General features: G+C 54.5%; 1 protein-coding gene across 1 annotated transcript; it reads left to right on the top strand.

Annotated features, from left to right (window-relative positions):
• Positions 1–42,920: 42,920 nt before the first annotated feature.
• TMEM132E (transmembrane protein 132E) lies at positions 42,921–273,762 on the top strand. The gene is made up of 9 exons (XM_074974672.1): positions 42,921–42,990; positions 230,122–231,028; positions 234,049–234,189; positions 248,517–248,709; positions 250,743–250,886; positions 264,769–264,974; positions 267,817–268,096; positions 269,891–270,082; positions 272,307–273,762. The coding sequence occupies exons 1-9, from the start codon at positions 42,936–42,938 to the stop codon at positions 273,351–273,353; spliced, it is 3,165 nt and encodes a 1,054-aa protein (XP_074830773.1). The 5' UTR covers positions 42,921–42,935; the 3' UTR covers positions 273,354–273,762.
• The last annotated feature ends 11,241 nt before the right edge of the window (positions 273,763–285,003 follow it).

The following is a 285,003-nucleotide window of genomic DNA, read 5'->3' as shown; positions in this document are numbered from 1 at the left end:
TGCTGCACGCAGAAACGCCGTCCGGTGTCACAGCGTGGTCACCAGCACCACCGAGTCTGACATGACTCTGCATAGGGAACTGTCTGCCCTCGGCACAGACAGGGGTCCAGCTGCCGGCTGCTGCCCGGTCCTGTGCGGTGGGGGCCTGCGGTCCAGCTGCTGCCCCGCACTGTGCAGCAGGGTCTGGGGTCTGGCCACCCAGATGTCCCAGCTGCCTGGCCCGCGCCCAGGGCTCTGCTCCTGGCCCCGCTCTGGGTGGGGGTGCTGGGCACAGAGGACTGTGGGCAGTTTTGGGGGAGGGCGCTGTGGTTCTCAGCTTGCAGCCCACAATGATAAACAGGTCGAGAACCACTGCCTTGGAGGATCTAAGTGTGAGTGACTTGCCCAAAGGAGCTAGAGGGAGAGGGAACTGAACACTGGTCACTTGAGTCACAGGTTGGCACCGTGACTGCGGTCTCCATGCAAGCCAAAGCAACGTCTGGCGGGAAGGCAAAGCATTTGACCGTACGGGATGCTGCAGCATATGTCATGGAGTGTAGGGGAGTCCGGGCCCTGCACCCCTCTTCCTGGAATCACCGTGACTCTCAGCCAGCCAGTAAAACAGAAAGTTTATTGGACAATAGGAACACAGTCTAAAACAGAGCTTGTGGGTACCACCAGGACCCCTCAGTCAAGTCCTTCTGGGGGGCAGGGAGCTTAGACCCCAGCCTTGGGGTTCCCTGCGTTCCACACCCAGCCCAAAACTGAAACCAACCCCCCCCCCCCCCGCCCCCAGCAGGCTCCCTCCTGCAGCCTTTGTCCAGTTTCCCAGGCAGAGGTGTTACCTCTCCCCCTCCCCCTCCTGGCTCAGGGTACAGGCTCTCAGGTCTCCCACCCCCAGTGAAACTCCCCTGACACATTCCCAGGTCAACGCTCTCCCCTCCTTGCTGCGTCACCCCACCCCACTCTGTACCGCATCACCGCGTAAGACACGTCGTCTCCCGCCTCTCCCACCTGCCGATGAGCTGGGTCCTCAGCTGGTGTGAACGGGGGGTTAGTGGAGCTCCGGCCGTTGATGCCCCTTGAGGGGCTGTCCTGTTAGCTTTAGTCCAGGGTTTATTAGGTCGTCAGCTCTAGCTTTCCCCACCAGTTCCCCCACCCTCTGCACAGCCCAGGCTGGTGCCAAGCGCCTTTGACCCTCACTACAAACGGCTCCAACCTCTGGAGACACCTGGCACCTTCCAGCCTTTGCATGTGGCAGAGACGGACTTTGCTTTAGATGCCGCATCACACACCTCGCATTTATCACACACAGGCTCTCTGCCATCGCCTCCTCTTCACCGAGGTGCTGTGTGTCACAGACGGCACCGGGCTTGTCACCAGCCCACAGCGGCAAAGAGCCAAGAGATTTTTCTTCTGTAGCTAGTGCCCCGTCGGGACCAGAAGACATTAGCCCCACAGGCTGCCTGAATCCTTTGCATAATACAGAGAGATTGCTGATCTATCTGTCTCCATACACCCTATCTATCTTCCTCTCTCTCTCTCCATACAATCTATCTATCTATCTATCTATCCCCATACACCCCCCTTCTCTCTATCTATCGATCTATCCCCAGACACACACCCTCTATCTATCTAATCTATCTATCTATCTATCCCCAGACACCCCCCTTCTCTCTATCTATCGATCTAGCCCCATACACCCTCCTTCTATCGATCTATCCCCAGACACACCTGTCACGGAGTCCCTGGGTGATGCTCTGATACTGCTCCCCATGAAGCCAGGCAGGACTCTGGGGAAGTCTCCTTTCTGTGAGCAGCCTGTCTGCAGGACACAAAACTCACACAGCTTCCACCTTCCTGGATCTGACCTCGGAGCATTCAGCATCCTCTGCTCCTCCGTGCACTTCCCACAGCGAGTCCCCTCAGGCGGGGTCCTGGGGAAGCCAGAGGGTCCTGCCCCCCAACTTCGCAGTCAGACGTGACTCTCAGCCAGCCAGGAAAACAGAGGTTTATTAGATGACAGGAACATGGTCTAAAACGGAGCTTGCAGGTGCAGAGAACAGGACCCCTCAGCTGGGTCCATTTTGGGGGGCAGTGAGCCAGACAACCCCGTCTGCCCTTCACTCCAAGTCTCCAGCCAGCCCCAAACTGAAACTGCCTCCAGCCCCTCCTCCTCTGGGCTTTGTCCCTTTCCCGGGCCAGGAGGTCACCTGATTCCTTTGTTCTCCAACCCTTTAGCTCTCACCTTGCAGGGGGGAAGGGCCCAGGCCATTAGTTGCCAGGAAACAGGGTGTCGGCCATTCTCTTTGTCCAGACCCCTGCACACACCTGCCCTCTAGGGCTCTGCAATGATCATACATCCTTACCCCACCACCTAGATACTTAAGAACTGCATAGGGGAAACTGAGGCACCCCCACACTATTCAGAGGAAACATTAAGAACAGTCCCACTTCGTCACAACACCTCTCTCTCTCTCTCTCTCTCTCTCCATACACACCCCTCTCTATCTATCTATCGATCGATTGACCTATCTCCATACACCCCCTCTCTCTATCTATTGATCTATCGATCAACCTATCCCCATACACACCTCTCTCTCTCTCTCTCTCTCTCTCTCGATCTATCCCCATACACACCCCTCTCCGTATCTATCTATCTAGGCATTCCTCATCACCGTGGCATCTGACCTCCCTGCTTTAGGTGGAACATGCTTATTGTGGGGAAACCAATCATAGCCCCAGCCTTGTAGGCAGCAGTGGATCGCCTTCATTGCCGCCATACTTTGGGTCTGCTCCTGCTCTCATTCACCCTGTCTAGCCCCATTGGGCCAGTTTATCCCCGTGCCGTAGCGTCTCAGTGCAAACAGGCTCCAGTGCTGACTCCGAGGGTGGCTGTCCCCCAGCACACGTGGCCAGGAAAGGGAGTACGGGTTGTTCGTGGTTGCCGGCTCAGCCCTTGGAGCCCCCCCGGAATGAACCAGCCCACAGCGAGGCCAGCGTCAGGAAGCCATGCACATGGCCTGACGCCACTTTAGCCGTCTCCAGCCACCTGGGTCTGTCCTGAAGGTGACTCAGCCCATCCCTAGACTCGGGGCCACTGGCCTCAGCGAAGCCACTTCTGATTCACACCGGTGCCGCTGAGGTCCGAGCTGGGCCCGCTGTGTCTAGCTTATGCACATGAATCCCCGAGGGAACCCGGGAGGGACCAGGCCCGAGGGCGACCTGCCCTGGGCAGCTAGCCCTGCTTTCATTGCTGTGCTGAGCCATGCTGACGAAGAAGCCATCCCATCCCCGAGTGGCACCCACCCTTGCGCCTACTCAGAGAGCCCTGCCAAAGCCCAAGGCTTTCAGACCCATCCCAGTGAGTTCGTGTCAGCCACAGAACCACAGGCCACATGGGGAAATCTCTGGTGGGCCAGCCCAGGCGGTGGGAGATAGTCCCTCCCTAAGGGATATTGCCACTACCCCGTAGCAGTGTGCCCATTTCTGGCATACTGTGTCCGGTTCTGTGCCACCCACTCACCACCACAGATTTCTAAGGCCGGAAGGGACCGGTCTGATTTTCTGTATCACGCAGACCGGAGACTGTCAGCCAGGAAGTCCCGAAGCCAGACTAGAACTCCTGCTGGGGCTGGACTGTACATCGTAGAGAAGCATCCGGGCTGGAAACAGAGACCCCCAAGGCATAGAGACTCTGCCACATCCCAGGTGAGTCGCTCCGATGGTTAATTTCCATCCTCACTTCTAAACTGAATGTGTCTAGCTTCAGCTTCCGGCCCTGGGATCTCTTGTGACCTGTGTCTGCCAGATTACAGACTTCTCTGCTCTCAGCCCTTTCCTCCCTACGTAGACACGTGCAGTCCACGATCAAGTCTCCTCTTCACTTTTTCTTGGGGAAACAAAGCAGACTGAGTGAGGCTCCTCGCGGTCAGGCCGGTTTCCCACACCTCAGCTCATCCTCGTGGCTCTTTGCTGTGGCCTTTCCCATTTGTCAAAGTCCTTTTCGAAGTGTGGCCCCCAGAACTGGGCACCGTGGCCCAGCAGTGGTCACACTGCTCTGCAGTGGCAGTGCCCGCTCCCTGCTCTGGCTCGATATTCCCCTGCAAGCCCCTGGCTGCCACCACGCCAACTGATTTGCTCAACACTTCCCTCTGGAAGCTGAGTCGGGGAAGGCCAGGCAGACGCAAGCGAGGCTGAGAGGTGCGTGGTGACAGCAGTATCACTCTGGCTAATCTGCTAAACTCCTCTCACTGCTGGGCAGAGAGACTCCAGTCTGGGACTGTCCTGGTGCAACTTGGATGTGCTGATGGATCCAAGTCAGCCCCGTGCCCTAGAGGGACGTGGATTTCATTGCAGGTGCCCTGGTTGGCTTTGGATGTCAGATAAGCTGGAGCTCTCTGAATCCCCCCCGGGGGATATCCCCACTCTGCTAGAACCCAGGATGCAAGGATCCGATAGACACGAACCCATCAGACCGGTACCTCTGCCGTGTCTCCGCTCCAAGCACACCAAGGGTGGTCTTGCCGTGAAAGTCTAGGGCTGGGACCCAGGAGAGCCGGGTTTGATTTCTGGCTCTGTCCTGGCTTCTTGTGCATCCTTACACAAACGGTTTCATCTTTTGTGTGCCTCGGTTCCCCGCTGTGAGATGCGGATAGCTCGGCCATGGCTCCCAGGGTTAACTGGGAGGGTAAAATCCGTACTTGACCAGGTGCTTTGATCCTATGGGGCTGTGGTCATGTGAACACAGAGACACGGACACAAGCACTGGCTGATCAGCGGTTGCAGTGCTGGCCAGCCCTCTGAACCCAGCCAAGTGTGGGGTTCGTATGACTATGGTATCACTGCCTTGAGGTGTGATGGGTAGATGCGTGGGCCTGCTCCTGTCCTGTTTGCAGGAGAGGAACTCTGTCACCCTTGAAGGTGCTGCACAAACGCAGAACCCAGGAGAGCTGGGAATCAGGCCCCAGATGTTTAGTTTGTTTCAGTGCAACCCCCCTCCAGTGGTTCTTCCACGCATGAGCCCAGGCCAGCTAAATGACTGAGGGTGGAGCCGGGTCACTGCCTCCAGCCTCCCTGCCTCAATTCCCCTCCCTTTGGGGCTCTTGAGTCATTTCACAAAGACCAAGAGGCCCTTGCTCAGGCTGGTTCGTTCTCCCACAGTTCTGCAACGCAGCCCTCGAAGCCAATCCGAAGTTTGGATATTCATCCTCCCCCACTCTTCACGGAGCCCCTCCCGGACTCTCCTGCCTTGGCCAGGCCCCTCCCGGCCTCACTAGCCCCAGGGTTTTCTTTCTTGGTAGGTCAGGGCCCCCTGCAGGAGCCTCCAGCCTCTCTGCTCCCCCTGCAGGGGTCTTCATCTCCCCTCCGTCTCCCAGGACCTTAGCTGTCCCGGAGGCCTGTCTGAGTCACAGGACCCACTTCAGTGTCCCCTCCTGGGAAGGGAGTCGGCTGTGTCACACTTGAGGCTGAGATCTGTTCCCCTGTAAAGAGCCAGTAGTCCTGTGGCAGAGGGTCCATTTCCGAAGGACCAATTCGTTTATTACTATTGCAGTGGTGCCTAAAAGACTTGGCTGAGATCTGGGCCCCACTGTGCAGGGCGCTGTACAGATTCGTAGCTAACAGGTGGTGAGCACCTAGTGTAGATAAGGCAGCGTAACCTTAAACATGGGCTCAGCTGAACCCTAGCCGGGCCCTAGGCATTAACCTGACCAGATTATGACAATGTGCTTTTCATTCTAGTCGGGACAAGTCCCTAGTGAGACATAGTCCCTGCCCCAGAGACTTGACAATCTAACTAGACCAGACAGACACCGGGTGGGAGGGGAAACTGAGGCACAGAGGGGGGACTCCGGTCTGCAGGAAAACAGGGGTGGCTCCAAAGTGGGAAATGGGGCAGCAGCTCAGGGGAAGGGTCCAGCGAGCCGAGCTCTGGGGACAGGCGTTTGCATTCCATTTCCGAGCAGTGCCACTGAGCGCAGCTCCTTGTGTTCAGTGGAGACTCTCTGTCTCACACACACCCCTCCACATATGCAGTGGAGACCCCTCTCAATCCACACACCCCATATACCGCGGCGCTCACCGCCACCTCCGGACACACTGTGCACTCTGCATAGCTGTGTCTCGGCTGGGCCTTGAAACCCTTCCTGGCAGGCAGGGGCTCGGGGTTCATGCCTCCTGCTGTGTTTCCCCAGGATGGCTCCTGCGGGGAGACTTTTCATCACCAAGCAGGGCCTGGCAAATACCATCAACCTCAGGCTTCTCCAGCCCACGAGCGCTGCGGGCCCGTCTGGTGCGCCCCGCAGATGTGGGAGGCTGGGTGGGGGGTGATTTAGCAAATGGAGCCCTTTTCCAAGCTCTCCCAGCACAGGCAGACCTGAAACAAGGTGCTGCTTTGTGGCTAATTTCTTCCTTAACCAGATCATCTGATTAGCAGCTCTTCTAGTGGGCCAGCATGGCCCTGGGCTTAGTCTGGAAGCTGCTGTATCGGACTTGGAAATACAGCCAAAGACACCCACGTACACAACCACACACACAAAACACCCTCTCCCTAGCGAACCTGCAACACTCGCCCAGACCTGCCCACACCCACACCTTCACTCCAGTCCACATGCACCCCTGCACCCTGACACACCTGCTCACAGCTGCACACTCGTGGAAATACATCAGCGGCACGCTCACAGACACACGTCCATTCACATCTCCCCACGAACCCATGGTGCAAACAGACCCCCCCACACTCCTGCATGCTCACACGCACTTCACAGGCGCTCGCTAGCATCTGCACGGCCACACAACCACACTCGCACCTGCCAGCCTGGCTCACACCGCAACACACTCACCTCTGCACACTCACTTTCGCCTGCACCTCCCCCGACACATGCCCTTGCGTTTGCACCCTCGCTCATGGACACCTGCCCACTCTCACTGCTCTGCACCCGCAGAACACACTCGCCATCCCTCCCTATTGCCACAGACTCACCTTTCATCAACAAGCATCACCCTGGGTCACCTGACGGCATGGTGACAGCATCCAGGGTAAGCAGCCTCAGAGCTCATAACACTGGGTGCCAGCCGCACGCTCATTAGCCTCCACCTCTGATCCTGGCGAGACAGGTGTCCGTTGCTCTTTAGCCATCGCACCAATGTGCACTCCCCTTGGTGTGGTCGCATTGTCTTTGCCAGGGGGGTTTAAGTGCATTTAGTGCCAAGCTGCCAGCCCTGAAGGCCAAAGTCCCCTGATTAACTACAGAACAGATCCAGCTTGGGCAGCAGTTGCCCAGCTGAAGCAGCCTGGTCTAGAGGAATAGGCGTAGGGCTGGGAGTCAGGAATCCCCGCTCTGCTGCTGATCTGCTGGGTGACCTTGGGTGAGTCGCTTCCCCGTGCTGTGCCTCAGTTTCCCTGCCTATAGAACAGGATAGATACTATTCACCTGCCTCCCAAGGGTCTGGTGGGAGCTTGGGATAATGTCCATGAGGGGACAAGCCTGCGCTGGGGCTGAGGAGTCATCTCCCAGTGCTGTCCCACCCATCCCTCACTCCTGCAGTTCTGTGGATTAATTAGTGTGCACAGTGGATTGAAAGTGGGAAACACTATAAGTACACCACCAGCTGGTGTAGCCCCCCCCCAATATAGCACCCCCACCTGCCCAGAGGAGTCACCTCAGGGGATAGAGCATCCACTCTTTCCTCCATTGCTGGCGTGTTAGGAGCTGTACCACTGCCATGACCTCGCCTTGTGCAAAGCAGAGCCCTGAGCATCCTCTGGAGGGGAACAGCTCTGGTTCCCTGCTGTCCTGGGCTGGATTTGAACCAGCCACATAGCAATGGAGCAGAGCACAGGACTGAGAGCTCCTCCTGGGTCTTCGAGGCCAGTCACTGCTGTCGCAGGCAGCCCTCCACGTCATAGAATCATAGAATATCAGGGTTGGAAGGGACCTCAGGAGGTCATCTAGTCCAACCCCCTGCTCAAAGCAGGACCAACCCCAACTAAATCATCCCAGCCAAGGCTTTGTCAAGCCTGACCTTAAAAACCTCTAAGGAAGGCGATTCCACCACCTCCCTAGGGAGCCCATTCCAGTGCTTCACCACCCTCCTAGTGAAAAAGTTTTTCCTAATATCCAACTTAACCCTCCCCCACTGCAACTTGAGACCATTACTCCTTGTTCTGTCATCTGCTACCACTGAGAACAGTCTAGATCCATCCTCTCTGGAACCCCCTTTCAAGTAGTTGAAAGCAGCTATCAAATCCGCCCTCATTCTTCTCTTCTGCAGACTAAATAATCCCAGTTCCCTCAGCCTCTCCTCAGAAGTCATGTGTTCCAGTCCCCTAATCATTTTTGTTGCCCTCCGCTGGACTCTTTCCAATTTTTCCACATCCTTCTTGTACTGTGGGGCCCAAAACTGGACACAGTACTCCAGATGAGGCCTCACCAATGTCGAATAGAGGGGAACGATCACGTCCCTCAATCTGCTGGCAATGCCCCTACCTATACATCCCAAAATACCATTGGCCTTCTTGGCAACAAGGGCATACTGTTGACTCATATCCAGCTTCTCGTCCACTGTCACCCCTCGGTCCTTTTCTGCAGAACTGCTGCCTAGCCATTCGGTCCCCAGCCTGTAGCGGTGCATGGGATTCTTCCGTCCTAAGTGGAGGACTCTGCACTTGTCCTTGTTGAACCTCATCAGATTTCTTTTGGCCCAATCCTCTAATTTGTCTAGGGCCCTGTGTATCCTATCCCTACCCTCCAGTATATCTACCACTCTGTCACGGAGTGTGGGGGAGTCCAGGCCCTGCACCCCTCTTCCTGGGATTCACTGAGACTCTCAGCCAGCCAGTAAAACAGAAGGTTTATTGGACAACAGGAACACAGTCCAAAACAGAGCTTGTGGGTACACCCAGGACCCCTCAGTCAAGTCCTTCTGGGGGAGCAGGGAGCTTAGACCCCAGCCCTGGGGTTCCCTGCATTCCTCCACCCAGCCCCAAACTGAAACTAAACCCCCCCAGCAGGTTCCCTGCTGCAGCCTCCGTCCACATTCCTGGGCAGAGGTGTTACCTCCCCCTCCCCCTCCTGGCTCAGGTGACAGGCTCTCAGGTCTCCCGTCCCCAGGGCACATTCCCAGGTCAACACTCCCCCCTCCCTGCTGCGTCACATCGTCACACACTCCTCCCAGTTTAGTTGTCCCTTCATAAATGCATCAAGCGGCACCTCCACACCAGCGAAGCTGTTCAGCCCCATGGCTCCTCCTGCCAGGCCGTTCCAGAGCCTCCGGAGGGCCCTAAGCCCCATCTCAGCTCCCTGTGCCAGATGGGCCTCACGCGGGCACATGGTGTGCTCGGCCTTCACCTGGGACAGCCGCAGCCCTGGCCAGCCCCTAGCCCGACACACAGCAGAGGCTGGACCCAGGCGTGTCTCAGAAACCCGGTCAGGCCGTGGCTTTGCGTGGCTCTGAAATATGGTTCAAGTCCAGTGACCCAGGGCAACAGGGCAGGAACCAGGATCCTGGGCAGGAGTGTTGTGTCGACAGGATCTACGGCCTTGGGATCAGCCTCTGCGGGGCAGGCTCCATCTTGCAGCACCAGGTTGGCTGATCCTGGCATGCGCGACACCTCCGGCGCGTTTCCCACACGGCTTATGGCCCTGGCGCACTGGGATTAACATCGGCTGACGGGCTATTATTCTCGTGATTAGCGCCGCTGGCAGATTAGAGGCAGGTGAATGGCAGGCCAGGACTTCAGGGGGAGCCATGCCATTTGACCAGGCAAAGCTCAGGAGCATTTCAGCTCCAGAGCCTGGACTCCAGCCTGCGTGAAATGCTGGTTTCTGGACAAATCTTGTGTCCTGTTCCGAATAACCCCTCCCATCCCCTGCTTCCAGTAAATACACATCCAGCCTTTGCCTCCCCAGCTGCTACCTCTGGCCTTGCAAACCCCAGCAGCGATGGGGTTATCCGAGCACGCAGGGGATAGTGCCGGCTGCCCTGGGACGGGGCAGGGAACAGACGGGGCCAGCGTGTAACCCTGTCACCCAGAAGGCAGAAGCAGAGGAGCCCGTGGAGCAGGAAGGGGAGAATTTCCCAGCTTTGGGGGTTTAAAGGCAGGAAGGAGAAGCAGATCTTATTGCTGAGCAGGCCTGGAATTCCTTCCCGCTGAGGCTATCAGAATGGGTAACTAGGTAATTAATGACCAGTCTCGGAGGAGCAGCCGTGTTAGTCTGTATCCGCAAAAAGAACAGGAGGACTTGTGGCACCTTAGAGACTAACAAATGTGTTTGAGCATAAGCTTTCGTGAGCTACAGCTCACTTCATCGGCTGCATGCAGTGGAAAATACAGTGGGGAGATTTATATACACAGAGAACATGAAACAATGGGTGTTACCATACACCCTGTAAGGAGGGTGATCAGGAAAGGTGAGCTATTACCAGCAGGAGAGAAAAAAAAGCTCACCCTACCTGATCACTCTCGTTATAGTGTGTATGGTAACACCCATTGTTTCATGTTCTCTGTGTATATAAATCTCCCCACTGTATTTTCCACTGAATGCATCCGATGAAGTGAGCTGTAGCTCACAAAAGCTTACGCTCAAATACATTTGTTAGTCTCTAAGGTGCCACAAGTCCTCCTGTTCTTTTTTAGGTAATTAACGATGGCATGCTGGTGCCCAGGAGCGAATCTCGCAGGACAATTCAGCCAGCCAGGAGGGCGTAGGGGGAGCCGGGCTCCCAGACCTATGGAGCTCCAGGCATCGCTTACCAGCCAGCTCGGCAGTCACGCTCCGACACCGACACATTGTACAAAGGTCCCGCTCCACATTGGTAGGTTTATTAGGGTAGCACCTAGAGGCATCAGTCTAAATCAGGGCCTTGTGGTGCCGGGCGCTGCCCAGACATGCAGAGGGAGAGTGTCCAGAAGAAAAGGAGGACTTGTGGCACCTTAGAGACTAACCAATTTATTTGAGCATGAGCTTTCGTGAGCTACAGCTCACTTCATCGGATGCATACTGTGGAAAGTGTAGAAGACATTATATACACAGAGACCATGAAACAATACCTCCTCCCACCCCACTCTCCTGCTGGTAATAGCTTATCTAAAGTGATCACTCTCCTTACAATGTGATGAAGTGAGCTGTAGCTCACGAAAGCTTATGCTCAAATAAATTGGTTAGTCTCTAAGGTGCCACAAGTCCTCCTTTTCTTTTTGCGGATACAGACTAACACGGCTGCTACTCTGAAAAGTGTCCAGAAGAGCTCACAGTCTGACCAGACAAAGCCCGGAAGAGCATCAGGACTCGGAGTATTGGGCCTGTGTTACAGCCCAGGTACCGGCGACCTTGTCTGCGCAGGGAAATTGACTAGCACAGCGAGTGTGGAATAAGCTATTGCACAACGGCTTTGGTGAAATGGCTTCCCGTGTGGACACGATTCCAGAGTCAAAGCGCCGCCGGGCTCAGAGTGGAGTAATTATTCCCAAACCGTGTCTCGGTATCTGCCAGGCTAGCTCGGTTACATCAGAACAGTGCTGCCCGTTCACTCCGCCCACGTAGGCAGGGCTTAAGGCAGTCCCTGGTATGACGGGGTATTGAACCCAGATCCCCTGAGTCCCAGGGAGCCCTTCCTCTTGTGTCACAGCAGTCGAGGGCCTGGGGAGGAGGCTGAATGAGGCTTTGCCGCAAGCACTGAGCCCCGGCCCCAGCTGTGTAAACTCTGTGCAGCTCATCCGGTCCCCTGGCTGTTCGCAGGGTGAATTCCTGAGTCCCCCAAAAATGTAACCCTTCTGCCCGTCAGAGTTGGCAGCAACAAGGGTCGGGTTCAATATCGAGGGGATCCATTCCAATAACACAATGCAAACTGGCTCGAGCCCCCACCCAGTGACCTGGGACAAATATATACCACCCCCGCTGGGCGCCTCCAAGAGGCAATACTTCCCCTCTCGCAAGCGCATAGTCTGAGTGTAGCAAAAAGCCTTTTAATAACAGAGAAACAATGTGGCATTATGTTGGGGAAACACCACCAACAGGATTCGTAACACAACCCATGAGCAAAAAAACCACCCCAAGCAAATTGGGGCATGCCCCTTTCCCTTTGGTTCGTGAGTCCAGCAACCCCAAATCACCCAAAGTCCCAAAAGTCCAATGACCCAAAAGTCTCTGTCCCTGGTCAGGGCAGCCCCAGAGTTCGAAAGTTTATCTGCGGAGCTTTACCTCCCAACCTGGGTGGAGATGGGATGGGGGTAAGAGGACCTTACATGATCTGAAGCTGACCTCCCCACAGCTCCATAGGCCTTCGCTCCGCTCCGCCAACCGCCCCACGAACTCCTTCGCTCAGCTCAGCTCCGCGGCCCACCAGCAGCTCCCGCCATCCCACGAACTGCTCCACCAGCCAGTCCACAAACTGCTCCACGTCCCACCAGCAGCTCCCACCGTCCTACAAACTGCTCCACCAGCCTGTCCACAAGGCACTCCAGCCGTCCCGCAAACTGTTCCACAATATATCTTCAGGCTCCCCCACTACTTCACACAAAGCTCGGTGATTTCAGCTCTTAGTCAGTTCAGCTCTTTGGTGAATCCAGCTTGTAGCAGGGGAGCCTCAGTGCTGGCACACTGTTAGCCCAAAGTGAGCTCAGCAGCCTGTAACTAGACTTCTAATGAAATCAAAATTAGCTCTGATATTCCACAGTGGAGAGAGGAGGAAGTGCAATTAGCATGCAAGGCCCTCACCAAGGGGCCCATGCCACAAAGTATTAATACTTGTCCCCAGCCTCTCTCAATTCACAGAGTTTTGGAACCCATGACCCTTGCCTAGCGAGTGCTACTTAGTTGATGGTGAGTCCCTCCATCATAACAAAAGGCCCAGTACAGTTCCAAGCACAGTTCCCATAATCAGGGTAATAACAATTTATTCTTCCTGCCCCAATAACAGAGACACTGGGGATCCCACAGCAGCCAAAGTGACCATTTGGGCAGCTATGGCCTCATTCTAGGTGGGGTGGGTGTGCCTATGCAAATGAGATCAGCCCCTGAAGTTCTTTTCCACAACTTGCCACACCTCACCACCAGATGTCAGGTGGAGCTCATCCTGACACTGCTTACATCTGTAAGTGTGGTTGTCGATTGTAGGGGTGCACAGGGGCTGGTTGTACCTGCATGGAGGTTGACTGTAGATGTGTGTGGTTAGTTGTAGGTGTGGGGGTTGATTGTAGGTGTCTGGGGATGGTTGATTGTAGGTATGGATGGGGGTTGGTTGTAGGTATGTGGGGAGGGTTGATTGTGGATGTGTGGGGTTGATTGTAGATGTAGGGTTGACTCTATGTGGGGGGGCTGATTTAGGTAGGGGGGTGATTGTATGTAGGAAGGTTGATGTATGTGGGGGGGTTGATTACAGGTGTGGGGAGGCTGATTGTAGCTGTGTGAGGAGGCTGATGGTAAGCGTGTCAGCATTTGGGGGCGACTGTAGGTGTGTGTGCATGTATCTATCTCTGCATCTTCGTGTGTGTGTGTGTATATAATCAGATTGGACTGACTGGGCAGCTTCCCAGCGTTCAGTGCCAGGCCCTGGCAAAGATGACTCACCAAAGAATACATTTTTCTCTGTGTTTGACAAGAATCTTTCCAAATATTTACCCGATTGTGCATGTGAAGTAGCTGCTTTGGGGGGAGGCGAGGAGCGTAAGGTTGAATTAAATCACACTGTGTCCCGCTCTGCACCTCCCAGGGCCCAGAGCAGGTAACTGAAGCTATCACGGGATACAGCTGAGAGCAAGCCCCCCTGCGGCATGTGGATGTCTTGAGGGCCACTCTAACCTGGGGGTGGGGGGGATGCGTGTTGGGATACCAGCCAAGCTGCCTTCATCCCCCAGAGAATGGGACCCGGGGGTGTCACACAGCCCAGCGATTGGACAGCTGGAGTCCTGTGCCGTTGGATCGATCTCCCATCATTAGGGAGGGAAGAGAAGCCCCCACGCATGGAGTGGGGGGAAGAGCATCTGCAGACACACAAAACGCTCTGCACCCATCAAAGCCTCTTGAAAGGCCCAGCCACCGCAAATAGCAATCGAAAGCCGCTGGCACGAATTCCCTGGCTAGATGACCGTGGGCAAGCCGCACGTATGTATCCAAGGGGGCCTGGCAAACAGGCTCCACTTCGGATAAACAAAGGCAGCGCAGCTCCAGCCTTCGCTCCACAAACTCCCCTGAGAGCTGATGCCTGGTATTGCCGTGACCCCAGCTAGCTGGGGAGGGCTTTGCGTCTCTGCTGATTTGCTCTGCACCAGAGCCAGTGCCTCTGATGTTCTGCCTCCCCCATCCCATTGCCCGGAGCCACCCAGTTTCTCTCTGCTACGAACCAGGCAAGGGGAGGAACGAGGACTCGGGGAGAGCAAGGAAGTTTGGGGCGCTGTCCTTCCCAGATGGCTGCCCCGCAGAGGAGGAAGCTGGTCTGATCGGCCCCGAGGGGATCCCAGGGGGATGGTACAAGGAGAGAAGTGCAGAGCTGTGAAACGCGGGCGAGGCAGGGAAGCATGAAATGAGGTGATTTTCGCGACTTTAAGTCCTTTCCCATGTACTTGCTAAAGGGCCTTTGGCTGGAGGGCGGGGGCTTGGCTATCGGGTGTCAAGCTAATGTCTCCTCTTCGCCACCTCACCGGGTGCACACACCTCAGCGGGCAGCGCAGCTGCCACCCGTGAATGTCACCGGCCCCACGGCCCAGTCCGCAAGCCAAAGAGCCGTGGACTGAGAACGTCTCTGGAAGCCCCGCAACTGCCTCTCCGCTGTGTCCATGGCTCTGTCGCTAGCCTCGACAAGGCCCAGTCTCCATGGCAGGGAACTGCCCAGGAGCCAGTTACAGCTCCCTGCGCTCATTGCCCTGACGTGGGTTAGATCTGCCTAGGGGCTCCTCCAACCTCCACCAGCTGGTAACAGCCCTCAAAGGGTTACCCACCCGCTGGGGGTGGCCAGAGCCTGCTGGCTGCCCCAGCATGTACAGGAGCCAGCTGTGCATGCCAGGGCCTGCTCAGCTCTCAAGGTCTGGCCAGTTTCCACCCCCTTTGTGCTGCTGGATGGGTACAAAAGGTCAAGAGTGGCTCGGAGAACCTTCCACTCTGATTAACCGGCCTGGTCTGCACCTATGTGATGGCACGGGGGGGCAGAGCCTCTTCTCACATTGCTTGGATGCCACGGTCAGTGGAGTTACACCCGATTTACACCCAAGGGAGAGGAGAATCCGGCCCACTGTGTCTGTGGCACATCTGGACCAGGCTGGCGAGCGCTGAGGTGGCCTGGCAGAGGCCGCAGGTGCTGGAGAGAGACCACCCTGGAAATAGGGCTGCCCGCGGGTGCCACGCCGGTGACTCGGATGGAGCTGCGCCCACGTCCGCGCGGCTGGGACTTGGCTGGCAGGCTCTGTCTGTGCCTCCAGCACAAATACCGAAAAGCTTCGCAACAAATACAGCCCCAAATTAGCCCCGTTCTCGAAATGTGCAAAGCTGGAGGCGTGCGCTCGCAGGGCGCCATACGATGGCATGAAGCAAAGCACCGCTTGGCAGGAGACGTTGCAGTGACAGGCGGCGCAGGGGAGGGGGTGGCGCTTGGCACGCCTGGAGAAAGCCAGCAAGCTGCTTTCAAAGACTCTGCCGTCGCTGCTCGGCTCATGACGGAGGGACCCTCAGCCCCGGGCCGGTCCCCCGCTGAGCTGCTACAGCCGATGGTCCGTGGAAGCTTCGCCCTCAGCTTTAGGGGGCGCCAGATCAGCCCAAACAAGGGCGCCAGAGCCACGAGCTGAGGCAGTCCAACCCGCAGTGCCCTGCAAGGGACAGGAACGTGGAACGTAGGACTGGAGGAGGCTTCTTGCGTCATCGCATCCAGCCCCCCTGCTGCCTCAGGCAGCCCATGGGACCATCCCACTCTGAACCATACCAAGCTTCAACTGCAAACTAACTGGGTTGTTAGTCCCCACGTCTCCTACAGGGACGCCGCTCCAAAGCTCCCACCTCTGCAGTTAGAAACCACCTCATCTCCAGCCGAACCGCACTTCTGGCCCATGTGTCCTTGAGCCAACCGTTGTCCTTTGGCTTAAATCGCTCTTCTCTTCCCTGGCGTTTATCCCCCGCTGCAAGACTGGAGAGCTCTGCAGATCTCTGTTGCTTCGGTGCCTAGGAAGACACCCCCTGCCCCCTCTGCAGTCCTCTAGCGATGGCTCTGCTGCCTGCTCTCCAGGTCCACCTTCATTCATTACTCGTGATGTGGTCTTGAGTCTCATCCACACTGGGAAATTCAGTCGGTTTAATGACGTTGCTCAGGGATGTGAAAAATCCCCCTCCCCCCGCCGAGTGGTGTCGTTAAGACGAACTAGGTCCCTGTGTAGCTGGTGGTAGGTGGGAGGAAGAATTCTTCCGTTGACCTAGGTACCACCTCCCGGGGCGGGGGATTAATTATGCCATCAGGAGAACCCGTCCTGGCGGGGTAGGTTGTGTCTGCACCAAAGTGCTGTAGCATTCCAAGTGTAGACAAGCCCAGAGGCAGGAAGGAGCAATGGTCTCAAGTTGCAGTGGGGGAGGTCTAGGTTGGATATCAGGAAACACTATTTCACTAGGAGGGTGGTGAAACACTGGAATGGGTTCCCTAGGGTGGTGGTGGAATCTCCTTCCTTAGAGGTTTTTAAGGTCAGGCTTGACAAAGCCCTGGCTGGGATGATTTGGTTGGGGTTGGTCCTGCTTTGAGCAGGGGGTTGGGCTAGATGACCTCCTGAGGTCCCTTCCAACCCTAATCTTCTACGATTCTATAAATGGGCACCAGTTGTCCTGGCTCCCAGCCCAGTGCTTTACTCATTAGACCTTGCTGCCTCTCTGGTGCTCTTGCTTATGTCGCTGGAGTTCCCTGGATAAGCGCCGGATCCTCTACAAAACTAGCTGCTTGGATCTTGCTCCTGGTGAGGGGAGCGGTGGTTGCGTTCCAAGCCACTAGGCGTGGAAGCTCACGGACACCCCCTTTCAGCCACACCAGGCCTTCATCTTCATTCCTTGCCCACCTGTGGGAATGAAAGGAGTCCGTCGAGCCTGATGGTCTGGCCCGTGTGACCGTCATCGGGGAGAGTGCACGTGTCCCTCCCACACCCCTTCCCCACCGTCACTGCAGTCAGGCAGCGCAGCATCCCGCACCCCAAGGTCAGAAGCAGCAACTCACACACTTCTCTCCTTTAATGCCATTAACGCCAACGATCCAGGCTCGTTCCCTTGGCCAGAAGTGGGGGAGAGGAGGGCTCAAGGATGGCACTTCCAGTGATGCCGAAAGAACTTAGCACATCCCAGTCCACAGCAAGTTCTTACCAGCCCCCCGTGGGAGCTGATGACACACGCGGACGGGTGAGAACAGGCCTGGGAAGGGAGGTGAGAATCTGAGAACGCAAGAGAGTGGAAACAAAAGGCCGGGGCAGCGGGTGTGGGACAGCCAAGAAAGCTGCTACACACCGGTGGGGCCTGGTGGCCATGTTATGAACCCCTCTGTGAGCACCTCAGTGACCTCGGATGGTCGCTTAGAAGTTACTGGGAATGCTCAGACATAGTTTAAGGTCAGAAGGGACCTGTCCCCGGGTGACTGAACCCCTTTAAAGAAGAGAGCCTCAGTTCTCCTGCCTCATGACTGGGGAGACCAGGCCTGGAGGTCCGCACAGGGGCAGTCCAAGGCCAGGATCCAGGAGTCAGAGCTGGGGGAGCGCGAGAGCAAGCCGAGGGGCAGCGCCTTTGCCACAGCTCGGGGGAGTCTGCCTGGTCACGCAGACACCTCCTGGAAATCCTCCTGGGCTGAAATAGGGCCCCTGGGCCAATCCGGGGCCCTGAAGGATGCCGTCAGTCCAGCCTCCCAAGGTGGTACTTCCTATGGCCCTATCACAGCGGCCGTAGCAGTGTGGAGGTGTTGGCCATCCGCAGATCCGGGGTCTAGTCCCAGCAGAACCTCACATCCTGTGGCTAAAGAGCTGCACCTGGCGACCACCTGGGATCTGGAGACACTCAGCCTAGGGAGCCAAGAAGGGGCAGGGGGCTCGTCAGCCCCAGCTAAGACACCTGGGGCAGGAGGCAGGCTCCCAGGAAGGGGGAAACTCAGTCACAGGGAGAAGCTGCAGAGGGGGGCTCTGCCGGCCCTGGCTGGGAATAGGGAGGAATTGTCAGGGGACCAGGGGAGGGATTTGCCTGCTCGCCTTCCTGAGCCAGCTTCGGGATCCTGACAAGGGCTGTTGCTGGGATGTTTTATGAACGATGTGTGTGGGATAAATGGCCTGTATTTGGGGCTTTTACAGACTGTTTTGCCGTGTGTGTGTGTGTGGGGGGTAATAACCCAACCCAAGTTGGAATAATATTGGACAGGAAAAGATGTAGTGGAGTTTGTAAGATGTCCGAGTGGGGAAACTGAGGCAGTAACTGCGTCATTATTGTGCCCAGCCACCAGGGGCCATGCGGAGGTGAGGGGGAATTGTGACAGGACCAGTAAATCATATAGTCCAGCCTCTTGTACAGCATCATCCTCATCAAGGCAGACCCCAACAGGATGTGGTCCTCACAGCTTGCTCACCCCGCACATCTATCCTACCCAAGTCCTCTGGCTCGCTGTTCAGTTGCTGTTTGTCTCTGGTGATCTTATCAGGCCACCGAAGTGTCCGGTGCCCACGTGATCACAGTCTGCGGAGCAACGGTTAGAATACAGCCATGCAGGCCTGCCGGTAAAGGCCTACACTTTAAGAACGTAGGCGTATTTTTATCACTTAGCTAGTTACAGAGGTATAAAACAAAGAATCTCTCACTAGGATAGTCTGAGGCCTTGTTCTTAGGCAAAGGCCTTTGGCTAAGCAGCAGAGGCAGCCATAAGCTGGGAAGCCACCGGTCACCTCCTCACATCCCAAACCACTCACACTGAAATCAGGTGCTATTGGGCTGTTAGGAAGACGACCCTGTCCTGATAGTGCCCATCACCACCAGATAAAGAAACAGATCTTAAGATGGTTAAAGAAAACTTAGTTTGACAGCATCCTGTCTGGCAGGAAATCACTTATCAGTGGTTCCTTAGAGACTAACCAATTTATCTGAGCATAAGCTGTAGCTCACGAAAGCTTATGCTCAAATAAATTGGTTAGTCTCTAAGGTGCCACAAGTCCTCCTTTTCTTTTTGTGAATACAGACTAACACGGCTGCTACTCTGAAACTTATCAGTGGTTGTGGCTGTGAAACCCGCATTTCTGTATTGTTTTATCTTTATGGCCCCCACTTTTCTATTGTTAATCTGTCTGGTTCTCTAATTGTTTCTGGCTGCTGTATAATTAATTTTGCTAGGTGTAAGTTAATTAAGGTGGTGGGATATAATTGGTTAGAGAATTATGTTACAATATGTTAGGATTGGTTAGTTAAATTTCAGTAAAATGATTGGTTAAGGTATAGCTGAGAATATTACTATATAAACTGGGGTCAAACAGGAAGTGGGGGGAAGGGAAATTGGAATCATGTTTGTTAAGGGGGGAACGGGAATAGGGAACGGGGAACAGGGACACGCAGGCAAGGCTCTGCGGCGTCGGAGCCGGGGAGGGGGGCACAGGGTGAACACTCTGCGGCGTCGGAGCCAGGAAGGGGGACGGGGGGTAAAGGCTCTGCGGCGTCGGAGTCGGGGAGGGGGACGGGGGGTAAAGGCTCTGCGGCGTCGGAGCCGGGAAGAGAACACTGAGGAACAGACTCCATCGGCGTACAGAGATAAGCCCGACTGGGGTGAAGGGCTTCGGAATGTGCTTGCTTGGAAACTAACCCCAATAAACATCACAGTGTCTGCACTTCAGACTTCTGGTCTTCTGCTTTCTATCTGCGTGCCAAGAACCAGGGGAGAGGGTGAAGGGAAAGCCCTCAAACAGCAACATTAGTAGGTAAGCGAGCTTCATAATTCATTGGTCTTCGCTCCTAATATGCCTGTGTCAAGAAAGCCAACGCAACCAGCACAGAAGCATAACACGGGCCATTCACCTGTGCCTAGTTCCCCCTGTGTTGAGCCCAATCACTTGTGTTTGGCTAATGTATTTTTTCCAGAAAGGCCTCCAATCTTGACCTGAAGCAATCAAGAGATGGGGAATCCACCATTTCCCTTGGTAGTTTGTTCCAATGCTTAAAGAGCCCATTAGTACCCAGCACACAGCAAGGTTCTGATACCCAGTAATCACTGATAGACTGTGATCAAGTCTCCTCTTAACCTTCTCTTCACAATAGAGCTGGTAGAAATTCTGCATACAGAATATTTTCCACCTAAACAAGAGGTTTTGTCAAAAGCAGCGTTTTTCACAGGCAAATTTCACATCTGATGAAATCTTTCGATTGGCTCCTTGGAAATTGTTAAAGAAAAAATTTCATTTCAAGTGGATGATAAGAAAGTGAGGACAAAGCTTCCTTGAGGTTGCCTACGGGAAAAGAGTTGGGAAAGGGTCTAAGTGTGAAAGCAGATTCTGTCTTCCTTGCTTTCTCCCTGCTCCCCATTTCCCCCAGTTTGAAATCAGGACCAAAGTGTGAAACATAAGAGTCACTTTGTTTCTTTTTGAAAATTTCCCTTGGAACCAAGGTGTGACATTACACCCCATATTCTTCATAAAAATATGGTTGTGATATGAATATGGAACAACTAAGGTATGTTTTATGCAAGATGGGTCATGTGAGGTATCATTGGAAAGGTTATAATCTACTGAATGTGGTCATCCAATCTGCATACATCTATCATTTCTGTATCTGAAGTTAGGAATATTAACTATGTAACAATTACAATTGTCTGTGTATTTGGGGGAATGCCCACCAGACAGTAGGCAATCAGCCTAGATTGGGCCATTAAGAAGGACAATAGAACTTTGAAGATACTAATCTCCCACCTTCCTGAGAAGCTCCCCGGGTTGCTGCTTTGACACTACAGGGTCAGGTGATCATGTCACCTGCTACTAGACCCCCATCTTGGGCTTTCAGTGTTTTTCCATTCAGAGGGGATGGGGGTCAGACTGGGAAACAAAAGATTCCCGCCTTAGGTAAATACTGTTTAATGCTGGGAAGTAAGGCAATCAGGATTCTTCTCCACTGCCTCCCCGCCCAAGAAGGAAGATTGCAAAAAACACCTGAAGGGAAAGGCAGGGGCTGAGTCCAGGTTGAGACAGGGGTCCAGTCTGTAAAGAGAAATAACTGGAACTCTAAGCTACAGAAACTCTGCAACCTGCCTAAAACAACATTTAGGGTGAGAAATTACATTTTGTAATGCATCCGATGAAGTGGGCTGTAGCTCACAAAAGCTTATGCTCAAATACATTTGTTAGTCTCTAAGGTGCCACAAGTCCTCCTGTTCTTTTTGCGAATACAGACTAACACGGCTGCTACTCTGAAACCTGTCATTTTGTAACCTGTTTCTTGAATGTATTAAGCTTAGTTTGCGGGTTTTGTTTTATTTGCTCAGTGGTCTGCTTTGTTCTGTTTGCTATCCCTTATAATCACTTACAATTTACCTTTTGTAGTTAATAAACGTATTTCTTGTTTATTTCAAAACCCAGTTTGTGCAATTTATATCTGGGGGTGGGGGCAAAAAGTTGTGCACATCTCTCTCCACATTGAGGGAGAGGGCGATTTTCATGAGCTTATGCTATGTAGCTTTGTATACAGCACAAGACAATACTATTTGGGGTTTATACCCCAAAGGAGGTGTGCATGTGAGTGCTGGCCATTCCCTTAGCTAAGTCCTCCCACACAGAGCTGATTTCAGTCCGTGTCTGCAGCTGGGGGTGGCCTTACCTGTGTGTGTGCTGGAGAAGGCTTGAGAGCCAAGCACAGGGTGAGGAAACCCAGCCTGGTGGAAAAGGCAGGGTCAGTGGGACCCCAGCACATCAGGTGGCATCCCAGGAGGGGGGTTCAACTCATCACGTGATGAAAATTTCCAACTGAACATTTTCAAACCGGGATTTTTCCCCACTGATTTTTTGGCAAGAAATTGATCAGTTTTCTGATTGGCTCTCATTCTCCATCAGCCCCTCCTCCTCAGCCTTCCCCCTGGGGCTGCCAGTGAGGATGCTGCTTTGAATGATGGGTGTTGTAAGGTGGATGCCCACCCGCCGGCGGATAAACCAATGTCCACTCGGGTCATTTCATCAAAGCAACAGAGCAGCCATCAGGTGTTAGCAGCTCTGGGGGCACCGGTACTGACTCACGTGGGCATTGAACCTGTGTCCCCTCTGTGCCAGCTGCTGCCCAGCATTTGTGTGGCACTCTGCTCTCCCTGTTTGCTTTGATGTGTTCTTGGGACCCCCACCCTCTCTTGCTGTACCAGATTTTTCAAACAGCTCAGGGCCAGATTTCCCCAGGCTTGGCACACTGCATAGTTACCTTTACACCCAGATTTCCCAAAGAACCCAGCACCCAATTTGCACCCGACACCCTGGGCCCTTTGGATTATCCGGCCCTTAGATTCCTAGCTAGGAGCCAAGGTCTTCTGAGACGTTGGCCCCAGGTGCCGGTGCTGAGCTATTTTGAAAATCCAGCTTGTGGTGTTCGACACCCGGAGGCGGGGAATGAAGGCGTGCGTCCCTGTGTGCATGGCGTGCTTTCTGGTGAGGGTGGCCTGGCCCAGGGGAGAGAAGAGACTGCGGTGTGGCCTTGGCAGGAACTGTTTCAGGAGTCTCGGAGACCTCCAGAGATAACCCAGCACCACGAGGGGTGGAGTGAGTGACTCAGTAGGGGGCGCTCTCCCCTCTGAGTCCTCACCGTCCCCTCTGCTCCCGCATGGCGCTGCAGCAGGTGCGGTGCTGCAGCGGGCGGTCTGGGGAGCTCAGCAGGGAGCGCGCTCCACTCTGAGTGCTGACCCCAGTGCTCTGGGATGGCACTAGGGGGCGCTGTACCGCAGGGACCCGGGTTCATGCTCTCCCCAGTGAGTCAATACTGCTGCAGCGCCACGATGCGGCACTAGGGGGCGATGGCTGTGGCCCAGTAAAATCCTACACAACGTGCGTAAGGGGAAGGGCACAGTCTGGCCCTCAGGAGCCTTGAAGAAGGGCCACAGAGCAAACCTTGAAGCCATCCTCCCCCAGGGCCCAGATCCCGAGGCTCAACCCCCTGCTGAAGGTCCCAGTTCCACCTGCTGGAGCTTCGGGCCCTGGGCAGATTTCGTGGCCCCCCCTAGCCCCACTAGCACGGCTCTGCCTCAGCCAGCAAAGCAGAAGAGTTTGTTTAATTCGCTCCCAAGAGACATCAGGATTTCCCTTCCCCCTCCCTCCCATATGCCTCAGCGACTGTGTGCGTCTGTGTACTCGTAAGGAGGCTGCAAACAGTGCAGGGACAGGGGCTGAAAGCATCAATGAAGCTGTTACACAGATGGACGGCCTTGCTGGGGGGCTTCCCCTTCCCCCTAACTCGACTCCCATCACCTGTTTGCGGGGAGCGGGGATGGGGGGATGGGGGGAGGGCAGGGCAGGGTGCTCTCCCCAGTGGCTCAATGCTGATCCAGCACCGCACAGTGGCCTTGGGTGAAAGCAATTTCTTTAATCAGGGCGGGGAATTGAACACTGGGTTTCAGAATTGGCCAGCTTCAGCGCCGGGGCCTTGGCTTTCTCAGGGCTGAGCGAATTCCCAAACAGGGGAGCGTTACTGAGCCGGTGGCGCCCCCACCCCACACCCCACCCCGGGTCCAGGGATGCCCCTGCAAAGGGCCAAGGTTGGGGTCTGTGGGCGACAGATCAGTTGGCTCAGTTCAAACTGGAGACAGAAATGGCCCCTCCAAAAGGAGCTCCTGGCAAGCTGGCCTAACCATCACTCCCGCAGGAGCACTGCCCCCCAGCTGGGGACATGAAGGATTCCCCCACCCCCCACATGCATCTGACCCGCCCAGCCCTCCAAAGAGAAGGCCTTCCGGTCGGGCAGGACTGCCACGCCCTCTGTTCTACACCTGTGACAAGCCATGCCCCCTTTGAGACAAGCCCCTCAACCTGTGTGTGCCCCCAATCCAGCCCTCTCGCTGCGGTGGGAGGATGGCCGTGTGGTTAGAGCACCAGGTGACCCAGCTCTGTCCTAAGCTTTCCTGTGCTGCCCTAGTTGAGTCAAGCCCCTTCTTTGTGCCTCAGGTTCCCTGATCTGCCAGTGTCACTTATTTCGCCAGCTCGGGGGCTCAGCAGGAAAGGTCTGTGTACCGTAGAAGTGCTGTGCATAGTGAAGGAGGCATTTACAATATGAATGGGAAGCAGGGGAATGAAGGAGGGGCCTGGCAGCGCTGCAGGTGTCTGCGGGCCAGGAATTCTGCAAATCCAACTCGCTTTGAACACATCCACATTCCCACCCCACACAGCACCACATGTTCCCTCCCGACACACGCTGACGCCTACATCCTGCATGTGTGATCCCCGGCGCTGCTCACTCGGTGTGCGTGACAAAGAGCCTGCCAGAGCGAAATCAGGGATGACGTCCCCTGGGGAGCCGGGCACTAAATGCCAGCCTTACGAACACGAAAAGCACAGGGTCCTGTTCAATGACGCCTGGGTGCGTTGCACTCTTGGGGCCCCCTCTGTGCCTCAGTTTCCCCATGGTCAAAGCAGGCATCAGTGGCACTTGCCTCGCCCAGGACAGATGTTTGTGAAGTGCTTGTCACTCCCCAGAGGGAAGGGCTGACAGCTTATGACAATGTCACATGAAATCCAAGGCTTGGAAGGGGCATCTCAGGGTGGCATTGGAGTGGCAGCAGTGCAGTGCCGATGGGTGCCTACCCAGCTCAGGGGGCAATGCTGCTGGAGTCCGGGATCACGTTCTAGGAGACACGAGATCCACTTCCTTTGCTGTTTGCTCATGGAGGCTACTGTTGGCCATTTTTGACTTGAGCGGCCAGTCAAATTCCAGGGCTCGGGGGCGGGGGGGTAGTTCCAGATGGAAGGAGAAATTGATGGAGTCTGATGATTTCTTTGATGCCATCTTGTTTGCCTACAAGGAAGGTACAAAGTCCTGCTTCTCTGAATACAGAAGGAACCAAGAACAAAAGGAGCAGCTTCTTAGCTTACAGCCCCAAGCCTCTTTAGCCAACACCAGACCCAAAAGCTTAGGGGATCTAGCTTTTTCCAGGGTCACACTGTGCTCACCAGCTACTGCTTGGCTTGCCCTCTGCCTCTGTCTGTCGTGTCTTCTCAGTTTCTGTGTGTTCTTCTCTCTCTCTCTCTCTCTCGCACACACACTACTCAGCAAAAGCCCCTCTGCCCACAGCCCCTTTTGTCTTAGATGGGGGCTTGTGATTAATTTATCTTGACACTCACGCCCATCAGTTTCGGTGAGGTTTTAATGACCCATCACAAGGTTTTACCCAGCTCTTCCCACTCCTCCACGCTGGTGACGGGGCTGGCCGGCCCCTGGAGAATGATGCCCTCAGCAGGACAATTCCCCCAACCTGGCCTGGAGACTGTAGCCTCGTGGGTGGAAAGGCAGCTCCTTCTCCCGGCCCATTCAGGGCCTGACGCTGCTGGTGTACCACCCAATGGCATTATGCCCGTCAACCCCAGTGGTGCAAGGGCTGAGGTTGCCAACAAAGATGCCAGCTGGGACTATAGTCTTTGTAACCCGGTGACCTTCCCCCTGGGAATGGCACTGACTCCCCCCCATCATTCATTCCATTCCAGCCCTGCCACAGCCACACAAGGGCAAGCCCGAGCTATTTGTACTGGCGGGCCCTGGGCATGGCGCCCATGGCCTACAGGCCGAAGGTACCATGCTGCCACCTCCGCCAGCCCCACTGCCACCTGAATAGCGCAGCCACCAGCGCCGATCAGATCTGACTGGAGCTCTTTCCTTTCAAAGGTATTCGCAGCCCTTGTCTACACTAGGAGTTGAGGTCGAATTTAGCAGCGTTAAAGCGATTTAACCCTGCACCTGGCCACGTGACGAAGCCCTTTTTTCGACTTAAAGGGCTCTTAAAATCGATTTCTTTACTCCACCCCCGACAAGGGGATTAGCGCTGAAATCGGCAGTGCTGGGTCGAATTTGGGGTACTGTGGACGCAATTGGACGGTATTGGCCTCCGGGAGCTATCCCAGAGTGCTCCATTGTGACGGCTGTGGACAGCGCTCTGAACTCAGATGCACTGGCCAGGTAGACAGGAAAAGGCCCACGAACTTTTGAGTTTCATTTCCTGTTTGGCCAGCGTGGTGAGCTGTAGGTGACCATGCAGAGCTCATCAGCAGAGGTGACCATGATGGAGCCCCAGAATAGCAAAAGAGCTCCAGCATGGACCGAACGGGAGGTACAGGATCTGATTGCTGTATGGGGAGAGGAATCCGTGCTATCAGAACTCCGTTCCAGTTTTCGAAATGCCAAAACATTTGTCAAAATCTCCCAGGGCGTGAAGGACAGAGGCCATAACAGGGACCCGAAGCAGTGCCGCGTGAAATTTAAGGAGCTGAGGCAAGCCTACCAGAAAACCAGAGAGGAAAACGGCCGCTCTGGGTCACAGCCCAAAACATGCTGCTTCTATGATGAGCTGCATGCCATTTTAGGGGGTTCAGCCACCACTACCCCAACCGTGTTGTTTGACTCCTTCAGTGGAGATGAAGGCAACATGGAAGCAGTTGAGGAAGAGGATGAGAAAGAGGATGATGATGAGGTTGTAGATAGCTCACAGCAAGCAAGCGGAGAAACCGGTTTTCCCGACAGCCAGGAACTGTTTCTCACCCTGGACCTGGAGCCAGTACCCCCCAAACCCACCCAAGGCTGCCTCCCGGACCCGCCAGGCAGAGAAGGGACCTCTGGTGAGTGTACCTCTTTAAACAGTATACATGGTTTAAAAGCAAGCATGTTTAATGATTAATTTGCCCTGGCATTCACGGCCAGTACAGCTACTGGAAAAGTCTGTTAACGTGTCTGGGGATGGAGCGGAAATCCTCCAGGGACATCTCCATAAAGCTCTCCTGGAGGTACTCCCAAAGCCTTTGCAAAAGGTTTCTGGGGAGGGCAGCCTTATTCTGTCCACCATGGTAGGACACTTTACCACGCCAGGCCAGTAGCACGTACTCGGGAATCATTGCAGAACAAAGCATTGCAGTGTATGTTTGCTGGCATTCAAACAACATCCGTTCTTTATCTCTCTGTGTTACCCTCAGGAGAGTGATATCGTTCATGGTCACCTGGTTGAAATAGGGTGCTTTTCTTAAGGGGACATTCAGAGGTGCCCGTTCCTGCTGGGCTGTTTGCCTGTGGCTGAACAGAAATGTTCCCCGCTGTTAGCCACGGGGAGGGGGAAGGGGTGAGGGGCTAGCCACATAGTGGGGGGGAGGCAAAATGCGACCTTGGAATGAAAGCACATGTGCTATGTATGTAATGTTAACAGCAAGGTTTACCGTGAAAGAGTGTAACCATTGTTTTATAAAATGTGTCTTTTTAAATACCACTGTCCCTTTTTTTTCTCCACCAGCTGCATGTGTTTCAAGGATCACAGGATCTTCTCCCTCCCAGAGGCTAGCGAAGATTAGAAGGCAAAAAAAAATGCACTCGCGATGAAATGGTCTCTGAGCTCATGCTGTCCTCCCACACTGACAGAGCACAGATGAATGCGTGGAAGCAGACAATGTCAGAGTGCAGGAAAGCACAAAATGACCGGGAGGAGAGGTGGCGGGCTGAAGAGAGTAAGTGGCGGGCTGAAGAGAGGGCTGAAGCTGAAAGGTGGCGGCAGCATGATGAGAGGAGGCAGGATTCAATGCTGAGCCTGCTGGAGGATCAAACTAATATGCTCCAGCGTATGGTTGAGCTGCAGGAAAGGCAGCAGGAGCACAGATTGCCCCTACAGCACCGGTGTAACCAACCGCCCTCCTCCCCAAGTTCCATAGCCTCCTCACCCAGACGCCCAAGAATGCGGTGGGGGGGCCTCCGGCCACCCAGCCACTCCACCCCAGAGGATTGCCCAAGCAACAGAAGGCTGGCATTCAATAAGTTTTAAAGTGCTGTGTGGCCTTGTCCTTCCCTCCTCCACTACCCCACCCAGTGCTTCCCTCCTCCACCACCCCTCCTGGGATACCTTGTCAGTTATCCCCCTATTTGTGTGATGAATTAATAAAGAATGCATGAATGTGAAGCAACAATGACTTTATTGCCTCTGCAAGCGGTGATCGAAGGGAGGAGGGGAGGGTGGTTAGCTTACAGGGAAGTAGAGTGAACCAAGGTGGGGCGGGGTCATCAAGGAGAAACAAACAGAACTTTCACACCGTAGCCTGGTCAGCCATGAAACCGGTTTTCAAAGCTTCTCTGATGTGCACTGCGTCCTCCTGTGCTCTTCTAACCGCCCTGGTGTCTGGCTGCTTGTAACCAGCAGCCAGGCGATTTGCCTCAACTTCCCACCCCACCATAAACGTCTCCCCCTTACTCTCACAGATATTGTGGAGCGCACAGCAAGCAGTAATAACAGTGGGAATATTGGTTTCGCTGAGGTCTAACTGAGTCAGTAAACTGCGCCAGCGCGCCTTTAAACGTCCAAATGCACATTCTACCACCATTCTGCACTCGCTCAGCCTGTAGTTGAACAGCTCCTGACTACTGTCCAGGCTGCCTGTGTACAGCTTCATGAGCCATGGCATTAAGGGGTAGGCTGGGTCCCCAAGGATAACTATAGGCATTTCAACATCCCCAACGGTTATTTTCTGGTCTGGGAATAAAGTCCCTTCCTGCAGCTTTTGAAACAGACCATAGTTCCTGAAGATGCGAGCGTCATGTACCTTTCCCGACCATCCCACGTTGATGTTGGTGAAACGTCCCTTGTGATCCACCAGAGCTTGCAGCACTATTGAAAAGTACCCCTTGCGGTTTATGTACTCGCCAGCTTGGTGCTCCGGTGCCAAGATAGGGATATGGGTTCCGTCTATGGCCCCACCACAGTTAGGGAATCCCATTGCAGCAAAGCCATCCACTATGACCTGCACATTTCCCGGGGTCACTACCCTTGATATCAGCAGATCTCTGATTGCGTTGGCTACTTGCATCACAGCAGCCCCCACAGTAGATTTGCCCACTCCAGTAGATTTGTCCAATTCCCGACTGACCAGTAGCTGTCTGGCATTGCAAGCTTCCACAGGGCTATTGCCACTCACTTCTCAACTGTGAGGGCTGCTCTCATCTTGGTATTCTTGCGCCTCAGGGCAGGGGAAAGCAAGTCACAAAGTTCCATGAAAGTGCCATTATGCATGTGAAATTTTCGCAGCCACTGGGAATTGTCCCAGACCTGCAACACTATGCGGTCCCATCAGTCTGTGCTTGTTTCCCGGGCCCAGAATCGGTGTTCCACAGCATGAACCTGCCCCATTAGCACCATGATGTCCACATTGCCAGGGCCCATGCTTTGAGACAAGTCTGTGTCCATGTCCTCGTCACTCTCGTCACCACGCTGACGTCGCCTACTCGCTTTGCCAGGTTCTGGTGCTGCGTATGCTACTGGATAAGGCGTGTGGTGTTTAATGTGCTCCTAATTGCCAAAGTGAGCTGAGCGGGCTCCATGCTTGCCGTGGTATGGCGTCTGCATAGATAAAAGGCGCGGAACGATTGTCTGCCGTTGCTCTGACGGAGAGAGGGGCGACTGACGACACGGCTTACAGGGTTGGCTTACAGGGAATTAAAATCAACAAAGGGGGTGGCTTTACATCAAGGAGAAACAAAAACAACTGTCACACAGAATGGCCCGCTCAAGGATTGAACTCAAAACCCTGGGTTTAGCAGGCCAATGTGCAATCCAATGCTCGACCCACTGAGCTATTCCTTCCCCTAGTATTTCAGGCAGGCCTGAATCTCCATTAAACTTTTCAAGGTGCCCCTGACAGACCTCACCGAAACGATTGTCGGCCGTTGATTTCACGGCGGGAGGGAGGGGGGAGAAAATGAATACAAAACAAATCTGGTGTATTTCTTGTTTTGATCCACTCCATCTATCTTTTACATCTTTGGCTGGCAGCAGACGGTGCAGTAGGACTGCATGCCATCCACATCTCCTGCCTGCTTGGCAGAAGATGGTGCAATAGGACTGCTAGCCATCCTCAGCTCCTGGCTGCTCGCCAGAAGACGGTGCAATAGGACTGCCGGCAGGACTAAAGAGAATGACCTGGTCCAGTCACTCCTATTTTAGTCCCTGCGCCCATGTCTGCCCAGGCTCTCCTGACCGACCTTACAGAGGTGGCCAGGAGCACCTCGGACACGATGACGATGGTTATCAGGCCTATTGCACCGTCTGCTGCCACAAGGCAATGGGTTGCTGCTGCTGTGTAGCAATGCCGTACCGCGCCTCCCAGCACCCAGGAGACGTACGGTGACAGTGAGCTGAGCGGGCTCCATGCTTGCCGTGGTATGGCGTCCGCACAGGTAACTCAGGAAAAAAGGTGCGAAATGATTGCCAGCCGTTGCTTTCACGGAGGGAGGGAGGGAGGGAAGGGGGGCCTGACGACATGTACCCAGAACCACCCGCGACAATGTTTTAGCCCCATCAGGCATTGGAATCTCAACCCAGAATTCCAATGGGCGGCAGAGACTGCGGGAACTGTGGGATAGCTACCCACAGTGCAACGCTCCGGAAGTCGACACTAGCCTCGGTACGGTGGACGCACTCCGCCGAGTTAATGCACTTAGAGCATTTTCTGTGGGGACACACACAATCGACTCTATAAAAACGATTTCTAAAAAACCAACTTCTATAAATTCGACCTAATTTCGTAGTGTAGACATACCTACAGACAAGTACTCTGCTGCGTATCAATAATGTTTTACCTGGAATTGGCCGAAAATAATGACTGACAATTGCAGCCCAAAGCCAGCGTGTGTGCAGCGCATGTGTTATGGGGGTGGGCATGCACGAGTGTTTGTGGGTGCAACTGTATGTGTGTATGTGTGTACATGTGCTGTGGGCATACATGTGTGTGCGTGTGGGTGTGCACACATGGGCCTGTGTGCACACAGAGGTATCTACAGTGTGTGCGTGTGCATCCATGCACAGGCATGTGTGTGTCGACGTGTGTGTGAATACGTGTGAGTATGGTTGTGCACAGGCCTGGCTGAGCACTGGCACACACATCAGATGGCTGACAGCTCTGATAGGTCTTAGGGCAGCTCCGCGATCTTGATTTCCTGGGCATGGCCTGCCCGCTGGGGCTGGCAGCCTGGAGACCCTGTGGGTGTGATGCCACCTGGCCCTGCTGCTCTTACATGAGCAAGATGCCAGCACTTAAAGTCCAGCCATGAACCAGGCTGCATCCCATGCAAGGCAGTGAGGGGGCTACCTGCATTGCCAAAGCCTGCATGGGGTGGGAGAGCTGCTGCCGCTGAGAGGCTAGTGCTCCTTCCGTGCCAGCGGGCAGATGGGGTGAATCCCCCATGCGGGCATGGAGGGAGCAATCTGTGCCCAAGACCAGGTTGGAGCAGGGACAAAATCACGGTCTGGTCCTGGCCCTGCTCCTAGGACAGTACAGACACATGCTGCTGCTCCTACCTGGGGGCTGGATGGCAGGGCCGTCCCCTCAGCCCTTAGCCCCTCTCATCTGAGGAACGCAAAGCACTTCACCATTCTCTCCATTTCACAGACAAATAAACGGAGGCACAGAGCCATCACAGGAGGTGAGCTGGGAACAGACTGGAGGTGACCTGGCTCCCGGCCACGCACCCTATCCATTAGACCACACTGCCTCCGGATCAGTGGGGCTCGCCAATCGGACTGCAGGATCAGAGCACGGATGAGGCAGGATGCTCACATGCTAGGCTCCTCCAGGCAGCCGCACGACCCAGCTGGGGATGTCGGTGGACGCTCTGTAATATGCTCCCCAGGACACAACACCTGCACAGCTCACTTAGACTGGTGGCTGCTTGGGGCAGGGAGTGTCTCGTTCCATGTCTGTGCAGCGCCCAGCACAATGGGGCCCGGGGCTGTGACAAGGGCTCCTAGGTGTGACGGCAACGGACCCTAACAATCACCCTGCAATGCCAGTCTCTGTCACCTGTCACCGCATCAACATTTTAATTTCGTCTGGTAACGAATGGGATCTAAGCCCAGCAAGCTCTCTTATAACATACCCCTTGGTCATGCGGCCTCTGCCCAGCCTCATGTAACTCCTCGTCAATGTCGCACTCGGGTTTTTTAATATACTGTGGGCATGTTTGATCTTCAGCAGCACATTTCCTCTCTCCGCTCCTATGATAAAAGAAGAGATTAAATCTGGTTACCTGCACAGATCGATTGCTGTCGGGATCCTACGCTGGCAGGCCCGCTTGGTAAAAGTGGCATCTTTAACTGTGACATCTGTCCACGGTGGTGGCATCTCTGGAAAATTACAGTAACAAAATCCATTGCCTCCTACAACTCAACCTTTAGGTGCATTGTAGGGTTTTCAGTGGCGCTCATGACTGTGGCATCTGAGCATCTCCCCTCTGTTCGTGGATTAAACCTCAGGACACCCTGGAAGGTAGGGAAGTAGTGTAAGCCTGGGGAAACTGAGGCACGAGGTGCAGAAGTGGTAATAAATATGTGCTGGAGTACAGCTGTCCTGAGTGCAGTGCTCTAACCACATGGCTACTTCTGGGGTCAGCTTCGATCCTCCTGTTCCAGGAGTGCAGGCTTCTAGCACTTGAACTAGGAAACAGAATCTCCGCAGCCAGTACAGGGCCAATGACACACATCTGGAGAGTGCTGTGTCTGTCCTGCAGATGGCAGCACTGCCTACTCACAAAAGCCAGCCTGTTGCATGCTAATGTGTTTCTTCTGCAAACACACAGAATTGTTTGGGGATTGATCCTAACTGCACAAGATAAGCGAGTGGGCAGCATGCAGGTGAGGGGACCACGGATGTGCAATAGATGCAATTGACACACACACACACACATGTGTGTGTTCCCCTTCCGTGCTTGCTGCTGATTCAAGGAATGCAGTGCTACACGGACAGTTCAGCACATGGGCGGGTGTCTTGGGAGGCCGTTATATCACACTGTGGATTCAGAGCTCCTTCCAAGAGCGACAAGGCAAGCGCCCCCCAGCCTCAGTGGTCCAGATGAGACGATACCTCAGCCTCCATGCCCCATTCGGCTCCAGGCCTCTCGCCTGCCACTGGGTGGAAGAGCCACTGTTGGGGAATTGGCTGTTGGTCTGAGACCAACAAACTCCTTCCACGGGGCCACCACAGGCCAGATCTTCCAAGGAGGGCTTCTAAGAGAGGCTTCCGATTCTCATGGGCCGGCAGTGGGATGTGAGCACCTAACTCCTCTAGGACAGCCCATGCTTGGTGATCTCCAGGCACTTCCAGTCAGGGCGGGATTTGAACTGGGGTCCTAGAAGTAAAATATTTGGGAACCCCATGGCCTACCCGGCCTCCATTTGAGCATGACAGCTTGCTCATTCTTGTCCAGCACCTTGAGTTTGCTTTCTCTTCTCCCCATTCCTTCTCTGCCGGCTGGATGTGACTTTGACAAGTTCCAGCCTTTCACATAAATCACCTATTGCAAAGCATGGATGATGCAGTTGACATTTAAATGAAGCATCTTCTTTTGACCTTGCTTGCATCATCTTATGCTAAAATACCCATCGTTTATCTCCGGTGCCTTGCCACCCCAGCGGCATAAGTGGAAATGCACCCAACAGGCATGTAGGGCCCTGTAAATATCCAGTGATGGGGTCCAGTCATTCCTGGGAGAACAGGGATCGTAGATGGCTGCTCTCTCTCACCCAGGACCCCTCCGCCTGCCAAAGCAGAAGACATAAATAAAATCCAAATAGGGCAAAATTACTAATTTCTCTAAGGGGTGAAAAAAACAGGTGGCGATGCCAAGAAACTGCCAGAAATGCTCCAAAGAGAGAGACACTGCACCCAGACACAAAGCTTAAAAAGCCCTAATCAATCAAAGCTAGACTATTCCCTGCTCTGGGAAACAGACTGCAGGGAACACAAGCAACTCTCACTGCATGTCACATGTCCAAAGCACCCTGCAAACACTGAGTCATTAACCCACAGAGCCCCGCTCTTTGAGAGCATTAGCCACATTTTACAGATGGGTAAACTGAGGCACGGGGCAGTGAGGTGACTCACCCAAGGTTTCCCAGCTAGTCAGTGGCAGAGTCAGGGATAGAAAGAGGCTCTTCCCAGGAGAAGGGGAATGTACCAGCTGAGAACCAGCAGGGTGAGTCTGTCTCTCGCTTCCAGCATGGCGAACGCCAAGGCTTCCAAAATCATGAGTCCAACCCCCCAACAATCATAAGATTGGCTTAGAAACCATGAGACTTTATAAACCCACCGCCGCCGGGTGGCTGTTATTTGCATTTTGCTTTGGATCCCTTCGGGTTCACTCAGGTTTTCAAGGGTTTCTCCGTGACTCCAAGAGCTAGAAACTTACTTGGTCTTTTGAGAGAAAGCTGAGATTCCCACAGAACCACAGCAGGTTCCCATAGGACTCCAGGAGCTGGGGCTTTAAGGAAACCAGCCAATATCATGAGAAACTGTGATAAAATTGTGAGAGTTGGCATCACCCTGACAGTCTGATTGGGGTGACTGAGCAAACTGTAAAAACAAGCCCAGAGAAATAACCTTGACTTCATTCCAATATGAACAGGGTAAGAGTGAGTAGTGGGGCCAGCAACTGGACCCCAAAGCACCTGCTTCAGAGACAGGCCATATTAAAAACGATTTTTTACCTTTTTTTCCTCACTCATAATGATTATTTCTTAGTCATTGGATGAATAATTTTGCTTGAATTTGAGGGGACAACAGCCATTTTCTTTCTGCTTTTGCATGCACCACTCAGAGAGGCAGCACGGACCAATGGATAGAGCACTGGGCTGGGTTCTGTTCCTGGCTCCGCCTGCTGGGTGACCTTGGGCAAGTCACTTCACCTCTCTGTGCCTCAGTTTCCACTCCTACCCCTTTGTGTGTCTTGTCTATTTAGACTGGAAGCTCTACAGGGCAGGGACTGTCTCTCACTCTGTGTACGTGCACCACCCAGCACAGCGGGGGCCCCGATCTCGGTTGGGGTCTGTGCAGCGCCTGGCACAGTGGGGCCCTGATCTCAGGTACTTTTTATTATTAATATTTCCACACAGAACGTCCAGGGGTTCCCCTGCAGGGCACGTTTCCCCTCTGTTAGCCAGAAGGCAGCCAAAAATGTGAGCTGGCACCAGCCAAATGCAGCCCTCAGATGCCTGGTCTCATCTGCCATGCAGCCCTGCAGCCTGTAGAGACCACAGATCCCAGCAAGCCATGGTTCACCTTGAGCCCCGTGGCCCGGCCTCGTTGCACGCTGGGACCCACCGTCTCCATCCCCTGCACTTCCAGGCTGAGCAAGTTGGGGCTGAGCAAGTTGGGGCAGTTAGGCCAGTTAGGTGCAGCCCGTGGCCTCCTGGAGAAAAGCCGAGGCAGCCACGTCCAGGTGGCCACGTTTCCCTTTGACCTGAGTGCCCCTCCCCTGAGCCTGATGGCGTATTTCAGCGGGCACGTCCAACTTGGCAGCATCTCCAGGCAGCTGCACGAGGCACCAGGAGAAAGCTCGGCCCAGAATCCTTTGTTCCATCTCTCCACGCTGGTCCCTCCTCGCTCCTTAATCCATCAGCCAACTTGGCTAGCAAAGGCTGTGTCGAGGAAGTAATAACAGATCCATTAATTTATTACCGTTTAGCTGCAAGGATCACTCGGGCTTTTCTGTTTTGGCTCCAGCTGGGCCTTGGAAATATATGTCTCGTGACCCGTGGCGGGCAAAGGGGCACAACCGGGGAGCCCTCGCCTGAGCACAAGGCGTGGAGGTGGGAGAGACACTTTGCAGATGCACCGGTCTCCCGGAGCCGGGGGGCTGGGCGGGTCTCATGGGCAGGGGGAACAGTGGAGGCCACTCTTGTGCGTGGAGGAGGGCATGTGTTGGGAGGGGTGTGTGCCAGGAGAGGGGGGGTGGCATTTGGATTCGGTGCCGCAGCTAGGTATTAGTGACCAGGGGTCAGGGAGATGTTTGTGTACATTGTGTAGGGTGTTTAGACAGCTGTGTGTATTTATTTGGTGTATCACAGCAGCTCTCACAGGCCCCAAAGAAGCCAGGCCCCACTGTGAAAAGAGCTCGGCATCCACGGGGACAGCTCGCCACTGCAGCCCCGGGCCACATTGCCGAGGGCCCAGAACCTGCAGCTCGGGGCCGGTTTCCCCAGAGCTCAGCGCCCGCAACCAGGGCCGGATCCCCCATGGCTCAGCGCCCATGATCAGGGCCAGATTCCCCAGGGCTCAGTGCCCACATTCAGGGCCGGATCCCCCAGGGCTCAGCGCCCACGATCGGGGCCGGATCCCCCAGGGCTCAGCTCCTGTGATCAGGGCCGGATCCTTCAGGTCTCAGCGCCCGTGATCAGGGCTGGATTCCCCAGGGCTCAGCGCCCGTGATCAGAGCCGGATTCCCCGGGGCTCAGTGCCCACATTCAGGGTCGGATCCCCCAGGGCTCAGCACCTGCGATCGGGGCCGGATCCCCCAGGGCTCAGCACCCGCGATCGAGACCGGATCCCCCAGGGCTCAGCGCCCATATTCGGGGCCGGATCCTCCAGGACTCAGTGCCTGCGATCGGGGCCAGATTCCCCAGGGCTCAGCACCCGCGATCAGGGCCGGATTCCCCGGGGCTCAGCACCTGCGATCGGGACCTGATTCCCCGGGGCTCAGTGCCCGCGATCGGGACCTGATTCCCCAGGGCTCAGCCCCCGCGACTGGGGCTGGATTCCCTGGGGCTCAGCACCCGCGATCAGGGCTGGATCCCCCGGGGCTCAGCGCCCACGATCGGGGCCGGATCCCCCGGAGCTCAGTGCCTGCGATCAAGGCCAGAATTGCCAAACAGTCCAGCTCCCAACAGGGTACACCACGTTGACGATCTGGAGACCTGTTTTGGTGTCTAAATGAAAGCTGGACACTGGAAAATTCTGTCCCTACAGCAAGGAATGGTCTCTGCCCCAAGCAGCCTACAGCCTGGTAAGACATGAGTGGTGGGGAAGGCTAACAACTAGGGGCAGGGAAAGGAATAGAATCTGAGCCTGGCTTTTCATGGAGCCATAGATTTTAAGGCCAGAATTGACCTCCAGGATACCACAGGCTGGACAATTCCAGCCAGCAATTCCTGCATCGGGCACAGAACTTTTGTCTGAGGTGCAGCACGGCTCTTTGCCGGAGACTCCAGCCTGGCTGTGAAGACCCAAGGGATGGCGAATGCAGCAGCTCCCTAGCTCAGTTGTGCTTTGCCATCGCCTGTACAATTGCACCTTCTGTCTAGTCTGAATTTGTCCAGTTTCTGCATCTGGATTTTGTTGGGCCTTTGTCCCATTATCAGAACTCTTCTCCCCGGGTCAGAACACATCCCCTATGGCCAAGGCATCTATTCAGCTCCTCTTGGATAAACTAACTAGAGTAGCTGTCTGCACAACGGGGACTAGCTGTGTGTGCACAAGGGGGACTAGCTGTGTGTGCACAAGGGGGACGAGCTGTGTGTGCACAATGGGGACTAGCTGCGTGCACAACGGGGACTAGCCGTGTCTGCACAATGGGGATTAGCTCTGTGCACAAACTCTTCTTGCTGTGTGCACAACTCTCCTGCTGCCAGCCCTTAGACTTGACTTCTGTAGTCGCCTGGGAGGGCCGGTCCTGTGGTGCAGACCAGAACTAGGGCAAAGGATTGGCACAGCAGGTGGGTCACCTTTTCTGACCCTCCCCCCGGTCCTGAGTCTGTGCCCGATTCACTTGACAGACAAACCCGGAACAACAACGGGCCGGGGGTGGGGATGACTGTGGGACTCCGCGCAAGAGAAGCCCAGGTCTGGGAGTGGCAGGTCAGGATCGAGGGGCAGCGGAAAGCAGACCTCTGTGGATGTGCCTGGGGAGGGGAAGCCCAGCACTAGAGGATGAAGGGGGCTGCAGGTCAGGATCGAGCTGCATTGGCAGAATGGGGAGGGGAGCCCAGGGTTGGAATAGCAGGAGTCATGCCGGAGATACATCGACAGAGCTGCGTGTGCGGGCACCCACGCCTGGAATAGCAGGGGGTCGTGGGCCAGGACTGAGGAGCATCAATGGAGCTCTGTGTGTGGTGGTGAGGCCAAGGCTGGGACAGCAGTACCTTGGCAGGGGTGAGGGGGGGCGCTCCGGGACTGCAAAGGGGGAAGCTGACGTACTTCGTTAGTCCAGCCCTGGGCGCTCCAGCAGCTGCCGCCCTTGTGAACAACGACACCCCCCCGTGGCATTTGCTTTGCCAGCCCAGCCCACTGTCCAGGCTAGTGCAGGTCGAGCCCTTTGCGCTTTCCTAAATATTTCAGGAGGTTTCCTGGACGGCGAGGATGCTCCGTCAGGGCCGAGCAGGGCTGCGGAGAGCCTGACCCCGGGGGGCTGGCTGGCAGCCGCACCTCTGACCCCATCCCCGCCTCGCAGGCACAGAGCAGTCTGAGACAATGGTGTGGCGAGGACAGGCCTTTGTGCCAGGGATTCTCTGTTCCAGTTAACATGCGAGGCACGGAAAGCAAGCGAGAGACTCATCCACCCACCCGCCAGAGGCGGGGAACGCCTGAAAACAGGTAGGAAAACGTGATCCATAAAACTGCTGCTCAGACCCAGTTCACGGCGGCGGGTGACAAGACCTCCCTCCACAGCAGGGTGACCCAGTGGGTAGGGCAGGAGGCTAGGCCTGCTGGGTGACTTCAGCGGAGCCATTTCCCTTTGGGTTTCCCTCCTACCCTTTGCCTGTCTAATCTGTTTCAACGGTGAGCTCTTAGGGGCAGGGAGCGTCTCGCACCGTGTGTATGTGCAGCCCCTGGCACAATAGGGCCTTGCTCTTGGCAGGTGCGACCTTCATGGTAACAAGCGAGGGGGAGGTCTGCCCCTGCTGTTAGAGACTGGATGTAGCTTTCTCTCGAGCACCTCTCGGCCTCTCATTTGCTTCCCAGGGATGGAGAGCCCTGCGGCTTTATTTCCATAGCATCATCCGGAAAGGAACCTTCCAGCCTGGTGATTTCCCGCAAGGGCCAAAGGCTGGAGGAGTATCTTCACCGGGGTTCTGGCTCCCGCTGCCCCCCAGGGCCTGGGAAGACATGGGCTGTGCATAGCAATGAGCAGGGAACTCTCCGGAGCATCCGTCACTTCCGTTGCTACTCAAGGTTAATAGCGTTAATTGCCATGAATTATTTTGGCATTAATGGGGATGTCAGATGCGCTTCCACTGTAAATGAGGCTTCTTCCAGTACGGGCACGCCGGCCAACATTTCCTGGTAAAACTAGATGGGGGGATACATTGCAGCAAACCAGCAGGTGTGTGTGAGCGATGGGAGATGGAGAATGACCGCCCAAGAACAAGCCTGCATTGGCAGGATGCACCTGTTGGCAGGATGGGTAAAGGGACCGATGAGATCTCTCCCATCTCTGATTTCTATGGCAGAACAACACCTTTCTCCCTTCTTTTGCTAAGACCATTCTAAGCCGGGGAGAGCTCATTTCACAGTTTAGCCTGCTGCAAGGCTAGTCATCGCCTCATGCTAATTTCACACGGAGATGGTGGCAGCAGGGGATGCTTTGATGGCACTGTATAAAGGCCTGGGCCTGAATTCAACTGAAGAGCCGCCCTGGTGAAACACCGTCCCTCCCCCTCATTGAGTGCACATGGAGAGACACCAGAGGCAAGAAAAATTTTCTTTGCGGGGGGAAAGTGTGATGCAGCACCTGGTCTCTATTCCTGTATCGTCTGCTTTGTGACCTTCATGTCCCTGCACTGTTCTCTGCCTCTGTTTCCCCGTCTGTGAAATGCAGATAGTGTTCCTTTCCTGCGTACAGTTGTGTGGGGAAAACATGCTATAGCAGCAGATTTCAGAGTAACAGCCGTGTTAGTCTGTATTCACAAAAAGAAAAGGAGTACTTGAGGCACCTTAGAGACTAACCAATTTATTTGAGCATAAGCTTTTGTGAGCTACAGCTCACTTCATCGGATGCATACTGTGGAAAGTGTAGAAGATCTTTTTATACACACAAAGCATGAAAAAATACCTCCTCCCACCCCACTCTCCTGCTGGTAATAGCTGAATAATGGTTATTCATTAACTCTGCAGGCTGAGAGGGTCTTAGCTATAGGGCAACCTACAAGGGTCTGCTCTGCTGTATGGGAGAAGGGGTGAGGTCTGGGGAGATGGCTGTGCACAGAACCCAGCTCTGTACCACAGGCTTTGGGGGTGGACCTGCTGGCTGCGACGGAGACAGAGACGGGGAGTGTTCTCAGCCTGTTGGGTGCTGGCTGACAAAACCAGCCCTCTCCTGGGTGCGTGGGCTAACCTGGTACAGGCCAGACCCAAGAACTTTAGACGACGGGAGAAAAGCCATTTCTCCAGGCGTCATTTGCTTGATGCATTTCATGTAACGAACCTGAGTTCTCCAGTCACCCACAGCGTCTTCCAGGAACATCGGGGTAAACAGGACCCAAACGTCTAAATAAAAACAAAGAAACAACAAAAGCAGGGAAACCTCCCCCCCACCCCAACACTTCTTATATTAAGGGAACGGAGTCCAACTTTTCAAGCCTTCTTTATCCATCATTTCTTCGAGCAGGTTACCATTCAAATGCTTCTCTAGTTAGATGAGCTTGTGCGGCTCAGTCGAATGGAGAAGCTGTCCCAAGCCGTTCAGGAGTCATGGACTCCAAAGGCTGCTGGGTATCTATATACAACCCCCAGTGCACCAGGGCATGGGCGGGGAAGGAGATGCATGCACCCTGCCCCCAAGCGTGTATGCACACACCCACATGCATGCACACATGAGCACGCATGTGCACACAAACACACCTGATGCACCACAAGGCGGTCTTTTCTCCAGCCACCCTGGTTCAAGGCCTGTTGTCGTTGCGGCCCAGGTGTGTTTATACACAAAAAAGAGGGTGGGTGTGACCAGCTCCATCAGACACAATGCCAGGTCCTTGGGTTTGGCCGAGCTGCGCTTTGCACAGGCCCCGGGCGGGGAGGATGGCGTCACACCACCTTGCCAATCCCTGACCCTGGGGGCCCAACCTAGGGGAGTCTTAGGGCGGCTCTAACTTTAGCCAGCTGCTCACGGTCCCTGGGGATCCTTCTGCCGATCCAGGATCATGGGGTCACCCAGCAAAGCCCTCCAGACACTCCCCCCGCGCATCTCCTACACCAGCAACCAGGGGCATAAAGCCAGCTCCAGCATCCAGCCCTTTTGCATTTCCAGCACAGCGCTAAGCGGCTAGAATGGGGGGGCCTAGCTGCCCACGTGGCCTGTGTAGCGTCTGGGTGGCCTGCAAACAGCTGGGCCAGAGGCCAAGCCCTTGGGAAGAAACAGGGCACAAGGGAGACGGAGCCTGTAAGATGAAGGCAAAGCCTTTGCGCAGGGGCGAATCCCAGCGGTTCCACCCCACCCGGGTGCGAGTGCAGGGCGCGGGGAAGGCGCGGAGGGGCCCCAGGCTCTGCACCCTGCAGCGGGCACGTCGCACCCCCGCCTCTCCGTCGCAGCAGGGAGGACACGCCGCGCAGTGCTCCGGGGCCCGTGCACACGACAATGGCCCCTTCCAGCTGCCCCCCGCAATCTGTGTGTGTGTGTGTGTGGGGGGAATGCCCTGCAGCGCCCGGGGCCCTGCACACGGTGCATCCTGGGCAGGGACAGCAGCCCCGTGCCAGCCCCCCCGGGGGGCCGGGCGGCGCTGAGCGGGGGGGCTCGCCTCGCGCCCTGGGCTTGCCACCGGGCTGGGATCGCAGCGCGGAGACCTGGAGCTGGAGCAGGAGTAGGGGCGGGGGGGGGGGGGAATGAGGCAGCTCCGGGGAAACCACGTGATCGGGGAAACCTGGCAGGGATGGGGGGAGCGGGGAGATGGGGCGGGGGGGGGAGTCGCTCTGGCGCTGAATCGCCTCGCAGGCTCCGGAGAGCGGATCGTCCTTGCCGTGCAGCTGCCGGAGAGAGGATCCGGGGATTGCAACTGCTGGGGGTGGGGGGAGCTTGGCCTGGCCCCTCCCAGAGCTCCCCACCCGCCCCCGCCCTTTGCATTGGGGGAATCACCCCCCCCCCCCGCTCCGCCGGCGTGTGCTGGCATCGCCTCGCCTGCACCGCACACACCAGCTGCCGCCGCGGCGGCTCCAGCCCGGGCAGCTCCGGCTCCCACACCCCGGCCAGCCCCGCGCCCGAGGGACGGGCTGCGCCCGGGCCGGCGGCGGACCTGACTGGGGCGGGATCCGCGGGCGGGGGGCGAGCTTTGGATTTTGCACTGCTGGAAAAGTTGGCGCGCATTGCGGGGCAGGGGGGCTGCCGCGGGGGCCCAGCGCCCCCCCCCAGCCCGCCGCCCCCTGCGGAGCCCGGCGCTGCCTCCCCGCCCCGCGGCCGCGCAGAGGGACCGAGGGCCGGGCGGAGAGCGGAGCTTGCCCGGCTCGCTCCGCCGGAGGCTGCTGCCCGCCCGCGTCCCCAAACTTCGTCCCGGAACTTCGCCAGGCCGGACGGATCCGTGAGCCGCGTTTGCTTCTTTCTCCTGCTGCTGGCCGCCGGCTCGGCTCGGCGAGCTCGGAGCCCGCCGGGGCGCTCGGGCAGAGTTCGCGCCCTGGCACTGGAATAAACCCCTGGAGATTTCGCTGTTCCAGCCGCGGGGGGCACCTAGCACCCTCTTAGCAGATCGGGCAGGGGGGATACACGTGCCCGCTCCTCTCGGACCCTCCTGCCTGTGGGGGGGTGAAGGTGCCCCCTTTGCCCCCCTACCGGGGACCCCCCTTTGCTGAGTGGGTCCCTCCCCTCCTGCGTTAGGGCTTTGCGCTCCCCGCGCAGCACCGTTGGGTGCCCGGGGCTCAGGGCGCCCTGTGGGGGTGGGGGTAGGTAAGAGGGAGGCGCAGGGCAGTAGCCGCCAGTGGTGCCCCCTCCCCGCCCCCCCCCTTGAGCTGGGCGCCCCGGCCGGACCGCACGTGGCTGGATTTGTTTGTCCCCCACCGCGGGGGTGGATCCCGCACCTCGCCGCGCACCCCACCGACAGCCATGGCCCCGGGGCCCGCCGCCCTGCTCTGCTGCCTCGGAGCGCTGCTGGCCCACGGTAAGAGCTCGCCCGCGCGGGGACTGTGGGGTGGGGGCTCCCCCGGCCCCCTGAGCCCCACTGCACTCTTCTGTGCCTTCCTGCACCCCCTTCCCTGCAACCCCCGGCCCCCCCGAGCCCCACTGCCCCCTCCCCTCCTCCGAGGCATCCCCCTATGCCTCCCTGCAACCCCCAGCCCTCCCTCCCCTCCAGCCCCCGAACCCGCTGCCCCCTCTGCTGCACCTCTCTATGCCTCCCTGCACCTCCAGACCCCCCACCCCGCTGCCTCTTCCAATCCTCCGCCCCCCCCGCCCCCCCGGCCAGGGGAAGGGGCTGCTTTCATTCCGCTCTGCCTCCTTCCCCCAGCTTTGCTTGGGCTGTAGGCTGCCCCCAGCCTGTTGCCCCCGTTCCTGCCCCTCGCCCTGCCTCGTCCCATCTCCTCCTGCCCCCCAGGGAAAGGGCAAGGATTAGAGTTGAGCCCGGACAGATTGCGCTTCTAATGTGGGGCTCCCCGCGGGGGGGGGCGCGGGGGGGAGCTTAAAAATATATATACACTGTCCATGTCTCCTGCTTTCTTAATACAGCGATGGATTTAGGATAAAGATCCAAGTCTTTATCTGCTATTATCTCACAGCTTTATCCAACAGACCAATGCAATCAGATGCACAGTCTTTGCAGCCAGGGCTGAGCATGCCCTGGCGGGGGGCTGGTAGCTCCCTGTTCGGGGGCGGGGCAGGGGGGGTGACGGATTGTTGGCTTTTGTTTGTTTGTTTGTCTGTACATCCTGTCTCTAGATGTCTTTCCCCTCTCCCCCTCCTCCCCCTGTCTGCAGTCTTATGGAAAATGGTCACTTTCCCTGAGTTGCATTCAAATCGCTCCCTGAACCCTGTAATTTACTGGAGTGTGGGGATGACATGCTGTGAAACCGTTTGCTGCCATTAGGGATTACGGGACCTGCTGGTGTGGTGCCCTTTTGCTGAGCAAGGTAACAGTCAGCAGAGGAGTGGCTGGCTGCACTGTTGCGAGCTGCTGAACCCCCCCCCCCCCGTGTGATTTGGCAGGGATGCAGCGGGTGCACCGTGCACTGTGGGTGCAGACAGCTCCCGTTGCAAGGGCAGCTTTCGGTGTTCTCCTCGCTGCGGTTTTGGGTGGGTTATTTATCCCCCCCCGCGGCTCCCAGGCAGAGGTGGCAGGGCTGGATTTATCCATTAGCGCTGTTATGGTGAGCCTGGCTAATGTGGGGCCCCTGGGGCGCAGTACCCTCTGGAGGACGCGTGCCCTGTGCCCGCGCCCCAGGGTACCCTAGATGTTCACTGCCGGGCTCATCGCGGTCGTTCTTTGGCCATAATCGCCCCCCCACACACACACACGCCCCGACTCTGATGTGTGTGGACGGTGTAACCGGAGTCCTGGCTTGCCGTGGCGCCCGCTGCACTGTGGCGTGGGTTCTGAGGAAGTGGGGTTCAGAATTGCCTTTGTGGTGCACTTACCGTGAGCCCCTGAGGCTCTTGGAGTTGCTGACTAATGGAAACGGGACTTAAAAACCCCCCAGCTTTAGTGACGCTTTAGTGGAAACGCTCCCCTCCCCCCTTCTCTGTTCCACTGGAAGGCAGGGATGCTGATGATAGATAAGCAGATTTTTAAACAACTTCTTTGAACCAAGTCAATTAGTAGAAATAAACGAAGGGACTAGATGCTTTAACCAGCAGGGCTGGGTGTTCTCCACATCCTTTCCCGACAGAGCTGTAAAAATCCTTGATGTGCAGAGCAACGGTTTATCCTGGATGCTGAGCTGCGGTAACTTTGTTTAGCATCCCTTAAGTGCCTTGAATGCTTTCTCCATTGTCTTCCAGACAAGTTGCTTGTAAGTTTTATTTCCCCGGCTGTGTTTTATTGGCTTTGATCTTTAGGAACAACAGGTAACAGTGTTTGCAATCCACGTGATTGGCAGCTGGCAGGCTTGTGTGATGGGGAAGAGGTGGTTTGGTTTTTTTCCCCTCCTGCTTTATCAGATTTGGGTGTCTGGATAGTCATTTTCCCAAAAAGTGGTGAGGACAATCACGCGTCACATTTGTTGGTGGTTGGACGGTAGCAATACAGAGAACCTCGTTAGAAAAGCGATGAATAATAAATTATTATGTAGGATTAAAAGGCGCCGAATGGAAGCGACATATTCCCTGCTCTTTACCCACGTTTCCAGTCAGCACGCTGTCTCTTTCCCTTGATAGCGAGCAGATGGTGAGTTAGAACCGATGACCCGAAAACCGGGGCCAGAACTTCAGCTGTGGGTAGGTAATAAGGAAAGTGGAACCAGCACATATTGGCGATGCTAATTAATGTCTGTGGCAGTGATTGTGAAGATGGGGAAAGTGGTGTTGGGTAATTAATCTACCTTGAAATTTGAAGCTGGAATTGTGGTCTGATTTCCCATGCTCCTTCTTCAGTGAGATGCGTCTTGCAGAAGAAGGAGTGTTGTTTTTATTATTATTATTTCATATAGAGAGATCGTGGAAAACCCAAGCCAAATCCTCTGTTGGTATAGATCGGTGCCATTCCATTGAAGTCAGTGGAGCTGTGCCAGTTTACACCAGCGGAGAATTTGGCCTCCAGTCTGTAACTCTGAGGAGCAGGCTGCTAAATGCACGTGTTCATTAGATATTAATCTACTTGATAGGGAGGGGGACGTGTGGGGAAAAGGACTTCTTCCCCATCCCATTCAAGGTTGCATTGTGTCATGTTATGTGAGCACGAGTGCCAGGAGCTGGGGGTGCATAGTATCTCTCAGGCATGAGCCCAGGGAAATCAGTTGGAAAGTCACCATTTGTCTTCGGAGTCAGACCCCGGCAGAGCACAGGTTACCATGACTATCACTGAGCCTGGCCTGCACCCCTTCCACAAGCAAATAAAGACCAGGTCACAGCGCTGCTTCCCAGCTTTAGGTGTTTATATTTTGACAAAAGTTCATACCAACAGAAATCCCCCCCCGGCCCGATTTTCCCCAAGTCCCTGGTGCAAGCACTGGAGAGCCAGAAAGTCAAACTGATTAGAAACAGTGAGTGAAATCTCCTCCCCTCCAGTTCCTCAGGCCAAACCCTGTGAAGGGCAAGGTAAACAAATAGCATAAAAGGTGAAAAATGATGTCAGTGTTTTAAGATCCACAGGGGTTCTTTCTACCTGAGGTCAGGAATTTCAGTGGTGAGTCTGTCTATATTTAGTGTCTCTTCGTATCTGGGCAGCATAATAATAAATAATAAGCTTTAGCTGATCTATCTGTGTATCTGTCAGCACCCGACTCTGCAGTATTTGAACATCTAGACAATCAAAATGTGGGGCTTTCAGCCAACCTCCTTGCCCCCTAAAATGTCACACAGTAAAAGCAGGGAGTTGGGGACATTAGAACTAGGCAATACAATTCAACTCTGACGTGCTATAAGTGAAGTGGGGGGCAGGTCCCATATGTAGGAGCTGAGGACATGGGATGGGATACAGAGCTAAGTATCCCTGCTCGAGGGAGGGAATAGAGGAAGGGACACGTATACACAGTGTCTCTAGCCTGCAGTGATCAGGGGCCATGGTTGATCTGTATGGAGGGCAGAGTCTTTTTGTAACCCTCGCTAGGCAAGTCCTGGAATGGCCCTTGATGCGGGGGAGTCTGCAGTTCCTTCTGGACGGTATGCCCGGCAGCAGATGAGGGTGTGTTGGTCTGATGCCGGGAAATCCAGCTGCCAGCATTGATACGCCATGGAGGTCTTCACGCTGCATCCCTAGAGCAGTCGGTCTCGATGGGGGGCTAGCTGTAGATCGGATCCTGTCCCCCAGGGTTCAGCCTTGCCAAGCTGTCGTGAGGGCTCCCCAGCCTGGGTGTTGACCCTACTTATCGGGCAGTGATGGTAAACGAGCCAGCGATGTTTTAAGAGCCTGTTAAAAGTGCTCATCCCAGGTATGCAGGCTGGGAGGATTTTCCAAGCCGCACCTGAGCCTTAAGCCTTCTGCCCCCGACTTTCATTACCAGACAGCACTGCGCCTCCTTCACCTCTGTGCAGCCCGGCCTCCTTCCAAGGGGGTGCAGCGAACTCCCTGCTACTTTGCAGAGGTAACCAGACATGCTGACAGACAGGTGCACGAAGCACACCTATTTGTCCAGCAACGCCTCGCTCGTAGAGCCTGCTCTGGGCCCCTCCAGAGATCCCCATCCACTTCACCAGACTTGGAATCCGGCCTTCAGTGACTTGCAATAGGTTGGACGCTTCTGGGGTCGGATCCTGCAGCAGTGGGAGGTGTGCCATGTGCAGGCCCAGGGCCCGCCTGCTGTCGAGAGTGCTGAGCTTCCTTGTGAGTCACTGCCCCGTCCTGCTCTGTCCTCTGATGGACGCATGAAGGTCTCAGGACCTGCACTGGCTTTTGGCTTCCGGCGAGCTGGGGAATGCAGGTGCTGAAAGCTCATAATTTATAAGCCCTTTCTCGCCAATTACTTGCATTTGCTGCCAAGGTCAGTTTGCCGCTAATCAGGGCCCTTCTCCTCTGTTCCTTTTTTAATTTAGTGCCTTAGTAACAACTTGACACCCTCCCCCCCCCACCCCTTTCCTATTCTGCAGCCTTTGAACAATTTGGCTTTGATAAGCAAATGGGCTGTTTTGAGACTGGCTTTTGCAAATGTCTTACCACAGAGCCAGCAGCCCTGGAGACCCTGGGTAAGGTCAGCTCTTTGTGTCTCCATCCAGAACAAGGGTTTGGAGCAAGGCCATGTGGGTGTGAACCCCGGAGGTGCGGGAGTCGGAGGGGTAAAGCTGCCCGAGTCATTTACACTGGAAAGGAAGCTGAAAAGCCCGGGAAAGCCTTGTTCAATGGGGAGCTATAGGAATCCTGGAAGGTGTCGTTGGCTTGGCAGGCACTTGGCAGGATTGGGGCATGACTCAAGGAGAACATGGAGCTCAAAAGGGCACAGAGATGAGTTGTCTCAAAGGGGGTGGAACCCCTTGAACGTGTGATGAGGTCACTGGTGACCTGGCCTTTCCATTGACTAATACTTTGCACTGACATGGAAGGGAGCTTTGGACTGGGAGTGAGGACTCTTTTCCCATCTGCCAGTGACTCACAGAGTGACCAGTCACTTGGCGGTTGTGTGCCTCAGTTTCCCCCTTTGTAATATCTACCCACCTCTGGAGAATGCCCGAGATGAAAGGCGCAGGCTGCAGCCGAAGTATGCCTAGAGCCTGACCTGTAGCTAAACGCAGCCCAGTGTTTCGGCTTCTGTTAATGCCACTTGCCTGCCCTCCTGAGAGCAAATAAATGCTAAACTATTTAAGGTTGCTGCAGTAACATGAAAGGTAACTAATTAGAGCAAAGTGATTCCAGCATAATACATACTCTGCCCACGTTTGGCTCCTGCCTTTGCATTGCAGCTCCATTGTGTCTGGGGCCCTCTGGCGGAGGTTTCATTCGTGTTTCATAGACTCTGTATTGATCACAGCCCTGGCGCCAATCGATGGAGCCAGATGCATGAAATCTGCTTAGTGCCAGAGAGGGTGGGGTCTACCATGGGGGGCACCCTTCATCCCCAGCAGTCTCCTCCTCCTGCTTCACTGGGGCTGGGGGTGGGAGGAGGGGAGAAGGTCCGGCTGGGGTGCATTAAATGCTCCACCCTTTACTTCATTATCTGTTAGCTTGGTGTGCAGAGGCTATCCAAGTATGGGAAGTCAGCAGCCTGATGGAGAGCAGGCGGGACTCTCCTCCTCTAGGAATGGGGGACGGGGAGAGTGGCTATGACCCCCTCCCCTCCCGGGCTGTTGGAAGAGCAGCAGCTCCCCCAGGTGGAGGGCCCTTGCTCTGACCCTGCTCCCCCACTCCTCCGCCCCATGCTCTGGCTGGGGTGTTGGCCGATCTCTTTGCTCTCCCCTCTCATGACCCAGTCGCGCTGTGTGGGGAGGGTGTGGGCCAGTGCCAGAGTGGATTGGATGTCGACCTAGCCCTGGCTCGAATTCACTCCGTCTGCCTGAAGTGAATTGGGCCCTGGCTTGCAGTGCCGATGTGAGCACACAGGCAGCAGCAGGCCTGGCAGACCGTCCCAGGGGAGGTTAAAGACCATGCCACAAACTGGGGAATCCCCCTTGGCTGCCAGTTCTGGGGGCCTCGTAAACCAGCTCTGCTTGTCATCAGTTATCCACAGACTCCCACGCCTGGGGCCACTGTGGCCGCACCGTCCCAGCAAGCTGCTACGGGGCTGGGTGTGTGGGGAGGTGTTGGGTTTGATTCCTTATTTGCAACCCCAGGGCCTCATCAAAAGCCCAGCAGTGCCACTGGGCTTCGAATCGGATGCGGGGCTGGGGCATAGCTCCGGTCCTGGCTTTGATCTCGCAGGGTGATGGTGTGGCCTGCGTGAAATAACCTGACCTGCTGGGTTTATCAAGCGGGACCATCGTAAAGCAGGGGCTGTCAGTGGCCTGTGCTCTCCTCGACCGGAAACACAGCCACGGTCTTTCAACCCTGCCGCTTGCCTTTAAAATATTACGCGTCCCTCCTCTCTACTTCAGGTTCCTGCCTCCCGAGAGCGTTTTGGAGCAGGGGAGCTGATTTAGAGCCTGGCCTGTTGGAAAAGGGGAGAGAGAATTGCATGGAGGTTGTTTGTAGGAGTCATTGGCTGGGAAAATGACCCTTTTCCTCTTCCAGACGCTAAGAGCGGACGGTGCTGCTGGGTGCATGGAGCAGCACCATGAATTTTTAAGACCAGTAGATGGAGATGTGCTATAAACTTGGTGGCTGGCTGCCGAAATCAGCTTGATTTTTTCTTTTTTCTATATTGATACCATCCCAGCAGATAATCTTTAGAAGCTGACAGTTTAGCATCAGTTACAGCACCAGGCAGAAATCTCCTCCTCTGTGCACATCCAGCCTCCGCTCTGCTGAAAGTTTCCAACCCCAGAAAGCCAGACGGATCCAGGTTAGGTGGCTGGATCAGAGCCGTCGACAGCACGTCTGAGCGATGAATGCCCTTGAAACCTACGGCCATGTGCCGGTTCCCATTGACCCTGGAGGGCTGATCCATCCATGCAGGGCAAAACAGCCCTTGCCCCTCATTCCCCTATTCCATTCAGCTGAAGGAGCTTCTCTGTTAGCCAGTAGCACTAGTAGGCTTTTATCCTCTCATGTGGACCAGTCACTAGGCAGGGACAAAGACTGTGCCAGTGTGGCTTACACAGGCCCAGTTTGATTGACTCTCTGGTGGCTCCAGTGGGTGCTGGATCAGAGCCGTCGACAGCACATCTGAGTGATGAATGCCCTTGGAAACCTACGGTCCTGTGCCAGTTCCCATTGACCCTGGAGGGCTGATCCATCCACGCAGGGCAAAACAGCCCTTGCCTTCCATTCCCTGATCAGTGCTGGAAGGAACTGCGGGCAGGGGAGATGGGAGCAGTTTTCAGGTCTCAGCTGGTGGGCAAACCCCTGAGACCTGGTGCTGGCCAGGCCAGGGGATGGGCAGGTTAGCCAGATGTGGGGCGGGGGTTGGTTCAGTGGACAGGGCTGGACCATGTGGAGCTTTGCAGGGCAGCCAAAGGAGGCCCGTCTAGATAAGGGAGGGTGTGGAGGGATGTGTGGCGCGTGGGAAGGATCCTAGTTGGGGGTGGATTGGAAGGAGGTGGGGGAGGGCGCTGGGCTGGCCGGGAGTGGGGGAGCAGCTCCATACCTGAGCGAGGGGAGTGGGAGGCATGGCGAACAAGACGGAACAGGGGAGGAGAAGGTGGGGGATACAGGCGGCGTCTGGGGTACATGGGGAGCCTAGAGATAGTAGTCACCTATCCTGATGGCCGACACATGGAGACAGGGGCTCGTTCGCTGGTGTTAAATGATGGATTGATCACTTGTTCATGTAAGGTGATTGGCGTGTGCTGGGGTGTGCGCACGCCTCTGTGTGCGTGCACATACCTTGTGTGTGTCCATGCGTGTGTGTGCGCACTGTGGCTGGAGTAGTGCAAGAGGGGGACGGTGGGTCAGCCTCCCACACCGCAGCTCAGAGGCGGCCCGTACTGTCCCAGGTACAGAAGGTCCTGGGAGGCCCGGAGGAGGGAGCGGCCAGGTGAAGGGTGGGTTCTGTTTACAGGGGCGGGTGGGTTCTGTGACAGCGCACCTGGGTTTGGTAGGGGCGGGCTCAGCTAGTCAGAGAAACTGGGGGTGTTGCAGGCAGTGGGGGGGCTTGGGAAGACTGTCAGGGACTGTGCCGTGTAGGAGGAGGCCCCCGGGCTGGCATTCTCCCCCACAGCGGGTGTGTCCCTGCACCACTCCCAACCCCACAGCCTCGAAAATCCCTCCGATCTCCCGGAGCTTGGGCCCAAATTGACCAGTGGCAGGTGCGCAGTGGTGTTTCTGTCTCTGCAGGGAGGCTCCGGGCCAGCTGGCAGGACGTCCCCTCCATGCCCTCGGCCGCGGGAAGATCGCTGCGCTCTGCAGGGCAGAGAGCTCTCGGTGGAGCGGGCACGCGCGAGGCCCTTGGAGGGGTCCAGTTCCCTGCTCCCCTTTGGCGTAAATCAGAAGGGACCCACCAAAACCAGGGAGTGATGCTGGGGAGGGGAAGAGGGAAGCATGTGCGAGATCAGTGATGTCCACCGTGGAGAGCGGGGTCACTGGGTAGAACACGGGGTCCCTAAGCATTGACGGGCAGCCAGCGAGTGGCGCTCAGCACGGGGTGAGCTCCCCGGTGGCAGCTCCTCTCTCCCTGGGACGGGAGCGGGTGGGATCGTACCTGTGGGGGGGACAGCATGGCTGGAGTGTGTTCTTGGCTCAGCTGCGCTGGTACGGGGGTGTCCTGCAGCCAGAGTCCACAGGAGGGATTGCGGCGGACTCAGCCAGAATTTCCAGTGGTGGATTCTGGCCTGGTTCTCATATCCTGCCCATCACCATTGTATCTGAGCGCCTTGCTTAGGCAGTGCATAACAGCACAACACCCTTGAGGGTAGGGCACAGAGAATTTACCCACCTTTGGCACCCAGCCCCTTGCACCCTGTGCACTCTGCCCCATCTTTGTGCACCCCATATCGGTGGTGGGGGGCGGCTAGCAGCAGTCGGGCTCTATAGCTATAGGAATTGCTTTGTCCACCCCTGAAATGCAGCTGCCTCTGGAGTGGAGCGTGGCAGCTGTGTCACAGCGCACAGCAACACTTACGGGGGATATGAGAGCAGGCAGTGTAGGAGAAGCCCATTGGAGCTGCTAGGGGGCATTTAAGGAAGGGCAGATTGAATCAGATGGGTTGGAATTTGGCCAGGACACGGGAGCTGGCCCCCTAACTGGTGCAGAGAGCCCCTGGCATTCCACGCAGATCAGGTGGGGACTGGAATGAACAAAGCTCCCCGCCCACCCCATGTTAAACGGCAAGGTTGACAGGTGGCTGATCCTGCCCTAATCCAACCCTATGGCCACGGGGGATCTGGTTATTTCACCCCCAGTGATTAGCCCCAAGGCGCCCCCTCCAGGTGGGGCTGGGGAATGGAGGGCTAGTGATGACAGACCAGCAAACATGCAAACCAGTGACTGCTGCTTCTCACCAGCCCTTAGCTTGTGAGGAGCCAGGTACCTTGGGCCGGGTGGGTTTGGCTCAGGGGCGGATAGTGCCCCCAGCACAGTTGGCGGGTGACCCCGCTGAGTGTGGGATGCTGGCTCTGTGACTGTGTCCTCGTGGGCCTGTTGAGTCAGCCAGCAGGGCCTTGGGGGGTGGGGGTGGGGCGTGCCGTCTCTGCCCACTGCAGGGGGCATTGAAAGCCAGTGCTGCAGCTCCAGCAGCTGGAGGATGCCTGGGGGGAGCCAGGCTTTGTAAGGATGCAGCATGGGCTCACCCCCAGCCCAGGGCGGCAGTGGGAAGGAGCAGGGTCACAACCCCCCTCCCTCTGGGCTGGCTTGATGCAGCTGGTGACGCTCACATCTCCCCTCTTGGCACTCACAGGGTGCTAGCTCCCTGCTGTGCAGGGTGGCATTGGGGTTGGGGACTCTCCCTGACTCCCTGGCACCCATGTGGGGGGTCACAGTGTTATCCATCGACAGCAAATGCCATCTAGCTATTTATTAGGTGTATTACGGTAGCACCCCTAACAGCCTCAGTCATGGACCAGCACCCCGCTGTAATGGGCGTTGTACATTGTTTATTAGGTGTGTTACGGTAGCCCGTAACATCACTAATCGTGGACTAGCACGAAATTGTGCTAGGCGCTGTACTTTATTTATTAGGTGTATTACAGTAGCACTGAACAGCTGCAGTCATGGCCAAGCACCTCATTTTGCGAGGTGCTGCATGAACCCAGAACAAAGAGTCCCTGCCCCAGAGATCTTACAGCCCCCCTCCCCCTCCCTACTCAGCCTGATTCTCCTCTGAACGCCACCGTTGCTCCATCGGCCCTTGTGAGGCTGCTCCTGCTTTGCGCCAGTTCACGGGCGAGGGATGGACCCCCCCCCCATTGCCCTAGTGGGGGCCTGGCGGCTGCGCAGCCCCGGTGCCGCCCGCCTCCGCGTCGCCCAGAGCGGTTCCCGTGGGCCGGCGCCCGACGTCAGAGCGACTCGGCGCAGAGAGCCCTGCCGGCGGAATGGTTTCGTTAGCAGGGGAAGCGGCCCGTGAAAGAGACGTGCTTTCCAATCCCGACATTTCAAACAAGCGGAGGGATTTTAATAGGAGATTAATGATCCCCTCCCAAGCACGGCTGTATTACCCTCTTAATGTTCCAATTGACAAAACAAACCCAGCGTGCCACTCCTCCCCAGGCTACTAATTAATAACGGTAACGAAGCTGCTCTGCGAAGGGCTGGGAGGACTTGGGCTTCCCCGCTCCTGTGTCTCAGGTACCCCCCCGAGGCACACATGGGATAAACCCTACAGCCAGTGAGAGATGAGAAGCGTCAGTGTATGAGCGCAAAGCGCTCGGAGACCTTGGAATGAAAGAGGTTAATTCCTGGGCATGCACTTCCAGTGCTGTCCCGCGTCAAGTGGGTGTTCTTATTCTCATGTTACAGATGGGGAAACTGAGGCACAGAGGGGTTCAGTGACTTGCCCACAGTCATCCAGCAGGTCAGTAGCAGAGCAGGGAATAGACGTTCAGAGTCTCAGCCCATCCTGGTGTGCTGGACCGTACTGCCTCTGCATCTCCTCCCTTTAGTTGTATATTTGCAGAGACTGGGAATGGGACAGTTGGTTTCGCTTGGACATCACTGGGCTGGCTCTGTGCTGGTACTTACCCTGTGGAGGGGAGGGGAAAGGGATCCATGTGTGGTGAATGGGGTGGGAGGGGATCCACACAATAGCAAATGGGGAGAGAGGGAGATCTGGATGCTGGCAAATGGGAGGAGAGAACTGAGTCTATATTAACGTAACATGGGTTAAGAGGGAAGGTCTTCTCATGGAACAGTAACTGGTTAAAAGATAGAAAACAAAGGGTAGGACTAAATGGTCAGTTTTCAGGATGGAGAGAGAGATGAATAGTGGTGTCCCCCAGGGGTCTGTACTGGGACCAGTGAGGTTCAACATATTCATAAATGACCTGGAAAAAGGGGTAAACAGTGAGGTGCCAAAATTTGCAGATGATACAAAATTACAAGGACTGTCAATGAATCTCAGTTAACTCAAGCGATTAACACAGAACAAAGTCACTAAATTAAAAAAATAGTTACAATTAATCGCAGTTTTCATTGCACTGTTAAACAATAATCGAATACCAGTTTACATTTATTATACATATTTTTTGATGTTTTCTACATTTTCAAATGTAATGATTTCAATTACAACACAAAATGCAAAGTGTGCAGTGCTCATTTTCTATTTATTTCTGATGACAAATATTGGCACTGTGAAAAAGGTAAACAACAGAAATAATATTCTTCAGTTCACCTCATACAAGTACTGCGGTGCGATCTCTTTATCGTGAAAACGTAACTTACAAATGTAGAATTATGTACAAAAAATAACTGGACTCAACCATAAAACAATGTAAAACTTTAGAGCCTAGAAAGTCCACTCAGTCCTACTTCTTGTTCAGCCAATCGCTCAGACAAACAAGTTTGTTTACATTTACGGGGGATAATGCTGCCCGCTTCTTATTTATAAAGTCACCTGAAAATGAGAACAGGCACCATTGTAGCTGGCATTGCAAGGTATTTACGGGCCAGATCTGCTAAAGATTCGTATGCCCCTTCATGCTTCACCCACCATTCCAGAGGACACGCTTCCATGCTAAATTTAAATTGGTATTCTGTTATTGTTTAGCCGTGTGATTAATTGCAACTATTTTTTAAATTTAATTGCGATTTTTTTTTAATTATTTGACAGCCCAAGAAATTACTCAAGATAGTTAAGTCCAAAGGTGACTGTGAAAAGTTACAAAAGGATCTCATCCAACTGAGCGACAAAATGGCAGATGAAATTCAATGTTCATAAATGCAAAGTAATGCACATTGGAAAACATCATCCCAACTCTACATATAAAGTGCTGGGGTCTAAATTAGCGGTTACCGCTCAGGAGAGAGAGCTTGGAGTCACTGTGGATCGTTCTCTGAAAACAGCCACTCAATGTGCAGCATTAGTCAAAAAAGCGAACAATGTGACTTGTGAACATTAGGAATGGGATAGCTAATAGGACAGAAAATATCCTAATGCCGCTATATAAATCCGTGGTACAGCCACACCTTCAATCCTGTGTGTCGTTCTGGTCGCCCATCTCAGAAAAGATATATAGTTATAAACTGGAAAAGGTACAGGGAAGGGCAACTGAAATGATTCAGGGTCTGGAACGGCTTCTGTATGAGGCAAGATTAAATGACTGGGACTGTTCAGTATGGAAAAGAGACGACTGAGAGAGATAGGGCAGAGGGCTATAAAATCATGACCGGTGTGAGGAAAGTGAACAGAGAAGTGTTATTTACCCTTTCACATAACAAGAACTAGGGGTCACCCCATGAAACGAACAGGCAGCAGGTTTAAAACAAGCAAAACGAAGTATTTCTTCACACAACGCACAGTCAACCTGTGGAACTCCTTGCCAGAGGATGTTGTGAAGGCCAAAACTATTACAGGGTTCAAAAAAGAACTAGATCAGTTCCTGGAGGACAGGTCCATCAATGGCTATTAGCCAAATGGTCAGGGACGCAACCCCATGCTCTGGGTGTCCCTAGACCTCTCTGACTGCCAGAAACTGGGCCTGGACGACAGGGGATGGACCACTCAGTAAATTGCCCTGTTCTGTTCATTCTCTTTGAAACCCCTGGCACTGGCCACTGTTGGAAGACAGGACACTGGGCTAGATGGACCATTGGTCTGACCCAGGCTGGCCGTTCTTATGGAACATGGCCCCCCGCCAGCCCGCAGGACCCCATTAGCAATGAGGGAGGCAATGCTGGGCTGGGGAAGGGCTCTCCAGGATGGGGGAGCGGGGGGGTGCTCCCCTACAGCAGCAGATCTCTCTGCTTTCCAGCCCGCACCTTCCTGGGCAGACGCGGCTCTTTCGGTTTATTTTTCCCCGGGCGGCGCAGCCGTTAAGCAGGAGGGAGCAGCGCGGGCTGCGGGGGACGCCGTGGTCTCCCAGCCAGTGCACGTAACCAGCTGTTGGGAGCATACAGCGCTCCCGTCCTTTGCCCAGCCCTCTGGTTTCCCCACTGAGATGCTAATGGTCGGGCCGAGGCAGGCTGGGTTTTGTCATTAACGGGACAGGACTAGCGTCTACAGACCAGCATCCTCTTTCCGTGTCCCCTTTGCAGTTCTCTGCTCTCTGGCAGGGGACAGGTGCTCACTACCTGTGAGCTGCCAGGTGCCCGCTGCAGCGTGGCATCGTGTCGCTTCCCATGTCCCTTTGTACTTGTAGCAGCCGATTCCACCCGTGAATCACTCCCAACAGGACAGGGGGGCACTTGCCCTGCAGAGAGCCGGACGTACCCACCAGGCAGCTGGGGACGCAGCCGACCCTTGCGCAAACGTGACGGGGGCCGGTCTGGTGGGATGGAAACATTGTCTGGGTTCAGCAGGGCGATGGGCTCCTCCGACGCTGTTACCGAACAGCTGGACAAAAGGCCTGATGGCACTGCATGGGTCAGCACTCGCTTGTGGGTGGGAGACGGCACGGTGCGATTGGACTGCTCGTGCTGACATGACTCCATGGGTTGCAGCGTTATTCCTGGTTCTCCCCAGCGCCAGCCAGGCCCATTCACTTTAACATGTGTTGTGTTACCAGGCGCTGCTCAAGCCCAGCGAGAGACAGGCCCTGCCTTGCAGAGGTCGCAGTGTAGGGGAAAGGAGTCGCCCTGGGGTAGGCCAGCCCTGCACCGGGGAGGAAGGGCTGTCCTTCAGCCTCAGCACAAGCTTCCCTCCAAACCCGACCGTCCTGTTCCCGTCTAGCCCCGCACTCCCCATGGGAGAGCGTAGCCCCGAAATGGCATGAGCAACCCCGGGGCTTAGAGTCCTTCCTCTTGCTTGGCTCCCCTTCCTTTTCCAGCAGAGTGGGGGGCAGACAAAGGGGCAGCTGTACTCAGGTCAGAGCACCAGCAAAGCCAGGGAGGGAGAGCCTTTATCCTGCTGCAATTGGCTGGGCAGACGGGTAGGTAGAGGGGCATATTGTACAATGGATGGATCGGTAGCTAGACTGGGGAGAGTGCAATAGATGGATAGATAAGAGATGGACGGATGGATGGATAGATAGCTGGATGGGGGAATACGATGGGTGGGTGGATGGATGGATGGATAGAGGAGAACAGGATGGATTGACAGATGGAAGAGCGTATCTGGGCTCAGGGGCCACTCGGCTATCCAAAGAGCTTCCTGTCCATCAGGCTCGGAGCGCCCCCCCCCCCCCCCCCCGCTTCTGTTAACCCCCTTGGCTCAGCCGGCAGCTTGGCAGTGCCAGAGAGAGGCCTCCTCAGGCTGCCATCTCTGATGCTCCCCTTTGTGTGAGAGCGGCAGAAATTCCTGAGTGGCACTTGCCCAGGCCGCTGCCCATCCCGGGGCCGTGCACTGCAGAGTAATTATTAGCCAGGTGGGGGGACATGGCTGGGCTGGAGCAATTCCTCTGCTGCATGGATCCTGCTTGGGGTACCAATAAGGAAGTGCCTTTCATCTCTTACCCCCCCACCTCCATGCTCATTTTAATTTGCCTGGGTTGTTATGCTGGACGCAGGAAAACGCTGCCTCTCTCTGCTCTGCCAAGCCAGCTGGGCGAAGGCTGGGCGGGGAAGCATTTAAGGGAAGGAGAAGATCACAGGAATGAGAAGCAGTGTGTTCGAAATACACCAGGAGATGATTTTGTCCCGAGAGCCTTGAATCCTAATGCAGGTTTAAACTCTAGGCTGAATTGTTGCTTGCCACTGGGTTCATTTTTGCATCCTAGCAACAAGTAGGCCCTTTTAAAGATAAAGTGCACATCAGAGCAGTGTGTTTGTTCCCTATGAATTTAAAGATGCGTTAGGCTCCTTGATTTCCTCTGCAGGAACGATGTTCTTATGAGTGTGTGCAGACGTTCCTGTCCCTGACAAGCATGCAAAGCTGATCTGTCCACGGCCGAGTTCTCAGAACAGTAATGTTCTTCTCTCTCTATTGAGCCCTGATGTATTAGAAGGTAAAACTCCTGTGAAAGGAGTGCTAGTAATGTTCAAAGCCGGCCGGCAATGCAGGTACCACCACCAGGCTGCACGGTGATTCATCTCAGAGACATCTCATTAATTTAGCACATGCTGCCTGAAAGGAAGAGAGCGCTGGCCACCCAAACTGTTCACACAAATAAAATCAATATCGGACGCCACTCACCGTTCCGAGGCGGCTTTGCCTTCCCCTCCCCTCTCATCTGAAATGTGCGTGGATCTAGGTGAGTAAGCAAATGAGCGTGCGCACACCCACATGCATACTGTGACACATCTATAATCATACAGTACATCACTCTGGTCCTAGGAGCTCAGCAAAGTTCACCTCCACTAATTAAAGGTGACATGCTAAACAATTGGGTTTGAGCTCTTTTTTTTTCTCTTCTTTATGGTGGATAAAGAAAAGCATGAAAAGGCTTTTTTAAAAATGGTTTCTTTCTTGTTTTTCACTTTAGACATACCCAGTCTTAGCTTCCCTGTTTCTGCTGGTGGTCTCCAGAGGGAGTTTTCTAATCTCTCAAACCAAAGGAGCAGGAGCACTGAATATTTAGCAAAGAGAGTCTTTCTCCCTACTGTGTATTTGGCATTTGAGTGAAATGGGTGCCAATCATAGAATATCAGGGTTGGAAGGGACCTTGGGAGGTCATCTAGTCCAACCCCCTGCTCAAAGCAGGGCCAATCCCCAATTTTTGCCCCAGATCCCTAAATGGCCCCCTCAAGGATTGAACTCACAACCTTGGGTTTAGCAGGCCAGTGCTCAAACTACTGCGCTATCCCTCCCCCAAATCAAAATAACCGACCTCCTCCCCATGCACCTGTTTCAAACAGCCTGACCAAAACCCACTTCCTTCCTTCCCTTTCAGGTTTCATTTCCTTGGTACTTGTGAGAAAGCTGTGCAAATCTGTGATCACACCCAGCGTACTGTGCACGTCTTAGTATACTTCTCTGTCACCCTGTTGGATTGTAAGCTCTCTGGGGCACAGACTGTGGGTGCTAGCGTCACTTCTCTGGCACTGTAGGTCTCTCTACAGCAAGAGAGTCCACATCTGTGCAGGCATGGAGCTTTCAAAGGGCTGGTCCCAGGCTGGAATGAACTCTGCCAGGAACTAAGGACCATCCCAAACTGCCCCACCATCTGCTCCAAATGCAAGGCATTTCTTTGACAGCGCCTTCTCTGATACACACACATAGCAACGTGTGTGTGTATATTATTAAAAAAACCCACTTGATCGCGCACACGTCTCACCCTTGGGAGAGGACAAGGGAACAAATAAGTGACGGGTGTTAGTCATGTAGCTTAATGCCCCACTGGAAGGTGCTCAGATACTAAGGTGGTGAGCGTGGTATAACAACCTGTACAGAACAGAATAGCACGGGAGTGACACTTCATATTTGTCTGTATTGCCCCTGCAAAATTAGGGCCCAGCTGATTATGGTCTTTCAGCACTGCCATGGGAGAAATGTTAAATAATAATAAGCTGACCTCATCAACCCAGTAGTTCTGTAGTCACCCATAGAGCCATCCACGAAAAAAGAAGGGCGGACAAGATCTGCATTTCTAATGTAAAAGCAAATCAACCCCCACAGGGCTTTAATGACAAATACCCTTTATTCATGAGAAAGAAGCCAAAAGGAACGTGCCCTGTGTTTGGTTCCAAGCACATTTGAAGGATGTGCTGACCTCAGGATAGGTTAGGTTGAGGGCACAGGCCTGGGCGTCAGGACACCTGGGTTCTAGTCCTGACCTGCTCTTTAGCTTTGGACAAGTCACTTCATTTCTCCGTGCCTCTGTTTCCCCACCCACTTTTTGTCTGCGTAGATCAGGGGTAGGCCACCTATGGCACGCGAGCTGATTTTCAGTGGCACTCACACTGCCTGGATCCTGGGGCCATCGGTCCCAGGGGCTCTGCTGCCGGCCTGGGCTTCCGTCCGCCGGCCCCGCTCAGCCCGCTGCCGGCCCTGGGTCCAGGCCACTGGTCCCGGGGCTCCGCTGCTGGCCTGGGGTACTGTCCACTGGCCCCCTGCCAGCCGGGGTACCATCCGCCAGCCCCACTCAGCCTGCTGCCAGCCCCGGGTCCCAGCCACCGGTCCCAGGGGCTCCGCTGCTGACCTGGGGTCCTGGCCGCCAGCCCGGGGCTCTGCAGCCGCCCTCAGCTGTGGCCCACTGGCCCCAGCCGGGGCAGTGAGGGGTGCAGACAGGGGCAAGAGGGGGCACAGCTCAGCACCCCACCTTAACAACTGTTCCAGCGCCACTGTGCTGGGGTGTTTTTAAGTCTTGATTTGCTGCTTACATCACGAACACGCCACGTGGAACAGCGCGCTGCGTTTGACGCTGAGATTGGAATGTACCTGCAAGAACGGGAATCAGAATTTTCTGACAGATTTTAAGATTTCCAGCGATTTGGCCCAAGGCTTTCTTTTCTAATTGAACCTGAAAAGTTCAACGAAAGTGACTTGGATTCGTCTGTATTTCAGCGGATGGGTGTTGAAGATTTCGAAATGCAGCTCATTCAGTTAAAAAGCTCAGAATTGTGGGCATCAAAGTTTATAGATCTGCCGAGTGCACTTGAAGCTACCGAGAGAGATCATGGGGCCTCTATTCTGACCTGCTGGACGTCCCTGCCCGTGAAATTTAACTGTTTGAAGAAAATTGCGTTTGCAATGCTTTCTGCATTTGGATCTACATACCTGTTGTAACGAGGCTGGTCCTGGCGGGACCCAACGGAGAGTGCCAATTCAGAACGAACTGTTTAAAGCAGGGCAGTCACAGCCCAAGGCTGGGGTTTCTGTCCACACCAAGGCAAACCAAACCAGCCAGACAGAGAGGACTTTGGTTTTACCCCACTGGCTAACCACAAGTCACACAAGCAATTCCCTCAGACACTCCAGTTTCCCAGTATCCCCACCAGTGCCTCTCGTTATGGGGACAAATGGTTATGAACACCAATACCCCAGTAAAAGAGAAAAGGTTCCCTCGATCCCAAAGGATCAAGCCCCAGACCCAGGTCAATATACAAATCAGATCTTACCCACACATCACACTGTTGCCAGTCCTTTAGAATCTAAAATCGAAAGGTTTATTCATAAAAGGAAAGAAATAGAGATGAGAGCTAGGATTGGTTCAGTGGAATCAATGACATACAGTAATGGCCAAGTTCTTGGTTCAGGCTTGTAGCAGTGATAGAATAAACTGCAGGTTCAAATCAAGTCTCTGGAGAACATCCACAGCTGGGATGGGTCTTTCAGTCCTTCGTTCAAAGCTTCAGTGCAGCAAAGTCCCTCCAGAGGTAAGAAGCAGGATTGAAGACAAGATGGAGGAGCTGCAGCAGCTCTTTATAGTCTCTTGCCATGTGGTCTTTCTTTCTTTGTCCCAAAGACAAGCTGCCCGTCCCATGGCCTGGAAAAACCTCAGAGTTCTGTCCTTAGGCAGGTCCCTGCACACCTTGCCGAGTCCCAAGGCGTGTCTGCCTTCTCTCACTGGGTCAGTTGTGTAGCTGATGGTCCTTAATGGGCCACCAAGCAGGCTAGGCAGAGCTGACACCAACTTGTCTGGAGCGTTCCCCAGAAGCATAGCACAGGTTTGAAATACAGACAGTATAGAGCCAATATTCATAACTTTTAACTATAAAAATGATACACATATAGACAGCATAATCATAACCAGCAAACCATAACCTGGTCTTAGACACCTCATTTGACCCCCTTTATACAAGATTTGGTGCCACGACAGGACTTTGGTTGCAACAATGATCTATATGGTCCCAGCTTATGTCAATAACGTCACACCCCCAACGCAAAATTGATGCAGGAGGGGATGACACAAACATCACTGACTGCATCCCAAGAGCTCCCATCCTGGGTTCTGTCTTACTGCAGGAAGTATTGGTGTGTAACCGAAATGGTTTATCAAAGTCATGGTCAATAACATGATTGAATCTCTTTACAAAGTCAAGGTAAAACCTGATTAGAACAATAGCAGATTGGATCTGCTTTTCCAGCATGGTTCCCGTATGTCTCATGTGATCTTGCCAAGAGCTAAAGGACATAACTACTTTATCCATACAAGCTCTGGCAAATGTTTGGAACCCAATTAACATCAAGTCAATGTAGATATTAATGCTGTTCATAGTACAGGAATCTTGGCATTCACCCGTGAAAGCAATGTGGCAGTGTGCCTCAGTTTCCCTTTTCATACAGCACATCAGGTTTGGAATGTCTTTTCCCCTGCGAAAAGTTCCAAGACTGTTTACAGGCATGAACTGTGACGCATCAGCGTTACAAGGCTTTCTAACACAAAGTGTGTTCTCATGTATTCCTTTTACCATGTTCAAGGGATTTTCCAAAAGATGAGGCACATCGTACATTTTTACAGTTATTGGTAATAGCAACACATTAGTTACAAGAATTACCATTAACAATAACAACAAATTTGTTGCAAGTGTCCGTTTACAATAATTTTTGCCATGCCACACCTTTGGCTCAATACCATTGGGATTTGGGCCTTTTAGGGTTAGCCTGTGGCTTCCCTTTGCAAAATTAAGGTCTCTCTTTCCTTCCTGTCCTGAAGGATCAAACCCTGATTTCTCTTGCTTAACAGAAATCACTGGCTGATTGGGTGTGTTCTCTGTGCTAACAGCTATTAGCAAGTTTCAGAGTAGCAGCCGTGTTAGTCTGTATCCGCAAAAAGAAAAGGAGGACTTGTGGCACCTTAGAGACTAACCAATTTATTTGAGCATAAGCTTTTGTGAGCTACAGCTCACTTCAGCGGATGTTTAGCAAGTCCTTCTTCTCCCTGCCAGCCAAGTAATTTGCATTACCACAGACAGGAGCCAGTTCACCAGTTTTCAGATCCTTAACTGCTACCGATTCCAAGGCTAGACTTTGTCTTAAAGAGAAACCATCCATTTTCCCTAACAAGCTAGACTCAATGTTCTGTGGTCCTTCCATTACCAACCTCTGCTTCCATATGGGATTAGATGTTAAGTTCACTGAGAGAATACAGGTCATATCCAAAGTGTCTAGAGACCTGCCATCTCCTGTATTCTGGAGAGATTAACTGCCCAGCTGTTCTGCTCTGCAGACTCACCTACCCAGTCTTCCCTCTGAACCGGAGACACAGACTGTTCACTCACAGAATCAGCATGGAGACATTCCTCTCTCAACAACCTTGTCTCCCCAACAAGCTGGCCAAACACAGCCACTTGGTTATAGGACTCTTCAACTTTCTTAACAGCTTTCACTCCATCTGAGACCTTCTCAAAGCTATCCACACTGGATCTTTCAACAGGAAAGTCAGTGGATCCATTCACAACAGAAACTTCCTGGCTGTTAGGAACTGAAACTTTCTTGATTAAATCACTTTCACAGCCTTCAGCCAGCTACTGCAAACTGCTTGCAAAGACTACCATGAGGATTCCTTTCCTCAGGAACTTCTTTAAGCAACAACTCACCCCTCACAGAAATTTTTCCCTTACCCTCTTCACCTAGGGCTTGTTCTAAAGGAACACTTCCCTGAGCAACAACAGACTCTTTCTGGGTCTCATTTACATCCAGGATCACCTTTGACTCATCAGGCGGATTCCTACACAATCCCCTTTCAGGTAAACTTATAGACTTCCTAGATAAAAGGTCAGAAGCATTCTCCTTCCCTTTGCCACACACAAGTTCAGGAATCTTTTCCTTCTTGCTACCAGTTTCCACACCCTCAGTAGGTAACACAATCAAATCACCTTTCTGCTCTCCTTGTGCCCTGGCTAGGGTATCACACTGATCAGACAGAGTTGCTACACGCTTTCCCAACAACACACTAGCAACAGGCAAAATACAAGCACCAGAATTGTCTGGTCTCTGGGATTTTACATAGACACTAACTGGATGTGACCTAGTTACAGGGCCATTCTCCCGAGCAGACACAAACTTAGGGCCATTCCCTTCCTGAGCTTTAGCTGAATCCAGAACCAGCTCTGAGACAACTGCACTACCCTCAACCATCACAGGCTGAAAGGCCCCTTCTGTCTGCTCCACAGACAAAGAAGAGCCGGAGACACTTTCTCCTTTACCAGACACACAGCTTGGGATCTCATTTCCCTTGTCCCAGCGCACAGGGCTGTTCGCAGACAACTGCTTGGAGACTGGGGTAGCTCCCTCCATAGGCAAGTCAATACCCCTGACAGACACAGGCACATTTCCTTCACTGTCACACTTCCCCACCCAGGTAACAGGTAAGGTCCAGGGACACTCATCTTCCACTCTCCTCGCCTTCCCAAACTGCTGACTAGACACAGCCATCAGCTCACAAGGCTGCCTAGGCTCATCCAAACTTTCCTTATTCTCCTCTCCGTTCGCTTGATCTAATTCTAAGGTCATGCCTGACTAATCTAATCGCCTTTTATGATGAGATTACTGGTTCTGTGGATGAAGGGAAAGCAGTGGATGTATTGTTTCTTGACTTTAGCAAAGCTTTTGACACGGTCTCCCACAGTATTCTTGTCAGCAAGTTAAAGAAGTATGGGCTGGATGAATGCACTATAAGGTGGGTAGAAAGCTGGCTAGATTGTCGGGCTCAACGGGTAGTGATCAATGGCTCCATGTCTAGTTGGCAGCCGGTGTCAAGTGGAGTGCCCCAGGGGTCGGTCCTGGGGCCGGTTTTGTTCAATATCTTCATAAATGATCTGGAGGATGGTGTGGATTGCACTCTCAGCAAATTTGCAGATGATACTAAACTGGGAGGAGTGGTAGATACGCTGGAGGGGAGGGATAGGATACAGAAGGACCTAGACAAATTGGAGGATTGGGCCAAAAGAAATCTGATGAGGTTCAATAAGGATAAGTGCAGGGTCCTGCACTTAGGATGGAAGAATCCAATGCACAGCTACAGACTAGGGACCGAATGGCTAGGCAGCAGTTCTGCGGAAAAGGACCTAGGGGTGACAGTGGACGAGAAGCTGGATATGAGTCAACAGTGTGCCCTTGTTGCCAAGAAGGCCAATGGCATTTTGGGATGTATAAGTAGGGGCATAGCCAGCAGATCGAGGGATGTGATCGTTCCCCTCTATTCGACACTGGTGAGGCCTCATCTGGAGTACTGTGTCCAGTTTTGGGCCCCACACTACAAGAAGGATGTGGATAAATTGGAGAGAGTCCAGCGAAGGGCAACAAAAATGATTAGGGGTCTAGAGCACATGACTTATGAGGAGAGGCTGAGGGAGCTGGGATTGTTTAGTCTGCAGAAGAGAAGAATGAGGGGGGATTTGATAGCTGCTTTCAACTACCTGAAAGGGGGTTCCAAAGAGGATGGCTCTAGACTGTTCTCAGTGGTGGCAGATGACAGAACGAGGAGTAATGGTCTCAAGTTGCAATGGGGGAGGTTTAGATTGGATATTAGGAAAAACTTTTTCACTAAGAGGGTGGTGAAACACTGGAATGCGTTACCTAGGGAGGTGGTAGAATCTCCTTCCTTAGAGGTTTTTAAGGTCAGGCTTGACAAAGCCCTGGCTGGGATGATTTAACTGGGAATTGGTCCTGCTTCGAGCAGGGGGTTGGACTAGATGACCTTCTGGGGTCCCTTCCAACCCTGATATTCTATGATTCTATGATTAATTCCAGATTTGCTTCTGAGGTATCAGATAGGCATTCAGAAACTTCATTCACTGTCAGACAGCTATTTCCCACCAGGTTAGAGTCCCCCTCCCGCTGGTCAGAGCAATATTACATACCAACATTGTTATAAACTGAAATTTCAAGAGGATACAGTTTCTCGATTGCTTTTTTGACTTCAAGCTGAATTCTGGCAGTTTCTTGTCGCAGGAGAAGCCCTGGTGGAAACGGGTTGAGGTGTTGAGTGCTGGGGAGGCATGGGGGGAGGCGTGGGGGGGATACAGGCTGTTGCTTGGTGGAAGAAGGTGAGGACTTGTGCGTGTCTGTATCTAGATATATGGAATCTCATTAAGCACCGGTTTGATCCTGCAGTCTCATTAAGAATGGGCCTGATCCTGCAGCCCCACTGATGTCTCGTCTAATGCTGCTGGATCAGGCCCCAGCTACCCAGGGCAGTTGTGCCCTGCCTCCTTTTAGGTGCAGAAGAAGGGGAGGGTGCAGAGAGCTCAGGGGTGGGGCTGAGCACGCACAGTGCTGAGCCGTAGAAGCAGGGAGCAGCCCCAGACTTGCTGAGGGCAGAGGGTGTACCTGAGCCCTGCAGTCCCCTCTCCTGCTTGGGGGGGAGGGGGGAGTCAGCAGCTGACTGAGGGAAGGGGGACGGGCTGGGATCAGATGGAGTCTGGGAGGCCACTTGTGCCGCAAGGTTGAGATGCTGCTGCTGGGCCCCTGGGGGCCGCTGCTCGGGGCGAGCAGGAGGGTGGAGCTGGGGACTGGAGCGTGGTCCTTTGTTGGCTACCCTGGTGTTCAGCCAGGAGTCTGCTGCAGGGGAAGCCTGGCTCCGGCCGCGCAGGGGTGGGTTCCCTGCTGTGGTCCCCGGGGAGAGGAGGGGACCTTGCCAGGCACCTGCATGCTAAGCTCATGCCTTGGTGCATTAGGCTGTACTTTGGCTGGCCGTTCCATTTGGGGCCCATTCAGGAGCGGAGTCCCTGCCTGCTCAGCCCCAACCGGGTTAGGACTCAGTTCTCTTGGACTCCATTTCTCTTCCCTTCGGGTGGTCCTGGCTTTCAACATGCAAAGACAACGTGGGGATTTCCCAGAATTGCCCTGGCTACTGAGCCCCCTCAGGGGACATTTGCACTGCATGGAGATCTCCCCATGCACTGGTGCTCTCGGGCTGAGAAGGCTGCTCGGTCTCCAGGGCCCTTCCAGGATTTAGCCCATCTGCTGAGACACCCAGTGTCACGGAGTCCCCGGGCGATGCTCTGGAACTGCTCCCTACAAAGCCAGTCCGGACTCCGGGGAAGTCTCCTTTCTGTGAGCAGCCTGTCTTCAGGACACAAAGCTCACACAGCTTCCACCTTCTTGGGTCTGACCTCGGAGCATTCAGCATCCTCTGCCCCTCCGTGCGCTTCCCACAGTGAGTCCGCTCAGGCGGGGTCCTGGGGAAGCCAGAGGGTCCTGCCTCCCAACTCCGCAGTCAGACGTGACTCTCAGCCAGCCAGTAAAACAGAGGTTTATTAGACGACAGGAACATGGTCTAACACAGAGTTTGTAGGTGCAGAGAACAGGACCCCTCAGCCGGGTCTTTTTTGGGGGGCAGTGAGCCAGACAACCACGTCTGCCCTTCACTCCTTCTCCCCAGCCAGCCCCAAAATGAAACTCTCTCCAGCCCCTCCTCCCCTGGGCTTTGTCCCTTTCCCGGGCCAGGAGCTCACCTATTCCTTTGTTCTCCAACCCTTTAGCTCTGCCAGGAAACAGGGTGTCGGCCATTCTCTGTGTCCAGATCCCTGCACACACCTACCCTCTAGGGCTCTGCAGTGATCGTACACCCTTATCCCACCACCTAGATACTTAAGAACTGCATAAGGGAAACTGAGGCACCCCCACACTATTCAGAGGAAACATTAAGAACAGTCCCGCTTCGTCACACCCAGCGAAGAAGAATCTAGATCCTGCTGCTTGGGGTTGTTTTTCTGGTGTGGATACTAGTTCATTCCCTGGGAATTGGACTGAGACACGCCCGGCCGCCCACTTACTTCGTTTTGTTCATTTGGAGATCGAGAATATCCAGAGTTACAATGATAAATAAATAAACAATAAATGAGAGCTCAGGGAGGGATCAAAACCCTCATGCTTCAGGGCATGAACTGACCGCTGTTGACTGGGGGTCAGGAGGAAACTGTCCTTGGGATAGTTTACCCCATCACTGCCTCCTGCGGGGTTCTGACATCTTCCTCTGTTAGAGGCAGGCTACAGGGCTAGATGGCCCCTTGCGATCCCTCAGTTACCACGTTCACACGGCCCACCAGGTTGTAGTAGCTTTGGATCATCGCTACTGAGCTGGGCTGCATTCGCCCTTGCAGGGAAAGGCTCGGTCAGAAAGCCCCTGACTCACACAGCCTCCCCAGATTGGAGCTTTCTGCTCAGCTGGGAGCTGGGATTCAGGGCATCGTTTTCCAGACAGACTCGTCATTATGGCATCAATCCCCCCATCTCCAGATAAAGTGCTCGCTGGCTGCTCTGCAGACAGGCTGGCAGCCCCCTTCCCCTCGGGTAGCTCTCTCTCACAGCCTCGGCAACGTTGCAAGCCCGGCTCTGGGTACATTTCAGTCCGCGGCCATCTGTACTCCTGTGAGAAGCAGAACTGCAGCCAGTTCACATTAATCTTAGCATCCGTACTGGTGCATGCTTCCTCGGAGCCAGGCCCCTGCCGGGGACGCTTGTCAGGGGCTGCCTCAGAAGCACCGGTGCATCGCTCCCAGTGACCGGCTCTGTTGGTGCCCTGGCATTCTTCCCGGCTCACGGCAGCTGAGCGGGGCTGGAGCTGGCGATGGGCAGAGGCGATTCTGAGTTTGTCTAGCTGGAAGCTGAAGGAATTCAGGCTGGAAATAAGGTGTAAATTTGTGAGAGTGAGAGTCGTTAAGCACTGGAGCCATTTACTGGAGGTTGTGGTGGAGACTTCGGGGATTTTTTTTTCTAAAAGATCTGCTGTAGGAGTTATTTTGGGGACATTCTCTGGCTTTTGCTGTACAGGAGGGACGACTAGATGATCACCATGGTCCCATCTGGCCTTGGAATCTATGCAAAAGATCGGGCCTCCACCACAGTGATCAGCTGGAAACCAAGGGACGGGTCAAGCACCAGCAAGGAAAGCGGAAAAGTTAGTCACCTACAAACTGATCAGGGAGCGCGCTTGCTTTCAAAGGTCACGGTTGGAGAGATTTAGATACAACAGGCCAGATCCCAGCTGGTGTAAATCAGCATCACTCCACTGGAGACAACGGGCCAGATCCCTGGCTGGGGTAAATCAGCATGACTCTTTTGAAGCTGCTCTGATTTACCCTCGCTGAGGAACTGGCCCAGTATTTCCCTAGGTGACAATATCTTGTCACTTTTTACAAAGCAGCGACTGCCGAACTGGAGTGGGTGGGTGGGGGAGAAATAGCTGCTGACTCGTGGAGTCACACGACCACACCTGCACAAAGGCACATGGGTTGTGTGTGTGCAGCATGAAGGGGTGCATCCGTTGTGCCCCAGCTGCCCGGTTTGCATGCACAACTTGGCCTCATCCCCGCAAATATTTGTCCTGCCAAGCTGTGCTTTCCCACTGCAGGGCCAGGGCCCAGCCTGAAGGGGGCGCACACGGTTGCCAACCGAGGGAGAAGAGGGTGATTGAATCTGGCGCGTCAATCCTGGAAATAGACGGAAATATGGGGAGAGTGTTAAAGGCAACCGGGATGAGGAGTCCCACATTGTACCTACCTTATAGCTGCCATGTTATTCTTCCACACTTCTGAACCATGAGACTATCCCCTCCTCCTCCACCCCCAAACAAGGGCTGCTGTGCAGCCAAGGAAAACAACCCTACACAAACAAACCTCGGGCACATGAAGTCTCCCTCTCTGTGGTCATTCCCATGTTGCAGTCCTCCCTGCTTTTCTGCTCCACTCTGCTCAGGGGCCTCCTGAACGCTACAAGAATGCTGCTCTCTAAAGCCACGTCTCCGCTCACGGCGGCGTGTAGAGTACGGGCACCCCACGGGTAGCTACATGCCACGGTGCAAGGCTCCTGCAGCTCCCCACTGCTGGAGCCTTTTACTGCAGGGAGGAAAGTCTCTGGCAGTGGGACACTACAGTGCTAAAAACAAAAGTGTGGATGTGAGAGGCACAATTGGACTTGCAGAGAGCCATATAGGCTGCATAGCTTGCGGGGGTCAGGTGTGTGGGTCGCTGCCCTGCTCGTCTAAGCCATCCCTCAGTGCCTACACTGCTGTTTGGACCCAAGCTAGCTGGGCGCGCAGCCATACACACCACTCTAAGTGGAGACACAGTCCACGTGGCAGGAGTGAGAAGAAGTGGCTTGTAAGTTCCAGCAGCCTGCCTGTTCGCTGGAATGGAGCAGACGGGTGGGAAGGGGACGGACCGGAGCGGTCAAGAGGGCTTTTAGAAATCCAGCCGTGAATGGAAGGCGCACTGTGTGACAAGGACCCAGCCTGGGAGACCGGCACACAAATGATTCGGGTTCTGGGATGCCGTCCTCTGGTATAAATATGCCCCGTGCCGTGGCTCTTTATTGCTGGTATGAGCATGTCCGCTGTCTCAGGGGAGGGACGCCAGCTCTGGTGGGTGGAAGGAGCTCTGGGACGCGGATGAAATGAAAGCCGTTCAGAGGCCTGTTGGAAACCCGGTTGAGAGGGCACAGTTGCTGAGGAATGGGTGGTGGTTCTCAAGCATCTAAGAAGAAATTGGTGAGTAAAATAAAAAGTGGTTAAAAGCTCCTTGCTTGCCCCATACCTGTCACCCGGCCTTTCCTCACCCGTGCCCGATGCTGCTCCAGAAGAAGAAATGTGTCTCCTGGAACAGTTGTGGGGAGATTTGCAAAGGCGCAAAGTGCAGTTTAGGTACCAGCATTCAGTGGGAGTTGGGCTCCTGCGGCCTGTGTGCTCCTGTGACAGTCTCCCCCCTTGAGGCGAAGGGGGCAGTGGGGTTTAGTGGTTAGAGCGGAGGAGCTAGAGGAGAGAGGGAGGCGGGCCCAGTGGCTAGGGAGCTAGGTGTGGTTTCGGAAACCTCAGTTCAGTTCCCTGCCCTGTCACGGGCGTCGTCTGTGACTTGGGGCCTCTGTGCCTCAGGTTCCCCAGCTGCACAATGGGAGACTGACCGCATTACAGACTGTGCGGCGCTCAGGTACGGGGGTCGTAGCAGTACCGAAAAGAGCTTTGCCGCTGATCTGTTTTTGGCAAGCCCTCCTGGGAGCATTCAGCACGCCCAGCGCAGGGGAGCTGGCTAGAGTGGGGCTTCTCACAGCACTTTGACCATGGTGCCACGAGTGTAAAATGGGTGTGGTGATATTTCCTGGAGGAGGGGAGGGGCTGAGGCCTCGTTAATTACTGTTTGCAGTGGGCTTGGAGAGCTGCAGATGCCAGGAGTTCAAAGCACGAATGGTCGTGATCGTTATAATGATGTCATTGTGCGGGAGGGTGGAGCGTGGTGCATTTCAGCCATGGCCCTGATAAGCCTGAGGGACACCCTGGCACGGACACATCTGCCCTGTCAGTGCCTCTTTGCTGTGCTGGGCACACCTGCTCTGGTGCACGTCCACCTCTTCCCTTTCACCGTGCTCTCCGAGGGGGCAGGGGACAAAGGAGACGCTGGGTATGACTTGGAAGCAGAAAGGACCCATTATTTCCTGCTTCTCTCTGGGTCAGCCGCTCCATGCTGGGCTCAGATTGCCTCCCGGGAGCCTGGCACTGCTGTGAGCCTCTTGAATTTCCACTGGTCCCCATGGCTGCTCCCCAGCTAAATGCTGCAGGAAGCGCCAGGTCTTGCTCGTGTTGGGACTGGGAGGGTGCAGTGCAGGTTCTGATCTCCCCCTGCCTTCGCTGCCAGCTCCCAGCGCTGGGAGCGGCTCTTGGTCTGGGCTCCGTCGGGCCGTGGCAACAACGCGTTGCTCTCGCTTTCGGTTGTCACAACAACGTGCCGCGGCAGCTCCACGCGGGGTCCCCTGCAGGATCCGTCCCTGCCCCACTGGGATGTAGTTAGGGATTCTGTAGGACAGCCTGTTCGGAGGCCTGACTCGGGTTTGAATCCGAGCGCTCCTTGAAAGGCCTTTCTTCTCCGCATTGTGACAAAAAGCAAATTCCCTTCCTCGCCGGGCTCCTCCGGCACATAATGCAGGGAGGCAGCGTGGGGAAAACGAGTTTGCAATGGGCCGAATCCACGCAGAATGCGCCTGAATTCCAGACGCGCGTCAAACAGTAAAGCCAGCTGCTGTCAATACAAGTAGCCCTTTTCGTGTGTCTTCTCTTTAAATTCCCTTTCTGCTTCTAGACTTATGGCTTTGACATCAGAAATAGGATTAAATGGCTGGTGACCAGAAGGGCATCGCCGATTCTGCATGTACACAAGGAAACCCGAAGAGATGAATAGTCGGGGAACATCAGATGTTGACGGTTTACATGGTGTAACCTGATTTCATCTCCTGTAATCACATCACCAGTACAGCATGAAATTGGAAAGATGTGGAAGCTATTAGAGACTGTCCCATTCCCACCCTCTCTCCCACACGCGCTGGCTCCTTGTACAGTGAAAGCATCGAGTCTGTCTGGAAAAAGTCATGCTCTCTAATGTAATCGGAACCTCTTATTGTTAGAACGCCAATCTCGGCTAATTAGCGACCACACGCCCCTGGAAGGCAGCTGCTTCGGGGGGGATGGGGGGAGCGTAGCAGCAGGGCAAAGGGCATGGGGTCAAAGACCTACTCTCATAAAAGTGCCTTAAGCCTTAAGCGTAAAGGCTGCCGGCATGTGGCCAAACACGTCGAATGATCCAGAGGGGAAGACCTGGGCTTTGTCGCACCGTCCCTGGCAGGTTATGATAGTTTTGGACTGTGGAACTGCTTGCTCAGGATCAGTGTGAGAGGGTGGCTTGCCCTTAGAACGGCCAGAGGCCTGGGGCCAGCCAACCCTAGCTCGTGAGTAGGCACAGCTGAGGATCAGCTGATTCCCCTCTAACGGGCAGAGACGGAAGATGCTCATGGGGACCAGTGTGGAAAGCTGGGACTGGGGAGTAGACTCCAGGGGAGAGAAATGCTGGGAGAGTAGGAAGCCAGACCCTCAGGGTGGAGGGTCTGAGCCCAGTGTAACTGGGGCGGAAAAGACTTGTAATTTAAGTTCATTTTATGCTAATAAACCAGACCCCAGGAAGGCAGCAGTAGGATTGGACACACCCCTATTTGGAGTTGTTGAGGCACCAAGAGGGGAAACTGAGGCAGCGGGCAGTTTGCGGGGCTGCCATGTGGTGGCGCATGGGAGGTGGCTGACAGAGTGACAGTGAGTGTTTTAAAAAGAAAAGGAGGAAGACACGTTCCATCATGTAGCTATAAGGACCAGCCTCCCGTCCCGTGGGTTGTAAGCAGGGTTTGACTCCAGGACTTTCCGTGCCCCAGCCTGATCTCTCCCACGTGACTAGAGGAATAGCTATTCCCCCTCTGTAGACCAGCCACGAGGAGAAGACTCGCCGGCAGTCACCTCCAGCCCCTCGCGCGCATCGCTGGCACCCAAAGGGGCCCAGCCCTTCCCCCGCGGCCCTGGGATTTCTAGCTCGCGGCTTCGATAAGAAACCTTCCAAGTCCCAGCCCGGGGTTGCTCCCAGGGTGGCGGTGCCCAGGGCGCGGAGAGCAGACCCCAGGCTGGCGTGTGTGTGTGTCTGTGGGACTGACATCAACGCGAAGGTGGCAGGAGAGGCTGGAGGGCTCTGGGAGGGGGGTGCGGTGACACGTCCTCGCTGAGCCTGCAGCTGTCCCTCACTCCCGGGGCCCTGCCTCGCAGCTGCAACCGACTAACCAGCTGTTCAGCAAGGCAGCAGCTGTTTCTGCTTTAAGAGTAGCGGAAACCTTCGTACCTTCTCCTTCCCGGCTCGCGGTGGCGAGGGCGAAATCTAGGGCAGCTCTGGCTCACCACTGGGGCGAAAACGGCTGAGTGTGGGCCAAATCCTGCCAGGCTCCGAGGGCCAGCTCCTCAAAGGTGTTTAGGCTCCTAACATCCACATGTATATACCTTTGTGGCCCTGGTCCTGAGAGCTGCCTAGGCTGCCCTGGGGGCTGCCAGCTAAATCCGTGGGCCCGGCTGGGTGAGGCCGCTGGATCGGAGTGAAATTCCTGGGAACGGCAGAATCCCCAGCCTTGCGCCGACTGGCTGAGCCGTTGTTGCCTTAGATACTGGCTGGGAAACAAACGCACCAAATAAAGGCCGCACAAACCCTCGGCTCCTACCCCCCCTCGCCCCTGGAGCTGCAAGCGGAGAAGGAGCCAAGTCCGCAGCTGCTTGCGATTGGCAGGCACGTTCCAGGCGCCCGCTCCCCGAAAACGAAAGCTCCCGGGGGTCACGCTCTCAGGCCCTTTCTTTAACCTGCCGAAGGCGGCGGCAGGCTGGGCTCCATTGAGCATGACGGAGATTGAGCTGCCTGTACGCTACAGGTAATTAAAGATTTACACAAAGTCCTGGCTGGCTTCCGGGCTGCCATTCACTCATTTATTTGGATTGTTTTCTCCTTAAGGCACTACCGGCAAAGACGAATGTTACCTGCCCGCGGGAGGAACTCAGGTCCCCAGAGCCTGGGGTCTCGGGATCGATGTGCGTCTACGCCAGTGTGGAGCAAGGGGGAGCTGAGCAGCGCTGCCCGGGCACAACACGTGGCAGGGCATTCCCCCTCCTCTCTGGTGCTGCCCCGGGCTGCCGACCTCCAGGAGGGGTCTCGAATCGGATCCTCACTCCCACACACCTTTATTCTCCATCCTCTGGGCTCTAGCTTTCTAGCTACAGTCCATAAGACCAGAGCAAACGGGAGTCTAGAGATGTCCACACGATGCGCCCGGGTCTGCCCGCCTAGCTGCATGCCGGCACCGTCTCAGAGCATTGGGAGCAGACCTGGGCAGGACCCTGGAGCGACAGCACCTCCGGTCAGCCTGTACTATCACCAGGATACGTGAATTCGGTTGTGGGCCTTGATCCTTGAAGTACCCACCCAGGGATCGATCCTGCGGGAGGCTGAGTGACACCCCCCCTCCTGCCACTTCTGATTCATTGTGTTTAAGGTCAGAAGGGACCATCAGGTCATCTAGTCCGACCTCCTGTATAGCCCAGGGCATCCCTTGTCGCCCATTTCCCTCTGTGCTGAGCCCTACAACTTGCACCGCTACAGACTAGGGACCGAATGGCTCGGCAGCAGTTCTGCAGAGAAGGAACTAAGGGTGACAGTGGACGAGAAGCTGGATATGAGTCAACAGTGTGCCCTTGTTGCCAAGAAGGCCAATGGCATTTTGGGATGTATAAGTAGGGGCATTGCCAGCAGATCGAGGGACGTGATCGTTCCCCTCTATTCGACACTGGTGAGGCCTCATCTGGAGTAGTGTGTCCAGTTTTGGGCCCCACACTACAAGAAGGATGTGGAAAAATTGGAGAGAGTCCAGCGAAGGGCAACAAAAATGATTAGGGGTCTGGAACACATGACTTCTGAGGAGAGGCTGAGGGAACTGGGATTGTTTAGTCTGCAGAAGAGAAGAATGAGGGGGGATTTGATAGCTGCTTTCAACTACCTGAGAGGTGGTTCCAAAGAGGATGGTTCTAGACTATTCTCAGTGGTAGCAGAGGACAGAACAAGGAGTAATGGTCTCAAGTTGCAGTGGGGGAGGTCTAGGTTGGATATTAGGAAAAACTTTTTCTCTAGGAGGGTGGTGAAACACTGGAATGCGTTACCTAGGGAGGTGGTAGAATCTCCTTCCTTGGAAGTTTTTAAGGTCCAGCTTGACAAAGCCCTGGCTGGGATGATTTAATTGGGGATTGGTCCTGCTTTGAGCAGGGGGTGGGACTAGATGACCTCCTGAGCTCCCTTCCAACCCTGATATTCTATGATTCTATGATATTCTATGATTGTGTGTGGCTAAATCACCTCTTCCAACTGGAGACAGCAAGAGAGAGCGAATCCACCACTTCCCTGGGGAGTTTGTGAATCACCCTGGCCCTGATTTCGAAGTGAATGCGTGTGGCTTTAACTGCCAGCCGTGGGTTCTTGTTCTCCCTGTCTCCACGGAAGAGCCCTTTAGGATCCACGAAGATACTGATACCCTGTAATCAGGTCACCTCTCAAACTTCTAATCACTCATCAGATCAAGCGCTCTCAGTTTCCGGCTTTTTTTTAAATTTTTCAGCTCTTGAATCACGCTCTGTTCCCCTTCCAATTTTTCAACCTCCTTTGTACGATGCGAATGCTCGAATTGGCTGTGCCGTTCCAGTGTTGGTCTCCCAGTGTCCTGTCCCGAGGGACAGTCGCCTCCCCCAAGGATCTGATGCATTCGGCTGATCGTCCACGCTGATCCCTGGTTCCCTGCTTTCCAGGGGGCAGCTCCCCGAGGCAGGATTGTGGAGATCCGTGAGCGCCGAGGGTTCTCCGTGCTTCACGGGGCAGGCCTGTGGTGCCCGCGGCGATTGTGCTCCGGTGTGAGTGGTGATGCCTCGTGAGCTATGCCCAGTCTCTTTTGCTGAGGAGACATGGGCACAAACTCCACCCCTCTGAGCCGGAGCAAGTTGGGAGCCGTGCCTCCTAACGGGTCACGTTCCCCTCCACATGCCATCCTGCTCAGTGGGGTGATCCCCATGGTGCTCTGCCCTTACCCTGATGGGACCTGGCCTCTCCTGTCTCCTGTTTCTAAGCAGCAGTTGGTAATACAGATTCAGCTTGGGAAAGGTTAGGCACGTCCGTGGGCTGGCATCAGTCAGTGTGCCCAGTGGGGCGACGCCACGCTGCTCACCGTGGGCCAGATCCTCCGCTGTCGTGTCACGGCTCCCGGGTGTCACACAAGGGGGAAGGAGTCAGGGAATCCTAAATCCTTGGCTCTGCTTGCGCTGGGGATGATCATCGACAGCTCTTCCCGCAAAGCCTCTTGGGGTCACATTGTGCCTGGTGTGCGTCAGGTCCCGATGCATGAAGGGAGCTACGACACTGCACCAGCGTTCTGGTGCATTTGGCCTTGGCTCAGATCCAAGGTCAGGGGCGCTGGTATAAGCCGTGTTTGACACCAGCGTTGTGCCCGTTCACGAGAGAGTTGCACTGGTGCCGAGCGCCTCACACAGACGGACTCCAGCTTCAACAGACTAGCCATCAAGGAGGGGAGCTGGCTTGACCCGCCGAGTCACACCAGCACAGACGACATCACGTGAAATTCTCAGGCAGCGTGGCCTAGTGGACAGATCACTCGGCTGGGAGTCAGGAGACCACAGTGCAAGTGGCTCTCCCTCTCTGTGGCTCTTTCTCCTCACCCATTTGGTCAGTTGGAGTTGTAAGCCCCCAGCACAATGGGACCTTAAGCTCAGTGGGGCCGCGAGGTAATTCTGATCGTCATCAATGGTAAGAACTTTCTCCTCTGCTTGAGAAGACAGTTCCCAGTGACCGAGAGGGCTCTTTCTGACGTCCACCCCGGGCAGGTCAGTGGTAGGTGGGGAAGGATCGACAGCCAGATGCAGTCAGACTGGTTGGCTCCGGGAGACGTCATCTGCGGTTGATCCTGTGTCTCGGGCTGTGTCTGTGCCGGTTATTCACTCCTTTCATTTCCAAGGCTCGTGTGTAAGAGCAAGAGCCGCTTATCGCACAGCTCCCTGGGCGCAGCGGTGGGAACACAGACACCCGGGCATCTCTCTGGGGTTGAGGAGGGTGTGTTATTCCGTCTGGGGTCTCTCTGAAGACGTTTGTGTTCTCTCTTTGCTGAGGTGCCCGGGCGTCAGACTGTGTGTGTGTGTTTGGCTGTGGGTTTCAGTGTTATCTCTTTGTGTGTGCGTGCCAGGGGGGAGCGTGTGTCTGTGTTTGTGTGGGCTCTGGCGCCAAGGGCTGGGTGGGTGTGCATGGCCACACTGGCACCGGGCTGTGTGTGTGAACTTTTGGGCTGGCCCTGGCTCACTGGTCACTGATGGCCAGGCCAACGCTAACGACCTTTGCTGAGCTGCAAACAGCCTCTCTCCTCTGCTGAGCAAACCCGGGTGGGGTGAGCCCTTCCCGACTCCAGGCTGGTCTGGATCAAACCGCGTCACGTCCCTGGGGATTGTTCTTACACCTGCTGAGTATTAAATCATGGTTCCGTGTGCTGAAGTCTCCCCTGACCTCCTCACGAGCCCTTCCCCGCCAAGCGCACAGCGGGGCCTTGCTCCCGGGGAAAGAGGACCGGTCCCTCTTGGCTGTTTTCCCAGGGAGCCCCTCTCCCCAGTGGAGTCTGGGCTTTGTTCCTCGTTAGCGTCTGGTACCACCAGCGATTTGGCTGCTGCTGCTGCGGATTTGGTGGCTAGCTCCGCTGAGGTACAGGGAGGAGCGGCAGGTAGCCTAGCTGGGGACAGGGGTCTCCTGGGACGCCAGGGGATGCAGTGAGTGGGCCGGGCTGGGATTAGTGTGGCGTGGGGCTAGCTGGGAACCCAAGGCCTGGAAAAGAGCATGCCTATGATGTCTGTCTAGGGACCACGTTCATTAGGGAGCCTCCATCCCTGGCTGTGCATGGGCCTAATCCTGAACGATGCAGATCCCCTGCCTCTCTCATCAGTCACCATGAGTTGCTAGCACTGAGTCTCTCTCAGGATTTAGCCCAAGGTTTGCTGCAGATCACCCGGCCCATTGCATGCCCTGCCGTGTGATGCCCCAGAGCAGGGATCGGTGCAGAACAGTGGGGAGAGGGCTGCTGGGATGGCCCCCTGGGAGCTGCTGATGTCTGTCTGTATCTCACCGTGCACACGCTGGAGTAAAGCCAGGGGCTAGCACTAGCCCAGGAGAGAGGATCTGATGGGGAGTCAGGTTTTCTGGTGGGGTAACCCATGACAGCAGGAGCTGGACTTGACCCCTGAGGCCCCTTCCAACCCTGTGTCCTGTGTTCTTATGGCTCCCCGGGTTCGCCCAGGAAGGGAGTGTGTCTGAAATCAGACCCTCCTCTGTCCGCCATGCAAGCATCCCATGGGCTCTGCGGGATTTGCCGAGATCCACGCAGCCGGGGCATTAGCACCAGGTCCCTGATGCCTGTGTAGGGCCATTGGCACTAGGACTTCCTGCGGCCAAAGGAATTCCCGACGCCGTAGACGCTGGGCTTGGCTCTCTGGTGAGGCTGGCCTCCGCTTGCCTCACCTCGGAGCTCCTCTCGCCGCTGGGCAGCAAACAGCCGTGTCGACGTAGGCGCGTGCTGGTGGTCTGGGAGCAGCGATTAATCAGAAGGGAACAGTTTGCAGCTTGGAACATCCCCCACCCCCCGCTAATCCCATCTGTCACGCTGGCTCTGTGCCGGAGGAGAGGCCTCCCGGGAATGCCGGGCGTGATGGGATGGGAGAGGTGGCCTGGGTGACTCAGCAGCCAGCTCTGAGTCAGCCCCGAGCCCCTGCTCCATCACAGCACGGCACGAGCGGACGCTCTCGGTGGTGTCTTGCCCAGCGCGGACGGAGCCCAGACCGGAGCGGGCGGGGTCCTGGCAGATCCCAGCGCTGGGCTCCGGATGAGGGGTGGTGTCCCACCTGGGGCGTGCAGTGCGGATGCTGAGCTCGCTGCCGTCCCAGCAGAAGTCATGGTTGGTGGGAAAGGAAGAGTGGAAGCCTCTTGAAATGAGAAGTCTCTCGGGCCAGGTCCCCAGCTGCTGTGCATCAGAGGAGCTCCCCAGACGTTGATGGACTGGCCCGGATTTACACCGGCTGAGGTTCTGGCTTACTTCTAGTATCAAGATGTGTCACTTATGGACTTGTCAGCCCTTCGCCCGAGCCCAGACTGGGACGTATCTTGCAAACACACTGTTCTGCGTCCTTTGCCAAGCTGCTGATGTAAAGCCATGTGTGATGAGTTTTACCCAGAGCCTTTTCAAGCCAGCTGGTTGGGTCCCCCACAAGCCTGTGTGACTCAGAGCAAAATATGAGTTTGCTGATGAGACTGTTCAAACTGTGAGCTGGATCAGGACTAGTAAAATCCCTTTCCCTTCCCCCCACGCTCAGGAGTCAGCGGGGCTGTGTGCCCACTGGGGACTGCACTGTGGTCAGTGGAATGTGCCCAGATGGTCTGGTGATGGGCAGCAAGATAAAACCCATAGAACAGAGGTCTTTAAACTGTGGGGCGCGCCGGAGGACCATTCGGGGGCAGAGGGGCACGGCAGCACCCAGGCCAGATCCCATGGGGAGCAGGGAAGGAGCACCACCCAGCCCCACTCTGCTCCCAGCTCTGCTCTGGTTCTGCCCCCCGCCACAGCCCCCGACTGTGGCCCGGCCATGGCTCCACACCCGGCCCCTGGCCGTGGCTTCGTTCCTGGCCCCAGACCTGCCCTCAGACCTGCCCCCCCTTACTCCTCTCCGCGTCCCTCCCCCCAAGCCCCTCACCTTGCCCAGGGCTGTGCCTGGAATCGGAATCGAGGCCAGTGCTTACGATGTGTAGCGTTCTTCCCTAGCGTTTGCTCCCTGGCTTTTGCTCTGCGGGGGACGTTGGCTGGGAAAATAGAGCCTATTGTCCTGACGGGGTGAGTGACCCCCACTGTCCTGGCCCTCTTCCAGCACGGCCTGTTCCCGGCTGGAGTAGGAGCCCCGCCCCCACCAAATTGCCCTTGCCCTGCCATGTCCTGAGTCAGACCTAGCTCCTCCGTGAACCTGTCTCCTGCTTTGGGGCTCTTTTGTCTTGGCTACCAGGCAATGGGATTTTGTCATCCACATGAGGCGCTGAGGGACTGATCCTGGGAGGAGCTGAGCACCTGCACTAATGGGCCTGAGCCCCCCAGGTCATGTCAGTGGAAACTGTGCCATTGATTTCAGTGGGAGCAGGATCTGACCTTGCGAATTGACTGTTTGTTGGCTGAGGGTTAGTGGTGATGTTTCCCTGTCTGGACAGTCCTGGGGGGCAGTTCCCCCACCTATGTTGTACAGGAGGTCAGACGGGGTGATCTAGGTCTCTTCTGGCTTTGGAATCCACGAATCTATTCCTCTCCCAGACGTTTCTTGGCTGTGTGTCGTTGCCAGAGGGCGTGTGACCCGTGTCGGAGAATACTGAGGCTTTGGCGGCAGTGTGCCTTAGTGCACAGAGCACTGGACTGGGAGCCAGGAGGCCTGGGTTCTGATCTTAGCTCTGCCATTGATGTGCTGGGTGGCGCTGGGCAAATCTCTTCCCTCTCTGGGCCTGTGATTCCCCCTCTCACACTGGGGTTGTAGCGCTGTGGTCGGACGATCCGGCGGCGGGGGGACAGAGTGCGTTAATATACTCGCCCTCCTCTGTAAGCTGCGTTGAGCTCGCTGGGTGCAAAGCGCTGGGGCTGTGATGGGCTCAGGCTCAGCCCCACAGGCTACCGGAGGAGAGCATCACTGACTTCGCAGCCAGAGCTCTGCCGCTTTAAACACAGGCTGCGGGTGTCTCGCCTGCAGTGCTGGAGTCCTAGGGCTCATCTACTACAAAATGGGGTCGAGTTAAGTTAGGTCGACCGACAGCCCCCGCAACAATTAAATCGGCTGCTGGTGTCCACACTACCCTCCTTCTGCTGGTGGTGCCCGTCCTCACCAGAAGCACTTGCACCGACTGAAGTGGGGTATTGTGGGGCACTGACAGCCCCGGGGGGCTTACAGCCGGAGCCCAAATGTGAAATAATAGCAGCCGTGAAACTGACAAGACTGTCAGTTTCCCCGCTGGTAGGCTCCCTGCTGTGAAATTGAGCCCTGCTCTGTCACCTCCCAGGGAAGTGGGGGCTGTGAGCCCCGCGCCGGGCTGACAGCCAACAGGCGACGTGAGCAATGCAGCGTCTACACAGACACTGCGTCGCGCTAACTACGTCCACCTAAGCCCTACGCCTCTCGCAGAGGTGGAATGATGAAGTCGATGTAGTGGGTGGGTTAGGTTGGTGGGAGCTCGGCTGTAGTGTAGACGCTTACAGAGAGAGTTCACCATAAGCTGCCTTATGTCAGCCTAACTCTGAAGTGTAGACCAGTACCGAGAAAAAGAGGGGCTGGAGTGCAGGGCAGTGGGAGGCCTCGGGGGCAGCAGGGGGAGCTCTCGGGTCATAGGGAGAGCTGGGGGGAAGATTGGGGGAGGCCCAGGGGAGCAGGGGTGACTCCCTGCAGAACCCATCCCGGCCTCACCTTCCCCCTAATTATGCCTCACTCCTGCTCCCTGCAGGGGGCTTCACTCTCTGTGTGGCCTCTCTACCTGGCTCCTGACGTTGCCTGGCTCTGTCTCAGGCTCCCAGCAACTCCGGGAGCCCCTGCCTGGTTCTGGCTACAGCATCCCTGGCTCCCTCTGTGCTAACCGGCCACTCCCCGCCTTGGCCTGAACCAGCTGGCTTGGGGGACACTCTGAAGCCCTGGAGGGAAAGTAGCCGATGGGTCTGGGGCCAGGAGAAGTATCAGAACGACATTCCAGCTCCTAGAAGTGCCGGGAGGACATTCTGGCATGATTCACACCTGGCTCCCCAATCATTTCCCTCCCCTCCCCCCGCTGCTGCATTTGCAGCATTAAATGGGATTATCGCATTTGCCAGTTAATTCCATTAAATGAGAGTCCAGACATCAGGTGTTTTTAAAGACACCCTTTTCCCCTTCTCTCCCTGTTCTAAATGATTGGTGTCAGTTGCTCAGGAGCTAACAAATGGAAGCCCTGCTCATAAGGAGCCGGAGTGTTGCACAGTGCGTCTCATTTGTGTTTTATTTAGTTTTGTGTTTTGCTAATAATGGGTGATAAGATGCTGCCCGCTGCATGGTGGTCCTTGGCGTTCCCGCAAAGGAGCCAGGGAACAGCGCGAACCGCTGAGCGTGTGTTTCCATCTTTCGGGCCTCCTGGCAAAGGCCCATTTTAGCACTGGCCTAAAGCGTAGCACACAAAACCCAAAGCTGCGTGTGTTGCCTCCAGGAAAGCGGGGGATTGGCCCTGCCAAAGCACTGGGCTTTTCAGTAGGGCTGTCGTGCCGGCTAGAGGAGCAAAGGTGTTTGCAGAATGCTCCGACGCGGATGGGAGAGAAGGTGCGTGTGTTATCTGACGCATGTCGCGGGGTGGGTTCTAGGTCCTCAGCTGATTCATAGAATCATAGAAGATCAGGGTTGGAAGGGACCTCAGGAGGTCATCTAGTCCAACCCCCTGCTCAAAACAGGACCGATCCCCAACTAAATCATCCCAGCCAGGGCGTTGTCAAGCCTTGTGCTTGTATTGCTCCCTGTCGGGAGGACTGAACAAAATTCATAGGTTCCCAGGCCAGAAGGGCCCGTTGTGAGTGTGGAGTCGAACCGCCTGCCTGGCGCAAGCCAGAGACTTCCTAGAGCAGATGGTTTTGGGATTCCCCATTGTAGGGAATCGGCTCACCCCGTAACCTTCTCTTTGTTAAGCGAAATAACTTGAGCGCCCTGAGTCTGTCACTGAGGCACGTTCTCCAAAAATGAGTATTTCCTTCTCGCACCGTTTCCCCCCACTCCCGCCCGCAGCCCGGCTTTGCATCAGACCAGCAGGAGCCACGCAATTGTCTTCATGGGCAGTCGGAGCAGGATGCTGGTTGGTTCTGGCTCTCAGCGGTGTCCCTTACCAAGGGCTTGACTGTGATGAACATACAGAGGTTTCTCCATTGAGGCTGCTGGACTCAGGAAGACCCCCTGGCTCCCAGGCTAGGGCTGCCTAGAGTTGCCCCACAGGGTCTCCCTAAGACCTGGCCTGGACTCAGCAGTTGTGAAATGAGCTGCTGATCCCACTCCGCTCTGTGCTCCCTTTTCCTTTGGAGCTGCAATCTCCTTGCTCTGCTTCTGCCCTGCTGTTTCTCTTTGTGGATTCTGCTCCGAGCTCCCTCCAGCCAGCCCTTGCTACGCTATGTAGCGTGTGCTAACTTCCTCTTCTAACCCTGCGGTGCATTCAGCCGCCGAAGGCTGCAGCTTCCCTCAACCCTCCATCTCCCTTCCTGTGTTCTCTGGCCACCCACCACCTGCACCCTTGGTAACAAGGCTTACACAGAATGTATGATCTTCAGATCACTTTCCTAAATAACCCTAGCAACCCTCTGGCCAAGCAGGCCTTAGTAACCCCATTTGACAGGTGGGGAAACTGAGGCTAGAGGTTTCAGAGTGGTAGCCGTGTTAGTCTGTATCAGCAAAAAGAAAAGGAGGACTTGTGGCATCTTAGAGACTAACAAATTTATTTGAGCATAAGCTTTCGTGAGCTACAGCTCACTTCATCGGATGCATTCAGTGGAAAATACAGTGGGGAGATTTTATATACACAGAGAACATGAAACAATGGGTGTTGCCATACACACTATAATGAGAGTGTTCAGTTAAGGTGAGTTATTATCAGTTGGAGAAAAAAACCTTTTGTAGTGATAAACAAGAAGATGTGAGTAACAGTGGGGGGGGGGGGATAAGCATGGGGAAATAGTTTTACTTTGTGTAATGAGGCTAGAGGGGTGATTTGCCCAAGGTCCTACAGTGGGAGTCAGGATCAGAGCTGGGGTTAGATCCCAGGTGCTTCCAGGCTGCTGGGCCGGGCGTATGGCCCGTGGGCTGGCTGAGTGCAGCATAGGTTGTGGTTCCAGTTTTCTCTGCAGAGTCTCTCCTGTCAACGCATTTCCTGGAATGATGTTTACCCCCTGGCTGTCCTGCCCTAGGCTACATTCTCAAGGCGCCCTGCAGATCTCTTTAGCCTGAGGAATCTGGCTTGAAATTTACCAAGATGCAGCCAGGGCTCTGCCTCTCTCCAGCCTTTCTTTTCCAGCGTGTCCATGCATATCTCATCCCCCTCCACTGGCGCTGCTGCATGCTCGGGGTTTGCAAACTCCAGACAGATCTGAGGGCTGGGAGACTCGGGGCCAGTAGAGGGACGGGGATGCACAGCACCTGCCTGGGGCTCCGGGACTGCAGCGGGCCGACCGCTGCCCTGCCACCCTCGGCTGCTGCACCCAGCCATAGCCAGCGCCCAGTTTGCAGAGGCAGCGGCTCTGGCCTTTCGCAGCTTGTGAGCTCTGGGGTATGTGAGGATGATAACGAGGCCAGACGTGGGTGTGCAATGCTGGAGGCTCCAGGCAGCCTCGTGCAGGGGACAGCTGTTTGTTGCCTTAACTGTAATCTGTAGCGCTGGGTCTCTGGCTGTCTCCCCTGGCTGTGTTCCCCATCATCAGCCCTTCCTTCGCAAAGCAGCAGGAATCACTTTGCAGACGTGATTGCATTAGGCCTGCATAACCAAATCAAAGGTCTGGTCTCCACTGTCTGGGGCAGATACAGCCCAGCTGCCTGTGTTCTCAATGTTGTCGCATTCCAGACATTTGTTCCCTTCCGCTTTCCCTTCTCTGTCACGCGCTGGAGTCGCAGGTGAGGTGGAGCGATTGGAGCTGGGCGGGTGTGTCCAGTTCAGGACCAGTACTGGCAGTCGGGTTTATCCCTGCTTCCCCTAGCTTCACTGGAGGTGCAAAATCCCCTTTCTCACACATGGTTTCTCAGGGGCACAAAGGGGCCATCTGCTCGGCCCCATCACCGAGCGTGATAGCCGGCCCCAGGAGGTGGAGTGGGGTCAGTCGCGGACTGGACACATCCTGTGTTTGGGGGGCAGTGTGTGTGTGTGTTTGTGTGTGTGTGTGTGAAGCTGCTTTGTGACAATCGTCTTCTCAGTCTTGGGCCCCAGGGCTGCAATGAGATCCACAGGGCAGAGCCTCGTTGATTTCAGAGAGCTCCATGCAGGTGCAGCCGTCGGCCCAGGCAGGTCCGCTTGCAGGATCAGGGCCTCCACTGAGCACAGCAAAGCCGTAAGGTCGGGATTTTCCAAGCTCCTAAGGGAGTTGGGTGTCCAAATACTGATGGATTCCAAGGGCAGCTACACCCCTATGGTGCCTTTGACTGTCTTGCACCCCTTGGTACTCAGATCACAGGATGCTGTTTTGAACCAGGGCATCAGTCCCCAACTGGTTCTTACGTCTCATGCCCCAAAGGTGCCCGCCATCCCCCTCCTCCCCAAGAACCTCTGACTGCTGTGCGTACTGCCACGGGCATAGTGTGCTGGGCTGAGTGCAGTCTTGTGGCTTCATGGGCAACCACACCTCGACTCTCATTAGTGCTGACAGCCCCCATGTGGCTGCTGGTTCAATACGAGGGCTAGATGGTGCTGGCTGCTCCAAACCAGCTGACTCTGAGGGTTAGCGGCTTGATTTGCCCTGTTGCCAATTTTGTTCCTGTCCCCCTCTTTAACCTGCCAGGGCAGCCCTTCGTGAGCCATTGCAGGGATTGAACCCACGACGGCTAGGTCTAAAAGCAGGCGTTTCTACAGCTAAAGGAACAGCTTCATCGGGGCAGACTCAGAGACTTCTTTGCCAGGAGGGACCATCTAGCCTGACCTGCACATCGCAGGCCACAGAACCTCACCCCCCCACTCCTGTAATAGACCCTCGACCTCTGGCTGAGTTACTGGCGTCCTCAAGTTGTGATTTAAAGATTTCAAGTTACAGAGACTCCCCCATTTACTCTAGTTCAATCCAGCAAGTGACCCGTGCCCCAGGTTGCAGAGGGAGGTGAAAAACCTCAGGGTCTCTGCCCATCTGACCCAGGGGGGGAAACTCCTTCTCAGACCCCAAATCTGGCGATCAGTTAGACCCTGAGCATGTGGGCGAGACCCACCAGTCAGACGCCTGGGAAAGAATCCTCTGTAGTAACTCAGAGCCCTTCCCACCCAGTGTCCTGTCTCCGGCTCCTGGAGAGATTTACTAATTGCAGAGGCAGGAGCAGCCTCCTGAACCGCTGTATGTGGTTTGGCCAAAGGGCCGCCTTGTTCCTCCCAGTGGCCTGCCACATGGCCTCGCCTCTGCGGGGGGTTAGCTCATGGTACTTGCAAAAGACTGGCAAGGGCTGGCTGCATTTTCATGGCACGGTCCTTTTCTGGGCTGTGAAATGCAGCCTTCTTCCGAGGAGCTGTCCTAGGTGCTTGCAATTCAACCCTCACTCTCAGCCCCGCTCTGCCATGTGGCTGGGAAGTCCAGGCCTAGGCCTTGGCGTCGACTCACCCTTCAGTTTCAGAAGTCAGCACAGAGGGTGGGAGCTGCCCCTTTCGGCCCTCGGGGCTCCCTCTCCTGGCGGCGCTGGCCTGCGAATGCTGGAGCCCAAGCTGTGACGATGGAGGTGCATGGGTGTGGATCAAGCTGTGCTTGAGAGCGGAGTGGCGCCCTGGCACGGGTCGGATGTTTGCAGCCCGGCCAGGAGGCTGGGGTTTGCTAACGGTCCGATGGGATTTGGGCGCTTGGATCCCATTGATTCAGGCACGATGCTCCGTTATGCCCCTTGGAAAATCCCAGCTGAGACACTCAGGGAAATCGTAGCGGCTTTGTAGATGGAATATAACGCTGTCCCGTTCAGCTGTCATTGACTAGGGGCCTGGGACTGCGGGGTGATAGGGCATCATCCGCCCACAGCCAAAGTGAACAGTGTGGTGTGAAAGGGGGACAAAAAGCCCCCATGTGTCACGGAGCGCATGGGGCTGGGGCAGCATCAACCCGTGGGCCTGATTCTCTGCTCCCCTGCGCTGGTTTTACCCCAGCCCAGCTCCATGGACTTCAAGGGTCACTCCTCACTGAGCCCAGAAGCGAGAGGAGACGTCGTCCCAGAGTTAAAGCCTGTTAAATAGAGTGGGACAAATTCTGTGCTTACCCATGCTGGTGTCAGTGTGAAGCAACTCTGCTCAGCTTTGTGGAGGAGCCAGGTCTGTCTCAGGATGTGGCAGGGACTAGGAGTAGGCAGTGCAGTGTAATGGCTAGGACTCTGCCCTGGGAGCTAGGATGCCTGGAGGTCTAGCCTTCGCTCTGCCACTGATGTGTTGTGTGTCCTTGGGCATGTCACTTCTCATCCTGGATCTGACCGTGTGTCTGTGCAGCGCCTGGCACAGTGGGGCCTTGATCTTGGTGGGTGTTTCCCTAATACTACCACAATGATGCACTGTACCAGTCTAGGATGTGAAGCCTGGATTCACTCACCCTGGAGTGACTCTGCTGATGAGAGACCAGAAGCCAGCACAGAGGGTTGGTCATGCCAGAGAGACCCCTTACTCCCTCGATACTAACCCGTAAGCATCTTGAACCCCCAGCTCTGTCGCTGCAGGGCTCTGACGCGGGATGAGAGTGCCCATTCTCCTTGGAGCAGGAGCAATTAGAAATGCCAGAATCCCAACCCAACGGCTCGTGGGCTTTATTAGCAGGGCTGGCCAAGATTATTGCATGCCGGGGCTGGAAGGAACAAACGGAGGCGGGCTGTCAAAGGCAATTACGTGTCCCGTCGCTCTGCAAGGCGAACGATCTACTGCAAAGCGAGAGGCGCTAATGGAATAAGCTGAGGGAGGCTGTATTCCGAGGGCCCGGATCATCCCCACACGCTGCCTTGTACCAACGCGGCATTAGCCTGTCTCACGGGACACCTTCCTTTGAGGGTTTTAAGGCCCGGCTTGACAAAGCCCTGGCTGGGATGAATTAGTTGGGGTTGGTCCTGCTTTGAGCAGGGGGCTGGACTAGATGACCTCCTGAGGTCCTTCCAACCCTGAGATTCTGTGATCCTATGACAGGATCTGACAGCAGGAGCTGTCAGCAGCTGGGCACACTTAGTGTGTAGGATCCTGCCGGCCAGGGCGGCCACATGTCAGGAAGGCAGAGATCTTCTGGCCGTTCTGAGCTGCTGCAACGCTCAGGCCAGAGGATGTCACCCAGCCAAGCAGCCATGTGCTCCCCTTTTGGTCCCCCACTTCCCCTTTTCCCTATCCACCCTTTCTGGCCAGTGCAAATTAACCATCATCTGTCCGTAGTGTCTGTGCAAGCCCTGCAGGAGGCGATCTTCACCCCGCCACTCAGGGCCAGTGTAAGGGACCATGGAAACACCTTCGCGTTGGCTCCGAGCCCCTCCAGCAGCCTGGCTCCCATTGCTGTGGTGTTGTCTGGAGCTCCCCAGCTGGCATCTGCCCCCAGGACCCCTCTTTAAAGAAGTTCCCCAGCACAGAATGGGCTAATGCAGGCCTGGGCAGGGTGGATGTTCCCCTGGAGCGTTCAGTGGGTGCAGGGGAGGTGATCGGGGAAGGGGTAATGCACCCAAGGGGTATGATCCGTGCCTTGGGCCCAGCGACAGTTCCCTGCCTGCGGGGTGTTGCGAGGACACATCCATCACGCTTCCAAAGGGCCGTGGCAAGGGGCTGGCGGGGCATTGCTGAAAGTGTCCTGCGGCCCCTGGTTGAGAATCCTAGACATGTAGGACTGGAAGGGATCTCGGTAGGTCACCTGCTGGCTTTACTCTGCCATCGCTCGGTATTGTTTAGAGATGAAAGAGGAGCGTTGTCCTCGTTAATTGCAGCGGTGTGAGAGCAGGGCGGCTGTGATCACGCAGGTAATCCCGGCACCTATCTGCTGCAGCTGAGTGCTGAACCGAGCTCTGGTCTGGTGGGTGTCCGGAGACCTGGCCCCGCTCCTGACTCTGCCCCCAGCTGGCTGCATGATCTAGGTCAGGCCATTCCGCTTTCTCTGGACATCTTGCTGGCGTCTTACCTGGGACTGGCCCTGCTTTAAACCAGTGCAAATGGGAGGAGACCCAGCCTCTCCCCCCCGCTTCTGTAAAATGCGGGGGACAGTGACAGAGCCTGCTTTGTGCAGCTTTGAGATCTGCTGTCGAGGGGCGCTCTCGGACTGCGGAGTGCGGCCACGTGGGGGTGGGTTACAGCCGCTAACCAGTGGTGGGGCTGCAGACAGGTAGTGGAGAATGGGGGCCAGTCCGGCCTGGACCAGGACTCAGCAGATATGAGTTCTATGCCCGACTCTACCACGGGGTGGCTGGGTGACCTTGGGCAAGTCCCGTCCCGTCTTGGTGCCTCAGTTTCCGCATTTGTATAATGGGGCCGCTATGGTACTGACCTCCCCTGCGAAGTGCTCCGAGGAGCCCTGGCAGGAAGCGTTGGCTTGCCTTGGGGAACAGGTGCGCTGCCGTGGCAAGCTCGGAGGGAGCGTTTGGGTCAGCAGAACGAAGTCCTTCGCTAGGGCACGTCTCGGCTGCAGTCAGGAGATGTGATTGCAGACACACCCAGCCAGCTTCGGGAGTTCCCTCAGCTATTGTTTCCTGCAGGTTCATAATTGTACTTAGGTTGTCGGTGCTGCAGCCCTGTTGGAGGCCCGGAGATTGGTCCCAGGTAAACGAACGCAGAAGCGAGTCTGGTCTGCCTTCTCTCTCTGACCTCCCGCCAGCTGTCTGGTCCGCCGAGTCCGTCTGCTTCCGATGCACTTTCCACCGCTGTGACTTGATGTCACCTGAGCATCCTCTTAATTATTTATGTGGCTGGGAAACCCTGCGGCTCTCCAAGCAGGAAGTACTGAAAATGCAGAGCCGATGGGTTCCCCTTTCCGTCCTAGAGTGGGCACGTGGAAACCAGCAGGGGCTGCGGCCGACCATCAGTCACTTGGGTCTCAGCAAACAGTTAACTCCCAGTAACTGCAGAGCTGAAACTCTCCGGTGGTATGTTTGGCGCGTATGGGGAGGTTGCTGAGTGGCTTTGATCCCTCTGTGCTGGTGCCGTCCCCCTGGCTGTGGATCTCCTGTGATTCCCACCTCCCTCGTTAGGTCTGATCACTGGATGCCGGGGGCACCTTGTAGTCGGAGGCTCCACTATGGACTGGGGGTGCGGTTGGAGCGGCGAGGAGGTGCCAGGCAAGGGGTCCAGCTGGGATCCAGGGGTCTGCCCTGGGCGGTCGCTTTGTCGCCTCTGGGCTCGGTGACGGCTGGAGTCAGGAACATTTTGACTAACTTGAGTCCAGTTTTCCTCCACTGGCTTGCACAGAGTTCTCCCGGATTGACACCAGCCGGGGACAAGGCCCAGACCCAGAGCGTTGCCCCACACAGGACACTCGCTGTCAACGTGCCGTTTAAATGGGTAAAGGCCAGGGGTGGGGGATCAGAAATGCAAACGTCCCCTCGCAGCCAGTATCGCCGGCTCATCCGTAAGCGCCGCCTGCCCTGCCGGCATCTGCTGGGGACTAGCTCGAGACGCGGAGCGAGGGTTCGTTATCTGTTTGCAGCCTCGTTTCGAATGCAGCCCTGGCGATTCATTTCCACAAGTTGGTGGAAGGTAATTTTACATTTGTACCAATTATTCACTTAATTGAGTTCCAATTAAATCCGAGCAGAGATGGAGGGTTTTCAGCACATCAAAGTGAACAGTACACCATGTTGTCTTTTGTCTCATTTACAATAATTTTACTCCCAGTTGGTAAGAGGCATTTTCGAGTTTTCCACAAGGACCCTTGCTTATTTTTTCGCTCTCGTCTACGTGTTTTGTTTTGATTTTTCCCCCCGCGGGTTCTCAGGCCTGGGAAGAGGAATTCAGAAAGTCAAAACAGTCTGCCGCTGAGCTGTGTAAATGGATTGTTTTGGGTTCGTATAAGGCACACAACTAGCTATTGTGGGGCCACATTTTCAGAAGCGTTTGGGGCCAGATTCCCCAGGGCTCTGCACCCACAAATGAGGCTGGTTTTTCCCCAAGCGTTCAGTTTCTGTTCCATCACAGTGGTGCAAACCGCTGTTTGGAAGCTCTGATGTTGGTTTAAACCGGGCTTTTTCTAGTTAGGCTTAAGAATTGGGTTAAGCTAAGCTGAAATAAAAGCATCAATACTGGGGTTTGCACCCATTTAACTAAACCGGATTGAAACTCATTTAAATTAAACTCGAGCTGCTTACTGGTGTAGACAAGACTGGAGTTGGGAGGGCGGCATTCTGGTCTGAGCACTGTCACGGATCTGTCGGGAGAACTGCGCCAGGCCTCCTCAACAGAGCTGGTGAGCTTCCTTGGCATGGTCTCCAACACTGGGCATGCTTGAGAAACAGCAGTTCCACCCCTTGTTCCCAGCACGTGACAGGTGTCAGTCACGGGGCTTCGTGCATGACCGGGAGGCGCTCAGATACTGCGGCAATGGGCGCCGACGTGGTTAGAGAAATCCCACGCTCACGGTGCTGGCAGGGGTCATCTCTTCGGCGGCTGCAAATCCCCATAGCTCCCTGGAAGTCAAAGAGCTTCTCCAGGGCTTCCAGCAACCTTGGCCTGCGGTGGGTGGGGCTCAGTTATGTTCCCAGGGACAGGAGCTATGCTTCACAAGATTGGCCTCGACTCTTAGAGCAGGCGTCTGCCTTGGTGAGGTCCGTTGCTTTGTTGAGGGAATACGGGACGTGTGGAGAGCGGGCAGAGCACCCTTGGTTTCCGTTGTTGGCTTGTCAGCAGCACTGCTGGCTGCCTTCTAGCTTGGCAGTAGTTCCTGGGGCTGGTACGCTTGGTGCCGGCAGCTTTCCCGAAGGATAGGGCTTGTCCCCGCGATGCACCCTTTTGTGGATGACGCTTTGGGGGGGGGGACGGGAGAGCGTCGGGCCTGGGAGCCAGGCGCTTACTCTGCCCTGCGAGCGCGCACCCCAGTACCCTCACAAGCGATGGCTCGCCTAGGTGGAAGGACAGCAGATTCCTCAGAGGTGAGGGCGAGGTTTTTCCCGTGCCTGCGGGGGCAAGAGCGTCATGCCTGGAAATGGCGGGGTTCAGGGAGGAGCGGTGTGTGCCTCGGATCAGGCAGGGTATAATGTGTGGACATAACCAGAGGTGAGCTAACAAAAGGGGTGTCTCCGATGACTTCAGAACAAGTCACACGGTCTGAGGACCTGATCCACAGCACCTGTTGGGTCAGAGCCTTCGTCGAGAGCCAGATGGGGCATTGGCTTGGCACTCAGGGTGGCAGGAGGCAGCCCTACAGTCCGTGGGAAAGTCCCCCGCCGTGGGGCAATGTGCGTCTTCATTATATCCAGCACATGGCAACGGCGGCTGAGTGGATTGAAGCGCGCAGGTGTCACCATAAAGCCTTGAGGAGCACGTATCATGGATAGAAAGGCCCAGCTGCCATTGACGTCGGTAGTGTATAGAGAGGAAAGATGGCCCAGTGGTTAGTGCACTCGCAGTGCATCCCCGTCCCCCCCGAGAGCAGGGTTCAAATCCTCTGGCTTAGCCCAGAGACGTGTCTCCCACAGACGGGACATTTGGCATCCCCAGGAGGAAGCGCTCAACGGCCAGATGGAGCCCAAAAGAACCAACCTCCCCAAAGGGAGCTCCCCAAAGTGTCCACTTGGTGGGCAACTCCCTGTGGCCATGGGCGGGGCCCGAGGTTCCCCTGTAGCCCTGCTGTGGCAGCGGAGTCAGGAGAGGCACCCCCGAGGCCATCCCCATGGCCTCTGTCGTGCCAAGCGGGGTGCAGTGGGAGGGACTCAGGTGCTGGTCCCTGTTTTTTCTAGTTGAAGCCTAAGCACTGAAAACAAGAAGCCCTGGCAGGAGGTAGATGTCTGAGAGGCTGCTCTGTCCACCCATCCGTCCCTCTCGTGCTCCTTCTGTCCAACCCACTCTCCCCCCGCCCCCGGATCTATCCAGCTGAGCTCCTGACACACCCCTCTGTCTCTCTGTCCTCACACACCCCTTATCTAGCTGTCTACTGTCTGTCTTATCCCTCCCCGTTAGCTTTTGTCTATCTTATCCTCATACACGCCCTTCTATCTGTATGGCTGTCTATCCCCCTACACATCTGTCTGTCTGTCCATCCCCATACACACCCTTCTATCTATCTGTCTGTCTTATCCCCATACACACCCCTCTACCTAATCTCTCTAACCTCAGACACCCCCATCTCTTTATCCTCTTACATACGCCTCTGTCTCTCTATCTCTTTATCCCTCCTCCCCCATCTGTTCCAGTCCCTGTCCTGCTGTCTCTCTCCGTTCTTACCTGGTGCCCACCACCGTGGTCTCTGGGCCCTTAGGGAGGGAATGCAGGGATGTACCTGGTGTATAGTTTCTTTCATTCCATTCCAAGTCCAGGTGACCGAGGGCCTTGCACCCACCGTATCGCCCCGGATCACGTCGTCCCCGTCGGAGGCCCATTCGGCCGTGAGGGCTGAGCGGTGGCTGTATGATGGGGCGGGGCAGGATGGCCTGCACTGCAGTGGCGGGGAGACGCAGAATGCCAGTTTGGCCGCCTGTGGGTACGTTGGCAGAGCACCGCTAAAGGAATCTGCAATCCGGGCCTGCCCAGCGGGTGCTCCCAGCCCCTGCCTCTCTCTAAGTCAGGTCCCGTCCCGGCCCTCCGGCTCCCCTGGGAGAGAGCCTCTGCTGTGCATGTTAGCGCCTGCAGTCAGGCCGAATCCCTGGTCTGTTCCTCCCCTGTCTCCTGTGCTGTGTATGGGGCTTGAAAGCCCTCTGCTCTCCTCCGCGACGCACACAGGCTGGGCAGAGCTCTGCGGAAGAGCCGTCCGGGTTCAGCTCACGCAAACCTCGCACGCTCTCCCCAGACAGCCGTGATCTCCCAATGCGCGACACTGAGGGGTTTCAGCAGCCACTTCCCACCCTGCGACGTCTTCACAAGCTGGGTCACCAGGCACTCGGCAATGTCGTAGGAGAGTCGGGTGCAGGATGGCTCTTGTCACTGTCCCAAACCGGGAGGTGGGCGGTCCAGCCTAGTGGTTGGAGCAGGAGCCAGCGCCAGGAAACCGGTCTGGAAGCAGGGCAGGAGCAGGGCCGCGAACAAGGCTGGGAGCCAGGCAGGCACAGGAGCGACTGCAGCTGCAGGCGTCAGTGTTGAGCAGCCTGAGATCAGTTTCTGTTGGGCGTAAGAGCAGGCTGGCTGACTTCCGCGGGTGGTCAGGTGGAGTGGGCCATCAGGCTCAGCTGTGCTCAGGGGCTGCCCGGAGACTGGGCCAGCGCAGGGCAAGTCCTTGTTCTGATAGTCCCTGTGACGGGCAAGCGCAGGCTCTTGCCCTTCGCAATTACAGTCAATATGGTCTATGGGCCTGATCCTGCATCACCCAAGTCGATGGGCGATTTGTCACTGACTTCAGGGGGGCTGTGTCAGGCCCTAGTACCTGGATAAACCTCGGCTAACCAGCAGGTGCCAGCTGCCTGGGGTCACCTGCCCGGGAAGGGATGGAGTGCAGGGCGTATCCCTCTGGGCGTGGGGCACGTGGAGTCCATTTCGATGGCCTGGTTGGGGCACAGCAGGGTGCTCTGCGCTGTGTGCTGGTCCCAGTTATCAGCCGGGAGTGGGGGCCGCACAGATTCCCCGCTGTGTGGTCCTCTGCTCTCTCCCAGCTCCTCCCTACCCTCATAGCTGTGGCTGGCCAGCCGGCTAATGCCTCGCGGTCTGGTTATTGCCGCAGTAACCCACAGAGTGCCCCGTGCCAGCCCTCTGGGAGACGGGCTCATCGCTCCCCGGCACGTGCTGGGAGGAAACTCACCTGGCAAGGGGCCGACGGGACAGCTGGGTGGAGGTAGCCGTTGATTTCAAAGGGGGCCAGAGGTGAGGGTGGGGAATAGAGACCCCCATCTCCCCGCTCTGCATCTGCATGCCATGGGGAGCCCAGGCCCTGGGACTGGCAGTGCTCCCAGGTCTCATGCTCTGCACTGCCCTGGGACCCCAGGGGGTGGGTAGGGAAGCCAGCTGGGCACCATCCCTGCATCACTGGGGGAGTGGAGCAGGAGGGGCTACAGGCTGGGACTGTATTAACCCCCTCCCTGCTGCAGGACACCCCACCTCCGGGTGGCACTGCAGGGAGGGGCCCCCTGGGAGTATGGTGCTGGGGGAAGCTGGCTCCACAGGGGCAGGGGGAGCTGTTGAGGCCGGGGACAGAGAAGAGGCCAGGGGCAGGCACCGGCCTGGTTGCTCGTTGGCTCCTGCTGATCATCTGGGAGTGGCCCCCCCCAAATCCTCTACCCAAATCCTTGAGGAAGAGTTTTCAGGAAGGCGGGAGGTGGTGCTGTCGGGGTTCCCTGGTCTGGGCTATTGGCGCAGCCCGTGCAGGGGAAAATGGGGCTCAGGGCAGAGGAAAGTGGCGTCTCTGGAACCCCGAGAGAGTTAAGGGCTCTCCTGTCTCGCCAGTGCCTGAGTGCAGAGTGAAGGGGAGCCGGGAGCTTGGCACCGTGTATTTGGCAGGAATAACAGCAGCAGCAGGCTGGAATCTGCTCCCCACTCCAGTTTACACCAGTGGAGCTCCATGGACTTCAGAGTGGTTACTCCTGATTTACACCAGGACCCTGGGGGGTGGGGATCCAGCCCGAGAGCTGTGACGGCTTTGAGGACTCTGCCACGGAACTGATGAGGGGACAGCCGGGCTGCGGGGGATGCAGGTATATTTAGGCCTAGAAGGAGGGACGTCCCTCGTTTGTGCGGGGGTGAGGATGGACAGGACCCCAGCGCTTGTAATTACTGACTAACGAGGCTGTCCCAAAGTAGCCAGCAGGAGAGCAGCCAGCACTGGAAGATTCCCAGCCCTACGCTTCTGCTTTCCCCCCGGCTTTGGGCCCTCCGTGGGGGGTTCTGGTCCTGCTCCGATCTGCCCCCCCTTCTCCCCCCGAGAGCGAGCTGTCTGTAACAAAAGCCCGCATCTGCATGTTCCGGAGAGCGGATCCGGAGCCAGGCCTTGTGCACAGCCCCCCCCGGATATCACCGTGTGGGTCTGGAGCTCAACTCTGCTGCTCAGCTCCCCGTGTGGTGTGCATGGGGCCAGATCCTCAGCTGGAGCCAGCGGAGCTGTGCCTGCTGGTGCTGGCGGAGAAGGAGCCCAGGATACAGGCTGACAGATGGAGCTCTCCACTGTGCTGACACAGGGAATCTCCCCTTGGAACCGGGAGCCTGCAGCCGGTTCGGGTCCCTGCAGCTGGCGCAGAGTCCTGGCAGCAGCCACAGAGGAAGCTGCAATTGCTACGATGGCTTGTTCAGTGTCCGTAGCTCGCGAGTGAATCGAGTGCTGGTAAATGGGCTCCGCTGACGCACGCTGGAGACTGAACGATGCCCTGGGGGGTTCGGTCTCTGGTCAGTCCTTAGTGGGGAAGGGATTCGCACCATGTGTCTGTGCAGCACCTGGTGCAATGGGGCTCTGATCTGAGGGGGGCAGGGACCGTCTCTCGCCGTGTGTCTGTGCAGCGCCTGGCGCAACAGGGCTGTGATCTCAGGGGGGCAGGGACCGTCTCTCTCCGTGTGTCTGTGCAGCGTCTGGCGCAATGGGGCTGTGATCTCAGGGGGGCAGGGACCGTCTCTCGCCATGTGTCTGTGCAGCGCCTGGCACAGCAGGGCCCTGATTTCAGGCCCTGAAGAACAAATCACCATGCTAGGACTCTGTGTTGTTTACAGCGGCCTTTGATCCCCTGTTAACTGCAGGAGGAAAAGCAGAGATTCGCTTGGGATGCAGGAATAAGCCTGTCCCGTCCTGTCCCCGGCATATGCCCAGGGAAGTTAGAGGCGGGAGGCCAGGGCTGGAGCTGGTTCAGGGGGTTGGTGCCTTGCTGAGGGAAGGCTGTTCCCAGAGCCCTGCTGATGGACATTAGTGCTGCAGAGATCAAGCTGCTTTGGTGTCTGCAGCAGACCCGGAGTATAAATTTGCAAGTGACCTGAGCAGGGAGGGACCGCCAGGGCCAGACCCTCCCTCTGTCCTGGGTCGGGGTGGGGGTAAGGGCTGCCAGGATGGTTCCTCCTCTTTGTGGTTGCAGAGATGAGCAGGGGCCCAGCCTTAGGACAGTGAGCGTGAGGATCCTTGGGAAATCTGGTTGGATCCCTGCTGATCTCTGGGTGGCCCGACTGCGTAGGAGCTGCTCTGTGAGTGGCAGCGTGCGGCTGGTCTGCTTTACATCCCTTGCTCCTTCAGGGGTCTGGAGGCTGCAGCGAGGCAGCTGCCTTAACCTGGAGCAGAGAGATGCTGGTGGATCATGCAGAAGAAATGCCCCAAAGAGGGGCAGTGGAGCCTCGGCAGTGATACTCAATACGCCCCCACCTCGCCCGCGCCCCTGTGCAAGACCAGCAGCCTGCTGAGCCTGCCCGACACCCAGCAGGTGCAGCTGTAAACCAAGGTTAGCTGAGCTCCCGCATCCTGGGCAGTGAGTCCTTCAGGGCTGGGGATGCCCCCCACCTCCAGCAGTGCTTCTGTCAGTGCCCCCTTGTCTTGTGAGGAGGCCGCTGCCCCCTGGGAGGCCCAGGAGAGGCAGAGCCGCCCCAGTGCTGGCAGCGAGGAGAGCGGTGAGGCGTCAGAGGCTGGGGAGGTGACCATGCAGCCGGGGCGCAGTGTGGGGCGGGGGGAGCTGGCTGCTGGAGCAGGAGGGGAGCTCCGGGAGCGGGCCCCAGCGCTGCTGGCAGCGGGGAGGCAGAGCAGGCGCACCAGGCAGTTGGAGTGGCGTGCACAAGATCCACCAGGCGAGGAGGCATCTCTGCACTCCAGCTGGGGGGCACTGACCCCACCATAGTACCGTTGCTGCAGGCCCCAGCGGCAGCCATGTTTGGCCGGGGGAGGGGGGGCTGCCCACGGGGGACCCACACTGGCCTGATCCTGGACCCTCTTGCACAAAGGGTGTGGTGCTCCCCCCACCCCCAAGGGATTCCAGCGGAGCAGGTGCCCCAATCCGGGCCGAGAGCAGAGCAATCCAGGCTCAGGTGGTGGGGACCGCAGCCCCTTTGTACAGGAGTGATGGTTTGGGTGGGGTGGAAAATGAACATTGAGAGAGCGATGGGAGTGGTGGGGGGGGCAGCGCTGCTCTCCTACAGCCCCTGCCCCATTTGGAAACCAAAACACAGGTAATAATGTTGATTTATACACTTTGTTAAAAGATAGAAACACTAATGCTTCCATTGCAATCAAGAGCTTTACAATTCCCAAATCGGCCCGTGGGTAGCTCTGAGCGTCATTGGTCTAGGGACTAGGATACCTGGATAGGACTCAGGACAGCGGGGGACTTTTCCCAGCTGTGACCTTGGGCAAGTCGCTTCTTCTCTTTTGCCATCCTACCCTGTGCCTGCCTTGTCTTAATCTGTAAGCCCTCTGGGGCAGACACTGTCTCCTGTGATGTGTTTGTGCGGCACCCAGCCCGTTGGTTTCTAAAAGGGTGCCTGGAATACGTCTGCCAAGCTGGGGCTTGGGGGCATGACGCAGAGTGGCCTTTGGGCCTTCTGCTCCTCATACTCCTGTGCACTTGTGGTGTTTAGATGCTGCTTGTAATTACTAGAATTGGGAGCTCTGGCTGTTGGGAGTCTGAAATGACAGGAAACAGGAAGGAGGGGGGAGGAGTTGAGGGGCTGGGAGAAAGCTACAGAGGGTGCAGCAGCAGGTTGGTAAAGAGGTTTCCACTTTGAAAATAAAGTCCTGTTGAAGTTTGTTAGTACCTTGCCTGGTTGATACAACATTTTGGCGGTGAGGATGGATCTTCTGCCTCTGAACCCACCTGCACCCTTTCTGCAAAGCCCAGGTGAGCCTCCAATTGCTTTTACTACCTGGATCCATATGTTTGAGACTTATCTGCTTGCAATCAGTGCTACAGAGATTTCTGAAGTAAGAAAGCATGCTCTGCTAATCCACTGCCTTGGAGCAGAAGGTCAGCGTATATTTTACACTTTTCCCCTTGCAGATGATAAATATGAGACTGCACTCACTGCATTAAAGGAATTTTTTGTGCCAAAAGTGAATGTAGTAGCTAATTGCTACAGATTTCGCCAGCGTGAGCAGAAAACAGGGGAGACTATAATGCAGTATATTGCTTCCCTGAGGAGTCTGATTGTAATTTGTGACTTTGGGACTCTGGCAGATGAGATGATTAGAGACCAGCTCATTGAGAAAACAACCATGCTTCATGTAAGAGAATGCTTACTTCTAGAACCACAACTTACACTAGAAGAAGGAATAACCATTGCTACGCAGATTTAGTCAGGTACAGCTGAAGCCAAAATAATGAGCATGGATACAGGAGGCGCAGTCTAGGCTGTGACTCCTTTGCAGAAAAGTTCACTACCACTGCAGACACACAATTGCAAGAGAAAAACTAATGAAAAACCACAGAATCAACAAATTCAAAATACAGTAAAAGCATGCTTTCGCTGTGGATCCCCACAACACCTTGCAAGCTACACAGGATGTCCGGCAAAAGTAGCTCAGTGCAACCATTGCAAAAAGATTGGGCATTTTGCTAACGTATGTCGCAGCCGCTAGTTCAATCAACAGGTGCATCCAGTTACCATACCAGATGTTACTGTGCTGAGCGTGGACAGAATCACTACTGCACATATTCCAGAACAGATAAAGTGCACTGTAAACGTTTCTGCCATACCCTCAGGCAAATCACACTCTATTCAGCTAATGTTGGACACTGGCTCAGCAGTATCTATACTACCTGATTCCATCTGTCTGCATTACTTTAAAGATGTGCCTCTTACTGAACCCAAACTTCACTTGGTGTGCTATTTGAAAAACCGTATTCCAGTACATGGCTGCCTGCCAGTAATAGTTACTTTTGGTGATTGCTGTGTAACTGCAGGGTTCTACATTGTCCACAAAGGCACTCCTATCCTTGGCAGAGATTTATTGGCTGCTTTAAATCTCAGGGTAGTTAATGGACAAATTGATCTTCCTCAGCATAGCACCCTTGCGGTACACACACCAGTTTCAGCTGGGACCCAACACCAGGTTGAGGAGAAACTCGGCTCTCCTTATGGGTTTCTGCATAACGTTAAAATGCGGAACAATGTGATGCCCGTACGACAGATGTTATGGCGCTTACCATTTGCAGTCAGGGAAGCTGTTTCAGAGGAACTTAGAAAACTTGTTCAGAGGGACATTATTGAAGAGATTGACCCCTCGGAATGGATTTCACCTATAGTAGTGACGCAGAAGAAGGGTGGAGGCATTCGCCTTTGTGTGGACTTAAGGGAGCCAAATAAAGCTATTGTGATTGACAGCCATCCTCTTCCTCACATAGAAGAAGTATTTGTAGAACTCCATGGAGCAAAAATGTTTTCTACTCTTGATTTGCAGAGCGCATACTACCAGGTTATGTTGCATGAAGATAGCAGAGACCTCACAGCATTTATTACACATGAGGGACTATTTCGTTTTAAACGTGTTCCATACGGTCTCACATCTGCCCCAAGTGCCTTTCAAAAAATGTCATTGATTCTGAAGAATCAACATGGAGTTCAGTATTATCTGGATGATATTATCGTGTTTGGAAATACTTCTGAAGAGCATGACAATAACCCGCAGACTGTACTAAACTGCATCAGCAAAGCAGGCCTCCAACTCAATAGGTCCAAATGCAAATTTAGAGAATCTGAACTCTCCTTTCTGGGGCATACAATTTCACAGGCTGGACTAAAACCTGATCCAGATCATATCCTGGCAATTTCAAATGCCCCTCCTCCAACAGATTTGCAAATCTTACGTTCCTTCTTGGGTTTTACCTCCTGGTATGCAAAATTAATTCCCAATTATGCTTCTATCATTCAACCATTATGGGAATTACTACGGAGAAGTTCAACCTTAGTGTGGACAATGGATGCACAAGCTAGTTTCGAAACGGTGAAAGACTTGATTGTACGTAGTCCAGTACTTGCACTATTCAGTCCTGCATTGCCCACAATTGTAACTACAGATGCTTCTGATTATGGACTTGGGGCTGTTCTCACACAACTGCATGAGGACAACACAGAGAGGACTGTTGCATTTGCTTCAGGGACACTAAGTAATGCTGAGAGGAAATATTCCGCAGTCGAAAAAGAAGCCCTTGCTTGTGTCTGGACTACTGAAAAATGGAGAACTTACCTGTGGGGCCGCACGTTCAAGTTGCACACAGACCACAGCCCTTTGACGACGCTGCTCACCACGAAAGGACTGGGAAGAGCAGGATACCGTACTGCTCGATGGTCTGCAAGACTACTCTCTTTCAGTTATGAACTGGAATATAAGCCTGGAAACCAAAATGTGGTCGCTGACATCAGATGGTCCACCAGAGGATGAGGATGTAGTGGTTGTGCTTATTACAAGCACTCTCACTGCAGTTACAAGAGAACAATTTCAAGCTGCTTGTTCAGTGTGTCCAATTCAACAAAAACGATGCGAATTTCTGACAAAGAGATGGCCCAGTCACCCTAAAAACCTTGACCCAGTTTTGATGCCTTATTTTAGAGTTCGGGATGAACTTTCTTTGTTTGATGGCTGTGTGCTATGAGGTACACACCGGCTCCTTGTGCCAGAAGAATTACAGTCAAAACTCATACATCTGGCACACGATACTCATCAAGGTATTGTCAGAACCCAACAACGACTACGGGATCTGTATTGGTGGCCAGGGATGGACTCTCAAACTGAAGCACTCATAAAATCCTGTGTCACTTGCCAAATGCATGACAAGACAGCAGTTGCATGTACCCCTCTATTACAGCCTGTTCCTCTTCCTGAATCTGCTTGGGAAAAAGTGGTGATTGACATTGTAGGACCCTTTGATACTGCTCCAAGTGACTGCTGTTATGCCATCACTTTAATAGACTATTTCAGTAAATGGCCTGAGCTAGCGTTTACATTGCAAATCTCTTCTGCTACAGTAATTAAGTTCCTCTCTTGAGTTTTAAGCAGGGAAGGTAACCCCAAAGAACTGGTTTCAGATAATGGTAATCAATTTACTTTCCTGGAGTTTGAAACTTTTCTAGCACAGAGGAACATTTTACACAGAAGGTCATCCCTATATTACCCTCAAGCCAATGGGGAAATCGAACGGTTTAACGGAAGTTTGAAAGAGAGTTTGCAAACGGCTAAACTGGAAGGGCGATTGTGGATACCCTTCACTACTGATTTCTTGCAAGCATACCGGGCTACATGACATGCCACAATGCAAAGACCACCCTCAGAGTTACTGCATGGGAAACAGATGAATACTAAACTGAACATTGCTGGATTGTTAAAGGCACGATCTGATGCCCCAACCGAGGATGATGTGAGAAAAACAGTCAAACAGAACCAAGCAAAGTCTAAGTCTTTCACAGACAAGCAGCGAGGTGCTAAGGAACCAAAGTTTGAGTGTGTTTCCTTTGTTAGAATATGAAAACCTGGAATTTTATGCAAAGGGGACCATAAATTCACAGCTCCTCTTAAAATCATAGAGAAGAAGGGACCTTACACCTATCGACTTTCTGATGGGCGGGTATGGAATGCTTCTTATCTTGCACCTGCCTATGCACCAAGAGGAGATTATGCCAACACTCAGACTGCATTGGATGACTTCACCATAGTACCAACACAACAAGACATTGCACTGGAACTGGGGCTTGAGAGACGGCCTGTCAGACCCAGACGACCACCTGTCTGGACTAGAGACTATGTTTGTATTATCTGCAGTGTTTTCAGTGTAATATTTCTGCCAACAGTATAATGTCTTGTTTCGTATTTGTTCCTGTGGTTAGAACAATAATGTTCATTGTAATTGGGAGAGTTTCTTAAAGAGAGGAGGGAATGGGGTGTTTAGATGTTGCTTGTAATTATTAGAACTGGGAGCATTGGCTGTTGGGAGTCTAAAAGGACAGGAAACAGGAAGGAGCGGGGAGGAGTTGAGAGGCTGGGAGAGAACCACAGAGGGTGCAGCAGCCGCTTGGTAAAGAGGTTTCCACTTTGAAAGTAAAGTCCTGTTGAAGCTTGTTAGTACCGTGCCTGGTTGATACAACAGCACTGCAAGGATGCAGCTAGCTCAGCTAAAACCCAGTATCCGTCTTAACGATGGGCAAGTATGTCTCTGCACAGGGCTGGTTTTGCAACCCCCAACTCCCCTGAGCAATCCTGCATCATTAACCCCGGTCAAGTCGGTGGCCCCAAATCCTTGTCAGCTTTCAGCGTGCATAACCCCGTCCCGCTTCTCCCTCCTGGTGCAGTGAGAAGGCGTCCGCTTGGAGACCTGCGGCGCCTTCAGAGCGGGAATGGCATGAAAGGAATGGAATCGAGGAGCAGAATGAATCACCCCAGGGATTGGGCCCAGATTGCCATAAGCATTTCCAGGTATAGTTCAGGACAGGCCTGGAATTTTTCATTTAAATCCAGCTGCTGCAGAGTTTCTTTACCTGCTGCACCACAGGGCTGCAGGATTTTGCCATCAGCTTCAGCACCAGCTCGCTGCTGACTGGAGCATGTGGGGCCTTGTTCGCAGTGAGCGTGGTCCCTGGTTTGGCTGGAACAGCACCGGTGCCTAAAGCAGCAGTCGATGCCTGTACCCCAGATCTTTCCATCAGGTCTCTGCGAGCAGGAGGTTCTGTGCAGGGGTCTGATTGCAGTATCCTGCCTGCTGCTCTTGCATGGCAGCTCCTGCCGGGGAAGCACACAATCCTGGACTCAGGACTCGATGGGTAAGTGACGGCCCCGACCCTGCAAACCCATGCTTAGCTTCACTCGCGTGACTCCTGCAGTCAGTGGGTAGGATTCTCCCCTCCCCCTCTGGCCCCTATGTGCCACTGTGGTCTCCCAGAGGGGCCGGGGGAGAGTCACCCTGCTGCAGGCCTGTATTGGGCTGCCAGGGGGTGTGCCGGGTGGCGTAGAGGAGCCATGCTGGGCATTGCTGGAGCCCCAGGGGTCCGGAGGGTTTCAACGTCTCTTCAAGTGGCTAGGCCAGCATGAAACACTTCTGCAAATCCTCCTCTTACCTGTGCTGAGCATCCGTTCCCCGTCCGGCAGCTGAGGGGAACGGCTCTCTCTTGCCTAGTTAGCTGGGAAGCTCTTGGTGTCCGGCACTAGGTGCTTGTGCAGAACCTGTATGATGTAAATAACAGCAGACGTGCCTGGCCTGCCGTGGAAGTGCAGAGTTTCATTTACCCAGGAGTTAAAAGAAAATGGAAAAATATGGGATTCCTCTTTGAATATTGACTTGAGATCCGGTGATCTTCAGGCATATGGCGCATGAAGGGGGTTTCTGAGATGTGCGTTGCTTGAGCCTAGTGTCACTAAGTGTCTCATCATTCAATCCATATGCTTGCAGAGGTGTGAACCCTTTAATGGCCTTTTGGATCATGACTCTTTCACGCTTTATATACTGTACATTCCCCGTCGCCCCCCCCCTTCCCCCCCTGGCCACTGGCCTGCCATTAGGAGCACAAAAATAGAGCTGATTTGGAACCAGTGCTGGTCTCGTGTTTTTCACACAGTCTGAAATAATGAGTCTAGAAAAGGCCTCGTGTCGAGTTACTGTTTACCCATCAGCTGCGAGGGCCAGGATGCAGCTGGGGAGGGGTGGTGGTGGTGGTGGGGGGGAGGGGTGTCACTGAAATACCGGTGGCCACCCTGATCTTAGCTCTTCTTGCTCCAGGGCATGCCCTGCACTGGGGTTTCAGTCCTGGGCCGGGGACTTTTCTACTGATGTTAGCACATTTTGCTTTCTTGTTCTAAACAGCGGTGGGCCAGATCCTCGAATGGTGTAATAGGCCAGATCCCCAGCTGGGGTCAATCTGTGTAGCTTCATTGAAATCCATGCCACTCACAGTGCTAGCATTCTTCCCGGGGGTGGGGGGGGGGGAGTTGAGTTATTCCACCAATTTTCGGTGATTGGGAGGGGGATGAGTCTGTCTATCAATAATCCAAGGGCTGGAACAAAGTGCATTGTAGCAGGATGTTGAGCTCTTAGATTCCCAGGAAATAAAGCCAAGAAGGGATGTACCCTAGTGTCTACGGAGAAGAGAAATGCTTTGCCAGTGTGTTGTGTGCAAATCTGTAGCAAGGAATAGCCTCTTCTGCTGGGGAAAACCCTTAACAATAACTGTGCCTTAAAACCTAGTGCCACGCAGCGTTTGTTTGTGATGAGTCCCTAGATGTGGTGGCTAATTATCAGTGGCATTTCATTAAAGGAGATTTCTCGCTTCTTCTCAGAATCCATCTGCTCCTGGCTTGAGCTCCCGTGCTGGGCCCTGTATGTGCTAGCCGTTTCCCTGGCAAAAGGAGGGATGGGCTTGGGGAATGCCCTACTCTGGGACCCAGCGACATGGGTTAAGTTCTTGGCTCTGCCACAGGTTCACTGAGCTGCCTTGGGCAGGTCACCTCAGCTCTCTGGGCCTTCGTTTTTCCCTCTAAAATGAGGATAATTCACCTTCCTTTGCCTAGTTCCTTGGAGTAGGGACTCACAGTGCACCTGGCACAATGGAGCTCTGCTGGGGGCTGCTGGAACCCAAATAATAATATAGATCAGAAGGGGAAAGAAATTGGGCTCAAGGGGCGGGGCAGGGAACCCTTCTCCCAAACTAACACAGGAGAGCCTGCTTATCATGAGGTGGAGCACAAGTTCCCGACTGCTTTTGTGCATTCAGTGGATACTCTTGTCTCAGGCCTCATGCATAAGTTTGTATTAGCCCTTCCTAGCGCCTTGATGTCTCGATTATGGAGCCAGTTACACCCCTTTTTCTGGTGTCTTTGAGTGCACCCCTACACCTTCCCCTCTCTCAGGGCAGGGGCTACCATGCCCTGTGGATCAACTATGTTCACCACTAAGAGGTCTGCCTGGGTTCTGGTGCCTGTGGGTCTTCCTTTTAGGAGCTTTTCACCAGCAGTAGATCCAGTGGTCAGACAGCCTTCTCAATCCAGGGCGGGTTGATTCAAATCAAAGAAATGTCGAGCATTGATTTTAATCAGCAAGCAGGAAACCTTAAATTATCGATTTTAATCTTGCTTTGCATTTGAGCTTTTTAATTATTTTCCTAAAGAAGAGTTGATTTTCATAGGCTGGTGACCATTAAAGCATGTTGATTTGCAGCTAAATAGAGCCTTTATGTAAAATTTGGTATTACTTTTTGCTAACAAGGAGGAGGCACTGTATGTGCACAGTTATATTAGCAGTCATATAGCTTAAAATACATTTATTCAGATTCTTAATTCTTACATTTTTGTTTTGTTAGAAAATGTGAACGACACATTCCTTGTTTACTAGACGATGATTAATCTTTTTCTCATGATTTGTGTCTCACTGCATTTGGATGGAAATTGGAATTCAATTTAAAAGGCACTAAAGCAGCATTTTAAAAAAGTTATTAGCTAAATAAAACTACTGTAAATATGGTGGATGCATAAGGGAAAATAAGTAACTTTATCAAAACAAGTTTTGCTTTTATAACTAACAGATTTAATAACCAAAGGCGGTATTATCAGCAGCTAGTGAATTGATCAGTTTGTTCTGGTCACCCTTCAAGATTTTAGAACTAGTAGATCGCATCCTCTCACACCTCATTTTTATTGGTTTACTGGAAGGGGGAAACAAGCGTTCCTGCTTTGTCAGCTCTCAATTAGTTTCTCAACTTTGAATGAACTAGTCGTTGAACTAGCTGAATAGACTGAAATGAAGAAAATATTCACTCTGCCCCATCAGAAGAGGCCACTGCTGTGAAAAGTCGGGTCAGTGGTTCAGCCAGTGACTTCCACCAGTTCAGTGGTTTCACTTTTTAAAATGTTGGCAGCACACACGGACTGCTTGGATGTGGACTGGCGCGTGAAAGGAGATGGGATATTTTGCTAGGTAGAGACTTTCCCTCTTACAGGGAAATTCTGTTTCCGAGGCCAAACCCTAATCCCATTGGGGTCAATGGGAAACTCCCATAGGCCCCAGCAGCAGTGTTATAAATGTATCACTGCAGGCCAGAAGCTTAGGAGTCAGTTGTAACTCCATCACTGACGTGAGGAAGGCCCTCCGAATTTAGGCCTACATGCTCAGGTACTCAGCTGGCCCGCAGCACCATAGCATCTAGGCCTCTAAGTACGTCTACACTGCAATAAAACAACTGTGGCTGGCCCATGTCAGCTGACTGGGGCTCGGGCTGCCGGGCTATAAAATCACTGTGCAGATGCTCGGGCTGGAGCCTGGGCTCTGGGACCCCGAGGGATGGACGAGGGGATGCTAAGGGTGCCAGAATCCGGGTCCAGCCTAAGTCCAAATGTCGATGCTGCAATTTTATAGCCTCGCAACCCAAACCGTGTGAGCCCGCATCAGCAGGCACCGGCCAGCCGTGGCTGTTTTATTACAGTGTAGACATACCTTCTCAGGCATCAGTGTATTTATCCTGTCAGCACCCCTGTGAGGAAGAGAAGTAAACTGAGGCCCAGAGAAATGACAGCTGGGGTTCTCAGAGCAGGAAGGTAGGAATCGCAATGGGGGAGGGCACTAACTTCTGCTCTTCTGAAAATCCCAGTGCAAAGGGCTGGTGCAAGGTCACACAGGGTGTCCCTGTCAGAGCGGGGAATTAAGCCTGGATCTCCAGCCATGGCCCTAGCTCCAGGGCCAGCCCTCCCCTCCGCAGCGGGTGCAGCAACAGCAGAGCAAAGGCAACCAGAGGCCAAGCCGATGCCCTTTAGTGCAAGCGCTCTTTCCTCCCGTGAGTGAGCCCGTCTGTGGCAGGTGGACGATATGCCTGTCTGCTGTCGGGCCTTGTCTGCATTTTAGAAACACAGGCTGGCTTGGTTCCAGCTCCCTCATTTTCCTGCTGTGCAGAGCAGGGGAGCCGGGATCAGAGGCCCCGCACCAAAGGCACCGTCAGCCCTCGTAACCTACTCGAGCGGGACTTTGATCTGCCTTGGGCCTGGGGTGCACTTGGAGCTGAGATGCAGACAGCTCAGCAGGAGACCCCCATAAAATCCTTTGAGCAGCCCTTCATTCCTCCCCATGCAGAGGGGAGCAGCCCCACACTGGTCTGCCTCGGTGATACACTCGGTGATACTTGGTGCCTAATGAGGATGCAGGCATGCAGAGATGCTCCCCTCCTGGCAGCTTGGCAGTGTGGGAGGCACAGTGCTCTTTGCAGCCGCCCATGATTCATCCTGAGGAGGAGAAAGGAAACCAGGTGTCTCCCCCGGCTGCTGCAGCAGGTGTGGGGAGACTTTACCGCAACACCCCTGCTCCCGCTCAGGGGGTGGGGGTGGGGAGATCCGAGGCGATAACCAGATTTCGTTACCCCTGTCGCTGCAGGGCCGGCCGGCGTTTAGGAGCACAGCAGGTGCATCCTAAGTGCAGGTGCCAGGAGATCCAGCCGATGCGATTGTAGCTGAGAGCACTTACCTTGCTCCGTAGCCCAGCAGACGCGTTCTACCTGGGGGGGCTTGATCCGCCCCAGCAGCACAGCAGATGCATCGTAGTGGGAGGTATTGAAAGCATTCGGGAGCCCAGCAGGTGTGTTCTGCCAGGCGCGTCTGATACACTCAGCAGCGTGGGGTGTGCCAGGGGCACTCAGTAGCCCAGCAGGTGTTTGCTCGGTGGGTGTATAAATAGCACAGCGGGTGTGTTCTACCTGCCTGTGCTTGGAGCTTGGAGCAGCTGCTCGGACGCCCCAGGACCGTTGGATAGGATCGGCGTGGCTGAAATGAGATGTGTAGTTGTGGAAAGGAAGCATCGGGTTTTCTCCGTCGCTTTGATACTGAGCTACTGGCAAATAAACTTCCCAGTGAGATAGATGCAGAGCTCCTCTTTGCCTTTCAGGCAATGTCCTTAGCGTGGGTTAAAAGCTGTGGGCTGTTGAGAAAAGCTGGGTCTCTTTTTATGGGTGCACAAATCACTGGTTTGTAGCTTGTCAGACGAGCTGAGCATCAGACCCGTCCTGCTTTCCCTGAGCTCCCCTGCCAGGGGGTCGGACTTGCCGTGGCAGTCGGAAGCTGTGTGGCGATGCAGAGCTGGTCTGCTGACTCTCCCTGGCTGCCAGACCTCGAGGGTCTCATTAGCGCCGGCTCAGGAGGGTGACAGGCTCAGTAGCAAGAGCCAGAAGGAGGCACAGATTGCCTTGCTGCATCAAGGCTGGGCTCTCACCTCTTTTTAGCCAGCCTCATGCTGTAATGGGGCAGCTGCATGATGCCCTAGAGCTGGGGATTTCCCCGTCCTGGGTTTGCACGGTGCAGGACAGCACGCGGCTCCTGTGTCTGTGCAGCCCGGGTGGCTGGGTTCTGGCTGGAGGTGGGCTCCCCTTCAGCAGGGACGGCGCGGATCTGGCTGCTTCCCTCGCAAGGCAGCGTGGGGGCGCTGGTTGCAGGGCATGGGACCGGTGCAGCTGGGCACCGCGGCACCAAACAGCGGCTGCCCCAGCCCAGGGAGCGGCAGTCACAGCCATGGCTTGCCATTTGCAGGCGCTGCTGACGGATGGTTGCTGGGCCGCCCTAATGAAAACAAACACAAGGCACAACTCGTGGTCGAGTGGCACCATGCCAGGGGCCCTGCCAGGCTGGGAATGTAGGGCACAGACCAGCCGCCTTCTACCTGGGCAACCCGGCGGGGGCACTCTAGCCACGGGTGCTGGAAAACCTCATCCCCATATAATACACTCAGAAGCCTGGAGCTGAGCCCCGAAAGGCGCTGCCCCTCCCCCTCCAGAGCCCCCCCTCCAGCTTCTAATTTAGTGTATGTGAGTGGGAGACAGAGCCACCCCGCCCCCCTGCAGGAGAGAGCCCTGCCTCGCATCCTGCCCCTCCGCCAGCCGGCAGCAGGGTCCTGCATGGCTTCAGTGTTCAGGACCTGTCTCTTGGAGTGTGCTCTCTGGGCTACTAGGATGCCACCACCTCCCTCATGCCTGCCCAGGCCCCTTTGCAGTGGGCAGAGCTCTGTGTGGCTGTGGGGCTCGGCTTGCCCGGGTTGGTTGCAGAGTCGGAGCCAGCCAGTGCAAATCGTTGCTGGTACCAGTGCAACCCCACAGAAGCAGCTGCAGTGTCTCAAGTGGTGGGAAACAAGCCTTCCCACCCTACAGCCCTCAATAACGCTGCAAGTTTGGTCTGACTGAGCCCCGGGGGGAGCGAAGAACGAATTCCTGTGTGGCGCGTGGGACTCGAGCCTCAGCTGCTGCAAATCAGCACTGGTCCATTGATGTCAGTGAAATTGCACTGACTTGCACCCGCGGAGACTCTTGGCCCACTGAAATTAATAGCACTGGGCTGATTTACACCAGCTCAGGATCTGGCCCATCATATTTCCACCCAGATGCAGGCAGCAGAAAACAGCTGCTTCCTGGTTTTCCCGTCTGAGATCTCAGGACCACAAGGAGTTTTTGAAACTGCAGCTGCGGGCGCGTGGTGTGCGCTGGGGTATGTGCAGCAGGCACTCAGGGCTGGAGAGGGCTGGGTGACTTCTCTGGCTGCTGGGAAGCGTTCCACTGGGGAGGCCTGGGGGGGTGGCGGGGGGGGGGGCACGGGCATTCCTTGCTGTCTGCAGTTCGGGGACATTAATAACTTCATTGTCAGTTCACCCTGCTGCCTGCTCAGAGAAGTGAAATCTGCATTGCAAAACAGGCGCGCTCTGTAACAGAGGGAAAGTTAACACATGTCTAAGGGACAGCCCTCCCCTCCCAGCTATTCACTTCTGCTCCCTGGCTTTGGATGATTGCAGTTGCACTTCCAGCGCCTGGTTATGGTGAGCACTGCACAGCTACGTTGTGAGAGACAGGCCGTGCCCCGAAGACCTCACAGTCTAACCAGACAAGGGGAAACTGAGGCACAGAGCAAGGGATGTGACCTGTCCAAGTTCACGCAGCAGGTCAGGGGAAGAACCAGGAATGGAATGCAGGAATCCCAGTGCAGGGCCTTATCCGCTGCACCGTACTGCCTTGGTAGGGCTTACTGTCTGTCTCTGCAGTGCCTGGCTCATGGCATACAGTACTGCGTGGTTTGCCGTAATACACACCAGGCTCCGTTTGCAGGCCCCATTGTGACATTCTGCTCTCCGTCCGGCTCTGGCTGTGATATTGAAATAACCAGAGGGAACCTTTGCCCTCCTCACCTGCCTTTCACCCCGGGGCCTTGGTGCTCAGTACAAGTGCCAGGTCTCCAGCCCTGCGAGGTAGCTGTGTATTCTTCATCCCCGTCACCACTAGGAAACCTCGCTGCTGAGACCTGGCTGGGCTAAGAAACAACCAGGACCGCTGGCTGCTCCATCCACTGAACTGCACTGTCCCGCTCTAAAGCTGTGCCCTCCCCTTATTAGGGGCGGGGGTGAATTATTAATTCCTTGGAATATTTTAATGAAGAGTGACAGGCCCAATCCGACCCCCAGCCTGCCTATGGGAGCGCGCAGTGTTCAAAACACACACCTAACGTTTGCAGCCTGCCTGCAATGTTAAATATCACAGGCAGCTCCAGCCGGAGCCCTAAGCCGGGCGCAGCGACAGGTCTGGCCAGTGTGACCCACAGAGACAGCGTCCGCTCTTCCAGGACGTGTGCATTTCAGCCCTATCTCTCTCCCTCTCCCTGTCTGCCCTGGTGCCAAGAGCCATGCTGGAGGGTGACATGCGCAGCCTGGAATCCTACAGCATTACGCACTGGGGGCCTGTCCCCGCTCCCACCCCTGGCATGCCCCTTACACCAGGGCCAGTGTGAGCCCAGGCAGCTTCCATGCTGGTGGGATTCTCTCCGCCCCCCTTGCACATCTCACTGAGGATGCCCACCTCACTTTAATGTAACAGCGCTGAGATGACTTTATGGTAAAACTAAAATTAAGTTTGTTAATAAAGCTCGGAGGTTGAAGTGACGCTAAGCGGAGATGGTCGAAGTGGGAAATGGCTACCAATCATTAAACAACACGCTAAAACTTAACAGATCATGCTGCTTGTCCCAGACAATTGCTCACCTACAGTCAGTTCTCAGCGCCCTCAACCCAAGTGGCTGAGGATTCACCCCTCACAGAATCAAAGAGCGCTGGCCCCTCTTGTCTCTTGAGTGATGGGTAAGAAAGGAGTCCCCTTTCTTCCCTTTTATAGTCCAGCAAACCTTTGACATGTAGCTCTGAAAAGCAAACCCAGGCAGGTTTCCTCTTCCGGCCGCTGGCTCTTCAGGGTGCAGGCATCCAGGCCTTTCTTCATCCTCTGGTCAATGGGCTTTTCCGGTTGGCTCAATCACTTTGTTCACCTTAGGCGCAAATATTCTTTTATTGTCCTTTGCTTTTGATCAAACCTTGCTGTTTTCTCATCCTCCTGATAGCGCCGTCCATACGGACAGGTAAATCCACATCCCAGTGTCTAGGGCAGGCTTGTTTGGCAGCTGCTTCCATAACATATTTTAAGAATGTATTTCCAGCACCCATACATAACTGTGTACATGCATCACCCGGGGATATTCATGACCAGCATGTCACCAGTTTTCACGTGAGACCTTACACGATACAGTCTGGAGAGCTATTCTGACAACAGTGTGTTGTGGGTCGTGAGTTTGTCAGACCGGCTGGGATTCGCTGTTACAGAACAGCGCCTCCTTTGCCAGCTGGCAGAAAGTAGCTCTTAGGGTCACAGCTGCTGAGTGTGGTTTGGCCCCTTCCCCCTCCTGTTTTGGAAAGTTGTGTGCGGTAGGGGTGGCTCAGATACTAAGGTATTCAGGAGCTTGCCTCCCACTGAAATCATTATTAAGAAGGTTTCAGAGTAGCAGCCATGTTAGTCTGTATTCACAAAAAGAAAAAGAGGACTTGTGGCACCTTAGAGACTAACAAATGTATTTGAGCATAAGCGTTCCTGAGCTATAGCTCACTTCATCGGAGGCTCGTCCCACAAATTCCAGCAGGGCGGGACTCCATCTTTTGAGAAGGGAGGTTATGAAAATTGTTTCTTCTCCGGGCTCCTCCGGCCGCGGGGTTTGACTGGAGACGATTTGCTCTCCGAGCAGAAACAAAGAGGACTTTGATTAATGATGGGACAGATGCGGGAGGGTTCGGGGCTGTCTGGGATGAAACAGTTTGTCCACAGCCTTATCTGAAGCCAACTAGTGAGAAGTGGAGAGTGTTTTCTGACTGGCTTTTATGAGTCACAGAACCAAGAACTTGTGTGTATCTGCGAGGACCGGGAGGGAGATTATAAATAGGATTTTGGGAGGTAAGAAATAGCTGGTTGGATTGAAAAACACACAGCAGCCACGTCTGTATTTAAAGCTCCCAATGAGGTTTCACTGCATGCAGTGTGATATTAAAGCATCTCTCCGTCCTACAAGAGATTGCAAAGGGCAAGCAGAGACTCTGACAAACCTCCTGCCGTGCTGACACAGACGGTAGCTGTGGGAGCTGTATTCTGCTGCCACTTACACCCCAACCATGGTGGGGTATCGCCAACCAGCACATGCCAGAGAAGCCACCCCTGGGGCCTGCAGGCAGCGGGGAACAGAGGGGCGGGGTTTGTGCACAATACTCGGGGGTGTAATCAGATTTCAGCCCTCCCGCTGCGTGGGCCAGATTCTATCCTCAGTCTACACTGGGAGTAAATCAGAAGCAAATGCGCAGGCTCTGATGGAGTGGAGCAACTGACAGAGGTGTGGGTGTGTGGGGGGGGGGGCGGGGGGGGGCGTTGTGTTTTCAGTTTCACCAACCGGCCTGGTTGTATCCGCTCCGTACGTATATTACTGTAAGCTTCTTTAGCCTTTGGAGGAACAAGGAGTCATTTACAGCTGCAACAAAAAGCCCGTTTGTTTTCTGAAGCGACAGGGTGCTTCAGGCTTCATATCTGCGTTGGTAGCGGGGGTGATCTGCAAAAGAAGTCCGAAGGAGTTAATTTTTTGGAACCAGCACCTGCAAAGCCTTGCGGTTTATTTAAATTCACATTTGTCCCAACCCCACCAAAGCGGTAGACAAAGCGAAAAAACCTTAAATACTTTCAATCATGTCTATATGCAAATTGCCAGCAAAGAGCTGTCTTCACTTTTCTCCTCGGGCTTTCCCCTCTCAAAAATTGAATGTCCACTCTCCTGGCTTCTTTCCTAGATTTCTCAAAAAGCTGATGAGGGAGGAAGAAGCTCTTCTTTCCAGGAGGGTGGGTTTCGCTGCAAAGAGGCCCAAAAGATGCTTAAGATGCATGTTGGCTTTTAAAACAAACCTTTGCTCTGTCCTGGCTGGGTTCTCTGCTTTGGTCCGTCATCAGCAGCCGAAGAACCGGGGTGGTTAAGTCAGGTGCCGGTTACATTATTGATGCACCAGTGTTTGGGGAGTCGGGTCGCTCTCAGTTGTCCGCAGACACTGTTAGAGCCTTTGGAGCAAACAGGCCCTGCCCATGTTTATCTAGGTCTATGAAAGAGGCCGTGTAGCATGGTCCCGTGGGCTGGGGCTCAGGACTCCTGGGTTCTCTTCCTGACTCTGATGTTGTGCAAATCCTTTTCCCTCCACCTTTTTTCTGGCTTGTCTCTTTGTATTGTAAATGTAAGAGGGCTGTTGTCCCCTTACTGACGTTCAGTGGGGGTGTTTTGGTTGGCTAGCTCCCAGTACTAAAAGGGGAAGGGTCTATGGGAAATCAGGACCCTGAGACTGACAGCCCCCAGGAACAATAGAGGCCAATGCTCCAGGTCAGCCTGAATGACAGGGCGGGCAGGCTAATCAGGGGGTCAGGAGGCCAGGGAGGTCCCGTCCTCCGTGTGAGCTGGATTTGCCTGGGTCAGACAGACTGGGGCCGAGCTAAGGAGAAAGCAGGGGCCCAAGCTGAGTTGGGGAGCAGAGCTGGGCCAGATCCAGAGGGGCCAGAAAAGCAGCCCAGAGAGAGCAGACCCTGTCCTGGGAGCAGAGCTGCAGCCCCAAAGCCAGAGGCACAGCCCAGAGAGAGCAGACTTGCCCTGGGAGCAGAGCTGCAGTGACCAGAGGCAGAGGGGCCAGAAAAGCAGCCCCAGGAGCAGGAGGCAGAGCAGCAGCCGTGCTGAGGCTGAGTGGAGCTGGGGCTGGAGCTGGAGCTGGGGCTGGGGCTGGGGCAGTCTGGAGCCGGGTGCGGTGAGCAGCTGGGGAGACCGAGGGGGACCTTGGGCAGTGGGCCCAGCCCAGGGAGACGCCCCTGGCCAAGAGGCTCTGCAGGCCACACTCGGAGGGGGATTGTAACCCCGACAGGGCGAGGGTGACACTGGGAAGAAGGGCCCTGCCACCTAGAGCCTGAGAGCGTGTGGCCACCATCAGAGCAAGTGTCCGACCCGCAGCATCCCTGCAGCACAGCCAGGGCCGGAGCAGGAGGCCTGGGACTTACAAGGAACAGACTGTGAACTGCCCTGACGTTCCAGAGACGCTGTTTGTGATGTTCCCTGCCACAGAGCGGGGTGATGTGTTTCCTTTAACCTTTCCCATTTTTCCTTGTTCTTTTTAAAATTAATTGTTGATTAAATAACTTGCATTTGCTTTAACTTGTATGTAATGGTCAGAGAAGTGCCCAGTGCAGAGAGAGCCCCCCGGAGTGGGGACACCCTAGCCCCTGTCCTAGGTGACCACAGCAGGGTTGGGGGTCGAGCCCCCCCAAGAATCCTGGGCCCAGCCTTGTTGGGGTTACGAGGACTCTGCCAGACAGGAGAGTGGAAGGGGAGTCCTCAAGGGCCCACTGGGTAAAGGAAGTGGGAGCGAGGACTCAGATCCTTTCGCTAGCCCACTTCACCGGGGTAGTGCAGAAGCCAGGAAAGTTCCCCACAATAGCGGGACCATTCCCCCGCTTACATAAGCTGTGTAGGGTAACAGCTGTATCATACAACGGGGTCTCACGATGCTACTGTTGCATAAACCACACTAAAGAGCTTTGCTGTGCTGTTCAGACGCGGTTAGATCCCATCCACTCTGCAAAGCAAAACCCAGAGTGGACGGCTGGAGTTGGAGTTTAGGCAGGAGCTGGTTGCACGGGGCTCGGAGGTGCTGAACGTAGACAGCTCTCACTGTGTCCGCCAGCTGAGTGGCAGCCCTCCTGTTAGGTTGGCGTAGCCCTCACACGGTTAGACCCTTCAGTACCCTGGCACGGCGGCTGTTACTGCTTACAGTGCCCACAAGCAAATGCTGCCACAGGTCGCAGGCCGGCTTGGGGCAGCGGCAGGAAGGAGAGAGACAGAGAAACCAGCCAGCACAGCGGCTGGACCCTGCTCTTGCCTGACTTGTCAAGTCACAGTCAGACGCCTATCCAGGGCCCACCATAGGGTGGCACCCCACAGGCAGAGGGGTAGTGCCGGCTGCTCCGGTGCGCTATGGTGCTGCTCTGTTCCTCTCCCATGTGGCCTTGAGGAGGAGGGAGCGGGCTGTCAGCAGCACGCACGCTCGCCCCGGTGTCTCCAGCCTGGCTTGTGGGTGTTGCCGTAGCCAGTGCTGGCCTCGTCTCGGGCTTCATTAGAGAAGAAACGAGGGGAAATGATCACGGGGCGCTGGCCGTCTGCTAAGGCGCGACTAGGACAATTGGCTTGATCAGTGTCTCACTGGGCTCAGCTCTGCGGTCTCTGGTGCAATGGATTTCCTTGGGAATGCCCCGCTCCTTTGCTCCATGGCTCTCGCTCTGTTCCCAGTCCCCACCTCCTCCAAGAACCCTTTCTCAGACAAGACCCCCAGCCAAAGTAATTCCCGCCACACTGTTCTCTCTGCAAGACAGGGACGCACACGCAGATGGAGGCTGCAGAGTCCTGCCTTGCCGACGAGGAGAAAAACACGTCTTGCTTTATGATTCCTACTGGTCAGCTGGCTCTCCCCAGCCACGGACCCCCTGGCTTACGTGCAAAGGAAGTTTTGGTGGACTGGGACAGTTGCTGAAATAACTGCTCCCAGGAAGGATCCTGGAGAGGTGCTGAGCACCCGTCTCTACCATCTAAGGCAGTGGGACCCCTTGGGATCCGTCTGTCCGGGCTTATATAAAATTGCAGTATCTGAGCACCCTAAGCAGGGCTCAAGTCCACATCAACCGGGGATAGCGCAGTGTCTGAACCCACTGAGCTAGCCTGGTACGGCTCCCTTTCTTGCCAATGGTGTGAAATATCTAGAAGACAAAAGAGGCAGGCTCCCAGACACAGCGCGGGTCACCCCTCTGTGCCTGGTCTTTAACTGCCTCTCTCACTGTGGTCCCCATCCTGCAAGCACTTGTGCTCATGAGTAACTTGACACACCTGAGTAGGGCCATTGATGTGCGCAAGACTGTTTGCAGGTGTCCAGGTATTCAGCAGGCATGGACATTGGTCAGATCAGGGCCAGTGTTTGCTTCTCCCTCTGTTGAGTTGGTCCCTATATATGCTGGGGCTGGTGCCCAACCCCTTTAGCACCCGGTGTTCTGCTGATGTCGGTGGAGTTACTCCTGATTTACACCGGCATAAACGAGAGTTGAGGTGTTTCTCCTGATCTGCATCAGCGTGCGATCAGAATCGGGCCCGACATGTCTCAGCTTTACTTGAGTTCTCCCTCCCTTATTTTTGTTAATAGCCCCGTCACTTTCCTTTCAGCCCCCTCTGCTGCCTTGTTTTTCTCTCCCTGTCGGAATGGACAGCCCCTGTCTGCTCTTTGCCATGCCTGATGCTGCTGCAGCCCTCTGGCCCACGTGCGCTGGAAACGGGTGATGGATGGCTAGTCAGCTCATCTCCCCAATCCATTATTAATGATTATGGCATGTGTAATGAGAGCTTAGTGGGGCTTTGACTTCCCCTTTCATCACGAAATCATGGGATTTTTCTAAACCAAACCAGATAGCCCAGTGCGGAATCCCTCGAGAGAGAGAGGGCTGGGTCCTAAGCTGGTGGCCGTGGCCGGCAGCCGTGGCCGGCAGGGGCTCCACGTCTCTTCTCTCCAGCTCAGCACGTGGCCCACCGGAGAGCAGACTGTAGTCAGAAGAGATTCCGGCTGGGAAGTGTATTAATTCCTCCGGTGGAAAGGTGAATGAAGTGGAAGAGAGAGATGGAGCCGCTTCCTCACAGGTGCTGTGCTTCCTTAAGTGCTATGCTGTCTACGCTTGAGTGAGACAACGATCTAGGACATAAAATATTGCTTGGTCTGAATGTTAAAAATCTGCCATGGCAGGGGAAACATTGAGCCAACTCTGGGCCTGGTGCATCATGTTTTTCACAGTGTGTTTCATGGCTCATCTGCCCCTGGAGGTTTTTTTCCTTGTGGTCGATAATCAAGGAATAACTTTACATCTTTCTCGTAAAGACGCTGCTTGCTTCTCCCAAGCAGGCTACCGAGCTCTGACGTCCCTGCCCAGTGGCTGCCAGGCTGCAGCTGCTCTTCTCTTTGTCAATCAGCGGTCTCCGATCTGACGGGAGGGTGCACTCCTCATTACATGCTGCCTTCTCTGTCTTTGGTCTGTCGGCCGGACTCGGGGTATGTCTGCGCTTCAAGGCTGGGGTGTGTGATTGCAGGACGTGTCGCCAGACCTGTGCTAGCTTTGATCTAGCTCGTGAGTGTATCTGAGCAGTGAAGCAACAGGGCCACAGGCTAGCTGCCTGAGTGGGAACCAAAGGTCCCGGGCAGGTATACAGCCCATGCTGCCATGGCTTCACTGCGTAGCAATGAAGGGTACTTGTACGTCCACACATGCTGCACTCAACCCTCCGCCTGCACCCCGGACATACCCTACATGGTTTTTTGTGGTACGGCATCCCTTTGCTATTCCCCTGGGGACAGCTGGTGGGACAGGTTGGAGAGAACACCCCATTGCACCTGGGAGGATGCTGCAAACATTCAGGAAAGGGCTGAGGTCCTGTGGCACTGGGGCTGAGCGGGGAATGCACGGAGGCAGTTCCACCCCGGAGCCAGAGAGGTCTGAGAAGGGAAAGGCCTGCTAGACGTCTAATCCATCTGCCCAGGGCCAATAGAGGATAGTTGCTTACAGCTGTTGGGATTCCTGCCGAGACCTTTTCCACTTGGCTTATCCAGAACCCCGTGTCCAGTTCGGGGAGGAAACTTCACCCAGTTCTCTGGGATCTAAAAAAGCTTAGTTTGACCCCAGATTTCATCACTCGGGTTCCTTTATTTGGCACACAGCAAAGCTATGCCGAGTTGATCGGACTGATGCATAGGAGGTGGGTACAGGGCGTATCACACGTCAAAAGTGACACAGAAAACCTCTTCCTTGATACACATTTACACATTATGTTCCATTTACTATGCATTGCATCACGCATTTCTGGATTGGCTTGGTTACTTTTCAGGAATCAATCCCTGTACAGCATGCTCTGTCCATATGCTGTTTGGGTAGAACCCGATCTTTATATTCCAGATTTATCTTGTCCTTTGTTAGTAAATGGTTCCCTGGGTGCTCTCCCTCTTATCTTAGCTGGCTCAGACATTCTGTCTTTTTAGTCTCCTGACCTATTTACTTATCTTACTTAGAACAAACGTTCTGTTTTCAGCCTAATGATCTGTTTACCTCCCTAATTCTATCCTCCAAGAAATGAGGCTTCCCACCAGGTGTTAATTACTCAGGTCAAGCCAAGCCTCAGCTACTGCAGGAGAGGACGGAGGGTTCTGTTGCTCTGGATATAACTTTGTTACCATCTATTGCAAAAGTTACAGCAGTTGGCAAGGATCTCTGGGCCAGATCCTCAGCTGCTGTAACCCACTGAAGCTCTGCTGAGGTGAATTTATGCCCGCGGAGAATCTGGTCTTATAACAATTATACTCAAACCTCACCAGCCAGTGACTAATGTAACACTAGCCCAGTCACCGCAGATAACGTGTGACCTGGCGTCGGCTGGCACCAGGTTTAGGAACAGTGTAAGGCAGGCCGAGGTAATGCTGGAGGTGGATGGAATAGCAATGCTGGAATTCCTTCTTCATCCCCCAGGCTGGTCTCTTGGCATCCGCGTTAGGCACAGAGCTCTAGAGTGTGTAAATGAAGAACAAACGAGGATGAGCTGGCCAGGAGGCTGGGAATGAGTAGGAGGTTTATAACCATCAGAGGAGGGAAGGTCTGGAACAGCCTCTCCATAGGAGCAGTGGGAACAAATAACCTAACTGGGGTTCAGATGGAGCGTGATGAGTTTCTGAACAGAGTCTATGGCCTGAGATAGCAGAGGACTGGCCTCGGTGGCCCAGGAGGTCCCTTCCAGTCCTGTGATACCCCCTCCCCTCCCATTCCTTCTCCGTCTCCTGCTTTTTTGTGGCAGTCTCCCTTTCTGTCTCATTGCCACAGCATGCAGGTGCCTATAATCTTTACTCCGGTAGTTCCATGGTTCTCAGGGGGAGGAAGGTGTGAGCAGGGATGACTCGACTGATCTGATCTGGAGGGGCCAGAGTAACTGCCCCTGTCCAATAGCAGAGTTCACATAGGCTGCTGGAGTTAGAAGGCTTGAGAAACTCGACAGAGTTCAGAAATAAACCCCTGCAGCACGGAGGGTGTCAGAATCCATCTCCTTGCACCATAGGACTTGACCATGGCATTTATCTTTGGGGGCTCCCTGCGTAGCAGAGGGGCCACATGGGTCTGTTGTAGCATTGTTCTAAGTCTGTGGGGGTTTTTTTCCCCTCCAAAGCTGGCTGCTGACAAGCTGCTCCGGTCACCGGCGGGAAGCTGATGATGTCAATCCGTCCGGCAGCATTTTATGTGCTGTCTGGCTCTGCCACATCAAATCCATTTGCCAACATAAAGAGAATCTGTTCTATAAAACACGAAGGACGTGCTGTAAAACACTGGCATACTGGCTTGGTGGAATAGCTGCTCATCCCGAGTAACTAATAAAGCTGATCGGGGGGGAGGGCAGTGCAGGCACGGGGAGATCGCCAGGAGACCAGCAGGCGGGGATGCCAGCCCTCTCAGGACCCACAAAATGCAGCAGCTCCAGACTCAGCAATGTGCCTTATGGAGCTGCCAGGATCATAGAATCTCAGAGTTGGAAGGGACCTCAGGAGGTCATCTAGTCCCACCCCCTGCTCAAAGCAGGACTGATCCCCAATTTTTGCCCCAAATGGCCCCCTCAAGGATTGAACTCACAATCCTGGGTTTAGCAGGCCAATGCTCAAACCACTGAGCTATCGCTCCCCCCATGGTGATGCAGGACTCTTTCCACTATATCTAAATGTTCAGTGTATCACAGCAACATTGCCATTTTCCTAGTCCCCAATGGCAAGCTTCTTCAGGGAGAATGTAATTTCCCTTATTGGAATTCAGCCAGCATATGGTGGTCAGCAGGTGGGAAATGCCCTGAGATCTCTAATGACTACATGCAAGGCCAGATTAAAGTATAAGCACTAGAGATTCATCCTAAGGCACCAGTGCTTGGAGTCATGTGATGATCTCTCAGCTTTCACTTAAAAAAAAAAAGGCAAGTTTCTAATCTTCATGGTTGCAAAGAAAATCTTGAAAACGTGACTTGAATGTAACTGATGCAGTAATGCTGCCTGAGTCTGCAGAGAGCCTGAGATAGTAACTGTGCAACGTGTGAACTGCACCACGCATCTTTGAGAGAGGAAACGGGGGAGGGCCATAGGGGCAGAGCCATGAAAGGGGCCCTATGTTGATATGTCCTTGGACCTCAGATTGCTTTAACCTGGCTTTGAGCGCATGTGATCAGGATCTAGGTAGAGAACTCATCCGCTGGAGACATCCGTAAGCGATTTATCTTTATTTTTCTTGTAACCATTTCTGACTTTGATACCTCATTATTTGCACTCACTCAAAATCTCTCTCTTTGTAGTTAATAAACCTATTTTACTGTTTTATTTAATCTAGTGCGTTTAAGTGGAAGTGGCTGGGTAACTCCATTGGGGTAACAAGTTGTGTCCATACCGTGCCCTTAAAGGAATAACAGACTTAATATATTAGCACTGTCCAGGAAAGGGCTGGGCAATACAGGACATACGTTTCTGGGGGGGAAATCTGGGACTGAGAGTGTGTTGGGGTCACCCTGAAGCATAGCCAAGAGCCAAGAGGTGGCTGTTTGGTTGCAGCACTCTCAGACATAGCCGGGTGTGACTGTCATGGAGACTCCAGCAGCAAGGCACTGTAAGGGCACCCCAGTTTAGTGGACGGGGGTGACATAGCTACTCATTGGTCTGGATTGTACCCTGGTCTGTCAAAGCATGACACTAAGCAAGCATGCTGCTGGGAAGGCACATGTTTGAGGGGTTGCCCGGAGCAGGCAGTTCACCATGTGCAGAGAGTTCAATGACCGGGCAGGGAGGAAATACCGGGTATGATCTGGTGAGCTCGTAAAGCCATTTGGCTGATGACTCAGAGAGCCTGGGCTTGCTTTGCCAGTTCATTTAGCCCAGCATGAGATTTTGTCCCGTGTCCAAATTCTCCTCTACAGTGTGTAATGGAAAACAGAAAAGAAAAAAGGAGTCCTGACCAGGGCTTTAAATCAGTCCAAAGCAGCTGCTAGGACGAGATTGATAATAAAGTAACTCCCTCCCCACGTATACTGTATCTTTCTCTCCCAACAGCCCTTCTGATGAATTTATCGAGGGGTTTTATCATTATGTCAGCTCCAGTAATTGCTTCACAGGCAACGTTTACAACTCACTCCGAACGGGTGCTGCTGTTCTCCAGGGGATATATGTTATCGCCCTTCAGAGACGGCTGGAGGTTATGAGCCGTCGGGGTGGATGGTGGGGCTTGGTGCCTGGAAGCCATGGGTGTGAAACACCCTCTGCTGTCCCATTTATGGGACCAGATCCTCAGCTGGTGCAAATAGTTGCTGATTTGCGCCAGCTGAGGGTACAGCCCGTGAAATCTGGTGGCAGGCTGCAGATGTTGCGGAAGACCGGGCACTTCTGGCAAGCTAATTTGCTGAACCAGAAGAGCCACTAATTAGTTTAATTCTCTCAGTAAAATCTGTATGGAGCTGTACAGGTTTGGACTCACCCCTGCGGCGCCTCCTGCTGGTAGTCGTTGGGAATTAGCTCGTCTAGCCCCGGCGCACCCTCTGCAGGCCGGGGATCCGCCTTACCGCCGGCCCCCATGTCCCTCCCAGGACGCCGTGCCTCTTTCTCTGGGGTGCTGCCCCCCTGGCAGTACCCCCACACTCCCGGGTTCTGGGTCTCCCCACCCAGGGGAACCCCCACCCTCTAACCCCACCTCGCCTCAGTTTGGGCTACTGCCAGTCCCCACTTAGCCCCTTGTATCGGGGGCAGACTGCAGTGTATACGCCACTCATCACCGGCAAGGGGGTTTTGGACCTGCTGCCTCCGCTTAACCCGTGGGCTGCCCCTCTGCAACCCTGCACCTATTCGGCCTGTAGTCAGGCCTGCAGCCTGAGGCTTTCCAGGCAGGAGCTCCCAGCTCCTCTGGCCCTTCCCCAGCCCTGCTCCAGTCTAGGCGTCCTGCTTGGCACCTTGCAGCTGGGCCCTTCTCCCTCTCCAGGCAGAGGGAGACTGACTGGGCCCCTGGCTCACAGCCTCTTATAGGGGCAGTTGGCCACAGCTGTGGCCGCTCCCTTAATCCGGCTGGGCTTTTCCCCACAGCCCCAGCCCTCTCCCCGGGCTGGCCTCAGCCCTGTCAGGGCCGGAGCTGGTAACCACCCCGCTACAGGAGCAAATCAGTTTAAATAACGTTTTGTGGATGTTTGTGTAATCCAGATTCAACTCTCATTTACAGCCTTGTAAATCCAGAGTGACTCCAAATTTCTATCAGTGGAACAAGTCAGGATGTGGCCTTTTATTAGTTCTGTTCTAGTTAATAATGTTATCTCCCGCATCAAAATAATGGTACTTAAAGCCGAGGAGGCTTTTTCAGACTCAGCAGCTCCAATCAATACCCTGCCATCAAGTGCCTTAGCAAAACAAACCTTGGCCCGCGTCGGCTCCTCAAGGGCGAAGGGCAGATTTTTAAAACAAACAGTACCGTGGTGCTCACAGCCAGAGAGCAGAACAGCCGCTGGCTCCAGGAGATGTTTACCATACGTGTTAAATGCTCCCCAAACTCTCTGAAGGCCGACGTGGCAGCTGGGTTTGCTGGAGAATTAGGTAGCATTAATCTGTAGACAAAGCAATCAAGAGAGGAGTCAGTTACTGATGTGTGCTTGATTCATGGCTTCTTCTGTTGCCCACAGCCCGAGACATGCGAGCTCCTTGTGTTGCCAGTCCCTGACGGGCTGGTCCTCTCCCATGGGGAGCTGCTGGGCCAAATCCACCATCGGTGTGGCTCCGTTGGCTCTCGGTTCGGGGCGGATGGAACTGCGTGGAACGGCATCCTTCTTCTTCATCACGTTTATCACCCTAGTGCCTAGGGACCAGCCGAGATGGGGCTCCATCGTGCCAGCATCGCACAGACACAGGGACGGTCTCTGCCCCAGGCCGGTCTAGCTGGACAAAGCAGACGCAGGGTGCAGGACGGGTGGAACACACCAGTCCTGTGTCAGTCCTATAAGAGACAGTCACTGCTGCAGCACCAAGGCGCAGAGAGTGAAAGTGCCAGAGCCCTGGCCCGCCCAGACCCGTGACCTTTGGGGAAGTGTGTGGCTCCCCTTGCAGCAGCTGTGGTGAGCACTGGGTGCAGTGTGGGGGTGCAGTGCCCCCAGGAGAGTGCTGGCTGAGCCTCGTTAGGTCTATTCAAGCTGTGCAGCTTTCCGACGGGGGAAGCTCTGTGTGTTGTTCGTGTTGCCTGGGATTCTCCAAGGAGCCTAATTCTTCCGCTTCCCCTCCGCTTCTTTCTTGCGGAGGATGGCGTGGCTTGTCCCTGGCTCTTCATGTGTCTGGTGTAAATCACTGGGGTCCGTGGGGTGCAATGGCGGGAAAGGGTGGCCAGGCCAGCATGGAGCCAGGAGGAGGGGAGGGGGGTTAGGCCTTGTCCGCGCTGGGGTTTTAGTGACTGGGGTAGACACTGGGGTGCATTGTGCATTGGTGCAGCTTATCCCCCCCTGCAGAGCTGCTGCCAATCTGTGAGTGCACCAGGCAAGCCCGCAGCACTAGGGGTTTGACCAGTACAGCTGTGGGGGTGTTAAAGGCACCCAGTCGGGACGAGCCCTTGGACAAGTTTCAGCTTCCTTGGGTTTATTCACGGTCAGGGCTCAGCTTGGGCCTGGCTGTTTGCTGGGGAGGGCTTGCAAGTGTGTGCGTGAGAGTGACTTTTGATGTTTTAAATATCAGTACGGAAACACAGCAGCAAAAAAATAAATTACAAATTCAAAACCAGTTGGCCATCCCTGATGGTACAAAGTGCATTTCCAATAGCCCCCTACTGAATATATGGCTCCAGATCACTTGAAAGAGTACAATATCTAACCTCCAAATGAAGGCATAAACCCACGAAAAATCTAAAAAACCAAAGAATGTCGGCAACCCCAGTACCAAATAATTTACACTGGCTACTTTTTAAAATGGGCAACTTTGCTTGATCTCAAATAAAGTGTACAAGGCATCCCACAACTCTGTTTGTGAACCAGTACTGAACAGTAAAAATAAAAACAGCAGGATTAAAATCAAAGGACAATAACCGAAAAATACCCTGAAGAAAAACAAATAGCGGCTGTAACCTGGAACAAGTAAGAAACATATGAAAAACTCTCCTCCGGACACAAAAAGGACATGACATGAATGCCTGTGGAGTAAAAAAATGCACAAATGTGTTCATGGCAATAGCCCCGTGAGGAATTCTCCATTGGAGGTCACCCACCCTCTTTGTAAGCAGAGGCTTATATAGAGTTTGTCTGGCCAGCTGGTTGGAGTCCATCACCAGAAGGTGTCTTCTCCGTACTGTATTGGGGTAATCAACACCTGTTCGAAAATAACAAATCTGTACCACAAGCAGATACAATGACTTCTGACCTAAGCCAGCTTAGGAAGGCAGCAAGCCAGTCCCTGGGATCAAAAGGAAACACTGACCTAAGCTATTAAAAGTCAATTCAGAAGACCCATTGAAACAAGCTGCCAGGCTTGTCCATGCCAGGAGCGACAGGCAAGAAAATAGAAACATTTGTATATTCAGGAATGGCTCACGCAAGGAGGCGGCTGGCCATACGGACAATACTGCCCAAGAAAGGGTGGATTACATCTCTGTTAAAAACTGAGTAGCCCAACGACCAGAATGAAAACCAAGTTCTTCAGCCAAGAGATCCACTGAGACCTACGTAAACTGAGTAAAATCAATTCAATGTACCAGTTTTGTTCCACCTGCTGCAATGAAGGAAGAGAGAAGACTCCTAGAAACAAGACTAGGAATCCTTGCAGCAGCCCTGGGATGTCCAGTCACCAATCCTGTGGCCTCAGCATGAAAAATCTCCAAGCGTTAAAAAGGCTTTGATTAGAAACCAGGTAACACCTCAATAATGAGGCACCCAAGGGCCAACAAAAAAAAGTTCCCAGTCAAAAACCAACTCCCCACCAAAGAAAAGCAAAGGTCTGTTGCATCCAAGGAACAAATCCATACACAAAGAACAACTGCTGCAGAGCTTGTAACTGAAAAGTGGCATTATACATTAATTGAATGCAGGAGAAAAACCTGGGCCCCAAAGCAAAAGCACAAAGGGTGCAAAACAAATATCCATGATCTACATGATCAAAAGCCTTCTCTTGATCAAGGGAAATCAACCCAATGTGTAAATCAGACATTTTTGAGGTCAAAATTACATCCCACAACAGGAAAAGGTGATCAGAAATGGACCTGCTGGGGACTCAGATGACCAAACCAATCACAGTTTTCAGTCTGTTTGCCAACGCCTTTGGAAAAGTTTATAGTCAGAGCAAAGCAGGGACACAGGTCTCCAGTTCTTCACCTTCCCAAAGTCCCATTTCTTAGGCAACAAGAACTGCTCGACGACAAATGCGTGATGGTATCTTCTCTCTGATGCTCTCCTGAAAAACCTGGAGCCAGCCATGCTCGAGAAGGGTCCAAAAGGCCTCATAAAACTCAACAGCCAAACCATCAATACCAGGAACCTTCCCCGGAGCAAAGCCATTGAGGGTTGTAGTCAATTCTGGGAGTGTCAGGTCCTGTTCAAGTCCGTCCAAATCCAACATTGCGATCCTGGGAAGATCCTCAAGGAGCCGCCAAGTCTCAGATGGACGCACAGGCTCTGCAGCACACAGGTCTAAGAAAAAATGCACAGCAAATTTCCTAATCCCCACAGCACCTGAAAGCACTTGACCCGACAACATTTTGAAGTGGCCAGTCATCGTCTGCTCCGCATGTTTCTTTCCCAAGCCAAAGAAAAACAGAGCAGGTGCATCCATTTGAGAGAGGCCTTGAAATCGGGCCCTAACCAGTGCACCCTTTGCTAACGAACAGGTTCCACAAGAGCTGTGTTTTGTATTTCTAGCTCTCCGGCAACCCAGCATCATTACTGCCAGCAAAAGCTTTTTCAAGTACCACAGCCCCCAAATCTAACTCCTCCATACTCCAGCGAAGGCCCAGGGTGTCTGCTCTGAGCATTGCTGACAAAAACATGTATATTCACTTTACCCACCTCCCACCATTGCCTCGAGGAGGGGAAAACATCCTTTGATGCAACCCACGTGCTCCAAAAATAATTGAACAAGTTCCGAAAGTGAAAATCTTGTAAAAGGTGAGTGTTAAAATGCCAGTATGGATGATGGTCTTGTGTAGAAGGAAGAAACAACACAGATAAGAGCAAACCGTGGTCTGAAATCCCAGTAGGGACAATACAATCAGAAAGCAAACAAGATGAATGATGTCACCGCATCTTGGTCAGGTCAGAGGTCTGTAGAGGAGTTGCAGGTCCCTGAGCAGACAGTGGACGTGGTTCCGAATGGTTCCTAGCCAATTCTCATTAAGAGTACAATTAAAAGTGTGCCCCAAAATTAAAACATTGCTTGTCAAACAATTTGTCAAAAGAGCACCCAAAGTCTGAAAAAACCACACCCTGTCTTTCCCCAGAGTAGGAGCATAGACATTAATCCAGAAAAGATGTCCTGGTTCAAAAGTACCTTGGACCATCAATAAACATCCAGTGATGACTTCCTGTACAACCACTGAATCGGGCTTCACCCTGTCCGCAAAGAGAACGGTAGCTCCTGTGTTTGCAGGGGAGCCATGACTCTGAAAATCCTCCCATCTCCAGTCAGCATGCCAATTGAGTTGGTTGCCAGCGTCTGTGTGCATCTCATGAAAAAATGAAACGTCCACCTTTTTCTGGGACAGATGCTCAAAAAAGAGCCGGACGTCCCAGGACCCATTCACATTCAGAGAGCCACTCACACAGTACTCCATCAGACCAGTACTAATCAGCAAAAATAAGAATAAGACAGGCCCAGAACCACCCCCGGAACCTCACACAATTCCACCCAGTTCCCAAGATCCATGAAGCCCCAACATTTCCATTGGTCAAAGAGACACGCTCTTTGGTCATCCGTTTTTTCAATCTGTACTGCTTCTGTTTGTCAAACTCAGACAGAGACACGTCTGATCTTGTCCTCAGCACACAACAAAAAGAGACTGAGGTCCGGAAACCAATCTGCCACCTCTACTCTGTATCCCTTAGTCTCATCCAGATACCTACCATTAGCGTCCGGGGCGTATCCCTGCGGGGTAGTTCAAGACCCAAAGAAGCTGTGAGTTCGTCATCCTCACCCCCTCAGACTCAGTTACTACTGTCCTCGAGGGGGGGAACCTTAGAGAGACTGGAGAGGGGGGTGCTGGGGCTGAGGGGGCAAAACGACGTCCTGAGAAGTCTCCATGGCCCCACCCTCAGCAGCTCAGCCCCCACGTCGCAGGCAGGCTCCGGCCAAGAGGCCACTGCCTCAGGAGCCACGGAACCAGTGGTGCCATCTCCCCCAGCTCAAAAGGGGGCACTAAGCTCCCCCCACCAACATCCCCCAGACAGCTGGAGCCTGTGGGACCCCGTCTCTGCCACAGCCACCCCACCCTGCCAGAACCCCGCCATTCCGAGGCAGGGGGTCACCGCTCCCAGAGACAGCCTGCCTCTGCATAGGGCCCCAATTGACCAGATGTGTCAGACTCCCACAAGGAATAGAGGCCGGGTAGTCGCACTCCCCAAGCCTGTACTTCAGGGAAACTCTTACCATTGTTTAATATCCTCTACACCTGCCAGGTGGCACTTTACAGCCCAAAGGAATCCTCCTACCAGAGGAGTGATCTCGCCATAACTCGCCAGGTCTCCGGCCAGCTGCTCACATAGGTGCTGGAACTAGGTGTGGTTGAGTGGAACTTGAATGGTTTCTATTATATAGTTTGGTTCAATGGCTCTCAGCACCCCCCTGCTCCCCCCACGGTCTGGTCATTTCTTCAAAGAGGAGGAACGTTAGAGAAAATGACTTTAACAGCGGGTGTTGAGAGGGGCCCTACAGGGACAAAAACACCCCCCACAGCAGTCTCCTAAGCATGGCGACAAACACAACAATGCCTTGCTCATGCAGGAGGAAGACCTCACACTTTTAAACCCAGTCACCTTCCCCACAGCTAGGACAGAGAGAGAGAGAGATGCATTCCTGCTGTGTGCATGGGCGCATGTGTAACCCTTCTGCCAGGTGGAGCCGGCAGCGACCAGGACTGGGTTCAATATCTAGGGGCTCCTTTTCAACAATGCAGCACAGAACAGCTCAAGCCCCCACCCAATAACTGGGAAAATTACACACCACCCCTGGGTGTCTCAGAGGTGCATCTGTGTGAGTTCGCCTCCCACCTGGGGAAGAAGGCACCTTGCTTAGTCCTCCATCCTAGCACTTGCTGTGGCTGGCCACTCCACCAGCCTCGGCTCCTCTCCACTGGCCGCCTCACCAGCTGCCACCTGTCCTTGCCAGCCACCTGCCTTTCCGCTGTGACCTCTGCAGATCAGTCTCTCTGGGTTCCACCCAGCTCTTAGTGACTGTCAGCTCTTAGTAAGCATTTAACAAAACAAAAGACTCCTCATGGAGCCTACTTAGCTGTATCTTTGAACAGTGGGAAGAAACAGGTTAAACCAGAGCAGGGACCCTTAGGGAGAGTTGATATCACCTGGCAGGGACTTCTGACCCCATCCCCTGTTGAGTTCACAGGAGTCTGGCATTTGTGCCTCTGGCTTAGCAAGTTTCTTCAGCTGAGGGTGACCCCCTGAGTCAGGACAGGTTAAGCACAGTTCTGCTCCCCTTTATTCATATAGTAAAGATAACATTGTTGATAGCAACATTTCACTCCTCCTGCATTCAGTACTAAAGTAATTTGTAATTCAGCACCAGCCAAAGCTGATCACTGTGAGCAACATAGCTTCCCCCCGCTGGGTACCTAAGCAGAGTGGGTGTGTTCATGTAAATACAGTCTGGTCCTGAAGTCTCTCCCTAGCTAGCTGTCAGGGGAGAGTCCATTCAGACCCTGCTTATGCATGGATGCATCTGTGTGAGCAAGGGTGTGCACGAGTAAATGCATGTGTGTGCACGAGTGTGTGTGTGTGTGTGTGCACGTGCGTGTGTGCACGGTGGTTTTGGTAGCTGCCTGCCTCCAGGGCACCGAGCTGGCGTGGGGTGCCAGCACCGGGTACGCTCCAGCAGCACAGCAGCGGCGGTCAGCCCGGGAGGCAGCGAGTGGAGTTTGTGTGGTTAATGCTTTTCAGTAACGCTCTCCACGGCGCAAAAAGCTGCCACTTTATTTTCCCAGGGTCTGAACAGCATCATAACAATGAAGGAGCGGGGGAGGGATAGCTCAGTGGTTTGCACATTGGCCTGCTAAATCCAGGGTTGTGAGTTCAATCCTTGAGGGGGCCATTTAGGGATCTGGGCAAAAATTGGGGATTGGTCCTGCTTTGAGCAGGGGGTTGGACTAGATGACCTCCTGAGGTCCCTTCCAACCCTGATATCCTATGATTCTAAGGAGGTAAATACAAGGGAGTAAGGGATTGACTGCGCCATGAACCAAACTTGACAAGCCAGGCTGCAGGTTGGAGCAGATACTGCACTGCTCCCTTATGGCCCCAGTCACTGGTTCAGCCTTTCTCAGCCCAGACGGGGTGTGGTTATGGCCCATCCCGCAGGCACTTAGCGCTAGCTGTTACTGTAGAGGCTTGTTTCTCAGCCTGAGATTGAATTTTGGGTTTGACTTTTGATACTTTTATATTTTACACGAATATGTGTACACAAGGGGCAAAGGCCGTGTGTGTCGTCTCTGCCGAGTTAGATGGGTTTGTTAGTACAATGGGAACAGAGAAGAGCAGTGAAAGTGGTACAGGGCATGGTGGGATACGGACACACTTTAAGATTGCCTCAACCCCTGTCTCAGGACAAGGCCAAGCAACCAGTCAGGAGGGGTAAAGGGGGATTGGGAGGAAGGTATAAAACACTAAAAGACCAAAGAAATGCCCGTCCCTGACCACAGCACAACCTCACTCCTGACCCTTCCCATGGGGTATCAAAGCGGTGGGATGAAGACCCCAGACCCAAAACGGAACATGACCCTAAGTTGTAAGGGGTGGGACTGGGTGTGCATTGCAGGTATATTTGGGCCTGCTAAGAAGGGGGGATTGGGGAACGGGGACACAGACAGGGCTCTGTGGCATCAGAGCTGGGACTGGGGGTAAACGCTCTGCGGCGTCGGAGCCGGGACAGAGGGTGCAGGGTAAACACTCTGCAGCGTCGGAGCCAGGGAGGGGGATGTGGGGTAAACGCTCTGCGGCATGGGAGCCAGGCAGGGGGACGCGGGGTAAACGCTCTGCGGCGTCGGAGCTGGGAAGGGGAACGCGGGGTAAACGCTCTGCGGCGTCGGAGCTGGGGAGGGGGACGTGGGGTAAATGCTCTGCGGCGTCGGAGCTGGGGAGGGGGACGTGGGGTAAGCGCTCTGCGGCGTCGGAGCCGGGAAGGGGGGCGTGGGGTAAACGCTCTGCAGCGTGGGAGCCGGGGAGGAGAACGCGGGGTAAATGCTCTGCGGCGTCGGAGCCGGGAAGGGGGACGCGGGGTAAATGCTCTGCGGCGTCGGAGCCGGGGAGGGGGATGCGGGGTAAACGCTCTGCGGCATCGGAGCCGGGGAGGGGGACGGGTGGTAAACGCTCTGTGGCATCAGAGCCGGGAAGGGGGACATGGGGTAAATGCTCTGCAGCGTCGGAGCCGGGGAGGGGGACGCGGGGTAAATGCTCTGCGGCATCGGAGCGGGGGAGGGGGACGTGGGGTAAACGCTCTGCGGCGTTGGAGCCGGGGAAGGGGAGCGCGGGGTAAAGGCTCTGCGGCATGGGAGCCGGGAAGGGGGACGGAGGGTAAATGCTCTGCGGCATCGGAGCCGGGACAGAGGGTGCAGGGTAAACACTCTGCAGCGTCGGAGCCAGGGAGGGGGATGTAGGGTAAACGTTCTGTGGCATGGGAGCCAGGCAGGGGGACGCGGGGTAAATGCTCTGCGGCGTCGGAGCTGGGAAGGGGAACGCGGGGTAAACGCTCTGCGGCGTCGGAGCCGGGGAGGGGGACGTGGGGTAAATGCTCTGCGGCGTCGGAGCTGGGAAGGGGGACGCGGGGTAAACGCTCTGCGGCGTCGGAGCTGGGGAGGGGGACGTGGGGTAAGCGCTCTGCGGCGTCGGAGCCGGGAAGGGGGGCGTGGGGTAAACGCTCTGCAGTGTGGGAGCCGGGGAGGAGGACGCGGGGTAAATGCTCTGCGGCGTCGGAGCCGGGAAGGGGGACGCGGGGTAAACGCTCTGCGGCATCGGAGCCGGGGAGGGGGACGGGTGGTAAACGCTCTGCGGCATCGGAGCCGGGAAGGGGGACACGGGGTAAACGCTCTGCAGCATCGGAGCCGGGGAGGGGGACGCGGGGTAAATGCTCTGCGGCGTCGGAGCGGGGGAGGGGGATGTGGGGTAAACGCTCTGTGGCGTCGGAGCCGGGGAAGGGGAGCGCGGGGTAAAGGCTCTGCGGCATGGGAGCCGGGAAGGGGGACGGAGGGTAAACGCTCTGCGGCATCGGAGCCGGGAAGAGGAACGCGGGGTAAAGGCTCTGTGGCGTGGGAGCCGGGAAGGGGGCTGCAGGGTGAACGCTCTGCGGAGCCGGGAAGGGAACACTGGGGAACAGACTCCATCGGCATACAGAGATAAGCCCGACTGGAGTGAAGGGCTTCGGAATGTGCTTGCTTGGAAACTAACCCCAATAAACATCGCATTGTCGGCACTTCAGACTTCTGGTCTTCTGCTTTCTGTCTGCGTGCCAAGAACCAGGGGAGGGGGTGAAGGGAAAGCCCTCGAACACTTGCCTCTGCTCAGAAAGGGCCTCTCCACTGCCTCTCTGGAGTCTCTGAAGTGTAGCACAATCCCCCTTCTCTACAGCCTGCTCTGGCCTTCGGGGCTGATTTAGAGTTAGCCCTTTGCTTTCTGGTCATTCCACCCCATTTCCCTGAAGCTTTTGAATTCTCAGATCCTAGCCCATTGCCAGACGTCCTAGTTCATTCCTTGCTGCTCCTTGCACTGATGCAGGGGCATCTCTAGCTCTTGGCCATAGATCTGTTTCCTTGTAAGCCCTTAGCCCCTGTGCCCTGACTTGGCTTCTGGGTCTGTCCCTGCGTGATCGCAGCCTGTCCCTGCTGCAGGTCAGCTGTGATTTCTGTCCTGACCTTTCCTACTGCTGCAGGCCAGTTTGATTTGTTTCGTTTTTTTCTAACCTTTGCAAAGTCTGTGTTCCCTGGGTTGTTTTGTTAACACCAGATCTTTCTTCAGAAGCCTCCATGCCAGTATCCTGCCCTCAAAAGCAGCCCCCATAATAAACCGATGTGAAATGCAGTACTCAAGGAGTCTCCGACGTAATGGGTCATTGCTGGAGATCCTTTAGTAACCACGCTCCCTTTGATAACTGGACAGTGAGAAATCCAGACCCTACAACAACAAACTAGTGTGGTCAGCCCAGTGCTCAGAAGAGACCCTACAATAACAAATCAGTGTGTGCATCCCAGTGCTTAGGAGAGACCCTACAGGAGAATGGCGGGAGGAACACTAGCAACGGGAGCTGGCTACGCAGGACCAATCTGCTTCCAGCGCCATCCCGCTGCCCCGCGATCAGGGAATCCGGAGGCTGCTCAGCTGTCAGGGCCTCGGGTGCCTGGCGGGATCACAGCATGGTCAGCAGAGGTTTGGGGGAGCTGTTTGGAGGGTTCCATCCTGCTTTTCGGGCGCGTGTGGGGCTGTTGTGTCTGCTTTCAAGCACTGATGCACCTGCCCGCTTAAATCTGTCCTGCTCACCCAGGGGAAAGGCACCTGCACACGGGGATCCAGCTGGCACAGCCCAGGAGGTGGAAAGCTGTCTAGCCAGTCCTAATCCAAAGGTCGTTCATGTCAGTGCAAAGGCCGCCACTGATTTCAGCCGGATTTTGGATAGGGCCCTGGGGAACCTTCAGAAGGGCTTGTCACTGAGTCGGGGTCAGATTTTCCAAAGAGTCCCGATCGCGGGCGCTGAGCCCTGGGGAATCCGGCCCCGATCGCAGGTGCTGAGCCCTGGGGAATCTGGACCCAATTGCAGGCGCTGAGCCCTGGCGGATCCGACCCCGATCACGGGCGCTGAGCCATGGGGAATCCGGCCCCGATCGCGGGCACTGGGACCTGGGGGATCCGAGCTGGACCACGGGCGCTGAGCCCTGGGAAATCTGGCCCAGGTTGTTGGTGCTGACCTCTGGAGAATACAGCCTTGAGCTCTGTTGGAAATCTGGCCCCACATGTGATTATTAATTTGGGACGGTCGTATTCTGAACTCAGCATCTTGGGCTTCTCTCTCTGTTAGCCCTTGCCGAGATCCTTGCAAGCATCACTGAAGCTGAGCGGAGTCTGAATCAGAGCCCCACTCTCCCGCCCAGGCCTGTCTCTGTAACACGCCCAACCTGGATCCCCACTTCCGAACAATCCCAGTGCTGGGGAAGTTCCCAAGTCAGATCTAAACCTTGCCTCCTACTTTTGCTTTAAGCAGATGCTGTTATGCAGGCAGGCCTGTTTATTGCAATGATCCCGGGGCTGTAGCACATGCTAAAGACAGAAAAGCAGCTCTGAATTTTGATCAGGATTAGGGGAGGGAGGAGAAAGGAGGAAAATTGCTTTACAGGCAACAAGGTGCCTTTACTGCTCAGTGTCTGAGACTAATTATTAAATGAACCCATCTGTTTACAGTTCTGCAAAGATCCCTGCATAACAGTCCCTTGATCTGACTCTTTGAACTACGGCTCTGTGTGTGCTACCTGTCTGGGCAGTTCACAACACGGCCCTGGAGCTAGCCCTGCTAATTTGTCGCATGCCTGCAAACCTGCATCACGGAGGAAGCGTATCAGTAAAGATGTCAGACTTGCGGGAGTGAGGAGAGATGCTTCCATATATCAGCTCCCAGGAACAACGGCTGAAGGGGACAACGCGTCCAAGTAACCTTTAGTTCTTCTTCGAGTGCTGGTCCCTATCTGTATTCCCCTTCGGGCACGCATGCGCTCCACATGGCCAGGGCTAGAGAATTCTTGCAAGCAGCGTCCACTGGCCTGCATGGACAGTCATGAGGCACGGGGAACTTGGGTGCCTCGGAAGTCCAGAATGCAACGCAGTCTTCTGGAACTTGGGGCAGTCTGAGAAACTTGCAGAGCTGTTCTGCCATTCGCCCAGTCTCGCCGTGTCCTCGTAATGTCAGACAACATTACAGCCATCTTCTACATGAACGAGTGGGGGTGGGGAAGCGATCACTATATGGAACTGGTGTCTCAAGAAGCAAATCCCGCTGTCAGTATTGTGTGCCTTCCAGAAGCCCAGACTTCCTGGGCAGATGGCCTCAGTGGGCATTTCGCCATGGATCACGAGTGGGAGTTACACGACTCAGTAGTGAACAGCATCTGTGCTCAATGGGGAACATTCATCCGGGACGTGCTCGCCTCCCAAACGGGCCATGCAGCATATACTGCTCTAGGGGAGTGCTGCGACCACTCTCCAGAGGCAGTGCTCTCCTCCTTCCTTGGCCAGGTGATCTGAGCTCTGCCTTCCCTCCCTTATCACTGCTGCCTTGTGTTGGGTGGGAAATTAGACAGGATAGGGCACGAGTCATCCTCATTGCTGCCACCACCCCAGACAGTTCTGGTTCCCTGGTCTCCTGCGAATGTCATCTCAGGTGACAAGCAGCGTCCAGGGCTTCTGAACCTCTGGACCCAGGAGAGTGGTAGGATCAGTCATGCCAGCCCTGAAACACTTCATCTCGCGGCTTGGTATTTGGGTGGGCCTCAGCCTGAGACCTTCCCTGCTCTGAAGCTGTGCAATCCATTCTCGCCCATAGTAGAAAGGATTCCACTAGGAAATGCTCCTTAGCCAAATGAAAGCGTTTCTCTGTCCAGGCACGACAATGGCATGTAGCCCCAGAGACAGCAATTAGTCCTTCTATTTTGGACTATCTTCTTTCTCCCAAGACGACGGGTCTCTCCTTCAGTTCTCTGCAAGTTTACCTGGCAGCGATCCGGGCATGTCATCTGCCGTTGGATGGTTATTCAGTTTGTCCTCACCCGGTGACAAATAGGTTCTTGAAAGGCCTAATTTGAACCTTTCCACCAGTAACAATGCTCTCCATGACTGCACCCCAGAACCTCCACCGCCCAAGTGCCTCGCTCGGACCAGAACCTAGTACTTTCGATGCTCACGAAGCCACCCCTTGAACTGCTAGCTACGTGTTCCTTGTCTCCCCGGTCGATGAAGTTTGCATTCCTTGTTGCCATCACCTCAGCCAGAAGAGTCGGTGAGCTCAGGGCCGTAATGGCTGATCTGCCATAAAGATAAGGTAGCATTACAACTACATCCGTAGTTCACCCCCAAGGTGGTTTTGGATTTTGACCTAAACCGGTCAGTTCTCTTACCTGTATTTTTTTCGAGCACCCCATGCCTCTGACAAGGAGAGAAGACGTCATTGCCATGACGTACGATGAGCTTTGGTGTTTCACCTGCAGAGGGCCAAACCAATCCGCAAATCTCCTAGACCGTTCCTTGCCATAGCAGAACGAATCTGAGGTCAAGCAGAATCCCCGCAGAGGATCTTTAAATGGATCTCAGGCTGTATCCTACCTGGTTACCAATTGTCACAGCTTCCTCCCCCTCGTGGGGTGAGGGTCCACTCTGTCAGGGAGCAGGCAGCCTCACCCCTTCAAGAGGTACGTCTACTGGTCATTTGCAGAGCAGTTACCTGGAGTTCCATCCGCACGTTCTCGAGACATTATGCTCTGATCCCAGAATCCTCTGCTGATGCATCTTGTGGGATAGCGTCCTTCAAACACCTCTGCCAGCAGCATCCTCACACCTTCCTCCTACTGGAGTGCTGGTGGTCAGTCACTCGCCCTGGAATACCGTAGGGACCAGCACTCCAAGGACAAGTTACTTACCTTAGAGTAACTGGAAATTCTACCAGATGAGCGGTCCCTATCAGTATTTCACTACCGCCCTCCTTCCCCTTTCCTTCGGATCATTCCTGAATTCGCAGCAGAGAAGGAACTGGAGAGGCGGTCAGTCCACCCCGCCCCTTATGCCCTCATTTGAAAGCACGGGTGAGCAGGGGCACAGGCGTGGACCAACGGACACTGCTTGCAAGAATTCTTTGACTCTGGGTGCATGGAATGCATGCCTACCCACGGTGGAATACAGATAGGAACCACGAATCATGAAGAAACTCCAGTTACTATGAGGTAAGTAACTTCCTCACCTCACTTTGGTCTGCATGTCGAGACTCATCCGCTGGGCTGCGCTCCAGGGTGTGGTCAGGTAGCTGATCTGGGCAAACAGGCATTGCACTGTTATGCTGGAGGATGGGTAGCCTGGTTGAAATTGGATACATGTGAAATGAGATCGCTCAAACAGTAAGAGCCACTGCCCAAAACACAGGGCATGTCTAAGGCCAGTCAGAATCTGAACTATTTGGGTGGTAGAGTTTCACTGGGAGCTGAATGCAAATACGGGGGCTGCGTATTGTTTGGCAGAGATATATGTGTGTATGAACAGAAGCACTGATAATGTGGCCCTGAGAGAAAGCCAAATGGGAGAGCTTGGGCAGGGTGCTGGATGGGAGAAGGCTGGGAACTGTGAACAAAGAAACTCTCTCCTGTTATTTGATTCCTGTTGTGTTCAGGGAAACAGGACTTGTCCAGTCTTTGTAAATAAGCAGGATTGCATTAGAGATATACTTGATTGCATCATCAACTTCTCCTCCAAATGGAAACAACCCTCAAGGCTCTGAACATTGGCTACCCGCTTGGAGCAAAACAGGGTCACAGTACTGTAGGTCAGAAGGACAAACAGGGAGGCAATGTAGTGGGAGCTGGAGTGAGCCTAAAGGGAATGAGCAGAGACAAACCCGTCTCGTCGGGAGGCTGACCAGCTTCACACATCAGCGTGGCTCAGCGTGTGACTTGGTGGGGGGATGCAGTTGAATTCCTTCTGGCTCCCGGAGCTTGGGGCTGATTTGGTGATCTACAAAGAACATCCAGGGTCCTGCGGGAAGCGGTGTTGGTGACTCTGCAGGGATGCGCTTCCCTCTGATTCAGAACTGACTCTATACGGCTAGGGGGTGCCATGCTGGTGGAGGTGCCATCTTTCAGCAGAGACGTAAAACTCTGGTCTGGACCTCGACTCTACATTAACGATCTTGCTGTGGTAAAGTCCGGGGCTTAGATTTGGTCCCTGGCCAAACGCCAGCTAGGGTCGTTGCATTCTGTCTTGCTGTACTCTGACTGCAGTTTCCATTAGATGCAGTGGCCTTCTCCACCTTGGAACCAAAACGAGTGTGTGGCTGTTAATCAGCGGCCATATTCCACCCCAGAGGTGGCTGCATTTCAGATGTGTGTGAACTGATCCTTGCATAGAGCCTGATTCAGAACTGTTTTCTATATATCTTCTGTTTTGGGGCTGGACTAACTGGGAACCCCCGCCCCTCCAACCAGTACTCCTGCCTTGGTCCCTACAGTGCCCCCTGCTAGGAGAGGCTAGGACTGGCATGGCCAGGAGCTCCCCCCCGTAGGCAATGCTCTTTGATTTGCACATCCCATGTTGGTGCAGCGCTGTACTGCATGGAGAGCGTTCCCAATGGACCCTTTTGGAGCCAGCAGACAGTACGATGGATGACCGACTGCATTTCCAGGGATTCTTTGCAGGTGGAGAGCACAGTGTTGTGTGGGGGAGGGGAGGGGTAATGCATGCTCGTTAGGCGGAACCTGGCTGCCAGCTGGGGACTGGATTGCAAGGGCTGCAGGCTGATCGTGACCGAGGCTTACAGGGCGAGCTGTGTCACATCTGTGCTTTTCCTCCTTTTCCCGTGCGGGGGCCCCCTCAGCTCCCCGGCAGACTGGAAGGGGGTGAGGTGGTCGCGGGGCAGTGATGTACGGGCCAGTGGTGGCCATTCAGAATGGCAGACATCTCATGAGATTAGCTGATTCCTGGGAAATCTCGTTAGAATAGTTTGGGTGATGTCAAAGCTGCCTGGCCCCGGTCCTCCCCCGATCACACCTGGAGCTTGACCCCTGCTTGACCCTTTCACCTGCCTTTTGTCACGCTCTGATCTTTGGAGTTACATGAAACAACGTCTCCGTGGCATTCAGAAAAGCCAAATGTCTGGTCTTTGAAGCCAGACAGACCTGTCAGACTCGGTGCGAGGGTGCCCTTCAGAATCCCAGCTTCGCAGCGTGCTGTGCCTTTGTCTGAAAACACATCCACCCACTCCTTTCACCTTTTATCACCCGCTGGCCGGGTGACGGGCAGGACGCTCCGAGACTTGGGGGGAAAGGCTCTTCTAATAGAGATGAAATCCACCTCCAGGGGATAAACTATTGGGTTAATTTTTGGAGAGAGACAGACAGGCCGGTCTCAGCTCCCAAGTGTTTTGGAGGGGGGAGGCTCTGCGGAGACATGAAAGCTCTGGGTACATCTCCCAGCACTGACAGCCTGATAAAGGCCTCACTTGGAGGCTGTACACTAACCGGGGCTTCAACACAGCCGAGAAAACAAAACCCTTTTCGTGTGAAGAGGTTTGGCTGCAGCTGGGAAAGATCCATCAAAGACATTTACTTTGGAAGGAGAACAGACTTGATGCCATCCATCAGCTGCGGTTGCTTTGATTATGCCAGTTCAATTAATCCTTCCTATCCAGCCTTGAGAATTATAGGGTGGACAGTTCCGTCGTGGAAAATCTCCGGCCCGAGTATGCGCTGAAGTCAGATGGAGTTTCGAGATTGCAGGGTTTCTGGCCAAAATGCCCAGGTGCCCCTAGGCCGGGCCCAACCAAACCAGCTCCTGTGTGTAGAAGATGAGTGTGATTTTGACTTAGACGATTTCTTTTCTATCAATGAACCCAGACTTCAGAGCTGGGAGTATTATCACTGGTTACTTGATAGCACCCAAATGGGGGCTGGGTGTTTCACAGACTTCTGCTGCAGAAATCTTTCTAGCCAAAGGTGGGGCCAGAGGCTGGTGCAAATCAGCTAGCTCCTTTGTCTGTAGGGCCGGCTCTAGGTTTTTTGCCACCCCAAGCAAAAAATTTGCCACCCCTGGAATTATGCCGCCCCAAACATGTGCTTGCTTTGCTGGTGCCTAGAGCCGGTCCTGCACCAGCTGAGGATCTGGCCCTTAGATTTGATGCCAAGGGCAGGTGACTCCCAGGAGGTGGGACAGACAGGGCCGTCTGCACGCGGGCTCACCCGAAGTGTGGCGGGATTCCGAGCGGCGGGGTTGGGTCGGGTGTGTCTGGTTTCTCCGGACGGGCTTCCCACTCCGTGTCAGAGGATGGGCGGAGGCCACCCACTCGAGCCGGGGATGCAATGACGTCTTCTGCAACTAACGGCCCCTCCTCTAAGCCTCCCCGGACAGTGCCAGCCATAGTCCGTGCCACGGGCCGGCCCTGCCAGCGGCTGCCCCACCAGTGCAGGTGTAACACGCTAGCCCGCCAGGCGTGCATGGCTCCCCCTACTGGCTGGCCCGCGGGGAGGATAAAGGCCCCCTGCTTATGGCTAGCTAACGCCATGGCTTGGGCGGTGGAGGTTCTGGGGTGCAGCCAGGGAGAGCATTGTTACCCACCACCCTGCTTGGAGAGAAAGGGCCTATGCTTGGAACGGGAGCTGGGCAAGAAATGGGCCATGAATGAAACAGCCCTGCCCTATAACCCCACGAAGGAGGAGAGGCAGCAATGCCGCAAGCTCCCCTGGGACCTTGCTCTGGCCTTTACAGGGAGGGAGTCCAGATGCGTACTCATCCAATCAGGGAAGAGAAACGGTGCCATGTGGTTCATGCAGCCAATCAGGGAACAGCAAACAGTGCCACGTAGCAGATGTGACCAATCAGGGAACAAGAGACAATACCACGTAGCATATCTGTCCAATCACAGAAAAGACCCTGTGGCTTATGTGACCAATCGGGGAACAAGAATCAGTTCCAGGTGACTCTGCCCAATCACAGCTGATCAACAGGACGTGGGTTTTAAATATTCCCAGTCAAATCTGTAGCGGCCCTGATCAGCCCAAAGATTTTGGTGCATGATGTCATCAACTGGGGGGGGGTATTCTGCAAGGAGGGGGAGAATGTGGGGGGCTGAGGTGACGTTTTGGTGGCAGATCATCCTCCCCCTTCTACTCAATGGGTGAAATTCACCATGTGCAGAGAGACAGCCCCAAACGTGCCCCAGGTCCTGGCTCTCCATCAGGAACGGCTGCGGAGCCCGGGTGCTGGGCACGCGGAAAGGTTCCCTTAGGAGGGCCGCGGTCAACCCGGCCCTTGTGCAGCATGAAGATCAAGCGCTGATTCAAACCTTCAGATAAAAAAGAAGAATCGTCCGTGGTTACTTTGGCGGGATTAGAACAGTGTTAACCTATAAAACAACGTGTAAAACTTTTAAAGGCATGTAATTTATTCCCTTCTGACAGTCGCAGCAGCTTGTTAGAGTAGTGTGCAGGGAAACTCATCTGTCTCTCCATCTCTCCACCCCACTCGTTCTTTCGGTCTGTCTATTTCACAGATCTGCCGTTCTGTCTTTCTGTCTGTCCGCCCCACTGTCGCCTGCTTTTCTGCATTTCCCTGCTACACATCGATCTGTCTGTCTGTCCATCTGTTCCACCCTTTCTCCATCTCTCATGCAATCTATCAGGCCCCCAGCATGTAGGTAGCTCCTTTTAATGTTTGAAGGATCGCATCACTGGATGTGGCTTGCCCCCTGCTTGATGCAAATTCCCTTGCCCCACCTTGGCAGGAGGGGATTCACCCTGGGCAGGGCAGGCAGTGCTGGCACTATCACCCTGCCTTCGGCTCAGTCCCCCTGCTGCCCTCCCCGGGTCACTTTCCTGGCCTGCTCCAGCTGCTTTTGGGGCTGTGCTGGCAACTCCCTGTCTGCTGCCAGGGACGCTGGGTTACCCTGACAGGAGCTGGCATGACCTGGGGTTGGATTAGTGAATCCTCCCAACCCTGCACTGCGTCAGGGCAGGATCATCATCCTCATTGAGTAGACGGGGAAACTGAGGCACAGGGAAAGAGATACCCCCCCCCGGGTGATAGCAAGGGTCAGTGTCAATCAGGGTTAGAGCTTGGGAGACCAACCCGCTGCCTCCCTCCCTCTCCAGTGGGGCTGTAGAGAAGCAGACTTAGGGTGTGATTTCCCCTTCCCTGGCTCTGCTTTGTTACCTCCCCGCTGTGGGCCTTCGCAGCTCGGACCTTCCCTTCGCTCCGTGCAAGGTTAGCCGGGCTCCATGCGCAGGCTGCTGATCGGGAGCAAGCCCTGCTGGCGAGGTGATCCAGGCTCAGGCAGGCACCGAGCCGCTCGTCCCCTGGCCCGTTCATGCCTGTGCTAACTCCCCTGCCATTGAGTGACAGGCCTGGGGCAGAGTGGGGACCAGGAGACCTTCATTCTCAGGGTAGCTGCTTCCACCGTGTGAAACAGGACCACGTGCTCCCGGGGGTTCGGGACTTCTCCCTTGCCTTTAATACACCGGCACAGCCTATGGGCTCTACAGCGCCAAGCAGGCAGCACAGAACGATAGGCAGCATTGCATAAGGGACTCGTCCCCAGGGGCCACGCCACTGCACGGGAGCAGCTGCACTCGGCTCTGTCTTGGGCGACCTGGCTCTGGCTTTCCTGCTCCCAGCCCGAGGTCCATGAGCGGCGTTCGGGCACTGCCTTGCTGCGTAGCCTCTTCCCGGGCCAAGGAAACACTCCGATCCCCGTCTCCCAGGCTCTAGCCCCTCACCGGTGCTGTCAGACCTGCTGAGAGCAGGGCCCCAGCGTTAAGTGGAGGGCAGCAGTACACATTTAAAGCCAAAAGCCCATCTCTCGGTTACTAAGCTGTTATTCAGAGGGGCAGAATTCTCCAAACCAGAGTGACTCTCCCCAGTTTCATCTGTGCTTGCTTGGCTTTGCTTTTTGCATTTCTCTCCACTTGAGCCAGGAGACGGGAGAGGGGCCCGGTTCACTTCAGATTATCGTCAGTTTTGTGCTTGCTGGGCGCCCACCAGAACATTGCGAGGTTTGGATTGCGAAGGCTGCACGGGAATCGCAGGGCTCAGTTGCGTGTTTTGGAATCGTTTCCGCTGGTCTTAGGGTTTTGGACAGTGCAAAAATCCAGAGTAGGATGATATTTCCTGAGGGGAAGACCCATTCTGTCCATCTGACCAGGCACCTGGCGAGGAGGCCTTTGAAGACTCTGATTCAGCAAACAGTGGAGCACGTGCTTTGCTTTAAGTGCGTGAGCCCCAGGGCAGTCCAGAGAAGTCAGTGGCACTGTTTGCATGCTGAAAGTTAAGCATGTGTCTAAGCGCTTTCCTGGATTGGGCCCTCAAAGAGTAAACGCTCAGCAGCATCCGGCCTCAATCAGCTGTTGTCCTGTCCTGTTCAATAAAGCAGGTTTTCTAGCAGGGTGCCTGGGAGCCGCTCAGTACAGACGGGCTGTAGCTTTTCTTCACCCTGCCTTTGTCTAACTAACAGCCTGGTGAGACCCTGAATGTGGAAAGAGCTGAATAAAAGCAAATTCCCTGATAGCGTATTAGTTGTGTTCTGTTGCACTTTGGATTTCCTGTTATTCGCACCATCTAGCTCTCACTTTACCTGATGAGAAGGAAACCAGAGAGACGAGGTGGGGGGAGGGAATATCTTTTATTGGACCAACCTCTGTGGGCGAGAGAGACAAACAACCGCTGTCCGTCTGACCTCTCAGTCCTCATCCTCAAAGGAAACTGACACAACGCTTTCAAAATGCGAGCCAGGGAGATTAAATTCATAACTCTGCTCGACATTACAAATCACGGACTGAACAGAGCACCTGGATTTATGGCTTATTGCAGCAATCCATAACCCACTAACAACTCCCCCGCCCCCCGCCTTCCCCCGCACCCAACCTCCCCTTCCTTTCCCCACTGTGACCGGAGGGGTGTTAACAGGCCACTTCGAAATATGTGGTTTCAGAGTAGCAGCCGTGTTAGTCTGTATTCACAAAAAGAAAAGGAGGACTAGTGGCACCTTAGAGACTAACAGATTTGTGAAATATTTGCTAACTATTTATGCTAACCAATCTGTTCCACCTTGTCTTTAGCTGGGAGGTTCCCAGCACCTTTCCCAGCCCTGAAGAAGAGCTCTGTGTAAGCCCGAAAGCTTGTCTCTCTCACCAACAGGAGCTGGTCCAATAAACGATATAACCTCACCCGCCTAGTCTCTCTCATCTCCTGGGACCGACATAGCTACAACAATGCTGCATCCGAGAAACAAAATAGGCTACAACGGAAATACAAACCACATCTCTGCACATGCAAACATATGCCCGGCCTTTTTCTGCAGGCGAGCATATCGGCACGCCCTTGTGTGCGCCTACACATGCAAATCGGTTGGGATCTCTCCTTTCCTTTGCACTGATTAGTAAAGCAGCCCTCTCTATCTGGTGGTATTTTTACTCAGCCAGGTCACCAAAGGGGAAACAGACTCACCAGGCCTTCGACCATAGGGAAGGAACACTCCACATCAGGGGTCCCTGGAATTCCCTGGTCCCCTGCCCTTCAGAGCGGCTTTGTGAGATCCAGAGGGAGGGTGATTACACTGATCAGATCAGGCCTCTGAAGGGAGGGAGATGACTCCCTGCATATGCACCTGGCAGGGCTGAGCTACAGACTGAAAGCAATGCTTTCCATTTCTCCTCATGGTATCGGTCACCCAGCACTGGCTGAGCATGTCCTCACACATGGAGCACGTCTGTGCTCTGGCTGACGGGTCCAGCTGGAAGCTAAATGCGCATATCATTTGAAATGCAGGTGTTTGTGGGGGTGGGGATGGTGAGTCAGACCGCCTCACAGAGCCTGGCAGCCTTCAGCCAACACCCTTCTGTGCACGAAGAGTGCCCAGCCGTGGCCACACGGCAGGCTTACACATCTGTATGCACCAGCACGCTGCAGAATTGCACATGTAAGCTGCATGCACTCTGCAGAACTGCACATCTGTACGCACCTGCATGCATACCACCGACTTGCACGCACCCCGCTAGATTGCACAGCTGTCCGTGTCCGCATGCGCACTGCCAAATTGCACGGCTGTAAGATACAGCTCTCTAGCTACCATGGCGATAGGTACCTCGGAAATCCTGTAGAGGGGGAAGGGAGAGAGCGAGAAATAGCCCGCAGCCCTAGTGCCTGCAGGAAGAGTGCGGGAAAGGAAACTTGGGCTTTTTCCCTCAGGGCACTGAATTCCTAATCAGTTTATTATGTGCACAGAGGGTGTGAATTCCTGTGGAGCTCTTTGAAATCCCTTCTGACAAAGGGATGCGAATGTGACTGCGGAGGCTGCATGCCCAATAAAAACACCAGTCTGACCCCTGCTTTGAAGTGTGTGTGTGTGTGTGCGCTCATGCTGCGTGGTGCCCTGCAAGGAGGCCACTAGGCTTCTGGATCTGGAGGCCCCCCTAGGGGCAGGGAAGGTGGTCATGGGATTAGGTGGTAAGACAAGGATCTGAGGAACTTCTTGCTGTCTTGGCTTTTGATCTTGTGTCCCTGGCACATCTTCGCATTTGGCGGTGGTCTGTCCAGCTGCAGCAGTGGCGTGAGCTAGTTTCACAGCCGTCCATCTCTCCGTCTGCTCGAGTCCAAACACCCACCCGATTCCTGACAATTTCCTGACTGCCTGACGGAGCAGAGCCTTGTGATCTGCGCTCTGCTGCAGCTTGGCAAAGTGAAGAGCAGCTGCCCAAGCGCTGGAGCGGTCTGTCTGCAGACTCAGGCAGGCAGCTGGGCACCAGTTTACATTCAGCTCCTCTTGGAAAGCACTCTTTACGAGCACAGTGTGGCCAACCCCAAGACTTACAACATCACAATTAAGAAAATTAATAATAATAATAAGCATGAGATTGCCTTAAAATCATGAGATTTTTTTTTAAAAAATTCACAAATGTGGGGGTCAGTTTATTTGTCTTCTGGTTTTGGAGCCTTTAGGGTGCACCTGGGGCAGCTTTTCAAGCTTTTCTCTGTCATCATGGGAGCTAGAAACTTTCTTCTTTAACTGTAAGCCGCGATCCCATGCCTCCAGGAGCTGGGGCGTTAAGCAAAGCTGTGAATTATCTCAAGGATTGGCATCGCTGCAGCCATAGGAGCCAGACCCTTCCTCTGACTATGAAGTGAAAGCTGAAATTCAGCAGCAGGTAACAGTTCAGAGTGGCGCGAATGCAAAGGGAGCGCGGCGTCTCCAAGTGCTAGCAGTGACTGGAGGTGGGTGCATGGGCGGCATTTCCTTTAACTGGGGAGCATCTAACAGGGATCCAGACTAATCTCTGCGCCTGGACCCTCCAGCGCCATAAGGGCTCATCGGTTGTGGGGGGATCAGAGCCATAGCTCGAGCCCCAGGTGTGTGCAAAGCAAGATATCAGAACCGGAAAACGTTGATGTCAGGTGATATTTTGGGGGGAGGTTGTATCTTGGGAACTCCTTGCTCATTTGCCCCCAAATTTGGACCCTAGGCCCTAGCCCAGGCCCCTGTGAGGGACTGTGATTTTCCAGACAGTCTGAGTCAGTGCGTGGATTTTAGAGCACTTAGGACGCCAGGCTGTTCAGCACCAAGCGAGTCTCTGTGGGGGGCAGCACAGGGGGCACAGAGACAGGACAGGAGCCTCCTTAACCCCCTCTCGCCCCAGTTCAACGCAGCAGCCACGGCCCTACCTGCTAGTGGTGATCGCATCCTCCTTTGCACTGCATCAACTTCACTCGCCCATGGCTCAGGAGCAGAGCCGAGTTTTCATCCAGGCTCTGCCCCCAAGCACTGCCCACTGCATGAGGCCCAGGCAGTGCTGGCTGCATGACCCCTGCAGTGGAGATGCCGCGTGTCTGTCTGTTTTATTCCCCCCGATGCTGCTGCACGAGTGTGAAGGCTGGGTTCCATTCCAGGCCTCGGTGTTCAAATCACAGAGGTCGACCCACTCTGTTACGGTAGCGAGACAGACAGACAGGTGGGCATGTATGGAGCTAGAGAGATAAGGGGATCTATGGACAGATGGGGGGTGAACTTCTGGGGGCAAGGGCTGTGACTTCCAGTGTGTCTGCACAGCACCCGGCACAGCAGGGCCCCAATCCTGCCTGTGCCCTTTGCAACCTGCTGTCTTATAAACATTAAATAAAAACAGGCAGAGATTGGCGAGTCATTTTGGGGAGGGCCCTCTTTCCCTGCCTCCCGGCCCCTGCGGGAGGGAGGGAAAATAGGGAAACAACAAGTCAAAAATTACTTAGACACGTTAGATGTCTTCAAATCACCAGGGCCTGATGAAATACATCCTAGACTACTCAAGAAGCTGACTGAGGAGATATCTGAGCCATTAGCGATTATCTTTGAAAAGCCATGGAAGACGGGAGACAGTCCAGAAGGCTGGAAAAGGGTAAATCTAGTGCCCATGTATAAAAAGGGAAATAAGGACCACCCGGGGAATTACAGACCAGTCATCTTAACTTCTGTACCTGGTAAGATAATGGAGCAAATAATTAAGCAATCAATTTGCAAACACCTATAAGATAATAAGGCAATAAATAACAGTCAGCATGGATTTGTCAAGAACAAATCAGGTCAAACCAATCTGATAGCTTTCTTTGACAGGGTAACAAGCCTTATGGATAGGGGGAAGCGGTAGATGTGGTATATCTTCACTTTAGTAAGACTTTTGATACTGTCTCACATGACCGTCTCATAAACAAGCTAAGGAAATACAACCTAGATGGAGCTACTATAAAGTGGGTGCATAACTGGTTGGGAAATTGTTCCCAGAGAGTAGTGATCAGTGGTTCACAGTCACGCTGGAAGGCATAACGAGTGGGGTCCTGCAGGGATTGGTTCTGGGTCCGGTTCCGTTCAATACCTTCATTAATGATTTAGATAATGGCACAGAGAGTACACTTATAAAGTTTGTGGACGATACCAAGCTGGGAGGACTTGCAAGTGCTTTGGAGGATAGGATTAAAATTCAAAATGATCTGGACAAACTGGAGAAATGGTCTGAAGTAAATAGGATGAAATTCAATAAGGACAAATGCGAAGTACTCCACTTAGGAAGGAACAATCAGTTGCACACATACAAAATGGGAAATGACTGCCTAGGAAGGAGTACTGCGAAAAGGGATCTGGGGGTCATAGTGGATCACAAGCTAAATATGAGTCAACAGTGTTACACTGTTGCAAAAAAAATCAAACATCATTCTGGGATGTATTAGCAGGAGTGTTGTACGGAAGACACGAGAAGTAATTCTTCTGCTCTATTCGGCGCTGATTAGGCCTCAGCTGGAGTATTGTGTCCAGTTCTGGGCACCACATTTCAGAAAAGATGTGGACAAACTGGAGAAAGTCCAGAGAAGAGCAACAAAAATGATGAAAGATCTAGAAAACATGACCTATGAGGGAAGATTGAAAAAAATGGGTTTGTTTAGTCTGGAAAAGAGAAGACTGAGAGGGGACATGGTAACAGTTTTCAAGTACATAAAAGCTTGTTACAAGGAGGAGGGATAAAAATTGTTCTCCTTAACCTCTGAGGATAGGACAAGAAGCAATGGGCTTAAATTGCTGCAAGGGAGGTTTAGGTTGGACATTAGGAAAAACTTCCTAACTGCCAGGGTGGTTAAGCACTGGAATAAATTGCCTAGGGAGGTTGTGCAATGTCCATTATTGGGGATTTTTAAGAGCAGGTTGTACAAACACCTGTCAGGGATGGTCTAGATAATACTTAATCCTGCCTTGAGTGCAGGGGACTGGACTAGACGACCTCTTGAGGTCCCTTCCAATTCTATGATTCTATTCCTCTCCCCAGCCAGGAAAGCGCTGGCTTGTTTTACATTCAGGTAATCACCAGTGCTAATAATAGTTCATTGCTAGCAACTTAACAACAGTGTTGATTAGAAGCACAGATAACGTACAGACAGAGCATCTTAACCCGTCTATCAGTATAACCTGAAACCAGCTGCCTCCTCCCACTGTCAGCTCCCACGCCCCAGAGAGGCTAGTCTTTGGCTCAAAGCCACAGTGATTCCACATCTCTTTTCCGTTAGGTTTATTTTAGAACCAGTGTATTCGTCCGCCTGTATCAGACTGATCATACCGGTTTTCTATAAGTCTTTTACCAGGACGCCTGTGACGCACGGAGTGTCTACCTGCTACATTTCCTGTATTCCAGAAGTTGTTCTTATTATTAGAGCAATGCCGTATGCAGTCTTGAGGCTGTATCAGTCTGAGGATGTTAGAGAGCCAAGGTGGGGGAGGGAATCTTTTATCGGACCAGCTTCTGTCGGCAAAAGGGACAAGTTTGTGAGCTTACACAGAGCTCTGGTGGCATTTTCGTTTTCTCACTGCTGTCGTTGCAGTTCTTTTTCCAGCTAAGCCTGGACTTCTGGGTAACGATTGCAGATGTCGCTGATTTTGTGTCTATGCTTGCCCTTTATTAGTCATGGCGTCATAAGGTATTGTGAAGGCCAGAATATACCTGGGTTGAAAGAAGAATTGGATATGTTCATGAAGGTGTAACGATGCGGCCTTTGGTGAGACACTTCTGAGAGCATCAGTTTAGGACAAATTGCTTAGAGCAGGGCAGGTACAGCCCAAGGCTGGGGTTTCTCCACTTCTAAGGCACACCAAACCAGCCAGACAGAGAGGAGTTTGGTTTTACCCCACTGGCTAACCATAAATCACACAAGCAATTCCCTTAGACACTCCAGTTTCCCAGTATCCCCACCAGTGCCACTCGTTATGAGGACGAATGGTTATGAAAACCAATGCCCCAGTAAAAGAAAAAAGGTTCCCACGATCCCAAAGGACCAAGCCCCACACCCAGGTCAATATACAGATCAGATCTTACCTACAAATCACACTGTTGCCAGTCCTTTAGAATCTAAAATCTAAAGGTTTATTCATAAAAGGAAAAAGATACAGATGAGAGCTAGAATGGGTTCAATGGAATCAATGACATACAGTCATGGCCAAGTTCTTGGTTTAGGCTTGTAGCAGTGACGGAGTAAACTGCAGGTTCAAATCAAGTCTCTGGAGAACATCCCCAGCTGGGATGAGTCATCGGTCCTTTGTTCAGAGCTTCAGTTTGCAGCAAGGTTCCTCGAGAGGTCAGAAGCAGGATTGAAGACAAGATGGAGGGTTTTTCAGGGCCTTTTATATTCTCTGCCCGTGGAAGGACACCCCTTTGTTCTGACTGTGGAAAATCACAGCAAGATGGAGTCTGGAGTCACATGGGCAAGTCACATGTCCATGCATCACTCAGTTCTTTACAGGCTGACGCCATTGTTTACATGTTAGTTTGAACGTTCCCAGGAAAGCTCAGATATGGATTGGCGTCTCCCAAGGTCCATTGTCAATTAAGTGTTTCTTGATTGGGCACTTCCTTTCTCAAGAAGCTCCCCAAATGCTTCTCTGAGGCTACGTGGAATCAAATACATCTGAGATACAAGTACATAGCCCATATTCATAACTTCAAATACAAAAATGATACATACATAGAGATAGCATAATCATAACCGGAAAATCCCAGTTCATGTCAGTAACATCACAGGAGGATAAGTCCATCAATGGGTATTAGCCAAGATGGTCAGGGGTGTCCCTAAGCCTCTGACTTGCCAGAAGCTGGGACTGGACAACAGGGGATGGATCACTTGATAATTGCCCTGTTCTGTTCATTCCCTCTGAAGCACCTGTCAGGAGATGGGATACTGGGCTAAATGGACCATTGGTCTGACCCAGTGTGGCTGTTCTTATGTCTCTTGTAAATCCCTGTGCTGCGTTTTTTGTTCCTGTGGTTTTCTGAGCCCAGTTTCTCCCATTATAGATACATACACTATCATTAGGGTTCAAATAAGGTCATTTATGTGATCCTCTATCAGAATCCGATGAAGTGAGCTGTAGCTCACGAAAGCTTATGCTCAAATAAATTGGTTAGTCTCTAAGGTGCCACACGTCCTCCTTTTCTTTTTGTGGATACAGACTAACACGGCTGCTACTCTGAAATCTATCAGAATGATTCTTTTGATACAAACTCAACTGATATTTATACTTATTCCTTTCTTTATATCCTTCCCGAATAAACATATGTAATCTGTTTCTAAGCCTTCTGTTAAATAACAACTGTGCAGGTGATGAATCCTGGTGTAATGGCAAAGTTCTGTAATTTAATAATGCCAAATATAAATCAGTATTTGTTTCTTGAGCTTTTGTTGGTATTCTCTTTACTATTTTAATGCCATTTGCAACTAGCTCATTTGATTGTAGGTAACCGGACTTGAAGCAATAGGTTTGAAATCATATGCTATGGCAAAACTTATGAACTTTTGGCTGTGAAATTGAGATCCATTATCTGTCATTACCGTATTAGGAGTGCCATGACTTGCAAAAATTGATTGATTTTATTAGTGACTTGTTTGGCACATGTGTTTTCTTGTATGGATATTTCAGGAAAACGTGAAAAATAATCAAGAATAATAACATATGCGTGTCCTTTATATATTCAAATAGATCTAGACCTATGTTAGACCAAGGTCTCAAGTTTTCTTGAATAAATGTCAGAGGTGTTGAGACTGATCATTTCTACATTTTTAACATGTATCACATTCTTTTGTATAATTCTCTGTGTTTCGATTAATTTGTGGCCTATACATAACTTCTTTTGCTCTACGTTTACATTTTTCTATACCAAATGCCCCTCATATATGCATTCCAACACCTCTGCTATTAACCATGAAGAAATTACTACTCTATTACCCTTATACAGAATTCCTTCAATTGCTGATAAGTCTTGAAACAATTGATTTTATGGCTTCAGTATCATTTTTGTATTATATCCTTTTTGAATAGCTGTAACAACCCAGTGTAAATTCCCATCCTTTCTAATTGCTTGAATAAGTGTTTTCTATACACTTCATGATATAGGAACAAATTTTAAGTACATCTACATGCCCCACTGCGACGGGTTAGACCCCCCTTCTGGGATGCCACCTGACGTACTGGGGTTTCACTGAGCCCCTCCTGCTCCACCAGCCTGGATTCCCTCTCCCTGTTTTGCTGAATTAGGCTCTCCGGCCTCTTGCAGCACACACACACAGGTAGGGCCACACCCCGCTGCAGACACAGACTGAAGTCAGCTCTGTGTGAGACGAATCAGCCAGCACTCACGTGCACCCCCCCTTTTGTTATACAGACAAAACTGCACAGGATCGTTTCCGGGGACAAGACAAGATGTCACATTTATTATCATAACACAATTTGATTTATGACCAATAACTAATATCTAATACCTATGAATACACACACGACACACACACATATCAAATGTTCTGCAGCTGCTTGATAGTTACCAGTCCTGAATGTAGCTTGAGTTCGTAAACCCAAAATAACACTGTCTTGCGCTGCATAGAAAGGTCTGCACAGCGCAAGCTCATAAAAATTCATCTTCTCCCTTAATGTGAAGAGAGATATGCACAACTTCTTAGAAATTACATAAACTGGGTTTAATAATAAACAAAACAAATTTATTAACTGTTAAAGGCAGATTTTAAGTGATAAGGGATAGCAAACAGAACAAATCAGATTGCTGAGCAAATAAAACAAAACACGCATACTAAGCTTAAGATCTTAAAGAGACTGGTTTCAGGAAGTAATTTCTCACCCTAAATGTTACTTTAGGCAAGTTGCAGAGTTTCTGTAGCTCAGAGTTCCAGTTATTTCTTCTTACAGGCTGGACCCCTGTCTCAGTCTGGACTCACCCCGGCCTTTCCCCGCAGGTTAGTTCCTTTTTCCTTCCAGATACTTTTAGTGGTCTTTCTTCTTGGGTACGCAATGGAGGAGAGACCAGATTAACCCGCTCCCCAGCCTTAAAAAGGATTTACCTAAAGCAGGAAATCTTTGTTTGATACCCATCCCCCTACAGAGGAAAAGTACCAGCAGTGTCCAAGGTGGTATTTTGTATCAGATGATCTTATAACCTGACTTTGTAGTGTCAAAGCAACTATGAAACCAGGTTTATTTGCAGTGTCCACAGGAAGGAACTCCAGGCAGGTGGGAGATCCACATCTTCGAAGACTCATTGTCTTTTTCTAATGGCTCATTAAGTCTGATTGCTTACTGTCTGGTGGGCATTTCCCCAAGTACACACACAGTTGTAATTGTTACATAGTCAATATTCCTAACTTCAGATACAGAAATAATACATGCATACAAATAGGATAATCACATTCGGTAAATCAGAACCTTTCCAGTGATCTCTTACAGGAGCCATCTTGCATAAAGTATATCTTAGTTATGCCGTATTCATATCCTAACCATATTTCGATGAAGAATATGGGGTGTAACGTCACAACCACATCATCTCTTTTTAATTGCATTGGTTACATCATAAGCTCTAGAAAGAGTATCGGCAACAATTAATGATTTGCCTGGCTGATGTTCTAATTTAAAACCATATAAATGCAATTGAAAAAAACCATCTTTGTAACTGAGGTGATATGTCTGGAATATTCACTGATGGTTTATGATCTGTTTCTGCCAGTACTGATCTACCATATATAAATATGGGAAACCTTCTGCATGCAAAAACCAATGCTCAAGCCTCCTCCTGTATTTGAGTGTACTGACATTCTGTTTCCGACATGGCTGTACGTGCATAAGCAACTGGTTTTCATAGATCACCATATTTTTGTAATGGAACTGCTCCTAGGCCTTGTTAGGTTGCATCTGAAGACAATTTTGTAAGTCTGTTACCAACAAATCGTTTTACTACTGGAGCTGTTTTTATTAGTTGTTTAAGCTGCTTTAATTCTTGTTGATATTACCAGTTCCATTCCCCTCTGATTATTTTTTACAAAACAAAGCCCTTAATTGTGTTGTTTTTACTGCGAGGTTAGGTATGTATTTTCCTACAAATGTAGCTGTGCTCAAAACTTTCTGTAATGACTTCTAATCTTGTGGGTAAGCAATATTATCAATGGGTTGTATTCACTGTGGATCAATCTGTAATCCCTGGCTGGTGAGTTTTTCTCCTAGAAATGTTCATTCTTGCACTTTGAATCTATATTTATTTTAGTTACGTTTCAATCCTGCTTCTTTTGCTCTAGATAATGCTTCAGCTAATCTTCTATTATGCTCTTCTAAAGTTCTTCTCCATATTATTATATCATCCATGTACACTTGGCGTGCCATCTATATTTTCAAAACTCTTTTGTATTGCTCTATGAAATGCCTCTGGAACTCAATGTAATCCAAAAAGTAATCTTTTAAAGCACTAACATCCAAAAGGTATGTTAAATGTACATAGCAATTGACTTTCTTGCTCCAACGGTATCTGCCAAAATCCATTTGAAGCATCTAAAAGTATTTTGCTCTTGACATTTATCCAAATATTTCTTTCCTAGTAGGTATTTTAAAATGTTCCCTTTTAACGTACTTATGTAAGTCTTTTGGAGCTAAGCATAAACATAAGAATCCATCATTCTTTTCTACTATTACTAATGAATTCGTCCACTCAGTCGGCCCTTCCACTCTTTTAATTATATCTAGATGAACTAATCTTTCCTATTCCTTTTGAACCCTAGTTCTTAAAGCTAAGGGTATTTTTCTAGTTGCATATGTAACTGGTTCCTTTGTTTCATTTTACGCATTGAATCCAATTTACTAATGCCAGTGACTAACTCTGTAAATTGATGTTCTATTTCCAGTGTTGGAGAACCCTGAAGAGTCTGAATTCTACCAATTAGATTTAGCACTAAACATGCTTTTAAGCCTCAAATGGAAATGTTTTGTCCTTTAACTACTAGAAATCGTATGTTTTCTAAATTATCTTTAACTTCGACCTGTAATTTACAAATACCCATAACAGGAATTTTTTCACCACTATAAGATGGTAAATTAATTTGTATTTGTTCTCTTACTACAGACAAATGTTATAATTTCTTCTGAAGTGACATTAGCTTGTGGACCTGTGTCTATTACATATGAAATAAATGTTCCCTTAGTAGATAGTGTAACTTTGCAGCCCACAGAGTGGTTCACAGAGTGATTCTGTTTCAAAATACCCAGAAACAAATGTTCTTTTTCAAGTGCTTGCTCATGTCCATTCCCCGTTTGGTGTGTGCATGCCGCAAGCACAATTGCTGGAGATTTTTTCCCTCAGTGGTATCCGTCGGGCGGACACTAGTGCCCTCTGGTGCCACATGCTCATAAGGGGCCCGGCTGGTCCTGCACCCTCTCAGTTCCTTCTTACTGCCCGTGACAGTCACTGGAACAACTTCTCTTGTCTCAGCAGGCCAGGGAATTTCATCCTGGATCACTTCCTGCATTCGTACATGCTATGGGCAGGCTGGCAGCCCACCTCCTGCCATCTTGACCACCCATTTGATGAGAGCTCAGGCTTTGTCAATGGCGTTTCTGGTCCAGGTCCCGATCCAAGATATCTACAGAGCAGCGACCTGGTCGTTGGTACGTACCTTCTCCTCCTACTAGGCCATCACCCAGCAGTCTAGAGACGATGCCAGGTTTGGTGGGGCAGTGCTGCAATCTGCATGTCCTTGATCTCTGAGCCCACATCCTTGGGTACCGCTTGGGAGTCACCTAACGTGGAATGGACATGAGTAAGCACTCGGAGAAGCAAAAATGGTTACCAACCTTTCTGTAACTGTTGTTCTTCAAGATGTGTTGCTCACGTCCATTCCACGACCCACCCTCCTGCCCCTCTCTTGGAGGTTGTCGTCAAGAAGGAGCTGAGAGGGTGCGAGCCCCGCTGGGCCCCTTATACCGGCGCGTGAGCACACGGCACCAGGGGGCGCAAGAGCTGGCCCGAAGGATACCACTGAGGGAAAAAAATCTCCTGTCGGCTTAGATCGGCTACATTCGAGAGCTTACAGCGGAATGGGTCCATCAGCCCAGCTGCACTGCTGTAAGTTCTCTAGTGCAGCCAGGCCCTAAGACTTTTGAATTTGGAACTAAACGTATATTTCTAAGTTTTTCCAGGCTTCTCTGGTTATAACCTTTTGCAAAATGATTCTGCTTCTTGCAGATATGACAGGTCTGACCATATGCTGGGCAGTTTCTAGGTCGGGGCTCCTTCCACATCTAGAACATTCTTTCATGTGCTCACGTGTTTTAACTTTAATACTTCCGCTCTGGTTTCCTCCACAGACTCGTTTTTCACTTTTTCTCATTGAGTCTATGTTCATGTCGGTTTGTTTTCTTTCTAAAACGTGCTGTAGTTGTTGATTCAGTTCAGCAGTTTGGCAAATTCCACTGCTCTTTCCAGATTTAGATCTGGCTCTTTTAATGATCTGTTTCTTACACCTAGATCTTCTATACCCATCACAATTTGATCTCTTATCATTGACTCAGATAGGGTCTGGAAATTACCCATCTGACTCCTTATCTTTAGATCTGTTAAAAACGGTTCAAAAATCTCTTCCACCATTTGATTTCTTGAGTGAAACTGAAATCTTTCAAATGTGTGCATTACTGTTGCCGTGTTGGTCCCAGGATGTCAGAGAGACAAGATGGTTGAGGGAATATCTTTTATTGGACCAACTTCTGTTGGTGACACAGACAAGTTTCGGGCTTCCACAGCGCTCTTCTTCATGTATAAGCTGGAAAACTTGTCTCTTTCTCACCAACAGAAGTTGGTCCAATAAAAAATATTACCTCACCCACCTTGTCTTTCAAATGTTTCATTTCTTTTCGGTAAACTGTATTCCTCTATTTTTATTAAGACAAACTCCTAGACAGCTCGTTCTTTACCATGAAGCTCCAATTAATTATATAAGGAAACTGCTTCAGTGTCTGAATATTCAAGAAGTTGGCAATCTTTTGTCCATCTTCCTTCTGAGCAGATCCCGATGCCCTCAGAAATAAACTAAAGTCTTGTTTAAACCTTGGCCATTGTTCTGCAACATGTTTTGACATTTTTAGAAACGGGGAAACTCTTAATTGATCCATCTTATTTCATTCAAACTTGTTTTCACTGCTGAATAACTTTCACCTCAGGTGGTTGTTGGTTTTTTAATTCTTTCAGTTCTTTTTATCATTTCCTTCGCTCCTGGTATCTGTTGTTTTATATTCAAGTGTCCCACTAATCTTAATAATAATTAATTGCTAGTAACTTAACAACAGTCTTTATTAGATACATAGTTAACATGTAGACAGAGCATCTTAACTCAGGTCAGTCTATCAGTCTAACCTAAAACATCTTCTCATTGTCATGGCCCTGGGTGGCCTGTTGGCTGGTTCTCCCTGGAGGCTGGCCCTGGAGGGGGGCCAGAGCGAGGCCATGACATTCTGACACATAAGCTGGAAAAATGCAGGCTTGATGGAACTACCAGTAGGTGGATACATAATTGGTTAAACAACCACAAACAAAGAGTCACCTATGAATGGAATGATGTCAGATTGGAGGGAGGTCTCAGGTGGGGTTCCACTGGGATCTGTTTTGGGTCTGATGTTTAACAGCTTTATTAATAACCTGGATGTAGGAATGGAGAGCACACCGATCAAATCTGCAGATGACACAAAGTCAGTGGGAGCTGCCAGCCCTTTGGAGGGTAGAGCTAAAATGCAGAGGGATCATGATAAACTGGAGAACTGGGCTAGACAACAAAATGAAATTTAACAAAGACAAATGTAAGGTCCTACACTTAGAGAAGAAAAACCAAATGCACAAATACAGAATGGGGGCTAACTGGCTTGGCAGCAGCACTGCTGAGAAGGATCTGGGAGCTGTGATGGATCACAACCTCGACATGAGTCCGCAATGCGATGCTGTTGCAAAAAAAAAACCAAACGCAATTTCAGGTGGCATTAACAGTCAGCGTGCAAGTCACAGGAGGTAATAGTCCCGCTTTACTCAGCCCTGGTTAGGCCTCAGCTGGAGTCCTGTGTCCAGTTTTGATCACCAATGCGTAGAAAGGGTGTGGAGAAACTGGAGGGGATAGAGAGGCGAGCGACAAAGATGATCAAAGGGATGGAATGGCAGCCATAGGAGCAAAGGCTGAAGGAGCTGGGTATGTTTAGTGTGGAAAAGAGGAGATGAAGGGGGGACATGAGAGTGTGGGAAGAGACTGCGCATTTGCTTAATTAAAGCTCCCTTCTAGGCTAGTGGATGAATTCTTGCTCCCTTTGGGCTAAGACTCCACCAGGGCTTCCCGCAGCATGGTGGACAGGAGAGGAATCGCTCCCAGGCATCGCTTGCTAATTACAAGAGGAGCAAGGCCTTGATGGGGAGTTTGCAATGCCAGCTAAGCCAATTGCGTATGGTGGGATCTGGGTCCCGGGTGCCAGCGTCCTTTTGCAAGCCAGCGCCATGGCTCAGAGCGTACAGACGCTGGGGAGAAGCCGCACTTGGGCATTGGCCCAGCCAGCGTGATGGTGCCCTCTGTGGGTTACCCACGGGTGTACTTGGGCACTTTGCCTGGGTGCTGGGTCCAGGCTGGCTGCAGACTCGTTTGGGAATTCCTGCCAATGGCATTCCTGGCACGCGCGCCGTTATCTCTTCCCCGTCGCTCCCCAGCCCAGCTGCTGGGTCACAATCTGTGGTAGCGGCAGGTTTTTATTCTGTTGTTGATTTAAAAGCTTGATGGGCGATTGTAGAGTGCTCAGGAAAGCAAGGGGCTGAGAGCACCGGCTGGGTATGGACAGATGCTGGGCAAGCTTCCCTTGTAGTGTCCACCCTGAGCCCCTCATTCTTCTAGCTCTGAGTCTCCCCACTACCCACCTGAGACCCCTCAGGCCCCACCTTCACCTGGAATGTGTTCTGTTCTTGTCCCCATCTTCCGTGGCTCCGTGCCCGCCTGCCCCCTTCTGTGCCCCTCCAGAGCAGAGGATGTGAATGATGGTGGTTTCTGGCCTGATTCCCTGCTGCCCTTATGCCCAGGGCTAAGTGGCTGTAAAATGCCACCGCTCGAAAATCCGGCCATGTGTTTAAGGTCACCGGGTGAGAGCTGGGTGCTTGGGAGAGGCTGGTGCCCAGTGTGCCATCTGCCCTGCAGAGCACATGCCAGCGGCTAATACCAGGGGCGGGGGGGTCTCCCTTCCTGCAGGGTGGAAAGGGCGATACGGGCTGGGGATCCAGGGAGCCAGGCCCTCCCGGTGGCAGATCTGGGTCTGGAAACAGTGCCTGCGGGCTCCCTCCCCCTCTTGGTTATTTCCCTGCATTTGATTAAAAGCCTAATTAGGAATGAAAGCTCCTCCGTGCGTGGGAGCAGGGTCAGGGGGCAGCGCGGATGGCAGTGCAATGCCAGCAGCGTGTCGGAGGTATCCAGGGAGCTGCGGCAGCCTTTTAATTACCCTCCTGCCGGCCGGGCAGGTTGGCGCCATGCAGATGAGGAGGCCTGACCGGGACAGACGCTGGGGCCGGGTGGGCCGGAAGGGGTAGCTGTGATGCACGGCACTGCCACCTTAGCCCAGCTGTCGGCAGCACCCCCGCAGGGCTGCTGGGCGTAGCTGACAGCGGAAGGAAGCCGGGAGGTGGGGGAGAGCGGGCACAGGAGGAAGGTGCAGATGGGTGTGTAGGGCAGCAGGTCTTGGAGGAGGGTGCTGAGCACGTCCCTGCAGAAACCCACAGCGACCCGCCAACTCCGCAGCGACAGCGGATGGGGAAGGAACGAACGGTGATTGGCTGTGGGTCGCCCCATAGAACTTCCTCAGTTCAGACTAGCTCCTGCCCCTGGATCCGGGTGGGACCCCTGGAGGGCAGAGAGTTCCTCGCCCTGCATTGGAGCAGAGCTACTCCCCCGTATGGGGGGTGGAGTCCCAGGGTTATCTAGCTCCTCCCCCTGCAGGGGGGTGGAGCCCTGGGGTATATAGCTCCTCCCTGCACATGGGGGTGGAGCCTGGGGATATATAGGCCCTCCCTCCGCATGGGGACAGGCTTGGACATACATTCAGACCCTACCTTGCCTCCCTTCAGGACTGCGGGTGCCAGTGCCCCCCGGGCAGCTCTTTGCAATGCCCGCCCGTCCCCATCCTGTGCTGGGAGCAGCAGATCCCCGGGCTCACCCCAGGGCCATTTCCCAGGGCCATAACGAGCCCCGCTGAGTCCCAGCACACCCCGCGCTCTGCCGGTCTCCTGGGGATTCCCGGGGACCGGGTTGAGGCTGGGGTGACTTAGCTGCATTTCTGGCTCCCGGCCCCACCCTGAGATGCAGAGCTGTGAACCGGGCTGGGGAGCCCCTGGGCCCGTGGGTGCCCGGCCATGTGCTGGGGGGTCTGATGTCTCTGGCCGACCTTCCCTCCTACCTTTTCTCAGAGGGTGTCGAGGGGAAGCGGTGGAGTCCCGGTGCCTTGATGGGGCGTTGGGGCTGTGACTTCTGACCCTTGATCGCTTTGTTTCGCCATGGGCCCAGTGTCCGTCCACCACAGCCTGAGTCCAGGACCGAGTGGCCTGGCACGGAGAGCCATGGGGGGAGCGGGACAGACCAGCTGTGATCACGAGGCCCAGGGATGTGCCAAGATAGTGGCTGCACCTCCGACCTCTCCCCCTGCTCTGACCCCTTCCAGCTGCACCCAAATCCTCCCCCAGCTGCTGAATCTTTCTCCCCAGTGCCCTGATTCCTCCCCCTCCCATACCCTCAGTGAAAGCCGCCTGCACCCACCCATTTCCAAGCCTTGCTTGTGGCTTCCTGGAGCTCACTGGCCATGGACTGGCTGTGTCCAGACTGGTGGTGGGAGCGGCTTGCTGGGCGCTGGGTTTTAGAGAGGAAGGGGTACAAGTGGGGGCGCTGAAGGAGGAGCAGTGGCTGGCCCAGGCCAGATGGAGAGCTGAGGATTGGGTCTCAGGGAAGCCGGAGGCAATTCTCGGCTCTGCCAATGATGCCCTGTGTGACCTTGGGCATGTTGCTTAGGTCCAGATCCCCAAAGGTAACTAACCCATTGATTTGATGAGTGGGGCGTCAGACCCACGCCTGCACAGTGAAGGTGCAAAACCTTTCTTTTGTCTGCTCAGCTGGGGAGCGTTTTGGGGCAGGGGCTCTCAGTGTGTGCCCAGCGCCATGCCCCCGCTCGCTGTTTTAATCGCAACAATGCAGGAGATGGAAGAATGACCAAACCCCTGGGAGCCGGGGTGGGGGATACCCAAAACCAGCCTGGTTTAGTTGCTGGTTGGGGAAGGTCTGTAATGAGCCGGAGGGGCTTAGATGCGCTAGCCAGGCCGTGAACGTGTCATTCCCCATTTGATACACAGACAGAGCCCGCCTAGTACGGCCCTGATCTGCCTCTCTGTCTCCCCTGGTCTATCTGCTTTGGGTTTCCGCTCTCCGGCACTCACAGACGTTGGCTGTGATTGCTGGCTGGCTGGATCGCTGATGCTTGCTTTTCACCGTGTGTCTTGTTGAATTATTTAGCCTTAGCCACTGGATTCAGGCCTTTCTAGTTTTTTAATCCGCCCCCCCCCCCAATCTGATTTTCTTTTCTCAGCACCGCTGTTGATGTCAGGGGTTATTTGGAGTTAATGTCAAGGCTTTGATGTAGTGGAGGCATTCAGAATTACATGCATTAGTGCTGGCATGACCTTCATAGCAGCGCTGAGAGCAGCTGGAAATTAAGTTTGACAGCCACTGATCCTAGCAGGCCAGGTAAGAAGAAAGCCAATCTGGATTAAAGGGGATCGGCACACCAGAGCCCTGCTCCTGGGCTGCGAGCTGTTGCCTCTGCAAGGTTGCTGATGGGATGGAGGGCAAGAAGATAAGAGTCTGGCAGACAAGGACTTGGGTTTTTCCTGTGCGCTGTGATGCGGGATTGAGGGGCAGCGTCAGAGCCAGGACGGGGACAGCAAGGAGAGATTGTGGGTCAGGGTTATGGGACCGCTGGGGCTGGAGCCCAGGTCTGGACTAGCAGGATGGTCTGTGGCTGGGGCACAGCCGGGAGCCCCAGAATTCGAATTGCATCTCAGGACTAAGGTGCGTTGGCAAAGTCCTGTTTGGTGCCTCGGCTGGGAGAGCAGAGGGTTCTGCATGAACAGATCTTGGTCTGGGATGCTCCCATTGCTCCTCCCTTGCTATGCCCTGCTCGGCTCTGGGGAACGCTTAGGGAAGGAAGCTGGCAACACCACGCTGATGGGTTGTGTGGCCCCCGACTCACATGGACAGCGAGCACAGACCGTCGTTTGGTTAGAGGGCTGGAGAGCTGGGTTCAATCCCTGACTCCGTTTGACCCAGAGCAGGTCATTTCAGCCCAGAGTCTCACACCTGGGTGCCTAGAGTTCATATTCAGGCACCTACGCAAGCTGCCCGATTTTCAGTAGCACTGAGTGCCCGCAAGGCGCAAACTGCCCAGGGAAGGGGTGGATTCTCCAAGTCCAGACTCAAGGCCTTTCTGGAAGATACGTTAGCCAAACACAGCTACTGAGAGGGTCTGTGTGCAGAGCGCGGCCATCTCTCCCCAGCCGGGCCCAGTTTATTTAGCCCCCGGGTGACTCAGTGAGGCCACGTCTGCAGCCCCAGCACCACTGGCCAGGTTGCAGCTGGGGGGGGGGGGGGCGTCTCCGAGCAGACTGGGATGCACCCGCTCCGCCCCGGATCAGTCCCGGCGCTCCCCTCCCCAAACACTCTGCAGGGATTAAAAGGGGAAAGCACCAGCGACTTGCCTGCAGCCCACACCCCGGCAAGCTGGTTTAGGCCTCTAAGCACCAGCCTCTCCTCTCCATTACGCCGGCTGCCCCGCCAAATCTGCTTACCCCTTGCCCCCGCCCCTCTCAGTTCACATGCACCATACGATCCATAGCAGCTGCCCCAGGGGGCACGAGTGGGGAAGGGGGCTTAGAGGATTAGCAGCGACTCATCCCCAGCCATGTGTGGGCTGCAGGGGTTCATCCTCTCTCCTGTGCCTGCCCCCCTCCCATCTCCCTTTCCCCCTACCCCACCCCCACTGACAGGAGTGGGTGGGTCTGGGCCTGGCTTCTGGCACCGGTAGCTTTGGGGCTGCAGCCCTGGCACAGAGCAAGCCCGGAGGGCTCCAGCAATGGCATCCTTCATCCTTGGGGATGATCGTGGGCCCCGCTGTCTCCCCGCATGGTCGTGGCATGGAGTCCCTCCCCGTATCGCACTGACCTGTCGCCTTCCTGCCCTGCCTGGTCTCCCCAGGGATCTCAGTCCCTCCCTTGCCCCCCTCGTGGGTGCGGCTGGATTCCCAGATCTGCAAACGGGGGCAGTGTGTGCTCCTGGCCTATGGGGTGCTATTTCCCAGTGCCCCACACGGTGCCCTCAGCTGCAGCCTCCTCAGATGGGCCCTGTGTGGGATGGGGACTGGGTTTGGCACCCATGAGCTACCCAATGGATGATTCACATGCCCGGCTGTCTTTGCTGCCTGACCCAGGCCACTTCACAGAGACCCCACCACGCACCCCCTAAGCCGTCCTATGCCTGCACAGACCTGGGAGAGGGGTACCCCGCCGGGCTCTCTCCCCACAGTGGCACAGCCTGCCCTAGAAGTGGCCAGACTGGATGGCTCCGCAGCAGGGCCAGGGTTATGCAGGGGGGCGGCCAGTTCTGGGGAGGGTCAGTGGCTGGCACTGCTCAGAGCCAAGCAGCACCCCCCACTGTGCCAGCAGGGACGGCAGCCCGGGTTTCCTTCCTGCCGGAGGTGGGCAGCAGCATGGGGCGCAGGGCACGTTTCCAGTGGGGAACGAATGGCCCAGGTGACGATGCTGCCCTCTGCAGTGGAACCAAAGCCCGCTCAGCCTCTGCCATAATCCCACTCCGGGCTGGCTCCTGACCAGCCTCAGTGCTGGGCATGGACACAGCATCCCCTGGCTGGCAAATCCAGACCACTTCACCCTGGGGACCATTTGCCTAAGACCACTTCCCTTCCACAGCCCGGGGGAGCAGGGGTGCCAGAGATCCAGTTATCTCCATGTATCATCATCACATCTAGCTACACACCCAACCTACACTGCGTGATCCGATGTATCCAGATAGCCTCACATCCAGCTATCCGTACAACCGGCCTGGTGTAATCCTATAGTGCTCTATCTATCTATCTATCTATCTATCTATCTATCTATCTATCTATCTATCTATCCCCATACACACACCCTCTATCTATCTATCTATCTATCTATCTATCTATCTATCTATCTATCTATCCATCCCCATACACACACCCTCTATCTATCTATCTATCTATCTATCTATCTATCTATCTATCTATCTATCCCCATACACACACCCTCTATCTATCTATCTATCTATCTATCTATCTATCTATCTATCTATCTATCTATCTATCCCCATACACACACCCTCTATCTATCTATCTATCTATCTATCTATCTATCTATCTATCTATCTATCTATCTATCCCCATACACACACCCTCTATCTATCTATCTATCTATCTATCTATCTATCTATCTATCTATCTATCCCCATACACACACCCTCTATCTATCTATCTATCTATCTATCTATCTATCTATCTATCTATCTATCTATCTATCCCCATACACACACCCTCTATCTATCTATCTATCTATCTATCTATCTATCTATCTATCTATCTATCTATCTATCTATACCCATACACACACCCTCTATCTATCTATCTATCTATCTATCTATCTATCTATCTATCTATCCCCATACACATACCATCTATCTATCTATCTATCTATCTATCTATCTATCTATCTATCTATACCCATACACACACCCTCTATCTATCTATCTATCTATCTATCTATCTATCTATCCCCATACACACACCCTCTATCTATCTATCTATCTATCTATCTATCTATCTATCTATCTATCTATCTATCTATCCTCAGGAATTTTAGATTGACTCTTAGATTAAACCTCAGGACAAACTGCGTAGCTGTAAGAGCAGGAGGCCAATGGAACAGAGGCCTAGGGAAGTCGTGGAAGCTCCCTCATTGGGGGTTTTCAAAAGGAGGCTGGAGCCATCCATCTTGGGTGGTTTAGACACAACAAATCCTGCATTGTGGCAGGGAGTTAGACTAGCTGGCCCTTGCGGTTCCTCCTAACCCTCTGGTTCTATGGTTCTGTGATATCTTTGGGCCAGACAGTCTTTCTGTCCTGTGTTTGTACAGCTCCTAGCACACTGGGGTCCAGGTCGACGACTGGAGCTCCTAGGCATTACTGCCATACAGACAGTAAATACTATCTCCTCTAATGCCAGTATCTGGGCATGGAACTGATCAGTATCCCATATCCCCTGTTGGGCTGTAACCCCCCCCATACAGAGCTGTGGATCGCCAGGTCTCAGGAAGGGGGCAGGAGTCTATTTTTCCTCCCATCCTTTGTTTAAACTGGAAGCTCTTTGAGCCAGGGCTGTCTCTGGGCGTGAGTCCATGCAGGACCCAGCACGATAGGGCCCTGATCTTGGGCAGGGTCTCTTGGTGCTGCTGCGATATGAGGTGAAGGGTTTAAACTAAGTCACGGGACTAGCATTTCCAAGCACTAGAGCTGTGACATTTGGTTTTTTTCTTAAAGCCCCAGCTCCCTGTGGTTCCACGAGAGCCACAGCTTGTTGGTGGTTGTTTTAAAGGGAGTTTTGAACCCTCCTGGTTGCGGAGTAAAGCTTGAAACTGTGACCCCAAAGGCTCAGAAGCCAGATGGCAAAGTAAACTCAACATTGAACATTTTAAAAATGTCATTGATTTTTAAGCACCCAAGATGGGAACCTGGCACAACCCCACTGACCCCACTGGCGCTGCACCCGCTCAGCCCAGTTGGGAGCCTGGCACGACCCCACGGACCCCAATGGCACTGAACCCGCTCAGCCCAAATGGGAGCCTGGCACGACCCCACTGGCGCTGCACCCGCTCACTCTGTGTCTCCTGAAGGAGTCTCTGGCCCAGGGGAGGTTCTTGGGGGAGCTGTGGGCTGCCCCCTCTTCTGGCCTCCGTGCCTAGCATGGCGCATCTCCTGGTAGGATCCATACGGGTGGCTCTCGCTGAGGGAGCTGGGAGCCCTCTCCAGAGGCCTGTATCCCACGCGGGGCTTGGGGCTTGGCTCCCCCAGACCCACGGAGGGATGCTTTCACTGCGGGAGTCCCCTGTAGCTGCCCTGGGAGAGTCACTCACCTCTGGAGCTGCCCTCATGTGCTGGGAGGCCACAGCAATGAGGCTGCCGATGAGTCCTGCCTCCATCCACTGCTCCAACAGCATGGTCCTGAGGCCTTCGTATGCCGCCACCTTCTGCCTGACAGACACCTGGGGGCAGAGAGCCCAGGGGTGGGGAGAAGGTCAGTGGAAAGTGGCCTGTGGCTTGGGACATGGAGCCAGCTCCCAGGGACACCCGCAGGGCTCCAGTCAGGCCAGGAAATGGCGGCATGTGTGGAGCTGGGCTGGATTCAGCTCCCACTTACACCAGGGACCTCTGGGGAGTCCCTACGGATTCCCCCCAGTAATCCCCCTTTTCTGGGACGTGACTCAGGATTTCTGAATGCGTGGCCTTGGAGATGTGGTTGCAATAGACCCAGAATGAAGATCTACTACAAGAACTCATGGACCGCCTCTCAAGTGCCTGTCAGACGTTTGCTCTCACCATCAGCATCAAGAAAACGGTTGTATTAGGACAGGGGGTTGTCCAAACGTTCAGCTGTTTAGGTTCTACAGTGCCCACCAACCCCTCACTGGATGAAGAACTCAATGTTCGCATTGGAAAGGCTGCCACCAAGTTTAGCGGACTAACTAAAAGAGCATGGGACAACTCAAAGCTGACCATCAGGTTCAAAATGCTAGTGGACCAAGCTTGCTTCCTCAGCACTCTCCTGTATGGTGGGGAAACACGGACAACTTATGCTCATCAGGAGAAAAGGTTAAACGGTTTCCACCTACGTTGTTTACGTCACATAGTCAACACCAGATGGCAGGATAAAGTCACCAACGCAGAGGTTCTTGGCTGGGCCATCTGAGTAGGTTGGAAGACGGACGCATACCCAAGGACATGCTATACGGGGAGCTATCAGGGGAAACAAGAACAACAGGATGTCCCCAGCTTCGCTATAAAGACACATGCGAGCAAGATAGAAGGAATTTGGAATTGATCCTGACCAATGGGAAGTCTTGGCAAGTGATCGTAACAAGTGGTGTCATCCTCTCCATCAGGGTATCAAAGTCCATGACAGGAGCAGGCTCCTACAGCTTGAAGAGAAAAGAGCCTGAAGGAAGCAAGCAGCTCCCAACCAAGATACAGACATTTGCAATAATTGCCAAAGATCATGCAAATCTCGGCCTGGACTAGTCCGTGACATGAGACATTGCAAACCATCTACATCCTAGGCTGCAGTTCCCACCGTCTCTTGTAGACAAAAAGATACTAACGGGCTTTGGAGAGACTGGGAACCCCGAGATGAAACTGGCTTGTTGTGTAGCCTCTTTGAAATCTCTGTGACCCCTAACTCAACCCTACTGCGCTTCCTTTGTTTGAATTCCCAGTCCTTCCTCCTGTAAGACACTCTTGGCTCCCACTCCTCCCCTCCCGGGACCCTGCAGTGACTCGCCCCGGGATGCTGCAGCAGGGGGAGGCCAGCTAATAAGCCAACAAGCCCGTTTTCCTGCCCCCGTGCGAGCTGCTCTGGCTGGGGGCTCTAACCACTAGAACGCACTGTCTCCGCAGCTCCTCGCACTCATCCCTTGTTTGCATTGTCCTTGATCCTTTGGGTGGCTGATGACCCTGACTCAGCCCCAGCCACCTCACTGCTGCTCCCTGGCTAGTGGTGATCCTGCGTTGGGCCAGACCCACATGCCTTGCGAACTTAAGTGGAAAGACGTCCTGTGACCCCCACCGAGGGGTAAGTGGGGATATAATCCAAGAGCCCCTGCTGCAGCCAGTGGGATCAGTAGGGATAAAAGGAGGCAGATCCCCTCAGAGTGGGGATAAAGCGATCCCCACCATAAACAGCTGGGCTCTGGGATAATGCTTTCACTCACTGTTGATTATTGCTGCCCTATAATGGGGAGGGGATGGAGAGTTTAGCCCGCTAAGGCCTTTCACTGGCTTAAGCAGTTTGCTTAGGGATCTGGCATCTCTGATAATCGGTCGGGGCTCCAGGCATGGGTCCCTACCTTCGGGGCTATGGGTGGGGGCTCTGTGTTTATGAAGGGGGTGGGGAGCTGCTGTGGCAGAGGCTGTGGGGGGCCCTAGCTGTGGGCAGGGAGTTGGGCTGGGCACCCAGAGAGCTAGGTCTACACATGAGAAACAAACACAAATGACTGTGGCCATTTCCAGCGGCTCTGAGCAGGTCTGGGGGTATCTCTCCTGCTCACTCTGGGGGCATTGAACGGGGCTTCTCCAGCACCAGCCCACTGTTCCTTCCTGTTCGCTCTGGCCAAGGGAAGTAGGATGTAGCTCCTCCCCAGAGCTGGGCAGCCCACTCCACCGGGCCGGCCAGGATGGGCTGTTTGAGGGGGATTGTCTGGGGTAGCAGGGAATGCTGGGTGCAGGGCAGGGGCAGCAGGGAATGCTGGCTTTTGGGACAGGTACTTCCTGCAATTCCAGTCCTGGGTTCCCCATACACCGCTCCACTGATGCTCCTCAGTCCCCCTGTTATTCCAGCCCTGGGCTCCCCATGAGGCTGCTGCCCGTCAGGCAGGAGCTCGGAGCACAGTAGAAGGACATCTGGTACGTGGGAGGAGAATCCACCACACTTGGCTATGGGGGTGACCTATGAGCACAGGGCAAGTGTGTAGCAACCAACTGTGCGGGAGGGGGCGGGCATGGGGCTTGTCTCCCAGCCTTATGGGGAGCCCTCTGAGTGTGTGGGAGGAGTTCAGTGTAAACACCCGATGGCAGACAGACAGAGGGTGGGAGGTGTATGGGGATAGGTGGAGAGATGGGTAGAAAGATGGATGTATATGGAGAGAGAGTTGGGGGGACATGGCCGGGGGTGGGAGTCCCACAACCCCCTCTAAAACCTCTCCGTCGGCCCCAGGCTGGGTCAGGCTCAGGTGTGTGTCCTGCCCGGGCCGGGTTGTCTCTGTTCATGGCACCGGCCGCACGGGGAGCGTGGCCAAGGCCCGGGTTGTTTACTGACAATTTCTCGCCTCTCTCAAGTAGCTGCCCTGCTATTACCAAGCACCGCATCACCTCTGGAAGGTCTAACGCCGCCAGCGCCTTCCCAAACTGGGGCATCTCCCCTCTGCTCCGCCCCGAGGATGAACAGTCTCGGCCTCAGGCCCGGCTCCCCCCGGTGGGCCGGGTCCAGCCAGGGCTCCCAGTGGGGCACTCTCGTGACTTGGAGCTGTGTGATCAGAGTCTCACCCTACAGGAGGCACTTCCGTCCCCCTCGCTGCCCTGCAGCTCTTCTCCTCCCCCCCGGGGCCAGCAGATTGATCGTAGTCTGGTGGGGTTGGGAGGCATGGTTCCTGGTGGTAGTTATGGGTCAGGACTCCTGGGTTCTATTTCTTGCTCAGGCTGCCTCAGTTTCCCTCCTCAGCAAATGGGGGCAGTAATGGTTCTGTCTCCCTTCCATGGGGCCGGGCAGCTCAGCTCATTCATATCTGCAGAGGGCTGTGAGATCCTCAGTAGTGGGAGGGAAGGGGCCATCGCTGGTGGGTCTGAGGTGCTCTGACCCCAGCTGCAGGCTAGAACAGGGTGGTGCACTGCCCAAAGGATGTGCTGGGCCAGCGGGACCATCATCTTAACTGGCTCTTTCTGGCCCAGAAAGCCCTGGGGCTGTCCGGAGGGCAGAGAGCCATTGGGAATGGTGGACAATGGGCTGTCCTGCTAGTCAGAACACCAGGGGACAGGAGACAGCCTGGCATTAAAAGGTCATGGGTAAAGGGGCACCCTGGCACTGAGACCCTATGGGGTGGCCTGGATGTCCCATGGAAGGGCTGACATGGAGACCCCATGGGGGCTGTAGGGGCTGGCAGTGATTTCTCCTGAGTTTCCCCGTCCCTTTGAAAGGTGCCTCTCTGAGCTGGTCTGGTGCCCGTCCCCACAACGTGAGGCCCCATGGCGTTTCCGTGCTCCCACCCAGAAGCAGCTGAAACCAGCTCGTGCTCCACTGCCCACGACCCAGTGGACACAGCCCATGGGAAGTCCCGCCTCAAGGGGTCTGACAGGCAGCTGCCTCATAGCTCCTGATTGGCTCCCCGCCCTATATAAACCCAAGGGGCCTTCTAGGAAGTGTCCAGACAGCTGTGTGGCTCTTTGGGAGCTGCCATGACTGGTCCCACTCCTGGCTTTGACCTCAGCTTGGTTTGGCCCTTGCCTCCTGACCTGGGGAACTGCCAGCCTCAGGTTTGACCCTGCTCTAACCTTTGCTCCTGACTGCCCTTGTTAGGATCCTGACACGCAGCAGGGGCCCCATTGCCCTCCCTTGGGATGGACTCAGCCCTTCTCCACCCCACTCCAGAAGGTCTGGTGGCCTGGATAAAATCCACTGGCTCAGGCTGCACTCTGCGCCCACACGGGTCTGGCTGGTGGGTGGGGACGGGTCCTGCCCCGTCATTGAGCCCAAGTGTAACCCCATGCCTGGAAGGGTCTGGCTGCAGTGAAGGATCTGCCCTGCCCTGCCCTGCTGTCTAGCCTCACACTGGGCTGTGCCCCATATCTGGCTGTGGGAAGCTGGCCCCATCTCGCTCTCCTGTTCCACAGCTTGCCTCCTGCACTCATGGGAAGCAGAGGTTTAAATAGCTCCAGGTAAACTCCACATAACCCGGGCTGTGGGGAGGGAGGTAATTTCCCTGCTAGCAGCCGCCCGCATCCATCTCTTGGCGGGCTGCCGTTGATCAGCCGCGAGGCAGCGCGGGCAGGGTCGGGGGCTGCGTGGCGCCGGCTGGGCCCTTGATTATGATGATGGTTGTTCCTGCTGCACGGCCGTGATTAGAGCGCCACGTTGAGAAATTGGATCTGGAGCTTAACAAACACTTATTGCCGTGCAGAGTGAAGCATGAAATCAGTAACACGGGAGACAAGCGATGGGCTATGGAGGGGGGAGAGCCAGTTTCAGGGACCACACTGCTTAATTAGGCCCGTTCCCATGTCTAGTGGATTTCGGGAGCTGCTGTGGAGCAGGGCAGCAGTGGGGTTCCCTGGCCTGGTGCCTCAGCACGGTGGATTTTCCATCAGTGTGCCAGCAATACCCTCCTCCTCTTGGCACTGCAGGCCTGTTACCTCCCAGGAGATGCCTCTTTTCCACGGCCACTGATACACCGGCCCTGCTCTGGCAAAGAGGCTGCTGGCTGGGCCGTCAGGGGGATGCAGGAGAGCCCGGAGCAATGGAGGTGGGGGAATGCAGCTCCCGCCCACGCTGCAGCTGGCGTCTCCGCGTCCTGACCGCGGTGAGATTTGGCGAGGCGGCAAGCCCAGCTGCAGAACGTGTCTCTCCATCCCCATACGCACCCCTCTCTCTCTCTCCTCATACATCCCCCTCCTCTAGCTATTTAGTCATTTCTAGTACGCCAGGCACAGAGCAGCGGCAGCCATTGCCATATCTTTCCGACACGTGGCCAAAACCCCCCCAAGGCCACCTAAATGAGTTCATAAATCAGGTATAAAGGCCCTTCTGGGCGTGTGCTTATCAGTTGGTTCTGGTTTATGTAGCTTTGGAGACCAATCTTAGCCTCGGAACGTTCATCAACCAATCAGAACTATGCTTTCTGGTTTAAGATGGCTGCCAATAATTCAGATCAAACGGAGACTGGTAATAGCCACATAACCTTTAGCAATGGGTCTGAGATGTGGCCAGCAGGTGGATTCCACCTAGGCAAGGGCAATGTTGCCAACTCTCATGAGTCTTGTGATATGTGTTAATTTTCTTAAAGACCCAGCTCCTGGAGTCATGTGATTAGCTAAGAACCCAAGCTTTCATTTTAAAAAGAAGCAAGTTTCTCGCTCTCATGATTGTGAAGAACCTCTTGGAAACGTGACCTGAGCGCACTTCAAATGTTCAAAAACCAGAAGGCAAAGAAGCTGTATAGCTCTTTATAAAATCTCAGGGGTTTTTTAAAGTCATTCTCATGATTTTTGGGGTTTGTGAATCATAATGTTTGAACTCCTGGGGTTGGCCATGCTGCAGACGCCTCTTCTGGTGGGGGTGTGTTTTCCCTTCTAAATTGGCGGTTTGCGACTCGTTCTGTGACCGAGCAAACAGCTTCCGACACTGAGCAGAAGACTGGGTATGGAAAAGTGAGAGTGGATCCAGAACCGTGGCCCCTGGAGAGTGGAAAGCAGCCATATGCTGGGGCAGCTTAGCGATATCAGTGTTCAGATCAGAGATTTAGGCATCCACTCAGGGATGATTTTGAAAGGCAGCTGTTGGAAGGCAATTGATACGGAGCCTTTGTCTGTGTGAGGCACTTCTCATCTGCCTCGTGGTAAGAGGCCAGGAGAAATGGCCAAACGATCTCCCCAAGGGGGAAAGGGATGGGGCGGAAGGATTAAGGCGGGAAGACAGGGCCACGCTGTGCGGCACATCGCAGGTCATTGAGCAAGGGGTGCAAACGAGTATAATTAGCCAAGCTGGCATCAGTAACAAATCCCCCGGCCGCAGGGCCACTAAACCTGGTCGGAGATTCGTGGCACCCGTTAAGTTGTTTTGCTTCACGCTATGGATGCGGTTTCAGTGTCTTGTCATCCATAAAGCAGATTTTCCAGACCCGCCGTTTGGAGCAGGTGGCATTTACTCTGCCCACAGCACAAGTAAGGAAACCACATGCCGGTGGGTGGCACCGGTGTGCGCAGAACTGGGGCAGTGAGTTATCTTGTCGTCCTACACCCCTCGCTGCTGTGACCTGAGGCCCAGCTTGTTAAAGAGATTTAGGCACCTCACTCCCATCCAAAGCAGAAGGGTGGTCCAGTGGCTAGCTCATTCGCCGAGTGGCAGTGACCAGGATGTGGGCGGTGGGGCCTAGTGGTTAGAGCAGGAGTCAGTGGCCAGGAATTGGAGTTGTGGGTCAGGACTGGGTTACCTGGAGGGAGGTGAGGCAGGGAACCAGGGAGCAGCAAGGCTGGGAATGAGCAGGAGCTGTTGCAGCCGTGGGCAAAGGCTTTGAACAGCCACTGCACTGAACTGGGGCGGCTGCTGTTCTTAAGAGCCAGTTTGGCTACACGCCTGACTTCTAGGGAAGTTGGGCAATCGGGCAGCCCGCTGCAGGCCAGCAGTGCCCATTGGGTTGCCTGAGACCAGCCCAGTTGCAGGCCCTGCTTCCCGACACCTGGGATTTGGGACACCCAGTTTCAATTCCCTTCTTAGCCACAGGCTCCGTGTGTGACCTTGGGCAAATCATGTAGTCTCTCCCGGCCTCTGTGCCCGGGGGTTTGTTCACTGATGATGCACCGCGGTGTGTGTTTCTTGAAGAGGGGAGCTGCCTTGGGCTCCCAGGCAGTGCAGCAGCTGGGTGCTGAGCCGAACGGTGCCGGCGCTTCGGGACGGGGCAGTGGGTGTGAGAAAAGGACCCCCTGGGGACTGGACCGTGTGATGGGGGAGAGGAAGGGATGCTAGCCTGCGTCGGAGAGCGGAGGGCGTGCAGACCCAGCGGCCACACTGCTGTAGCTGCCTGGCTCGCTGGCGCCCCCCACTGGGGAGACGGGGCGATTGCCCGGCTGCTGCTGCTTCAGGTCACTGGTTCCTTTTAATTGAGTGTGTGTGGGCTGAGCTAATGCAGATGTGGGGCCCTGCAGTGGCTGCCTTTTAATGAGCACTGCAGATTACCTCCGGTCCCCATTTCACATGGGGGGGAGCAGGACTCCCTTTTGTTGTGCTATTCCTGGGCTGATGTCTGTCTGCAGCCCTTTGGCCCATCGTGGGCAGAGCGGGCTCCCAAATTCGGTTAAGGGAGGCCAGGAAAGAGGATCTGCTTTAGCCTCCAGGCACGAATCCTGGCGAGACCATATGGTCTGCTCAGGTCTGCCCCAGTAAGCTCCCCCGCACATGCAGGTCGGAGGCAGGCAAAGCTCTTAGCTCCTCCCCCCCATCCAAAGCCCCTGCTGCTGGAATTAACCCTGCGCCCTCCCCGCATCCAGCTGGGCTGGGAGCAGCGCTTCCCTCTAGGAATCGCAGAGGGAGAGCATGTCTGATGGTGCACGGCGGGGGTGCCCTGTGCCCCTCAATCCCATGGCTCCCCTCTTCCCTCTCCTCGCCTCTTCCCCCACCCCAAACACGGAGCCGAGGTTCCCCACAGCCCTTGTAGGAGGGAGGATCCGGCTTGGGTCATGACTGGCACCTCTCCGCCCGTTTCACTGTCCACACATCCCCAGACAGGCCTGTTATGTATCTTTCTAGCCGTGCACGTCCCAGGAACGCTCCCAAAGGGCTGGGCTTATGGGGAGGGAAGGGGGCTTGGCCGACCAGAGCTGGGAGGCTGCGGGATTCCCCTGCCCGCGCCAGGGGCGCATTGCTCCGTCCCACCAGCTTTGCCTTGATGCGGCTGCGCGGGCCGTAGGGGGCACGTGGAGCTGGGATCCGCTGCATCGTCCCTGCTGCTACGCTGCGTGGCCAAGGTCTGCGCCAAGGAACGGCTCTGCCTGTTGGTATGCCAGCGGCTGGCAGCGCCAGGGCCCCATGGTGCTGTCCAGACAGAGCTGACAGCCTGGGCTTTAGACAGCGGATGGGTACAGCCGGACCGACGGGAGCCCAAGGAGGCGCTCTTGGCCAGCATGCTCATCAGCCAGGACAGAGGCTGGCCTCAGCAGGGCTCGTACCCACTGCTGCGTCCTGCCGTGCCCCATTTCTCAGTGCCAGGGGCCAGGCACACTGCTGTCTCCACACGGGGGGCACAGGGGAGAGCGAGCCCCTCGTGCTGGCTGAACGGGGCCCTTCTGGTGATTGAAGGGGCAGGGTGGGGCACCCCCAAAGTCCTGCCCTCCCTTAGCCAGTAGGATGCTCTCACACAGTCGTGATGGGAATCAGAGGTATGGAGATCGGCGTGAACCAGGAGCCAAGCCGGACAGAGCCGATCCCCAGCCTCTCGCCCTCCGCAGCGGGCTCTGTCCGCCTCGCACACGCTGATTGGAGTCTAGCAGACACCTGCATAGCTAGTCGCTTGGAGTGTCCCCCGCGCTAATGAGGGATTGGCAGTGATGAGTGAGATGGTGAGCGCCTGGCCCTCGTTAGGAGGGATGAGACTGCATGGAAGGAAACCTCTCCCCCTGCCCGTCTGTCCCGCTCCCAGCACAGGGCCAGTAGCTGCAGGGGGACACTTAGACTGACACCCCTTCATTTTCTCCTGGGGGCAGAGCAACCTGAATTGAGGCTCTGTGGAGCAGTTACCTGCCGTGTAGAATCTGAGCAGCTCCGACCCTTCAGTGGGTTTCTCCTCACACCCACATGGTCGGCCAGGGCTGTCACCCCCACTTCAGGGTTAGGACCAAGACCCAGAGGCTAAGGGACTCGCCCAAGGTCACAGCAGGAGGCTGTGGCAGAGCAGGGATGTCAGCTGAGGTCTGGCTAGTCCCAGGGACTACCCTAACCACTGGCCCGGCCTTCCCCTGGGTTGTGCTGTAGCCCCGGGTGCCCCATCCTCTAAGAGGAGATGGGCCTGTCCCTTCGGTCCTAGGGCAGCCATGGCAGTGGGGACTGGAGCTGTAGCGGCTCTCCCTGATGCTGCTCTGTGCGGGGCCCAGGAAACGCCGTTTCAGTCCTTAGCACCAGGGCACCCAGGCTTTGGCCAGGGAGGCGCCAGTAACTGCCCCATGGAGACCACGCGTGCCAGCATGCCACACTCCATGCACACCTGAGCAGGGCGCAATGCATGCTGGGATGGGCAGTCCATGCCCGGAGTCGTGTGATAGGCTAGGGCAGGCGCTGTGGGCCTGCGTGGGTGGCACTGGGCTGTAGGGTGGTGGTAACAAGACCCCTGCCCTTGTATTCCTGAATGCGGCCCCATGCTGCTCTAGGAACATTCGCTCCTGCCCTGCCCATGGTTCTGGGTGTCGCTCCCTGCCTGCCCACCTGTCCCAGCAGCTGATCACCCATCCTCCTGCCAGCACCCTGCATTGCCCACCACCAGCCGTTGGGGGGGGCAGCAACCCACGTCCTGCCCATGCCCACTGATAGCCCCCTGTGGGCCTGCCCAGTGCCTCTCCCTCACACTGCCCGTTTTGCGTCCTGCGAAGATCCCGGTTTGATGGTCAGGCTGGAGTGTCACCTGCTTGCCCTGGCCTGAGTGTAGGGGTCTGGATGGGTAAGTCTCCCCCAGCCGGGGCTGGAAGCAGGCAGATTAGACAGCTATCTCGCAGGATTAGTTTCCAGCTGAGGAGCGATGTCTCCCCACCCCCTGCGGCGACAGATTATAGGGTAGTTTAAATGCATTTTGTTTTTAAAAGGAAATAGAATGGCTTGGCCCTGGGGATCCAGGTCTCTCTAAACTAATCTTGGCCGGAGCTTTTATCCCGTCCCCTGCTCAGCCCCCATCGGCCACCGATCAGGATTCAGGCCCTGTCCCCTGCTGGATCAAGGCTGGAATCGGTTAAAGCGGCTGCTTCGGGCTGGCTTTGGCTCTCTGCCCCTAGTGCCCCTGCCCCCCTTCACCCCGCACCCCTCTGGCGAGGCACCTTATTCATATTCAGCCAAACAGCCCGCAGGGCATGGTGCCCATGTTTCATGGTTCTTCCTCCACTGGTGGAGGAGCCCAGGCCAAGGGGCTTGAGCCCTGACCCCAGCCACTGGGTCACCCCGTGACGTGGCAGGATCCTGTGCCCGCACCGTGCCCCTTCTGTGCCCTCCCTGGCAGACGCTGCTAGGCCGGGTTGTGGGCTCGCTCTGGCGCCAGTTTTTTCCCAGCTGGCTGGTCTCCTCAGAGCCCGTTAAACGCCGGCTGAACGAAAGCACAAATGAGCTGCGTTTATTCACAGGTTGCCGAATGGGCTGGGCCCTAAGTAAACCCCAGGCTCACGCAGCCCAGCATCTCCCAAGGCTCGGCATGGCTGGGGTTTGGGGCAGCAGGCCCTGGGCAGGGGCGCCTGGCGCCCACCCTGGCCCTACACCTCCCTCGGGCTCCTTCACCCTGTGCACCGAGTGGGAAACAAAGGGCAAAACCCAGCCCCTGCAGCCCTCCTCAGCGGCTTGGGGTGAGATGGGGGGTGGCTCTGGACACCCTCAGGATGGTGAGATTCCCCCAGGGGTCTCAGTGTGTCCTGCTGAAACAGGCCCTGGCCACGGACGGTTCCTCCAGACTGCAGGCACTGTGGTGGTGATCCAGTCATAGAGTGCACTCACACCCACACAGCACACACCTTCCAGCACTCACATACCCACCCACACTCACTCCAGTGCACACCTCACTCCCCTCCCCCATACAAACACTGACCAGACATTGCATGTACCCACCCCTCACATCACCGAGCACCCCGCTCCCCTTGGGGCAAGTGAATCCTTGGTGGCTGGCACCCTAGAGCTGCAGACAGACGGCCCAATACCAGCCCCTCCTCCCTCCCCCATCCGGCCAGGCCGGCTGCTGCAGCTGGCTCTGGGTCCGCTTTGTTAACCGGGTTTTGCACCAGCGATTTACTGTTGCATTAACCGCGTGTGGTGTCAGTGCTCAGGGCCGGGACGGCACACAGGTCCCGAAGGTGTCTGAGCTGAGAGTCAGCTGAGTGGAGATTGGCTTGGCGGGGGGAGTGGAGGAGAAAAGCTATTTCGTGGTCCAGCGGGCCCGGCGCCAGCCAGGAAAGGAGAACAGCCTCCCTTGTGCACGTGTGATCCCAGCGCTCCCCGGGGGCACCCGCCAGGAGGTCCGCTCCACCCACCACCGATCTCTCCCATTTCCAGCAGGGAGGGTGCGTGGCACAGAGTGGGCACTGCCACCACCATCTGCCGCAGAGATATGGGAGCGGGTTGTGGGGGTGAGCGAGCTGGTGGCAGGGATAGAGGCATGTGTTCTGTCCGCCCCAGCCTGGATGTGTTGCACAGGCTGAGGGATACCGGTAATATCCCGCAGGCCCATTACAGAGCAGCATGCCCACGCTGATTTAGAGGGCAAAGAGCGTATCGGGCAGGACCCAGCGGTCACTCCATATGTACAGCACTCTCGGCCAGGCCGACTGCCTCCCACCCGAGAGACTGCAGACCGAGGTTGGCGTGGGTCAGTGCTGGCTGATGCCCCCAGGGGGCACTGTGCGTCTGGAGCTCCCTAACGGGGTGGTTACTAACGATCGTGAGAGAGTGTTTGCCCAGGCAGGGCTGGCAAGCGGGGAGGCACCAGGTCTGCATGGTGCGGCATAACCTAGGGGCAGTGGAGAAAAGCCACTTCTGCTCCCGCTGTCTCCTGGGCCAGCCAGGGCAGCCCTGGAGCAGCACATGGGAGTTGGGGGAAGGGCTGGGATCTGCCCCCTCCCAGAGTCCTGATGGACCCCCCCGACCCCGCCACATACACACACACCCCTGCCAAGCAATTGTATCCTGCCATTTGCGGACTTAATTCCTCTCCATCCCCTCTGCTAAAGTGGCAGGAAGAGTCCCTGTTCCACCCCAGAGGCAGCCACGTGTCAGCGGGAAGGAAAGTGGGTATGATTATTATATACATGGCACTCAAACTGGACGAGGGGCTTCCCGGACGGGCCCCTGCCCCATCAAGTTTACAGTCCCAAAGGGCATTGTACGCCCCCCCTGAGGGTGGGGAAGGGAGCAAACATAGCAGGAGTGGGGAAGAAAGGATAAACAGGAGGTTACAGAGTTGTGGGGGTGGGACAGTAGGTGACTTATTGCAGGGCTGAGAAACAAGCAGTGGATGGGAGGTGGAGAGGGAGAAGCTTGTGGCTTGGCATCCTGGTGATGTGGGTTCAAGTCCTGGCTCTGTCACCTTGGAGGGCTGCGTTTCAAAGGTGCAGGTAGATGCCCCGTGGGATTTTTCAGAGGCATCTAAGCAGATTAAGCACCCCAGGAGTCTAAATGATGTTGGCATTTAGGAGCCCAAATCCCATTGGCTTTGAGCACCTGAGTCACTTTTGAAAACAGAATTTAGGCTCCCAAGTCTCTTAGGTGCTTTTGGAAATGTGCCCCTTAGTTGCTCTGTGCCTCAGTTTCCCCCTGTGAAATGCAGCTAATCCTTAGTTGGGGGTTGTGAGGATAGTGTGTTAGTGGTGGGGATCACATAAGCACTGAAATGGACCTAAGAGGAGGGGAGGGTTAATTGGCTAAAGTCTGTCCCTGGCAGTTTCCCAGCTGGCAGGTGCTGTAGGAGTCTGCGATGCCAGTTCTGAGTGCCAGGCTCTTCCTTCCCAGCATGGAGCTCTTCAGAACAACCCCTGCCCCTGGTAGCGTGGAGTAGGACTCAGCCAGGGCACCACCGCCCCACAAGCTTGGAAATCCGCTCTGTGGATGCTTTTATTCCCCTTGGCCGAAGCCTGGAGGGGTTTTCTGGGCGTGGGCGGCATCCATCACATTGCTGTACAGAGACCCCGCTGTGAAATAGACCCCTTCCTGATCAATAACCAGCCAGGCTTAGCTGGGGGCAGCAGGCCAGTGTCTGCAGAGTGGGAGCTGGCCAGGCCAGGGAAAGGGAAGGGGATGAGATGAGCCCCATCCATCACCCCTTGCCTAGAGAGGGGAGAACTGGATTGCGGGTAGCTGACTGCCAGGCCAGTCATTAGACAGAGCCTCTAATAGCCAGCACCCCGGAATCGGGCAGGGCCGCAAGCCCCCAGCTCCCGCAGCGCGTTGCTGTGTGAGCCGCGCTTGCCGTCCCGTCCGTCTGCACCGATGGATCCCGGGGCTCAAAGGCCGCAGGGAAGGGAGCCAGGCGCCAGGCAGGCCGCTGCAGACCTTGACCAGTCGCTCTGACTGCTCATGCCCAGCCCCGGCCTGGGTCGGGCTGGCAAGGGCAGGTGAACGACAGGTCATCCACGTATGTTCCTCAGCCACGAGGTGCAGTCTGATCGCGCTGGGCAGACGAAGGCGCACAGCGGGGTGGGCGTGGGCCGGGAGGCCGAGACGGCAGGCTCTTCTGTGCAGCTTGATGAGCTGTTGGATTCTGGGGCACCAGATGCCCAGTGAAAGGCGATGGGGGCCAGTAGAGGACATGTGCTGGGATACCCATGCCCCAACAGGCCAGATGTTCAGGCTTTGTTTGATCAACAGGAGCCAGTCCGACTGCCCCCCTCCTGCTGCCCGCCCCCAGATCCCAGCCCCTGCCACTGCTGAGCTCCAGCCAGATGTTGGAAGGGGAAGGGGGCTGGGACCATGAATGCTGCCATCCCGTAGAGGCAGAGGAGCTGTGTGGGGTGTGGCAAGGGGGTCGCATTGAGGAGTGGGAGGAGACTTATATGAAGGGAACGCCCACATCAGGGGCGGGGGGCAGGAACTAGAAGCTGGGATCTTCAGCTCCAGAAATAGCAGGCTCCTGCCACTTGAGCTAAAATGAGATGATCATCCAAAGCTGCTAGCAGTAGTAGGGCTTTTATCCTCTCTGCTGAATAGTGCATGTGCGCACACACACACTCTCGCACACAAACGCTCACATAACACACTCCCCTCCCCTGTTTATGTCTCATCCCCAGAGCAGGTTGGAAGGAAACGTGTGTCTCTCTCCTGGGAAAGGAGCCTCTGACCTATCTACTGAGTAGCGCCCCCTGCAGGCTATTGCCTGCCCATGCCCGGAGAGGACTTAGCCCCTTGCAATGCAGGTCTCTCCCTTGGGGGGGGGCAGGAAGTTGCAGCGCAGAGCCCCTCCTGCACCATGACCCCAATTTCACTCTTGCTGGTGTATCGTGGAGGGAGCAGAGGGCACGGGGGCGAGGTAGGGGGACAATGAGCCGCATGTCCCTGGGGAGGAAGCTGCTGATGCATGCTGGGCTTGAGGTAGAGATTTTGACGGGGGAACCCGTTTTGGAATAGCCTTTCTTTGGAACTGTCTGGGGCCAGTCCCTGAGCCCGGGGGGCAAAGGGCTTTGGCTAGTTCCCGCTCACCTGGGCGGTGGGGAGGCTAACGAGACTGAGGGAGATGAAGGGATTGGGGAGCCCAAATTGCCCCCTAAAGTAACCTGATTAGTAACCCCTAGCTCTCATCTGTAGATCTCAGAGCACTTTACAAAGGAGGTCATGATCATTGTCCTCACCTTACACAAGGGGAAACTGAGGCATAGAGTGGGACAGTGACTTGACCAGGGTTATCCAGCGAGAACATGACCTAGGTCTCCCGAGTCCCTGCACTGGGCTCTGTCTGCTAAGCAGCACTACCTCATCCTTTTGCCCAGGGAGGTGACCTCTTCCCCATCCAGTGGGACAGCCCGATGATGTCCCGTTAGCCCTGGCCAGGACAGGGCCAGGGCTACAAGGGCAAAGTGTTGATCCCAGTGACATGATCAGGGGGGATTGATGTGTGTTTAAAAACATGTTTTCCATGCCCCCCCCAGCCAGCAAAATAAACAGCCAGGGACTTTTCATGCAGCCACTGGTCAAGACACCTAAGCAGCTGTGTGGTGCTTTCCCTTCCTCCCCATCGGGCTGGCTATGCCCCGGCAGGAACCCCCACTCTGGCTGTGCCATGGGACCTGCTGTGCGGTTCGCTGTGGTGCCTGCAATGGGTGGTGCCTGCCGTTCAGGAGAGCACCCAGAAATGGCGGGTGGGGGCAAGGGCCGGACGGCCGCAAGCTGGGATTGCATTGGATCTTGTGGGCAGAGCTGGCTCTCAGCACTCGGGGAGGAGAATAAACCCTCCCAGTGCCGCAGAAAGAGGCATTGGCCATGCGTTAGGTGGCACTCTTCCCTCGGAGTCAACACTGAACCAGTGCGCCGGGCTAGCCCCAGTCTTCCAGGCCATTATCCCTTCCCTTCTACCGGCGGGTTGATACCATGGTGTCCTGGGCAAACTCCAACTCGGGCAATTCTGCTCTGCCTCAAATCCCCCGTCCTTTCAACTGGAAGTCGTGTTCTTTGCACCCTGTCTCACGTCGCTGGATGGCTGTTTACCAGCTGCTTCATTTTGCCCCAGAGGGGGCTGCATGTCAGTGGTGGGGAATGCACTTTTGGACTTATTCAAGCCAGGGAGGAATTTAGATTCTGCAGCAAACAGCAGGGAGGTAGCGGGACCAGTTTAAGCACCAGAGCAGTGTGGAGGGTGGTGGGGGCAGCCTGGATGGACTGAAGCTAGTGTGTAGCAGCTCGTTATTACGGTGGTTTGCTGGAGCCACGGGAGGTCCCACCGCTCTGCTGTCATGGGCTTCTCACTGAGCCTGAACTGCTCCATCCAGCCATGCAAACGCAGAGCCACCCAGCAATTGATCTCTTCAGCCAGCAGTCTGGGATTAAATTGTGCTCGGCTGGTTTGAAGCCGAAGCCAAAAGGGGAATAAATGAGGGACAACAAATTACTGCAGCTGCCGATGCATTTATTTATTTATTTATTTATTTTATGCCCTCAAAGTAACTCAGACCCAGCGACTCTTTCGTGTGGGCATTTTCCAAGCTGCTTGTCAATAGCCCAGGGCAGGGCTGTGTATCTGATCTACTCTGAGTGGTTAAAGGAGTTCAATCCACTTAGCTTAGTGAAGAGAAACTTAAGAAGCCTCTTGATTGTGGTCTATAAGTACCTCCGTGGGGAGAAGATCCCTGAGAGCAGCGGGGTCTTTCGTCTAGCAGACGAAGGCAGATGGAGATCCTGGCACTGGCAGCTGAAGTCAACAGAGTTCAAAGTGGAAATAAGACTCACATGTGTGACCAAGAGGGACAACTTACCTAGCAGCCTGGTGGCTTCTCCGTCCCTGGGGTCTTTAAATGGCACGTGGACGGCTGGCTTTCTAACAGCTATGGTTTAGCTCAGCCATAAGTTATGGGCTGGATGCAGGAATCCCTGGCTGACGCGGCCGGTCAGATTAGATTGGTCCCTGCTGGCCTTAAAATCTATGCATGGAGCCGGCCGCTGGACGAAACGACACCTTCACAAATGATCTGGCGGGCCGGATCGGGTGTGTCTGTAACGCTGCCCTCTGCTGAGCGAGCTCGGGACGGCTCCATCCAGTGCATGGCACAGGCCCTCGACGCCGAGAGTGGCGAATCGGCTGTATTGACTCGGCAGGCCTGTCCGCTCCAGCCCGGGGGTTCTCCTCCCAGCTCCATGGGCCGCTGGTGAACACGCTGGCGCAGCGAGTGGGCGAACAAATGGAGAGAGATCGGAGCCACGGCAGGTGTCTGGCCATTCAGAGATGGAGCTGTCAGAGGCAGGCTGCCCACTGTCCACAGCACCTATCCAAGCACGCCCCCCAGCCCAGTGCAGGCGAGTGCTGCAGGGCGATAGCAACATGACATCCAGAGGGCAAAGGGACTGAGATTCAGTGCCCTGCCTGCGCATAGCCTGGGCATGGGGGACCTGCCCGCCCCATGGGCCCAGTGGCAAAGGTGTGAGCTACAGCTGGCTTGATCTTCACCTGCTGGGGCACTGCTCTCAGAGGGAATCGTGTTGAGGGAGGGATTTATCCCTGCCTTTGGGAAGGCTACACCCACTTTTCCTGGGGCCTGTCCCAGACTGTACCTGCTCCCTGGGAATGCAGAGCCCTGGCAGCCTCTCTGGGACAGTCAGATGCAGCTTGTGTCTTGTGTTGCCCCTCTGGGGGAGGGATCAGCATTTGCCAGGATCGGGCCCAGAATCCCATTCCCCTCTGCATGAGGAGCCCAGCGTTCTGCTTAGTGGGGCGTAATCTCCTGTCGTTTATGGGCCTCGGTTTCCTCTCGCTGCAGCTGAGCGGCTCCCACGCCTGCTGGCTATAGACTGGGGCCCCGCCACTCAGTTCCTCTTGGTGCAGAGTTGTTAATGTGGGGGATCCGTCAATGCTGCCACCCCGCTCCCAAAGAGCTCTTCCCTTCAGTGGATCTCGGCATGCTTTACAAAGGCGGATGGGATTATTAGTCCCATTGTATAGATGGGGAAAGAGAGGCACAGAAGCAGGAATCGACCTCGGGTCTTCTGAGTCCCGCTCCAGTGCTCTATCTGCTAGGTTACTTTGCCTCCCCGTTCGCGGGCCCTGATTCTGTTGCCCTCACTCATGCTGAATAGCACGTCACTCTTGTATTTCAGCGGGGCCATGTGCGGCACACAGGTTCCTCTGGCCAGGCAGGCAGAGGGCAGCGATTCCCAGGCTGGGCGCAGGGAGGGGTGTCCCTGGGGAAAGCACCAGGAGCAGGTTCCCTGGCCTCTGCTCCGCCGGAGGTCGGGGCATTGCCCATGTCCTACACCTCCACTGATGAGCTGTCCTCAAGCTCTGGGGAGACACTGGTGCTGTGAGTGTCTCCGGGCCAGGGATGGCCCTAGTCAGGCCCAGAGGTTCCTGCTTCCCACTCCTGTAGCCCCAGCCCCCCAGGAGCCGGCAGGATTGACTGCCCTGGCCCAGTGTGGAGGGTCTGGAAGTTCCTCCCAGAGATGACACATGGGATAGTCATGTGTCACCCCCCCCTTTACATTGTGCCCCCCAGTATCAGGAGGTACGAGTCTTCCTCCTCAAGCCAGTCCACTTGAAATGTCCCATGGCTCATCTTAGCCCAGAATAGAATTTGTCAGGCAGGTTAAGGTGGTTTGGGTTAAGGCCACCAACCTCTTTTCAATTGTGAACCAAGGCAAAACAATGTGGTAGGTCACTGGAGGAACAAAGCCAGTGTGTAATGTGTAATTAGCCTATGGAACTCATTGCCACAGGGTGTTGTTAAGGCCGAGGTCTGAGCAGGATGTAAAGAAGGATAGGGCATCTGTATGGATAACAAGAGTATCCAGAGTTACAACAGTTACTGGTAACAAAAATATTGGAAGGGACATTAAACGCTGTGCTTCGGGGCTTGAGTCGGTTTCTACCCCCTGGAGATCAGGGTGAGAACTTCATGGGGGGGCAGATTATCCCACATCTGCTACTGTAGGATTAGGAAGGTGTCAGAACTCGGAAGTATCTGGTGCTGGCTACCGTCAGAGACCGGATACCAGACATGATGGACCTTGGGTCTGATCCAGGATGACCGCTCCTATGGGCCTATGAAGCGCCCTCTTGTCATTCCTTATGTTCTTCTTAGCCCCAACCCCGATGCTGCATGTGGCCAGTTTGGAGCAGGCGGGCTCTTGCAGCAAGTTTCTTTGCTCCAGCACCCTCCATGCAGATGGGGCATAAACATCTTGCCAGTGGCTGCTATGGCTGCAGCTTGAGAGCCTTTGGATATCAGCTCTGTTCCAGCAATCGTTCATTCTGGGGAGGGGAACGCTTGCCCTTACCCTCCCCATAAATCTCCTTGTTTAGCGTTGCCAGATGCCATATTGGATGGTGCCAAACATGCTGCCTTTGCCAGGAGCTGATCAGAGCCGGAATTCTGCAGCTTCCTTCCTGCCCTGAAAGGTTGTGACGTGTACACCAGGAGGAAGCGAATGGTGGTTCCTTGTTAGCCACGCACACTTTAAATCTAACCTTTTAAACACTCTGCAGCATAGCTGCATTTCATTATTCCCAGGAGCCTCCTTGTAATTCAATTAAAAGTCTTAAAAGAAAAGCAACCCTCAGTGTTACCTCTTTGTTTCACTTGGAGACTTTAGGAATTCTCAATAAAGCATTTTAATACTCTAGCTACTTATAACGGTGATGGATATATGGCTCCGGCTAAGTCGATCCCGTGCCGTTCCTTGGCTCGCTGCTAAAATGGTTAGCAATGAATTCCCGGCTGGCTCGGAGCCAGAAATGGAAACCGGGGCTAGAACCCAGGTTTCTGGATGCCCAGTGCCTTGCCCTAGCCATTGGATCGTACTGCCTCTCTATGCGTCTTCTGGATTCATGGCCATGCCACCCACACTGACCTCAAAGTGTTTCTGTTCTGGGAGTTGCAAAACATTTAGTGGAGAGCTTGAATCCGTCAGCTACGTGCCTTTAATGCTGCCTGGCATAACCCCGCCGATAGCGAGGGCCTGACGCGGTTTCCCCCTGGATGTGCTGGTATTGCTACTAGAGATTTGGGTCAGAACAAGGAGGCTCAGCGTGCCGCGTGCACCGGCCCTGCACCTCCCAGCACAGCCCCGGGCTCTGCCAACCTGAGCTTGTGGGACCTGATCTACAGCTGATTGGGATCCTTCCATCCAGCTCACTGGCCTTTGCATCCGGCTCTTTGGGGAGCAGCTGGCCTCTCGAAGCCCCCAGGGGCAGTCCTTTGGGGCTTAGAAACGCTCCTCTCGATTGGGTTACGGAGGCCAGATGAGCGGATCTGATTCCCAAGAGAATGCCAGGAAAAAACATGGCTGTTTAATGGGAAAACTTAAGCAATGGACAGTGCTGGCACGTTTGTTACTGGTCCTTATCTGCCAGTCTGGGCACAACACAGAGGCCACTCAGCAGCATGGGGCAGTCAGATATTTTCCCTTGTGCCCTTAGCCTGATTGCAGCCTGCCCCTTAGCTCTCTTCTCCAGAGAACCTTTTGGAGCTCAGGGTCACGTATTCTTCAGCTCCTGGTGCCCAGCTGTTGTGGAGGGGAGGGGGAGTGTTTGTCAGGCAAAGGTTGAGACCCTGTGTGGTGATGGCCATGAGACACTGGAGTCATTCCCATCAGTCCCTGCTCCCCTCCTCTCCAGAAGTGCGGAGGACCCCGTGGGCACTTGGCATCATCAGCTCAATCCTGGGGGAAGAAGCTGGCTCTAGGGCATTAGAGTGGGACTCTGAACACCTGCTCTCTGGGGTGCTGGGATTCATTTGTTGTACTCTGCCACTTCCCTGCCGACTTTGCCACTTGCTACGAAACAAACAAGGAGCAGAAATCCCCTGGGGCCATTTGGTGTTCGAAGCCCCCTGTCACTCAGGGTTGCCCCTAGACACCAGGAGCCCTGTGAATGCCCCTACCCCTTTAAATACCAGCCACCCACCCACCCGCTGAGGCGGGTAGCCTGACAGCACGTGTGCTGTTGTTCCTTCCACTACACACACAGCCAGCAAACTGCAGGGAGATCACTGGGTAATCTAGATTAAGAGGGCAGGAAAGTGGCAGATTACAACCAGCTTCATGACAAAGAGCAGAAAAATACCCCAAATCAAAGGCTTCCGAGTGTGAGGGGAGGGATGGCTGGGTGCTTTCCCCTCTAGCTGTTGGTGTGTCTTCTGTAAATCCACGTAGTGCTGATCACTCTGTGTGTGTGTGTGTACGTACATGTATGAGTGTGTGCATGTATTTGTGTGTGTGTGCACACGTGTGATTTTTATCTTTACGTATGTGTGCGATTGCACGTGTGTGTGTGTGTCTAAGTGTACGTGTGTATGCACGCATCAAATAGGTGATAGAACTTGTGAATCCCAGGTGTAATCCTGTTGTTTTCAGTACCATTACACCAGCCAGGATCTTGGCCTGGTGTATTTAATAATAATCCTTTGTCCTTAAGTGACATCGTTTATCCAGGGATCTCAAAGCACTTTACAGTAGCAAGGCAGAGGACTATGGACAGGCCATTGGGTTGAGACTCAGGGTGCTATTCCCAGCTCTGCCAGTGGTGGGCTGGGTAACCTTCAACAAGTCACACGCCTTCTCGTGCCTCAGTTTCTCCTCCTACCTGAGGTAGTTTTGTCTGTCCATAAGCTCCTCAGAGCAGGGACTGTCTCACTCTATGTACATGCAATGCCCAGCACAGTAGGACCTCTAGGCACTACTGTCATGGAAACCACAGCAGTCCCAGAGTAGAATGGGCCCTTTAAGAGGGATGCTCATTAACATTAACAGCCTCACCAAGAGCAAGTCATGCCTGACTAATCTAATTGCCTTCTATGATGAGATAACTGGCTCTGTGGATGAGGGGAAAGCAGTGGACGAGTTATTTCTTGACTTTAGCAAAGCTTTTGACACGGTCTCCCACAGTATTCTTGCCAGCAAGTTAAAGAAGTATTGCCTGGATGAATGGACGATAAGGTGGATAGAAAGCTGGCTAGATCGTCGGGCTCAATGGGTAGTGATCAATGGCTCCATGTCTAGTTGGCAGCCGGTATCCAGTGGAGTGCCCCAAGGGTCGGTCCTGGGGCCAGTTTTGTTCAATATCTTCCTTAATGATCTGGAGGATGGTGTGGATTGCACCCTCAACAAGTTTGCAGATGACATTAAACTGGGAGGAGAGGTAGATACGCTGGAGGGTAGGGATAGGATACAGAGGGACCTAGACAAATTGGAGGGTTGGGCCAAAAGAAATCTGATGAGGTTCAACAAGGACAAGTGCAGAGTCCTGCACTTAGGACGGAAGAATCCCATGCACCGCTACAGACTAGGGACTGAATGGCTCGGCAGCAGTTCTGCAGAAAAGGACCTAGAGATTACAGTGGACGAGAAGCTGGATATGAGTTAACAGTGTGCCCTTGTTGCCAAGAAGGCCAATGGCATTTTGGGATGTATATGTAGGGGCATTGCCAGCAGATTGAGGGACGTAATCGTTCCCCTCTATTCAACATTGGTGAGGCCTCATCTGGAGTACAGTGTCCAGTTTTGGGCCCCACACTACAAGAAGGATGTGGAAAAATTGGAAAGCGTCCAGCGGAGGGCAACAAAAATGATTAGGGGACTGGAACACATGAGTTATGAGGAGAGGCTGAGGGAACTGGGATTGTTTAATCTGCAGAAGAGAAGAATGAGGGGGGATTTGATAGCTGCTGTCAGCTACCTGAAAGGGGGTTCCAAAGAGGATGGCTCTAGACTGTTCTCAGTGGTAACAGATGACAGAGCAAGGAATAATGGTCTCAAGTTGCAGTGGGAGAGGTTTAGGTTGGATATCAGAAAAAACTTTTTCACTAGGAGGGTGGTGAAGCACTGGAATGCGTTACCTAGGGAAGTGGTGGAATCTCCTTCCTTAGAAGTTTTTAAGGTCAGGCTTGACAAAGCCCTGACTGGGATGATTTAGTTGGGGATTGGCCCTGCTTTGAGCAGGGGGTTGGACTAGATGACCTCCTGAGGTCCCTTCCAACCCTGATATTCTATGATTCTATGATTAACAGCCTCTAGATTGGGCCTGGTAGACAGCAGCTGAGCTCTCTAAAGAGCCAGAGGAGTACAGGAACCAGGGAAGGTTGGTTGGGTTGTGACTGGTCTGGTCTGGCTGACAACGAATGGGGCTTGGGCTCGGCTCCGGCTTCTGGGCATCGATTTGGCTGGGCTGGAGGATGGGTATCTGCTATTCTGGCTGGGCTGTACTTTGTGGGAGATGGAGGATACAATGGAGAATACTGAAACCAGCAGAGGGAAAGACTGCTCGCAGGTGAGGGAAAAGGGTGGATGTGCCAGAGCTAGAAACAGAGACAGCAGGCAGGGAAGAGTAAAGAAAAAAATCGAACTGCTCTAATAATGAAATCGCTCGTGAGGGATGTGAAGGCATGGGCTCCAAACCCTCTGAGAGCAGCAGGTGGGTTTAAAAGAGTGTCGGAGGCAGAGCGCTAGAAATCCACACGGAGGGGATCTATTAGTTGAATGTAAAAGCTAGGAAAACTGCAAGCAAGCCGCCAACTGCCTCAGTGTCTGACAGGGACAGGCGGAGTTGAAGGTGGGGTGCTGATCGAAGTGACTGAAGATAAGGTCAAGCCAGGCGGAGGGTTCTGTATGTAAGTGGCTAATTAGCGAGAGAGGGGTGTGGGGGGGAGGCTACCGACCACTGTGCTAGTTGCAGTTACAGAGAAGCCCTCCCACATAGCGGAGCGGGGGGTACCCGATTCCACCCCTGCCGAGGTGCTGCAGATTCCAAAGGTTTGGACATATGGCAAATTTCTGTAAAGGGAAATGAGATGGCAATAAAAGGGGGTGGGGAGGGGGCGCACACCGAGGACAATTGCGTGGAAGGGACCGAACAAAAGAGTAGCAGCTGCCGAGGGGAGCCCAGTGCAGCATGTGGAGGTTACGCAGCAGCGGAGCAAGCAAGAGAGATTCAAAACCCAAACGCTACAAATAGTTTTCAGAGCAGCAGCCGTGTTAGTCTGTATCGGCAAAAAGAACAGGAGGACTTGTGGCACCTTAGAGACGAACAAATTTATTGGAGCATAAGCTTTCGTGAGCTACAGCTCACTTCATCGGATGCATGCAGTGAGCTGTAGCTCACGAAAGCTTCTGCTCAAATAAATATGTTCGTCTCCAAGGTGCCACAAGTCCTCCTGTTCTTGCTACAAATAGTGAATCATGGGAAGAAGCAACGTGGCGGCATCTGAGACCAAACAGGGACGAAGAAAGGGAGCTCAGTAAGGAGAAAGATAAGCACACAACCGAATAAATCAAAGGATATAATGAGTGATACAGGGAAAATTGGAGATGTATTATGTGCAGACAAAGAGAGGTTTATGGCTTTTGTGATTGAAGTAATAAACTGTATATCACAGCCAAGGAAGAAACCAGCGAAAATGAAAATTATAGTTAAAGCTGCAGAAAAGTGCATAGATGTTAGCAACGTAGTGGTAGAACGACTCCGTGGTTTTTCAGTGAAGGGTAAATCGAATGGCACTCTGTCCTGCTGGAATGCTCATAGCCAAATGGCTCATAGACAGGAATTACAGACAATATCCTTGATAAGGCTACTAAACCAAATCTCATTTGCATACAAGAAATATGGTTCATCAGAAACCTAGATGCCCAAATCCCAGGATAGGGCCTCTATAGGCAAGTCAGGAAGTAGGAAGAGGAGGGGAAGTTTGTACACTCATCAAGGAAAACCTACATTACCTTGGAATTGAGGGGAAGAAACGAAATAAAGAATATAACCCTATTGAGAGTCCAGTGCAAAATCTGCATCTTTGAGCGTATATAATGTATGGAAGCCCCTGTGGAAAACTGGAGATTAAAAATTTGACAGAGATAACATATGTGAAGACCTGGACAGCCATAACGGATTCTGGCGAAATGGAAAAAATATAAGAATGGCAAATGTCTAGAGCAATTCATTGACGAAACTAATTTTGTAATAGTGAATGAAAGTACAGCTGCTAGGGTTAATGCAACCAATGGAAATCTCTCCTTTCTACACCTGGAATTGTGTCAAGTTGTATCATAAGCAGATGCAGCTGGGAAGTAGATAAAGAGCAAATGGGAAGCGATCACTTCCCTGTACTTCCAGTACATCACGGGAAGGAGGATGTGTTGAGGAGGGAGGAAGGAATACATATAAAACCAAGCTGGGAACTAGTTAGAAGCCAATGTATTGAGCCCATTAATGAGCAATGTATAAGTGATGACACTGAGGAGTTTCGTAGCAATGTTACTAAGTGAATTGTCGTGGCAGCAAAGTTAGCTACACCGCAGCTATCCAGTCACCCTAAAGGTAGAAGCCATGTACCGCGGTGGAATGGCCAGTGTAAAAAAGCAATTAAGGAAAGGAACAAGGCGTATGAGAAAGCGACAAATACAATGAATAGTGAGGAGTTAATGAAATAGAAGAGAAATAAGGCAATTGCTCAAAGGGTTATTAAAAAGGCCAGAAAAGAAAGCTGGAGGAAGTACAGTGGGGAAATAAATACAGTCAAAGCTGTGTTATCCAGCACTTTACCAGCCAGAAAGCTCTAGAAACCAGCATTTCTGATATCCATTAAAAGTCCAGTTGGCATGGGGCTGGCAGGCTCCCTACCTGGCTCTGCGTGGCTCCCCGGAAGCAGTGACATGTCCCTGCTGCTCCTAGGTGGAGGAACGGCCATGGGGGGCTCCATGTGCTGCCCCTGCCCCGCCCCGAGTGCTGGGTCCACAGCTCCCATTGGCTGGGAGCCATGGCCAATGGAAGCTGCGGGGGCCACGCCTGCGGGCGGAGGCAGCATGCCGAGCCTCCTGGCTGCGTCTCCACCTAGGAGCAGCAGGGACAGGTCGCCGCTTGCGGAGAGCCACCCAAGGTGAGTGCTGCCCGGATCCAGCACCCCGAAACCACTCCTGCGCCCCAATCCCCTGCCCTGAGCCCCCTCCCGCACCCAAACTCCCTCCCTCCATTGGTAAATATAACTCTTAGTTAACTGGAAGTTTTGACTAACCGTCATCCCCCAGTCCTCCAACATGCCGGATAACACAGCTTTTACTGTAAATACTAAAATATCAGCAGTATATAGGCAGATCAGGACAGTGAATGCAATACCGAGTAAGAGCAGTTCTGTACCAGGCCTCATTGCAGAAGGCCAAGGGATAAAAAGTTCTAATGAAGGCAAAGCGGAAGCCCTAGCAGAATATTCCTTAATATGAGTAATGGTGAAAGTCAGAGTATAGAAATCCATGTGGTGGGGGGGAAAAAATCCTCAAAGAGAACTGGAAGAGGTGGGAGGAAGATGAGGTTATGAGATTAAACAAAAACTCCTGCATGAGGGAACTTCAGAAAGCGACAACTAACACTGCACCAGACGAGGTGTAGGTGGTGAAATGCTAAAACACAGGGTTGAAGCGAGTCTGAAGATACGGCTAACACTGTCCCACGGTATATGGGGAACAGGTGAGCTGCCAATGGAGTGGAAACATGCTGCTGTAATCCCAGTGTGGAAACCAGGGAAGCTGCAAATAAGACCTGATGCGTACAGGCCAATTGCCCTTTCATGTCTGGGTAAAACCATGAAAAGAATGGTGCAAGATTAACAACGTATTTAGAGGGACGTGGATTTATAGATGTCATGCAAAGTGGGTTCAGGAGGAGGAGTACAGCTGATCATATAGTATGAGAATAAAGAATATACGATAGGTTTCCTAGACGTTATGGAGAGAGGACTTATTACATAAAATAGCATCCATGGGGATGAAAGGAGGAATGTATAGGTGGATAAAGGATTTCTTACGTCAAGGAAACCTACTCTAGCATATATACAATCACAAAGGGCACTTGAGCGGGGAGTATCATCACCCGTACCTTACTCAGCGTAATGATCATCTCTGAAAAGCCTGCCTGCAGGAATAGGCATTTCCTTGTTTGCAGATGACTGTGCCACATGGGCTGAAAACAAGAGCCAGGAAATATTTGAGAAGCGAAGGAATGAAACACTTAGGAAACGTGCGGCCTGGGGACGTGTGGGGCTTCACTTTTGAGAACTGACAGAGTCAAGGGAGGCTATTCACTAAAAGGAAAATTAAAAAAGATTGCAAACGGTTGCTGTATTTACAGCAGGTAAGTGTCGTTAAAAGCTACAAATTCCCAGGTGTGACATTTGATAGCAAGCTAACGTGGAAGGAGCACGTTGAAAATATTGTAGATAAACGTGAAGGCAAAATCATCGACTTAAAAGTCTCGCCGGAGCCACCGGGAGTGTGGATAAGAGAGCAGTGGGAATGCTGCATAGAGCATTAATAAGACTAGTCACTGAGTACCGATGCGAAGCGTTAGTTCAGCATCAGAACCGAGCCTAAGGAAGCTAGATTCAGTGCAAGCCCAGACATTATGCATGGCATGCGGTGCCTTCCTCTTGACCCCTTTGTGTGTCATGCAGATAGCTGCTGGTGCAATGCCTGTAGCATTAAGAATGAAATTATTGGACTTAACCTTTTGGGCAGCGGTCATAGGAAATAGGGACGATGGAAACACTAAACAGATATATGGAAAATGTTGGCAATTCGGTGCTCAACATGAGGAGAAAAAAACCAAAATGCCTTATGGTAATAGGACAAGTGTGGATAAAGGAACTAAGAGAAAAAGACTTACAAGAAATTAGCATATAGCCGTGGTTCTCAACCTTTCCAGACCACTGTACCCCTCTCAGGAGTCGGATTTGTCTTGTGTACCCCCATTGTTCACCTCACTTAAAAACGACTTACTTCCAAACTCAGACATAAAAATACAAAGGTGTCACAGCCACACTAGTACTGACAAATAGCTGATTTTCTCATTTTTACCTTTTAATTATAAAATAAATCAACTGGAATATAAATGTCGTACTTTCATTTCAGTGTACAGCCTATCGAGCAGTAGAAACAAATCATGGTCTGTATGAAATTTTAGTTTGGCATGACTTCACTAGTGCTTTTTATGTAGCTTGTTATAAAACCAGGCAACTCTCGAGAGGAGTTGACGTACCCCTGGGAAGACCTCTGCGGATCCCCAGTGGAACATGTACCCCGGTTGAGATCCACTGGTGTATATAACCATGGGAAAATGCATTAGAGGTGAAAAATCACCCCCCGATAGAAATGTGGGACTATATCCTGAAATCAAAAAAGGAAAAGGAGAGCTAAATGTATTAAATATTGCAAATCATATAAATATATGTGAGAAATGGGTTAAACGTTGCCAGATATGTACGGATGGGTCTAAAGATGAGCAAGCCAAAGAAGGGGGAGAGCGTTCTGCCTCCCAGCACTTGAAATAAAGAAATCCATTCGACTATCAAATTTTGTAGCCATCACAGCGGCCAAATTAGCAGGGATAATGTTGGCATTATGCCGGATGTGCAACTTGCCCCTGCTGGTATCTTGTCAGGTTCACTGGCAGTCAAAAATGGAAAATCAAGTAGCAGGAATGAGAGAATTAATGACATATTGTTACTAACAATGGAATTGACACAGATGGGAGTACACGTTGAACGAGCATGGATCCCAGCACATGTTGGGATAGCAAGAAACGAGGTGGCAGATGAAGTAGCAAAAAATGCTGTAAAAATTGACATAACCCCTCCTTCCCCCCCCCCAAGTAAACAGGAGTTTAAAAACCTAATTAAAAATGAACTAAGAGAGCAGTGGCAGGAAATCTGGACAAAGGAAACAAGGGGGAAAAGACGACATGACGTATGCCGTGGAATCGAAAATGCTGACGTACTGCAAGAACCTGCAAGGAAGAGTGAGGTAGCTCCATTCCAAATACTTCCCGGACACTGTGGCTTACGCAGTAACTTGGCCTTAATGAATAAACCCAAAGATGGGCTGTGGGAGACATTCAAGGAAACGGGTGATCACATCCTCTGGGGTTGCAAAGATGGGAATATTGATAGGGAGATTTTGTATGACAGACTCGGGCACCAAAAAGTGACAAAGTTTACGCCGAAATTCCTAGTAACAGCCCCAGGAAAACGGAGCACTGTTAAGAGCAATATTACTACTTTTTAAACGTACTGGGGAGAGAGCGAGACTGTAATTGTAGATCATGCTCATGAACTCCAGCCCCTGGCAGTTACAGACTCAGAATGTGAGTCAGCTACACCATGAAAGACAAGAAGAAGAAACAGGGAAAAAGCTATAGAGAGACGGCAGAAAGCAGGAGGCAGCTGCGGGAGACCTTTGAAGGAAGGGTTTGGGCCTGGAAATCAGAGGCTGCAGAAGGCTGAGGGCCAGGGATAGCACGACTTCACGGGAGAAGAAAAGACTCCAGCCAGGTAGGGAAGAGCTGTACAAAGCAGGGTCCAGGAGGTAACGGAAGCCCCAGGACTCAGTTTTGTTTGAGGCTTATGTCAGTGAATTAGACTCTGGGAGGCAGGGCATTACTGGGCTAAAAGCCTTTGTGGAGTTACTGAGAAGGGGAAACTGAGGCAGTGTGCCTGCAGCGCCAACTCAGAGCACAAGGGGGCGCTTAAGAGGCAGCTGGCCCTGTAAGAAGTCTTATCTGCTTTTTATAGAAGGGAAAATGAGGCCCACTTGGGGGGTGACTGGCTGTAGATCACACCACAGCGTCAGCGGCAGAGCTGGGACTAGAACGCAGGTCTCCTCTTACCCCTGTTAGACTCACAGGGCTTGATTCTATTCTCCTGACTTTGGCAGCAGGCTGGCTTCCCTGGGCCAGACCTGGTTTATCCTGGCACCAAAATGGAGTCAGTTTGGTCTGTATAGCGTAACGGCGGGTTGCTGGCCCTAGTCCGCTGCATGGGACAGGATGACGGAGCTTCATGCCGGCTCCTTCCCTGTTGCCCTGTCTTGGGGGAAGCTCCTTGCCCGGGATACTTTATCCCCCGCCCCTCCTGCCTGCTCCGTGCTCGCAGAGTGCTTTAGGTGGCCTCTCTTTCTTCTGTGATGTAAGCTGCAAGGCCCTGAGCTAGATCCCCAGCTAGTGTAATGTGGCATTGAAATCAGTAGCCTCATTCCCCTTTACCCTGCCCCATTGTGTTGGGGGCCTCCCTCCAGCCCAGGAGCCTTTCCTGTTTGGTAGAGAGGGCCCAGAACTGAATTTCGGATTTCGGGGCGGGGAGGGGAGATTCCCAAATCCGAGCCTGGCCCTACCGGTTTCATCAGATCCTGCTCAGATCCGACCCCCTGGTTCCGGCTTGGGGGCCTCTGGAGCCCCACAAAAACGATTGCCCCCAGCAAGATCTCTAACAAGGCACACAAATCCAAGCAAACTCCACTGCTGTGCTGAGGCCAAGAGGCAACATTTTCCAAAGCACCTATATGATTTAGGAGCCTTATGTCCCATTTTTCAGAATTGACCTGAGCACCAAGGGGACACATTGTCAAAGGAATGAGGTGCCTAAAGATGCTGGGATTTTCAAAAGCCCCTAGGCAGGTTTGGTGCCTAATGCCCATTGAAAGTGGAATCCTTCCCCGTTGCCTCAATCCAGGTCCCGATCCATACTCTGCCTCATCCACCTAGTATTAGAGGATAAGAGGGTGGTAAGGAGTAGCCAGCATGGATTTGTCAAGAACAAATCATTCCAAGCCAACCTAACTTCTTTCTTTGACCGGGTTCCTGGTCTAGTGGATGGGGGGAAGCTGTAGATGTGATTTATCTTGATTTTTAATAAGACTTTTGACTCAGTCCTACATGACATCCTCATAAGCAATCTAAGGAAATTGTGGTCAGGATGAAATTACCATGAAGTGGGTGCACAACTGGTTGAAAGACCGTACTCAGAGAGCAGTTAGCAATGGTTCGCTGTCAAACTGGAAGGGCATATTTAATGGGGTCCTGCAGGGGTCAGTCCTGTGTCCGGTACTATTCAATATTTGCATTAATGACTTGGATAGAGCATGCTTATAAAATTTAGAACATAAGAACGGCCACACTGGGTCTGACCAATGATCCATCTAGCCCAGTATTCTGTCTTCTGACAGCGGCCAATGCCAGGTGCCCCAGAGGGAATGACCAGAACAGGTCATCATCAAGTGATCCATCCCCTGTCGCTCATTCCCAGCTTCTGGCAAACAGAGGCTAGGGACACTCTGAGGTTACATCCCTACCCATCTTGCTAATAGCCATTGACGGACCTATCCTCCAGGAACTTATCTAGTTCTTTTTTGAACCCTGTAATAGTTTTGGCCTTCACAACATCCTCTGGCAAGGAGTTCCACAGGTTGGCTGTGCATTGTGTGAAAAAATACTTCCTTTTGTTTGTTTTAAACTTGCTGCCTATTCATTTCATGGGGTGACCCCTAGTTCTTGTGTTTATGTGAAGGAGTAAATAACACTTCTTTATTTACTTTGTGCACACCAGTCAATATTTTATAGACCTCTATCCGATCCCCCCTTTGTTGTCTCTTTTCCAAGCTGAAAAGTCCCAGTCTTATTAATCTCTCCTCATACGGAAGCTGTTCCATACCCCTAATCATTTTTGTTACCCTTCTCTGTACCTTTTCCAACTCCAACATATCTTTATCAACATTGAATTTCATCTTCCATTTTGTTGCCCAGTCACTTAGTTTTGTGAGGTTCCTTTGTAACTCTAGGCACTCTGCTTTGGACTTAACTATCTTCAGTAATCTTGTATAGTCTGCAAATTTTGCCACTTTACTGTTCACCCCTTTTCCCAGATCATTTATGAATATGTTGAATAGGACTGGGCCCAGTACAGACCCCTGGGAGACACCACTATTTATCTTTCTCCATTCTGAAAACTGACCATTTATTCCTAACCTTTGCTTCCTATCTTTTAACCGGTTACTGATCCACAAGAGAACCTTGCCTCTTGTCCCATGACAACTTACTTTGCTTAAGAGCCTTTGGTGAGGGACCTTGTCAAAAGCTTTCTGAAAATCTAAATCCACTGTATCCACTGGATCACCTTTGTCCATATATTTATTGACTCCCTCAAAGAATTCTTAAAGGTAGGAGAGGAATGAATTCCCTTTACAGAAGCCATGTTGACTTTTCCCATCAAATCGTGTTCATCTATGTGTCTGATACTTCTGCTCTTTGCTATAGTTTCAACCAATTTGCCCGGTACTGAAGTTAGGCCACTCGGCACTAGTTTTCCCATCGAATATTATACGCGCCCATGGACCGTAATTTGAATGTAAATCCCTCACTTCGTCACAGTAATTGAAACGCCGTAGAACAAACGAGAGGATCAATGTGTGATACGGAGACACGCTGGCTTTGACATCCACCCCTTCCGTGCTGGGGAGGATAGAAAGGGATTCAGGTGGGGGTCCTTACGCTTATAGGCCCTAAGGAGGGGTGTTGGCAGATCCACCAGTCCTGTGTGCTAGCTGGAGCCACAGGGGGTCCTCTAACGAAAGCTCTCTGTGGGTTATCGCTCTCGCAGGCCAGACAACCAGCGGGGGAGGCATTGGGCGGGGGTTGAATTGAACCCAGGAGTCTCATTTTCTGCTCTCGGCTACACTGCTTGGGCTGGGGCTGCCTGGGCATCCAAGAGTGGGATCCAGCCATTGTATAGAAACCCATCCCCCCGAGCTCTGTGCACCGGGACTTTCCATGGGGCCAGCGCTGGCATGCCGTACTTTGCCCTGCGGGTAAAGCCAGGGAAACTGACCACAGGGCGGGCCAGCGTGCCCCATGCCGCCCACCACTCCCAGACCGCCTGTGGTTATGGCGCCGGGGGAGCCGTCCCTCCTGGTGCAGCCGGCTCCTTGCCCCTGGTCCCCGCAGTAAAATGGACGCTGCAGGTGAGGAGGCCTCACCACATTAAGGGTCACCTGCCTGGCGTCCGCGCTAGACCCTGTGAGGCAGCTGCTCAGCTAATATCCTCTCGTTTTCCACTCTCTCTCTCTGCGGCCCTGGGGGGCTGGTGGGGGTACGCAGCCGGCAGTTGGGCTTTTGGCACGGGGCTCATGAGCCCAGTTTGCCTGAGAATATCGGGATGTTAACGGTTCCCCTCAGCTGAGTAACCGGCTCGCCCTGTGTCCGAGTCGGGGCCCTGTCGGATCCCGCCCCCAGCACGCCGGCCTTTGAAACCCATCTCACCCTGGCGTACGGGTTCGTCGGGCAGGAGACTCTGACACGAGAAGGGCGCATACAGCGGCTTCCCAGCACCGGGCGAGGCGATTTCCCCCCAGAAGGGCTCTGCCATGGGAGCGTGGGCAGGTCGGCGTTCAGAGTGGGCACGGGGGCATGCTGCCAGGGTTGGGGGGGAGGGCCTAGCCATGGCGCACCTGGTTCAGCGGGTTCCGTCTAAGGGGCTTTGGGGGGTCAGGCTGCAGGCTCCATGGCACCCTAGAGCTGCACCATTTCCCCTTTCCCAGTGTGACCCTGCCTCGTAGGTCGGGCACCGCAGTGCCCTGTGAAAGCACACCTGCTCCATCAGCCTGCGCTCGTCCCCAGGGCTCTGCAGAGCGCCTCGCCAGGGAGCGCGGTGGCTGTCCTGGGGCTGGGCTGGCGCTGGCTTGGGCTGATGTGAATAGATGGAAGCCCGAGGGAGCCGCCTGCGTGGGACGCAATGTCCCTGAGCTGTTTTATTAGCAGTGTGTGTATCACAGGACCAGCTGGCGGCTGAGATCTGGGCACCATGATGCCAGGCTCTGCACAGACACCCCATCCCTGCCCCAACAAGCTTCCTGTCTACATAGACAAAGGGTGGGAGGGGACCCAGTGGGATAAGAGAAGTGACTTACCCAGGTTACCCAGCTGTGTGAGGAATAGAACCCAGGTGTCCTGGGTCCCAGTCCAGTGCTCTACCCACTGGGCCCCTTGGTTTGGTGCCATTGGGCCATGTGGCCCGTGGGAGGTGCCCCCCTCCCCACGTGCAGGAATGCTCACTCTTGTCCTAAATAAATTGCCCCCAGCTGCTTTGCAGTCAGACCCAGCTCTCACGCGGATCCGCATTGATCTCCTGCTTCCCAGTGCCCTGGAGCAGGACAGCTATTCCCTAGCCTCGTATCTCAGCCACCTCCAGGGCAAATCAGCCCGGGCCTCCAGCTATGATGGCAGGACCAATCGGCGGGTCAGAGGCTGGGCCGGAGGGGCGGGGGAGGGGTCCTTATGGAGATCAAACATAGTCCCAGGGCACTGGGGCTTAGATCCTCAAAGTTATTTAGGAGCCTAACCCCCTCCCACTCCCCCCCCCCCCCCCCCCGCCGGGATGGGCCTAAGTTGGGCTCTGCATCCTGGGAACCTGGGAGGCAGTGACCATGAGATGGTCGAGTTCAGGATCCTGACACAGGGAAGAAAGGAGAGCAGCAGAATACGGACCCTGGACTTCAGAAAAGCAGACTTTGACTCCCTCAGGGAACTGATGGGCAGGATCCCCTGGGAGAATAACATGAGGGGGAAAGGAGTCCAGGAGAGCTGGCTGTATTTTAAGAATCTTTATTGAGGTTGCAGGAACAAACCATCCTGATGTGTAGAAAGAATAGTAAATATGGCAGGCGACCAGCTTGGCTTCACAGTGAAATCCTTGCTGATCTTAAACACAAAAAAGAAGCTTACAAGAAGTGGAAGATTGGACAAATGACCAGGGAAGAGTATAAAAATATTGCTCGGGCATGCAGGAGTGAAATCAGGAAGGCCAAATCACACCTGGAGTTGCAGCTAGCAAGAGATGTTAAGAGTAACAAGAAGGGTTTCTTCAGGTATGTTAGCATCAAGAAGAAAGCCAAGGAAAGTGTGGGCCCCTTACTGAATGGGGGAGGCAACCTAGTGACAGAGGATGTGGAAAAAGCTAATGTGCTCAATGCTTTTTTTGCCTCTGTCTTCACGAACAAGGTCAGCTCCCAGACTACTGCTCTGGGCAGCACAGCATGGGGAGGAGGTGACCAGCCCTCTGTGGAGAAAGAAGTGGTTCGGGACTATTTAGAAAAGCTGGACGAGCACAAGTCCATGGGGCCGGATGCGTTGCATCCGAGAGTGCTAAAGGAGTTGGCGGATGTGATTGCAGAGCCATTGGCCATTATCTTTGAAAACTCATGGCGAACGGGGGAGGTCCCAAATGACTGGAAAAAGGCTAATGTAGTGCCCATCTTTAAAAAAGGGAAGAAGGAGGATCCTGGGAACTACAGGCCGGTCAGCCTCACCTCAGTCCCTGGAAAAATCATGGAGCAGGTCCTCAAGGAATCAATTCTGAAGCACTTAGAGGACAGGAAAGTGATCAGGAACAGTCAGCATGGATTCACCAAGGACAAGTCATGCCTGACTAATCTAATTGCCTTCTATGATGAGATATGATGAACTGTTTCTGTGGATGAGGGGAAAGCAGTGGACGTGTTGTTCCTTGACTTTAGCAAAGCTTTTGACACTGTCTCCCACAGTATTCTTGCCAGTAAGTTAAAGAAGTATGGGCTGGATGAATGGACGATAAGGTGGATAGAAAGCTGGCTAGATTGTCGGGCTCAATGGGTAGTGATCAATGGCTCCATGTCTAGTTGGCAGCCGGTATCCAGTGGAGTGCCCAAGGGTCGGTCCTGGGGCCAGTTTTGTTCAATATCTTCATAAATGATCTGGAAGATGGCGTGGATTGCACCCTCAGCAAGTTTGCAGATGACACTAAACTGGGAGGAGAGGTAAATACGTTGGAGGGTAGGGATAGGATACAGAGGACCCTAGACAAATTAGAAGATTGGACCAAAAGAATCATAGAATCATAGAATCATAGAATATCAGGGTTGGAAGGGACCCCAGAAGGTCATCTAGTCCAACCCCCTGCTCGAAGCAGGACCAATTCCCAGTTAAATCATCCCAGCCAGGGCTTTGTCAAGCCTGACCTTAAAAACCTCTAAGGAAGGAGATTCTACCACCTCCCTAGGTAACGCATTCCAGTGTTTCACCACCCTCTTAGTGAAAAAGTTTTTCCTAATATCCAATCTAAACCTCCCCCATTGCAACTTGAGACCATTACTCCTCGTTCTGTCATCTGCTACCATTGAGAACAGTCTAGAGCCATCCTCTTTGGAACCCCCTTTCAGGTAGTTGAAAGCAGCTATCAAATCCCCCCTCATTCTTCTCTTCTGCAGACTAAACAATCCCAGCTCCCTCAGCCTCTCGTCATAAGTCATGTGCTCTAGACCCCTAATCATTTTTGTTGCCCTTCGCTGGACTCTCTCCAATTTATCCACATCCTTCTTGTAGTGTGGGGCCCAAAACTGGACACAGTACTGCAGATGAGGCCTCACCAGTGTCGAATAGAGGGGAACGATCACGTCCCTCGATCTGCTCGCTATGCCCCTACTTATACATCCCAAAATGCCATTGGCCTTCTTGGCAACAAGGGCACACTGTTGACTCATATCCAGCTTCTCGTCCACTGTCACCCCTAGGTCCTTTTCTGCAGAACTGCTGCCTAGCCATTTGGTCCCTAGTCTGTAGCGGTGCAGAAATCTGATGAGGTTCAACAAGGACAAGTGCAGAGTCCTGCACTTAGGACGGAAGAATCCCATGCACCGCTACAGACTAGGGACCGAATGGCTAGGCAGCAGTTCTGCAGAAAAGGACCTAGGGGTGACAGTGGACGAGAAGCTGGATATGAGTTAACAGTGTGCCCTTGTTGCCAAGAAGGCCAATGGCTTTTTGGGATGTATAAGTAGGAGCATTGCCAGCAGATCGAGGGACGTTATCGTTCCCTTCTGTTCGACATTGGTGAGGCCTCATCTGGAGTACTGTGTCCAGTTTTGGGCCCCACACTACAAGAAGGATGTGGAAAAATTGGAAAGCGTCCAGCGGAGGGCAACAAAAATGATTAGGGGACTGGAACACATGACTTCTGAGGAGAGGCTGAGGGAACTGGGATTGTTTAGTCTGTGGAAGAGAAGAATGAGGGGGGATTTGATAGCTGCTGTCAGCTACCTGAAAGGGGGTTCCAAAGAGGATGGCTCTAGACTGTTCTCAGTGGTAACAGATGACAGAGCAAGGAATAATGGTCTCAAGTTGCAGTGGGGGAGGTTTAGGTTGGATATCAGAAAAAACTTTTTAACTAGGGGGGTGGTGAAACACTGGAATGCGTTACCTAGGGAAGTGGTGGAATCTCCTTCCTTAGAAGTTTTTAAGGTCAGGCTTGACAAAGCCCTGGCTGGGATGATTTAGTTGGGGATTGGCCCTGCTTTGAGCAGGGGGTTGGGCTAGATGACCTCCTGAGATCCCTTCCATCCCTGATATTCTATGCTTGTTCTGCAGTCCGGGTGCGTTCAGATCCGTGGTTCAGGTCTGGGCCCCCCAACTGGCGAGCAGGTTCATTTACCGGATGGCCAATATTCTTGGGGCCCGATTCTCTATTCCTCATGCAGGATTGGGCCCTGTGAGCACCAGGGGCTGGGCCACACTCATCCCTGGGGTAATGCCACTGACTTGGGGGTGAGCAGCCCCTGAGCTCTTTGGGAAACCTGCCTCTCTGGGGCTCGGCGGTGAGCTGGCCTGCTGCGGGGGTACAGGGTGAAGGCGCAACCGTGGTCCGCTGCACGGGCGTCACCAGAGCCAGCGTGGGGGGGAAGCGGTTGCCAGGGGACTGTGTGGGTTTGTGGGCAATGGCTCTGCCCACCCAGCTGGGCTAGTGCCCGGGGCGTTGGGGGCGGGAGGGAAGCGGATTTCCTTGCCCTCGCAGCAAGGACGACTGGAGAGTGTCTCCGGGCTAAGTCTGGGACAATGGAGACACATTCTGCCCCACCCTGGCAGGGTCGCCAGCCTGCCCCCTGTGGCCGGGGACGGACTGTCACTGGGAGGAGAGGCTCCAGGGAATCGGAGAGGGAAAAGAGCCAGCAGGGCCCCTGCAGCACTGGCCCTGCAGCCCGTCTCTAGCTATACTCGGCCTGGATCCCCTCCCCCTGCCGGCCCAGCAGCTGGCACAGACCCAGGTGGCCTTGCATCAGGGTCTGAGGTTGCCCTTACTCTTCTCTGCTGCTTGTCCCCGAGCCGCCCTCCATGCGTGGTGCCCTCCTTGCTTTCCCTGCTAGAACCCTGGCCCTGAGGGCTGGCAGCTGCTCCAGTTCCTCTGGGCTCCTCTCTGCTGGCTGCAGCTCTGGGGCTGGGCGAATGGGAGAAGATCAGAGGGCCAGGGACGTGGGCACCTGCCAGTGGCTTCTAGTGGGGGATGAGCTACATGCTGGCTCCCAGGGGATGCCACAAGGCAGCTGATCAGCCCAGCCAGCAGCCTGTACAGCCCAGCAGAACCCCCCCGCCCTATGGCTCAGTGTCCCTGGTGCCTCCCGGTAGAACCCCCCCGCCCTATGGCTCAGTGTCCCTGGTGCCTCCCGGTAGAACCCCCCCACCCTATGGCTCAGTGTCCCCGGTGCCTCCCGGTAGAACCCCCCCGCCCTGTGGCTCAGTGTCCCCAGTAAGGCCCGGTAGAATCCCCCTGCCCTATGGCTCAATGTCCCCGGTACAACCCGATAGAAACCCCCCGCCCTATGGCTCAGTGTCCCCGGTAAGGCCCGGTAGAACCCCGCTGCCCTATGGCTCAATGTCCCCGGTACAACCCAGTAGAATCCCCCTGCCCTATGGCTCTGTGTCAGTGGAAGAACTGGCTGGAAACTGGATTTTCTATTCAGTGGGAAATTCTGCAATTTTGAAATGTTTGAAAATTTCCTGTGAAACAATTAAAAAAAAATTTGTTTTGGGTCAATCAAGATATTTTGTTTAAATAAAATTTGAAATGTTTCATTCTGATTTGGGCATTTAAAAATGTATGTGTATCTATCTATATATTTGAAACTAGAAGTCACTTCCAAATGAAAACCAGAAACATTCCATTCCAAAAATGTCCAAACAGAATGTTTCTGCCTTATCAAAATGCTCTTTTCCCTGAAAAGAAAATTCATCAGAACTGCCACGTTTCTGCAAAACATTTTGCATGTGACAAATGTGCATATTCTGACTATTTATTTATTTTTTGGTAAATAAATAACCTCTGGCAGAAAGCAAACCTGGAACATTTCTGCCTCAAAGATGAATGAATGCGTCTATTATTTATCAGTATGCAAGACAGGGCCTTTGAATGGAAACCGTGGCCAACCTGAGTGCAACAGCTGCTGTAATGTAGGGGCACATTGAGCCGAATTTTGCTATTAGCTACGTCCGTGCGTGCAGAGCATAGAAATGTAGTACTGTCCCTTTAAATAGTTTGTGAGCCCTCGGTCGGCACTCACAGTGTTCTGTGTTTTGTAGACCGTATCCCACTGGTATCCCGAGCCACATGCTTTAATAGAAATGTTTTCATAGTTTCTTTTTTGAAATCATTGCGTGCAAACTTTCCCCTGCTGCATTTGCAACCAGAATAGGGCAGCATTGTGTCAGATCATGGGAGGTGGGGGTGAAAGTGATCAGAGACTGACTGTAGGGAAACTGAGCCCTTGTAGTCCCCATCTAGTAGTGCAGGTGGGAAAAAACGTAAATGATCTGGTTAGAAACAGGTGGAAGGGATGCTTAAAGTGCTTTCGGATCTAGCAGTCTCTGGTGTTCCTGGGAAAGGGAATGTGCTTCTAAAGAAAACATAATTCTGAAACCGACCATATCTCGTCATGTATTTATACCACACACGTGTTCCCCCATGGAAGTATTTACACGGATTTGCTGGTGTGGTTTTCCGCATGCAGATCAGACTGTACCGGCCTCCCCGGCCCCATGCTGGCGTCTCTTATACAGAGCGTCACCACTGCACATCGGGATCGGATTTTCTGCTCTGCAGGCACAGGGACCTGCAGCTAAGCGCAACCAAAGCACTGCTTTAACACTCCCAAATCTACTGCCCCGGCAGTTATTCCAGCCTGAGCCAGGGGCCGCTGAACAGAGCTTCCGGCCCCCACCTCCTCCGTTCCAGGCTCCTTGGGTGATTCACACCTCCGTCGGGACGTGGGTGGCTGCGTGCAGACGTTCCAGGTGCCTGTGTTGTCACCCCAGCAAGATCCGCCCCGGGAACTTCATGAATCACTTCTGGGACTCCCTGCACAGACTGTACAGGGCCCGCAGCCAGGTGCCGGAGGTGTCGGTGGGTGGCCCCCTACTGGCCACAGACCGGCCTTGCAGGCGATGGGATCTGGGATGAGATGGGAATGGATAGGTCAGGGGTGGTCCATTATTAGCTCCCCAAATATACTGGGCAAACTCCAGATGCAGCGGGAGAGGCCGTGCCTCCCTGGGGAGCTTGCGGATGTGAAGGACAGAACGCAGACGGGGGTTAGAGCATGGGGCATACAAGGGAAGAGACCAGCCCCAGGAGGGGCAGATTATTGGTATTCATTTGTAGAAAGGCAGCCCCGAGAGGCCCCACCCTAGATCTAAGCCCAGCAGCCGTGAAGTCTGGGGCAGTCCCAGGCAGAAGGGAAGGATCGTTCCCCCTGCTTTCCGGGGAAGGGTGGGGGGGTTGAGGCACGGAGAGATGAAATGACTCTCAGTCCCACGGGGCGCGGAGCTGGCAGTTGCTCCCCGATCTCCCACGTTCTGCTGCTTGGCCACCCTTCCTCCTCTGCGCCTGTTTCCTGGGACACCTTTCCTAGGCCTTTCCACGGTCTTGTGTTCACAGGCCCGCTCTCCTACCATGCCCCTTTGGAGACGGCACCAGGGTCTCCGCCGCCGGAGGCTGGTCAAGCTTCTGGACTGCGTGTTCATTTCATCCTGTGGCCTCCTGGCAGCTGCGGCCTGTGACGGAGGTGGCCTGAGCCAGCTCTGGGCTGGGCTGGTGGTGCGTTCTAGCCCCCTCCGGACGGGTGTCTCTGAAGCTCATGGGCACGGGCGGCTGTTGCAGTGCTAAAGTGACAGCTCTCACCGTGGTGAGGTTGAATCGGGGCCCTCCGGAGCCGAGAGCAGAAGCTGCGGTCGTGTCGCACCTCAACGCCCGTGAAACTGGGCAGCAGGGCAGTGGGCCGGCGGTGTGAGGCAGGGCTCTGCGCCCAGGCAGCTCTCCTGGCCAGCAGTGCCTGTGACGTTTCCGGGGGGTGGCCGGCAGCCACTGTCTTTGCTGTCCCTGACATGCTGGGTGAGCTGGCAGGGCTCAGCGGCCTCCCCAGTGCAGCGAGAGCGCTGCATTGGCATGGAGTGGAACGGGGCCACTCACACCCGTGGCCCCTCTGGCATGCTGAGGTCCGGGAGGAGGAAGGCCGTCGGTGGTGAGGAGGTTACATGGCTGGCTGGCACCCAGAACAGAGGGCCACGTACTGGTTGATAGAATCAGAGAAGATTAGAGCTGGAAGGGACCTCAGGAGGTCATCTAGTCCCACCCCCTGCTCAAAGCAGGACCAACCCCAGCGAAATCATCCCACAGCAGGACAGAGCGTGGGATCAGCATCGTCCCATCCCTGGATGCTGTTTTCCTAGGAGGCCACTGCAGTATTGCCAGAAAGCTGTCCTCCCCCTCCCCCCCACACACACTGCCCCCTGCAGGACACTGCAGCTGCTGCCCAGTGCTGCTGCAAATCGGTGTCGCCCCCTCCCAACGCACTGCCCCCTGCTGGACACTGCTGGGTGATGGAGAGGCTGGTAAATACCAGAATTGTTCTTCTACCTCTGTTTTGCTTTGGGGCAGGGGCCGTATTGTCCCATGGGTTTGTGAAGCTCTAGCCCACCTGAGTGGGGCCTTTGACCGCGCCCACAGTGATTCTAGCTACCCCAACAGAGCCCCTACAGGGAACAAGGGAGAAGGAGCCGGATTCGGCTCCTGGTGCATCATTACAGGGATTGGTTTGGTCGCGGGGTGAATCTGTGATAGTGGGGCTGCCCAGGTGTCCCTGCGGGCATCACTTGGCCCTCGGAGCAGTTCGAACTGATAGTGAGGGGGAGAGGACCCAGCTTGACTCACATATCCCTGCTTGGATTTGGGGGATGGCTGGTCAGCTGTTCCATGGCCCATTCAGCCCTCGGGCTTCCTACTGAAACTGTCGTGACCGTCCATCTGCACCACGATATCCCAGCACCCTATAGTGCGGGAGATCCAGGCTGGCACTGCAGAGCCCCGGGAAGCCATGCCACCCCCAGGGCATGTTTTTAAAGAGAGCTGTGGCCAGCCGCAGCCATGGATCTGTGGCCAATATAATAGGGTTATATTACGGTCTCTGTACTGACCACAGCCATCACGCCTGAGTTTCACAATGCCCGCAGGCATGGGACTCGGAGACTCCTGCCCAGACAAAGGCACCGCGACTGTAGGAGCTGAAGGAGAATCTCCATTAGCTGCAAGCAGGAGAGGGCCTTTGACACACAATAGTTATGCGGTTCTGATTCCATCCATCCCTGATCCCTCTCTTGATGCTATCCGCCTCTGCTCCCTCATCCTGGCTCTCAGCAGGGGAAATGCTGGAAGTGCTCTGGCAAATGCAGCCAGGCGGCCCTCCTCCCCAGGGAGAGCGAGAAAAGGCTTGATTGCTGTTGGGAATTAAATCGGGTCCCGCGTTGTCTTGGGCGTGATAGATGATGTGTTGCAGTCAGTGTAAGTGCCGCTCACGCAGCCCACCTGCGCTGATGTCCGGCGTCACCCCCTGATTGCACGGGGGCGTGGGGGGTGCTGTAATTAGAGGCATGGCTCTGGGAGAGGGGAGCACACTGACACTGGCATGGTACCAGCACAAGCCAGGAGGGGTAGGGTTCGAGGCCTGGCTCTGCTAGTGGCCTGCTGGGTGACTGTAGGCAAATCACTTCCCCACCATCTTGTGCCTCAATTTCCCCATCTGTAAAATGGGGATAATGACACTGACCTCGTTTGTAAAGTGCTTGGAAAGCCAAGTATGGAGAATGCTCGTGAAGTGCCTGGTGTTGTTATCATGGTCTGGGTCTAGTCTGAGAACCTGAGGGTCTGTCTGTATCCAGCAGCCTCAGCATAAAATCCCCTTGCTACTGGTCCCTCTCTGCCACAAGGGACACTTCCAATTGTCAGATGCCCTTTGGAAGCTCTAGTCCATAGTCTCCACAGGCTGGGTTGTTCAATGGACCCAGGAGATTTAGGCACTGCAATGGGAGTTGGGCACTTTCTTTACAAACCGCCAGCCCCTGCTGGCACCTCGTGACAGACACTTCAGTCTGTGCCATAAACCCTTAAGAGACTGTCTCTGTTCTGGGAAAGACAGAGAACAGCTGATTGAAGGAATAAATCTGCATGCAGTTAAGAGTCTGATGAGGGCTACTAATTATTAACGACACCCTGGTATAGAATCATGGGCATTAATAACGGGTAGGGCTCCGTGTCTGTCACGCAGGTCGTGGAAGTCACGGATTCCATGACTTTCCGCGACCTCCGTGACTTCTGCAGCGGTCAGTGTGGCTGACCCCAGGGCTGCCCAAGCAGCTGGCTCCGGGGATAGCCACACCGGCCATTGCTGGAGTGGCTCTGCAGCCAACCACTCGGGCGGCCCCAGGGCCAGCCGCACCAGCTGCTGCTGAAGGAGTCCCAGGGCCAGATACACCGGCTGCTGCTCGGGAAGCCCCAGGCAGCTGGGCCCAGGGACCACCCGAGCAGCGGTCCTTGGGGCAGCCGGAGCAGCCGCTGCTCCGTGGCCACTGGCAGCTGGTGCCGCTGGACCCCACCCCAGCAGCGCCCCCCCCTCCCCCGGGCGCCCTCCCAGCAGTGGCCCCACAGATTTAGTCAGATGTATTTATAGTATAAGGTCTCGGGCATGAATTTTTGTTTATTGCCCATGACCTGTCCATGACTTTTACGAAACATACCCGTGACTAAATCGTAACCTTAATAATGGGAAAGGCTGTTTGAGGCACAGCCCATGTGGGGCTAGATCTCATTGTTGGACTACTCCACATGGCACCTTCCAGCCCAGAAGCACTTAGAACTGGGGGGAAACTGAGGGCAACAGAATATCACAACCCTCCAGTGGGATTGGATCAAGGCAGGTGGCTACGCCAGATGCTGTTCTGGAGCAGTGGGAGCCTTAGCTCTGGTGTCCTGGCCAGATTCTAGCTTGTGCCTCTATCCTGGCCTGAAATGCCGACAGGGTCTAAATTGGCTACAGTATTTCTCCTAGTGCGGCGTGTCATGAGGCTGTTAAACAGCTGATGCGTTCCGCCCCAGAGCTAGCTGAACTATCTCAATCTCGCTATCTAACCTGGGAGGCTCTTGGGTCGGAAATATAAGTCACTTCCTGCATGGCTGGTGCTCCGTGTAGTTGGCAGGTTGCCCGGCTCTGGTTCAGGGGGTTCGGTATTTTGGACCCTGAGCCCCACAGCCCCCAGTTCAATGTGGGGTTTGAGTCTTTTGCACCCTCAACCTTTAAGGCCCCCAGAATTCAGCTCTGATGGGGGAGGGTGGTTTCACCCACAGAATCCCCACAATCCTCCTGTGATTTGGGGGCCAGCTCCCTGCCTCGGCCCCTCCTCCTCCCGGATGTCGGTCACGCCCGAGTGGCTTTCTCGGTGAGCCCGTTTGCTGGGAAGATAAATGAAGTGCCGTCCGGCCCCGCAGCGTGCTTGAAGCTGCCTGTGCTAATTGCTGGTGCCGAGCCGCTGATTTATGGCTCCGGCCTCCCAGCGAAGTTTGGCTCTTGCTCGCTCTCAGCCGCGCGACGGGGCAGGGCAGGTGGCCGGGCGGAGACGCGTGGCAGAAGGCCTGGGTGGGCAGACGATTCGAGCAGGGAGACATGGGGAGACCTGCCCCGGCGCGAACGGGCTGCTAAGATCGCCGGCTCGGTGACGCTATTTCCCCTGCTCAGATGCGCGGGTGAACGCAGCCAGTCGTTGGCAGGGCCCAGCGTGACCCCTGGGAAGGACAGCGCCGTGATGCTAGGTGGCTGGGCCAATGATTTTGCCAGGCCACCCGGGCTGGTCAGTCACCCCAGTTAGCTCGTCAGCGGGGAACACGACCCCATGAGCAGAGACAGCCTGCAGCCCCAATGAGTGCTTGCAACCGGTCTCCGGGGTGGGGTGGTGGGAGCTTAGTCCCTGGCAGTGCCCAGCTCCTGGCCACATGGGGGGCTGGGGCTGGGGCTGTCTGGTCAGGCTGCCCCATGACTGCTTTGGTCCCTGGGTGGTGGGAGCTCCAGCGGGGACAATGCACCTGTACATACAATGCATTACTGGGCAAAAAAGCAGAGAGAGGAAGGAAAGAGGCGTCCGCCAAGGAGGGGCCGGAATCCAGACCTCTCTTAATTTGTTCATGGCTCCTACAAATCAGAAGGAAAGTGTTGGACCCCTCTGAGCCACCCTGCCCTGCGTCAAGGACACGATACAGCTCTCCAGACCAGGGAGTGAATCGACCCCAGGGCTGGGTCCGGGTCTCCGGCAGCCCAGCTGCACCTGTCGTATGCCGCGTGTCAAAGTGCATAGAGAACAATTGTCTGTGGACAGCACCCCTGGTCCCCAACTTCCCCATGGCTGGGGGGTCAGGACTCTCATGAGCTATCTAGCCACTTAGGTGGGGCGGGATTTGGAGATAACTATCTATTTAGGGCCCCATCCCCATGGTATCTGAGCAGCGAATGCTCAGTTCGCTGCTCCCCCTGTCCAGGGTGGGTATATGGGGGTGGGGGAGAGGGGCTCGCTCATCCGGTGCGCTCTCGGCAGAGGCATGAGGGCAGAGCAGGGCAGCCGCCGGCATTGGCACGAGCCAGGCCTGGGAACATCTGCGCTTGCTGAGGGGCCTGTGATGAGACGCAGCGATAGCCCGCTCTGCGGCAGGCAGATAGCAAGAGCTTAATTAGCTCTGTCTTGCTAAGCTGGAGCCGCAGCAGCCGCCTGCCCTGATTACACAGTGAAGCATAGACGCTGGAAAAATTTCATTAGGCTCTCGCTCTCTTGCCAGGCTGGGGCTCCCCGCCCCCCATTACAGGGGTTCTTGGCTCCATGGCTGGAGAGCAGCTTAGCACAGCCTGCCCTGGGCCTTCGAAATCCCAGCATCTGGATTCAGGAGGTGGCCCAAGGGGTAAGCACCGGTGGGCCGGTAGGAGGGGGCTGGGGATGGCAGGGAAGGAGAAGCTGCCACTGGGGGCGCCAGCGAGGCCCTCTCAGCTGCTCCCCCTTCCTTCTCACCCACTGCTGCCCCTCAAATACAATGGGCCAGCACTCAGAGCTGGGGAGACCCGGGCTCTGCTGTGAGTCCCTGCGTGACCCTAGTGAGTCCGCAGGCCCCACTCCTCAAGGGAATCTTAAGTGCTTAACTCCCATGGACCAATGCGCTCAGGTCCCAGCTCCCCTTCTGTGCACTGGGGAGGCTAATTCTTCCCTTCCTGCGCTCTTGTCCATTTAGATGGTAAATGCTTCTGGGACGGGATGGTCTCTCGCGATGTATATGTACAGTGCCTGGCACCGGGGGACTCTGATCTCAGGCGCAGTCCCTAGGTGCTACTCTCGGGTACACAACAGTAACCCCCTGGAGGGCCCTGCTTCACAGGACCTTTCATTAAATAGAAATGGGCCCAGAGGAGCACAGGGTCGTCAGATCAGCTACCTTCCTCCAAAGACTGCAACTCGTGCCTGGGTTGAATTCGGCTCTGCATTCTCCAGCAGGGAGTGCAGTCTCCCGAGCCGCGGCTAGCTAATGATGAAGATGACATGGCAAAGTGGTAGAAGAGTCAGGCTCGGGGGGCTGCCAACGCTGTCTCTATCCATATGAATTCAGTGGATGCTGTCCGGCACAGAGAGACCTGTCCGAGCCCCCCCAGCTCCATAGCGTCTCGCTGTGTCCCACAGTGACACCGCCCGCCCCAGCAACAGTAATACACTCGTTCCTGTCAAAGGCAGCACGACTAGCGGTTAGAGCACGAGCGGGCTGGGATTCAGGACACCTGTTCCTGGATTTGCCACTTGGGCGAGTCACTTTGCCACCTGTCAAACGGGAGAACTGACGGGGACTTGCGAACGTGCTCTCGACTGGCCGGAAGCCCTCAGATGGACACACGCAATGTTGGGATGGGATTTAAAGCGCGACTTGCATCCAGGAGAGCGGCCCCCATTGTGCCTTAGCAGGCACCAAGCGTGATGCTGGAACGAGGTCAGCAGGGAACATTCTGCTGATGAGGAGTGTGGGGTGTATGGGGGTGTCAGAGCACCGCTAAATGCCTTCAAGACTATCTGGAGGGGCCAGATCCCCAGGCTCTGTTGACTTTAAGGGATCTATATCAATTTACACCAGCTGGGCTCTGGCCCTCAGTCCCTGCATTTGAGTGACTCAGAACTTTCCCAAAGTTTCCCTCCGACTCTGAAATTTGGTTCCAGAGCGGGTTGGTTCTTCTTTTTAGCCAAGCGGGAAGAAAATCCACGTCTCTGCTTTGCAGCTGGACAAGCACCGGGGGGGAAGAAAACAGCCACGACATTTTACGCTTGAAAAAGAAACCCAAAGCTTCTGTTGTTCTGACACTTGCAGGTTACAAGGGGCCCTGTTTGAAAACATCAAGCTCGGGAGGGTGTTTCATCCCGCAGGAGGGATGCGTGCGCTGCCTTGTTTGAAGGCAGCGGGTTTTGAAGTCACAAAGTGAGGAGCTGTTGTTGGTCATGCCCCAAACATGCTCAGCCTGCCGCTTGGCGTTCTGATTGAAAGGACGGGTCTGCTCGGAAATTGACCGGGCAAAAATAGCACCTTCTTACTCAGCAGATCTGGTCAGTCACAGCAGCTGATTGGAGTGATTAAAACAAGTGTTTACTGATTGGAATCACCATTAGCCCTGCCCAGCCGGCCCAGCGAGGGGAGATGGAGCTGGTTACTAACCCATGAGCCCTGCCCGGCCGGCCCAGCGATGGGAGAGGGAGCTGGATTCTCCCCGCATTAGCCCTGCCCGGCTGGCCCAGCGACGGGAGAGGAAGCTGGATTCTGTCCCTTGCTGTGGATCCTTGGCGCTGTTACCTTCCAGCCATAGAGGGAATGGGCCTGAAAGGCAGAGAATAGCCAGAGCGCCGTGCCCTCCACTCACTCCCCAACCCACCCCTACAGCAGGGCTGGGAGATGGCCCTGCTCTAGCTCCAAAGTGCCAGGGAAATCCTCTCCCAAGGGGATTCTCAGCAAGCGGACTCATCCCCCATTAATGCCCCTCTGCGTTGCTAGAGCAACAAGCAGGGACCTGAGCACCACTGAGAACCAGCCCCTCGGAGCCCAGGCAGAGCCAGTAGGGCTGGACCTCAGCATAGACCATCATTTTGGTTGTAGCTGGATGGGTGGAGGGGATGGGGGAAGGGGTGCTGGCAGCCAGATGGGCCCTGCTTTCTTGGTGCCATACAGCAAATTGGTATTTTTACACCCCCAGAAGCGATTCACATCTAATCTGTGTATCCATCCCCAGCTGCACCCCTCTCCCTATCTATGCTGCTCATGTCCCGAGTCACAAAAACCTTCCTGATCTTTTCAGCTCCCCTGCTGCAAATTCCCTGATCTTTGTCTGAATTGGATTTCCCAATTTTTCCCCTTTGCAGGGTCAGAATGACTCCGCCACTGATCTGCAGCCACCTCTGGGGTCATACTTAGCAGCTGTTCTGTGCCAGTGGCTCTGCACTAGAGGGTTTTCATGAGGCGGGAATTGGAGACTCCCTCCCCAACTGCTTGCTTTTTAACGGCCAAGGTTGGTCTGGATATCCACGGCCACAGGCCAGGTTGGGAAGAGAGCAGCTCTCAAACCAAGGCACTGACTCAGAGCAGAGAGCGCCTCCTACTGAATCCACACATGAGATCCACTTCCTGGACACTACAGTGCTAATAAACGATGGTCACATCAACACCACCCTATACCGGAAACCTACTGACCGCTATTCCTACCTACATGCCTCCAGCTTTCACCCAGACCACACCACACGATCCATCGTCTACAGCCAAGCTCTGCGATACAACCGCATTTGCTCCAACCCCTCAGACAGAGACAAACACCTACAAGATCTCTATCAAGCATTCTTACAACTACAATACCCACCTGTGGAAGTGAAGAAACAGATTGATAGAGCCAGAAGAGTTCCCAGAAGTCACCTACTACAGGACAGGCCTAACAAAGAAAATAACAGAACGCCACTAGCCGTCACCTTCAGCCCCCAACTAAAACCCCTCCAACGCATTATTAAGGATCTACAACCTATCCTGAAGGATGACCCAACACTCTCACAAATCTTGGGAGAAAGGCCAGTCCTTGCCTACAGACAGCCCCCCAACCTGAAGCGAATACTCACCAACAACCACATACCACACAACAGAACCACTAACCCAGGAACCTATCCTTGCAACAAAGCCCGTTGCCAACTGTGCCCACATATCTATTCAGAGAACACCATCACAGGGCCTAACAACATCAGCCACACTATCAGAGGCTCGTTCACCTGCACATCCACCAATGTGATATATGCCATCATGTGCCAGCAATGCCCCTCTGCCATGTACATTGGTCAAACTGGACAGTCTCTACGTAAAAGAATAAATGGACACAAATCAGATGTTAAGAATTATAACATTCATAAACCAGTCGGAGAACACTTCAATCTCTCTGGTCACGCAATCACAGACATGAGGGTCGCTATCTTACAGCAAAAAAACTTCAAATCCAGACTCCAGCGAGAAACTGCTGAATTGGAATTCATTTGCAAATTGGATACTATTAATTTGGGCTTGAATAGAGACTGGGAGTGGCTAAGTCATTATGCAAGGTAGCCTATCTCCCCTTGTTTTTTTCCTACAAACCCCCCCCCCCCCCAAGACGTTCTGGTTAAACTTGGATTATTGCTGTGCACATTGTAAGATGAGCTATTGCCAGCAGGAGAGTGAGTTTGTGTGTGTGGTTTTTGGAGGGTGTGTGTGTGGGGGGGGGGGTGAGAAAACCTGGATTAGTGCTGGAAATGACCCACCTTGATTATCATGCGCATTATAAAGAGAGGTTTCAAAGAGGGATGGGCTATTACCAGCAGGAGAGTGAGTTTGTATGTGTGTCTGTGTGTGTGTGGGGGGGGGGAAGAGTGAGAAAACCTTGATTTGTGCTGGAAATGGCCTTCCTTGATGATCACTTGATGATCACTTTAGATAAGCTGTTAGCAGCAGGAGAGTGGGGTGGGAGGAAGTTTTGTTTCATGGTCTCTGTGTGTATATAATGTCTTCTGCAGTTTCCACGATATGCTATGCATCCGATGAAGTGAGCTGTAGCTCACGAAAGCTCATGCTCAAATAAACTGGTTAGTCTCTAAGGTGCCACAAGTACTCCTTTTCTTTTTTCTTTTTACGAATACAGACTAACACGGCTGTTACTCTGAAACCTACTGAATCAGCAATCCCACGCCCTGCAGCCAAGCACAAGTGTTAGCAGGACCAGGCCCAATCCCAGAGCTCCCACTTGGGCCAAACTTGGTCCTTCAGTAACGGTGCTCAGCCTGTATACAGTGCTCAGCGGTCATTAACCATCACGCGTCACACACGTCAGTACAACACAGCTGTCCCTGTAAGTGACATCCACACCGTGATGGGGTGAAGCCTCTAGTAGAGCTGGGAGTGAGGGAGAGAGCCGATTGGCCTGTTGGGATGTCAATCACCCAGAGAGACGGGGGAGGGACTTCCCTTCCCTGCAAAGGGTTCTGGGTAGAGAAGCCCTCTATAAAAGTCCCTGGTGCCCAGATGGGAGGTGGGAAGAAGGGTTATGTGTAGGGGTTGGTTGGAGTTGATTTGTAGAAGGTCTTTGTGGAATCCTCACTTCTCTGTTGGCAAAATGTTCTGGTTCAGATCTGCCCCCCATCATGAGCCCCAGTTCACACAAGTCGATGCCCAGCCTGGCTTTGAAATCAGGGCTCCAACATGCAAACTGCTAAGCCGACCTCTGCACGGAGAAGCGTACGAATCAAACACCCATACACAGGCTGTGCTTCCACGCCCAGTCAGTGCTCCGCACTCACACGCAGCCCAGCAAAAGAAAGCTGACTTCAAATGGGAGCAGGTGCTGAGAAGGGCTACTCGGATGGGCAGAGGAATGGAGAACCTACCTTACGACAGGAGACTCAAGGAGCTTGGCTTGTTTAGCCTAGCAAAGCGAAGGCTGAGGGGAGCTGTGGTTACTTTAGGGAGCAAAAGGAGTTATTTAAGGTAGGGGCCAATGTTGGCACAAAAACGAATGGATATAAACTAGCCATCAATGAGTTTAGGCTGGAAATGAGATGAAGGTTTCTAATCATCAGAGGAGTGAAGTTCTGGAACAGCCTTTCAAGGGGAGCAGTGGGGGCAAAAACCTAACTTGTCTTAAGACTGCGCTTGATAAGTTTATGGAGGGGACCGTAGGATGGGACTGCGTACACTGGCATGGAGCTGATCTGCAACTGCTAGCCGCAAATCTCTCCAATGGCCAGAGACAGGACACTGGGTGGGGAGGGCTCTGTGTAACTACAGAGGATTCTTTCCCAGGTGTCTGGCTGGTGGGTCTCGCCCACATGCTCAGAGTCTAACTGATGGCCAGATTTGGGGTCAGGAAGCAATTTCCCCCCAGGTCAGACTGGCCGAGATCCGGGGGCAGTGCCACACAGGCCACTTCTAGGTTTGAACTAAAGCAAGTGGTAGATTCTCTGTCTTTAAATCCAGATTTGAGAATGTCAGTAACCCCGCCAGAGGTGAGGGGTCTATCACAGGAGTGGGTGAGGTTCTGCAGCTTGCAATGTGCAGGAGGTTAGACCAGCTGATCACGATGGTCCCTTCTGGCCTTAAAGTCTCTGAGTCCTGATTTAGAACTGGCCTGGCCCCTGGGCAAGGTCTGCTTGTCGCAGGCATGTTAGTAAACACAGTTCCTGCGCTCCCGTTAGCCGGGCTCATCAGAGCGGCTGCAGATGCTTCCCCAGATTTTCCCAGCGACATTTCGTTTTTAATTTGCTACGTTGAAACTGCCAGCCTTCATCCATATTCATACAGCTCCCGATGTGGATGAAGCTACAGGCTGCGCCAGCCCCCTCTCCGCCTACCCTCCACCCCTGCTGTGTGCCCTGTGCAAACCGGGGTGGAGTGTACAGGGGCCAGAGCTCAGATCTACAGCCAGGTTTTGTAGCTTGTGCTCTATTAAGCATCAGGGAGGAACATTCACCCCCGAAACTCAGAGGAGCTCTCTGTCTGTTACACAGCCCATCCAGCTGCAGTTTGTCAAAAATCACAAGTCAGGGCCCCCAAAATCATGAGATTGGCTTTAAAATTGTGAGATTTTTAAACTACTAAACTCCTTATTTGCCTTCTGGTTTCTGAGCCTTTCGAGGTCACGTTTTCCAGCTTTTCTCCCCGGCCACAAAGGAGCGAAACTTTCTCTCTTTTATTTAAATTAAAGCTGAGAGTCCCCTCTGATCACGTGACTCCAGGAGCTGGGGCTTTAAGAAAAATGCCAAATATGGTGAGAGTTGGCAACAGCGACCATTGGGAGCATAAAGGGGTAGCCCAGCAGCTGGATGGGACGAGGGATATATCGTCAGGTGTGGCCTTTTGTGTGTGATTGCCCCATGCCAACATGAGCCAGCAGGTAACAGAGCAAATCAGATCAAGCAATAGCCATGGGTATGTTAGCGGGGACTGGGAGAAGGGCTGGGAAAGATGGTCAGAGGCCTTGTACCACATGGTTCCTGGGTGCAGGGAAAGGAACTGGGAAGATGCATGGCAGGAAAGGAGAAGGCATGTGCCCTGTAAACCCGCAGTGCCACTGCTAAGGAGAGGACTGGGTCCCGCTGGGTCACTCATGCCCTGTCCTGGGCCACGCTCTGGGGATCTGAACACCCCTGCTGGAATCCAGCCACCTGCTGACTGGGATCTTGCTAGGGTGACTGGCCCAGGGGTCCCTGTGAGCAGGCCAGACCCAGCGTCCCTGTGTCAGAACAGGTGGGCCCATTTCAACCACTTGAAAGGGGGCAGGGCAGGAGGTGGGGGAGTGGCTGGGGCAGGCTGTGCCGGGGGGAGGGTGGCGCCAGGGAGGAGTGGAGCTGGCACCGGTGGCACAGCCCTGGAGTAAGGGGCCAGGTTCCCAGGAGGGTAGCGCGGGGGCCGATGCTCCAGAAGGGGAAGCAGAGCTGACTGGGAGGGGAAGCCTTGGACAAAGGGTGCTCAAAGGGGCTGTTTCTGGCTCTTCTGTTTGCTTACATTAGCTCAGGAAACCTTCTGGGTGTGGGAGTGTGTGCCTGGGAGCCGAGGTGGAGCCCATGCCCACTAGGTGGGAGCCTCGGGAGCAGGGCGTGCCGGCTTGGCGGGGACAGCGGGGAAGAGGAGGAGGGAGCTGGCCCAGCCTATTGCTGTGGTACCCGAAAGCTGGGGCTGAATGAACGAGGGCCCGCCCGTTTGCGTCATTGAATCTCTCCGGACGCTCCCCTGAAATCCTAGCACTCCCCTCTCCGGTGCCCACATTGGCACACGATTGCTGGCACTCCTGCGGGTTAATCATAGTCTATCAGGGTTGGAAGGGACCTCAGGAGGTCATCTAGTCCAACCCCCTGCTCAAAGCAGGACCAATCCCCAATTTTTGCCCCAGATCCCTGAATGGCCCCTTCAAGGATTGAACTCACAACCCTGGGTTTAGCAGGCCAATGCTCAAACCACTGAGCTATCCCTCCCCCCGGTTTGCACTGGAGGGTGGCGCTTCATTTGCAGAAATGCAGGGCTGTGAGAACACTAATCGCACCTGTTGCTTTGTTAAGCCTCTGACTGCCAGAAGCCGGGACTGGGTGGCAGGGGATGGATCACTCGCTATCTGCCCTGTTCTGCTCATTCTCTCTGAAGCATCCGGCACTGGCCACTGTCGGGAGATGGGACATGGGGCTGGTTGGAAACCCAATATGGCCGTTCTTACGCTCCCAGTCTTGATTGTTAACCCCACATGGATACGTTTTGGGGGCACAAGCAATGAAAGCATCCCCCCACTGCCCCAACATCTGGGCTGGGTCTACAATAGACTTGAATTCCCATCATCTCTCCCACAGCTCAGCTCTGCCCCTGGAAGGAACACAAGGATTCCTGGTGTAGATCAGCTGACTCCATGCCACCAACCCCCTCCCCCCCACCCGGGCAGGTCTAAATGACAGCCCTATTCCTGTTTGTTGTTTGTATTGCCGTAGTGCCTGGAGAAGATCACACTGGTCCATAGAGTTGTATAGAGACCCGATGTACAGCCTGACCGACCCAGATACCCCTATACTGAGCCCAGCCATGTCAGATGAAAGCATTTCAGTCCTCAGGGGCCTGAACTGTTTGGTGCCACGAACAGAGAACAGGAGTGTGCCCAAGTGCCCAGGAGAGACCTGGGTGCCACCAATGCCCAAGGCCCGTGAAATGGGGAGGGGTTTGATTAGGTGAGACACGCCCAGCTGATCTCAGCCGGCCAACGAGCTGCAGGGGAAGGCGAAAAGAAGGCCAATGGCATATTGGGCTGCATTAGTAGGAGCATTGCCAGCAGATCGAGGGAAGTGATTATTCCCCTCTGTTTGACACTGGTGAGGCCACACCTGGAGTACTGTGTCCAGTTTTGGTCCCCCCACTACAGAAGGGTTGTGGACAAATTGGAGAGAGTCCAGTGGAGAGCAACGAAAATGGTCAGGGCGCTGGGGCACACGACTTACGAGGAGAGGCTGAGGGAACTGGGGTTATTTAGTCTGCAGAAGCGAAGAGTGAGGGGGGATTTGATAGCAGCCTTCAACTACCTGAAGGGGGGTTCCAAAGGGGATGGAGCTCGGCTGTTCTCAGTGGTGGCAGGTGACAGAACAAGGAGCAATGGTCTCAAGTTGCAGTGGGGGAGGTCTAGGTTGGATATTAGGAAACACTATTTCACGAGGAGGGTGGTGAAACACTGGAATGCGTTACCTAGGGAGGTGGTGGAATCTCCTTCCTTAGAGGTTTTTAAGGCCCAGCTTGACAAATCCCTGGCTGGGATGATTTAGTTGGTGTTGGTCCTGCTTTGAGCAGGGGGTTGGACGAGGTGACCTCCTGAGGTCTCTTCCAACCCTAATCTTCTATGATTCTATGATCTCAGCAGGTCAACCAGCTGCAGGGGAAGGCGAAACCCCCGCAAAGTCCCTGCTGATCTGAGCTGGGGGAAAATTCCTTCCCGGCCCCCAGTCTGGTGATCAGTGAGCATGCGAGCAAGGCCCACCAGCCAGGCAGCTCAAAGAGGATTGGCTGTGCCCGCTCCAGGCACCAGCCCGCCCTGCCCGGTGTCCCGTCTCCGGCTGTGGCCAAGCTCTGATGCGTGTGAGGAAGGAGATAAAACACCCCCACCACAAACGGGGAACTCAGAGCCAGCCCCTGCCCCCAAGAGATTGCCGTGGTCTTGGCATTTCAGCCAGTTCAGATAACGGCTGGGGTGTGACACTGTTCAGGGGGGGCAAATGCCATAAGGGGATTAAATATGAAATGAATCGGTGATGCTGAACATTCAGGAGACAGAGAAAGGGCTAATCAGAGACTCCTGGGTCTTGTAATAGCTCGTTATTCAGCTGCTGTAGAATCCAGCATGGGGGTCAAAATGCTAGTCGTTGCCTGGGGCCTGTAGGCTGGCCTCTGGGCCACGTTCTCCGTTGCTCCATTCCCGTGCTCGCAGCAGGGACAGAGAGGGTACAGAGTACGGTGGTTTTAAATCCCTGTGGCCTCGAGACATGCAGGCCCGGCCTGGCCCCTGGCGTAAATCAGCGCGGCCTCAGAGCTGCTCCTCATGGCTCCCTATAGGCCCTGGAAAAGAGCACAACCCTAGTGCCCTGCAATCTGAACACCCCCCACCGATTTATCCCCATGCTAACATAGGAGTGGTGTTATATGCCAGCAACACACCTGCCCACTTCAAGGCCTCTTTACAGAGCATAAACACGCAAGAACACAGCTGAGAGCCAGGCCTGTTTCCCACGATTGCTACCGCTGCGTCAGCCCCCACTGTCGGAGAGATGGGGGGACTCTGCTGTGCCCAGAAAGCCTTAGAGACCCAGGGCTGTACGTGGACCCACAGATGGAGACTGAATAATTCAGCATCTTTGATTGTCGGGTCCTTCTTCCTGCAGTGGGGAGCAGGACAGATCGGCTGCTTTGGAAGTGAATCGCTCCAGATCCCCAGCAGGTGTAAATTGGCATCGCTCCATCGAAGCCAACAGACCTTGGCCAATTTGCACCAGTCAGGCCCCCAGCCAGGTGCATTTCAAGAGGCTGCATGCACCAGGGCTGTCTGGCTCCCAGTGGGGTGAACTATAGGGGTGCAGACCGAGGTGCTGGAGATGAGAGAGGGGGTGGCGAGAGCTGAGGAACACAGCCTGCTACACTGACCCGGAGTATGAGAGAGAGTGGCGGGGTTAAATGAACATCGGGGAGGTGGGGATAGAGGGAAGGAAGGACTCGACTGGGTAATCAACAGGTCAAGAGGCAAACACTAGGGCCAGCCTGCATGATTTGATGGCCAGTCATAACACTGTCTGCAGCTGTGTCAGTCTCAGCATGTGAGAGACACAAGGTGGGCCAGGTGAAAGAGACACTGGCCATTATGCACCGGGCTGAGATGCCCCCAGGGGGACCAGCACCTGCCTTTGGCGCTGGCTGGGGCATGGGACCAGATGCTGCCAAGAGCTCGGCACAGTGGTGAACGTTGCCCCAGGAGAGGGGTGAGCAGATTCCGGTCTCCTGGGCACTGCCAGAGTCAGGGACGTCATGAGGGTGGTTTATACCAGCTGGGGACCTGGCCCAGACTCCTGGAGTGCCCCGCTGCTAACCCCACCCATCTCAGTCCGCCTGCTGTCCTCTGTCAGTGGTCACTCGGTGTGACAGTGCTACACCGTAATGACACACAGTGAGTTCCCTTCCTCGGCACGTGTTGTAATTCTAGCAGAAGACAAGATCGTGTTTGCCTGTCGATTCAGTTGTCCTTATACCTAGGATTAGAAGGATTAGATACTGATTGGTAAATGTCAGTAAATGTCAATTTAACCACAGGCCAGCCAAGGAAAAAATATTTCCCTCCCTGCTCAGCGAAATTTACAAAGAGGCAAACTAAGAAAAAAGCTACTTGAGAACTTAGGAGAGTTTGATTTGTTTCCTTTCTATATTTTGACCAGAGAGGTTGACAATTTGTGTTTTACCAGTTATAAATCTCTGCATGGAATCTCAGATATCGACTGTCATTAAATATTTTGATTGTCTGACCTCCCTCTGCCCTCATCATTTTGTACAGCTGTGAACATTTAAACTGATAAAAATCTCACAAATGTCTCCAAAGAAAGCTCAAAATTGTCCATTGAAATGACGAAAATATAAAAATCTAATTTTGCCACGCCTAAACCAGCCCCTTGGCATTCCTTATTGGGCATGCTCTCATTAAAAAGCCACTCTCTCCAGCGCTCCTCAGCGCTGGATTCCCCAGGCCTCAGTGCCAGCAATTAGATCTCGGCACCTAACAGGCACCCAGCTTATGGAGATCTTCTGAAAATCCATCCCTAGATGGCTACAGCTTTCTTTTCCTTGTGACATAACATTTGCTGCACTGGGACGAAACTCAGTTTGCGACGGTGGGAATTCCTGGGATCACTGTGTTTCCTTATTTTGAAGATGCCCCCCACATTTGAACTTATTCCATTTGTCTGGTGTCAGCTGCATTTGTGGATTTTTCAGAAATAAGTGCACATGGCGGGCACAGTTAGTTTGTTCGTTGCTTCCCTTAAGGCCTGGGATGTGTATTGTCTTGGCTGGCTATTTTGAATTTGTCAAGCCAGGCACGTCTCTCAATTTGACATTAGTCCTGGTGGAAGCAGGAACTGGCTCGTTTGAGTTTCCCTTACTAGCTGTTTAATCAACAGGCAGCGATATTGGCAAGATCTTCATTACCAGCTAATTGTCCAATGGCCTGCTCTTTAATTCCCTGGTTCGAGACCCAGGGAAGGAAGGAAGGAAGCTGAGTAGATTTAGAATCATTGCTGGTTCCATTCCTTTGTGTGTTAATTAATGGGTCCATTTCTCCCCAGACAGACTGGTAAGGGCCTGTCTTCATGTCCTTAATTCTAACCCCTCTGACCTCAGGAGCGCAGTGTCCTGAATGGTGGCCCTGATCTGTTGCCCTGCTGGGCTCCACAGACCTTTTGTGTTATCTTGGCCCCTGGGTTTCATTAATGAGAGTTGGTCTGGCCGAATTTTGCTGATTCACACCAGTGAGGATGTAGTTCAAGGATACAAAAGGTAGAAAGCAAACAGGTCCCCTCAGGAGGGGCAGCAAAGACACGCTGCCCACCCACCAGGATTTACCCCAGTATCTGCTGGGTAAGTGGGCTGGGCCTGCTCCACTCTTCATCCTCTGCTGAGGTGGGGTTGGAGGGTCCTCCACAGCAGCGGGGCTGGGTCTTAACACCCTGTTGAGATGCTTGGGGCAGTTCCCACCCCTGCCCAGAGCAATTGTCTCAGGCTCTCTGCAGACTCAGGCAGAAGTTGCTGTGTTGGTTACTCTTGAGTCACGTTTTTGAGCTTTTTACCACCATTTCCCAGGCTAGGAACTGACCTTGTTTTTTTAATTGGAAGCTAAAAGTCTGGTGTGATCACAGGACTCTGGAACCTGGAACCCTAAGAACTGGCCTATTGGGCCTATGATTTAAACTGGTCCTGTTTCCCCCCTCCAACTGAGTCATGGTGATACTGGGGTGGGCCAGGCCCCAGGTACTAGCATTCCCAGTTCACACCAGTCCCCTCTCCTCATGAACCTTTGCCGTGTGTGTGTGCGTTTGCGTACGGGCTCTCCGAGGTCAACGGGAGGCTGTCCTTTCATTCCCATCCCTCCAGCATGAAACAACCACTCCGTTCCTTCCCTCATTCAAAGGGAGGCAGCTTCCAGTCTGTGCCTCATCCAGGGAGAAAATACGGCCGGGGCCAGCGAAACAGAAATCAGAGGGAGTGGGCAGGGCTGTGCGGTGGTCCGCCCTCCGGAATGCTGCTCCCAGCGGCAGGACCCGATATGCAGCGAGCTGAGGCGAGTTTCCGGGGGCAGAACCGCATGGTTTGCAGCAGGAGATTGATTTTCCAGAGTCGGAAATTTTGCAGGAACAATTCTTTGTGCCCTTTTCCCAGTTGTTAGTGCAGGTGGACGATCGCTGCTGCAATTACTGTAATGTCCGTCTGCATGCCAGCATTTCCAGGAACGGCACCTCACCCTGCATCCTTGGTGCATTAGCTCGTCGCCGTGGCACTGCAGGGCGCTGGGGGTTCGTTAGCTCGGCGCCGTGGCACTGCAGGGCGCTGGGGGTTAGCTCGGTGCCGTGGCACCACAGAGCTCCATGTGGATTTAGGTCACTCTGTGACCCTGCCAGGTTAAGGGCCCCCCCCCTCCTCGCTCTGCCAATGCCCCTCAGTCCTGACCTGCAGCCTCTCTGCTCTGCCAGCTCTGCCCACTCACCTTGAGCTCATCGCACACGGTCCAGCAGTGACGTTCCCTTAGCGTCCATCGGGACAGACTGCCAGTGTCCTGCACCGTCCGGGACACACCTGGTGGACTGAAGAGGAACGTTGTTGAATTTGAGTTTATCCATCTGGGGTCCGTGGGGTTGCAAGTGCAGTGGGGTGTGTTAGGGTGGCAGCATATGGAGCTTGTCTAGGAGGAGGGAGATTCTAATGGACGTCCTCTATTGACGGCCCTTTGTACCCACGCAACCCACCCGAGGTGCCCATATACGAGCATATACCAGAGAGCAGCAGAAGACAGGAGTTTTAGGAAGATAGCCTGGTTTTAAAGAGGCTCAGGGACTTCTCCCTGATCCAGCAAACGCAGAGGAGAAGCCCTGAGCCACGGAGGTCCCAATCCTTAGCGAAGGGTTGGCAGGACAGGAGAGGCCCCACAAGCCTGGGGGCTTGCTCTGAGCTGAAGCCTTGATTAAGTGAAAAGCACAAGCAAACCCCATGAGTGGGGCGTGGAAGGACTGCTCCTGCCAGATCCCACCTTGGGCTGGGGTGACCAGCATGTACGTGGGTTCTCTGACGGGCTTTAATGCCGTCTCGCTAGTGTTTCTCCCTGAAGAGTATCTAGGCTCGCTTAGAAAGAGTTGTGGTAGCTTGTCCCTGCGGGCAGTCCCGCTTGAGCCGGCTCGGAGGAGAAAGCAAGCAGGCCTGCTTGGGCAGACAGCCTTTTCCTGGGGATAACACCTTGGTGGCCGAGAGCTCTCCGGCCTGGAGGGAGGGAGAGAGATGCGGGTCTCCGCCCAAGAGCGGTGACAGCTAAGGGGGCCAGTGGCGTGAGCACGGCTGCTCTTGCTGGACCACGGATGGGGTGACGCAGGTGCAGTTGCCCGGAGCTGTGACTAACGTGGTGGCAGTGTTTGTGGGCTGTGTGATCGCATGGATTGTGGAGGGGCCAGCCGCCATGAAAGCCGGTTACCTAGAAGGGAAAAGCCCAGGGTAACGTCTCCACGGTCTCCGGGGGCCGGGGACAGCAGAGACGGGGAAATGCGTTATGACCAGCAGAAGCAATACGGGCTGGTTGAGCTGTGCGGACAGAGGCAGCTCGGCACTGGGGACTGGTTGGAATCGCAGCCGGGCGAGTGGCTGGGTACGAAGAGGGGGGCCAGGTTCCCAGGGAGCCTCCAGCCTGGTCTCAGAGCCAACGCCCTGGAGGGAAGCAGGGAAGAGGTTGAAAGAGGCAGGGAGCTGGGAAGCCTGGAAATACCGCAGGGAGAAGGGAGGGAGTTGTGGGTCTCTGCCTGAGAAACCTACAGCACCCAGCACAGTGGGGTTGTGTCTATGGGGTCTGGCAGCTGGAAGGATGAGGGCCTTGCTGGATCCCTGAGGTGCCCTGAACGGTGACACCCATGACCAGAACTCCTTGCCTGGCATTGGGGCTGATGCCTTAGCCCCCTCCCTCTCCAGGCTGCCGAGCTCTCTCCAGGGTGCTGCTCGGAGCCGGGACCTGGGTCCAGGAGCCGTGTTCCCAGGTGCTGCAGAGTGAGCTCACCGCAGGGCGGTGGGGCTGGACTGCCTCGTGGAGACTCCAATCTCCCCATCGCTAAGGGAATAGCCATCCCCCCCAGTGGAGCCGAGCCTGCTGGACCCCTCCTCCCCCATTCCCTGGCTGGGGAATTAGCTCCCCAGTTCGAGCTTTCACTTGAAAAACCACAGCAGGCCCGCACCTCCGCCAGTGTGAAGCAGCCCCACCCATCCCAGCTGATTTCAATGGCGCTACCTGGATTTATACTCCCTGACAGACCTCGCCTTCTGTGCCTCCCCTTCACGGTTGGGCAAGCCTGAAAGCATGTCCTGGTGCCGCGACATCTGCCTGAGTCTGCAGGCAGCCTCCCCAGCAGCTTGGCAGGCGGGTCAGAAATTCGCGGCCCTCGGAGGACACCGATTTGTCGCCGTGGAAGCGGTTCGTGGTTCGACTTTGTTACAAGTTTGTCAGAGCCCAGACAGGCTGTCCGAAACGTGCTTGATTTCCCTGCCAGCTTGCTCACCTGGCTCCAGCGGCCTGCCTGGTGGGCTGACAGAGTCTGGGAGCACCGGTTCCCTAGCTCCAAGATTCCCAGGATTCCCAGGGCTTCTACACCCCCAGCCCAGTCAAGGTTTCCACGGTCCCAGCTCCCTGTCAGCAGGCAGGATGCTGGGGAGCCTGGAAGCCCTGGGAGGGCTGGCTCCTCCGCAACCCCAGCTCCCGGCGTCCTCTGCTCCATTCCATTTTGCGGAGAATTCTGAAGTTTTTTTATTTCTTTCCAAATCGGAAGGAAACCAGGTTTTGCAATATCAAAATCCTCCTGCCAAACTGCACCGCCTTTCTCCACCCAGCTGCAGTTCGAACTGCTCCTCTCATCGAACTGCTCCTCTCGTCGATGGGGGCGTTACCTCTGAAACCTACCGATGTCCATTTAAAGGATCACATTGCTCTCTGTCGCACTGCTGCCCAGTTTGGCAGTTCCTGCGCTTCTCCCACAAATCCAAACTGCCTCAGCCCACCTCCTCTAGTGCCCAACCCCCACACTGCCCCTTCCCCATCTGCCCAACCCCCCAGCTGCCTTCTGACAACTCCCACACTGCAGCTTGGAGCTGCCAGCGCCACCCATGGACCCCTCACAGTGGGAAAGGGAAGATCAGTGCAAAGCAAATTGCCTCGCAGATCAAAGGAACACTGTCAGGGGCTGTTGGGCTGAGCGTGCTGTTTATTTACATAGTTGCTTCATTAAAAACTCCTCTAATTTAAGCAAAGTTTCCCCCGAATCCCTAGTCTGCCAGAGGCGGCGGGATCCAGGGGCCTGCTGCAGAATTTAGATCTAGCTCCCCACCGAATTGACGGGGCCTTCTTGTTCTTTAGCTTGCAGCAGCACTTAGCAGCCCCAGCCATGGACCACAACTCCATTGTGCTGGGTGCTGTACGTTATTTATTAGGAGTATTACGGTAATGCCTAACAGCTCGAATCGCGGACCAGGGTCCCCTTGTGCTGGGTGCTGTACGTTATTTATTAGGAATATTACGGTAACGCCGAGCAGCCTGAGTCAGGGGCCAGGATCCCATTCTGGGGTGCTGTAGAAATCCAATCTTGATTACCAGTCTGATTCCCCACCCTATCCAAATTCATAACTGCATTTTCATTCTGTGTCTCTGGGGGGTTGTCTGGCAAAATCTGGGGGCTCTGAACCAGCCCTGGTGGAGATCGGCATCTCCCCGAATGGGCCCCAGTCTCTCCTTGTGGTTTTCCGAATGCAGTTTTGCCACGGTTTATCTCCCAGCCGGTGTGTCCCCGCGGTGTCCAGTGTGTTTCCTCCCAGAGCCCGCGCTGAGACCTGGGGCGCGGAGCTCTGGCGGTGAAGAGCGGAGTTTGGGAATCAGTGTGGGAGCTTTTTCATCTCCCCCAATAAAAAACATGTGAACACACACGCTCACGACTCCCCTGTCCCCACAGCAAACTGCCCCGTGCTGTCAATGGTCTGATGGACCGGGCCATTTGCCAGGGGGTCGGCTGGCATGATAAAACTGGCCAGTGGCTTATAGACAGTGACAAACCGCGGAGGGTCTCCCGGGAGGGTCCCCGTGCCGCAGGGGGTTGCACAGATATTCAGCACTTCAGGGGCTCCTGGAGCTGGGACTCCAGGGGATTGTACAGGTATCGTACTGAGGGGATCCCATTCGCTGGGCCCTTCAGAGCTTTGCCTCTGTGCCCTGGATGCTAGTGCTGGAGGTGCCCCATGGCAGCGCTCCCTTCGCCACACAGACTGCAGGGGGGGTATAAACTCTGCATGGAATCCAGCAGAGATGGCAGGCTGGCTCCTGAGCTGGTGTCCGTCTGTGCCTCGGTTTGCCCATCTGTACAATGGGGATAATGATACCGGCCTCCTTTGTAAAGCACTTTGCGATTGGTGGATGAAAGGTGCGGTCACAGTGCTGCTGACAGCGTGGGGGTGTGTGAGGGAGACACGGGGGTACGTGGCGGGTGCAGGACAGTGGTAGAGGCTGGCAGCAGGGGTGGGTGAGAGGCAGCGGGGGCAGCTGGGCCCATTGGCTGCTGGGGGGCGGCAATGCACGGGGCGCTCAGCACTCTGTCCTGTCCCTAACCCACCCTGTTCTCTGTCCCGTTTCCAGCCCAGGGAAAGGTGCCGGCGCCCAGCTCGGAGCCCCCGGAGCCCTGGCCCCCCGCAGCGGCTGTGACCCTGCCTGTGAGCTACCGCCTCTCCAACACCCGCCTGGCCTTCTTCCTGAAGGAGACGGGGGTGGGGCCGGGGGGGAACGCCAGCGCCCCCCTGCAGCGCTCTGAGCCCTTCGTCGTCTTCCAGACCAAGGAGCTGCCCATCCTCAACGTCTCGCTGGGGCCCTTCAGCACCGGGCTGGTCCTGCCCAAGGAGCAGCTCCAGCCCTCCAGCACCTTGGAGATCCCCGACCGCCTCACCGTCAACTGGAAGGTGCGAGCCTTCATCATCCAGCCGCGGGTGCTGGCCAGCCAGCCCGTGGTCCAGGTGCTCTTCTACGTGGCGGGCCGGGACTGGGACGACTTCGACGTGACCGACCGGCTGCCCTGTGTCCGGCTGCACGCCTTCCGCGAGGCCCGCGAGATCAAGAGCTCCTGCCGCCTGCAGGGCAGCCTGGCCACCTGCCTGGTGCAGGCCGAGCTGCCCCACGCCTGGTTCGGCCCCTCGGCCGTGCCCCTGGGCAGGAGGAAGGCGCCGGAGGCCCTGGACCTGAGCGGCGAGAGCCAGCAGGCCGAGCTGTACTACACGCTGCACGCGCCCGACGGGGCCGGGGAGTGCCCCGGAGAGACGTCCCCGCGCCGGGGGGGCGGCACTGCCCGGACCGAGGGCCCCACGCAGCACCCCCTGCTGCGCATTGGCAGCATCAGCCTCTTCCCGCCCCCGCCCACCCAGCTGATGCAGGAGCACCGGCTGGACGGCAACATCTTTATCCGCCTGCCGGACAAGCCCCTCAAGCCGGGCGAAGTGCTCAGCATCTTCCTCTACCTACTGGCCAACTCCACCGTGGAGCACTTCACGCTCAGGTACGTCCGCGTGGCCAGGGAAGAGCACGCTGACCACTCCTCTGCAGCCACGGACTGAGCGCCGAGCCGACGCTCCAGCCTGCCGCTAGGAGGCGCTGTGCTTGCGCGCAGTGCTTGCCCTGAGCGGCTGGGAAATTGCTGCCATGGCCCACCCCAGAGCGGGCTGCATTTCAGCAGCCAGGGCAGTGAGCTCTCCCAGGTTTGGAAAGGCGTTTGAGGTGCCTAACTCCCATGGGTTAGGAGGCTGGATGGGTTCGGGGGGTGGATGGGGGCGTGGGGTGCTGCAGGAGAGGGGAGTGGGGGTGGAGCTGTGGGGTCCAGAGTGGGCGTGGCCAGAGAGTGCTGCAGTGGGTGGGTGGGTGCTGGAGGGGGCGGGGTGGCAGAGCAGTAAGGCACTGGAGGGGAAGGGTGGGCAGGGCTTTAGGAGGCTGGCAGGGGGGGGACGGGGACTGGGGACGGGGCCTGCATACACGGCCGGCTGCCCAGGGCATACAGCCCATGCGGTGGAGGGGAGGGGGAGCTGGCACTGGGACGGGGAGAGGGACTGATCATAGCGGGGCGGGCAGCCACGTGGGCAGGGTGATGGGCAAGCAGGGTGGCTGTATGGTGGAGGATTGGGACCAGCTGCTGGCAGGAGGGTGTGGATAGGGGTGGAGGGTGAAGATCCATTTAGTCTAGACTCAGAACAGGACCCTGCCGTGCACGGAGCAGTCCTGGTCATCCTGCAAGGCGCTGAGCACCCTCCCGCAGCCCCCTCAGGGGAGCGCTCAGCATCTGGCACATGGAGCCCAGGCATGCTGGCATCACGCCCTTCCCTAGTCCCGGAACGGGCATCACACTTCCTGGCTTCCTTCCCAGCCAGTCCGAGCCTGGAGTTCCTGCCCTGCCCACTCTCCCTTCAGCAGCACCCTTGGGGGGCCCCGCCACCACGCCTGCCCTGGTCTGGGTTCAGCGCTTGGGAAAGAGAAGGATTTGTGGCCTCATCGACCTGGAGAGCCGTGCCTTGCTAGCCAGGCCTGGATCCCGAGACCGCACAGCTGACGTCCCTTAGCCCTGTCCTGCAGCTTCCCGCTATCCCCCACCCCTCCCAGTCCCAGATCTGCCAGGGCCCCTCCTTCCTTACCCCCGGCCCCCTGCCATGCCAGCCCTGAGCCAGGCCTGCCCATCATGCCCCGATACACCATTGTGCTTGGAGACTGCCTTGGAATTGGGTTCCAGACAGACATGGCACCACAGAGCTATGGAAAAGCATAAGCCAGGTGCCCAGAGCCCTGTGGTGACAGCTCCTGGTTCACTGAGCCCTTGATTCGAGCCCGAACTTTGATCCCTCTCTTTGGTATCCCACTGATGTAATGGTACAAAGACGGGCACGGCTGGTCAGGGCATTTGTAAACGAAAGAGCCCGATGCGAAAGAGATGGGAAAGGGAGCACCATCCCCACCAGCTAAATTCTCAATGCACCCTCCTAATAACATCACCCCAAGCCACCGTGCCGCTGCGGGCTTCCCGGGGCCCATCGGCACAGCCGCTCTCTTGCTGGGAGTTCACTGATCTGGGTTTCGTTCGCTCGGTTCCCGTCCTGTCAGGGCCCCGCGGGAGGGGAGGGACGGCGAGGGGAACAGACTAGGAATCTCCTTGGAAGCACAGCAGAGGCCGGGGGATTGAGCTGCAGAGGGAGCTGCCTTCTCTGCCCGTTGGTAGTGGGACAGCGCCCCTTTCTCCCAGGTCTGTGCTGGTGAAAGTCTCTCCGGCATCCCACAGGCAATGAGCTGGGGTCGGGGGTCCTTGATCCAGGTCCCAGCAGGCCACAGAACCGCTCACCGCCGCTGGCTGTAATTGGCAGTCAGGGACCCCCGAATCCCTCCGCGGGCCTCTGTATTGCAGTCCCACCGAGGGAGGGTGGCTAGGGGAGGATGGGCCCGGGGCTGGTGGAGGGCGGGGCAGGGAGTCTGCTTTGCCGCTGACTGCCCTGGACCTGCGCGGTGCGTCCGAAGGAGGGAGGCGTCCCCCAGGGCTTGCCTGGAAATAAACCTTGGTGCACGCAGCCCCGTTTGCCGGGGCAGCCCTACAATAACAACGTAAGGAGTGTCCCGCAGCGAGGGCTGTAGCCTGGCCCTCGAGAGACCCCTGTCCTTTCCCAGGCTCCCCGTGTGCCCTGGGGTATGACCACACTCTGGGAGCACATGGTGCCATATCCTCACAACTGAGAGCTGCAGACACCACTGCTGCGAACATCGCCCGTCCCCAGGCTGGGACCTTGGGCCCGTTGCTTCCACACACGCAGAACTCGCCTGCTTGAATTCAAGGAGACCTTTTCTAGCTGGTAGCAGCAGTAAGTCTGTTATCCGTTGTGTGGGCCAGTCTCTCCCTTTCACACCAACACAGTCAGGACACACCCTGCCCAGACCCATAGGCAGCATCCTTCACCCCTGCACCACCGCCGTGCACTGAACTATCGCTCCGGACTGCCCCCTAGCCTGCCTCGGCCCCCGGGCACCACACGCACACGCAAAGCCGGGCCAGCGCAGACATTCTCTAGCTCGACTACAAGATACGGGCTGGATGCAGGAATCACTGGGTGAGGTTCTCTGTCCGGGGTGATGCAACGGGTCAGACTAGCTGAAATAAGCCCCTGCAAAGCTGAGTAATACAGTATTAACCACCTTCAGTCACTGCCAGGCTGGGCGAGATTTGGCCTGGCTTTCATAGCCCCTGAATAACACCTCTCTCACACTAACCTCGAAACGCAGTATCACCTCCGTCTGCCAGTGGGGAAACTGAGGCAGAGAACGCCTCTTTCCTGAGTTCCAGTCCGGTGGCCTACCTCTAACCCTAATGGCTACTAGCTGCCCCCAGCTGAATACTGGCCAGCAGCCGCAACATTGTCCGCTGCGCTCCCTGGGGGAGGGACAGTGCTCTGGGACACGATGGCCCTCCCCCCCGGTGCCGTTCCCGCCGTGTGTGGCCGCTGGCAGGCAGCCGTGCGGACGTGAGCCTTGCTCTCCTCTCCGGCTCTGCAGGGTGAAGGCCAAGAAGGGCGTCAACCTCGTCACCACCAAATCCAGGAACCTCCAGTGGCTGGTGAACTCTGAGCTGCTGATGGGCGGGAAGCACTCCACAGCCACTGTCGACGTGGCCAAGATAGACGGCGCGCTGCCTAGGTAAGCGCTTCACCGCTCCCCCTTCTCTTTCTCAGCGTCAGGGTCTGACCGAGCCACGGCGTCGGGAGGGAATTTCCCCCTGCTCGGGTTGGCAAGGATGGGTTCTTTGCCTTCCTCAACAGTTTGGGGCGCGGGTCGTCTGCTGGGATCCTCTGGACACGTCTCACCTAGTCAGCTCCCTGCCGCGGCATTGGTGTCCCTCGTTCCCTCGCGTTCTCTGCCTGCGGCACACCGTGCCTTAGTCTCCAGGGGGCTGCATTTGGGCTCCACGCAGGTTTACAAGAGATCTGCTGGCCCCTTCCGACCTCAGACTCCATGACTCGCTCGCTGCGGTGCCCCTCTGAGGGGCCTGACCGTGGCGGTCTGTATCCGTCCGCTGCGACACGGCCCTTGGCACTGGCTGGCTAGGCCCATTCTGCATCCAGGAGCATTGCAGGGGTGGGGGCAGCATTTGTGGCTCATTGCAGGGGGGGAAGAGAAGCAGGGTCTCGTCTTGCCCTGCGGCAGCCCCCAAAGTGGTTGGCCTTGAAGAAAGACCTGTCCCCACCTCCTAGGCCAAGGGCTCTGGAGGGGTGTTGCATTAATTTAGATGGACTAAATGGGCCACAGATGTTACCGTAACCCAGACACTGTCAAGCGTTACACCAGGTCTGGGGTGTGGCGTCCAGACAGCTTGGCCTGCTCTGACCCATGGCGAACACACCATGAAACAGCCTCGGAACCGGTTCTTAAAGATCCAGAGAAGAAGGAAAAGCAGCGAAAGCCTTGGCAGTGGGAAGCGTTCCATCAGGCTTTTCATTGTCACCTCATCCCTTGGTCCCCTCCCCTTCAGCGGGAGAGAGCGTTAGAAGGGAAAAGCCCCTTGTCTGATCATCTGGTCAATGGTGTTGAAGCTGGTGACAGTTGTCCTCGCGGGGAAAGGGAAGAAGCGAGCTGAGCTGGGCTGGAGCTGCTGTTACAGCCCGATCCTGTTTCATCTCGGGGCAGCTGGGATTCAGCTAGAGCTGGTCGGGGTGCTGCTGTCATCTGGGTCCCTCTGTCTGGCCTGTGCTGGCCGGGCCATGCCCCTAGATTAGAGCAAAGAGGGTTCAGGGTCCCAGGACGTGGGGGGCCTGGCAGCCATAATGCTGAAGCTCTCTCCAGTAGCCTCTGTCTGTTCTTCTCCCTGTTCCTTGCTCCCCACGTCTCTTTCTTTTGGAGCCCAAGAAGGGTGTGATGGGCAGAATAGCCCAGCCCCTTGTTGCTTTGTCACCCAATTAGGCCTGATGTCTGACACACTAGATTTGGGTCATTAATTTCCAGTTCCACATCCCCTGCTTGTCATCAGCGTAAGTTCAACACTCCGTGGACCACAACGTGGCCTTTTCGGTTCAGACTAGCCCGGTTTCTCTTCGGCACGTTTCCCCATCAGCGTTTGCTGTCGCAGGTTGTGATGACATTTTAGAAACTTTTGCTCACTTCTTACACTTAAACTCCCCATTAGCATGACTGTGTCGGCCCTGTTATCCCCACAGAGGCACGGGGAGGGGGTACCCAGGTTCCCCAGGCCCAGGGCTGCTCCGCTCTGTGCCTCGTAACGCCCGGCTGCCCCTCACCAGATGCACCAGCACTCTAGGGTCCACAGAGGGGCAGGGGGCGAGGAGACCTGCCCCCGGGCCCCTGGGAATGCAGTGGCCCAGTCTGGCTGCCTCCCTCCTGCATGCAGAGCCGTTCCATGGAAAGATCACAGGGGTCAGTAAAAAACACCCGCGCTGGCCCCTTGGCATCAGCTGGGGGCTCCCCTGCCCCAGACCTGCCTGCGTTGCATTAGCTACCAGGCCACTGGTTGAGCTTTCCACTGTCAGGCCACTGACATCCAGCTGCCAACACGTCTGGCTGGCTGCCATGGAGGGGATCCTTCCAGGAAACACCCTCTCTCCATGCTGGGAGCTTGGAGCGTTTGGATGCTGAGTTTTTTTGGGGCAATAGGAGAACTTCAGGGCCCACATGTGCTCGGGATCTGGGTTGGGCTTTTTAAATCATAATCCCGGCGTGGGGTTCCCTGTCTCACCTCCCCCGCGCAGCTCACATTTCTCCCAGGAGAGCCCTGTCTCTCTGCCTAGCCGCACATACCCCCAGCTGTCCATCCGTCCCCTGACGAGACCCACCAAAGCTCATCTCCTGCCAGCGGCACCGTGTGAGCAGTGACACCTGGAGGTCACCCTCGAACACACCCGCACCCTGCATCTCTTATCCCCCACTCCGAGGAGGGAGGGCATCCATCCCCGGTGAGTGGGGTCTCCTTGCAGCAGGCTTCCCCTTTAAAATTTGGCATGTGCCTGTACCTTGCCGGCTGCCCTCCTTCCCTGAACATACTGCCCAGAGCTGCACGCAATGCGCACGTGCAGGGCCTTGCACGGACGCCGATCGCCCGGCCTGCACGTGTTGGAGCTGATAGACTTGCCCTTCTGATCGAATGCATCTGTGCAGCATGTTAGCCCACAGGAGAGCTCATTATCTCTGCACAACAGACCTGAGCAGAGCTCCTCGCGCTCGCATCCAGGCAGCGGCCCCGCTCCGGTCTGCACGGGGCTCACAGGCAGCCACGCTTGACGGGCCACCTGGGGAACCCTGCCCTCCCCAGGTATACTCCCATCCCCTTCCCCAAATTCCACTCCATCCCCCTGCTCTCCAGCTGGCTGGCCTGGGAGCTCAGCAGAGCCGGGAGGGGATGGAGAGGCTTTGCTATTCACTGGGACCCTCTGCCCAGTGCACTGTGCTTAAGTGGGGTCCCAGTGCGGGGCTGGCTCTTTAAGCACGTGGGCATTTGGTGACTCCATCAGGGATCTGTGCCCTGGGCCTAGGACCCACCTGGCCTACTCCAGCAGGGATCCATCCCCAGGCCTCTCACGTCTCTTGCTGACAAGCTGATAATTGGGGAAGGAGAAGAGGCTGCCTTCCCCCTAAACAGCTCCGATCCCCAAAGCAGCCACATGAGTCTCCAGGACACAGGGATGATGGGGGCAGGTTGCCTGCCCAGTGAGATCTTATCTGGGCACCACACGCTCCCCTAGATAGCCGGGCAGATCCCACTCAGGGGATTAGCCTGGCCAGCTCTGGTGGCCTGTCTCCCACGGTGCTGCCAAGGACGGTGTGAGAAACCCCATAGCCTAGAGGTGTGCAATAACCGGCCCTATAGGGAAGCATCTCCGAAACCATAGGCAGCTATGCCCTGGCAGCTGGGATAGCACTGATGGTGGGTTGTGCAGTGGCAAAGCTGTTGGTTCCCAGGAAGAGGCTCTCCGGCCCACGTGGGCATGGGGCCAGCTTGGAGGCAGAGTCCATCAGGGGTTGGGATCCTCTGGCTGGTTTAACAGGGCCGGGGCAGAGTTTCTGGACGGAGCACTGATCACGGACGCTGCCCCTTCGCGCCTGTGTCTGGGGAGACGACAAGCCGGGGCTGTTGCTTTGTGCCGTATGGGAATGCATGGAGCGGGATGGCCGTGGGGAGCCCCGCGCCCAGTGAGACCCAGCTGGGGCCTGCAGAATGGCAGTGCGCCAGGAGACGATCCAACGGGAACCCCAGCAGGCTCTGTTAAAACCCTCCCGTTGAACTCGCTTAGTTCGTAGGGGCCTCTGCTTCTACGGGCAGCTCCTTAGCCCGGGAATTAGAAGCCCCAAGAGGCAATAGGTTGCTCTAGGTGCTAGCTAGAGGCACTAGAGATACAGGGGCCCAGGGGTCCAGGTTACAGGAGTGTGGGGCAGGTGGGGGTTGGGAGCTGGAGTTTCCTGCTCCTTTGAGAGCATCCATTCTGCGAGATTAACCCTTTGTGCCATGCAGCAATCACAAACACCTGCAGCAGGGGAACAGCCAGGGATCGGGGCCTGCTCAGGGATTGCTCCTTCGTGCCTCTCATCTGTGCGGCTGGGTTCTCGCAAAGCTAACGCCGAGGACTAATGGCATTGCTCAACCCAATCCCGGGCCTGCCCTCTACCAATTGACGTGGTGTGTAAGTGGGCACAGGCTGGCCTCCCGGGGCCCTGGCCCAGATCCCCGGCTGGGAGGTGTTGCTACCCCACTGTGCAAGCGTGACAATGCTCTCGGGTGGCGGAGGCGGCCCCAGCTAGGGACAAGCCACTCTCCAGAGTCATGCTGAGCTGCATGAAAGTGACTCTACCGGCCTGTCCGCAGGGCGCCTGGTGATCTGCAGCTCGCCTGGGCAGGGGGCTTCATGGAGAAGAGAATGACTTTTGGGTGTATCCCCGATAACAGGCGTGGAGCCAGAGTTCACGTGCATGGTGGCAGGGATCTTGGGGCTGTCCTTAAAGGTATCTCAGGGTGGTGGGAATTCTGGGATCCATGTCTCCTGGAGTTCCACAGGCACTTTCCTCCATGCGGCCAGTGGAGTTTCTTCTGTCCCGATGCAGGAAAGCCAAGACTCTTCCTGCTAATCAGAGCCTGGTCCAGGATTCACTGGAGCAGCTGGACTAGATGGAGCCCTTCTCTGATTTGTGTCTTCCTTTGCCACCTGTCTCTTCGGTGCCGATTTAGCTGGGGTCACGTTTGTGGAGGATGATGCCAGAACGGGAGGAGCTGGAAGCTGGCTGCATGGTGAGCTGGGAAGATCAGAGTGTCCCAGGGAGACTTGGATTTGGCAAATGCAAAGCCCTGCGCCCCTTTGGGAGTGAAGGAGGAGCTGCCACCACTTGGCACAGACCCTGGATCATTTAGCTGCGTGAGGAGGATGGCGCTTGTCCTTGTTGTCTGTTCTGAATTAATTCCAGGGAGCCAGGCCTAGAACCTTGATCCAATCAAGGGCACTCTGACAACACCCCTCCCAGCCTCAAGGAGCCAAGGGAAGCCAGAGGTGGCTATCCAAGGGCTAATTCTCTTCAGCTCGCCCGGTGGGAATGCCTGATAAGTGTTTGGTGTGAGGGAGTTTTTAATTGAAAGAACAGCTTGTGAATTCCTTGAGGAAAGACAAGTCCAGATGCTCAGGAGAGATTCCTCAGCCTTGAAGGGGGACTGAAAGCTAAGCTGGAAATAGAGGTAGACTTAGATGTAGGCACTGGACACCCCTTATGCCCAGTCTGGGGGAGCTATTGACCACCATCATTGGTTTTAATCTGCCGTAGTTAATAATCCAATGGCACTTCACAGTTTGCTAAAAGAAACCCTAGAATGTGCATTTCTGATGAGGTTTACTTGCAGTATATTAATCAGCCACTAGATGGCTCTGTGATGTAGAGTTCCAGGATCTGGTCCCTGGGAAACAAAGGCAACCAAGCTGGAACTCAAGTTGTGTGGAAGCATGTTTATTTGCACCTGTAGCTGCTGTCGATTTCTTTAGTAAACACCTCCTGCTTAGGAAGATCTGTGTCCCTCCATCCCATGATGGTACCAGATACTTAAGCACCCTGAGATTTCCATAGTAAATCAGGAAGTGATGGAGGATTTCACAGGGTGGGAAAGAAAGAATATCATTGTTACCATTACTTATTTATTAAATATCATTAATATAGCAAGTCACACTCACACAGCTCCTTACAGACATCAGTTAACATAAGAGCCCGGCTTCTAGGAGGTTACTGATCCAGCTAACTTAGCAACAGTTAAATCAGTTGTGATTTATGTTCAGAAATAAATAATTATTAATTGTCACGATTAGTTAATTAATCAACTAATGTGTGCAGCGGTAGCTCCTGGGGGCCCCAATCAAGGTCTCATTGTGCTAGGTGCTCTGCATAAACATAAAAGGAGACAGTCTCATCGCTGGAGAGCTTAAAATCTAGTTAAGAAAAATTGACTAAAACTGATTGCCGTAGGAATGTCCACTTCAGCAGTTCACCTCTAAGCCCATGGGGCAGGATGGGCTTGGACACAGGGAAATGCAGCAGAAGTGAACGAAGAAAGGGAGCGGGAACGGGCGCCTCATTGAGTTTGAAGCATTAGATAATTCAATACACACATCTGCATTCGAGACCCAAGTGAGTGTGCAGCTGCCCTTGTATGGGTGTTAACCTTTTCAGCAGGGGGCTCTGTAGAGCACACTAAACGAACACGCCATCCTCTCAAGCAGCTGATGCTAAGCAGTGTCAGACACAGGACGCTGGGCTAGGTGGACCCCTGGTCTGATCCGGTGTGGCTGTTCCTGTTCTGTTCTTGTTTATGTGGGAGTAAATCCAGAGTCACTCCCATTGACTTCAGCAGCCAGAGCTGGTGGAACCATTTACATGATCAATTTCACATTATCCACCTAATTAATGATTCAGCTACAATATGGTGGGTTTGTAACATGCTGCTAAAATGTGTTATGCGTCCTCTTTCAGTGGCCCGTCTACGGAAAGGGTTACAACCTACTACTGCAACTAGCTAAAAGAGTTATTGTATTCCTTCAGCTCACGTGCTTGTGCTTTTGGAGCTGCAGATCTTTGATTCAAACCCTGCTGACAACCCATGGGAGTGAGGATGTGGGGACAGTTTCATTATTTGCCCAGCTACGTAAGCTGGGTGAGTTGCTCAAGGCTGTTTGCAAACACACACAGTTCTGGGCATTTTTTCAAATGCGCTGTTGACAAATAATCTTTTTTTTTTCCAGTCTTCACCGATCTGGAACCTAACCAGGAGCCCAGTTATGAGCAGCAAGCCCGCACCTGTCCATTAGGCCTGCTAGTGCCCGGGAAAGGTGATGAGGTCCCTAATTTGGTTCCTGAACCTCAGTGATGTGTTCACATGTGTATAACGTGGATTCATTGAAAAATGTCCAGATTGCAGTGCTTTGCATTGCACTGTGAGTGGGTTGGGGGCAGAGATCCCTGTGGCTGGGGAGGGATAGGACAGGGAAAGAGGGGATGTCTGGAGGCTAAGCGAGGGGAGGGGGACAGCCTGATCACCCTAGGATTATCTGTTTCTGGGCCCATTCCAGCCCACCTGGGTCCCTCAGCCTGATCCTGAACATGACTACAGCTGCTCCAGCATCTCTGAATCCCACTCTCACTCCCCACACAGCCCCGAGTGTGCAGGAGCACGGAGGCAGAGCCCCCAAAATACTTCAGTTGAGTATTGTGCTTCCCAGCTTCCACCACCCTTGTGTTGCACTGCCTATGGATCCGACTAATGAGTGAGAGGTTTGGATTGTTGGGAATGAAGATTCCTCTTGTTTGGTGCAATTTGTGGAAAACTTCAATCCAAAGGAAAGGAGCAATGGCAGGACTCAGCAGCTAATGGCAACAAAGAGCATAGAGACCCAATCACATAGCAGCACAGGGACCCCGGGTGCAAAGAGAGTGGACATAGCATAGTGCATTGATCCTAATAAAAGATCCTGACCCTCAATATCCTGGGCCTACAGGGAGCGCTCAGCATCTTGCAGGTTCAGGCCCGGACACTTTACTGGAATTGATCAAAACATGGAATTTTCATCCCGTGGGAAACTTCAGAATATCAGAATGTTTTCTGACATCGAGACAAAGCACAGAAATATCAAAATGTCTCGTGGAATGGAAACCGCTAAAAAATGTCTATGGGCAATGTGTACATGAAATGGGACTCCCATGATGCACCACAGGAGCTCAGCCACAGGGAGAGATCACAATGCATCATGGGAGATGTAGTCTAGGGCATGCTGGGGTCATGAGGGATGTGGAACTGCAACTCCCATGAGGCACAGTGACAGCTCAGCCATGAGCCAGATCATGGTGCATCATGGGAAGTGTAGTCCTTTTGGGGAGCAGAGCCCATAGAGGACACTGGGGACTGAGATGCCTGGAACTACAGCTCCCATGAGGCACCACAGAAGCCGAGACAGGCATAGATTTATTATTGATCTGAAATTAAATGTTTCATTTTGATTTCAGCGAAACCCCATTTTCCAACAGGAAAACACTGAGCAGGAAATTCATTGACCAGCCCTGCTGTCTATTCCTATAGCAGCCGGGGGGCCCATTGTACCAGGCACTGCACAAACCCACAGTGAGAGACAGTCCCTCCCCTGGTGAGCTCACAGTCTAGCTGGACAAGGCTGCAGCTGCATAGCCCCGCTTCCTCAGCTCCCACAGCAGCCATGGGTTCTGGTGTAGGACAGATCCCAGGAAGCCGGGTCTTTAGCCCCCTTTCACAGCTCCAGCTCACACACAGCAGCTACTCAGAGAGCCCAGGCGCCGGCCATAGGGTGTGAATTGGCTCAGTCCCACTAATTTTAATAAAGCATCGTCAATTCACAGTAGCTGGGGAGCTGACCCCTGGTACCTCAGGGCATGCACGTCATGTGGGTTACAGAAGATGTGAGGACATCAGGATGCCACCAGCAGGTCTAGCCTGGCATTGCACGTACTCCCTACAGAGGCTGGTTCCCCACTTGCACCGTATGTAACCGGCTGCAGCTGTTAAATGCTACCAAGTCCAGATGGCACTCGCTATGCATGGGTGTCAAGGGCTATTCAGGGTGCTGGCAGGAAAGGATCAGATCCAAAAGACACAAGACCCTGTCTAAGCAGATTGCACCAAACCATTGGTTCTAGAGAGACATTGGTTTTTACCAGTGTTACCATCTCCTGAGGTAGCCTTTGTACAGCGCTTTGACGATTGTGAGAATGAAATCGCCCCCCCCCCCCGTCCCACAGCTCATCTTGTCCTTACCAAAATGAACCGATCCGGTGTTTCCAGAATGAATGTTTGTGGAATCTCCATTCTGGGGGACCATTCAACCTTTTCAACTTTTCCTCCGATTTAGAACAAAAACAGATTTTGAAATGACAGGATTTCTCATGGGGCAGATGGTCCATGACCCCCTCACACACATACACTTTGCCTCAACTCTGATTGGAACTTACCAGCTCCTGGGAAGCTCTGTAGGGCAGGGCAGATCCCCTGAGCTCTGCCACCCGGTCAGCACCCCAGGGACTGAAACCTTTGCAGCTCCTCCCTCCTCTGAAAATTGAGCCTGCCTTTGGCTGCCTTGAGATGCGGGGAGTGGGGGCTGACACTCAGCTCTCAACCTTAGCTGGCTGGGGGAGCGTTCACCATGCTAAATCCTGATCATCTTCCTCTCCCCGCTGCTTGGGGCTGGGATTCCCAGGGCACGAACCTGCCTTCCTTCTGTTTCCCTGAGTGCAGATGTTAGCAGCTGGAGCAGTGCAGGGTTATGAAAGCAGCACCCGCTTACATGGAAGTCCCTAGATCCCAGAGGGTGAGTGGCTCTTTATCTGGGAGCTAGGGAGGTTTTATGGCAGTAATATTTTCTTTTAATGAGATGAAGGGCTGGCCAAGGGAAGGAGAGATGCTGACGGGCTTCCCAACCCCCACCCCCCACCCCCACATGCAGATTAAAATGAGCCTTGAAAGGTTAGAGACGGAAGATGAATTTAAAGTGATTACAATCACCTTTTAGGAAAACAACTTGATCAAATATGAATGTAATGGAAAGTATAAATGACTTAAGCCCGTTTTCCCCTCAGCATAAAAGGGTTTAATGGTTCTTGGCATTTGAAGCCAGTGTAGGATTGAGTTCAAAGGTTTCTCCCTGCAGAGGGCGCTGCAGGGAGCAGAGTAGGAGCAGTTACTCCAGTCCCAACTTGTCCCAGCAGGGGGTGCTGTGGGGAGTGGGGGAGTCATGCTGGCTGTTGCGGGGAGCACCTGGTTATTCCGGTCCCAAGCTGTCCCAGAAGGAGACGCTGTAGGGAATGGGACACAGCACTGTGGGGTCGCTCCCAGTTATTCCTGTCCCAGCCTCTCTGCGGGCAATGGGACAGGAACTCTGTGAGGAGACGCGCCTTCGGGACGGGATTTCGCACAATGGCAAACTTCGGCAAAGGAGTGTTGAACTCTGCCAGTCACGTACCGAAAAGACTGCACCAGGCTGGGTGAGAGCACAGGGCCAGGTGCCAGGGAGTCATGGATTGCAAGATGATAGGCGTCTCTGGGAGCTGAGAGTAGAAGGCTCACTCCCATATTTTTTCTCCTTTTGTTCATTATATATTTATAGGAGTGAAACTGGCCATGTAAAACATCCCCAGATCAATGGTGCATTCTCAATAAGTGTTACACAATGAGAAATCAATTGCTCATCAGCTGCAGCCCACTCAGACCTTAGGTGTTAATTATTTCTCTAGGAAAGGGACAATGCCAGGTCAAAAATCATATGGATATATAAAAATACAGATCAGCCTGGCTTAGCTTATAAATGATCCCTTAGATTGTTAACGCTGAAAGCATTTCCAAAATCTCCCTGACTTTTTCCCCAGGTCAGCGCTTTGAATCTGGTTTCCATTTCTCTCAATGGGCAGTGAGAGTCATTTTCATTTTTGAGCGTAGTCAGCATCACTTCCTGATTCTAGGGACAAACCTCTGGTGCAAAAGTGGAGTCCACAAATGCTTGGTCCGCATCACCCTTGTGCCCTCTGCAAGCCCCGTGGCCAAATGCAATGATTGTGGAGACAGGTAAGAAACGGCGTGGCAGAGCTATCCAAAGTAATGAATGGTGTAAGGAAGGGAAATCCAGAACTTGTGATTGCCCTGGCTCATAACACAAAGACGGGGACATTCAGTGGAAAGAAGGAGATGTAATAGGGATAAAAGGAAATGCTTTTAAATACAATTAGCCTGTGGAACTCATGGCCACAATAAGTAGTGCTGAAGCCAGGAGCTTAGCAGGTTTCAAAAGAGGATTGGACATTTATATGGATGGTGAGAATATCCAGATTACAGAAAGGGTTAAAACTCAGCAGTTTGGGAGGGATATAAACCCTCCTACTTCACGGCTTGAGCCAGTGTCTAACCAATGGGGCTGGTAGAATAGGTTTTGTCTGAGGCAGGTTATCCCCGAACTGCCTCCTTTGGGGTGACTTGCGTTTGCCCTGCGACAGCTGGGACTGGCCGTGGATGGAGACAGGCTGTTAGACTGGCTACGTCCAGTATAGCAATGTCTTGGTCACAGACGTGTATTGCAATCTACACACATTGTGGCTTGGATTCGGCTCCCCCATCCACTGGTGCAAACTAGGATTCACACACAGAGGGCCATGCTTGCAGAGATGTCGGCTTTCAGGTGCTATTCCTCTAGAGCCTGTTTCCAGGATCACCAGTGGCCCTGATTGTCCTGCGAGGTTTCCCAAGCAGGAGCAGCAGCGGGGTGTGTGCGTGCCCTGACCGCTCCTCTTACCCCTGGCTCTTTTGTACCACATCGGGTTTGAGAGTCCCCGCTCCCACGATTGCCATGGGCGGGCATGGCTTCAGAGCCAGCGTCTGCTGCCATGTGTCTGCTTTGTGCCATGCATGGGGGGTTGGGGGCTGCAGTGATTTACGAGGGGGCTATTCCATAGGGGAGGGGTGTGTGGATCACGTGTGATGTCTCCAGCACCCCTTTGATTTCACTCGTGCACTGCTGGCTTGCTCTGCACTCAGCGCTTGGCTCGCCCAGACCTCCAGATGTGTGAGACGTTAATGCCGGTCCCCTGGAGAGCCTGGGGCCAAAGCAAATGTCTCCTGGCTACAGTAGGGTGACCAGACAGCAAGTGTGAAAAATCGGGACGGGGGTGGGGGGTAATTGTAGCCTATATAAGATAAAGCCCCAAATATCAGGACTGTCCCTATAAAATGGGGACATCTGGTCACCCTAGGCTAGAGTCAGCACCGAAAACATTTGGGATGCGGAGAATAGCGTTTCCGGCCAGAAGGGATCATTGCATCATGTGGCGTGACCTCCTGGTCTGTTGCTCTGTATTTGTACAGCACCGAGCACAATGGGGTCCTGGCTCAGGGCTGGGGCTTCCAGGTGCTGAGTTCATACATATGATAACCCGTCAGCATTGTCACAGCTACGTTCAAGGCCCGCAAATGTCGCCCGCTACCCCCATGTTGAGCCCGGTGACGCTCATTAGCCCAAAGCATTTCAGGCCTCATGAGACTGAGCTGGGGTGTGCCACAGGTGGGGACTGCGTGGCACTGAGGGGCACCAATGCCCGAGCCCCTGCAGCGGCAGGGAATTGACTAGCTGAGACGTGTCCACGTGGCACCTGATCTGCGCAGCAAACAGGCTTTTCCCACGGCGAGGAGAGCTCCGGGACGGTGCCAGGGCTGCGCGGCAGGGACCCCGGGGGCAGAGAGGTTTGTAATGCGATGCTGACAGGCACTGACAGCCGGCAGCCCACTTACTAATAGCCTCCTGCAGTTCCTTCCAGACTGCTCAGGTCAGGCCGGGGAACCGGGCATCGGATGGTGACAGCTCCAGGGCGTCTCGTGTTGGGCCGGGGGAGTGGGGCATGACGGGCACTCACTTGTTTCTACGCAGCAGGGACCCAGCCAGAGCTGGAGACGCTGGTGCCGGGTAAAGGTGGGCACTGGGCCTGGCACTGAAGGGCTGGGAACATGAGAGCTGCCTGGTGGGTTGCAGGCTGGCATCCTGTTACTCGTGCGCTGGGCTGAGGGTGCTGGGCTAGCACCCAGGTTAGTGTAACCCAAATGGGACACTGAGCCTGGCGCTGGGCAATCTGTTACCCGTGCCCTCCTGGATAGATCCATCTCCATCCTGAGCCTGGCCGTGGGACCCCAGTGGTGCCCTGCTGTGGGTCTCTGAGCAGAGGGGGGCATTTCGTTTGGAATGGCCCCGCGGATGGCTCCTCAGTGCCCCACCCTTGGGTGCAGCATTGCGGACTAGCTTTGGCACGCTGCAGGGAGCCGCCGAAACCGACGATCCGCCCACCAACCCCGGGCGCATCTGACTGAGAGGATTCGGCGAACTTGACCGGATGTCGCTGATTCCAGCTTGGGGCTCTGATCTCTGGGAGCAGCAGCCTCTTCGCTGCGCACGGCCGGTGCTGTGGAGAAGAATGGGAGGGCGGTCGAGCAACGGGAGGCTGGTGTGTAATACCCCTGGAGCAATCCCGCTGGCTCATGGCGTACCTTGGGAGCGAAGAGCAGGAGGCCGCCCCACGGTGGGCAGAACTGCACTGCCGTTAGGGGAAATTGAAGCAGGGAAGAGACCTCTGTTTTAAAAAAAACATATCCGGGCGCAGTTACAGCAAGGAATGTAACTGGCCGAACAGCCCCTTTGGCTTCCATCTATGAATGATTATTCTATGATTCGGTGACACCTCGGAGTCCTGGCTGCAGAGCTCTGCGCCCACGGCCCTTAGAGAGCGGCAACTTCTCTAGCATGGCTCCCCCCTCGTCCTGGAATATTCTGCATTTCCATCCAGTGCTTTGCAAACCACATAGGGGTCCAGGGGAATGCAGCCACCTCTGGGGTGGAGGGCAGCAGCCAAGTGGAATGCCGAGCTGCAGAGTGGGAAGGGCCATGGTACTAGGGGTGTGGAAACCCCATTCTTCTAAAAAAGTTCTGTTGGATCTATAACCTGCCCACAGGATAGGCGGGATTCGAGCGAAAGGCCCACTTATCAGCGGAACAGCCCCCCGGGGCAGATCATTCCATAACTGTCCACTAGGGGGTGGCCCCTTCCTTTGCAGGCCCTGGCCACTGGATGGACTAGTGGCTACGCTTAGGTTCCTCTGACCCTGCTGTGAACAGAAACCAAGTTTGGTAAGCTGGGGAGGGGGCAGTGTTGCCTAGTGGGTACAGTGCGGCCCTGGGACTCAGAAGACCTGGATTCTATTCCCAGCTCTGCTGGGTGATCTTGGGCAAGTGACTTCCCCCTTTCTGTGCCTCAGTGTCTCCAGGGGGATAATGGGATCCATTGATGAAAAAAGCTCTCTGTTATTAAGCACACAGCAAGTTTGGCCATGAAGCCTTCCCCGCGCCAATGCCATCTCACGGCAAGAGGCCTCTCTCCTTATCTGCCGCTCTTTGGCCCTTTGGCTTGACTTTCAGGAGATAAAATGAAATCCCAGGAGCAGCTTAGAGAGGTAAATGCAGCCACGTCCCGAGCCAGACGGTGTCCCCAAGCACAGGGCAGCACCCGGGTCCCTGGCCGGCGAGTCATTCGTTCTCACCGATTGGCTGCCCGCGTGGCAGCTGCACGGTTAATTCCTCCGTCAACTCCCTTGCACGGAGCTAAGACATGAGAGCGGAACCCTTGGAAGTCCCGTTGCTTGGGCCTCCGTAGAGAGTTCAGTAGGGAACCAGAACGGTGCTGTCGGGTAATGGCGAGTTCTCTCCCCGCTGAAGAGTTCGGTCGGGTTGCGCCAAAGAAGATCTTTAGGATTTTCGGGTTCGTCATTCCGTTTCTGGAAGGCCTGATTGGTTTCCTCTCGCTTTATTTCCGTGGGGTTTTTCCACAAGGCTAGGGACAAACCCCCCAGCCCTGGGGTCATGCCATGGGGGCCTGAGTTTCCTCCTGTGTTCCAGCAAGGCCTGGCCGGTGGCTGACCGCGGCTGCCCTCTGTCTCCTCGCAGGGACGGGGACTCCTCCTACGAGATCATGCAGCTGGACTTTGAGATGGAGAATTTCACCAGCCAGTCTGTGACGCGGCGCATCATGTGGCATATCGACTACCGGGGCCGCAACCCGCCGCCCGACCTGGAGAGGGTGGTGACAGAGCTGACGGTCATTCAGAGGGACATCCGCGCCATCGTGCCCCTGGCCATGGTGAGTGAGCTTGGACGGCTCCTCCGCTGCCCCCAGGGCAGGGCTGTGCGGGATTCCAGGTGGCCCCCTGCGTTCCCAATGTGCAGGCACACACCCCGCACCACCACACCCCCCCCAACGGCACGCAAACCAGACCGCTTCCCCCACTCACGCGCTCTAAACCCACGGCACTCACTCACTTTACACCTCTCCTCCTCATATTCTTGCATACACACCCACCTGTACCACACCGCACCTCTTCCCTCCACAATATCCAAGGGGGGACACGCACACAAAGCTAACCACGCACCTTGGCGCGTGCCCCTGTAACACACCCTTGCGCCGCCCCGGTACTGGGCTTGCCTGGTGTGAGCACCCACCCTGGGCTGGGGCAGAGTCTCAGCTGGCCTCTGCCGGCTGCTGGGCCTTGGGCCTGGGCCTGTCACCCACACGCCTCCCCTGGGGCAGTGATGTCTGTTTCCTCGTGGTGCGGGGTGTGAGGCATGTCCAGCCCCCAGCAGCCCCTGAATCCCTGCTCAGAGAAGCTGGGCACAGCCCACCAGGGCCCCTGATCAGTCCCCTTCACTGGTGGGGTGGGGGACACGAGATGGAAGGCTCTCACCCAGCAGCCCAGCACTGCAGGCTGTTCTGTCGGGGCTGTAACCACCCACAGCTGGGGCCGGGGCTGGTGCATGTGGAGCAGACACGCTGAGCCAGCTCTTAGCCATCCCCGTCAGCAAAGACACCTGAGCTCAAGGGGTTGGGCCCCATCTGCTACACTGGTTTCTGATGATGGCCCCATTAATTGATGGGGAAACTGAGGCACAGAGCAGTGACATGTTTCTCTGAAGATCACACATGAGCAGCCAGCGGCAGGGCTGGGAGCAGAACCTAGGAGTCATTATTCCCAGTTCCCTCCTATAACCCCTGTATCACATTCGCTCACAGAACCAGTTGTGGAACCCAGGAGTCCTGACTCCCCGTCCTTTGCTCTAACCCACTAGACAACTCTCCCTCCCAGGGTTAAAAACAAGGAAGGGAGTTTCCAGTTGGTTCGGATCCCTTTTACACCTGTAATCCTATGGGAGCGACTCCAGATTGTCATTGAGATCAAGGTCTGGCCTTGGTATTCCCGTCCAGTTGGGGTCTGAGAGCCCAGCTCCAGCCTGAGCCCAAAGATTTACACGGCAGTTTTATAGCCCTGCAGCCCAAGCCCGAGTCAGCTGACCTGGACCAGCCATGGGTCTTTTATTGCAGTGTAGACGTGCCGCTTCCATGGGTTGTGAAAGTAGCGTGTGGGATCTGCCCGTAGAGTCCTGTCCCTGGTAACTGGGGTAACTGAGTGATGGGGGGCTCTTCTTGCACTTTAAGATCTTAGTTAAAGAAGGTCTGTGCTGGGGTGGGGGGGAGGGGGTGGAAGCTGAGCCGGTGCCCAGAAACTCTCCCGCTCCGTGGAGACCCGCCCATGGGATGAGAGCGAGCCAGCTATCCCTCCATCAAAGACAATCACATCACAGGCTGCCAGGAAGGCAGATTAGATTCCTTGCCGTTTCATTTACTTGAAAGGTTATCTTTGCTGGCTCGCCTCCACCAGCGAGGCCCGGCTATGAAGCAGCCAATTTAATTTCTGTATCGGATTTCCATGTTTGCATAATTAACCGGTTTGCAATTAGACTTGCCCTCCATCCATACTGCTCTTGTTCTTTGAATTTTTTAAGAGCTTGCGAGGCCCCGGTGGTCTCAGAGCGAGGGGATTGAGACGGCATCACGAGGGCAATGACCGTGAGCAGGCAGGACTGCCTTCGACATGGCATTATAAAATAAAGGGGGGCCCAGCGCCCCCAACCCCAGCACAGCCCCAGGTACTGGGTGCAGTGCTGACTCCCAGAGGAGAGCGCCCCCCCACTGAGTCACCTGCAGACACGCACGCACACATTTGGGGCCCATTCCTTGCACCTCGCCGGCTGTAGAGTGCCCCTCTGGAGTGGGGTCTCAGGGCAGGGGAGAGGAAAATGGGGGCTGGACACTAATGCAAAGTCCCCTTTGCCTTCCAGGACACAGAGATCATCAACACAGCCATCCTGACAGGCCGGACGGTGGCCATCCCAGTGAAGGTCATCGCCATAGAGATGACCGGTGTCATCACGGACGTCTCGGCCATGGTCGAGTGCAAGTCCAACAACGAGGACATCATCAAGGTGGGCCTGGCGGGGCAGGGAGGGGGCAAAGATTCCTGGAGCCATCCGCCCTGAGCATTAGCTCAGACTGGCAGGCCCTTCATGCAGCCCCTCCAGCTGTGTGTAGGGCCAACCAGCCCCAGCCCCACCTCGAGGCAGGAGCATGAGGCCAGGCAGGATGGAGGTGAAGGGCTCCCCTGACAATGGCCACACCCCGTCTGATGCTGGGAGAGAACCCACGCTGCCGTGCAGGTCGCCTCCCCATTGCCCTGCCCTGTGAGTTTGCTGCGTTAGGGGGCTCCAGGATCTAAGCTGTCAGGAGAAGGGCTGTCTGGGCCAGATTCTCAGTTGGTGTCAATCAGCGAAGCTCTGTTGACTGCAGGGAGACTGTGCTGATCAACACCCGCCGGGGAACCGGCCCTGTGCCATTAGCTTTTCCAGGCACAAAGGTAACTATAGATTGTGACCCGTGTGTAGCCAGCGCGATGACATCTGCCTGAATCTGCAGACAGCCCAAAACAAGTGCTCAGAGAGGTATGAACTTCATCCGTGCAGTGCAATGGGACGTTCATTCTGAACCCTAACAATGACGTGCCACACAGCAGTATTACAGTTAACCCTTTCATTGATGGTCCTCCTGACGGGAACATCCAGCTCAAGTGCTCGTCTGATTCAGAGGGACGCAGGGGTGGGTATTGAGATGGGGATCAAATTGGGCCTCTGGGTTCTGCCAAGGTTGGCTGGGGTGGAGAAATGATGGATTTAGCCCCTTCCCTCCCCCAGATGGAAAGACATCTCCTCCATCCACAAATATTGATATTCAATTAACCCTAAAGGCCCTACCTCTGAAGGAGGATGGGTCTGGAAATAGACATGGGAGACCGGGACTGCAGAAGCGGTGCTCTGACTGGCTAGCTATCCCCATACACCTCTCTCTCGCAGAGGTTTAACCCAGCAGGATCCATGCATGGGCTGGATTTGCCTGGCCCTGAGATCGGTGTCTCCGCATTGACGCCCCAGTCTCTGGGTGGCTCTAAACGCACACTTGGGGCAAATCCCATCTCCAAGGCCCCCTGGCTCTGAGGCCCACGTGCTCTTTTCAGCTGGCTGCAGGCTCAGGTATTCCAGCAGCCGTGTGGGGACAGCTGCCCCCAGCCGTGCAGTCCTGAGTGCCTGCTCCAGGCTCTCTAATCTGCTCCTGTTTTCTTTGTTTGGTCCCGGCCGCCCTATGTTCCCAGTCAGTCCCATCCGCCCGCTCCTGCTTTGCCGTGACCCCTGCGGCCTCAGAGCACCCGTGGGGGTGAAGGTACCCTCACCAGCCACAGCAGCTCCTGGCTGAACCGAGCGGCATGGCAGGGCGTTCGCAGCCTGTCCCTGTCGTGTGTGTGTGTGTGGTGTGTGTGTCTGCGTGTGTGTGCGCGCTCCCCCCGAGAGCCAGCCTGGCACTCGGCACCTCTGCTGTCACTGAATTCTGTGTGACGGTAACTCTGCGGGATCATTGCCCCGTACCCGCACGGGCAGCCCCTGTGCCCCCTGCCCTGCCCTGTCCTCGGGCTGCTGACCTGCTGCCTCTCGCTTTCATAGCATCCCATCAACAGGGATTGCTGGGTGCCGGGGTCCGCCAGAGCCCACTCACGGGCTCAAAGGCCGGCATGGTGCCCTGGAGGCGCAGGGGGTGTGGAAGGATCGCCCCCTAAATACCCCCTCTGTGCACCCATTGACACACTCACACTAACACACTGTCACGGACACACACATTGCTACTAACACACACTCATCCTAGCACACGGTCACTGACACATCCACACACTCCTACTAACACACATACTCATCCTAAACACACACACACTAACACACCCTGTCACTAACACACAGACACACACATTCCTGCTAACACACACACTCATCCTAATACACACACACACACACATACTAACACAGTCACTGACACCTACGCACACTCCTACTGACACACACTCATCCTAACACACATACTGGCAAACACACACTAACACACTCTGTCACTAACACACACACACTCTGGCTAATGCCTCCCTTTGCACACTTTCCTGTCAGGAAATACACTTGTCCTGCTAACGTGCATATTCCTGCTAACACACACACACTTGTTCTGACACACACTCCTGCTAACACATGTACACACACAAGTTCCTGCTCTCTCATTGTCACACACACGTTCTCACATGGACACACGCTCCTGTTAGGTGACAAACGCCCCAGTATTAGGGGCTTTGTCTTATATATGCAACAAAGTGTCCCCATTTGTTACACTTGCTCTCTGGTCACCCTAACTCCTGCTAACACACACTGCCCTTTGACACGCACTTCACTAACACAGGCACACACATTTCCAGCAAGGCGAACGCACGTCTTCTCACATGCACTCACACACACCCTCATTGGGGCTGGCACAGACAAACACGCCCCCAAACCCACACAAAGTCTGGCTACTTTGCACAGTTAACACACCTGCAGGAATACCCACTGATGCCCACTCTTGGGAGCACAGAGAAACACACTGACCCGCACTCCCACTAAGATACACACACAAACACCTGCTCCCACTAGCGCACGCCCCGAGCCCCACACAAGCGCTGGAAGCGTGGGAACTTTCCTGGAGCAAAGAGCCCGTGGAAATCAAGGGCAGTTTCCCTGCAGTGACGACACCAGAGTTTGTCCCTGAGAGATTTCAGACGAAAGTCCCATCTGGCCCTTACTTGGCCGGAGTCCGCTCCGCTCCCTGCGCTAACTCATCTCTGGGATCTGAGTAGCCAGAGAAGGAGGGACCAACCCCGTCTGCCCCTTTTGTAGCGTAGGTTTCTGGAGCAAATCCCAGACCCATTTCAGGGCAGGTTGCTTTGCTTATGAGCTGAGTGGCTAGCGAGAGTCCGGGCGCTGTTCTTGTGGCTGTTTGTTGCCAGTTTCCTTAGCGGACCAGCAACAAAGGGGACACATGCGGGGCAGGGCAGAACCAAGCTGGACTTTCTCATGTCCTTGTAAATCAAAATAAATAGGTGCAAATACAGTAGTGAGAAGGTACCATGCTGTTTTGCTCTGGTCACCAGTTAAGTCCCCTTGATTACCCCCCTGGTCAGTGTGTACAAGGTACCTGTCTGGGCCTAATCCACCCAGGAGATGCACCTGTCACAGCCCCAGCTAGAGGACTTCTATCTCCAACCACAGCAGCTCATGCTTGTAGCTTTGGAGGCCCCTGGACCACTCCCCGGGAGGGCGGCTGAGCTGGCAGCCATCACAGGCGCACGGTGGAAGATACGTGTGCTCCAGGCTCCGTTCTTGCTCTACTGAGAACCTTTGTAAGATGGCCGAAACCTGGAGTCTGCTGGGCTCCGGCTGGACCCCCCAGAGGGGAGGAGAACCGGGGAAGGAGAGAGGAAAGCAGAAGCCAGAAGGAGGCATGTGGAGCAGGGATTGTGTAGATCGCATTAGTTTCCTGAGGTTTGTAATACTTTGACTCAGTTTCAGTTGCTGATGGCCAGGGAGCTACAGGAGGTTGTGTTAGGGGATCTGGTGGTGGCCCCTTCTGGCCTTAGACTCCATAACTTTCTGGTAGCCCCTGGGCTAACCCACGTGCCTTATGAAGCAAGACCCTGGTGCACCTTCTCCAGCGGCAAAAAGAAGGGCAGGGCTAGGAGAGTCCATTCGAGCACCCGGGAACCTCTATGAATTCGGTTTCACTTGACTGTAACATCACTTCTGAATGCAAGTGCAGACCCTCAGAGCGCGGAGGGAGCCAGAAGGCCAGGCAGATGGGTTATGACCATCCTGGGGCCGTTTATTCCAACCAACTCATCTTGCTGACAGATTTCTCACTGCGTGGCTGTAATTAGTAACCAGGCGAGCTAAATCAAGAGCCCGGGCCCCTCCAGAGCGCAGGGGCGGTCACTCTCCCTCAGTCATGCAGCCTCTCCTTGGCACCCTTCTGGGCATGTGAAATGCCACGGCTTCACAGTTTGATTGGTGCCACCGCAGGGTCAAGGTGCTGGAGCCTTGGGCTCTGGCGTGGGGTTTCCTGGCTTCTCCTGGAACTGTCCTCTCTGGTCCTTCTGCCGGCAAATTGATTAGGACCCAGGCTCCCAGGATTTCCTGTAGCACTTGTTAGTCTAAGCTCACTGGCTCCCCCTCCTGAGTGGGGCTCCCATGTTTGCTCCACTTCCAGTGTTGGTCCCCCTGCAGCTTTGATCATGATGCCCAGGGGACACCGCAGAAGGGGGGCTTTTGACTTTGAGCCCAGTTGCTTAAGGGGCCGTGGAATAGGCTGACCCAGCAAGAAGCGTCACTGCTTGGACACAGACAGAGGCGCCGCCGTGGCATGAGAAGGCAGCTGCATGCACCTTTGGAGGCCAGTGCTGCAGAGCCATGGGGCCTTTCCTCTGCTGCCAGGCCCCATTGATCAGTGGGGTCAACGGGAGTGACTGACCTCACCTGGGTGCCAATGCTGGGGAGTTCTGCCCCTTGTCTGTGTCCTGATCATGGAGAGGCCTGGCAAAGGGAAGTCAGGCACCTAACTCCCTTGGGCTGTGATACAAAACCCACTCTAAAGACGACCCAGTTGCCCTCCCACCTCAGCGTTCCCCCTCCAGCCTCCCAGCCACCAGTCCTGATCCAGGCCATACTGAGTCTCATCCAGCCCCTGAGAATGCCAGTAAGGTCGGCGGGCAGGGCAAGCAGTGCCCGCTGCACACGGCACGTTCTCCTGGAGAACCCCGGCGCTCAGTGCAGTTTGATGCTGGTGCCGCGGGGTCCTGCCCGCACCGAGGGCTGGACTGAGGCCCACCAAACTCATTTCACGCCAGGGCCACGGTAGAGCTGCGAGCTGGTTGGACCTGAACCGCATTCCTCTCCTGTGTATTTGATTTCAAGACTTGCCGGGGAGAGAGCGTCACCATCTCAGGGGAGGCACGGGAGTAGTCCAGTGTCTAATGTACTGGCGGTCGGAAGCAGCTGTAACTACAGCTTATCAAGCCAGTTATTACTGATAAGGCAAAATATTGTTACTTTGAAATGGAAACGGCAAGTTCTCATTAGCGGCTTCACTTCCAGATCAGAGGCTCGAGTGAGCCAGCTCACGCTGACACTCCAAATTGCACAACTTCTCCACCGCATGGCCAAGGCTCTGTACTTGTGCTTCTCGGGCTCCCGAGAGCTGGCCCTGGGGCTTGCAGAGCCAGCAGCCTCCCAGGCACTGAAGGGAGAGAGGGGCAGGTGGGGCGGGGGGCTGGCGACTGCGCCTTGCTTTGCACTCGCTAAACGGGGGCGAGCACCAAAACCTGCATAGTGCCTTTTAGGCCTGATGGCCGTGAATGGGGCATGGGGAGAGGTACAAGGAAGGGAAGGTCGAGAATAGATAGAAGGAATAAGGGGGAATAGATGACAAAGATGCTATCTCAATGCCAGCTGTCAGTCTGTCTGTCTATCTATCCAGCCCCATAAACCCCATCTATCTATCTATCTATCTATCTATCTATCTATCTATCTATCTATCTATCCCAAGACACCCCCTCTATCTTTCTATCTATCCCCAGACACCCCCTCTATCTATCTATCTATCTATCTATCCCCAGACACTCCCTCCATCTAATCTATCTATCTATCTATCTATCTATCTATCTATCTATCTATCCCCATACACCCCCTCTATCTATCTATCTATCCCCTGCCCCCTCTTTCTAGCTCTTGGCATTATACCACTGCCAGGCAGCATGCTCACCACCATGGTGTGTTTGGGGGGAGACGGACGTTGCTCGAGGGGCAGGGGATCAATGTTAGCACCTCCTTCATGCTGCAGGATTCCCAGAGTACTTCCCAAGCGCCACGCACGGAGCCCCGCTGACATGCAGCCACCTCTGGGGTGCAGCGCTCTAGTGGTGTGGGAGGCAGCCACAAAGCACATGACGGAGTTGTAGGCCAGGCTGCGTGTGCAGAAAGTGCCAGGGGTCAGGCGGGTGGCCTCAGTTTTGGGTGGGTAACGCTGGTGCTGGGAATCCTGCACTTGCATTTGAATGGCAGGAGCCAGTGGAGCTATGCCTGATTTACCCCAGGTGGAGATTTGCCCCATGGAGTTCCATGGGGCTATGGTGATTTACCCCAGTTGGGGATCTGGCCCATGGGGCTATGGTGATTTATCCCAGTGGGGATCTGGCCCATGGAGCTGTGGTGATTTACCCCAGTTGGGGGTCTGGCCCATGGGACTATGGTGATTTACCCCAGTTGGGGGTCTGGCCCATGGAGCTGTGGTGATTTACCCCAGCTGGGGATCAGGCCCATGGGGCTATGGTGATTTACCCCAGCTGGGGGTCTGGCCCCATAAAGCTATAGTGATTTACCCCCAGCTGGGGATCTGGCCCATGGGGCTATGGTGATTTACCTCAGTCAAGATTCGTGGCAGAATTGTTACCCTGGTCTCCCAGAAGGGGGGCTAAGTGAGTCCCTCAGGGTTGCGCAGGGAGTCGTGGCAGAGGCAGGCATGGAGCTGGCCAGCTCCCAGGCAAGTACTGCAACGACTGGGCCAATCTCCCTTCCTGGCTCCGAGGCAGCTCCCAGGCCCGGATGCTGCCTAGCTTGTTCCCTGGGCCCCCAGAGCAGCCAGACTCTGCAGTCCGTGTGCTCCAGCCCCACGCTGTCGCCTCAGCTCACACCAAGCGAGTCTGGGGAACAGGGCGTGACAGACGCGATCGGAGAATGTTTACCCGAGTCCCAGAATAAAGCTCTCGTCTGCGCGACTTACAGCCCCACCCTCTCTAATTTACTGAGACCTGGTTTCTGCAGCGTGATAAAACACAGTAGCAATAATACACTTCAGGATGGACTCCAAGACACTTAAACTGGTTAATGAGCTGCCTTCCTGCTCATAAATTAATTTACCCACTGTCCCTGCACCCAGGGGGAGCGGACACATGCACGCGGCAGCGGACTGCGATGAATAATGGATCGCGCAAACCTCCGGCCCCACAAACTTTGCCTTATGCTTTCCATGAGGCGTCTCCTGGCAATCTCTGGCTGAGTGATTTTTTGTTTGTGGCTGAGATTTGTTCCACAGGAGCTTTCAGTTAAGTGGAGAGATTGGGGAGTACGAATACGGTGTCAGGGCTATAAACCTGCTACATAAATCACAGATTACAGAGCGGAATCTGCTATCTGTTCCTGTAAATAATTGAACATTCAGATGAGGTGGGGAGCTGAGCATGGCCGCCACTGCTGTGTACACAGAGAGGGTACAGCGATATTACACCCAAAAAGGGGGCATTACAAAAACACTAAGGCTGCAAAGTGTTCAACCTTAATTCAGCCCCCATGGGCATATGGATTATGATCGAGTCTTTAATGCCATGATCGCAGCCAACTTCTTTCCCCGGGCCCCCTGCCTCATTCAGTGCACAGGACCTGCTCTTGGGACCGAATCAGGGCTGTGCAGCAAGGAGGCTGTTATCTGGAGGAGCCCTGCCTCGTTCGTTGCAGAAGCTGGAGGCGGTGCAGTGAACAAGGCAGGGACTGCAGGAAGAGAAAGGAGAGTCTCCTGGTGAAGGCATTTGAGTGCTACCCTGGCAAACTGGATTCTAGCCCTGCTCTGCCACAGAGCTCCTGTGTGAGGAGTCACCTAAAGCAAACTTTTTACAGGGAGCCTCTGTCTGCTTCTCCTGTTCTGGGTGCCCAACCTGAGACCCTGCGGTCCGATTTGCTTTGTGAGCCCTCCCAGCTGAGGTCAATGAGAGCTCTGCGCTCAACATAGGAAGTGCTGTCACATACTCGGCGCTCTGCCTCTCAGATTGGGCACCTAAAAGGAGATGCCATGTTTGACAATTTTGGCCTTCATCTCTGTGCCACAATTCCCCAGAGATAATGAGAGCACCTAGCCTGACTGGGGGCCGGGAAGATCAATGCATTAATGTTGGGAAAGGATTAAGGGACTACATTGAGAGCACCACACAGAAACCCGGGAGGAAATGAACCATTCTGCAATCAGAGCAGAGTTTGAATGGTAAGGCCTGGGGCCACCCACAGGATGATGAGGATGAATGAGCTATTGAATAGCTGCTCTTTCGCAGAGCACCGTCTGTCCTGTGCACTGAATGAGGCAGGGGGTCTGTGCAATTTTAATGTTCTTTTAACGACATTTTGCTGTATGTAATTGTGATGGGGTGAACCCCGCTCCTGGGGTGCCACCTGATCTGCTGGGGTCTCACTGAGCCTGCCCTTTCCACCAGCCTGGGTTTCCTCACCCTGTTCTTGCCATGCTTGGCTCTCAAGCCTTCTCCAGCACACACAGGTAAGGCCACCCCCAGCTGCAGACACAGACTGAAATCTATGTGGGAGGATTTAGCTAGGCTAGGGGAATGGCCAGGGGAATGTGCACACCTCCTTTGGGGTATAAACCCAAAATAATATTGACTTGCGCTGTATAGAAAGATCTGCACAGTGCAAGCTCATAAAAATTCACCCTCTCCCTCAATGTGGAGAGAGATATGCACAACTTTTTGCTCCCCCCCCCCAGCCCCCAATATGAATTGCACAAACTGGGTTTTGAAATAAACAAGAAATACGTTTATTAACTACAAAAGGTAAATTTTAAGTGATTATAAGGAATAGCAAACAGAACAAAGCAGATTACGGAGCAAATAAAACAAAACACGCAAACTAAGATTAATACACTCAAGAAACAGGTCACAAAATATAATTTCTCACCCTAAATGTTGTTTTAGGTAAATTGCAGAGTTTCTGTAGCTTAGAGTTCCAGTTATTTATCTTCGCAGACTGGACCCCTGTCTCAGCCTGGACTCAGCCCCTGCCTTTTCCTTCAGGTGTTTTTAGCGGTCTTCCTTCTTGGGCGGGGAGGCAGTGGAGAAGAGTCCTGATTGCCTTACTTCCCAGCATTAAATAGAATTTACATAAGGCGGGAATCTTTTGTTTCCCAGTCTGACCCCCACCCCCTCTTAATGGAAAAACACTGAAAGCCCAAGATGGGGGTCTAGTACCAGGTGACACTATCACCTGACCCTGTAGTGTCAAAGCAGCAACCCGGGGAGCTTCTCAGGAAGGCAGGAGATTAGTATCTTCCAAATCCTATTGTTCTTCCTAATGGCCCATTGAGGCTGATTGCCTACTGTCTGGTGGGCAGTAACACACACAGTTATAATTGTTACATAGTCAATATTCTTACCTTCAGATACAGGAATGATACGTGCATACAATTTGGATAATCACATTCAGTAAATCAGAACCTTTCCAATGATACCTTACATAGAATCATAGAATATCAGGGTTGGAAGGGACCTAGGAGGTCACCTAGTCCAACCCCCTGCTCAAAGCAGGACCAATCCCCAATTAAATCATCCCAGCCAGGGCTTTGTCAAGCCTGACCTTAAAAATATCTTAAGAAAGGAGATTCCACCACCTCCCTAGGTAACGCATTCCAGTGTTTCACCACCCTCCTAGTGAAAAAGTTTTTCCTAATATCCAACCTAAATCTCCCCCACTGCAACTTGAGACCATTACTCCTCGTTCTGTCATCTGCTACCACTGAGAACAGTCTAGAGCCATCCTCTTTGGAACCCCCTTTCAGGTAGTTGAAAGCAACTATCAAATCCCCCCTCACTCTTCTCTTCCGCAGACTAAACAATCCCAGTTCCCTCAGCCTCTCCTCAGAAGTCATGTGTTCCAGTCCCCTAATCATTTTTGTTGCCCTCCGCTGGACTCTTTCCAATTTTTCCACATGACCTATCTTGCATAAAACATATCTCAGTTATGCCATATTCATATCATACTATTTCTATGAAGAATGTGGGGTGTAAGTCACAGTAATAGCCAGTGGTTTTTAATGCTTAAAAATGAAAACAGCAACAACAACGGTTGGGATCTTTAGATCCCCGGCACGGTCCTCTACCAGCTCAGCTAACAGAGAACTGGTAGCAGTAATAGGCTGTTATCTTCTATGTGGCCCTGCCGCTGGAGGGGGGTTGGGGGCACACACTTTGCCGGAGGGTTTCACAGCTCTGTGCTGAGAGCAGAGGAAGGACATTCTGGGCCAAAGGGGGTGACTGATGGTCTCCCGCACCGTGCGTAAGATCACCACCTGGGCTGGTGCTGGTGGTTCTGTCATGCGTAGGCTCAGCTCAGCTCCTTTGGGACCAGATCCTGCACGGGGCCAATGAACTCAGCGCAATCAGCGGTAGAGGAGGGCCCTTCCGGGAGGCGCCCACAACCTACATCCCACCTGGGTGAGCCGAGTCAGAAAACCTTCCCCCCTCCCAAGCCTGTGTCCATGCCCCGGGATCTTCTCCGCAGCCACAAAGGCTAGAAACACGGGGTCTTTTTAAGGAAGATGTGAAATGTGCTGAAGCTGATGGAGGCCCCAGGGGTGTGCAGGTACAGGGTGCAATGCTCGGTGGAGAAGGGCCTATTGCTCTGAGCCCCGAGAGAGGAGCAGAGACCATTCTGGGTTCCCCTCAGCCATATGGGAGCCACGTACACGCAGAGGATCTCTTCGTAGCATCAATACTGGTGCCTCTGTAGCTGCTCTTGGAGGACAAAGCGGGGACAGCTGCAAAGGGTTCCAGATGGTGAGCGTGAAGCTGGCATCCCGTGCAGCCCTTAGCGGGGCTGGAGCTATCGGCTCCTTGCCCAGACAGGCCCGCACTCAACGCCTAGACGTGAATCCTTCAGCTCAGGTTACACCAAGCATGGCCATAATAGAGTGCAGTACATTTATGAGCTAATATACAGTAGCTTTATAACAGGGCCTCTCCATCACTGGGACAAGGCGGGTGGCTTTCAGTGAATTGAAAAGCTGGTGGCCCCAGACCAGCCGAGCTGGTGGATTTATTACCGAAGGTAATGCGAGCAGCAGACCATCATATTATTGTGATCAACGACACAATATCCAGAGTGCTCATTCACCGGGGGATTCATTTCAGAGCTCATCTTTATTCAGACGCAGCCGCGGCACAGCTGAGATTGTCTTTGCAGACATGCTGAGCTTGTGTCTATCTGATGTCAATGCCGGGGCCAAGGAGAGCTCGGGAAATTAAATACCCCTTCTCATGCCCTCCCACACCGCCCACAATACAGCTGCTTGCTCAGGGTATAGTGTCTGATTGTTGAAAGAGCTCATGGCTGGATCCCCCAGAGCCCAGCGCCCGCAATCCAGGCCAGATTCCAAGAGTCCAGCTCCCAGGATTCCCCAGGGCTCAGTGACCAGGGCTGGGTTCCCCAGGGCCCAGCGCCTGTGGTCGGGGCCAGATCCCCCAGGGCTCAGCGCCCGCGATCGGGGCCAGATCCCCCAGGGCTCAGCGCCTGCGGTCGGGGCTGGATCCCCAAGGGCTCAGCACCCACGATCAGGGCCAGATCCCCCAGGTCCCAGCGCCCGTGATCAGGGCCGGATCTCCCAGGACCCAGCACCCGCCATCCAGGCCAGATTCCAAGAGTCCAGCTCCCGTTGAGACACCTAAACAAGGGCCACATATTCCAGAGCACTCAGTGTCCAACCTGCATCCAGCACACCAAGTCCTTGAAAAAACCAGGCCCCCTCCTGGGTGCTGAGCCCTTCTGCAGACCTCCCCAAGCAGACCTGGTTTGCAGCCACCACTGCTGTTTCAGTGGAGAGCATTTTGCACCTGTCAGTCATTGGGCTCACATATTTTTCTGAAGCTGCAAACCAAGCTCAGTGCATCCAACTGAGCTGATCTGCAGAGGCAGATGGGTCAGCGGCCAATCTCGGGTGCAGGAAGGCAGGCTGGATGATTTGCAGGTGTGGAATTGCACTCACAGAGACAAACAGGCTGTGTGGAGACCTGGAACGGTATCAGAGTCGCTGGTGTGAGATCCTCCCTCCACCCTACGGGCGGGCAATGTTGCATTCTTGACTTACAGCCCTAAGAAGAAACATGAGCAATCCATTAGTAATTTCCTCCCTTAGCTCCTTAATTGGCTTGGATTGGTCTGTAATAAGCGGCCCCCTCAGGATATATTTGTTTTATAGCACATTTAACTAATGTTATTTGCATAAATGGAAATTAAAGAATGGGGGAGACACAACAATGGGATTAAAATTGATTCGGTGCAGAAATGTCTCAAGGTATTAACGTTAATGACGGTGATGGGGGTGCCAGTGAATAGCACCTTAAAGGCAGATACCATGTAAATACATTAGCAACAATGCACGGCTAATAGGGATTGCTTCCGTTAAATAAATTGTTCCAAGACGTGCCACTGGCGCACGGAAGCGGCGTGTCTAATGCAATTGACTTATCCACTTGGGGCTGCATCCCAGAGGTGCGGAGGGCTAGCTGTCTTTATAGAGCTGGTTCTGATATTTCCTGCAGGGCTGGGTGCAGAGTAAGGCAGAGTAATCCAAGAGTAGGGTTTAGGAGCTGATGGTTTTCTTAGATCTCCCCGTGTGACCCGGGACAAGTCATGTAAACGCTCCATCACTTTGACACAGTTGGAGAAGTTTCGAAAAGATGCAGAATAGCACAAGGCAAAACAGAATCTAGATACAGCTTGTCCTGTCGCATCCGGTGTCAGAAAAGGGGAAGGAGGAACATTTGGAATTTCAGGCCATTTTCGGGTTTTGACAGAGCCAAAACAAAACGACCGTTTTGAGTCAAAGCCAAATGAAATAAATGTTTTGTCGCAAATGGAAACACTTTAAACAGACATTTTTGAATGAAAATATTTTATTTAAGGGTGGGGGGTTGTTTTGACCAGCTTTGGGTGCTCTCCAGCCTCTCCGGGGGCAGTGTGGTGGGAGGCATCACAGAGGCTGATTGTCTCGATCTATAGATCTCAAAGCACTTTACAAAGGAAAGTCAGTAGCATTATCTTTATTTTACCGGTGGGTAAACTGAGGCACAGCGAGGCGCAGGCATTTGCCTGTGGTCACACAGCAAGGCAGTGACGGAGCCTGGAGCTCCCCAAGACCGTTCTCACCACTGGACCATCTGTGCAACTGCTTGCTTGCTGTGTGCACGTTTGCTACAATCGCACACGCACATTGGGTAACTGCTGGTGCAAAGGCCTCCAATGTGGGGGCAGTCGGCACCTCCAGGGGCCGCTCACTACATAGCAGGATCACACCCCTGGTTCCCAATCCTCCAGAGGGTCGAAAACCAGGCAGGGCTCCGTCCCCTTTCCAGACGCCTTCCCCTTTAGTGCAACACCCTCGCTGACCACTGGGGGCGCTGTTGCAGTGCACAGCGGCCTTTTGTTCCTGCAAGCGAGCCGACCTGCACGTGGCCAGATCCAGCCTTGCACAGAGGCTGCTACCTGGGTACCACGCTGGACGCCGTCCCCTCGCTTAGCCCAGCTGTCTCTCATTCCCCGGCAGGCGGGGATGTGGCTCCAGATAATGTGCGGCTCCGGCAATGATCAGTTCTTGCTCTGACTGACCCATAATGAGAGCGGCAGTCTAGTGATGGTTTGCCATTGCCGTATGGCGGATGTGTCCTTCCCCACTCCTGGCCTCAGCGAGCTGAAGACAACTCCTGCCGTTTAACATCCCTGTACTGCCCCTTACTTTTCCTCCATTTAGCATTTGACCTGTGGAGGTGAACGTGTCGGGGGGTGGGGAGAACAGGGCACCCGCCTGGCAGGTGTTCGAGATCGGAGCTGCCTTCGTCTGCAGAGCCGCGGCCCCCGGGAACCACAGCTCCCAGCCGCCCGCGCTCCAGCTGGAGCTGTAGTCTCCCCAGGCCACACGCCGTTGGGGGTCTGCCCCCCCCCCGGCTCCAGCCAAGCTGCCAATGCAGCGCCTTGGAGGTGTGATGGCGCCCGCTGCTGCAGGGCTCGATCCAACCTGCAGCCCTGGGAGTGGCCGCAGGCCACCGGCCCCGCTGCTCAGTGCTGGTGCTTCCCTCCCTGTCCTCCCCAGGTGTCCAGCAGCTGCGACTACGTCTTTGTGAGCGGGAAGGAGACGCGCGGCTCCATGAACGCCCGGGTGACCTTCAGCTACGAGCACCTGAGCGCCCTGCTGGAGATGACGGTGTGGGTGCCCAAGCTGCCGGTGCACATCGAGCTCTCGGACCCCAGGCTGAGCCAAGTGAAGGGCTGGAGGGTGCCCATCCTGCCGGACAGGAGGTGTGCCCCTGCATGGGGGGCCAGAGGGGAGCTCATGCCCCGCGGGCCGGGGCGCTTACGGCCACAGGAGCGGGGGGCAGGGGACTCTGCCCTTGTCCGGCTTTGCCAGTCACAAATGCGGTTCCCACTGGCTTGGTGCTCCACCCGTCTGGAAATCAGGCCCGGCTTACTGCGGCTGGAGGCTCTTCCAGGCAGGGAATCAGCCCAGCTCCCCTTGACGGCCTCCTCCCGGCAGTAACGGAGCAGGCTTAGGCCCTGGGCTCTGAAAGGCTGCGCCAGGGGACAAGCTGCCCAATGGCGGCTCCCTGCTCGGCCACTGGAGGGCGCCGCAGAGCGAGTCAAAGCCCCCCTCTTCCGAAGGGGGCAGCATGCGGCCCGCATGGCACCCCAGCACCTGCGGCCTGAGTCACCAGGGACCAGAGGTGAAAGTAAGCTGGTACGCCCCAGTACGGCGTACCGGTAAGAGCCGGTGCACCGTACTGGGGCAGCCCGGCTTCCCCAGGGGGCAATTTAAAGGGCCTGGGGCTCCCAGCAGTGGCTGGAGCCCCAGGCCCTTTAAATTGCCTCCAGAGCCCCGCTGCTGGAGCCCTGGGGTAGCAGCTGCGGGGCTCCGGGGGCTATTTAAAGGGCCTGGGGCTCCCCTGCTTCTACCGCCCGGGCCCTTTAAATAGCCGCGAGAGCCCCGCCACCGCTACTCTAGGGCTCCGGGGGCTATTTAGAGGACCGGGGCGGTAGAAGCAGGGGAGCCGCGGGCCCTTTAAATAGCCCCTGGAGCCTCCAGCTGCCTCTGCCGCCCCGGTCCTTTAAAAAGCCGCTGGAGCCCCGCCGCTTCCCCAGGGCTCCGGCAGCTATTTAAAAGGCCAGGGAGGTAGAAGAGGGGAGCCCCGGGCCCTTTAAATAGCCCCCGGAGCCCCAGGCTGCTGCTGCTACCCCGGTGGGGGGGCACTTACCTTACAGGGTGGGCTGGGGCTGGCTCTGACCCCCTCAACCCCGCCTTTCCGCCCTGGGCCCTGCCCCTTCCGGGGGCCAGAGCTGGCCCCAGAGTACCAGTAAGTCACTCGACTTACTTTCACCCCCGCCAGGGACCCTCATGCTGCCCCCAGCTCCAAGGGGCTGGAAGAGCGGCCTTTGCTGGGGTGTTTCTAAGCTGTGCAGACAGCTCACAGCTCAGCCAGGCTCCGAGCGGAGAGAGGGCCTGGGTCAATGCAATACCCATACACGTGTGCACAGAGACATGTACACAAGCACACACAGCGACCTCTGCGAATGCACACACGCGGGTACACACTTCTGGGCACACGTGGTCACGTAGGTACAGATGCACACAAAGACACGCATACACACGCACACGTACCTCCGCAGATGGGCACCTATCCAGGCACGTGTGTGTACCACGTACACGCGTGCCCCCAGGTACACCTTCCCTCACCCCCAGATGCCCACAAGCACAGGCCAAGTCATGAATGTGCATGTGACCACACAGGTGCCCGCAGGGAGGCCCAGGTGCACATATTCATGTGAACACACACACACACACACACACACACACACACACACACACACTCCTTTCCTGGACACTGCCGTAATTCATCTAATAAATAATGTACAGTGCCTAGCACAACGGGGGTCCTGGTTCAGGACAGGTGCCTAGGAACTACCATAATTCACCTAATATACAGAGCACATGCCTTACACACCCTTTCAGCTCCCATGGGTACAGCGGGCCAAGGCCTTTTGTTCAGGATGCACCAATAGTGCTGGCCCTGGCCCTTCACATTAACCCCATCCCCTCCAACAGCAAATGCCACGTGCCATGGGATCTGCCGTCCAGGGCCACCTGCATCCAGAACCCTTTTGTCAGCCAGCTGCCCACATGGTCTTCTGCCCCCGGGGGGTGGTTTGCTATCTGTAGCAATGCTACTGCACATCTTGAGTTAGATACAGGCCTCACCGCTGAATTGCAGCTACTTCTGGGGTGGAGCATGGAGGCTGCTGAACTGCACAGTGACAGCTGGAAGTGAGGGAGCGTGCCTATATAGCGAGCCACCTGCGAGAGAATCATAGATCTGTCGGGCAGGAGGGGAAATCAAGAAGTCTTTTCATCCAAACCCTCTGCTCTGAAGCAGGAGCAAGTAAACAGGCTAGACCATCCCTGACAGGTGTTTGCCCAACCAGTTGGTAAAACCTTCAACGACGGGGATCCAGCCTAGGTCACCTGTTCCAGAGTTTGAATATTCTTAGAGATAGAAAGTGTTTTCTAATCTCTAACCTGAATTTCCTTTGCTGCAAACTAAGCTGATTGCTTGTCCTGACCTCAGTGGGCATGGAGAGCAAATGATCCCCACCCTCTTTCGAGCAGCTATTTACATATTTGATGGCTTTTATCAGGTGCCCCCAAGTCTTTTCTTCTCTAGAATCTGAACACACTCAGTTCTGTCAATCTCTCCTCCCAGGTCAGGTTTTCTAAACCTTTGACCATTTTTGTGGCTCTCCTCCCGACTTTCTCCAGTTTGATCACATCTCTCTGACAGTGCAGCGCCCGGAATTGGACACAGTGCTCCATCTGAGGCCTCCCCAGCGCTGAGCGGCATGGGACAATTACATACAACACTCTGGTTAATACAGCCCTTTTCGCAACGGCCTCACGCTGTTGGCTCCTGCTCAGTTTGTGATCCCCGATAGCCCCCAGATCCTTTCCAGCAGTACTGCCACCTAGCCAGTACCCCATTCCCGCGATGAGTCACTCACCAGTCTCTGGCCTCTATTACCTTGGTACCCGGTAGCTGCAGAGCAGGGGCAGCCCCATCCAGGGCAGGGTGGCTGATCTCTCTTGTGCCCCCAGGTCCGTGCGGGAGAGCGAGGATGATGAGGATGAGGATGAGCGGAAGCAGAACCGGGGCTGCACCCTGCAGTACCAGCACTCCACCCTGCAGGTCTTCACCCAGTTCCACACCACCTCCTCGGAGGGCACCGACCAGGTCATCACCATGCTGGGACCCGACTGGCTGGTGGAGGTCACCGACCTGGTCAGCGACTTCATGAAGGTGGATGACCCCCGGGTGGCCCAGCTGGTGGACAGCAGCACGCTGGCCGGGCGGGAGCCGGGCACCACGCTCTTCAAGGTACGGGCCCCTCACCCCCTTTCCTCGGGGCACGGGGAATCACGTGGCTGTGGAGCTGGAAGTCAGTGAAGGAACGAGCCCTGCGTGTACAGGGGTGAGTGGATAAGCCGGGGCCCTGTGTCTGGGCTCATGGGCACTCCAGCTGGCAAGCACTTGCTAGAGGTGATCAGGGATTCCCTAGGGGCCTCTGTCCCTCGGGGTTGAGCTAACAGCTGATGAAGCAGGGGAGGAAGTCCCTCTCTTCCCCCCGGTGCGGGGTCAGGCTATTTCCTGGCCCTCCTCTCTCCAGCCATTATATACTGGAGGCGGGGAGTGGCCTGTACCAGGCTCCAGCAGCTGATGGCTGGGCCACCCCACAGCTGTGGGGAAGGGGCCCCTGGCAGCATGATGGAGCAACTCACATGGGAAGAGACAGGCGCCCGCCCCGTGGCAATGCCTGGGGAAACCCCAGAGGGGCCCCACGTCCCCATGGGCTGCCTGAGCTGGGGCTAGTTGCAGGTGGGACAGTGGCTGTCCCTGATTGCAGGTGGGCTTAGGCCTGCAGCCCAGCTCTGCACATGGACCCTGCTGGAAAGCCCCGATCAGGGTCAGTTCCACTCCCCGTCTCCCTAGAGTTAAAGGGGCAGAGGGACCTTTCACCCACTGCCTGTAAAAGCCTCCCATGGGCATGGGGCCGATTGGCCGATACCGGGTGCCAGCCGCTGTCAGCGGGGAAATGCTCCAAAGCTCCTTGCCCTGGAGTGCATCTCCCTCCTGCAGCCGACCCCCCGGGGCGGGGTTTGTGATGGAGACACTGCCCCCTCCCCTCCTCGGCCAGAAGGAGAGGTCAGGCTGGCACCAGGCATCCGAGGGGCTGTATGCAGAAGGGAATGGTGGAGCCCAGCTGGGATAGGCCTCAGGCTGGGGTAGTCTGGATCGGGGGCCCTTTGCAGCTTTCCGGTCCAGAGGCCGGCCTGGGTGTGTCCGTTGCACAGAGAGCGTGTGTAGGGTGTTGGCATCCTGCGCTCAGAGTCCCCCAGAGAGGCAGTAAATGTGCAAATTCTCTGCCGTGCTGACGAGGGCGTCCTCCCCGCCGTGGGTGCCCATCGCGCTGAGGTCCCCGCGCCCCAGAAGCAGCATCTGCCTGGCCAAGCCGTGCCTTTGATCCTCGCTCTGGCTGTGAATGTCATCCTGGCTTTGAAGCTCAGCAAAGCAGCCGCCTCTCTCCTTCCTCCCTCCGGGGCTGGAGGGGTGACGGGGTGGGAGCAGTTTAAAGTTATCTCCTGAGCACATGCCTCCCCTGCGGGCTGGATCAGCCATTAACTGCAAGGCCTGGCGGCTCAGGCTGTAATTAGTTCTGGGCCTAGGCTCGGTTACACTTTCCTAAGCGAAATTCCTGGTTTCTTCGACACTGGCTTCAAAGGGCCGAGCGTCGCAAGGTCAGCAGGGCTGCTGCCGGGGGGTCAGTGCTCTCCAGGAAACCCCGCTCCATGTGCCACAGCAGCTTGGGCGCGGTGCAGGCAAAGGTCGTGCCCGTGGGGTCATCCCTGAGGCCCTGCCGGACGCTTTGTCAGCTCCCCTGTGCTCTGGGGGCCAGTGATGTTTCTTGGCTGAGCAGGAGGCTAGGGGAAGGGGGAAACTGCAGCACTGCTTTGTGGGAAAGGGTGGGCCCTCCTTGGCATCAGCAGGGCACTGCTCTGAGGGAGCTCGCAGCACTGGGGGTGGTCCCTCATTGGCATTGGCAGGGCGGTGCCAAGAGGCGGTGGGTGACTGGCTGGGCCATCACGGCCACTCGCCGACCGCTCCCTCTTGCAGGTGGTGTCCCCGCTCATGGAGGCAGTGCTGGGGGAGACGGTGCTGACGGTGGCGGACGAGAAGGTCAGCATCATCGATCTGAAGGCCCAGGTGGTGTCCAGCCTGTCACTCTCCCTCCATCCCAGCCCCGGCAACAGCCACACCATCATCGCTAAGACGGCCGCCCAGCAGACCCTGAACTTCTCCAAGCAGGTAACACAGGGCTCACGCCGCATGGCTCGCAGAGTGTGGGACTACGCCTCCCAGCATGCACTTTGGCTCTCCATGGAGCACTGCATGCTGGGGCCTGTAGTCTCCCAGTGCCGCACCCGCACATGGACACCTGTACTCACTGCTCTGCCGTTTGGATGTGGTCCTGCCCCTGAGAGGGCCTCTGGCTGAGGCACCCTGCCAATAACACGATCGGAGGAGGGACGGGGCATTCAGTGCGGCTCAGGGGCAGGCTGTTGGGTGCAATGATTTCGTTGGGGCTCATCTCATCAGCCCAGCGGAAATTCACCCCCATCCCATGTGATATGGCAGGACTGCTCATTTCTGTCTGGGAGAGGCCCTGGCTCCATCTGGGGGCAGGATCCCCGATCTGCGGGCCTCGGGGGCAGCTCACTCCTGTAAGTGCCCGTAGAACGGCAGGAGTTCCCATTGCTCTCATTCCGTGTAACCCCCAGTGCCCAGCCCCTCCTGGAGACCTCATGCATCCAGCTGGCCTGCAGGGATGACCCTGCAGCTTTTCCTGGCTGCCAGGGGCACTGTGGGACCTGCTCTGCCGGCAGAAGCCAGGGGCCTCTCTGGCTCCCCTCTCATTGATCCCTGGCTGGATCCAAGCAGGGCCTGGGCAGCCAATGGTGGGAGCAGAAGGTGAGGGGGTTCAGTCCTGGCCCCGTAAACCACCCACCCCAGATACTCTCAGCACCCACTCATCTGCCTACCCCAGACGGCCCCAGTTCCCATCCACTGACCGACCCCAGATCCGCCAGAAACCCACCCCCTTGCCCCAGGAGCCTCCTGCCCCACCCACAGCTGCCAAGCTTCCGGCAGCTCTGTGTCCTGCTTGGGTCAGGGTGTATTGATTATATGCAAGTTATTTACAAACATGCAAATTAGCTCCCTAACTAATTTGCATCTGAACCAAACTTGCCCGCTATGCCTAGGAGCCCCCAGGTGAGGCATGGCCCTGGGAATCATTTGCAGCAGTGCCTTGGCATAGCGCTGGCTGCAGGATGCAGTATCCGGGGGCTCTTCACTGGCCATATTGCAGTGTGTGCAGCCCCCCTACGGGATCACCAGGGGCTCTGTGTGGTATGAGAGAGGCCGACTGAGCTCACGCTCTTTACGGAGACCTCAGTGCCAGTGATGGTGACGGGCGGGTGTCATGGGACTTCTGCTGAAATAAAAGATATGCTGGAGTGAAGTGGGCCCGAGGAATGTAACCGGTTGGCACCGGGGGCAAGAGGGGAGGGCATTTGAAACCAATGCTTGCTCTCTGTGTGGGCTTTTTATAAGCCTGCTAACCAGCTCAGTCCTTTCAAACCCGTACTCCCACCTGGGGAGAGAGACAGAGGATGGGGAATGGATGGATGGTTGAAAAGATTGTCAGATGGATGCATGGAGAGCATGGTGGATGGATTCAGGGGTGGATGGATTCAGGGATGGATGAACAGCATGGGGGATGGAGAGGATGGGGGAGGGCGGGATAGAATGGATAGAGAGCATGGGGGATGGATGAATGGATGGGGAATGGATGGAGGGTTGGAAAGCATGGGGGATGAATGATTGGACAGAATGGGAGATGGACGGATGGATGGATGGGTGAAGAGCACAGGGAACGGATGGATGGTTGGAGACCATGGGGGATGTAGGGACGGGTGGATGGTTGGAGACCATGGGGGATGGAGGGACGGATGGATGGTTGGGGAGTTTGGGGGACGGAGGGACCGGTCGATGGTTGGAGACCATGGGGATGGAGGGACGGATGGATGGTTGGAGACCATGGGGGATGGAGGGAAGGATGGATGGTTGGGGAGCATGAGGGGTGGGCGGACAATGGATGGTTGGAGACCATGGGGGATGGAGGGACGGGTGGATGGTTGGGGAGCTTGGGGAATGGAGGGACGGGTCGATGGTTGGAGACCATGGGGGTGGAGGGACGGATGGATGGTTGGAGACCATGGGGGATGGAGGGACGGGTGGATGTTTGGAGACCATGGGGGATGGAGGGACAGATGGATGGTTGGGGAGTATGAGGGGTGGGTGGACGATGAATGGTTGGAGACCATGGGGAATGGAGGGAAGGATAGATGGTTGGGGAGCATGGGGGATGGCCGGACGATGGATGGTTGGAGAGTGTGGGTGACGGAACGATGGAGGGACAGATGGATGGATAGATAGGTAGATGCCCATTCCCCTGTTTGTTTTGCAGGAAGCCCTCCTGAGCATGTGGGTCTCATATAGTGATGGCACCACAGCCCCCCTCTCCCTCTACGACCCCAAAGACTACAACCTGGTGGTGAGCAGCCTTGACGAGAAAGTGGTGTCGGTGACCCAGGACCGGGCCTTCCCATTGGTGGTGGCGGAAGGCGAGGGGGCTGGCGACCTGCTGCGTGCCGAGCTGGTCATCTGCGAGAGCTGCCAGAAGACCAAGCGCAAGAGTGTGCTCTTCACGGCGCTGGCCAGCGTGCGGGTGCGCTTCAGCTCCGAGGAGGACCCCACCTATGACTATGGGGATGCCGGCCACGTGCCGAGCAAGCCGGGGACCTCGGGGAGGGAGGAGAGTGCGGCCAGCACCACCCTGCGGGCAGATGTGGAGAGGAAGCCGGAGCCCAGCCAGGACAGCGGAGCTCCCAGCATCCCCCACACCACTGAGGACTTCCCCACCATCCCCACGGGCTTCGTGCAGGTGCCGCGGGGGCTGACGGACCTGGAGATCGGCATGTACGCCCTGCTGGGCGTCTTCTGTTTGGCCATCCTGGTCTTCCTCATCAACTGCATCGTCTTTGTGCTGAAGTATAGGCACAAGCGCATCCCGCCCGAGGGCCAGACCAACATGGACCACTCCCACCACTGGGTCTTCTTGGGCAACGGGCAGCCCCTGAGGGCCCAGAATGACCTCTCCCCTGCGCCCGAGAGTCCCGGCAACCCGCTGGAGAACGTCCAGACCTGCTGCCATGGGGACCACCACAGCAGCGGCAGCTCGCAGACCAGCGTGCAGAGCCAGGTGCACGGGCGGGGAGACGGCTCCTCGGGGGGCTCCACCAGGGACCAGAGCGAGGACCCGCTCAACTCCCCCACCTCCAAGAGGAAGCGGGTGAAGTTCACCACCTTCACCACGCTGCCTTCCGAGGAGCTGGCCTACAACTCCATCCCCATCGCCGACGAGGAGGACCTGGAGTGGGTGTGCCAGGACATGGGGCTGCAGGATCCCGAGGCGCTCCACGACTACATCTGCAGGATCAAGGAGATCGCTTAGCGGGCTGCCGCGCCCTGTCACGCCACGCCAGCTGCTGCCCGCTGGCCGGGGCCCGAGCGGATACCCCAGACCCTGACCGCCGGAGCCGACTTTCGAGACTCCCCTCCCTTTCCCTTTCGCTCTCTCTTCTGCGCACGGGGCATCCCTTCTGCCACTTTCTTTTTTCTTTGAAAGGGAACAAGTGTCGAGCGAGCCAAACCCAGCGGGGTGAACCCCGGTGTCCCGAGGGAGCAAGGGGCCGCCTCTGCCTTCCGCCCACTCACCGCCAAAGTGCCAAGGTGCCTGCAAGCTGCTTGCACAAACCCCACCCCTGCCTGGCGCCGTCGAGGGGAGCTGGCGCAGCGGGGGGCGCGGAGCCCCGCGTTACGGGGGAGACACTGGTGGGGGTGGAGGAGCCAGAGCAGGAAGCTGAGATAGAGCAAGAAGTGGGGGGAACGGGGGGGGGGCAGGTTCAGATCTGGAGCGGTAACGGCCAGCGTGGCGGGCTCAACTCTCCACGTGCCCTGACACTGCCTTGGCCCGCCCTGCGAACCACGGACCGAGCGGCGCGGCCTCCGAGCGCGCGTCGGCCAGGGAAGACGAACAGGATTTCTCTGCTTTACTTTGTTGCACAATAATGTTGAATAAATATACATTCAGGGATCCCCCCCGATGGGCCCGGTCCTGCCACCGGTGTCACGGGACACGCTGCTCCGAACGCTGGGGGAAGGGCGGGGAGGAGCGTGCAGGGGGCCTGGCCCCAAGCTAAGGTACCTCGGGAGTGCCCTGAAAAGCTGGAGCGAAGCCGTGTGGCTTTGGCCCAGGCAACCCCGCTGCCATCAGCCCCGGGGAATACGTGGAGCGGCCACGGCCACTCCCTTTGCTGTTCCGAACCAGAGGAGGCCAGCGCCCATGTCTGTCCCTGCTGCTCGTGCCAGGCCCTGGGCTCCTCGCTCCCGTCCGGGGCCTCTTCCCTCCGCAGGGAGCTTCGCTTCTGAAAAGCCAGGCCTGGCATGAAGCCGGGGAGGGGAGGGAGTGGGGCCAGGGACTCCGTTGGCCTCCGAACCCAGCCACAAAGCTCCTGAGCTGCATGGGAAGCTAAAGCTGAGGTTCTCGGCCCCGGGCCAAGCTCTTGCGGCTTCTCCCAGCTCCTCCTCGGACGGTCCCGTGCCCGCCCCCCGCTTGCAGTTCATAGTCTCGGCGTGTGTGCCTTCCACAAATGGCAGCACCTGCGGAAATGGCCCCAACCAGCCCGTCAAGGGTCCCCTCAGCCGGGGCGCCCCAGGCCTGGGGGCCAAGACCGCTCGCCTCCCACCCGTGGCGGGGTATGGGGTGAGCTGAGCTCCCAGCTAACCGGCTCCCAGACCACAGGCTTCGCGAGGTTGCACTGCCTCGTGCTGGAAGCACGGGCCTGGGCGTCAGCTGCCCTGGGACCCAGTCACGAGCCTGCGGATGACTCGGCAAGCTTGAGCGAGTCACCCTCCGTGCACCGCCCACACCGTGCCTCAGTTTCCCCTCTGTACAACATATTACAGTGGTTCTTCTTTGGCTCCGCTGTCCCTCCCCGGGTTCAACGGAGACTGTTGTGGGAGGGAATTTGCTCACTTCTCCGGCTTCTGCCCAGGGCAAGCCCAAAGGCTGAGTGATGGATTGAGAGTTCGCATGCCAAGTAGCAACTCCAGATGTGGCCCACTCCCTCACATCCTCTGGGAAGGGGCAGCTGCTCCTGGGGAGAGGTGAAGGTGCCACCCCGAGAGGGGTGGGGAGCGGGTCTAAGTGAGCAGTTCAACCACGATGCTGTGCTCATAGTGCCAGGCCTGGTCCCATCGTAGCTCCCCCAGTAACAGCCCAGTGGGGCCTCCCAGAGCCAGGCCTGGCCAACCTGCAGTCATAGGGTCTCTCCCTGCCGCTGCCTCGTCACCTTGAGGCCTCAAGCGTAGCCGCAGGTTTGGCATCTGACCCCCTCTGCCAGGGAGCCCGGAGTCTGGGCCGCTCCCATCGCCACATTCCCATGACTCTCATTGCGGGGTCTGAGAAGACGCACAGTGCATCTCCCCAACCGCCTCGCCCCGCAGGCCCCACCATGCCAACGGTGGTGCCTGAGCAGTGCCCCATAGCGCACATCTGTGCTGGGGGTGGCTGCCCACATGCCCCACCCCCCGCCCTGACCATACCAGGCAGTAGACACACTGGCACTGACTAGCAGAGGGGCAGGAGACCAGAGCTGCTCATGCCAAGGGAGGGGTGTTATCTCTCAACTGGGCTTTACCCACCACTGTGTCTAATTTTTATTAAATAAATAAAAGAGACTAGGGGGGGGAAAGGCACTGGAAAGGCGGGAGCGTGGACAGCATCTCTGTTGGGTTTGTGTAGCATTGCTCCTTCAGCCCGAGTGGTCTAGCCAAGAACCAGGGCCTTGCGGGGGGTTCTGTCTGTTCGGAGGAGATATTGGTGAGAGTCAAACTCATGGTGGATGCTTGTTTAGTCACAAAGAATGTCCACACGCCATCCTGTTCCCTGAACACAGGAGCCGCAAACAGCAGCAGGCAGTTTCGTGTCTCAGGAATCCCCACGCCTGCTCCCCCAGCCAGCTCTGTGCCCAAGAAGCCATGTGTCTCTTCTGCCTCTCGGGATCATACTGACAATCACCATCAACACACTCCGCTGTGATTGGTATCCTATCCCCTGTGTTTGCAAGCAGGGAACCCCACCGAGCCTGCCTGGCTCAGCTCTGAGCTGCCATGTGCCTTGGGCGGTCTCTCCCTAGTTGTAGCTCTCTTTAGTCCATAAAGGGATTTAATTGCTCCTTGAGAGTGAAAACCTGTTTGGCCATACCTATTGACATTACCTAGGGGCTTGTCGACACATGGAGGTCATCAGGAATAGCTGTTGCACTTGAAATTCACACCCTACCTGCAGCTGAATTATCGTCCAAGTGTAGCCGAGCCCTCAGGCTGTGATTGGCAGCGGCTCTGCGGCAGGCTCCCATTCGCCTCAGTCACAGTGGCGGTGGAGCTATACACAGTGCACTGCGTGTGGCCATTAAAGCAGAAGGGCATTGGTTTCGCCTTTGCCAGTCCTGGAGGAAACAGCCCATGGGCTTCTAGGGAACCCAAGGTGCTGGGGAAGGGGTTTGGGGCGGCCCCAAAGGGGTGTTGGGTGGCCACAGGCTCCCTACCCTTCCCATGTCGCAGCTGGGAGGGGCTCCCCATGTGGAACGCTTGTGGCCCACTGGCAGAGGGAACTGGTGTGGGCTTTGTGCCCTTCTAAGGTGGCTTCCTTCAGGTGCGGTGCTAAAGACAAGCTGGACCTCGGAAACCCTGCACCAGGCCAAGGGGGAGGTGTTGGCGGGGGAGGGTTGGCACGGAGGCAGAGGCTGAGGATTTGGCCTAGGTACCGACGTGTCCAGCAGGCCCGTCGGCCACAGTGATGGGTGCAGCCAGGCACAGAAGGACGCTGGGGGCCTTGTCTATAGGCATGAACTGCCAAGGGCTGCTCATTAGGACTGGGCTGCCAATCGTGACTGTCGGTCTACAAGAATGAGAGCACCCCCGTGCACACACAGCATCCCTGCCACGCACTGTGTCTGTCACGGGGGAGACGGTCCAGGCGCACACGCTGTACCCGACATGCACCGGTTCGGTAACTCCTGGGGTCAGTGCCTGGCGTTGCCTGGAGCAAGGGTGCTGGTACATTAAATCCTAATCCCTAGCTATTCTCCATCAGTGGGTCTCCAGGCACTGCACAAAGGCTGGCAGTGTCGTTACCTCAGGGGAAACTGAGGCACAGGGCGGGTCCCAGCTCTGCATGAGGCTTTCCTCAAAGTGAAACATATCACTTATTTTAAACTCGTCTTTGGAAGCAGCTCTCATGTGCCGAGATGGCCCCTGACCCCCAGCCCCTGCAGCATTCAGCTTGGCTTTAAGTCTCCTTCCTGTGTCTGCCTCCATTTTAATTAGGCACCCACTGTGGTTGTGTCTTTGAATGCTGATGGCCCAGGACGCTCCTGGCCGAACGCTGCCCTTCCCCAGCTGGGAGTAAACCCCCAGCGATTCCTTGGGCTCCTGGATTTACACACCTGTGACTGAGAGCAGCGTGTGGCTTGTGGTGCTCTGAGGGTACATCTCTCCTGCGATCCGGGCGGTATACCAGAGCTAGCTGGCATCGAGCTAGAGCACCAGCCGGCCATGCATGGGTCCAGGGGCCTGGACAGGGATTGTGCTCAAGATGTAGCGTGGCACAATTACAGTGCAGCCATACCCTGAGACGAATTAACAACGTAAGAGCAGATATTGCACCAGCGTCTTCCAAGACAACTCAAGCCCTGGACTGACAGCCCACTTGCAAGAAGAGCTGTCCCTCTGAGAAAGGTATTCAGTAGCTAGCTGTCCCGCCTTGGGGCATGAGGTCAGGGCCTCTCAGTGTATCCTGCATGCTAAGCCCGGGTCTGGGGGGCTCAGGCTTGCTGGTTCCACGCCCGCGCTTGAGCGTCCACACTGCATTGTAGCCCTGAGTTTACAATTGCCGGACCCAGTCTCACAGCTGTGCTAATGTGGTCCCACTGTGCTGCACAGCCCTTCTGACTCGGGTCTGAGGTGTGAGCTGCGTCCACACTGCAAACTGACAGGGGCTTGGACCCGCGTCACAGTGGGACTCAGGCTCTGAGCCATGCGCATAGGGACCCAGTTCCTGAGCGCTTGCTGACCTGAGTCAGACTGATTGGTGCGTGGAGGGAAGCGGGGCTGAGCCAGAGCCTGGCCTTGGTGTGACGTGTGGAGACACCCTGACAGGCTCTGCCCACAGCGGGAGCTAAGGCGTGCTGCATATCTTTGTAGTGCCTAGGAGCGCCAGCCCTGGCCCAGGCCCCCACAGTGCTAGGTGCCGAAGAAAGACAGAACAGAGCAGGTCCCTGCCCCAAACAGCCTCCAGTCCACGTAAATGCCCACTTCCGATCTGCTGCTAACCTTCCTGTTAAGGTGGGTGCCACTGCGGCAGAGCCAGTCTGTGCGGGGCCTGGCACTGGCCAGCAGGGCCTGAGTCCCAGAGCGGAAACAAAATCTATGGGTCATGACCGGGTTCTCAGAAGCTGGAATGATCAGGGCAGACACCTGAAGGTCTAGATCCCTTCTGAGCTTTCGGGCCTGTTTGTTTTCCATGCGAAATTAAAGCATCTCTCGGCCTGATTTTCGTCGGCAGAAACATCTCTTGCGCCTGCGAAAGTTCTCAGCTAGCAGCAAATATTGTTCATGGTTAGCCAAAAACCGAGCCCACCTCTGGCCTTTCTCCTGGAAGATAACCCGTCCACCTCTCCCGCGCCTGTCCCCAGGGACCAGCAACTTTCCCCACAGCTGTCAAACGGGAGGCTCAAAAGGACCAGGTGTTCTGCTCGGGGACCAGCAGCGGGAGCCTTCAGGCTGAACCAGGTCCCACAAAGGGGTCAGAGTGGGAGGAGCTCCCTGAAATGGGCTTGGGCTACCCCCTGGGGCAGCAGCCCCCATGTACCAAACCGGCGTGTGGACACACACTGGGTTTAAACCAGGTTTGTATTGATTTCTCTGACACCCATAAATTGATCTAAGCAATGCACTATTTCACGAGGAGGGTGGTGAAGCATGGGAATGGGTTCCCTAGGGAGGTGGGGGAATCTCCATCCTTAGAGGTTTTTAAGGCCTGGCTTGACAAAGCCCTGGCTGGGATGATTTAGCTGGGGATTGGTCCTGCTTTGAGCAGGGGGTGGGACTAGATGACCTCCTGAGGTCCCTTCCAACCCTGATCTTCTATGATTCTAAGATTGGCTGCACACAAAGCTGCCCCCAAATCAGTTTGTCACCTCACCTTTGGTTAAACCAGTGCGATCTCTATGGGCAGACCCAGCCATGGCTGGCTCCTGGGGCTTCCTAGTGCTTGCAGTGTGTCCCAGGGCACAGTTCAGCATGGCTTCACATCAGCCTGTCCCTCTTAGAAGATGGGTCACTGCATGCTGGGCTAGCCGAAGTTGTCATTGGCTGATTTCCCCAACCCAGCATCAGAAGCAGAGAGGTTCCCACTGATGCTCTGTTGAGCAGCTTGGCTTTTGACTGAGCACGTTGCCCCAGCTTCTCTGGTGACGAGGGTGTTGGGGGAGCAGGGTGTATACCGGAGACATGTGCTGTTTGTTTTCTGTGCCGTGCTAAGCAATGTCTCAGATTCCACCAGGCCGGGTGAAAGCTCCACGCCCTGCACCATGTGGTTAAGCTGACCGATGTCCCCGTGTAGGCAGCACTTCTGCTGATGTAGGTGCGGCCTCTCGGCATGGTGGGTTACCTCCGCCCAACGCCGTCGGGCGTGTCTGCACTGACGTACTGCAGCCCTCACTCTCCAAACGGCCCCAGCTCCGCACTCAGCGATCTGGGGAGCGTAGCCCAGCTGGCGTCCTCTGAATTAAGAATGGCTGTGATGTGAACTGCCACTACAAGGCCCCCAAAACACAACGGGCCAGGGTCTCTGCAAAAGCAACGGGGCAGGGTGCACCAAGGTTACCACTCCCCCTTTCTCTTTTCAGTCCCCAGCCCTGGTGCAACAAGAGCAGTCCAGGGGCTGCTCTAACCTCCCCAAAGGACCATTCACCAGTTGAGGCCAGTGAGAGCAAAGTGCATTCTGGCCATGCCCCATCTCCACCCCCTGTGCTGGAAGGGTGACTCTGGAGTCAGCTGTGCCGTCACCATGGGAATCCTTAGCAAGGGCACTACGGCTGCCTGATCATTGGAACATAGAAATTGTCAGATTGGGTCAGACCCGAGGTCCAGCAGCCAGCACCAGAGGCTTCAGAGGAAAGCAGCAATGGGCTAATCGCCCGCCAAGGTCTCATCCTAATCTCTAATAGACCCTGGCTGCAACCTTGAATTATGAGCTTTAATTTCCCTTCTGAAACATTTGTTACCGTTAACTATAACCACACTGGTTACTCTTGTTTTCCATATAAATGTCCGATCCCTTTTTGAACCTTGCAAAGTTCTTGGCCACAACCATTTCTGGTGGCAATGAGTTCCACCGTCTAATGATGTGTCGGCTGAAAGAGTATAATCAGGGCAAAGGGCATACAGCTGGGATCTATCCTACTCCCTCTTTTCCAAGTGCCCAATTACCTGTCGGTGCAGTTTATGTCATTTGGACATAATGTAGCCAGCTGCCCTTGCCTGGCAGGTAGCTAGGGCGGGGTTATCACAGCCTAAGGGAGTTAGGTGCATTGCCAAAGCCCAGTGAAGTCAAGTGGGTGACCAACTCTCTTTGGCTGCTTTGACAATCCCAGTCTAGAACTCTAACACAGGTCACCTGCATCTGCGGGTTTCGGTGCCTATAGACACATAAAGGGTGAATGGAAAGCCGCTTAAAGATGAGTCACAAGGGCAAAACAGTGGATTTGTGCCCCTTTTTTGCCTTTCTTATGATGGTTAAAAGAAACTGGAAAGACTTGCTATTTTTCAAGGGAAGGGAAGGCAGGTACTGCTTGTTTTTTGAGGTTAGAAATTCATGTCTTGTCCATCCTGTTTTCCATGGAAGACCCTATGGACAACTGGAGAATGAGTAGGGCTGCGACATCACAGGTACAAAGCAAACAAAACCTGTTTAACTGAGAGGGGCTATAACTGTTTAACACTCTTTGCTGCTTGCTTTTGATCTCACTTATGTAACTCAAATGTCTGACACAGCTGGGAGGGAATCTCGCTGGGGTAAAGATATAACACACTCCCTTTGGCTGAACTCTGAGAGTGCTCCTGTTCCATTTCACTGAGCCCTCCAAGGAGACCTCCAGCCAGCTCTGGAAAATCAAACTGGACCTTCCCAATCTTGCTTTCCCTTTCTCTTTGTTGTTTTCCATTTACAAAGATGCCATTTCTGGGATTTCTAAGATAAAAACCTGAGTAAGAAAAACTCAAACCAACTTAATACCCCCCAAAACCCACTGAACAAACTCTCTGACTCCCACAAAACCCAGACCTGTCAGGCATTCTGTGTACATCATAAACCAGGATTTAGAAATCCAGGATGAGATCCTCTGCCCCCTTCACATGGCTGCATCCCCATAAACAGACCGTGCAAGCCCTGGCTCTGACTGGGGGAGGATTCTACCAGTGCTGGCTGAGCAGGTGCCTATCTCAGAGCTGCCCCTTCAGGTGCCCCTCCCAACCCTGAGTGTAGGGGGGGTGCCGGGGTGGGGGTGAGGCTGGAGATGGGTAGAGGCCACAGTACAGAGATTCTAGCCAGCACTGTAGCCCTGTGTGAACCAGGGGAGGCTGCTGTAACTTAGCCAGGCCCTGCGGGTTAAGTTATCCCTGGGGTCCGTCTGGCCTCATGAGCAGCCCAGAATTGGGATGGTTTAAGGGTGGCTTAAAGCCATCTGACTGCCCCCCACAACCGTCTGGGCTGTGGCTGTGTGTTGCTTCTCTTACAGGCTTAGCATAGAATCTCACCCTCAATATTTTCCTTTTTAAGGGCCCCTTTGATGGCTCCCTGCCCACCTCTTCACTGTCCAACATCTCCTTTTAACTTCCTCATCGCAATTCACGGCTACCTAGGCTATCGCATTGGGAGCGATCCTTCCCGTTAAAGGAGAGTGCACTTAGGTGCCATAAGGAAACAACGACATGTCGTGGTGAAAGCAGAGCAGAGAGCCAGCGGGGTCTATCCCCAGCTCTGCTACTCACCTGCTTCTTAGAGCATGGCACAGTCGCGTAACGCTGCGTGCCTCAGTTTACTTATCGATAACGGAACAGTCAGAGGCGTGGCTGATTCACTGATTTCCTGCAAGCTCTTTGAGATCTTCCGGGACTTTAGCCTCTTAGCTGATTCTCCCGCCTCGCCCCCTCAAACTTTCTTGCAAGGCGCTGAACAAATTTTTGTCGCCTCAGGAGACGGAGGAAACACACCTGCTACATTTTTACTGCTCCTAATTATAAAAGGGGGCAGGCGTGATTGAGCAAGCTGATTATCTAATAAAAATTCTCAGCAGTAAAATTCGCACATCCTAATTCCCTGCTTGGAACTTATAAGTCTCGTCATTAAATTAACATATATGAATATGTGTTTTAAAAAAAAGAGAATATAATAAAAGTTTATAATTGCAATAAGAAACTCCGGTGTGTGGATTATGGGAAATAAACTTGCCCCAGGTGGGCTGTTAGACATGAGGCCGAATGGGAGTTTAATGCACCCTTTGTGAATTAATATCCCACAATTCAAAACCTGTCTTGACTTGAGGCTTAAGTACTGACCCCTGAGCTGGGTGCCACAGCCAATGTGGCTATGCTGATGTGCCTGGTAGATATCACCATGTTCCAGGGAATAGCTAATAAATGAGCAGGGCAAATTGGAATTTGCATCCAGCAGGAAATTTCCACATTTTGGTTCCAAATTGGGACAAAAAGTTGAAATATCAAAACTTTTCATGGAACAGAAAGTTCCAAAGAATGTTGGCTCGGAAATGTCGAAATGTTTCATTTCAGTTCAGTTCCACATTAATCCGTGTCCACCTGACCTGCTGCACTGCCTCACAGGCGTTGTGTTTGGGTGTCTTATGTGAGTTATAGTTTGGGTGCCTCAATCCCCCATTCTCCTCTATGGGCTGAACTCGCCAGCTGGACTACATCTCCCATGATGCACCATAGCCACATGACTCACATGATGCACAGCAGTGGTTGAAACATTGCAGGAAAATCAAAATTTTCCTGAGGAAATGTTCCATTTTGAAGCAATTCCATTTCAAGGCTGCTTGATTTCTTTGGCCCACCCAACATCAGCTCAGCTTGGCTGATGTACCACTGTCCCTGACCAGCATTTCAGATGTGGAGGATACGGGTCTTAAAGTGTAAAGATCCCACAATGCTACTGTGACCTCTAGTCATGTGAGATGGTAGCCAGCTCAAGCCCTGCAGGCTGTCTGACCAACAGAATAGCTGCAGGGAGAAGGTTTCATTATCAGAACATAGCAATTTCCTTTTAGAAGTATTATGCGTGGAATAATGTAATCAACTGGCCAGTGTATGTGTGCTACTATCCTCTACCACTTGGACTCAGAACTCTCTGTCTGTGTGTCATAAGCCCTATACTGCCAGCACCTAACAGGGATTCTCTACTAGCTCAAATGGCCTTTGTTTTTGAATGAGGAGGATGTGTATTCTACCCACACTGCTGCATGATTAGTGGTCCCAGCATACAGGATAGTGACAATAGTGGTGATCTGTGTATCACGACCACCAATTTGTGCCAACATTTCATTACGTCTACGTAGTGGCTTGGGGACATTTAGGAAGCTGAGCTGACGCTAGCAGAGAAATTACTTTGACATTATACACACACATATATCCCCTCTGCCATCAGAGAACCTTCAACTCATCCCACTCAGTTATCTCTGAATAATTGCTGCATCCCTTGTTGCAGACGAGGGCTTGGCTTTTCAACGAAACCTAAGGGAGTTAGGGACTCAAATCCTTGGCTAGACTCTCCTCTCAGGCACCTAACTTCCCTAGGGCTTCTGTCTGGCTGAATCATGGCAAACTGGCTAATTATGCAATGAAAAATTACTTGAAATTCACAGTGGCACCTTCACAATAAATCATTCAATCAGCTCTGCCTGAGTCCCGCACTTGGTCCATCCCTTGCAGGTCGCTGTTCTACTCACTCTTATTTTTGCAAATTAATTGACACTAGAAATGATCTGCCCAAAACCCGAGGTTCAATGTGCTCATAATTTATGCAGCAGGAATAAATCCCCCATCGCTGCCAAGCTGTTTATGCCCCAGATTCGCTTTCACAAAAAAAACCCCATGAACCGGAAAGTTTTCATTGCTGTTGTTGTTATTATCTTGTTTTCATTGCATTGTGAGTGTTTTGGCAGAAAGAAGATGGGAGAGGAGCCTGGGGGGGAAAGAAATTTAACACATTTCCCTGACAGCACTAGAAACAACATGGCCAGAGAGCCAGACAGGGAAACTGACGAGAAGCAGAAGGTGAAATTAACTAACATTAGTGGGAGCTGAATGGAAGGCAACACTAAATGGACAGGGTGAGGGGTGGAAAATCCTATTGCACTGCTGCCTCTGGGGGTGAGGGGGAAAAATGGGGGCCACCCTTCTGCCTCCCCCCTCCCTGCCAATGCCACCTGGACTTGGAACTGTGCAGGGGAGACAACCCCACAGGTTTCAGAGTAGCAGCCGTGTTAGTCTGTATTCGCAAAAAGAAAAGGAGGACTTGTGGCACCTTAGAGACTAACCAATTTATTTGAGCATAAGCTTTCGTGAGCTACAGCTCACTTCATCAGATGGATTCAGTGGAAAATACAGTGGGGAGATTTATATACACAGAGGACATGAAACAATGGGTGTTACCATACACCCTGTAAGGAGAGTGATCACTTAAGGTGAGCTATTACCAGCAGGAGAGCGGGGGGGGGGGGGTGGGGGGGGGAGCTTTTTGTAGTGATGATCAAGGTGGGCCATTTCCAGCAATTGACAAGAACGTCTGAGAAACAGTGTGTGTGGGGGGGGGAATAAACGTGGGGAAATAGTTTTACTTTGTGTAATGACCCATCCACTCCCAGTCTCTATTCAAGCCTAAGTTAATTGTATCCAGTTTGCAAATTAATTCCAATTCAGCTGTCTCTCGTTGGAGTCTGTTTTTGAAGTTTTTTTCTTGA

Source organism: Natator depressus, chromosome 17, assembly GCF_965152275.1.
Source record: "Natator depressus isolate rNatDep1 chromosome 17, rNatDep2.hap1, whole genome shotgun sequence".
NCBI lineage: Eukaryota > Metazoa > Chordata > Testudines > Cheloniidae > Natator > Natator depressus.
Note: the sequence above shows the minus strand (reverse complement) of the source record. Positions and strands in the feature narration are given on the sequence as shown.

Excerpts from the sequence above, each read along its gene's own strand:
- TMEM132E (XM_074974672.1), top strand. The coding sequence starts at position 42,936 with ATGGCCCCGGGGCCCGCCGCCCTGCTCTGCTGCCTCGGAGCGCTGCTG. Across the intron at positions 268,097-269,890 it reads CGGGCACCACGCTCTTCAAG|GTGGTGTCCCCGCTCATGGA; the intron begins GTACGGGCCCCT and ends TCCCTCTTGCAG. Across the intron at positions 270,083-272,306 it reads CCCTGAACTTCTCCAAGCAG|GAAGCCCTCCTGAGCATGTG; the intron begins GTAACACAGGGC and ends TTTGTTTTGCAG.